The 286919-nt window shown below is 45.0% G+C and overlaps 7 protein-coding genes across 14 annotated transcripts; 2 read left to right on the forward strand and 5 right to left on the reverse strand.

Annotated features, from left to right (window-relative positions):
* The first annotated feature begins 19125 nt into the window (after window positions 1-19125).
* unc5cb (unc-5 netrin receptor Cb) lies at window positions 19126-123356 on the forward strand. Of its 3 annotated transcripts, XM_037484191.2 has the most exons (17): window positions 19126-19829; window positions 78643-78873; window positions 84856-84999; window positions 89495-89598; window positions 99728-99908; window positions 102694-102861; window positions 103137-103301; window positions 106814-106870; window positions 109415-109606; window positions 111146-111508; window positions 113245-113332; window positions 113460-113631; window positions 118047-118280; window positions 118880-119029; window positions 119121-119285; window positions 120139-120317; window positions 121309-123356. In XM_037484191.2, the coding sequence occupies exons 1-17, from the start codon at window positions 19709-19711 to the stop codon at window positions 121466-121468; spliced, it is 2874 nt and encodes a 957-aa protein (XP_037340088.1). In that variant the 5' UTR covers window positions 19126-19708; the 3' UTR covers window positions 121469-123356. The 3 variants fall into 3 exon arrangements, with proteins under 3 accessions (XP_037340088.1, XP_037340089.1, XP_037340090.1); XM_037484192.2 differs by lacking the exon at window positions 106814-106870; XM_037484193.2 differs by lacking the exons at window positions 103137-103301; window positions 106814-106870 and having other exon boundaries at window positions 121309-123355.
* Window positions 123357-124065: 709 nt separating this feature from the next.
* On the reverse strand, window positions 124066-159589 carry bmpr1bb (bone morphogenetic protein receptor, type IBb). 2 transcript variants are annotated; one of them, XM_037485464.2, is made up of 15 exons: window positions 159418-159589; window positions 157188-157251; window positions 156172-156234; window positions 154078-154238; window positions 135913-136234; window positions 129295-129454; window positions 129016-129121; window positions 128750-128852; window positions 127580-127676; window positions 126905-127049; window positions 126366-126558; window positions 125971-126268; window positions 125705-125874; window positions 125377-125507; window positions 124066-125189 (listed from the first exon to the last, which is right to left on the reverse strand). In XM_037485464.2, the coding sequence occupies exons 5-15, from the start codon at window positions 135998-136000 to the stop codon at window positions 125064-125066; spliced, it is 1617 nt and encodes a 538-aa protein (XP_037341361.1). In that variant the 5' UTR covers window positions 136001-136234; window positions 154078-154238; window positions 156172-156234; window positions 157188-157251; window positions 159418-159589; the 3' UTR covers window positions 124066-125063. The 2 variants fall into 2 exon arrangements, with proteins under 2 accessions (XP_037341361.1, XP_037341360.1); XM_037485463.2 differs by lacking the exon at window positions 157188-157251.
* A 433-nt stretch (window positions 159590-160022) lies between these two features.
* Window positions 160023-187204, reverse strand: pdlim5b (PDZ and LIM domain 5b). Of its 2 annotated transcripts, none has more exons than XM_037485225.2 (13): window positions 187090-187204; window positions 183320-183425; window positions 175969-176120; window positions 170214-170247; window positions 169374-169489; window positions 167131-167285; window positions 166446-166473; window positions 164492-164649; window positions 162232-162412; window positions 161932-162112; window positions 161462-161582; window positions 161249-161364; window positions 160023-161073 (listed from the first exon to the last, which is right to left on the reverse strand). In XM_037485225.2, the coding sequence occupies exons 2-13, from the start codon at window positions 183416-183418 to the stop codon at window positions 160984-160986; spliced, it is 1431 nt and encodes a 476-aa protein (XP_037341122.2). In that variant the 5' UTR covers window positions 183419-183425; window positions 187090-187204; the 3' UTR covers window positions 160023-160983. The 2 variants fall into 2 exon arrangements, with proteins under 2 accessions (XP_037341122.2, XP_037341121.2); XM_037485224.2 differs by having other exon boundaries at window positions 169374-169882.
* A 2766-nt stretch (window positions 187205-189970) lies between these two features.
* Window positions 189971-201402, reverse strand: opn4xa (opsin 4xa). Of its 2 annotated transcripts, none has more exons than XM_062558804.1 (10): window positions 200275-201402; window positions 198126-198261; window positions 194472-194605; window positions 194156-194359; window positions 193876-194047; window positions 192705-192866; window positions 192308-192415; window positions 192057-192231; window positions 191703-191840; window positions 189971-191610 (listed from the first exon to the last, which is right to left on the reverse strand). In XM_062558804.1, exons 2-10 carry the CDS (start codon window positions 198257-198259, stop codon window positions 191044-191046), a joined length of 1794 nt encoding a protein of 597 aa, XP_062414788.1. In that variant the 5' UTR covers window positions 198260-198261; window positions 200275-201402; the 3' UTR covers window positions 189971-191043. The 2 variants fall into 2 exon arrangements, with proteins under 2 accessions (XP_062414788.1, XP_037341415.2); XM_037485518.2 differs by having other exon boundaries at window positions 191703-191843.
* Window positions 201403-219221: 17819 nt separating this feature from the next.
* gdnfa (glial cell derived neurotrophic factor a) lies at window positions 219222-226760 on the forward strand. Of its 2 annotated transcripts, XM_037485589.2 has the most exons (3): window positions 219222-221553; window positions 222408-222638; window positions 225192-226760. In XM_037485589.2, exons 2-3 carry the CDS (start codon window positions 222434-222436, stop codon window positions 225758-225760), a joined length of 774 nt encoding a protein of 257 aa, XP_037341486.2. In that variant the 5' UTR covers window positions 219222-221553; window positions 222408-222433; the 3' UTR covers window positions 225761-226760. The 2 variants fall into 2 exon arrangements, with proteins under 2 accessions (XP_037341486.2, XP_062414973.1); XM_062558989.1 differs by lacking the exon at window positions 219222-221553 and having other exon boundaries at window positions 221713-222638.
* Window positions 226761-229723: 2963 nt separating this feature from the next.
* LOC119226870 (WD repeat-containing protein 70) lies at window positions 229724-260574 on the reverse strand. Of its 2 annotated transcripts, none has more exons than XM_037485219.2 (18): window positions 260499-260574; window positions 259892-259951; window positions 259704-259787; window positions 259521-259626; window positions 259148-259352; window positions 258415-258474; window positions 257768-257901; window positions 256548-256701; window positions 253751-253827; window positions 248220-248394; window positions 240466-240565; window positions 240249-240333; window positions 240020-240158; window positions 234808-234908; window positions 234419-234498; window positions 232676-232792; window positions 231149-231311; window positions 229724-230501 (listed from the first exon to the last, which is right to left on the reverse strand). In XM_037485219.2, exons 2-18 carry the CDS (start codon window positions 259938-259940, stop codon window positions 230414-230416), a joined length of 1917 nt encoding a protein of 638 aa, XP_037341116.2. In that variant the 5' UTR covers window positions 259941-259951; window positions 260499-260574; the 3' UTR covers window positions 229724-230413. The 2 variants fall into 2 exon arrangements, with proteins under 2 accessions (XP_037341116.2, XP_037341115.2); XM_037485218.2 differs by having other exon boundaries at window positions 260453-260530.
* Window positions 260575-260931: 357 nt separating this feature from the next.
* cplane1 (ciliogenesis and planar polarity effector 1) lies at window positions 260932-284666 on the reverse strand. Its single transcript, XM_037485441.2, has 50 exons — window positions 284512-284666; window positions 284067-284215; window positions 283836-283971; window positions 283629-283748; window positions 283092-283324; window positions 282874-282977; window positions 282635-282791; window positions 282436-282539; window positions 281939-282121; window positions 281522-281771; window positions 281224-281406; window positions 280105-280892; window positions 279763-279953; window positions 279543-279623; window positions 279292-279456; window positions 278882-279049; window positions 278570-278801; window positions 278314-278450; window positions 278008-278225; window positions 277756-277920; window positions 277477-277624; window positions 277284-277393; window positions 277044-277193; window positions 276836-276947; window positions 276201-276516; window positions 275009-276115; window positions 274748-274872; window positions 274585-274658; window positions 274445-274509; window positions 273887-274148; window positions 273456-273800; window positions 272780-273370; window positions 272505-272686; window positions 272330-272417; window positions 272151-272235; window positions 271883-272017; window positions 264646-264708; window positions 264459-264544; window positions 264122-264347; window positions 263751-264010; window positions 263532-263631; window positions 263250-263447; window positions 263045-263087; window positions 262807-262938; window positions 262549-262726; window positions 262397-262452; window positions 262153-262320; window positions 261872-262008; window positions 261453-261691; window positions 260932-261342 (listed from the first exon to the last, which is right to left on the reverse strand). Exons 2-50 carry the CDS (start codon window positions 284145-284147, stop codon window positions 261187-261189), a joined length of 9633 nt encoding a protein of 3210 aa, XP_037341338.2. The 5' UTR covers window positions 284148-284215; window positions 284512-284666; the 3' UTR covers window positions 260932-261186.
* Window positions 284667-286919: the final 2253 nt, after the last annotated feature.

Here is a 286919-nt window from a genome sequence, read left to right on the forward strand (position 1 = left end):
TTTTAAAAGCAAAATAAGTTGCATCTTTGTCTGCATTAAAAGTCTTTCATAATTTTCTGTCTCTTTCTCTGTTCTCAAGTTGTTGAACCTGAGATCAGGAAATCATATATACTGTATATATCATATGAAATCAAAATCAAAATGTCACCAATGTCAGAAAATCCCCTTATTAAGAAACAGCATGACTCCATCCTCAATGCGTTTCTCGTACAATAGCACGTTGTGATCTCTGCATCCTGAGGTTACTCTGCATTATCACCTACATTTAATTTGACATTTGTGGTGTTGTGATTCACAGGCTCTCAAGATAGTTCCAGCTCCATATTGTTCCACACTTCGGGAGCCTTTGCATGGCAGCCGATGCAGTGCAGAAGCCACAGAGGAACGTTTCCATGGAGGGGCCCAATGCATTCTCATGCTGTGATCCAGGGAGCAATAAGCCTCTTCAGAAGGCTTTGCTGTACAGCCCTGGTGGCAGTACATAACTTAGCAAGAGAATGCAGTCCTCACTTTAGGACATTATGCAGAGAAGGCGTTGGGGGCTGTCTCTACTGCCACTGCAGCAGCATTACTGTGATTAATGCCGCGTTTCACCGGCCCCAAAGAAGAAAAGTCCCGAAACTGCCTTTTGTCCTTCTTCTAATGCACCAGCCAGTTTGACCTAATTGTAGCTCATCTCAAGCAAGAGATCTGCTCCCTAAGACAGTTATTAACTATCCCATTTCCCCCCCATCATGAAATGGCAATTGCATCAGAGCATTTAATGTTTAATACTTCCATAAATTTCCCAGCATGTGTCCTGTTCAGTTGGAGGCTGAACCGTCGACGTGTTTCCGCTGTCTCTAACTGTGACATACAACCAGCCCTCTCCATTCAGCCCTCGCCACGTCTGCTGCAGCGGGCGGCGCGATGCATCAATAGCGCATTAAGGCCAAAACCATAAAGAGCAAAGTCATCAGAGTTATTAAAGTTAGGAACGCTGGCCCCTTTCCCTCCATGAAAGTACGCAAATGTGAAGTATAACAGTGGCTGGTTTTGAGATGCCTTCATGAAGATGCGCTAAACATGTCTCTTTTCCAGCTATTTCAACAAAATGCATTAAAGTACATCTGTAAAGCCTCAAGGTGGCAGCTCAGCCACTGTCTCATTTGCAACTGAAAACATCTCACAAAAGGTCACATGGTTATCTGCCAACACATGCTGAACCCGTTTGGTTGAGCACACGTCCACGTCTCTTTGGCTTTTCCGCTTTGGAACATCGGTTTGTCCTTAAACTCAACTAGATTTGGCTGTTGTTTCAAGCTCCGCGCTGGGAATCGGTAGATCAAATGAAGTTTATTGTTTTTGGACGCGTCCTTCTCCGCATCCGAGTTCTCCGAGTACAATCCAACCTGTTCCCCAAACGCAGTCCAGCTGCCTGTTGTCGCTTCTCACCTTTTGATGAAAACATACCACATCCGCTGAGCTTAGCTACAACCTTAATTGATCAGATTGGATTGATCTCATTTTCTTTCATTTCTCATGTCTTTAAAGCTCTGAAATATTAATGCGATTTCTGCTGTCTGCGGCTGCTCATCCAGTCCAAGACAGAGGGTGACAGATACACGCACTCCAGGACATTTCAGAGTTATTTCCCCCCAAAAAATCCAAGCTGGCCTCTCATCTCTACATTCAGGAGGGTCAGACTGCCAAAAAAAGGCGAACACACAATGAGCCATCTGGTATGCCGCGGTCTTCTCATCAGCTCTTTCCGATCTAGAAATGTATCCATCGATAAACTTTAAATATAAAATGTTTTAAAATAGATGGTTGGATAGGCAAATCAATTAGGTAATTCAATTAAAACTATTACCTTAAAAGAGGAATTGCACATAAATTGGAAACAAATGAATCAATTATTTTTATATTTTGATGCCATTGCATGGAGGGAATATAAGGAGAGCACGCTATAAATCCAAAAATGGGAAACATTTCAAAATTGCTGCTATACATAAATTCAGAGAAACGGCGCGCTTGGATCCACTCCAGCGCTCGGATATCTAAGCAGTGTGTGTGTCTGTGTGTGTGTGTGTGTGTATCCTTCAGTCGGCATTAGTTAGCCACCATCCTGGATTCCTCTGTTCTTGTTTTTAGGGTTGGGAGATTTAAACATGACCCATAATTGAATGGAAAGGCTGCAGGACCCCTCTTTTCTCTTCCATTCAGAGCAGGAAGCCTGGACAACCGAAGAGAGGGAGTCTTCTCAGCTCACAAGCATCCACAGGGTGGAAAAAAGTGGGAGTGCGGCGGATGCAGCTGATTTACATTTAGAGGCTTTAATTGCCCCCTTTTGAGTCCTATTAGTGGAGTTTTGTACCTGTTTATGTTGGCACCCCTGTATGTTCCTCCATGATTTGAAATTCATGTACAATCGAAATTGTCTATCATGCTGACAGCTTGAGAGAGAGCTCCAGCTGCCTCCAAGAGCAAATGCTTTTTATCAATAGCTCCCAATGTCGCTTAAATTATAAATAACCATGGGCTTTTAAAGAGGAGTTTATGACCAAAGTGCAATTATTTGAGCTTTACTCCCAACATCAGGAAAGGATAGGATTTCAAGCTGACACACACACACACACACAAACATACATTTAATATGCTCCACCGATCCCGAACCTTTGTAGCTCCACCAGCGAGGGTTCGTCTTACTGTCTTCCTGCTCCTTGGTCGCTTTGATGTCCCAGACTCACCTAAAATTGCCTTGTGTCTCAACATGCCGTGGCGTTAGATATACAGACAGTTTTTTCTCTCATGATGAAAACCACAACATTATCCCCATGCCTTTTTGACATCACAGTTGTAATCCACCTCCGTGTGAGAGGTCTCAGTTATCACAGTGCAGAAGGCTGAAAGGTTCAATCAAAAGATCATCCTTGTTCCCGTAGAAAAAGAGCCTCAGGGGCTCAAACGCCTCATGATCAACTTCAAGATCTGCATCTATATAACTTGAATATAATAATTCAAACTTGTGAGAAAGAATTTCACACCGTGATCTAATTGTGTCCCTCACAGAGCTCAAAATAGATCATAGAAACGGCTTTGAAAGGGGAACTCCACTGGTTTCAGAGTTTGTTTACTTTGAGAGTAATAATGCATATCTGCATGTGACGCTGCATGGGGGCGTAAATATAAATGGTAGTTATGAATAGCCGATTGTTGCCCGGTGTGTTGCCCTCTGACACAGTCTGGAGGATCAGGGATTGAGCCGCTGTGCCTCTGACCCACAGCCACCCATCCACACTGTTGGTAATATGTATAAGCCTAATGGTGTGTGTGTGTGTGAGTTCATTACTAATGGCTACAGCGTACACTAGGGCCCCGTCATAATACAGTGCCGTGGGGGCCCGTCGTAACTACCTGACGCCACTGAGACTACAAGTTTTGAAAACATAAAAAAAGAGTGATGTTGTTCAAGCTCTGTAGCACTGCTGCTTATTTTTTTTCTGACAACTGTTTGCCGTGAGTCCATTCATTGGTGTAGGAGTGTGATGCTAAACCAGCTGCTGTCTTTCGGCGAGGATTTAATTGCGTGTGCGTGATCTTGTTGGTGGCCATTTCATTTTATGGTGACTTCAGTGTATTGTGTTTTTGTTGAGAGGAATGACCATGCGAGTGAGTCAGTGCTATAACTACAGGGTACCAGACACAGCCGTGTATTCAGACCCGCCGTTCTGCTTTCTTATTTTTACTAAAGCTCCGTACGCCTTTGCACCTAAGACCAAACACAGGAGGAAAAAAGAAGCTTTTTGATCAAGCTGAGGTCAAACTTCGAGGCTGCTCTTATAAACACGACTGATGTCCCTAAATGCAGACAGTGCACAACATGAAGGGCTCGGTGACTTTGGAGGTGGTTGTACACGTTGAATGACATACAGCAGATGAAGGGGAAATGCGACTGAACAGCGTCTCCCCCAGGACTTAACATCAAAGGCTCACCAACGGGAAACGTAGTTAATCTCCCTCGTCTTCCTCCCCAGTGGGATACTCACAGCACAATGAGGGGGGGAAAATGGGCCAAGTGCACGAGGCCTATAGAAGGATAAACACACGTGCACAAACAAAAGTGCACTCTTCTGAATCCAAACGCACAAGGCAAAAGTGTAGTGGGTCTCTGAGACGCGGGCCGTGTTTACCTCCAGTACCGCTGCAGCCCGAGCCTTTCATTCTGCAGCGATGCCTTTTTCTACTTCAAACTCCTTGTCTCCATCCGTAGGGAAAGTAGATCCTAGACTGACCCTCGAAGGAGGGTGTTTCCCGGCCTGGTGAAGAAGCAGAATCCATTTCACCCTTCCACGTATGAGTGCAGCATCCAGCCATGACACAGTAGCCTTCACTAAGGAGGAGGGAGTTTAAGGACCCAACCCTGCTTAATGGCCTTCCTCCGCTGAAAAGGAGGCTATAATTAAAGTTAAGTGAGCAGATGCTGGGAGAAAAGCTTTTTTTGTGATGATAAATGCGGTTTTGAATTTAACACCTCGGGGGTAGAGGAACCCTATCTAAATGACCCCGAGGGCGCTGCCACTTCTACAGCGCGGCACAATGCTGTAAAAATGCGGTGACAACACCCTCCTCCGCTTCCACTCAGCTCTCCTCCCCTTCCAGCCCGCCGGCTAAGGGTTGAAACCCTTCTGTTTCAGGAGGGATTAAGTTACTGCACTTAAGTGTAGCAACAATGTCGATGAAATTGAGACCAGCAATGTTTATGTTGTACCTACAAGATCGAAATCGCCAACAGTGGAAAGAGGTGCGGGAGGAGAAAACAGGGTTTAAACGGCATCGTGTTGGCTGTTGCTTTATTAAAAACATTTTTGTTACTGTGAGAATGCTGATTATTTAATTGAAATACTTGCAAGGAAGTATATTCATTCATTCATTCATTGCCAAACGCTTATCCGGGGTCGGGTCGCGGGAAATGTCAGGAACGGTGCTGGAGCAGGCGGAAGCAGGACTCAAATGCAGAGGTTCTCGAACAACGTGCTCTTTAATCTTGACAAGAAAACAATAACGTGCTCCAACGGCAAGGGACACATAGACATGGACAATGACGCGACAAAGGACAACTGGCACACAGGGCTTAAATACACAAGGGAGGTGCAGGTGATTGGACACAGGTGGAATCAATCACGCAATCACAAGACAAGGCAGGAAGTGAAGTTAACCCAGGACCACAAGAGACATGAAACTTCAAACTAAAACCGGAAGCGAAGCCAAACCGTGACAGAACCCCCCTCTCAAGGACCGAATTCCAGACGGTCCTAAAGGGGAGCAGAACCGGAAAACATCAGACAAGGGGAGGGAGGGTGGGGACCCGACAGCTAAGGTCCGGCGGCCTGCCGGGGCGGCGGCCAGGCGTGGGGTGCTCAGGGGGTCTGCCGGGTCGGCGACCGGGCCTCGGGGTCTCGGGGGGTCTGCCGGGTCGGCGACCGGGCCTCGGGGTCTCGGGGGTTCTGCCGGGTCGGCGGCCGGGCCTCGGGGTCTCGGGGGGTCTGCCGGGTCGGCGGCCGGGCCTCGGGGTCTCGGGGGGTCTGCCGGGTCGGCGGCCGGGCCTCGGGGTCTCGGGGGGTCTGCCGGGCCGGCGGCCGGGCCTCGGGGTCTCGGGGGGTCTGCCGGGTCGGCGGCCGTGCGTCGTGGCGGGGGGCGCCGAGCAGTGCGGCTCCGGCGTCGTCGTGGCTTGGGGCGCCGAGCTGTGCGGCTCCGGCGTCGTCGTGGCGTGGGGCGCCGAGCTGTGCGGCTCCGGCGTCGTCGTGGCGTGGGGCGCCGAGCTGTGCGGCTCCGGCGTCGTCGTGGCGTGGGGCGCCGAGCTGTGCGGCTCCGGCGTCGTCGTGGCGTGGGGCGCCGAGCTGTGCGGCTCCGGCGCCGTCGTGGCGGGGGGCGCCGAGCAGTGCGGCTCCGGCGTCGTCGTGGCGGGGGGCGCCGAGCTGTGCGGCTGCGGCGTCGTCGTGGAGGGGGGCGCCGAGCAGTGCGGCTCCGGCGTCGTCGTGGCGGGGGGCGCCGAGCAGTGCGGCTCCGGCGTCGTCGTGGCGGGGGGCGCCGAGCAGTGCGGCTGCGGCGTCGTCGTGGCGGGGGGCGCCGAGCAGTGCGGCTGCGGCGTCGTCGTGGCGGGGGGCGCCGAGCAGTGCGGCTGCGGCGTCGTCGTGGCGGGGGGCGCCGAGCTGTGCGGCTGCGGCGTCGTCGTGGAGGGGGGCGCCGAGCAGTGCGGCTCCGGCGTCGTCGTGGCGGGGGGCGCCGAGCAGTGCGGCGGCCTGACCCCACCCCCCCCTCAAGGGCCGGATCCCAGACGGCCCCCAGGGGTGGGGGGGAGAGGACCAAGGGATGGGAGGGAGGGGGCACGATCAGGGGCCGTGGGGACGGGCCAGGAGACTGGACTCTGGGGGCCGGAACGGGCGGAGACTGGACTCTGGGGGCCGGAACGGGCGGAGACTGGACTCTGGGGGCCGGAACGGGCGGAGACTGGACTCTGGGGGCCGGAACGGGCGGAGACTGGACTCTGGGGGCCGGAACGGGCGGAGACTGGACTCTGGGGGCCGGAACGGGCGGAGACTGGACTCTGGGGGCCGGAACGGGCGGAGACTGGACTCTGGGGGCCGGAACGGGCGGAGACTGGACTCTGGGGGCCGGAACGGGCGGAGACTGGACTCTGGGGGCCGGAACGGGCGGAGACTGGACTCTGGGGGCCGGAACGGGCGGAGACTGGACTCTGGGGGCCGGAACGGGCGGAGACTGGACTCTGGGGGCCGGAACGGGCGGAGACTGGACTCTGGGGGCCGGAACGGGCGGAGACTGGACTCTGGGGGCCGGAACGGGCGGAGACTGGACTCTGGGGGCCGGAACGGGCGGAGACTGGACTCTGGGGGCCGGAACGGGCGGAGACTGGACTCTGGGGGCCGGAACGGGCGGAGACTGGACTCTGGGGGCCGGAACGGGCGGAGACTGGACTCTGGGGGCCGGAACGGGCGGAGACTGGACTCTGGGGGCCGGAACGGGCGGAGACTGGACTCTGGGGGCCGGAACGGGCGGAGACTGGACTCTGGGGGCCGGAACGGGCGGAGACTGGACTCTGGGGGCCGGAACGGGCGGAGACTGGACTCTGGGGGCCGGAACGGGCGGAGACTGGACTCTGGGGGCCGGAACGGGCGGAGACTGGACTCTGGGGGCCGGAACGGGCGGAGACTGGACTCTGGGGGCCGGAACGGGCGGAGACTGGAGTCTGGGGGCCGGAACGGGCGGAGACGGGAGTCTTGGGGCCCGCTCAGGCTGGAACGGGCGTCTTGGGGCCCGCTCAGGCTGGAACGGGTGTCTTGGGGCCCGCTCAGGCTGAAACGGGCGTCTTGGGGCCCGCTCAGGCTGAAACGGGCGTCTTGGGGCCCGCTCAGGCTGGAACGGATATCTGGGGGCCGAGTCGGGAGCCGGGACTGCGGGGGTTCGTCGGCTCCTTCTCCTCGGATTGAGGAGGTCCCGGAGCCTGAAGCATTCCTCCTGGTAGCTCCTGGGGCCAACAACGACATCAGTCTTCCATTGAAAAAATGGGCTTCTTACGTCGAGGTAGTCAGGCCCCAGGTCGCTCCAGGAGTCCGCTGGCATGCCGGTGTTTCGCCGGGCAGCCTGCTGCATGCTCCGTGGTCCCCCAAACGCAAGGCGAGTTCCCAAATATTTATCATTAGGGTAAAACCCTGCTGAGTCCTTCCTTGGTCGCGTCATTCTGTCAGGAACGGTGCTGGAGCAGGCGGAAGCAGGACTCAAATGCAGAGGTTCTCGAACAACGTGCTCTTTAATCTTGACAAGAAAACAATAACGTGCTCCAACGGCAAGGGACACATAGACATGGACAATGACGCGACAAAGGACAACTGGCACACAGGGCTTAAATACACAAGGGAGGTGCAGGTGATTGGACACAGGTGGAATCAATCACGCAATCACAAGACAAGGCAGGAAGTGAAGTTAACCCAGGACCACAAGAGACATGAAACTTCAAACTAAAACCGGAAGCGAAGCCAAACCGTGACAGGAAAGGAAGTACATATTAGCATTTATTTGCACATTTTTAGAATATGTTCATTGAACTGGAAATGGCTAAAATCTATTTTCGGTTGAAGAAATTAAAGTGTAATTAAACTGCTATGGAAACTATGGATAATTTCATTGATACATTGCACAATACAAAGTATTCACTATATATACTGTATATATTTTCTATATTTGCGTTTGACAGATAATATAGTTGCTTCTAAAAAACAAATACACATATATTAATGATCATACTAGATAGGGCAGGATTTAGGTAGCAGCCGATGCAGACTACACACTTTAGATTAAATCCAACCACGTAAATCCAACCAGTGAATCTTTACTGTCCTTTTCCCCGCTGGTTAATGAGATGACGTCCTCAGTGTTTGACTTCAACCTTTTTTTAATTGAAGTTCATCCGTAGCGCAAGGAGACCCTTCGGGGACGGGGAGGGGAGGGACCCCCCCGCCCTGCTATAACCGGTGTAACCTGGAGCAGAAACAGCGCAGGGGTCCGGGGATCTCACACCCCCCCCCCCCCACCCCCTTGCCCAGGAGGGACCCCGGCAGATCGCGTCTCCTCTGTCTCAGAGCCTGAAGTGAAGCGCGCCTTAAAGCCGCGGCTGTCTTGCCACGGCCCGTCTCAGGTCTCAGCAGGGGTCTGGCGGAAAGCTCTGCGGGCTCCAGACTGGTGGAGAGAAAACAACAGAAATGCAAATAATGCCCTCTTTTGATTTTTCATCAACCCCCCCCCCTCGATGTCTGGTTTCTACTACCAATCAATAACAGGATCTTCTGGTAGCCAGTAGTTTCTGTACAAAGTATTGACTGGAGGTGCAATAAGTCTGCAGCCTTTAACTATGCTGTTCTTAAACATTGTGCCTAATGGTTTTTGGCATATGGGATTTAGGAACATTTGCGTTTAGCCTTTTGTGTCTTTTTTGATTTGTTCATCGTCGCAGTGAGTAACTGTGCATTATAACAAAAACAAAATGGAAAAAAATGAATACCTGGTACAACATCTTCCATTAACACTAACTTACTTTTCCATGAATACGGTTGCACAAATGTGCCAAATACATTTGATTAAGTGAGTCTTGCCTCTCTTGTGGTGGCAAATGTTTATTTATAACTGAAAATTCTTACCTATCAGGACCCGTAAGTGCTTTATGAGCTAAATAATTGGATGCACTGTGACTGGGAGTGTGATTACGTGTGCTCTGTCAGTGAGAGTCTGTGACCACGGACGACGGAGGGAGAAAACATTTTGATTTCCATTTTTCCCTGCTTGGTTTGCATATTGCTCCCCTCCAGGCAGCGACCTATTAATGAGACAAGCAGGTCGTTCCCAGAAAAAAAAAGATGCTTACCGCGCGACTACACACAAACACGCGTGCTTTTTCGCCCTCTTTTGTGTCGAGGGCGCGCGCCGACACGCGGAGGAGGCCCTCGCACAACTGCGTAAAAAGACACACGAGCAGAGCATCCCGCGCCACGCTCCTCTTTGCTCACTCGCGACCCCGACTTCCAAATCAGCTGTTTTTTCTTCTTCTTTTTTTTTTCGATTGATGCGACCTCGTACCGTCAGTTTGCGTCCATGCCTACGTTGCAGCAGCAGGGAGAGGAAATATCATCGATATCAACAATGTCCTCCCTCCTCTCGCTGAATGATATGCTCTTTGTGTTTACATCCCCCCCCCACCACCTTCGCCCCTGTGCAGATCAGATGGCTGATGCATTAATGGGACCTTTGCTGAGTAATGGGGCAGGATTGGAGTTTGACACACTGACCCCACCCATCACGGCAGGAACCGCACAGGATGCTCTCTGGGAAATGTCTCTACTGCTTATTGGAATTTCTTTGATGATTGTTGGTTTTGGGTTACAGATGCACAGAGAAACACGATCCGAGTCTTCCAACCCACTTGAGCTCACTCTGCCATGTTGGTCGGGGCATCACAGTGCGCCATGGCTTGATTTTTTGTTTTGGTGATAAAGTTTCTTCTTTTCATGGGTCCAGCTTTAACCATGAAGCGGTTCACTGATGCAGACGTTATTTGACAGTAGAGGGTCTCTAAGATGTTAAGATAAAGTACTTTGGCCCTTTGTTCTCCCGGGGAAAAAAGGACAAAGGTCTTGTGCAATACTATAAGAGTGGAATGTGAAAGGGGGGGGGGTAATGGATTTCCTGTGTGAGCCTTCATTAAGTGTCATACACTGTGTTTACAGTAGCGTTTTCAGTCTGACTGCATTACCACGATCCGGCCCTCAAGCGTTCATAAATCATTGCTAACAGAGAGACGTGACATCTTGCTCGTACATCACGGCGTCGGCCGTTAGTCGTCAGTAATTCAGACGCTGGATGTACAGACCGTTACTGGCTGTGTCATGTCAGTTCAAAACACGGCTGAAACTCACACCCTGACAAAGAACAACAGGCCTGACTCTCAGCCGAGCCAGATGAAAGCATCTCGGAGAAAGTGGAGAGCTCTCGTGCTTTGGAGCATTAGTCTGCCCCTTTCTTCTGTCATCTGCCAGGAATTTGGATTTTTGCATGATCCTGCCAAACTGAGAGGGATCAAGACTGCTGTGAAACTTGAATTAGATGGTTGAATGAGAAGGGGTGACATGAAGGATCATGAATATACAAGTGAAAACCATTTCTGCAATGTAAATATGTAATATTGTAATATATATATATGTATATATATATATATGTACAGTATATGTGTGTGTATATTCTATTAAAATGTTGCCTTTATTTCTTAAATTATTTTTGTTCTGAAAATGGATTTGTCAGAACGTTTGACAGCTCCATGTAGCTTTAGTTTATTAAAGGCACGAAAGATCAATTTTGGTATCAAATCTGCTTTTGCCTTCCTTCTCAATTACTTCCAAACATTGCTTAGCTGCCATCTGGATGATTGTAATCAGTGTTGCTGTGGCTTTGCCAAGACTCCAGTTGTTACCCAACTGTCACTTCGCCTCAAAGCAAAGGACCAAAGGATGCTGCTTCCACGGTGATTCTGTGATCTAATGATATATTACACCAATTTATTATAATATCTATTTACAGCAATATAGGCGTGGTGTGTTATTGGGAATGGATCATTTTAATTGGTCTGAAATGTGTGCAACAACCCTTTACTTTAGAGCCTTTTCCAACGGGTGACCATAGTGACCGTTTGGCCCTCAACCCTATTGATCACTTATTAGCTGCTTTTAAACCATCAATATCTTTTAAAGCACCACTTAAGATGAGGAACATATGTCTCCCTGCTGCCTAGCTGAGGGCTGTGGTTCTAATGAGCTGAAGTGCAGCTGAAGCTGTAGCTTTAAAACACGCAGAAGACAAAACTTAACAAACAAAATGCAATGTAAATACAATCTGATAGGTTGTTGTTTTTTTTCTACTCTGTCTTAAAACGACACTCGTATGCCCACGTTGGTGTCTGTTATTGCTCCTAATTGTGTAATACAAACTCTTTATTGGTCCAATAAAGACTGCTGGGGCGAAATAAAAGCTTCGGCTGAACTTTTTCCATTTGTGCACAGAACGAAGGCTGTGGATTTTGGGAGTGATTAAAGCGACCAATAGCTTTTGCACAAACATGAACGCCGCTGCATGAATATCTCTGTAGCGCTAGAGAAAGTCAAGGGATCTTTAAAGTACAACACAGAATGCGTCGTCTGAATAACAACATTTTTTTGTCTCTAGCTGTATGTTAATGAGAAATATACACTCAAATATCTGCATCACATTTCTATGTTTAATTATCAAAATGGTCTTACTCTGAAATCTCTGCAAACCATGGCAACATTACTGATGTTGTGGGAAAATTGGTGATGAATCGAAAAATTGGTGCTTTAATCCTGCACTATTGTACTTGTGCCAAAGATGATTGAAAAATCAACCGCTCTATTTTGGTTTTAATGTGAACTTTTCTGTTGATTGCCCTTTATTTTCCGTTGTTATAGTCGATTCTTTGCCAGTGAAGAAGCCACTAGTCCTTCATGAATGAGTCTCACAATGCTGCCTTTGGACTGTGTTGTGTTCTGATGTTGTGTTGCATATAGTAAATCTTAGTTGGCTTACGCTGGAGATTTTAATTAAATTACAGATGTTCATAATGAATGACAATGGCCTGTGGTCATTGAGCTGCATCTTTGTGCCAAAATGTGCTATAAAACATGTCATGAGTACACACTAGAACCAATTAGTTGAGATTGCAAATGTCAGTGATAACTGGTTGCATCAGAATATGCGTGACTTTATTAACCCTACCTCATATTTAGGGTTTCAATAGAAACGTGTGTGAAACGCAATATTACAAATTAAAACCCTTGCAATGAGTATTAACATGTTGATTTACAGGCTCATACAATAGTCCGTAAAAAACAAAAACATCCTCTCAATTAGCAGTCAACAATGTCTTTTTGAATCCATTTGAAACACACAATTCACAAAGAACCATACAATTACTCATCCAATGTCATTTCGTCAAGATTAAAAAGGCCATTATGCTTGCCAATTTATCTCTTATAAACTGCCTAATATTATGTTACTCATCGGTTTTAGAACTAATCATGTTCCACAGTAAAACAAAAATCCAGAAAGCATGAATATTTGTCCTCATTTTGTCGTGAGTGGTTTATATTATTTTAAGGTTAAGCCCATAAACCTTCTGCTGGGATCAGATTCTGTGGTTGATATCATAGATTTCATTGTCAGATAATAATATATATATATAATAATAATAAATAAGATAATATTACTTCATCCATTTACTTTTGTAGGCAGAACTGAAAGTAGACACTGGATGTTTTTTTTCTTACTCTCATATTTATGACGGATCGCTCATTAATGCTTGATTATCCAAATGTGTGAACTACTTCCATTGTTGTAAAAAGGGGGACACGAGATTTTTATTTCACTGTATGAGCCCATAGCAACATATTTCACCCCAGGCCAAAGTGCCACCCCCTATTCTCATTGCCCTTGACACACTTACCCAAGGTGAACACGCTGACCCCATCAGCTGGTGCTTTACACGTCCCATTGGGGGCCATAACACCCCGCAACCCTACAGCATCTATCTCCTGGTCCCATGTGCATCTGTGTGGCCCCCTTCAAATGCCTTGGGCTGTCCCTCAGACAATTCCCTCTCACGGAGTGATTAATGCCTGTTTACTTCAGAAAGGCCAAAGCATTTCCCCGGACGGGAGATGGGGGACCGTGGAGAAGGGAGAAAGAACAAGCAGGAAGGAATCGATGGGGAATGAAACAGATGTATGGAAAGCATGTAGGATGCCCAAGTGATGGAAATGCATCAAAAGTCCGGCCTCTGGGCCGAGGTGAGCAAGAGATGATCAGAGGCTTTTAAATAAGGCCATGCAGCAACATCTATGGGTTTGATCCACAGCATGCCTTGGAAAGAGAGGAAACCCTTTTTTTTTCAAAGATGAACTCAGTGTTTATTAAACATTGAAATCCCAGACATCCTGTAGTTTGTCTGGGATCCTGTAATTGTTGTTCTGCTCTACTGGTAAAATGCCACTGGTCCAGGCTGCTACTTATGTGTCGTCTAACCTTAAGAGCCTTAATGAGCTTAATTTAATCACAACAAATCCAACAATAGCATCAGAGAAACAAATATGAGAGCATGCTATGTGTAGTTCATGGTAGATGTGATGAACTCATTGTATGGTGTGAATGAATGAACTTGCATTTGTTTGCGTGATATGCAGGATGCTGTGTGTAACCAGTAAGATGGCGGTGCATATGTATGGGTGGCTGCTTATGTCGTACATTGCTTCTGATGTTTCTGCGATAAAGACATATCCCCCGAGAGGGACTAATGAAGTACTTCTATAATACTACTACTACTACTACTTCTACTACAACTACCCTTGCTGCAGCCTCACCAGTGGCCGTGAATGGTGATATTTCTGCTCATATTGTGAGACCTGATTGGGAAGGTTCGGCCAGACACTAAACAGAGTGGAGCAGATATAAGATGTGTAATGGGGGGGGGGGGGGCTGGGGGGGTGTCTGTTCAGTGGCACAGTGGGGAGATCGCCTTCCTTCAGGCAAAGTGTTCAAATGGGAAGTCTCTGAACCATCGGTGGCTGGTGCACAGGGTCAAGGTCTGGCTTGTGTCAGCAGTAGCACCGGAGCAGCCCTGGTGGTCCGACGAGCTGCAGCATGCCAATATAATCAACCCGGTGCTCTTTGTACTGTGTAAGTGGTCAGAACAAACAACCCCTCTTTCTAGCTTCTCTCAGGGAAGAAACTGACATCTAATTTGAATGAAACAATTTTACCAGTTAAGAAAAACCCATTATCTGCAACAGAAAATGATCAATAAATAAAACACTGACATGTTGACATTTCCCATTGGGTGAAGTTCATTAATTCTATGAGGCAAGCAGATTTTGATATTAATCTAAGTTTCGTGTGTGCAAAAAAATGAAAGGGGACTTCAGCGCCGGGACTCTGACTAATAATGTACTTTCACCAGATCACTTCCAGATAATGGAGATGGTAATTAAACTCAAAGTGTGATGTCTTTCATTAAAGAAAAAAGAAAATAATGAATTGAGCTGATTTTTACGTTGTATTACATTACATAATCAACCAGCGCGCACAGACAGAGCTTGTGATGGTCTAGCTGTCATGTTGGAACACGCTCTTGGCGGCAGCGCCGTCTTTGGCTTTTACAGCATGACTCACTGTCGTGACGGACAGGCAAATCGATATTTTGACTTTGGCCACCGTTTTTTTTCCCCCTCTCATAGGAGATGCGGCGGTAATGGATGCGGACCGTAAATAAGTGGAAGGTTCTTGACAAATGAATCCATTAACATTTGCCTGTGTCGCCTGGCGAGCAGATTTGCTGTTTTATGGAGCAGGAAAAAAGAGCTAGTAAATCTGAGGGCGCAGTGAGGGTGAGGAGCTGAGAGTAGGCTGGGGAACACATCTCCCATGATGCAGCACTTTATCTCCCTCCTAAATGGCATCTTTATCTGCCTAAATTAAGTTTTGATTCCTTGCCACATACGGAGCTGCAAATCACTTTTAATACTGATATCAAGAGCAGCAGTAAAGTGTGCCCAAAGCGATGGAAAGCAGCTTTATTGTGTGGCACACACTGCCATCGACACCATTCGCCGCGTCTCTGTGGCTCGCAGTTGTAAGGAAAAAAAATAAAGAAAAAAGAATTTGCCCCAAACCCACTGCTTTGTGTGCCAAAACATATTAAGCCATTTGTCATCATTCATATTCCTCTCTATCCTGCAGCTCTACACACGGGCTCCAGCTACCTGTAACTCCGTGCATGAGGGAGAAAGAACACCCCTAAAGGTGACTTAATATATGAATGCAATTAATTTCCAATTCCATTTTCGCTCGGTGATGTTTATCTATAAAATTAAACAGAAGCTCCGGCCTATTTGTGTGCATGCGTGGGAAGGTGGGTGGCTTGAGGTTGGGGAGTGGATCCTACATAGAAACTGCTTTTTGTTGCATTATCGGCACTCTGCCTATACATCACGTTAGCATTTTAATGTTTTATAATAAGTGGGACTTAAATCATAGCAGGGATTTAGGATTTTGATCCGAATCAAAGAAATAACTGATGTTACTTAATCAGATTTCATGGCAATCCGTACAATGTTCTTTCCACAAAAAAACATAAATAACATCCTCCTGCTGGCATTACGGGGGATTGCCCCTAAGTTATTAGGATACATCAACTGGAAATCATGAATGTGAGTATAAAATCTGGTGTCAATACATCATGTCTGCAAAATCATTTCACCCGAAAATAATAGCTTTTAATAGCTGTTGAGGTTCTGTGAAAAGCGGTCTGTAAACTGATAGTCATGCACACAGCTAACGTGGCTGGAAACAGAAAAGCTTTCACGCTACCATGTCAAGAAAGGTTACTAAGTGTGGAAAACCACGAGATGATACGTGTCGTCCCGACTTCTGAGAATCTCCTGCTCAACACAGCAACAAAGCCTCCTTCTCTTTCCTGTTAAAGCCTACAGCCGCTGATAAAATAAAACACACACGTTCCACCTGTTCTAGAAAAAGACAGATTGTGACACCGAATGATATAATCTAAACGGGGTGAACTTTGTGTTTTACTCTTTCCTTTTTGCAGGCAATAAAGATGAAATGCACGCACTAAGTATCCATCTTCCAACTGAAGCCGACGGCTAAGTGACTCAGACAGTCCCGCATAAATACGGTGAAGTTATAAAGAATGTCAAGTTCAGCAGTTCAGTTGCTCTTAAACTGAAAGCTAAAATGGCCATTTGATTCAAGGGACTTTCAGTCTGCCGGGGTTGTTTGCTCTAGACACCCGGCCTCCACCATCTCAGACGTGGCTGTCCTCCTGGGCCTTGTTGCACTCTACAGTATCAAGTTTACTGAAAGACTAAATCACCCATCCAGCAGCAGAGCTGTGGGCAAAATGTCTCTCTCTCCCGACAAAGGTGTGAATGTGAGGCGAGTTATTTGCTGAAAGGGTCATGTTAACAATCTGGGGGGGGGCATACATGGCTCAATATTTTCTTCTGAAGACATTTTCCACCCTTTCTCTAGTACATTTCAACATCCATCCCTCGTTGGATGCAGTAATTGCCAAATATTGTGCTTCTCAAATGCGATGAGAAGGCGTTACTAAGACAACACAATTCTAAACCTTGATGTCGCTGCCAAGCCACACAAACAGACCACCTATTTATTCAGTGTGATTCTTTAGGATGCAACTTAAGGTGTATTTTTGAATGAGTTCTGTGTGGTTATGTTTTTAATTATCACGTTGCGATTCCTTTTTATGTCACTTTATAATGTCAATGAATTGAAAAACATCATCATGGCTTATAACTAAGAACACATTTTCAGATGAATACCTTTTAAGTAACGTGGCTCGTGGTTCGCAACAGATTGAGACAGAAACAACTATAGAGATCGTTTTTTTTTGACACCTCGAGACTCCTCTTGCCGGGGTTTAGATTTTGGCACCTCGGTCGGCTCACGGCAGGAGCCAGCGGAAAGTGGCGACTCTTGTTGAAGTTAACAAGGCCACCAATGAAGACAGCTCAGTGCGACAGCACAAACCGTTTAACCCCGAATCGGCTCGACGGGCTTCAGCCCGCGCAGCGTAATGCCGCCTTCCTGCTCCAGACGAAGCCATGTGTGAGACATCAGAGCCTGAGGAGATGAGAAATCCTGGTTTAAAATGTGACACGCGTGGTCTGGAAATGGTCTTTATGGTTTACGGGAGTGGGGGGGTGGGGGGGGGGGCACTTTTTAATTGTCCAAATGAATACATGCAGCTAAGATAAGATGCCATTTCACACGCGCGCATCCCTCCGAGGGCCCGCTTTAGGAGCGTGGCGGTGACCTCCGTTTTCTTCCGTCGGGCTCGCGCGCTCGTCGTATCTCGAGCGAACAGACCACCTTTGGGACGAGGTGGAATGGGGTTGATAGGAGCGTGAATGCATCGTTATGAATTCCACATCAAACCAAACCACCCAGAGGTTTAGAGCACCTTGTTGAACGCGTGCCTCCATGAAGCGGGAGCTCCGACAGCACCTCATTAAACACGCGGTGCGGTGTGTTGAATGCACAACATGAGGCATGGATTTGTGAGATCTTAAACATCGTTCCCATCAGAGAAGAGTTGGAGTCAGGAATAAAAGCAATTCCCTGCACATCCGACCGGAAATTGAAATGGCATCAGGGCGACAGCTGCTCGTCGGCATCGGGAGTACATTAAAAATAAAAAAAAAGTTCACAAAAGGGAGGAGAATGCCGCGCTTCTTAAACTGTATTCATATTTTAGAAGTTTATCACACTTTGCTTTGCTGCAGAGATTGTGTCAATTTCATATTTACCATTAATCACCGAGTATTGGGGGCACTGCCTAGACATCTGTCATGCATACATAATTATTCATGAGGTTTTTATCGCAATCACTGAAACAAATTTCCCTTTGCAAAGCAAAGCATTGTGTGTGTGTGTGTGTGTGTGTGTATACTTTCTCTATCTGGCTCTTTCTCTCTCAGTCTCTCAGAGAATATCTGTTAGGCTGAGGTCATTATTGATCAGGCTTTGTGACATGCTGTTACTACTTCTAAATAACAATTAGAGTGACAGAAACAAGGGCGAGTGCAAGGCCCCGTTAGATAAACGATGCCTTCCTGTTGTAGCACGTGCACATGCTAAATTAATGACGATTTATGGTGTCAAAATTCGACCGGGAGGCAGACGCACCTGTTAGTTACTGCCAGAGGTGGAGAGGTACTCCAGTGCTCTAATACCGCTTCCCATGAGAACTTTACTTGTGCGTTTGGATTTTGTCCTGCTACTTTATAATAAACTGGTTTCATTTCAGTAATGTTTTGAAACACCAAAAGAAATAATTCCAAATGATTTAATTGAAAATAAAAATATACGTCCATAGACCAATTTGGAGTTCAAAACCCACTCTTCCTATTTCCTCATTCATGTATCTCTTCTCCTCCTTTTAGTGTCTGCCCTTTCGGAGAGGGCTCGAACCCAAACATGTATTCAGTTATCAGTTCATTCAAGTCATTTCTATGCACATCATAGTGATACGGGGGATATTTTATTGTGGAACCGGTAGATTTGAGAGCTTCTGGTAGTATGGATTTAAGGAAGTAGCTTTTCCAACACTAGCAATTCAAACACCACGGCTTACTCAAACGTTTTTTTCCCCCACAGTGTGACTCCTATATGATCGCACACGTGTTTTATCACGCATAGAAACACCAAATTACATCTAATGTAATTTTCTTTTCTCCAAAAGATCTACTTTAGAGCTGTTAGGCGCAGGCAACTTCCGACGATCGACGCACACATCGAATCCGACTCACTGAACCGGACTCTTCCAATAATCGGGCTTTTTTTAAGGACGCCCATCCGCTCCTCTCCTCTCCTGGCCTCCCCCCCCGCTCCTCCCTCCTCTCCCCCCTTGCTCCCCGCTCCTCCCTCCTCTCCTCCCCGCCGGCCGGGCCGGGTTTTCACACAGCGCCGCCACTTGCCGGAGCACTTGGATTGGCTGTAAGGAGCTAGGTAGCCCGCAGAGACCGCTCCTTCCCCCGGATCAGTCCCGTCAGTGGAGCGAGAGGCGCGCACACACACACGCGCGCGCGCTCACGCACACGCACGCACGCAGCTCACGCACACGCACACGCTGGTCGACACGCGCGAAAGGTGCGACGCAGAGTGGACTCAACCCGAAGGACTCTGGTTGTGTGCGTTGGACTTAAACGGAGCATGAATCTGTCATCGGGGCATCGATCCTCGCCTGTGGACAAACCAAGTGAACCCTTCACAGGGAAATCACACGCGGGCACATTTTAACGCAACATCCTCCCGCGCGGAGGGCGATGCTCAAGACCGCCACAGCTTTTTTTTGTTTTCACCTGACTGCTTGAACTCGGCGCTGGATATATCTTCTGCGGAGCCATTTCTTCTTCTTCTTCTTCTTCTTCTTGTTGTTTTCTCTCGGGAGTTTTTTTTTTGTTTGTTTGTTGTTGTTTTGGTTGTTGTGGTGGTTGAGCAGCAGCGCGCGAGCCTTTGAGCGCAGCCTCCCAGTGACTCTCCCGGAGTTTGACTCCTCATCATGGGCCACGGTGCACGCGCCGCCCGAGAGGGACGAAGGGAGCCGAGGTCCCCGCCGCCCGAGATGCGGACCGCGTCCTGGCTTGTGGTCATTCTCCTGATGGATGTCGGCCTGGCTCAAGGTAAAGTAAAAAAAAAAAAAAAAGTCTTTTGAACTCGGCTTTTTTTTTGGTTTAATTTTCTCTCCGTAGAAGTGGACTAAAGTTCCGCGTGCTTGAGTCATTGGGGAAAAGCACCTGAAGTCCACTGGCGATTAGAGTTGACACTACGGGCAACACGCATCGCCACGGAGGCCCGAGTCGTGGGAATGTGGGCTAAATAGGAAGATATGAAAGACAAGGTCAAATGAACTCTAATTCGGAAGAAGAAGTAGAAGAAAAAAAATGACGAAATAAAAGCGTAAGAATCCACCAGTTTAAATGGAGAGATCGATGTTGCTTATTTCAGGAGACGGTCACACACTCACCAGCGTTTCTCTTGGAAAATACATCAGGAAAATGCTGCTGAGTTTCCATGAAAATGATATTTTACTTGATCGCATATGAGGAGGTGTCAACACAAACACTAATTTATTTTTTCCAACCAAATTATATTCAAATTCTGACACTTGACCCAGTTTCCTAGTGCTATAAATGTAGTTTTAATGCGACATCTGCTCACTGAAAACCCTCAAAAGGATGATGTTCATTTGCCTTTTCCGCAAAATGATATATCGTTTTAATGTACACATTGATAGCTTATAAAGTATAATGTTGACTTATTGGATATAAGCTCTTCCGTTGATGATGATTATTCTTGAATCCAGTCGAAGCTATTAAAACTATACTGGGCGGTTGCTGAGAAGACAGATCTTCATTAGGATCAAACAGAAGTGTTGGACTTTCTGAGGCCTCTTTCAGTTTCACCCCAGATATAATCAGCATTAATGTCTCCCCGTCTTTACCTTCAACCACAAAGCACCATTTTTTTTTTTTTTTAAAAGCTTAAGCGTTTTCTCCATCTTTTCCCCACGGATTAGAGTCGTCTGTTGAACGATGTTTTCCTTAAATCCTACTAGCTGTCAGTTATGGAGAGCATTGTGATAATGCCACAACACCTGAAGCCATTTTACCTAATCTGCTCCCTCCTGAGTGGGATCGTCTGTCAAACAAAGGGGGCTAGGAGGTGGCCATCTGTGCGAGGGCGAACGTTCACTATGCGCTTGTGCGTGTGTGTCAGATGCCAGATGAAGCGCGTTTGCCTCTGGTAGGTGGTCCGCCTGCTCTTCTCGCCATGAGCTGTGGCCGAGTGACGCGGTGAGATTGGGAGAGAATGAGGACGGGGGAACATCTCTGCGAGGAGAGGCTCACGCCGGTCACATTTTGTTTTTTCGACGAAATGTTGTACGTGTTCTCCTGAGAGTCAGGGCTCCTCATGGCTGGCTTGAATCGGAGGTCCGAGCACATCTGCCCTAGACACCCAAGACCTTTATCTCACTCCTACATCGTTAATGAGCAAAAAGGGGGGGGACAGGGAGAATTAAAAAAACAAAACAGCGAGGGGTGTCCGGTTTCTGAAGGGCAGGGCGAAATGACACAATGCCCATTCCAAAACCCCCCGAGAGCCCCGTGTCATTGACTAGATGGGAATACGAACAAGGTCCTTCTCTGTCCATTAAGAAGTCGATACGGCAGGAGAACATCGTTTGGGACTAATTAATGGGCCCCGCTATTTTGGGGCACTGATGAGCTGTGCACATTTCCAAATCGCTTGAGAGTCACTTCTTCAGTGTAAAACTACTGGTGATTAAAGTGTCTCACTTTACTCCAGGGCGCCCTCGCACAAACGCACCCGTTCCTCAGTACTTTGCCACTTCAGTTTCAATATTTGTATACTTACTTTAGGTGCATTTCCTCCGGCTATTACAGTTTTTTTTTTTTTAAACTTCCTGACTTGGCCTTTAAGAGGACGTGGCAGCCACCCCCCCCCCCCGGCCTGGTCCGCAGATGAAGTGAGCGCCGGAGAAATGAGAGTGCTCATTAACCTGCTGAACTCTGTACAAAGGAGACAGGTTGAGACAGATATAAGCTGGGAGCTGCCAGAAAGGTAGCTGGGAGCCTCTGTGACAAGTAGCTTGATTGGAAACCCTCGGTGCCAGGACAGATGTACCCGTGGTATATTTCCAGCACCACAGCGACGCATGTGCCAGGGTCCAAATCGCTGTGGGAATATGTGGAATACTGATGGCATGTAAAAAGGAGAAAAGTGGGGGGGGAAGTGAACGTAAAGACCGTTTGTAGTTCAACTGGGTCGAGCCGAAAGATTAGAATTCATTATCTGTCAACACGGGGACAAAAGCTGCACTGTCTTTGATTTCATATCGGATTTGCTTTGTGGAGGACATGCTGTAGCCGTAAAGGAGACAATATGGATTCAAAGAGAAATTCTAAACCCTCAGTTTTGGATGGTAATCGCGTTGTGAGACACACAAAGTATTTCTCTTTATGGATTCCTACCAATAATGACGTGACATACACATGTTTACTCTGTTTCTCTGGGTTAGGCCGTGTTATAAACATATAACGTCCCACCCTGGGTATTGGCCTTCCTTCCTCGGATTAGTTCCGTTTTTCCATCATGCTGCTCCTACGTCTCTCCCCCCTCCTCTTTTGGCCATGTCCCTGTCTCGGCCCCCTTTCCGACGATGTGCTCTCTGAGGACTGTTTTTTTGGGAAGAAAACGTCAAAGTTCCCTCATTAGTGACTTGGTACACAAAAAGATGTCGCTATTTTGCCACATGACACTTCCTGTCAGACCGATCCGAGCGCTCGGGTGAATGTGAATGTTGTTTCTATCATCATTATGCTGACTGGCTTCCCTGTGGCCTTAAAAACGGGTCTGTTTGGGGACTGCTAACATTACAACCACAGCAATCATTCTATAAACAAGGCTTCCATGCACAATGAGCGCATTGTGCGTAAGGAGCAGTATTTATAAATTACCCTCTGTGATGGCTCTTTGCCAGGACCTTTGACCTGACCATATGACACACGGAAAGTCAGGCAAATTTTAGGTAATTGAAGGAAATTGATATTTAGAGGTACACTCCCCCACGTTCGGGTGAGGGAAGAGGGCAAAGTAAACAGTGTGTACAGGAAGGTCTGACAGCGTTGAGTGGGGTCAAAGGTGAACGCCCGGCTGCCACTAAGCCCGCAGACGGCGCGTGGAAGTGAGGGATAATTACCGTGGAAAGTGTCTGCTGCCGAGCTGGCCTCCTCTTGATGTCGCACACTACTCTTATGATGGCACAGGATAGAAATGAAGCTGGTTTTTAGCTGTCATTGCAAACCACTGGGGTCACCTCAGAGATATTTGACCAGCCACCAAACGAAAGCTTTTTTAAATATTCTAATATTTTGGATTTTATTTTGGATTTGATCTCCCTTTCCGATGATCTAACTTTAGTTTCAGATCTTTCTTCAATCATATATAAAAGTGATACATAAATTACAAACGTATGTCTTATTCTATTTGAGCAGTTAAATTCGTGTATGATTCACAAAGTGAATGTTGTTAAAACCTCAGTGTCAATGCTCATGCACCAGACCAGCAGAGTGTTGTCCCTCAAGCAACTAAGAACATTCTGCACATTTTCGCTCTTTGTCCAGCCGAGTGGAACGAAGCAGTAAAATAAACCTGAAAGCTTTGTTATCCTCTTTTTTTTTATCTCTCACTGTGGAGGTTTCTTTGCCCATTTTTTATTTGTTGCTCTCATATTTAAGGCATTGTGAAACCAGAGCCTTTGCGAATAAACTCGACTGCCGGAGAGTGCGGCACTGATTTTACATTCCTATAATCTCCCCTCCTCCCAGAGAGGCCGCAGAAAGGAAAAGAATTGCAGTCGTGAAAAAAGTTTAGAAGAAGAACAGGGTGACCGCAAGGACGCGCACGAGAGGCCAATGGGACCCAAAGATTAGCGGTGAAGAGTGGACAGGAAGCCGGAGGAGAACGAAGAGGAGAGAGAAGGGTGATAGCCAGATATGGAGTGAGGACAGCGATGGACAGGGGGCGGAGAAGAGAGAGCCTGTGTGTCATTAATCACCCCGTGTGACACTCTGAACTACAGGGGAGCTTCACAGTGCGACATTCACTTCTATTAGCAGTCCATTAGCAGAGTCCGGCTCAAGTAGCAGCACTTGACAGGCAGGCCTGTGCCAGAATGGCTGACCTGCATCTTGACGCAACGTTTGCCCCACCACCTAGATAGTGAGTGTGTGTGTGTGCGTGTGCGTGTGTGTGTGTGTGTGTGTCCGCTCAGAGATTTTAAGGTAAAAAAAAAAAGTGCACCCCAGGACATCCATCACTATTGCAGTAAGTTTAGCTTTTTTTTCAGGTTTTGGATGGCAAATTAAAATAATTGTGTGTGAAGGTCCCACTTCCCATTACGCCACTGGATGAGATGGGGCATAATGATTGCAGAGATGATGGTAATGGTGGTGCTGGTGGTGCTGGTGGTGGTGACCTGATTTCCTACCTGATGATTTCCGCTCTGCCAGAAAATGGCTCTTCAAAGTTGAGATGGCGGGATGCATTAGAGCCACAGTCGTATCTCATTCAAAGGCTTGTTGGCCTCTTACTAGCCAAGAGCTTGGTGATTACAGGATCTCAGCCAATGGGGGGGGGGGGGGGGGGGCACTGTCCCTGCTCTTGATCTACAGTTCATTTATGATTAGAGATCAGAGCCAGCAGTCAAAAAAACAGGGGGTCGAGGGTGAAGAGGGAGGGAGGGAGAAATGGGGGGGGGGTGTAGAGAAAAGGACCAGAGCCAAAGAGGGGGGGGGGGGGAGAAGAAGTGATTACGAGTTAAGTGGCCCTTCCCATGCCATTATAAGCGGCAGGGCTGACAGAGCACATCATGAGTGAGCATAAGTACACACTCCACTTCTGCCCTTTAATTTGGCATCATGCCCCCCCCTGTCCCCCCCCCCCCACACACACGGTGCTCAACGCTAATGTCCTTCTACTTTTTTTTGATGTCCCTAACAGAAAAATCAGTCATGGGCATGTCATTACAAACACAGGTAAACAGGTGGAAGGAACTTTAGTAGTAGTTGTAGTTTTCTCCAGATTTTTTTTACATTCTGCTTTTTCTTCATGTTTGTTATTTAATTGCGTGAAAATCAATGTCATAATTCTTCTGATGTAAAAAGCAAAAAACTAATGTCCTGTGCCGTTGGCTATTCTACTTTGGAAAGAGGATTAAGGTACAAAATGGACAGAATCAGGTACGATTTAAGGCGCTGCTCGAACGCGGCCACTACACACAATATAAGAAGCTCAAAGTGCTGATGAAGGGCCGAGTCAGTGGGAATGCTGTTATTTCCCCAATGTCCTTTAACAGTGTTTCCCCAGCGCGGCGTGGAGCATGGCGCAGTCCTGCAAGCACAGTCCTAACATGAAAGCGCACGCTAATAGGAGCTCATGCACAGGGCCAGAACTTTAGGGCGGACCTGCCCTGCATGGAGTTTGAAGGTGTGAGATAATGCTAGCGTATCTCCGCTGTTGCGTATCTATCGGGCCGAGAAGGTTCAAATCGAGGGGATGAATTAAGGAAAAAGTTTGGATAAGGTTTTTTTTTGTAAAGTATTGACTCTACTCTCGCATTCGTAAGCACAACATAAAGCCGCTGTGAGCAGTGCTTGGCTTGTGAAAAGGTCGGAAGCGTTTACCTGGGCTCGGTCTAAAGGTAACAAACAACGCTTTGGAAGGGAAATGTAGTGGCGCTAGTTGTATTAAATACTTAATATTAGTACTTAGTGTATCATGTTATCGTGTCTTTAACCAGATATTTTTACCCAGTATTTGAGGGCAATGCCCTAAGCCACATGCATTCAAACGACTCTGAGATCTGCATCCACGATTGTTGTTAAGCAAAAGAAAGACACTTTGATAGGTGATGAGATCATTCCAAGACAGGAAGAGGAAAAAAAAAAAATTATCTCTTTCAATCGTTGATGGCAAAGCCAGGTCATATGTTCGGGTCTGGTGAGAACGTGGAGCGCACCGCTGAGGCGTTAATGAGTGAGATGATACCGATGGTGACTCATAACGCCGGAGTCGCTGGCACTCGCCGCGCTGAGCCTTTGGCAATCACCTGAAATTTCACATCTCTATGGATATCCAGCCCAGCGCTCCAGAATGGAAATCCAGCTGCCATCTTTCCCCTCTGTTCTGACTGTGATTGACAAGGCTAAAGCCTTAATCCTGGCTTTGCCCTGTCCCGTGCTGCCATCCTCACCAGTGGAACGGGACGAACCGCAAATATATGAAAGCCCTCATATATATATATATATATATATTTATATATATATATATATTTGATGTACCTCCCGACTAAACCGTTGACGTGTCACATCTCCGTATGGTGAAGTGCAGTTGTGGTTTCCAGACGCCGCGCTAATGCCTGGTCGGGGAGGGTTGTGGTTCATGTATGTCAGCAGAACGGAGTGAGGCGGCAAGGAGGGCGGCGGGGGCTGTGGGTGGGGTGGGGCGGGGGGGGCAGGTGTGGGACCACTGGTCCAGACTGAAACATGAGAGCAGGAGACCCACGCTCCCCGTTTCCTGTCTCCACTTTATCAGCATCTTGCTCTCTGTTATTTCTGTGCTCTTAAAGCTTCCCGATGAAAGCCCCGCAACCAGATAAATGTTTGTGCCTCCTTGTTTTTTATGGGGCTCAAATGAGGGACTTTATCTGCCTGCCCCCACTCCCTCCAACATACGCTTTTTTTCTCCCCCCCCATTCCTGTGTCTGCTTTGAGATGCCACAAGAGAAGTTATAGCCTCTGGTTTACATTACGGTTCCTTTGAGAAGGGCTCGGGACTCCTCAAAGGACAATGCTCCTTCTTGTTCTTCTGAAGGAATATATTTTTACAAGACATTAGGGAGAGGGCATGACAAAAGACGGATGATGTGACCACACCGCATTCGTGCTTACTTTGTAAGAATTGATGATTTCCACCAATAGATTTATTCAGATGTGGGGGACGAGAGGCTGGAAAGAAACTCTTGCTTGTACCTCACAGTCTGGACCCTTTCCCCTCTTATCACCTCACACGATATTTTCCTTCAGACGCGCATAATTCAAGCCTGCTTCTGTTTTCTTAGCTTTTCCGTATGAGCGTGCGTGTGCGTGCGCGTGTTCTTGTTTGTCCCGAGGGTGGCACAGTGTGTGTGTGCGAGTGTGTGTGTGCGCGCGTGTGTGTGTGTGTGTGTGTATGTGTGTGTGTGTTTATTCAATAATAACAGAGTCCGGGAAAGTCTGTTTCAGATAAATCTGTGTGAACACCAGACCATTCATCCCCAGGAAATCAATCTTTCTCATAATTCCCCTCATTTTTCTTCCATCTGTTATCTACAGAGCTGCCAAACAGATTTTTTTAACAGAGCAGACCATTACCAGAGGGCAGAATTAAATGTGTGTCAGAATGCCAGTGTGTAAAGTTGTTGTTTTTTACTGAGTTTAATGAGGTGCTAAATTAAAGCTTCACAATTGGTAAGCATCGCTGTATGATTAAACCCTCTGCCTCCCCGCACTCCGCTTGTCAAGAGGAGAAGAAAAGTTCAAATATGTGCTAAGAGTCAGGGATGTATTTAAATATGTATGTCTTTTGAAAACCCTGCTTGAATGTGTGTGTGTGTGTGGGGGGGGGGGGGGGGGGGGGGCACTCGATAAATGGGGTCTTTGTGTCTGTTTTTGTGTAATTACTCACACAGTACAAGTCTTGACAAACAGTGCGGAATTCAGCGCCAGCGTGCTGGAAAAACATTTTATTTCCGCAGTAAGGTCTTAAAGCAAATTAAGTGGTTTCAGAGGAGAGTTAATGCCCCCTGCCACCACCACCCCCCAGCTCCGAACTACCGAACACCCAGTAACCCGGACGCCCTACTGCGTGACCTCCTTTTCTTCATTTCGGGCTTTGTTACTGTGAGTCAAGTAATAGTTTGCAACTCGATATTGCTGTTGGGTGTCAGCACTTTCCTGTGTTTGTACAGCGTGTGTGTGTGTGTGTGTGTGTGTGTGTGTGTGTGCCGTATCTCCACGATCAGTCCCCGGTGACCGGAGCACTGGCAGACAGTGTTTAACTGGGGCAGGCTCAATGGGTCTCATTTAAATGGGGCCCAGACAGAAACCCCACAGTGAAGGGTTACTTTATGACTCCTAATATGTAAAGCACACTGTCAAAGCCGCTATAATTTGCGTAATTGCTCGGAGAGAGGGCGAACTGTACTGTATTCTTCTACTTTTAGGAAAATCTGTCAGGAAACCGAAAATACGCCGCTCACGTTTAAAACCGGCCCAACGGGAGGGTTGCACTTGGGAACTCTGCTTCGTGTGCATTCTTCAGGTTAATGGATACTGTGGAGATGGGCTCGCTGATGACACAAAGCATTCGGCGCAGCTCCTGAAGTTCAGGAACACGTTAATGAGCCCGATGTGTCGGGCCCCCCTGCCGGTCCTCCGTGATGTCCTTACATCAAAGAATTGAGCAAAGTCACGTCGCGTTGACGGAGAGGTCCGCAGTGCAGAGCGTGCGTGTCCTTATGGGCTCGAGCACATCAGGAAATATGCACTGCACAACGAATGCATGCGCACGTTGTGTCGCGGGTTGGCCGAGGAGAGCTTCCAGCTGTGCCTCTGCCGCTTCCAAGGACCTAGCCCAACAGTAGGCAGGGTGAATAATGGATGTTGTTCTGATGACTGCTCTGAAATGCAGCGAGAGGCCGAAAAAAAGGGAAAAGGATGCAGGAGTTTTCCCTAAACCAGGTCAAATGTCTGAATTGGCTTCGTTCTGAATGCGGGGGGAGCGTTCTCGCCGGAGGTTCCCAGAGTAAACACTACTCCTGTTTGTTGTTTAACGTGCACAGGCTCCCAATCCGTTCAGACGTTCAGGACCCCAAGTATTTAGAGTTGCACATATGTTACCATTGTCAGACCTCACTAAACCACCTCCAGATTGGAATAAGCCCCCAGCACGAAGGATCAGATATTCCATTTACAAATGCCTGTTTAACCTTTTTTTTTACGTCCAGTATTACTACTACCATTATTAAAGGGATCATAATAAATCGATTGCGCAGACATGTTATTTTTATTAGTAGTATGGGAAGTTTTTTTGGGGTTATGCCGACCCACCCTTCAGTTTGGTGGGGAGTAATAAGGGAGTTTTTGTCGAACTACACTCCCTCAAGTCAAGTTAATGGCGAAATGAGATCTGAAGTTTGGGGGGGGGGAAAATGGCTGAGCTCGGTAAGATGACAGGCCCGTTTCTCTTAATTCCAGACCTCAATAAACTATGACCCCATACAGTATTTACCAGCTGCACTGGAGTCAGCACAGCAACTGTAAACTGATACGCCATAATGGCCTGCTGCAGATATGCTGGAGCATGTGCTGCGGAAACCGATAATTCAGCGGTGACACACTATGCACAGGGGTTCCCATGGTTTTAGGCTGACGTGAGGTAAGTCGATACGTCAGGTGAAACGCGGAAGGGACGTGCGGGGGGAGGGGGGGGGGGGGGGGGCACAGGGTAACCTCTGCTGTGTAACGGAAGGAGCAGCGCGCTGGTTAATCATCACTCCTGATGATGAGTTCCTTTCAGTAGCCGCCTGTTTTAAATCCTTTTTCTTTTTTTTACAGAGGCTTGCTAGCTTTCCGCTTAGCCACATTTTGGTTTCTGATTGCTGGTTCTCCGTACCAAATGTTTTATTTAGCAGCCCGCTCTCGCCCGAGACCTCGCCAACAAAAGCAGCGATAGCGGCCAGAGGAAGACGAAGGTGGAGAGAAGGAGGTGGAGACAAGGGATGGAGGGAGACGCAGATAGCCACTCCTAAGCTGCACGGCTTTCACCCACAGGATGAGCAGGCTGAAAGCATTCAGCATTCAGGCACGTTACCCCACAGCTATTCTGGGATGCTTTGTGTGGCTTTTTTTGTTCATGGAAAAAAAGGTTAAAAAAAAAAAAAAAAAAAAAATCTGGTTAACAAATAGGACAGTGTTGAACAAGCCAATGTGTTGTAAGGAATGGACAGCTTTGAGCATTAGAAAGTCACACACATGCACGTTTCCCCTCCCCTCGCAACTTCTTGGTGAATTTGACGGGGTAATCTGAGCCTCATTGTGTTGCTTTTCTGTGGAACACCAGATACCAGAGCAACCTGGTTTGGGTTTTTTTTTTTTTCTTCGACTGCCATTTTTTCTCGTTGGCAGTTGTTTCCACATTGATTAAACGTGAGGGCAAGTGACATGAGAAACCCGAGCCTGAGTATTTACACTACGGCTTCCATTTTGGTCCTTTTACCCTAGTTTATTTTAATAAGAGCTTGAGAGAACGCAGTATACTGCGAAAGGAATTTTGACGGGGCGTGTGAAGTCCAAACCCAGGGAGCGCCAGCGGGCCACTTTCAACACAGGCCTCCGTCTGAAGCCCGTGGCCCCGGAACCGGTCAACGGGTCGGAGGACTAAAGTGATCAGCGCTTTGACGGATGTGTCACGTTGAGGGCTTGTCCCATTCAATGTCGTTTTCGTAGGCCGCCCCCCCCTTTAGGAGAAGCTGGGTGAAGGGATGGGAAAAAACAACAGATAAAGCCCGCAGAGAGAGTTTTACAAGATAATTTGTCACTTGTGGCCCCAGTTACACAGAGACAAACTATGTCCTTTTGTGTCGGGGTGGTCTCTTGGGATAATAGCAATAATGCAATAATCCTCCCCCCCCCCCCCCCCCCACCCTCCCAGCCTCCCCTTCCCAAAACTCACTCGTCTCACTTCAGTGATACAATTACGAGCTGAGTGGCGTCACATCTTGTTGTGATTATATGTGTTTACACGGGAGGGAGGTGTTTACTGTGGAAATTGTGGCCGTGTCCTGCTGCCCATTTCGCTACTGGAGAAAAAGAACTGCTGTGGGATTGAATTTATTTTTCGTCTCTGGGGCAGAGTCATAATTATTCTCTAACTAGCATTACAATTGCGTGTTCCCGAGTCCTTGAGAGACTCGAGATGAGCGGCTCCAGCTGTATTGAGAAATGGCTCCAACGTCTAGACGTAAGGTCACATGGATGAATGTGTTTGCATGTGAGGAGACAGCATGGACTCTCCAGCAATAATAATAACTCCCTTTTCTTCCAAAACAACTGACAATATTTACTGAATGACTCATTTATCCTTTTCTTTTATACAATATGCACTAATACTGAATTTTAGGAACATCTAATCTACAATGTACTAAAGTTTTGATGTGGTCGTATTTGTAAAATGTCCTTTTTATGTTGCACAATACAATTCAAAACGCATAAAAAGGGGAAAGCTGCTTTGAAGTAATTGCATCCACAATCAGTCTCTTAAATTGCACGAGACTTTTTGAAAAGAGCAAATCAAATCATTTTTCTAGCATTTCATATTCGTAAGTACCCCTCCACCAATGGCCTGGCGTCTTCCCGTTCCCTCTGGTGATAACATTGCCTCACTAATCTTACTGATGGTCACATTGGCTTTTCAGGCCCCAGCACTCTGTTTTATTGGTGTAGCATTATGCACGGCCGTTGTGACCATTCTTTACTCCACAACATGCCACTTGTTATCTTCCGCAGCAAATGGCCATGTCTTTACCAATCACGTCTGGCTTTTGTCTACTTTTCTTTTTTTTTTCCTCTTTTTTTTTTTTTTTCTCCACTGGATGAGCAGGCATTTAGTGCAAGGGTCAGGGTTGTAATTGACAGCCACCACTAAACAAATCTGCCCGGCTCGGCGGTAGACCAACCCCACCTCCCGTCCCCTCCCGCTACTCTAATCTAACTAATGCACCCATGTGTGCGCTGGAAAGTGAATTAAGCATTGAAAACTCAATACCTGATCCATCTGACAGAGCCGCCTGCGTGCACATTAGCAGTTTCTCTGCAGCCTCTGTAATTGTATTACACAAGTTGGCCGCTCTAACGATCAGGCCTTACACACACTTACACACTTATACACACTCTCCCTGTTGTCGTTAATCGCTGCCTTCGCCGGCCCCGGAGGCGTGCAGCGGGCCAAGAACAGAGCGATCGAGAGGGAGGAGGACGAGGCGAGTAGTTCAGCCTTCTCTCAATCCTGAAATAAGGATGTGTGTGTGTGTGTGTGTGTGTACATGCGTGTTGTGGATTTGGCACATTTCAAAGCTTCTTCTTCTATCCCTTTTTTTTATGGCTCTCTTGCTGGACTTTCTGTATCTGCCTCCTTTGCCTTCTAATCAGTGCCTTTTTTTTTTTGGGCACTCCTGCTGCGTGGCCCGGTTCTGTCTCTGCCTTCCACACACCCCACCGCTGGCTATCTGTGTACTGTCAGGAGTCCTGCCCCCCCCGCCCCCCTTACCTTTCACAGCGTGATGAAATGGGCTCACACTCTCCTCCCCTCCTCCTCACTAATTTGCCTTGACCTATGCTGACCTATCTAACATAAGAAAAATATCTCTCTGCTGAGTATTTTAACAGTATGATGCAGATAAGGAGCGGGGACTCTGGATATACAGCTGTAATGAACAGTAAATATTTGCTCCTGGGTTGTGGTAAACGTATACCTGCACTCCTTAATCAGTGAGAGCCCGGAGTACGGGAAGAAGAAACGGCGAACACAAGGACTGAGAGGGTGATTAAAGGGGTTGTTGTGTTGATTTGCTGTGTGTTGCCATGCGAGTAACCATCTTCTCTGGCCCTCACTAATGGAGACTTCAGTTAGAGTCCGGGGGAAGAAGCTCTTTAAGATGTTACTCCTTCGAACAGGCTGATTTATAATGATGAGCCCCACTGCAGCGTGGCATCACAAAGAGTCCAAGGGAACGGGGGGGAGGTGGGGGGGGGGACTATATATAGCGAGACCGTGGAGGGACTCGCTGGAGGCATGGGAGGACCCGGTAGATAGATCGGTGAAAGATGACCCCCCTCCCCCCCCCCTACGTAGCCCCCCCGGCCCAAGGCTCACGATGTATAGATGCTCTGTGTTGTCCGGGAGACCTCTGCGACCTCTATGCGACCACTAAGGTCACCCGTTCCCATATTCCCAGTTCCCAGGGGTGCGGTGATACCGTACCTGCCAGATGACACCCGAGGATCCAGGCCGGTTTGTGTGCATGTCCCCCCCCCCCCAGGGAAGACTTTTCAGAGAGTGAAGTCATCAGATACGGCGGATGCGTAGGTGTTTACCGGCATGTACGCGTTGGTCTGCGTGTGCGGGCACATGATGGGAGGAAGGGGGACGAGGGGCGGATTCATCAGGCTTATCTGAAAGGTCACTCCGTCATTGTCGGACGGCACTTCACGGGAACCTTCCTGTGTGCGACCGCAAGGCAAACTGATCCCGCAGAGACAGGAGGTGGAAAGGGCTGAAAGAGATTAGGTCAGCCTGGAAATGTTGCGCCAGTTTAACAGGAACGAGTCGCCCAAGAAAAGGCCAATTTGCACTCAATGGCATTGTGAAAACCTTTAACTGATATTGTTTCATGATTGTGTTTTCCCAAAGCCTTAATGAAACAACAAGTAGCTTCCACTACGCGGCACGTACCCTTATTAGTCATTTTTCCTTAAAAATCCTTTTTGTTAAATGTTGAGTCACAGTGCATGGGAAACCAGGTCAGTAAAAAATCCACCCGTGGCGTTAAAATGAGGCGAGGAACGAGAAGCGAGGGAACAATGTAAAAAGAAAAAGAGGAAATTTGTGGGTCGAGGGGATTGATTACGTTTGGAAGCACAATTATCACTGCAGTGAAAAGGCTGTAGAGGTAGGAACTCGTCCTCCTGTGCCAACTGTGCGCTCGCCATATCTGTGAGCGACACTAATCCTTCTGCTTCTGCTGGTTATCCCTCCTCTTCCCATCATCCCTCAGCAGGTATTCCCTCCCTGCCAGAGTTCCTTTTGGGACACTCATCCCCGGTTCTTACCACCTCGCCCCCTGCTCAACCAGCCTGTCCTGTGTACCACTGTTGTGTCCCGGTGACATTAGCCAAAGTAATCCGATTGAAAGCTCCTCACACCCAGAGCCGGATTCTGTGGGGTTGAGGCGTTTCCATGGGGATCTCATGGATTTTTAATTAAGCTCATTAAAGCTTGTTATTAAAGCTTGTTAAATCTCACCCTGACACGGTGGCGCAGCTCCTGGTGTCTAACTTTACTAACTCTGTACACTGATACCCCCCCCCCCGCGTACACACTTAGAAAACACGCACACCCGCACACAGAAGTCATCAGTATAATGCATTTCTGTGGGTGTAATTAAAGCTCTCAATACGCCCTGCAGTTCATTCTACTCCTTGGTTGTAACGGAATGGCAAGAATTTGGTGAGCAAAATCATTTACACACTCCAAAACGTTCCCTGGAGACAACGTGTTATTCATGAGGGACATGTTTGCCCCATGGGAGATATTTCAGTCAAGTGCATGTCAGGAAAATAGGCAAAATCTTACTTTATTTTCCATCCACATACACTGAATCATGTTACTGTGTGCACCTTGACCTCGCTCTGAGTTTACACTTCAACTCAAAATATTGTTCTTTGGCTGAGGGGGGAACAGTAAACCGTGATGTATTTGGTGTCTTCAGGGGCCGAGTGGAACAGTGCGTAAGTGTGTGTGTGTGTGTGTGTTGAGAGAGAGAGCGGGGAGAGGGAGGGAGGGCGAGGGAGACTCCCCTCGCAACCTGAATCGGCCCTTTGATGCTGACTGGCCTTGACATCGACAATGTGGCCTTTCACGGCCCTCACCTACCTCGGAGGAGCTCACTAAGAACACACACGTATCCCGTCTTCCCCTCTCTGCCAATCTCTGTTTAGCTTTCAGCATTTATGTTCCGTGGCGATTTTTGTGCCCATTCACAAAGCGACTGTCACTTTAGCCTGAAAGCGAAGAAAAAACAGCGCAGGAAGGAGGAGGAGGAGGAGGAGGAGGGCTCTGTTTCACGGATTGAGTAAAAAAAAAAATGGGAGCATTCACCAGGAGACGATCATTCTGTCTCCCAGCAGAACCAATGAAGCTCAAAGATCTTGTTAAGTCATCTGCAAAAGTACATTGTGAGCACCAGATAGAAGAAGAGGCGTCTGCTTCCGGACCAGAGGGACACATAAGACAGTGGACTTTTTTTTTCATTTTTTTTTTTTCATTTGCTCAGTAAAATGATTCCCTTCTCTTCCTCTGCGGCTTGTGCCATTCCTGGGACATGAAAGGGAGTCCGACTCTGAACGTATCCCGTGTCACGGCGGCTGGGGTTCAACAGCACGTCCGTAAAAGCGCTCCGTTCCAGATGAACGTCGAAAACACTCGGTGTGAGGTTCCTGAAGTGCGTCCAGCCGCGGGACGTCCATCACTGACATCATGGCTAATTTTGGTGACACACTCAGCAAAACATGCCCAGCTGTGTGTGTGTGTGTGTGAAACAAAATCCATGAACTCAGTGTTTCCAGTGATACTTTTCAACAGCTTACAGAAGCAGACGCTTATATCAAACATGTGTTTCTTTGACGCTCCGCGTGTGAACGGAATCGACCATGATTGCGCTGACAAATGATGTTTCCAGTTCGGTGGAACGTGTACTCTGTGAATTTAATCTGTGTTTACTCTGGCCGTGTTCTGACGGGCCTGCTAGCATTAATTAGCATTAGCCCTTCAATTACGCTATCACATTAATGCCGCTACGGGGCAAATAAGACGTTTATAAAGGTTGACATAACTTGACAGAGGTGAAGAACTGTACCCCCCCCCCCCCCCCGGGGGCCCGTGGCCTTCAGCGCGCTGTAATGAGATAATACACGAGTGCACCGATTACGCTGACCCAGTGCGTGCTTCTCCATCACACACCAGTTCACTAAATGGAGATGCTTATACTAATGCAGATTGCATGCTTCAAACTCATGCAAAAAAGAAAAAAAAAGAAAATCTTTTTGGTTCTGTTTCTCGTTTCCACTGGCTTCACCCCCCCCCAAAAAAAAAAAAAAAAACTCTGACTCTGGTGGTTAGGACATTAAGTCGGCCTCCTCTGACGCTCTGGAGTGAAACACATCGTACAGAGCGAGCTACTTCCTGAGGATGAATAGTTCCCCGTGACGAGGGGGGGGGGAGCTAAACGCATCCAGCCGTGTCGCCCGCAGCAGCGAGTGTGTGTTTAGGTGATGGGCCGAACTGAGGATGTGGCCGGGCCGTGGTCCCTGCTGCCTGCGTCCTCTGCTCGGTCTGCCACGTGGACGCTGAGCCACCGGAGCCGCTGTTTGTCTTTTTTTCCCCCCCCCCCTCAATAATTTACTCGCGTGGTTCAAGCTTCAGCCCGAATGACTAACCTGGGGATGGCCGGCGCCAGATAAAGAGTTTTGCCTATTGATCCGGAGTTCAACCATCTGATACCGAAACTCTCGATCCGCTGTGCCACCGTACCCCCTGGACGTGATGATGGCCAAACCAATGATTTTAGGGTGTTTGACACGTGGACGTTTGAGAGTTACAGAAGGGTCTTGTCTGTCTCCATAGATAAAGGACGCTCCATATAGAGAGCCCCCTTTTTCAGGCTTTTGAGGGTGGATTAAAGCCGGTTTTGTCTGGAAGCTCATGCCAGACAGGAATGGATCACAATTCAGCCGCTTATAACAAATATATGTATTGATGTTGAAATGATGTGGACAAAATGTAGCAGTAGCTTTTCAGAAACCTAAAACAATTTAGTGTAAATGTATATGTAACAACTGGGTTACTATAGGGGGGAACGGAATGACCCACAGACACTGGTTCACCGTCGGAAATCGTTTTTATTGTTGTCTCTTCGGCTTGCTCTCGCCTCCACCCACCCTCTCACTCGCTCCCGTCCCTCTTAAGTAGACCGGGAAGCATTCATTCAATTGTTCTCAGCTGGAGGTTCATCACCTCCAGCTGTCACCATTCCCCGAGCCACTCCCCCTCTTTCTCCCTCTGCAGCCGAGCCGAAACCACGCCCGCCACCACATACCCCCACCGCCCGACTTAGGCCGGGGAGCCGTCCGGCCTAGCTTACTCCCCCCCCCCTCCCTCCAGAGGGCGAGAGAGGAAGTCCGCCACGACCATCTGCGTCCCCGGCCTATGGACCACCTTGAAGTTAAAGGGCTGCATGGCCAGATACCACCGAGTGATCCGGGCGTTAGTATCCTTCATGCGGTGGAGCCATTGGAGCGGGGCGTGGTCCGAACAGAGGGTGAATGGGCGTCCCAGGAGGTAGTAGCGCAGGGAGTCCACCGCCCACCGGATGGCCAGGCACTCCTTCTCCACCGTGCTGTACCTGGCCTCCCTCTCCGACAGCTTCCGGCTGATGTAAACCACGGGGCGGTCGACCCCCCCCACCTCCTGGGACAAAACGGCCCCCAGCCCTCTGTCCGATGCGTCGGTCTGCAGGACAAAAGGGAGAGAAAAGTTAGGTGTGTGGAGGAGCGGCTCCCCACAGAGAGTCTGCTTCACAGTCTCAAACGCCCGCTGGCACTGCTCCGACCACTGGACCGGATCTGACGCACCTTTCCGGGTCAGGTCGGTCAAGGGGCTGGTGAGGTCCGCAAAGCCGGCGATGAACCGTCTGTAGTAACCTGCCAGCCCCAAAAACCGCCTCACCTCTTTTTTCGTCTTGGGGCGTGGGCAGGCCGCAATAGCTGCCGTCTTGTCTACCTGAGGGCGCACCTGCCCCCCCCCCCAAGTGGTACCCCAGATACCGTACCTCCCTCCGTCCAACTGCACACTTCCCCGGGTTGGCGGTGAGCCCGGCCCGCCTCAGCGACGCCAGCACCGCGTCCACCCGCCGCACATGCTCCGCCCAGGTGGTGCTGTGGATGATTACGTCGTCCAGGTACGCAGCTGCATATGCGGCGTGCGGACGCAGCACCTTGTCCATGAGGCGCTGGAATGTGGCCGGGGCACCGAACAAGCCAAAGGGAAGCATGGTAAATTGGTACAAACCATACGGAGTGGAGAAAGCCGTTTTCTCTTTGGACTCTGACGACAGGGGAATCTGCCAGTAGCCCTTAGTCAAATCCAGGGTCGTAAAGAAACGTGCAGTGCCCAGCCGGTCCAGGAGTTCGTCGACCCGGGGCATTGGGTAGGCATCGAATCGTGATACGTTATTCACCTTGCGATAGTCCACGCAGAACCGCACGGCCCCATCTTTCTTGGCCACCAGAACGATGGGGCTGCACCAGGCGCTGTTGGACTCTTCTATTACTCCCATCTCCAACATAGCCGCCAATTCTTCCCGAACTACTTTTCTTTTGTGTTCGGGCAGTCTGTAGGGTCGTGACCTCACAGTAACACCCGGGGGAGTCTCGATTCTGTGCATTATCAGGTCGGTCCGGCCTGGCAGGGGGGAGAACACATCAGCAAACCGCTTCTGCAACTGGGCCACGTCTGCCCTCTGGTCCTCAGAGAGCCGGGCCTCACACGGGAGCGGGGTGGGATTGGCCGCTTTTGGCACCTCCGGAACCAGGTCCTCTCTTTCCGATACTGTGGAAATCAGAGAAACAGACTCCGCCTCCCTCCAGGCTTTCAGGAGGTTCAGGTGGTATATTTGTGTAGCACCGCCCCTGTCAGACCGCACCACCTCATAATCGACATCCCCCACCCGGCGTGTGACCTCGAAGGGCCCTTGCCACTTAGCCAGGAGTTTTGAGTTGGAAGAAGGAAGTAATACAAGTACCTTTTCTCCCGGTGTGAATTCTCGCAGCCTGGCTCCTCTGTCGTACAGCCGTTGTTGTCGTTCCTGGGCCTGGAGCAAATTCTCCCGTGACATCCTACCCAGTGTGTGGAGCTTTGCTCTCAGGTCCAGGACGTATTGGATCTCGTTCTTACCGGGGCTCGGACCTTCCTCCCAGCTTTCTTTAATAAGGTCCAGCACCCCTCTTGGTGATCTGCCAAACAAAAGTTCAAAGGGAGAAAACCCGGTGGAGGCCTGGGGGACCTCCCGAACTGCAAACAGCAGAGGATCAAGCCATTGGTCCCAATTACGTTCATCTTCGCTAATAAATTTACGGATCATAGACTTCAGCGTCCTATTCATACGTTCCACCAACCCGTCAGTCTGGGGATGGTAAACGCTTGTGCGGACCGACTTAATGCCTAGTAACCCGTAAAGTTCTCTCAGTGTGCGCGACATGAACGAGGTGCCCTGGTCTGTTAGAATCTCTTTCGGGATTCCAACCCGGGAGATGACCTGAAACAGAGCCTGCGCGACGCTCTTTGCAGAGATATTGCGCAATGGCACTGCCTCCGGATATCGTGTTGCGTAATCCATGAGGACCAACACAAAGCGATATCCGCGTGAGCTCCGGTGAAATGGCCCGATTAAATCCATGCCGATTCGCTCGAACGGAACCTCCACCAAAGGCAGAGGCCGCAACGGGGCCCTCGGAATGGCTGGTGAATTGACTAACTGACATTCCGGGCAGGACGCACACCAGCGGCGCGCGTCTCCCCGGATGCCTGGCCAATAAAATCGGGTCATTATCCGGTCTAGTGTCTTCCCGTATCCCATGTGACCCGCCATCGGATTATAATGAGCCGCCTGGAAAATCATTTCCCGGCGGCTTTTCGGCACCAGCAACTGGGTGTTTTCCTCCCCCGACCGAGTGTCACGACTCACTCTATACAGCCTGTCCCTAATCAACGAAAAGTGCGGATACGACTGTGCTGCGTCAGGGCGCACCAGATGACCATCAATTTTTATCACTTGGTCGTAGGCTGAGCGTAGAGTATCGTCACGAGACTGCTCGAGTGGAAAATCTTCCATGGAGCGGAACTCGGGAACCGCCGGAGTCTCCACGGGAGGCTCCGCCGGTTCCCCCTCCCCCTCGGCAGCGTCGGACGACCTCGCGTCACCGCTGAGCACCGCACACGTACCGCATATCCCTGTCGGCCGTGAACGCACCCCCGCAGCCTGCCCCATTAGTGTGTTAAATCCCTCCCAATCCGTTCCCAAAATTACGGGGTGCGTCAGGTGGGAGCTAACCGCGACCTTTATCCTATATTTTTTTCCCCTGGACCTAAGTTCTACGGATATCATGGGATACTCGTGAATGTCCCCGTGCACACACCTAATCCTCACCCGCGATGCCTCCACCAATGCCCCGGGCCGAACCAGGCTCTGATGGATCATAGACTGTGAACAGCCCGAATCAATCATCGCCTGGCGTATACCCCCCTGGATTCTTACCGGAACGCGGTACGTCGCTCCCGGGCCGGGGGAGGGTGCTGGGGCGCCGGCAACCCGGATCACCTGCCCCACCTCCATCAGCGGGCAATCTCTCCGGAGGTGTCCCGGCTGCCCGCACCTCCAGCACGCCTGCCCTGGCGTTTGAGACACTCCCCGTGGGTTGGGAATGGCGCCGCCGTCTGCTGCTGCCCGTGGGTAGTATGCCGGGGGGACCGCGGCCTGTCGCGGGGCCGGTGTGGGTCGCTCCGCTGGCCCCGGCTGCACTCCCCGTGGGTTGGGAATGGCGCCGCCGTCTGCTGCTGCCCGTGGGTAGTATGCCGGGGGGACCGCGGCCTGTCGCGGGGCCGGTGTGGGTCACTCCGCTGGCCCCGGCTGCACTCCCCGTGGGTTGGGAATGGCGCCGCCGTCTTCTCCTGTCCGTGGGTAGTATGCCGGGGGGAACGCGGCCTGTCGCGGGGCCGGTGTGGGTCGCTCCGCTGGCCCCGGCTGTCTTCCTCCCCCGCTGGGATGCACCGCCAGATGGTCCTCGGCCAGGGTAACCGCCGCCTCCACGGTCGGGGGTCGGTGACACTGCACCCACGCCGCCGTCCGTTCCGGGAGCCCCGCCATCAGCTGCTCTAACACCACCTTTTCCACTACGGCCTGCGCCCCCCCCGGCCCGTTCGGGAGCAACCATCTGGCCGCGGCGTCCAGGAGCCGCTGTCCGTATGAAAACGGCCGGTCCTCCGGCCCCAGCCTGGCCTCGCGAAACCGGCGGCGGTGGTCCTCCGGGAGCAGTCCCAGCCTGTCTACCACGGCCTTCCGGATGGCCGCATACTCCCGTCGTGCCGCCGGTGGGAGTCCCATGGCCGCCGTCTGCGCTTCCCCCGTCAGGAGCGGTAACAGCCGCACCGGCCACTCGTCCTCCGGCCAGCCACACGCCTCCGCCGTCGCCTCAAAGGCCTCCAGGTATGTCTGGACGTCATCCTCCGTTGTCAGCCGGTGGAGTGTCAGCCCGGCCAACGCCGCCATCCCGGGCGCCGGCGGGGGTGCGGCGGGCCGCCCCACGAGCTGCTCCAACACCTGGGCTTGTCTCCCCACCTGGGCTTGGAGCGCCCCCAGGAACCGACGGTTGGTCTCCGCCTGGTCGCGCTGGACCGCCGCCAGCTCCCCGATCATCCGGCCCAGCGCCACAAACGGTTGGGTCGGCATCTCCTGCGTTTTGTCGTCCATCATTGTCCCCCCGCCCCACGTTGGGCGCCACTGTAACAACTGGGTTACTATAGGGGGGAACGGAATGACCCACAGACACTGGTTCACCGTCGGAAATCGTTTTTATTGTTGTCTCTCCGGCTTGCTCTCGCCTCCACCCACCCTCTCACTCGCTCCCGTCCCTCTTAAGTAGACCGGGAAGCATTCATTCAATTGTTCTCAGCTGGAGGTTCATCACCTCCAGCTGTCACCATTCCCCGAGCCACTCCCCCTCTTTCTCCCTCTGCAGCCGAGCCGAAACCACGCCCGCCACCACAGTATAATCACGTAGAGCCAGGGTGATTATAAAGTCCCTTAAAGCCATTTCCCACTTGGAGTACTGTGATTACGGTAATGGCAGCGGTAGTGGACGCACAATCCTTCCGCGGCTCTCTGATGATTTAGGGGGATCTTATTTTCTCAGGCTGTTAGCGCTCGGTCAGGCCAACTGCTGCCACGGAGCCTTCCAGCTCCGCCCAGCTGCCGCCCGTCCCGCATCCACAGCGCCGGCGCTCAGAGCCTCATAATTCAGTCTTTCTAACTGAGGTGGTTTGCTTTGATAGTCTGGCCTGTTTACCGCTGCATGTCCTGGGAGGGGGGAGAGGGAGTGGGGGGGGGGGGGGGGGGCTCAGATCACCCTCAAATGAACTGAAGAGAGGGAAATATTCAACACAGCTGTGCTTACTCTAAGGGCCGGGGGGGCGGGGGGCGGGGGGCTGCTACGTGTTCAGGTACGGGGCATGTCTGGCCTGTGATGCCGTCTTCAGAAAGCCTGTTTGCATATAGAAAAATGTTTGCTTGAATATGAAAATAAAGATTTCCCCAGATGGCGAGGAATGGGAACGCAGAAAGAGAGCTGTGGATATAGATGCACAGGTAGGAAAGCGGCTAACCCACTGGCTGCTGCTGGGGAATATAGCAGCAAATCAAAGCAAAGGAAGTGGTAAGACTCTAGTGAGCAAACTATCCTGGAGTACATCTAGCGAGCCTCTTCGCTTAGATTAAGAAAGATGGAGCTGTGATGTGGATACTGTACTTCTTTTTTTATTTTTTTAAGATCCATGCGCGATGGGGGGACACGTTCCGTTTTTTTCTCACCCTCTCAAGACTTGTCCGAGCCCGCCGTCGCCGCCTTCGACCAACTTCACCCGTTCCTGTGTGCCTGCACCGCCGCCCCCGAGGCTGGCAGCAGCCCCGCCAGTGGCACCGCGAGACTGCCGTGTAATGAATAGAGGGCACGGCTGGCTATTTGGCAGGAGCGGATGGGCGGGGATCGCATATGCCGTCAACTTGGGGCGGCGTCAATAATTATTTCAAGTAGTACAGAAACAGCTTCGCCCTGCCAATAATGAAAGCTCGCCATGTTTTCCGGAACAGTTGTGGTTTGGTAATCACCAGCCCGCCGTGGGGCAGTTGTTTCACGCATATGTTTGTTCTCTATGACCATGCATCAACCTATTCTTAATGCATGAGTGTGGCTTAGTTGTGGCTTATTAACGCCAACCGTTGCTTGTCAAATTAAGGATTCATATTTTGGCTTCGCAGTGTGCCACCTCTACTCCGACCGCCCGCCCCCCCTCTGCTATCGCACAGATACACGTAGCTAAGCTGAAACGTACCATATACGATGTAGGCTAATTTATGCTCCCGCAATAACACACAAAAGACTTATAACAGCTTCTGGTGTGCGGCACGCTCCCGAGCCATCGCCATTACGAGACTTACGTTTTGTCTGATTAATGCAAAACACGTTTGACGAATGCAAATTTAAAAAAAAAGAAAAAAAGAACCTGGATTCCGTCCATTTCCCCCCCCCCACTGATCTTTCCAAAGGGAACGTTGCCGTCAAGAGAAGTGGAAAGTCATGAGCGAGCAGCGAGGAAAAACATGTTGTGAGTGTATCCTTGCTGTGTTGCTGGCGCCCAAGCTGCCCCCCCCTCCCCTCCCCCCCTTTCCTCTTTGCGTGTGCATCCTGTGCACCCCTCTGCTTCACCGGCCCTCCTCGCGTTTCTCCATATTTCCACCAGCCCTTTCTGTCCAAGCCTTGCGTAGTGCGAGCCCGGCCCCGGCCCCTCTCCTCTCTGCTCCACTCCCCCCCCCCCCTTGCTCGGGCGGCTTGGCTCCCCAGCGGGGGCAGCCTGCTCACCTCCGGGGCAGCTGGCATGCCTGATGGTCCCATTCATCAGGCCCGAGGGTGATGGTTTGGGGGGGGGGGGGGGCAACCATTGGAAACGGTGGGGTTGCAGCGCGGGCCTTGTTGTTGACTTTATTTGGATAGTTATTAAATAAGCCATGATGACAGGGAAGGTGGAGGAATGCTTTCAACTCCCCACCCCGCAGGAGATGTCTTGCTGCCGTCATCCATCCAGGATTTGTGTAACGGAAGTAGGGAGGAACGGAGCAAGGAAAATATGTCATTTTGAGAGCCTGGTGGGAAAGGGGGGGAGGAGGAAACTGGCAGAAATGTGTATTTACCCAGACAGTGCCTTTGAGAAAATAAATTAGGGACTCGAAAATGGGGCATTAAGGAAATAACCTTTTTAGGTGTAAGGAGAGAGATCAAAGTTCTTTTTCTAGAGGGATGAGCGCCCTGGATGAGGGGCCGGCCTTCTGCCATTTTGAAGCTAGAGGCTGAATGACTGAACCCCTCCTGAGGTACGCCGTTAACACACACACAATACACACACACACACACACACACACAACACAGAGTCCATTGAGTGTCCCAGCAGGGGAAAAGGCCGAGCCTCTAGGCCAGGGGCCAGGGAAGGGATCCAAAGGGCAGCGGAGGTCTCCCCACAGACTCGAATACAGCCAGCAGTTAACCATTGGCATGGGAAAATCCAGCCCCGTTCTTCCACACCCTCAGCTGCATTCAAGCCTAACAGTAGCACATCCTTGTGTGTGAGAGAGAGAGAGAGAGAGAGAGAGAGAGAGAGAGATTCCCTTGACCCTAACCCTGCTCCACAGCTGTTGAACAAGGGAGGACACAGCGAGAGATGAGAAAGCTTGAATCTGGTCCCCGGGGGCAAAATGAATCATTTACCGACATCCTCTTGGCAAGTCTCAGAAGTCTGGTTGCTCCCAACTAAATTTCATTCCGCTACATTTTGTTGCCACATTTGTTCTTTCAGTTCTTTGTTCTGGAATATATGCAAATTCTCTGAGGAGCTTCTCTTACCTCACATTACCTGAGCTTTATAGTAAAGTCTTGGGGTGTTTTAGAGACCATTGAGTGTGTGTTTTGCAGATGATAAACCGTATCTAGAGCTGCATACTCTCTTAAAAAATGCACCAACCTCATGAACCATTGTTAAAATGTCCAAAAAACTGTTAACTGAAAAAGATTAACCGAAGTGAGAATCCATCAAAAGTGATGCCCTAAAAAAAAAATCCTCTTTATAGTTCAACCTCCCATCATCGTGCCTGTTTTCTACTTGTCTAGTTGGGAATGACCTGTCAGCCAATCACAGAGCCCATAACTGTCAATCATCTTAAATGAATTCACAGCAATTCAACCGCGAGGTGTTGAACCGACACTACCTGTCAGGTGCAAACAAGTTAGAGGAATCAAAGAAAACCAGGATGCATAAGGAATGAAAGCATATTTAATGTTGTGGTGCCATAGAAGACGAATGCAATGCAATGCGAAAACTTTGAAAGTAAAATCGCACATTTCTTTATCTACTTACACAAAGAGTTTTGCTATTACACTACACGACGCACTCCGGGGGACCAGAAAACGTTCCGAGCAAAGCTGCGGACCCAGAGCCACTAAATCAAGACTAAAACAATGGTGAGCCTTCACAAAGGGAACCACGGATCGAAGGACCTGGATTAATGTGGGCTGTTTTACGCCTGCTGCGTCCGGTTTAAATGTTCTCATTTCAGGGAGACATGACTATTACTGGTGAACGGTATAACTATAAAAAAGAAAAATCAACACCAATTTATGGTACTTCTTTGAAACTGACTGGCGGTTGAACATTGTAGCTATTGTAGGTTTATTTCTGGACATGGAAATCTGTAACCGTTTTTTTTTTTTTTACCCTTTGAATATTCTTGAAGTATTAATTATGTGTTATTTCATATGGCGTTGGCAATATGCACAGAACTATTAACTTGTTGAAGTTAGCAATTTCCCTTTTCTTCATTATGCTCTCACAGTGTTTTCATGAAAGGATTTGCTCAGAGAGCCCACTAAGTCTGGCGAGTTTTGTGAGGGGAAACTAACGAAAGCAGCTGAGCTGCAGCCAAGTTTTCCGATAAAAGAAATGACGCACGTAGTTACTCGTTACAAATATAAATAAATAAATACAGCTGCCAGCATAATGAATTGCACTTCAAAACATGTGCAAGAACCCATCTACCCATCTGAAAAATGCACTCTCATGCATGCCTGCCTGACTGCAGGTTTTCATCCTTTCCCTCAGTCTTGTAATTATCTTGTGAATTATGCTGGAGGTGGAGAGATGAATGACACTCTTTTCTCCCTCACCATTTCCACCGATGCTTCCTGTTTTACAATCAATGCACATGAGTCTTAAAAATCAGCAGCTATTGAGACTTTTCTCATAACTTCACGATACCTTTATGATTTTCATGCTCTCCGGAGTTTGTTGAAATGCACTTATTGTAAGTTGCTTTGGATAAAAGCGCCAGCTAAATGACATGTAATGTAATGATGCACCAAAGCTGCATCTGCCTGATTTTAAACATCAGGTTTTCTGCATCTTGGTGGGAAAAATGGAATTAAAAGTAAAATGTTTGTAACTTTTCCCCTTTACTATACAGTAGTTTGTTTGAATCACAAAGCTGTGTTATGTTATAAACTAGCTTTCGGTTTATTTTTTCGGATATATTTTACACAGTGCAAGTTTCCATCTCCAAAAAGGTATATTCCTTTACCCTCGTCCACACCTGATGATTTACACCTTGATGAAAGGAGACACACAGAAATTCTGGTTTCATCCAGTTCAGTGAATCAGCCGATTTAATATAGACTTTTCGCCCTAATTTAGCGCGAGTCTTGTATGCTTTGTGCTACATCTGCAGCAGTCCGTGTCACATCAGCATATTCTCAGCCGTGTAAATGAGCCTGTCTGTGCTACACTGTACTCTGGGTATTAGGGACAATACGGCGTCACATCTGGTCAAGCAAACCTCAGTGATTCTCTGGAGCTGTGCAGAATCCAGCTGCCTTCAGAGGATTCCTAACTTCGGCAAAAATGACAATCGCCTTATTGAAAACCTAAAAATAGAGAGACAAGGGATGAATAACTGAACACCTGTGAAATAAAATGACATATGGTTCTGGGAATTGGAGAAAAAAAAAGGAACTCTGATGGAGTTTTGAATGATGAATGGCACGTTTTATTCACCTGTGTCCAACGTGTCAAGAAAATCTGGAATTTATCAAATTTTCCGCAGGTATACACCGAGGACATCAGAAATACACCTTATAGAATAGAACTTTTCGAACGTGGATGCATTTATTTGCTCTTTTACTTGCCATTGAACCCATTCTTTAAGATAATTGTATGTTTACTAATAGTTTCTAAGAGAAGGGGCAGAAGGGATCGCACAGTCCGTGGAGGCAGATAGTCAATAAGGGAAGATCGGTTTGGCAGCTTGCTTTTTTTCCCCCTGCTAACTAACTCATTATTCTGTATCAACTCATTGGGTCTCCACTGTCAAAACATGTTTGTTTACAGACAAGACAGTGCTGACAGATGTGAGAGGCATTTAATAGGCAATCTAGTTGTCAAAGTTATTCCATCAAGGAAAAAGCCGAAAGCACAGAGACATGTTTGACTTAACATGTATTTATGGTTATAAAATGACATGCAACCTGTGTATGCTGCCAAATGGGTGAAGAGTTCGAGTGTTACTAAGCCGGTATCATTTCTCTTTGGGGAATGGGACTTTTTCTATTGATATATATCTTTCCCGTGTTCTTGTTTGCTACATTGAGAGCAAAAAGAAATCAAATCCAAAAATTGCGTATAAATTGTCAATAAAGCTCAGCGTGAGATTGGACACGCACCCTCACAAAATCACTCTTTTTTTGTCACATTAAGCACAATGACTTCATAATTGTGCGCCATTAGCTAAGATTGATATCAATGTAACGCAGGTTATAGATTGATCGCAAGGTGGTAGAAACACTCCTTCTGAAGCCAAGCCCAGGCTGCGCCAGTGATGCACACTGCCGTAATTGGCATCCTAACAATCAGAGATGAATGACTGAAACCTTGCTCCTGTGACCCCGCATAAGCACGCGCTCCATATACCTCACACTTCACCAAGCACAACCGCTGCTGGATGTGTGAAGACCCGAGAGTGAAAATGAAGAAAAACAAAAGTGAAGAGATGTGATCCGTCCACCTGCAGCGTTGTCGGTGCATCCCGTCCTGTTCGTGTGCATCCACAGCTGCTCACTCCACTGAGCACTCAATCACTGGGAAGGGTTTATGCTGAGTTTTTGTGTCTGACTTTAAGCAAGAGGGATGAGAGCGTGTGTGTGTGTGTGTCAGTACGTGTGCTGCAGGGTTACCCATGCGTAGGCTGATCAACACGGCGAGTGCATTAACACCAGCGCGGCGTGTGCATGTCTGAGGCGTGTGCCCGCACGCCCGTCCACACTGCACTCTCCTCACAAATCCTCCAGGTCATGCCACTTGTCCTCGGAGGAAAAGCTTTCGTGAGCTCAAGCTTTTAATTTTTTAGAGGCTCGTATGCCTGTTAACTTAACCTCCGAGTGACCCGAATGATGTCAGTCTCTCCGGGCCACCAGGCCCGGTGTTTTCTTCTCCTACTCAACCAGCCCACGACATGTCTCAGTGATGAATTCCATGATAGGGAGGATACTTAATTACAGAAGTAACATGAAAATCCTCCATGTTTTGCATGGCACAGTCCTCCCGGCAGAGCAGATTAACTGGTTAGAGGTGGTTAGGATAATGCATTGTGCTATCCTGGTGTCTTGGGACTCCTTTTAAACATGTTAACAAGCTCCTGAATGTTTTTACATTTCAAAAGTCCCGCTTTAATCAACAGTGGTTTGATCAACGAATCATAGTCATTAATCGTGCAAGGTTTGTATAAGTCGATGAAAACATTCTAACGTCCGCAGCACATCCCACCAACATCCTCTCCTTCTTGTTGTTGTACAAACGCCCGGATGGATGGAGAGCAAACAGGGAGGGAGAGACCAAAAATAGCAATGTAAATGCAGATAAAAGCGATCATATCGTCCTATCAACACAACACATGCTGGCCTCTGAATCTCCCCCCCCCCCCCCCCCGTGTCGAGGGCCAGCGACAGCTTGCCCCCCCGAACTCCTCACGTAGCATCGGATCAGAGCGAGAAGCAAAGAAAGGGAGAGGGAAGGAAGGAGGAGTGGAGGGATTGCATTTGACATTCAGCCCCCCTCTTCCCCCCCAGTCATCCATTTAACCCTGCCACCGCGGCTGGTGCAATATTAATGCCCTTAAACGCAGATGAGGTGCAAATGTGTCTGAAGGAGCGGATCCCTGTTGGGAGGGCAGCTGCATGCATGCACGGGGTTATGAACACACACACACACACACACACAACCCTAGATAAATAGAAAGCCCTGCACAAGTACTACTAATTCATTTAGAGAGATTTATATTCAGATGGTCTTTTAAGTCAGGTGTGTGTGTGTCTATACGTGATCTATCGGGCAGCCAGTCTGCCCAAGTGTTTTCGAGCTGGCTCTTTTTGCTGCTGTCTGAAACTGAAACAGGCGTAGCTGAGATTTAAGGATCAAGGTGTTTTTATGTGAAATCCTAAACCAGCTCAAATGTGGGCCATTCCACCAAATGCTGCTGAATACTGGCTCGTGTGGCCGGTCGCTGCGGATTGTTGATCTGAGAGGAAGAAGAGGCAGGTGAGAGTTGAGGGGTGAGGGCAGGAAATCGATTTAGTCCCATGTTGCCTGAATAATGAATAAGGCGCTGTGTCCAGAGATGTGCAAGTTGTACAAACAGATGGAACATTTCTTTCTGTTTTTTTGTTTGTGCTTAGGAGTGTAAATGCTGGAAATCAGAGCAGTGCTGTGAGCTGGATGTTAACATCAGCATGCTAACATGCTCACAGCGATGATGCTAACATGGTCATTTGGCAAGTAATGTTTACCATGTCAGCCATCTTGGATTAGGGAGTTAGCATGCTCACGTTTCCTGATCAGCAGTAAATACGTGGCTTACAGCTGAGGCTGATGGAAATGCCATTTCATTTGAAAATATTTAGTAATAAAATGTTTGCACAGTTTCAAATATATTGTTAAAATAGTTCAAAAGCTGCTGTGTTACAGAAGTTCAGTCAAGGGGGAAAGTGGACCAATGTAACAGACATCCTGGAAAATATCGTCATAAAAAGTTTGCATATTCATTAAGACAACGGTGTCAAAAACAACGCGCATGATTAGCAGAGCCTTTAGAATACAGCACTGAAATCCTGAGTTGCAACCCATTTGAATCATTGTGTCCTCTTGAAGCTTCCTTCAAACACACCGGTTCTCATTTTATTTTGCTGAATGTCAAACACGACCTTCAGCACAGTACTTTGGGGAGCCGCACAACGCAGCACTTCTCTCAAAGTGGGCAAACACCTTTCAGCCGACCCTCAACCTTTACCTCGTCCCTCCCCAAGAACTCTCAGTAAGTGTCCCACATTGCTTTAGAAGCTGGACAAAGTGCTTCTGAACCACCGCTGGAGGAGCCTTCTGCGTTCTCCGAACCAGATTCCACTGCTGAAATAACACCGAGTGCTCACATGCTTGTTACATTCTGTTTTCGATTTCGTGAGAAAGCGTGTTTTTAAGTGCCTCTGGGGCTGTGGTGGTGTGGGGGGGGGGGGGGGGGTGGGTGCCAAACAAGAGGATAGAGCTTTAGCACGAGGCAACCATGCAGCGCTCTGCAACTTTCACAGTGTCCGCAGAGAGCGAGAAGTCTTCCTGCACCCCCAGCCCCCCCCCCCCCAAAAAAACCCTGCCCAAACTGCCCTCCGGGGACATTCTGCTGTCTACTACGGGGGCTTCATGCATGAATTTATCGACGTATGGGTCGGAGAAATCAGTCGTGAGAGTGAAATGTAACAGATTTGAACTCCTGGCAACTCTTGGGGTGTGAAAGGAGGGTTTGCGAAGACGGGGGGGTGGGGGGGGGTCACCAGTTTTTGGTAACGTATGAGGTCAGCTGCTTGGCGCTGCCCGCTCCACGCCTCCCACACGGAGCGCGCAAACCCATCAGTACAAAGATTCACTTCCAAGACAGAAAAGCAGTGCCCTGTGAATGCCCTCTCTCCCTTTTTCACAGCTACTGTACTCACACACACACCCCGGCCACAATTACTTTCACATCACAACGCAGAGGAAAACACGCAAACGCGCACACACACACACACACACACAAACATACGCTCTCATGAGGATGTTTCCTGCTCCGGGAATGGTGATGGGCTGAAAAAGACGGGGCTAATATTGGCTCTTAATATTTGATGTGCTGAGAGGAGCGCGGTGTGTGTTTTTCATCAGGATGCCTCTGCCTCAGCCCATGTGTCTCGGGTCAGAGATTGCTAAGAGACATTCGATTGTTTAAAGAAATGGATGGTGCCGTGTAATCTACTTACACTTTCTTGATTCATCTTTTATCAAATTCTCTTTTTCCTTTTGTAACCTTACCCCACGCTACATCTCTTGAAGAACAAGTAGCCTCTTTAATGTTTATCGACAAAGTCTCCACACATTCAATTAAAGGTGCATGTGTCGTAGCACGAGTCTTGCTTGCTTTGTTCGCATATGCAGAAAAAAACTCACTGCTTTTCATGGAAATTTTTGTAAAAGAATATATATATATATTTTTCTATCAAAGATCCCAAAAGACACAGTATTTGATGTCGTTGTTTGCTGCAACAAGAGGAGCAGTGCGCTGTAGCCCAAATAATTGGTGGAGGATTCCCAGCAGGGGAAGGTAAACTGAAAGCGACACCGGGGGGGGGGGGGGGGGGGGTGCTCGGCATGGAGCCTCCTTCCTTTCAGCACTTCAGCTAAAAACTACAGACCCTCTACAGTTTCCACAGGAGCACGAGTGAGCGCTCCCTGACTGGAGCAGCGGTAGAGCCTTTGGCCGACCCGACCGCTGATTCCCCCCCCCCCCCCCCCCCCCCCACATCCCCCCTCCCTTCATATTAATCTTTCATACCCAGGGCTAAATATGAGCCGAGTTGATGTGACGCTGCGTCTGTGTCGGGGACAGCCTGAGTAGGGGGGGGGGGAGGCCTGTTGAGGTTAAGTGCTCTGGTGTCTGCGACTCAGGGGACTTGGGGGGGAGAAACAGGAAGAGGAGGGAGGGGCGGCAGTTTGAAGAAAGGAAGAAAATAGGGAGGACGGACGAGAGATCATCACATGATGGGAGAGACCCTCAAAGCCTGAAGCAAGGTTCTATGAGTGTGGCCTCTGCGGCACACGCACATGCGTGCTCACATAGACACCTGCATGCTCACACACGCACATGCGTGCTCACATAGACACCTGCATGCTCACACACGCACATGCGTGCTCACATAGACACCTGCATGCTCACACACGCACATGCGTGCTCACATAGACACATGCGTGCTCACATAGACACATGCGTGCTCACACAGACACATGCGTGCTCACATAGACACATGCGTGCTCACACAGACACATGCGTGCTCACACAGACACATGCATGCTCACATAGACACATGCGTGCTCACACAGACACATGCGTGCTCACATAGACACATGTGTGCTCACACAGACACATGCATGCTCATATAGACACATGCGTGCTCACACACGCACATGCGTGCTCACACAGACACATGCGTGCTCACACAGACACATGCGTGCTCACACAGACACATGCGTGCTCACACAGACACATGCATGCTCACACACGCACATGCGTGCTCACACAGACACATGCGTGCTCACACAGACACATGCGTGCTCACACACGCACATGCATGCTCACACATGCACATGCGCGGGCACGCATGTGTGCAGGTGGTGAGCCTCAAACGAAAAGCTTGCCTAATCCAGACGGCTCTCATGTTTCTGTTTTCAAAGATCTACGGCTCCTCTCAGAGGGGGTAGGGGGGGGCGGGAACAGGCATAATGTTCCAGCTATTGTCATCAAAGTGAAGTTTGTGCATTTTTTTTAAAGTTCTTGCAGCACACTTTTTGATTTTCTTGGCGACCGCAGATCGTCACGCGGTGCTTCTGTAACGCTGCGGCGTTTTTCAAAGCTCTGTATGATTCCATTGCTGGTGATTTGGGAGGGGGGGGGGGGGTGCGCTGGGGGTGCGTTGGGAGTGTGCTGGGAGTGCGGCGGAGCGTGCTTTCGGTCTCTTTATTTGTTTCTCCCTCCGCACTTGTGCGCGCGCAAAAAAGGTCCCCCCCGCTGTGATGCTCGATTATGTGTCGCTAGATGCTGATTGAAGCCTGGGCCTGTGTCTCCCTGCGTGCACGGAGCAGAACGCGCTCCCTGATCATCATATCAAAAAACAATAACGAGAAGAAAAGTCAACATTGTTCTCTGCCACGCGTCATTAACGACAGCAGAATCCATAATCAAATTCATTTTATGGCGGCTTTATTTAATAAAGTTGGGATAGGTCTGGCACCTCTATCTCCACAAGGCTACTTAGCATTAATCGTGGTCATTAAAGAGGACTGACGCAATCCCCAGGGAGCGGAATTAGGGATGAACTGAGGGAAGAGTAGTGCTTAGAAATGTTTTAATGTTTTTTTTTTTTTGCTTTCTCAATTCTCAGATTCTCAATGCATCTCAAAGTATTGATGCTGCTGTGAGCTTTTTATCCACCGCTGTGGATGTAAACAAGTCATTAGGAAGGGGGGCAGGATGCCTGCTGACGGCCAGGGACAGCAGGGGTTCCGGGGATAGCTGGGCACATGTTAACGACGCTGTATCACCACCCCTCTCTCTCTCTCTCTCTCTTGATCCTCTGTTCCACTTCCATCCACTCATCAGCCACCACAGGCTTACTTTTGGACATGTGGTGGTGTAATTGTATCCTAGTCACAGTACCCACCCTTTCTATCCCTTGCCTTTTACCCGCTGATTGAGTCTGATGCCGCTTTCAACCCCCGTCGGTGCAGTTCCCTTTTGCGTTCTTAGTCCTTTTCAACCCACCTTCTTGCCTTTACTTTTCTCCCTTTGCCTCCTCTCACACATTCCTGCTCTCACAATCAATAACCCACCCCACCCTCCCCGCAGCTTCCCGCATTTCCTCCCCGCGCTGTGGGTCTCACTTTCCTTTTAAGACGTCTTCCCTCGTATGAAGATGTTTCCATTCGCCTCCATCACTCTAGAGACATGACCCTCTTCAAGTACTTCCATTTTCCCCCCCCTTTCCACCTACTGTATTGCTTCAGTCACATCTCCTTCTTACTGTAAGGGCTTAATGTTGATGATAACTAATAATAGTGGTCAGTGAACAGCTATTGTTTGATGGACTTTGATTACTGCGACACCATTTAAGATTTGAAAAATAAAATATGAATTGACAGAAACGGCAGAGAAGCCAATCAACCATATTTCTGATGGATATTGAAATATTTATTTTTAGCAGCAGCATTTAAAAATATATTCCATAAGTGCCAGGGTAAATATTTAAGATGGGAGTGATGGTTTCCTTGGTTCTTGTTAGAACAATTAACTCAAGTGTCACTCATGCTATTTGATTAAGATCATTTATTGTGGATTTAGTAATTGCCTTGATCTGGCTGCTGAAGCTCATATGTGAATCAATAAAGAAGAAAGCCATCATTTATTCCTCCTAATACAAGGTTTGAAGATAATCCCTACTTTTCCAGTCTATCAATGAATAGTTTATGGTATTAAACAGTATCAAAAGGTCGGAACATCAAGATGCACCAACACTAATGTCATTAAAGTATTTTATAAAGAAAGTGTTAATAAACTGTAGAATAAAATATAAACATTTAGCAAAATACATAATGCCGTTGCAACACCATTGAAGAATAGAAAGGAATAGCAATAAGAGAAAAATAAATAATGATGTGAAATGATAATAAAGTGTATACAAAGTGATGCCATAATCCGTGCCCAATGGAATCTAAAATGGAACTTTAATATTGAGATATTTGCGATGCAAATGTCAAAGTAGTAGTAATATTGCACATAGATTTGAGCTCTGCAAGTGAAGTTTAAATGACATGATATATACTGTATATTTCACATGATGTTGTTATTATTGTTAATTGCTCCAGCCTCAGTGCTGTAATGTGAGCGATCTGTAGGAAAAGGCCAATTGGCATTTTAAAAGGTTGCTGAATTGAATCAGAACAGCTTTCTGAATATTTGTTGAATAAAGGGGAGATGAGTCTTTAGTTAATTACTATAGAACGATCCAGGTTGCCCTTTTTTTTTAGTGCCTTAACAACTACAGTATTTTAAGTCATTTTGAAAAAAATGTCTTATAATTAGTCCTATCAACAAGAAAAATGTGTTGCCACTGGGAAATATCATAAATTCTAAAGATTTTTCTCACCCATTACAGGGAGGCTTAAAAATGTGAGTGTGAAATGATGATGATGTCAATAGGAAAGTAGATCTGTTGGTCACTTGTATGTTTCGGAAAGGCTCTATTACAATTTATATCGTTCCCACATGCAGTACATTAGCTGAACTCAACGTGCCCAACAAGTTTATTGTGCTTTTTAACAGTTCTTTAACTTGACATTTATTTCAACCTTCTCAATCTCTTTTCATTCAAAGGCATGTTTAGTCGAGTTGTCTTCTGCCCTCACTCCTTCCAGCGAGTCAGTTAAGCCGGGATTAGTGTCTCTTTGTCCCCCTGACTGGCATCGCAGAGTTTGTGACGGACCTGAGAGGCACCGGAGTCCCGTCAGATCAGCCACACTAATTAACTGTTTAAAGAAACCCTGGGCGAGAGTCAGGGGGAAAAGCTTTCAGCCCCCTTCAAAAAGCCATTAACAGGGAACGGGGAGGGGGACTAAGTGACACGAGAGGGGTGTTGTGCACTTTTATAGCTGGCGTGGAACCCGAGTCTTTTGTGTACGTGTGTGTCAGTGTGTGTGTGTGTTTACGTGGCGGGGAGAGGGGGGGGGGGGGGATTACGAGGCCCTGTGTTTATGGCCCAGGTCAGTCGGGAACGAGGAGCCTTCTGAGGAATCCCTGACACGAGCAACTTAACCTTTGACCCCGTGCGTACCGAGCTCAGTCACAGATCGCAAACAGAGATTCTAGGGGGGCGGGGGGGGGGGTGAGACAATATTGGGAGGATCAAAAAGACAACTTAACATACCTGAGGGATTCCTCCATTTAGCTCGCTGGTTGCCACTGAATAAGCTTTTTGTGTTTCCAAGCCACTTCCTGCGGCTGTTCGCACAGTGATTTGATATCACCGTTGCTAGTTCTAATGCAGCCACTGGTTTCGCAACAGCACCCCGCTCCGCGGCGTCCGATTGAAGCGCCTTTGCAAGGTGCCCTCCGCAGTGCAGCCGCCACTAACGAGCGCCGCTCTCTGCGCCGCCAAAGGAAACTGGCGAAACAACCTTCGTGGAGCGGTGGGTGAGACGCGCGTCCCCTTTTCCTTCTGCCTTACTCTCTAAACCAGTGTGTTGTGCGATTGTGTGTGTCACCGTTTGTGATTGCTGGCGTTGCAATTAGACGAAGGGCTATTATCCAGTGAAGATGTTTTCCCTCACAGACCAGCAGAACGCTCGCCTCGAGGATTTGGCGGAGCTGAGAGTTAATAATAGAGACGTTCAGGTTGAGCAGAGGCGCTATTTCCACAGGGCTTCGTTTAGTAATGAAAAGCCCCCGTCAATGCGCAGTGGACAATCACACACACACACATACACACACACACAGAGAACCCTGCATGCCCTGTCACAAAATAGCAGTGTTGAATCCTCAATGACATCAATGACCTTTTACTGGTTAAAATCACGACTACATTTAAAATGCGTACCTAATATTCTAATCATATATTTCCCCCCCCGCCATCCCATTTCGTTGTGCTTCACATACGTACGCCGGAAATCAATTTAAACAGATGCACAGACGCAGAGCGCAGGCAGAGCCACGTTGGAGTTGCGGGGACGCCTCGGTGTGATGTATGGGCTTCATTTCCCCCCCCACGGGGGCCGTCTCCAGCGCGGCGTAAGACAGACAGAGGAAATGAAAGCCGGGGGAATGTATCTCCCATGCTGCCATTGTTTCTGCCTGGTGAGCTCTGAATTAACACATTTATTAAAGTGCCGGGTTGAGACCTCCACTTATCAGCAGAACTGCTGAAGAGTGAATGTGTGCTATGTGTGTTTTTTAAATTTTTTTTTTTTTTAAAGTGCAAATTGAATTGTAAAGCTGTAGATTGGCGATTAAAAGGTTGGAAAATTAAAAGGAGGCTATCGGCGCTCCCATCATTCCCGTATTCACACTGATGGCCGGAACGCTAAAAAGAAATGTATTCTCGTTTGACACTGTTTGCATGTAATGGTACGTAGTCTCAACACACAGAGAGCGTTTACCAGCTCCTCTGTATACATTTTCATTGTTTTTTTCATAAATGGTCCGGAAGTCACTGCCGTCAACGTTTGTCACTTCAAAGAAAGTCCCACCGAAAGACACATGCTGGAGGAGGTAGCAGAAGTCGTAGCTTAAAGGATTGAGGGCCGCATGCCTGTCATTTCTGTCTTTTCTCCCACAAGGTTTTATTTCTCCATGATGGTTTAAGTCTTTTGAAACTGACACATCCTTGTTGATTTGAGCGTCATTTGGCGTATTAAACAGAATGAGAGTCAAACCAGTGAACACATGGGTCGCGCACAGAGGGAACTCATTCAGGGCTCCTGACAGAAGGTCGTATGTGGCAACATTCAACGTCCAAAACACTCACTCTCTAACCGGGATGGAGGATCTGTCGTTAGCGCCCCAGCAAACATGTCAACATCCAGTCTAGAGGTTTAGAGGGGAAGCAGAGCAGGAAATGCCCCTGATTAGTGATTGGATTGGCCTGTAAACTCCAAAAGCACATTTGCCAACATGCTGTATACCAACCTCACGGATTCCTGATCAGACTCAGATGTGCAGGACTGAGAAGCTGTGTAGCCTCAGCGGTATGAACCTCCCCCCCCCCCTCCTGTTTGGTCTCACACTCATTTCCTGTGGTGTTTCTCTGCTCTCTTCAAGCCGCCGCGCTGCTTCTGTCTCGGGGCTGGAAGGTAAAGCAGTGGCTTTGATTTGATGCCTGAGCAACAATCCTTAACTTTGCCCCGCAGTCTTTTTTTTTCCTCCCCGTGATGTCTCAGGGGCACCTCATCTCCTGTCTCCCTCACTCCTTCATCCATCCTGCCTCCACTTCCAACCCTACGGCTGCCTCAGTCAGCCGGGCTAATGGAGCCTATTACTACCCCTTTAAATCTTAAAGGTGCTGGTTAACCCTTTATTGATGTTCTGAGACCCCCTCAGCTGCCTGCAGGCTGACCGGACTGTAAATCTGGGAGCCGTGCTTGATCAGCTGCTCGCGGGGAAGCTTTGACTGAAAACAGGCCCGATCATTAGACGAAAAGGAAAAGAAAACGTAAACTGGAACCATTTGTCAGGAACTGAACCCGTGATGTGTTTTCCTCTGCGTTTCGAAATGCTTTGTTCTGCTTCAAATGCCGTTGCCTTCTGGTGCCTGCAGCCACTCGAGATGGGACCCACGGAACATTTTGTTGTTTTCCAATTTACACAATAACACGCGAGTTAAAATGGCTAAAAGTACTTGACTTTGCTGGTGTGCTTTTATATCTGCATCTAATTTAGTTATAGCCCGGGGGGCGTGTTTATTTCACATTTTAAGCTTTCCGTGACATGCTGGTGATAATACGGTACAGCTTAATTTCAGACGTTGTGTCCCTCCATCGGATGGATCAGCCGCCGTGGCGATGGGTAATCCGGCAACAAACAATGCTAAGATGTGCACACATTAGCCGTGATCTTACGAGGCTCATTCCCCCCCCCGCACTATGAGCAAGAGCTAAACGGGGAAAAAATAGGGAGAAACGCGTGCAGGAGCGGTGGTTGCGAGTGAACAATGACAGGCATCTAGATCATGCTTCTCGGATCATTTCCCCTTCCATATTGAAGTTTATGGTTTGTAGATTCTGCTGCAGTAAAGAACCCATTTTCTCAGTCAGATCCCAGCTTTTGATTGATTTCTTCTTAGCCGTAGAATATCTCACAGATGCTCACGCTCCGTGTTCCCTGGGTGTTTGCATTACAGAGACGGACTCGATCCTTAAAACCATCAGCGGATCTCCCCTGAGGCCCGTGGAGCTTTATAAAGTCTGGAGAGCTTGTCCAAATATCTAATAACCTCATCTTTGGTCTTTAGGCTACATCCCACTCTCATCCCTCCTCTCCCCCTAAGCCCTTCAATGGGAACCAAAAACAAAAATATGCTGGTTCACGTGCAACGTCCCAATTTCCGACCACCCCCATTGGTATTCCTACACAGCAAGTAGATCCACGTGACAGGTGGCTTTTGACTGAACGACACGAGACTTCTTCTCTTCCCGTTCTTTCCCCCCCCCCCCCCTCCGGCTTTGCTCAAGCCCTGCGCTCAAAAGGCTAGCCGTGTCCTTTTACCTCAGGCCAGCGTTCCTCTGGTGGTCTGGGACACGTTAGCCAGCTGCCAAATGAAAGGGGATAAATCACACAAATGAAAACAAATAGAACCAGGTCTGCTTTGCTCTAATTAAAGCCGGTCCCCTCCTTTGTAAACTCAACTGTGATCTACATACTTGATGGTGCTGCCGGAAACATGTGTTCCTCCTGAATTCCTCCATCTCTGAAGCAGAGCCATGTGTGGCTGCACGGGGGGGGGGGGGGGGGGGGTGCTCAATCTTTCTCTGTCGTTAACTGTTTTCCTCTGTTTATGTTGCTCTATGTTTAAAACCTACATGGAGAAAAAGGTACTTTACATGACATGTGCTTTAAAGTTTGTTTGTGTGATTTGGACTAATAAATGTTTCTCTCTCTTTTTTTTCTCTCTTATGTCCTCGTTTTCACATTTCCCTGCATCTGGTGACTCCACTGCTTACAGGTAAGCATATTATTGAATATATACTTTTGCTACGTCATACCTCATGGGAAAAGTTCCCTATTTTAATTAACTGTACGTGCACCAAAAGTCGTGCTTTAGAGAGTAAACTTGCACAACTGGAGAGACAGTCTAATGAGTGTTGGCTGTCTATTAACTTAGTGATATCTATGGCATGTGTTGCTGAGACTTTCTCATTCACATTTTAATGTCTGTGTCAGGGTGACAATTCTATTTGTAATGGGTCCATTCAGGGAGATAAGAATGCCAGCTGTGAAGGGTTTGTGTGTATGTGTGCAAGTGCCTGCGCTCCACATTTGGAGGAAAAATAGATCAAGGATGTTTTTTAACATCCCTACTCGCCAGCTGTAAATGAGACAATGATGAATCTGCATGGATCCGGCAATATGAGGACGAGTTTCTCAGAGACCACTTAGGTATGCGCCTATTCACAGGAAAACATCTGCTGCCCACTGATTGGCTGGGAAAAAAAAAACCCCGCCAAGCCTCCACTCGCCGTAGTCCTCGCCCTCACAGGGGCTCAGAAGTTCCTCTCCACTCCACCGCGAAGCCTAACAGTCGCTCGACTGTTGTGCAGCGGGAGCCCGAAGTGCCCTCGAGCAGCGACGGTGTCTGCTCCGCCAGAATGTATCTGTGCACTTCTGCAGAGGGAAAACAGAAAGGCCCACTGACCCATGGACCGGTTCAATTAGCGTTCGCCAACGACACCTGCTCTCCCCGGCGGCGCGCAGTGCTGGTGCGTGTGTGCGTGCGTGCGTGCACCAGTGTCTGCGTGCGTCTGTCTGCGTGCTCCGCGCCGGGTATTACTGCACATTGCCATTAAATATTAACAGACGAAGGCTGGGAGTGCGCCGGGGTAGACCTCCTGTTCCCCTCTCTCATCAAAAATAAAAGCACAGCAACTGTAACGTATTTGGAAGATGTAAAAGGCAGAGGGGGTGGTAGAAGAGATGGTTTAACAATATGTAGAAGGATATAGCAGGGGGAATGTGGACCAAAAAAAAGTGAATTCATTACGTGTCATTTAGCTGAAGCTTTTCAAGTAATTATTGAAGTAATAATGTTGCGTTTTTTTATTTTACCAAACAAGAGCTGCAATCTTTACGACACCTGCCGCCAAACCAGGTCAGATTGAGAAGAAAAGACACACTGTGGTGAAACGAGGGTTAAAGGTCAAACAGTGGAGCCCCCCCCCCCCCCCCCCAGCTCGTAATGGCTTTAACCCCTGACTCTCAACCGTGTCTTGAGTCGTCTCCTAATGCAGCGTGACTGACAGCTCGGCGGCGCTTCGCATTCTTACGTCTGCGTCTCCGTCTGGAAGATAAAAAAACTGTAAACTCCAAAATCCAAACCGCAACACGCGAGTATCACCCCGTAAGTTCTATTCTTTTCCACCTTTGTACTTTGTGCCTTCTGCCACCACCTTATTATTTCGAACGCGTTGTCAGCATGATGCAAAATGCTGAAAGTTTAACTTCCAGGAAGCTCCCCACTGTCGGGGCGCCATTTGTGCTTCCGTTGAAGCCAACAGTCCCAGTTTTCTCTCTAATGGAACGGAGTACTTCAAACGTGACTAATTGTTATCTGTTTGTTTGTCAATGCGCCTCTTGTTCGATGCTGTTGGGAACAGATGTGCGTGATGAGCTCTGTGAAGTGGCGGAGATATGCGGTGGGACGAGCCTAATCAGTAGCACAATTATAAGTTGTGGAGTACATCATCTGCAGGAGCCGAGGAGGAAAAAGGAAGTTATGGTTGTTGTTGTTGTTGTTGCTGTTGTTGTGGTTTTCGATTTGCTGCATCTTGAATACGCCTTTGAAAAGAGGCTCCAGCCCAGCAAATATTGGACGTGTTAAAGAACTTCTGTCCTTTAACCTGACCAGCCTGTAAAACACAGCGCAGGAAGAGGGAGAGGTGAATATTGAAATGGGGCTGAAATGAGGTCGGATCAGTTGTTGAGGGATGAAGGGAGGTGACATCCCTCCCGACCTCCTGACTTCTCCTGTGTGGTGATGCCCGAGGACTTCTTTGAAGGACGTGACCCCAGCAATCAGTGCGATAGATTCTTCTCCTGGATGGCCTGTGAACACTTACTGGGTCAACGAAGTGTCATGTAGGATATGCTCAAATGGTTAGGCTTAGTTATTTTATTTTATGTAAATCAATCGTATGTGGAGCTCAAGATTTATTTATTATTCCAGTTTTAAACTGTTACATTAGACCTTGTGGTTGACTTTGTTAATTCATTGCACGTGGATTTCATACCACAACCTCTTAAATACACAGCAATGCTTCTACTCGGATTCCTTAGCTTTGCAATTTGTTATGAATGTCTTACAAATAGGTACAGTCTTCCTTAAAAATATGTTTTTCATCTTTACAGCAGATCAGATCTTTCTCAGGGGAGACGGCATGTGTGAGTTTAGCTCCCTGGGCCAGCAGATCACACATATTTCTTTATTGTCTGAGTGCTGTGGCCTTTGGGCATCAGGTCCTGGATGGCACCCAGAATGCACTGGGTCCTGAGGTTAAATGTTCGGGTGGCACACAGGTTGGCGGTAGAGGACACAGACTCCTTTGTCACTGCGGCACAGAAACATCAAGCATCTTCCAGTTTAACTCGATTCCCAGTGTTTGGAAGGACATCTCCCAAAAAGCATAATTGCATTGGAGGAAGTCACATTAATAACATAATATGGAATGCATTTTCTGTTCTCGGCTTATTGGATTTATAATGCGTGTTTCCTGAAAAGAGTGAACCCCCTATTTTATACTTCAGTTCCTGGGTGGTAGGATTAATGCGTTTGTGATTCTTAAATTCCTAAATGCAAAGAAATAGCACTTAAGTGAGGTCTTTTGCAATTTTTTCTTTACTCAAAATCCTTTTTTGTTCTTTGTCAAACTCTACCCCCTCTTTAGCTTATATCTTTATCACCCTCTCAAACTCTCAAAAGGAGTCTTTAAGGTAGATTCACACCTTTGTGCTGATGAATTTGTATTTAGCTCATCCAGAACAGTAAGCGCACACCTTCTTTTCCACATTATAGTTAACATTCGGTACCAAAAATCGAATACAAAGAGAATGTAAATGCCATTGCTTTGGGCCTTTCTCAGGAAATTAATGCATAACACTGGGCTACCTAGAACCATAAATCATTTGCTACTATTTTGGCACCTACAGCATTCTCGCATCCATACACCACGGTTTCAGGAAATGAGGATTTCCGTATGTAAAGCAACAGCGCTCATTCTTCCTCTCCCTTCCCTGATTAGAGTAAATGGAAAACTCAAGCTAAATCTCAGCCGAGACCGAGTCCGTTCCTCCAATGAAAGTCTCCGTGGGCTGTCTGGAAAGGCCACACATTGAAATGACATTTTTCTTTACCACACGGCGCGTCGGAGCACAACGCACTTCACACCACTTGTGTGTTCTGAATGCAGAAAGCACCTTCTGCCGTATGTAATTGAGATTTTGAAGTGTGTGTGTGTGTGTGTGTGTGTGTATAGCTCTGCGCATTTCTACCTCTCTGGCGGGCATGCTTTTGTTTGCGAGTCCTCTCACACTGTGGCAGTCAGAGCTCTCTTTGTGGAGGGCGATAGGACGGAGTGTGTGCAGGAGATAATGGAGGCAGACAGAGTTTAATGTAAAGCCCTATAGACGGTAATATATCCTATGGGGACATAGCGAGGAGAGGAAACTTGGCCACTTTCATGTTATATTGCCTTTAATATGCGGCGCGTGGTGGGTCAACGATGTTTAGAAGAAATATATGAGATTCCTCTACATTAGAGAAGATGTGAGCACTTGGAGGTGCTCGGCGCTGATTTTTTTTTCCGAACAGTTATAGATTATTTCAGTGTGCAAGAGATTGGAAGTGACACCGTGCTGATTTGATCAGTCTTCCCTCCAGAATTGTGTCATTAATGTGAGCACACCTTCTTTGTGACTCCTATTATCAACACAAGGACAAACAAATAGATGCGATCCAATGGCCCTGGCTTTCAGGACAGCCGGCGCGTCGTAGCCTCAGTGATTATGGCAAAGTTATGATAATGTTTAGTGCAGCCAGCGGTTCTCGCATGACCAGATACACCATTAATCATTCTGTCAGGGGGGGGGGGGGGGCGGAGGGGGAGGCAGGGCTGGGCAGAAGAGGGAGAGGGAGAGGGAGGGGGGAGGGGGTTGGAACGGGGTCGGGCGGAGGGGGCAGTGACAGTTTTGCAAGGTGATGTGAGCTGAACTACTGGCCTGTGGGGAAGTGGCCCACCCAACCCCCATCGCCCCCCCCCCCCCCCACGATGTCACGCCATCTCTCGCTCCTCAGCTACCACTCCCTGTCATCTTCCTCTATCTTACCAGCCATGTTTCAGTCCTCCTCTACTCAGGCACAGTTTACATTCACATTCACCCACACAACGGGTTGTTAGAACGCACACGTGATGTTGGCTCAAATTGCTCAGATGTGTTTGTGTAACAGTTGAAATGCGGGTCCAGTATATTTTGTATGTTAACGTTAGAAAGATTACTGGCATTATGAGGCTGTGACCCACCTGAATTGACTCATACTGTCTTTAAGACACAACCAATACCTCTGATAGTTTGTGCTGTAATAAATCAAGTATATAACTAGACTTGGAGTCTGCTTCTTAAATTAAAGTAAAACTAAAGAGTAAAAATTTGCTCCGTCCTCCAGGGACCGTGAACATTTTATTTGACTCACCCACTGACATAGATGCACGCTGCTAGCGTGACCGAAAATAAATAATGTTGTTTTTTTTAGTTAATAATCTTGTTACTGATTCCAGGTAATGTCATCCAGAATGATATATGTCTGTTAATGTGTTTGTACATGCGTGTCTATCTTTGTGTGCATGTAAGTATTCTTTACAGACACCACTTGTTACTCAATTGCGTCAAGTTTGCGTGTGTAGTTTTTTTCACTAATATGATCTGACAGTAAACGTCACTCTTCGTGTGAGCTGCCGAGTAAAGACCTTTTATGTTTCAAATTTAGTTTCAGGATTACATGCTCTTTAATGGGATGAAAACACACCCCATGATTTGTGAAAGCGACTCACAACCTGAGCTGATTAATTCAAAAACAGATGGTCATCCACTAAACTAAAAATGACCAAAATAAAAACTGTAAACTCCCGCTGTACATGGCAAGCTGTCATGTAGTCACTCACGCAGCTTCTCAAAGATAACAAATAATAGAAAATGCATTTTTTGAAATCATTTCTTTTGTGAAGCTGCTGTGAATGTCGATATGAGTTGGAAACAGCAGTGGTCATTCCTCAACACAACCGCAGGGATAATTGGTTTATAGGAAAACACCCTTTGGTAGATTTTTCAAACATTCTGAAAACATTCATCCCTGTGCGTATACTCTTTGATCTGTCAACCTGATTTTCCCCCTGTGAAGTTTCTTCGTGTGTATTGTGTGTCTGCATTAGCGTGAGCCATTGAATACAAGCCTCTGGGTGAAATTGCATGTAGTGTTGAGTATGCGTGTGTGTGTCTGTGTGTGTGTGTGTGCGTGTGTATTATTTCATGACTGAAGGCCATGTGTGCAGCAGCGTGTAACAGTGACATCAAGGGCTTGCCATAGACAGGAACCTCGGGAAGTTGCATCAGAATGGCAGACACACTGCACCCATCTGATGTATCTGTCAGGTCGAATTTAACCTTTGAGCCCGGGCCGCATTTATGCAACCAGAGAGTACAAAGACAATTACGATCCGTTCAAAATGCATCGTGGTTTACTGGTGAGGCCTCTGTGTCAGTTGTGTTTTTAAACACCTGCTTTGCAAACAGAGATCAGCCGTGTGGAAAAGCCCAACAGAAGCCTTCAAGGGCTGCAGATCACCGGCAAAGTCAAATATTTGGGCATGGAGCGGCAGGGAGGTGCACAGAAGAAATCTTTTCATCCCTCCTCCCCGGATGAGGATTTCTGCAGCTGTCAGAATGCATCTCAGGGTTTTGGGGAATAATTCGCAGCAGGTGACAGGGTGAGATAGATTTGCCAAAGAATCTGATTACACTATCCGTCTGTTTGGCCAAGCTGCTCACCATTGTTGTCGCAAAGTGATATATGTCTTAATTTAAAGCTTCAGCTAACATATTCCTTCTGTGAATCGCCCCACCGCTGGGATGTTTAGTTTGTAACGGCAAACATCTCTCTCCTTTCTGTGAGCACCAGAGGGAAGAAAGGCCAGCGTTGCACCCATCCACTGTACACTATTGAAAACCAGTTGCTTTGAAAAGCTTCAACAACAGAAAGTTGCTGGTGGGGCAGCTATAGAGGGCCAAATGAATCGCCAACTAGCTCACTCTGTATGCCTGTACATGTTTTGGTATTTGCGTCAATTTTGAATGAATGACAACAATAGTACATTTGCAGCCAAATCCAGATTTGAATGTCTATTAATGAATGAACCAGTAGCGGTAAATCGTCTGTGTAGGATCCCTCTCTGGACTAATTTAGTCCTCGGGAGAGGAGAGCTTCAAAATCACCATCCCTAGTGGTTTCTGGTGGAGAAAGCATTACAATTGTTGTTTTGACACTAGTGCAACTGCCTTTAATGCCACACAATTCCAAAGCAGCAGAGGCGGAGGATTCAATAACTCAGAAGTGAATGCGACATGAACATCTTTCTTTGAGTACTGATGCCTGAAGTAGAAGAGTCATCTTGAACAATGAGGCATGATGACGTATGGTCTAAGCTTCAGATGAAGCCAAGATGCTGCCTATGATCCCTGTGTGGTCGATCTTGAGAACAGCTTTGGCCCAGAAAGGGATGAAAACACAAAGGGCTTTTGTAACCAAAGAAATAACATGAGTGGGAACTTTTGTAGCTCTTGTAGCCAAAAAGAGCATTTAGGGGATCTTTTAAGGAAATGCTGGGAATAGGACATTGGGGTGGATTATAAAAGGTGAATTAGATGGGGGATGAAAGCGTTCAGGCTCTTGTGATCATAATATACGTTAAATCCTCACAAACAGAAGATATAAAAGAGAATAATCGGCACATCTACCCCATGGAGAAACCTCATTTCAGCTGCTCGTGTCTGCACTGAGATTCCGTATGAAACGAGGATAATTGGCTGGCTTTCTTTATGTCTGTTGCCTGCTGTCATCTCTCTGCTGCAGTATTTGAGATATCTGCCACTGGGGAGTGTCAAAGAGATGTGTGCAGTAGAGATGAGAGGGGGCAGCATCCACTTTTTAGACTGTGGAGCTATCGCTATCTATGGCTATTTATCTGCATTTCCCTGCGGCTGACAGCGAATGTGGCTGATTCTGGCCCGGGTTGAGCTCCGTCCTTGGGAGTGGGTGAGCAGCGGACAGGCTGAGAGTCAGACTGATGCCCTCAGCTTACCGCGGATCATTAATGCATGAGGAAGATGGAGATGGGCAGTATCCTGTTCCACTGGAGAAAAGGTCATAGCCAGTAGAGACTGCAGAGAAAGGACATGCGTTGAGAGTGCAGGGAGGAGCAAAGTACAGAAGTGAGGTTATGTTTTGCACACTCATTTGTATGGATGCCTACTTGTGTGTGTGTGTGTGTATATATATAAAAATATGCATATATTAATATGCATTTGACAGAAGGAGACCAGCATAAGCAGCATATTTGATTAAGCCTTTGAATAAATACTGTTCCATGTGCTGCATTGACAAAAAAAATGGAGGGGACACAGACTTGCATATCTCAAGCCAAAATCCCACAACATGCTGTATTAATTGCCCAGGTGAAAGAAACCGAAAAACACGTCAGCAATTTAGTTCACTATTGTACTTTACATCGTGTTTTGGGAGTTTCACGAGAAAGAAAAAAACAACAAGGGTCAAACTGAAGGCAGTAGATTAGGCCAATATATTCTGTAAAGAAATCCAGAAATCTATGCATAGATTCCACCTGTACAAAAACGAGATACAATTCAATAATATTCTCTACAGAAAGCTGTATTTGGGGGCTATGTTGTACTTTGACGTACACATTGGGTGGAATGTCCCTTTAATCTTGGGAGCATTGCAGCATCTTGCAAGCCTTCTATCCCTCCCCTCCGCCATCTCATGCTCCCTAGGAGAGTGAGTGATGAACCATTTGGTGATTGCAAACACTTCCACACAATACACACAGTATCCATTATTCAATTTCTCCTCTTTCCAGTTTTCTCATTTAATTTGGCTGGGATGAGCATTTTAGGCCGTTTTTCTTCTTCTTCTTTTTCTCACTCCTTACGAAAAGCTGGAACCCGCTCTCTGTTGGAGCGTATCGCTGCGTAGATGTCTGTTGTGGCTGGGAGGTCGGCGTGTTGTGGCTGGCCGGCTCCACTCATCCAGCCCCTGTGTGTCCACAGGGGGGTGGGGGGGGGGAGGCTATGGCTTGTTTTTCCATCACTAGATGGCAGAGGTAGCGGGTGGGCGAGTGCTGTGGGGCAGGGTGGGGCGGGGTTGCAAGGGGTGACACATACTTGCTCCTCATTGCCCCTCCATTATGTGTGGTTGACCTATTTCAGCAGTGAGCAGTAGAGGAAGGGAGAGCACTGGGAGGGGTACATGGCAAAATCACAGGCTGACAGAAGTCCCCTGGTGAGTGGAGCTGGGTGTGTGATTCCCTAATGCAGCCCCCTCCCTTAATACTCACACAAAACAAACACACACACAGGCTAACTCCACTCCATCCCACCCAGTGTTTTTGCCTCTTTACACATCCATTAACAGGTGTGGGGTCTGAGCAGGGCTGTGCAAGTCTTTCTGTGTAGGTGTGTGTGTGTGTGTGTGTGTGTGCGTGTGCATGCATGTTAGCACACGTTAAACCAATGTGAGGGAGTGTCTTTGTTTTTCAGTTGTCAACATTGTGTATATTATATTTTATAGTAGTAGTTTTGTAAATAGCTTTGTCTATATGTTGACACGAATATCTGACATCCAAAAAAATATTTCCAGCCATTTATTCCGTTTTTTCTTTTGACGCTTGTCTGTATTTGTCTATGTTGTTCGAGTGTGTGTGTCCCTGAATATGAATGTGAATGAACAGAAGCCGTCAGGCTCTGATCACTCAGGCCTCCCTCTGAAGTGGTTGGTATGCATGGGACCACTAATGAAGACAGGCCTATTCTCTGCAGTATCTCCACACCAACACAAAGCGCTAAAACACAAAATCTCTCCTGGAGGACAATTTCCATCTTACTCCATATCTGTGTTGCTTTAATATGTAACAGCAAAGTTACATTTTCGACTCTATTCTATGTTTTTTTTCTGTGCTTTTTTTTTTTCTCAGTTTAAACCAGCCAAGGATTTCTCTCCCCAAAGAAACAATTCAAGTGGTCACTCCAGATATATTTGAGATGCACTTTGGCCCCAGGTGTGATCTGCCATCTATCGCAGCCAGATATAGAAACAGTCCGGATATATCTGATGCTCTGATACCGTGTTTGAACAGGGTCACAGTGAAAAATCTTTGTTGATCTGGCTCGCCCTCATATGTCCCTGTACGTCAGTGTTTATTACACCGTAAAGCGGCACAGTTACTGTTCATTCGTGATGTTCTTCTGGTAACTGTGCTCCTATCCAAACAACCGTGCATCAGAGCCAAAGGCAGTGATATCAGACAGAAGTGGCTATTTGGCGTTGCAAAAATGCAACCAATGATCCTAGCTGGACAGGTTGTAGTGTACAGAATATGAGCCAATAGGATTCCCCAGCCAATGTGTTGTCATCCCTCCACCAGCCAATATTACAATGGAAGGAAACTGCGTGAAATGGGCTGAGACAAGAGCTTTTTTGTTGTTCCCTTTACAGCCAGTATAACAGGGCTGATATGTTGATTTCCCAAATCCACACTAAAAGTATTTTGTGCTGCAGAAGAGGGTGTAAATTCTCCGAAAGCACACCAAAACGGTCTTTGCATAAAAGGGAGGACCCAAATGAAGTCCATGCAAACTGCCTCCATAAAGTGTTGGCTGGTAGAGTCTTGGTAGCGTACAAAGCAACAAAGCCGGCCGCCTTGTGCCGGCGTGCATGTACCGTAGTCTCGGTGCAGCTAAAAGCACGTTGCGATTCCTCCCAAACGCTTACAAAGCTTTTTTCCCGTTTTAGGAATAAGCCCAGCAAGCATCCCGGCCACCTTTGAATAAACATGCAGGTAGAAACAATGGGCAAAACGCAACAGCACAAGACTATTGTGAGGCAGCTTAACATGTTGCTATTCCTGCTGAATACCTGGAATGCCCTTATCATCTCTGTGTGCTCAGCGTATATATATATATATATATATATACAGTATATACACAGAGGGCCGTAATGTCCGGAGGCAACTGAGATATTCTTTAATGCACCTTGCCCGTATGAAAGAAGAGGCAGTTGTGAGGACGCGCGCCCAATCAAATGTAATCCATGATGTTGAATGTGAGCTGAATGGCAAGTGGAGTGCACCCACTGTGTGAGGAGTTGCATTAATAATTATTTTAATTCATGGGAAAATATGTCCGCTGCCTTAAACAAGCTCGGCGAGTGACTCATGCTCTTCACCGGCGGCATCACGGCCAGCCTTACAAATCCCAAGCAATCCATGGAAATCCCATAGAATCCATTAGACATTAAGATAAATGTACACAGATCAGCTTTTAGGTCCGTGTGGGTACAATAAAAATGCATCAGGAGCCTACTCACAGCGACGGACCATCTGATTTGATAAGGACATCTGTCAGAGTTAGACGAGCAGTCTGCTTAGAAGCACTCTGCTTCCTGATCGGCTGGTGGAACTGCTAATTAGCAGTAAGCTTTGTTTGGGGGGTTTTGCATCAGTATTCTCAACCCGAAATGCTGTCGTGTGTTTTGTCAGCCCCGTACCATGCGCTTTACTCGGGGAGCAAATCATTTGCCTGTGTAGGAGCATTACGATTTTTAACAGTATTTACAACCATATCTAACACTTGAGCTGCTGGGCTCAAAGCAGCATGATAAATTTGCCGTAAAAGCGGATAGAGTTTGTCTTTTGCGCGCGTGTGTGTGTGTGTGTGTGTGTGCGTGCGCGCATGTCATGACCTCAGGGCCACATATAGCGTGGTGTCTATTAGCAGGCTGGTGTCTTGTTTTCACATCAGCATCATAACGGCGGTGTGTGGGTCCTTCAATACATCACCTCCTGCTTTGCCTCTACTGAACCCCGGGGCTAAGATTCATGATTCTGTATTAAATCTGCCTTGTCACATTAATTCAGCCGTCACACACAGACACGTGTACACGCACGCAAACGCATGGGCTAAACCCAACCCCTCTCCCCCACAGTTCCATCGTTAAAGCCTGCATTATGGCACAGACCCATTTTTGGTGTATTAGGGCATAGAGTAAGTCCTGATCTTCTCATTTATCATCACATCTGAGGTCTTTAGTTAATGGCTGCGTGTTCCTACATTCAGCTCAGCAGGAGCTTTGGGGACAGAAGGGAGGATATGGGGATACGTTTAAAGATAACGGGTAACTTCTTAAAACACAGCATATGTCGTTTCGTGGTTTCCCACCTTGCAATTTGATTGACGAGATGGTGAGAGCGAAATTTAGGAGGTTGATGTGAGGCTCTGTGTGTGTGTGTGTGTGTGTGGCTCTCTCTCAGGGGATTAAGCAGGCAGCCACATTCAGAGAGAGAGACATGGAGAATCGACTGTGCTCTGGGGACTGTGTCTCACACGTTCTGACACACTTCTGTAACGTCCTTCAGATAAAGTTGGACATTTGAGTGCTTCAGGATGTAATGTGTGTGTATATATATAAGTGATGGCATATATTCCAATGCAAAATAACATTCTTATGCACTTGTTCTCCATGGAGATGTGATTTATATGTTATATAAAAGGCAAACCGTCTCAAACCTCCCTCACTCATACACCATTTATTCTCCAGACTTGATTCATAATGATCCTGTGTTCCTTCTATCATCCGTCTCTGTATGTTTTGTATTCGGATCTTCCGGCCCGTCAGAATGGGGCTGCCCGCTGCTTTGGCCCAATTAACCGAGGTAGAGGCATCGCGTCAAACCATTGGGCACAGTGAGGGGTCAGAGAGTGCGACAGGTCTGCTCTGACAAGCACCGCTCCGCTCCACAGTCCACTAGTCAGTGTGTGGTGGGGCGACGGCCCCGTCTGGATTCGGGGCACCCGGGAGTGTGACATGTGACAAGTGAATGGGCATGCCAGTTTGTGCTAAAAGGACCAGTCGCAGTGAAGTCAAGCAAGAGGCTGGCTGCTTTAAATCTGTATTAAAGTGTTTGTGCCTCAGTGAATATGTGTTTTTGGCAAGCAGTGGGTGGGCCGCGGGGCACGGTGGCATGACACATATTCATATTGACACCTGCCATCGAGGCCTTGAAGCATAAAGGCAGCAAACAGAAAGCCCGCATGACGTTAATTGCAGTTAGACCGCCTGAGCTGGACTCCCTGTTCTACCTCTTTAGGAGGTGTTAGGTCGGACCCCCCCCCCCCTACACACACTCTCTTCTTACACCCCTTTACCTAGCACGCCTTTCAGAGAGCGATGTCTGTGCCGCACTGCACTGCACCGTAAATTAGTCCCGGGTGGTGACATGGTGCTTGCTGGGTAATTTGGACAATGGGGCGTTTGACAGCTCACCCATCACAGCTATAGCGCCCCAGGGAGTCACTACTCCTCCTGAGCTTTTCTCTCTCTCTCTCTCTCTCTCTCTCTCCCTCTCCTCGCCCTCTCCTCCCTCGGTGCTGATGGAGTGACTCTCTAAGTAGCAGCATCATTCTCCAATCAACCACCAAAATGGCTTTTCATCCAGGAGGGAGCAAATAGGGAGAGGCGAGAGGAGAGGGTGGGTACAGTGCAGAGAGAGAGAGAGAGCGCTGAAAAACCATCAAGGCTGCCGAGAGAGCAGGAAAACATTGGGCGAGCGGCAGAAAAACAGAGATTGTGAGATTGTGAGTAATAAGAAAATAGCCGGATACCAAAATGGGAAGGAATCGATAAAAAGCTTTTAATTAATAGCCACTTTAAGGATAAACAACTAATCGGTGTGTACACTAACAAATAATCTCAGCACAAAAGATTAAAGGAAGGAAAAACATGCAGCTAAATGCTTTGTAATTGCCAACGATAATTAATTGTTTTTGCATCCAAACAATGTGACCTTTTCTCGTCTAAGACCTATTCCGGTGTTCACATGCATATTTCAAATATCTTCTTACCTGTTTTACGGACAGTCTTGATGTTAATCACACTTTGCCCAGCGGCATTTGTGCATTTTACAGAACTCACCAAGGCATCCATCTGAACATCTCAACGAAATTCTCTTACTCTCTTTAAGTGAGAATTAAATAAGATGTCTGCTCACCTCTGTTTGTCCCTAAGTGAAGAGCATTGTCCATTTTCCTTTAATTAAAATGGTTCAGATTAGTCTGTTCATTCCGTTAACAACCTCTGCTTTAAAAAATACCACAGCTATTGTAAGCAGTTTTTCATTTAAAGGTCTTTTACTGAGATGGAATTTGCCACATTTTCTCTTTAATTTCCATGTTCTCCCTGCCTGAACTGTCTTTGCAAACAGTGCAGTCTTGCAGCGGGAAAACGTGTCAACGTTTAAGTCGTAAAGAAAATGAATTTTTGCGTTGCGGAAATTGGTTTAAACAACAAAAAGAAGAAGAAGGAAAACGACGGCACTTGGTTATCAGGATGTGTTGACCTTGCTTTTCCTGGCTGTGTGATGCGAATGGATAGACAGTGGCCAAGGCCTAGCATGACCCTGGCAACCACCAGCTGCCTCCTGCCAGAGTGCAGCCACAGCACACCGAGTGAAGGTCAGGGATAAGGACCAGAGAGAATAGGTAAACACTTTCACTGGGAAGGACTTAACTGGCTGCACAAAGACAGGGAAGAGAGGGATGGCTCTGTACTCTGAAATCAATTAACTTTATGACTTTTAACAATATTTCACTTTTATATGAACTTCTACTCTCTTTATAAAAACGTTAAGGCCAAGTTTCCGGGGGTGTGTGGAAAGGAGGCGCGTGCCACTATACTATAGTATACTTTTTATCACTATCCAGTCTTAGTAGATTTTAAATGCTTATCTTCAGGCCCACTCCTCAGTTCTGGCACCTGCTGTCTTTTTCCGCCCAGTGTTTGCACTTTACTGCAGTTGGGCTAAATCAATTTGTTTGCGGATCCATTTTTCCAATTACATCACATACTCTGGTAAAGATAAGGCCCGTGAATTGGGCCGCTCTATAATGCCCAGATTGAATTATTCATTTCGTTTATTTGGCGGCTATAGTCTGCGAGGGGTCTCTCCGGGTCATTGCGAACAGAAATGGAGCGACTGGTAGCCGGGGGGGAGGCGATCGGGAGGCTGTGGGGTTGGATTCGCCTGACTTTTAACTGTAAAGACTGTCGGCTTGTTTTGTTTTTTTCTCGACTCGCTATATGTTGTGTGATGACAGGATTCCCCCGAGATGAAATATGAGTGTTCTGAGCGCAGCGGCTGAGACAGGACAGGGCGAGGGAGGGGTCACTGGCCCCCAACAGCAATCCATAAATACCTGCTGCAGCCGAGCGTCAGATGGGGGCCCTTTTAGACAATGTGTGTAGACACATTAGGGTTTATAAAGCACTTGGCTGGAAAGAGACATTAGAGTGGAAGTAAGCCTCTCGCTCACTGTTCCTGTTTCTCGTGGAGCTTCGAAAGGATTTTGCTTTAAAAACAACAGCCATACATATTGATTTAGGGCTGCTGGGATGTATGGCTCCAATGCTAACAAGTATTGACTGGAAGGAGTTCGTTACCATTGAGTTATGTTCACTCAATATAATGGGTAGGTGTGCTCAAAGTACATTTATAGGTAGATCTGATTGACAGTCGATTTATCCTGCTTCAATTGACATGACAGCTGAGTGGTTTATTATTCCGCTCGACCACTCGGCTGCAAACCACCGCTCGTCCTTCCTCGTGGCGGCAGGGCATTGGCTGGTGAAGCTCCCAACCAACCTCTTACCGCTCGCTTTCTCCATACGGCAACGCGGGATGTACACGGGAAGGATGAAAAATGGGTGAGTGGTAGGAAAAGTGACGAGAGGGGGAGGCAAGTGGGACGGACCAGAGGCTGAAAGAGGATACGTAGAAATGGAACAGGAAGGAGGAGGGAGGAGATTTATGCCGGCGTTCGTCCTCGTTCATGCTTGACTCTCTCCTGATTGAAGGGAAACATTGGCCCCACTGATACAGTGCTTTCCTTGGGACAATAAATCTACGCCAGTAGAGGGAGAATAGAGAGCGCTTATCTTGCACAGCGGTGTCAGCGCCCGGCATTCGAAAGCTGTTATCGTAGACACTCACATATATATGGTTTAAGAAATACGGGCTTAGAAATATTCAGCGCAGACATAGAGGAATAAAGGTGATATGTCAACTGTATACGGTCTATAGGGCACACATAATGCATATGTGTGTGTGTGTGTGTGTGTGTCAGTATCTATTTGTCTCTATCTGCATCAAGCAATAACATTAAAACGTTATTGCTTGATTTGGATTTGAATTGCAGACCTCCAGTTTGCCATTATAGATGGACTCACATTTTCGGGCAATGGTTTCAGAATAATCTTGTGTAAACTCTACCTTGAATCTGCTACTCACGCAAACGACAGTCTTGAGTTGGCACATTTCCACAGCTTCTTTCGTTTTGGGGGTATTGACTTTGGCCTCCTGTTGACACGAGATGTCAAAATGTAAAATTGCCCGAGCATTTATGTTCTGAGGAGCAGGAAAAAGTAATCGCAGGCCGCCCCGTGTCTAATGCGTTGTGGATGTCTCGTCATCCGTTTACACTGTTCTCAGCACAATAGACCTCATTAATGTGACTACGGTATTGATGGTCCAGGAAAAGTGGTGTACTGATAGCAGTGTTTAGGAGTAATACTGCATCAGGAGGCTCATTTTGAACTTGAACTGCAATTACTGGATTCTTTTTTATGGCCAGCCAGTGCTAATTTTCTAATGAAAACTATTGATATCAGCGCATTCAGCCGCTGTTAGATTCAGTGCGATGGTCGCCCCCCTGACGACGTTGAACCTGGAAACCTCAAACTTTTGTTTTGAGTTCATGCACGCTCGCCATTGTTGTGCGGGTTGTGCATTACTCGATTATTCTTACACTGATACTTGTTTTTAACTCAAGATGTGCACATTTTTCTTTCGCAGCTCGGCAAACGATGGTTTGATATGTAGCTTTGCCAGTGTGGAGGTTTGCCTTTACTCATCCCTTCATAATGCCCCACTCCCACAGTTACTGTTGTTGACTCAAGCCAAAGAGACGCTGGCAGCCAGGACCGTCTCATACCCATCCGACGTGCCCTCTACCTGATCAAATCAGCAACAATGCACATTTCCTTAATTCATTAACAGTATTTTGTGGGCAAAATGCAGCTCATTTATCTTCAAAACATGTTTAGTTGGGACGTGGAGCTGATATAAAATTCAACTAACATTCAATTTGAGTGTTAAAATATTCAATAATAAGACTTACAATATGAGTTAGGAAAACTCACCCAATTACAGAGCAAAATACAATTTGAATATAATAGTGCTTCAAGGACATATTTCATTAAATTTTAAACACTCAATATGGAGGCAAATTTTCTGATTAAAATCAAACCCCAGAATTGCAAATGCAGGGATAAATCCATAGTGCATATCAAACAGTGGATGCCATATTAATGTTCCTAATAAGGCATGACGCTTTTTTTTTGTTTTAGTCCGTATGAGTATTGTATCATGTTCTTATCTATTGGGTTTTTCACTAAACACGTCGCCACTGTGCCCATAGAAGATTGCATCATCTTGGCGTAATCCCCCCCCCCCAAAAAAGGATTGTTTGTTTAAAAACTGTTTTACATGAAAGTTTCTGCAAGAGCTTCTCGTTGCTCTCCATGTTCTGTTCACCAGGCGCGGGGGGGGGAGGGGGGGGGGGGCTGTTGCGTTTTATGGGGTGTGGTTGTGTGTGTATATGTGGCAGGGGGGGGGGGGGGGTGGAGGGGGGTGCCGTGGGAAACGTGATTGGAAGGAGCCAGGTTCTTTCATTTTGTCATGTGGTGTCTTTTTCCATTTGGAGGCAGATTTTTCACTGGAGGGCTGGTTCCATTCACTTTAATTTATTATTTCTCGCACTGAGCAAGTTGATGAATTCGAATGTCTGTGAGCAAGTCTGTGTGTGCCTCTATGCGCATTAACGCCTGCACGGGTGTATATGTGCGAGCGCGTGGCGGGGCGCTCGCCTCCGTGTGCGAGCGAGCGGCGCTTTCATGGCTGTTTCAGATCTCTCTGCTTCGCGGCTCGACAGAACGAGGGAGCCAGGAGGGGAAGAGAGGGAGGGAGGGAGAGAGAGAGAGAGAGAGAGAGAGATAGAGAGATAATGGCAGCGGAGGGTGAAAGAAGGCTAACACACTCTTTAATGAGTTTCCTTGGCTCTCTTTGCATGTTTCTGGGTCAGGGTCCCCTGGCTGAGGATGTGGGTGGACTATGGAGCAGAAAAGAACCGACTCACCCGAGGTCTGCTGAAATAGTCTTCTGCAATAAAGAGTTCGTCACCTCCATGAAGACATAACCGATGACATGAAAAGCGTGGCCATTTTTTTAACGTTTTTTTCGTGGGTCGAGATAAAAGTCAGAACAGCTACGATCTTGTTCCAGCTCTTTGGAATAAACAGTGAAAAGAGGCGTTTGCTCTTAAAGGTCAGAGGTCACTTGAGGCTCTACAGCTCCTGCTCAATTAGCACCCGATTGGGAGCCGAGGAAGGAGAGAAGTTGTGATGTTAAGCCCTCGCAACTCCCCAGCATCATGCACAAACACTTTCATAATAGTACACAGACAAACTAGCGTGGGGAGGATGGCTTTGGCCGTTTTCTGATTGGCTTCTCCCTGCCCTTTCATTTCCTGGCAATCAACTGCAATCTGTGGCAGGTATGGAGGGAGAGATAACGTCAGAGGGACACGCTGAGGAGATATCTGCTCGGCCGAGACATTGTTTAGTGCTCCCAAAGCATCCAGGAGACAACCAGTGTCAGACAACAAGGCTCCAGCGTGTCCACACAGGACATGGAGGCGGGTAGATAGAAGGACATGGAAGAATTACTGATGGGCCGATAAACTCCTTTGTTATCCGAACGGCCTGTTTTTCCGCTCCTGTTCTCCCGTGCAGTGTTTTTTTTTTTTTTTTTTCTTTCTTCGTCTGCCCGGCTCCACTTCGATGTCTCAATCTATGTCTGTCTGAGTTACTTTCGCCGTCTCTCCCTGTTCTCCTTCCTCCTTCCTTCCCCTCTCCCACCGTCTGTTTCCCACTGTATCTCTTACTCTATTACTCTGCCTCCTTTCTTTCACACTTGTGAATAATTGATGTCTACCGGTTCGATGGTAAGAATAGAACAGTTCTGGAGGTGACAAATGGGGTGGCGAATAAGGCTTCATCCTCCTCCTGTGTTCAAAGAGTTAGAAAGCGAAGCGCGCTCGCTCGTGGGCCTTTTTCGCGCCCATGCATTTGTGCGCTCGCCATGTTTTCGTGAGCATGTGCTCGTGTTTGTGTGTGATACCCATGCGAGCTGAGTGTATTTGATTTAAGACAGGGAGATGAAAGGGAGTTGTAATTACAGGGAAGCGTATCTGTCTACTGCTGAAGTATCCAAGGAATGGCACAAACTGGGCCAAAAGCCTGAGGTCATTAGATCTGCTGCAAGTGGGTGTGTGTTTGTGTGTGTGTGTGTGTCTTTGTGGAAATGCGTGGATGTGTCTGTGAGCGAGCGTGTGTTAGAGAGAGAGAGAGAGAGAGAGAGAGAGAGAGAGAGAAACAAAGGCAAAGAAGAAGAGAGAGCGAGAGAGAAAAATGGAAGACGGAGAGAGATCAGCTTATAACTTCAGTTCCTCAGAGTCAACCTCTGAACTCTGCTTCTCATTATTGGCTCTTCTTTTCTCTCTCTCTCTTCCTCAGCAGTAGCCGGTTGTGGTCAGACCCTTTTTTTTTTCTTCTGTAAAGCCACGCCGCCGCTTTTTTGCCTGCGAGGAATCGCAGAATATACTGCATTCCAAAATACACTTGTGTAAACATTCCAAAATATCAAATGATAGGGATTTCACTATGTGCTGCGCTGATGGATAATCCCACGCAAAGACTGTGGTTATAATACACTGTCCCACTGTCTCCCCTCTGCTTCCCTTTTCTCTCTCTTTCTCGGCCTCTCTTCCCCCCCCCGTCCCCCTGGATCCATCTTCTCCTTCCTCCCTTCATCTTATTTCCGTCTTCACAGTCGAGGATGACTTCATCGGTCTCCGTGATCTGCCGGAAACCTTTCCTTCGGATCCGCCCGAGCCCTTGCCGGTGTTTTTGATGGAACCGGAGGAGGCCTACATTGTCAAGAACAAGCCGGTCAACCTGTACTGCAAGGCCACGCCCGCAACCCAGATCTACTTCAAGTGCAACAGCGAGTGGGTCCACCAGAAGGAGCACACGGTGGAGGAGCGCGTCGACGAGAACACTGGTCAGTAAAAAAAAGAGAGCAGCTACACACTCGGAATACACTCTTCAATAAAAGAAAATCCATTTTCATGAATTATTTTACATTATATATTTATACTTACTATATATATATATATATATATATGTATATGTATATATACATATATATATATATACTATACTAAATGTGTTTGGGTGACATAATGCTGCAAAGACGACTTTAATCAATAATAAATAATAAAGTAGATGATAAAAAGATCATTTGTGTTTTTATGTTTTTAAGAAAGTTGATTATTGGATTATTGGTGGATCATTGCATTAGTTAACTGTTAACATGAAGGCTGACTTTGGATACATGACACCTGATTGCAACGCTGTGACTTCCGTGCAACATAAGTAGATCACACTTCATGAACGGGCAAAAATGTTGTCAGACATCATTATTCAGGGTAAATTAGTAACCAAAATACAATTTTTTTCAGAGGTGAGTTTGATTTAAAATCAACACATTAAATGTGCGTGGAAAGTCAAATAACATGTTTTTTCAAGGTTATGTGATCAATGCATTGCCTTACCTGCAGAAAGGGCTTGAGAAGCACCACAACGTGTGCTGTGTTTTCTTCTTTTGCTGCGTAGCTGTGGCTATGAACATGTTTGTGCGCATCAAGAGGAGGTAAAAGTAATGAAGCCCAACGTGGCTGTTTCCAGCTGAATTCAGTCCCCAACGGCACCAGTGCCATTGCACACAACAAGCCCAGCACTGATTGGCTGCATTCAGCTGCTGTATTAGAAATTGAGTTCCTTCTGTTGCCCACAGGTACCAATCACGCCGCATTTACCCCTTTCATCTAACTGTTTTGCCACGGACACAAACGCCTGTGTGCTCACACACTGGCAGCTACTCCTTCACTTAAATTTAAATGCTTAGGCACGTAAGCACGCACTTACATCAGCAAGCATCCTTTTTGTTCGGGTATTTTGTAAGAATACAACAGTTTTTTGTTCTGAACTATATGAAACACACTGCATTGTTGCAAGCTGGTGCAAAATACAAAAGCAGACACGCAGAAATAAAGGAGTACAGTATGAAGGCAGCATTGTAAAAACAACCAAAATCGCAACCTGAAATCCTTTCATTCTGACCTGGTGTACTTTTGGAAGGATACACAGATCTGAGGATGTGTTTCATGCTCATGATTATGACAAAGAAGAGGGTGAAGATATCAGTGTCTCTTAGCCTTTGTGTCAGAAGGTTTTGTGCTAAAAGCATCAACATAGAAAACAACCCACACATCACACACATGCACCCACTCTACAACCATTTCCACAGGCTATTTACTGCACAGATATTCATTCATTTATGCCCTTGCACCCAACACACACAAACCCACAACACCACAAGAGCCCAATGGAGGTTCGCAGCTTTGTTGCTGCTCAACCCACTCCATTGCTCTGTGATTCCCATAGATTGACGGAAAAAGGACCACCGATAGAAACTAGACAGCATGGTCAATATCACCGATAGTTTAGCCAGATGAAATTGGATCTCCCCCCTGTTTACCGTCCTCTCTGCCCAAGCCCTGTGTTTACAACAGAGATAAGGATTATTAAAAGAGTGCAAGAAACTTAATTATTTACAGGCTACCGCCATTACATCTTCATTCACATTGTGACACACTCTTATGACAGAAAGGAGCTGTCCCCTTCATCTTCAAACACAGGAACTGTTTGTTTTTTTTGTCTTCACAACTGCAAATGTGCACTGCAAATGTGCACTTGAAATAGAGTAGTGCAAGTATTTTCATCCAAATAAGTTTAATGGGAAATCCTAAACACTTCCCGGATTGGCAAATCATCTATTAAATACTGCATGTAATACAAAATACTGGTAAATCCAGAGTAGTACAACACATTTTCACATTGACAAAATTACAAAATCTACATTGGATTAGTCCTGTACCACAATAAAACAAGTTTTTTTCCCCGCGTGCATCATGAAACTACTTCCTGCTGAAAGCATCTGTGGCATCGGCTGTAATCAGCAATAAGTGGCTTGAGTCACCGTTAGCCTTTTCTCTGCACAATGTCCTTAACAGCATGACACAATTCACCTGCTGCTCTCTGCTGCCACTTTCCAAGAGACCTCACGCCGGTACATTTCCTGTCTTTATGCTTTTTAATCTAACGGATGTGGCACACAGTGGGCAAGGTGTCGAGCATGTGACACACAAGCAAGGTGACACAAAAAAAAAACAGAGAACGTAACGTTTTCTCTTTTTTTAACTATGGAGCCGTAGGGAAAGGCAAGTTTTATTTTTATTTTGAACCCACTCTAATTTGAACCGGTTCAGTTCTCTGTGAATTAACGAGGATGCACATGAGACAAAACCACAGATTTAGGTCCCAATGTTCCAAATGTGACAGGAATAAAAGTGTGGTGAGAAGGAATAAAGTGTCATTGCAACTCACCCTGCTGTCACTCAAACACCAAAGCATTTACCTCCTTGTGTTGAGGGCAGCTCATTGGCCTTTGTGACTGAAAAGAGAATTGATACGGGTGAATGAGCAGCAAATGAATTATAATTAGGGACAGTTCCAGTAGTGCAATGTACACTGGAGTCGACTTGTCACACCCAATAACGAGTACTCTTCATCCGGCCAGGTAACCAGAACACTTACCCCCTCCCTCCTCCTTCAGTGACCAGTGCTGACACTGAGGAGCAAGACTAGCTCATGATCACATCAAAAATAAATCTTCTGCAATGAGGCGCCCTACCTCAGCCTATCAACGGGACTTATTGCCAATAAGTGTGTGTGTGCCCTTGCTGTGGTTGCCATTGTATTGCCATACAGTTAGCTGAGAGCAGTTAGCTGAGCACCCACATGACGTCAGTGGGTGAGGTCAGAGATCAGCTGGAATGAACCTCGTGATGAGTTTCAAGTGCGACATGCCAGGAAGACTGTAATCCTGCTTGAATGAAGTCATGCCTTAGTATTAAGTTGACTTATGGCTGATCGTCACCGTCACTTTAGGCTACTTCATAAGAGGGCTTATGCTTCCAACAGACAGATAGTTCTCAGCTATAGAATCTTTGGAAACAGTCTGGACCACAAATTGAGAGAAAAAAAAAATTAGCTGATTCTGGCGCGTGCTTTACGCCCCTTGGAGAATTCTTCTTCTTATTGTTTTCACTATTGATTTAGCCTCTACTACTCTGCGCGATGTTCTAACATCCATCACATCCACCCTCGACATTCTCAAACTAACAATACACATCTTCTAAGACACATTGGCGTGCAGTACAGACAGCTGCAGACACACGGCGTTGGACTCACACGTGCGTGTGGACACACATCCATGCAGCAGCAAATGTGCAGACAACAGACGCGGCTGCTCTCCTGCCTGTCTGCACACTGTGTAAATTTGACATGAGAGCTAAGCTGGTGTGTGGGATGTCCCTCTGCCTGGTGTGTGTGTGCCAGAACAAGGAGGCTGTGTGAATGCACTGAACCTGAAGTAAAATGGCATGTTCATCTTTTCCACCAACCGGTCTCTCTGCATTTTAAAGTCAACCAGAAATTCAGACGCATACAGCGTAAGCCCACTCTGTGGAATGAATTCTGAACCTCTGTACCAATTGGGTTCATCCAAAAGAGGGGAATAAAGGTGGTCTCATGAATATATGCGTAAAAAAAAAAGAATAACCGACCGAGCAAATGTATTGTCTGCTGATTTATTTTACATTGTAGTGATGTCTACAAAAATAGATGTGTGAATGGAGTTTTTAGTGGCACAATACATTGAATGCAGTGTTAGGGAAATTAAAGAAACATAACAATTGTCAACAACTTTTCCACATCAAGCAATCTTACTTTCACACTAAGCCATGCACTAAGACATTTTTCAATTGTATATTTCATATTAGTGGCAAATGTTCACAAATGTGTCTCCAAAAGGTTCATTTTATGTCTGCTTTGGCAGGTCGCATAATGAGTCACGGCATAATGAATTAGAATTCAGGCGAAGATTGGGTTACTGATTGAACAAACACGGAGACGAGACGAGTCAATGGTTTGTGACACAAGGAGCATGTTAAAGATGTCACATCAGCAGTAGTTGAAATGTTTTTTCGCAATGAGTCCAACACAGAAGTCATTTAATCAGCGTTAGAAACACAGATTGGACAAAGGTGACGTCAACGGAAAGAATTATCTTACTGAAAATACCGGTTACAAGGCACATTCATTTTACTCACTGCTGCACAGCAAAAGAAAAGACAACTTGAACTGTTGGCTGGCTGGCTATCAACACCCAATAATAGTTAAGTGCGCTCACTAACTAAAACATTACACCTTTGTTTGTTCAAGCTCCAATTTAGTACTTAGCTAGCCTTTTGACAACACGCATCATTCATTCTGCGACCGCCCCCTGTTTGAATTGGCATGCACTCTGTGTGCAGCCCTTTTAATTTGTGCCTCCTCAACAGACATCAGCCTCCCTGTTGTTTTTGAATTAGCAGGCGATGTTGCGCACTAAGGACAGCGAGTTGGGGATGTTTGAGAAAACGATGTGTGTAAATGTGTTTTTTTTTTAAATGAAACATAAGCCGTTCAAATGTGCAAAAAAAAAAAAAAAAAAACGGCAACAAGAAAAACAATACCAAGAATGGGATGTACACGTCCCTGTTGATGTAGACGGATGGGTCATGCTCGTGATTCCCGGGAATCTGACCCAAAGCTTCCTTCCGGACAGTAGCCGTTTGGGAGTAAGGAATAGCAGTTTATGGTCAATACCGTAGAAATACTAAAAGACAGACCACAGAACTGCTCAGTACGAGAACACTGTGCACAACTCATCCATCTCCTTATTGGATACACTTCAACTATAAATCTGAGCTGCCGGGATAGTGGTTTGTAATTCTGATGACACAATCTGATTTCATGTTGGACAAAAACAACACATTTATGGATGATTATGGCGTAGTGAATGTTTCCAAAGGCCCACAAAAGGCCATTCAACAGGACATAATGTGAATGCCCCAGTCCACTTTCCCATTATTGCTGACCAGGTCCCTGAGCATGACAGTTCCAGGAAAATAACATCAACTTAACTTTTTCCAGTGGGCTGAAAACCCCCCCACATTTATACCTAAAAGTGCAGCACTTTGATGATGAGGTTGCATCAGCTATTCACAGCGTGAGCCCAGCGTGTTATGGTGAAAGTTCCACAGTGCCTTTGCAGTCACGCTTCATGTCCCCTGACTACATGACATGTATCAACCTGATTCGTTTTTCTCTCAATCCTGCTCACGATGGTGTCTGATACTATAATTTAAAGTGTGAATGATCTCCTAATGATTTAAACACTACACGACAGTGAGTTATTAAAGTACATTTCTCAATCTTACAAGGAAGTTACGATACCATCATTATCCTCACAAACATCTCACTCAATCCAAACAGGGCGCCGCGTTGAGCTGCAATAAGGTTTGATGTTGCATCGTATGTATCTGGTGCTTCAGTGAAGGCTCGCGCGCCACATAACCCATTAATACACACAATTCCTATGCATGGTCGACACACACACACACACACACACACACACAGTGGCGGCAGCCTAATCCGCTCGAGAGGGGCAGCTGTGGGTAAAGGCATTTGTTTTGAGGATGATTTGTTTGTTTGGGTCCTGGCACCCAGATGAGCAGTAATCAGAGGAGTTAGCAAACAGGATTGTGGTAACCATGACGCCGAGAATCCTCCCCCACAGGGCCCGGACCCAAACAGCTCTCTGGCTCTGGAATCGGGGCCAGACTGAGACAACTGCCCACCGTCCTCCACTATGTGATGTTACTGATTTAAATTTGACTCGTTTGTGATTACAAGGTAGTGTATATAATATAAACTGATATTTTGACATTTTTGGGCTGTTCATTGGATCGCTTTGTTCTCTGTTGATATGTGCTAATACTTGTTTCCTTTCCATCCTTTCTTATTTTCCTCAAAGGACTAGTAGTGAGAGAGGCCAGCATAGAGATCACTCGGCAGCAGGTGGAGGAGTTGTTTGGGCCCGAGGACTTCTGGTGTCAGTGTGTTGCCTGGAGCTCTGCAGGGACCACCAAGAGCCGCAAAGCCCACGTCCGCATCGCTTGTGAGTGATCTCCCCTCCCCTCCGGCTCTTCATCCCATTATTCAGTCCGTATCTTCTCTCCAATCTTTGTATTCCTCTCCAAACAAAATGTCCAGGCTGCCAAAGAAATGCATCTCAAAGAACCGACTTGTGTGTATCAGGACGGATTTACAGATTCTGGAGATAGAAGCAGGGAAAAACGTTTCTCCTAACATGGGCCTCAAGTGTCCTTTTGAACTTGAGTGTGTAAAAAGCCAACAGGATCTGAATCTGTTCCCTTGTGTACAGTATAAAGTAGTACCGAGGATGGGGAGAGCTTCAGCAGTATATACACAGTAGAGAGGCTATGGAACATGTTTATGCCAGTTCTACCTCTTATTCCTGTAGGTGGTCCTCTGCTTTGTTCTCTGCCTTTGTGTTTGTCCTCCCACTGAAATGCAAAATACAAATCGTTTCCAAGTAAAGGAAGAAACATAGTGTTAGCTCTAAAGTTTGGGCTAATCTTTTATAACTGTTACCCAGAGGATGTGCCAATCAAAATCTGAAAAGTGACGCAACCCCAGAGGATAGCAGAGATGTGAGAGCAGTTTGAGTTGTGACAGCAAGGCAACACAACACACATTACATAACACGACTGCCTCCACACTGTTGTCAAAGTTCCACCTGAAGGGACTTTTTGGTATCAGCTCGATCACACCTCAGACTCCCGACTAAGTCATTGTGATTGACTGGTGGCAAACAGACACACAATGCAACACCCACTTATTGTGTGTCTATTGTAGTCTGCATCACATGTATTGTTATTTCTGCTTGATAGGGGGAACCGTGTTGTTGGCTGGCAGCACAGAGCCGCCGTCGGAATTATTTCATTTTCACCCAACAAATCAGCAGAGAAGCACAGCACGGAGTTAATAATCGTGTTTTTCACTTGATCTACTCCATTCAGAAGCAGTTATAACTGCCCCTCTCAATTATGTCTCACCGAATTCTCTGTTTCTTTCACCGAATCTATATATCGCTGGGTGTCCCCTCCCCCCCCCCCCTATTTTTTCTCCTTGAATTCAGCGCATTCGCCCCTCTTCAAACACCGCTGTAGCTCGTCTCATTACCTCTCGCCGCTGTTACACAAGCCCGGTGAATCAGAATCATGCCTCTTCAGTCTCCCCCGCCGAGCCCACTCCCGCTGCTCCACCTCCTATAATCACCCATGATGAGCAGCCTTCCAGCACTAACCTATCCCTCAAATCACAATGGACCCCTCTTCTCCTCCCATTAGCTTCTGCTGAACGGATTAGCTCCTCCACGGGACTCTCTCTTCAGGCAGGCTTCTGATATAAGCCAATGGAAACTGGGGCTTGTTTTTCCTTTTCCTCTCCCATCATCTAAACATATAGAGTTTAATCAGACGGTGAGTCAGCGGCATCGCTTGGCAAGTTAAGAGGTTGTTGTGTTAAAAAAAACAACAACAAAAAACGGGGCTTTTAGACTTCCAAAGAGGTCGTTCTGGGTAAGAGCATCGTCTGAGATGCTGTGCCTGTGGGAGGAAGAATGTGTAAATTGCCCCCGTGATTGCCTTTTCTTCTTGTGACCTCCACAAAAACATTTTGATTGGCTTCCATAGTTGAAGAGCAGTGATTGCTTGCCAAAGAGAGGCAATAAAAGTGTGTGCATGGAATCAAATTAAATACAATGAATCAAATCAACTGAAATGAACTTACAAAAGATTGTCAAAGGGGTTAAGTTTAATGAGAAAGCTTGAAATTGATTTTCTTTTTTTTTGGTCATTTCTAATCCCCCCCGTAAGCATCCGTACTAAATTATTCACTCTGCACGTTTTCTAAAACGTAAGGCTGGTGTAGTTCAGCGCGGAAAGTAGCCCGAACATAGAGGATTCACTCGCAGTGATGTTGTCATACGTGTATTGTTGTGAGGGCGGGCGAGGCTGGGAGTGTTTATCTGCTGAGGAGGGAACATTGTGACTCCCACAGGAATGTCGACTCGGCCCCGGCCCCGCACCCTTCAGTGTCGCGCAGTATTGTTCAGGGTTACGAGCAGTTGGGAGAGGAGAGGCTCCGGAGGCGCAGCACAATTTAAACCCACATCCAATAAAATATGCAGGGCAAAATAATCACTTGCATGCTATACTTTCTGTGTGAGCATCAAGACGAAGGTCAACGGTTTGCAAAGGATGATGGAATTAACTAACCCAACACTTTGTTTTAACAAGTTATAGTTCATGTGCTACAACAAGTGATAAAAGAAAATGCATTATTATTTCACGTGGTTTTTGTGTAAATGGAGGTAGTTGTGGGAGTATTAACAAAGTATCAGTATGAAACTGAATGAATAGAACAAAGATGGTGTTTTTTCTGGCAACACAACATTTAGTTTTTCCGATTGTTGAGGTAAGTATTTACTTCTCATGATAAGCACAAGATATTTGTAATTCAAAACACTTTTGGGCCAAAGCAGAAACTGATACCAACACCATACAATGGACGCTAAGCATTACGCTCCATTGTGTTTCAATAGTGCAGAATGAGCAGCCGGGCCGGTGAAGACATAATCTTCATAGCTTTATGGAGAGTTCATGTTTTATTCATTGCAAATGGCTGCAGCGCATATATTATACAGCATAGCATGAGGTGTGTCTCTTTGTAGAAGACTACGTTCCTGCTTCTTCTCCTTCTCCTGACCACGCCTTCTTCGTTTGAACCAGGATCCATCTCCACGTTGTAGGCCTCGCTGCAGAGCGACGCCTATAGCTTCGAACAGCATTGCCCCTTTGAGACATAGCGGCGTCTTCCCTTACCATCTTAATAAAAACAAAACTGTTGGTCCTGAGATCAGATTCCATAAGGCTTTATATATCCCTCAATATGCCCCTCCATTCATTCCCACTTTTAATCTCATACCAGACTTTTACAGAAATGGCTTTTAATCTAACCGTCCCGCTTTCACATTTATAATGCATTGAAATTGTGGCGTTATGGTTATTATTCCCCTGAATACATGAATACTCACAGGTGGATTTGGGACATGGATTGAATTTGTTATTTTAAAGTTCATTTTTCTAAATAAAAAATGAACCGTAGGATTACTATATGTATTCTTTGGGCCCTTAGGGTTTAGCTCGATCATGTATTCTGTAATAAGAACATGGATCTACTTTCTGCTGCAGGGAAAGTAGAACCGTAAGCTGAACTTTGAAATGTCTTTATTTAACTATAATGTGTCCTTATGTAATAGCTATTGCACTGAAAAAAAGGAAATCGGTAAATCAAACCTTTGTTTTGATAATGGTTTGGGGATCTCTATATTTCCTGATAGCTATAAAGGGAATGCTCAGTCTTTGCTGTATCCTTTCATACACATGTCTCAACCTAAGTGCATTGCGCTGTTCTGTATCTTAAATAACAAATAACAAATAGTGAAAGAAAAAACGAAACGTCAATAGCAGTCCATTACTGTAATAATAGCGATCCATGTGTAAGAACTGCCAAATCATTTGCACAAGATTCAGTTGCTGAATTGGGGTAATTTCTTGGCTTGTTTCCATGGACACAGTTAAGTGTCAGGTGACCAAGACCTGAAGAAATGTTTTCACAGTATAAAAATCAATTCAAACCCTCCAAGGTTTGCGCTTGACTTATTGGTTCACCATAACCTCTCAGCTTGGAGTCATCGCACCTATTTTGGGGTGAACTTGTTAGCAGGAGGTTTAGCTGCAGGATTCATTTCATGCCTCCCCCTGTACGTAGAATCGGTGCATTGAAAAGACGCACGCTGTGTCGAATGTGGTCACTGCCTTTTTTGGGGGGAGTTTAAATTCTTAAAACCCAAAGATTTCCACAACCTTCCCAATGTTGCGCAGGCTGTGAAAAAAAGGTTTGATTGTAGATCTGATGCTTTGGCAACTCCAAAGATCCCAAATGGTGCTGTAACTCCACATTAAATCTCCCGCCCCACCCCCCCACCCCCCCCCCCCTCTCTCCTCTATGTTGCTGTGAATGATGCACTCTGGTCCTGTCTCAGTCTGTGCAGCAGGTCATGATACATGTCTAATGGGCTTTGGGTTCCAGTGTAGCATGACACTGCCAGTAATCCTGCCCTGTCAGCTGCACAATCCCTGCCCTGCACCACTCCATCGGGGCTCTCACACCACACATATATTAGCTTTTCATTGTGTGGCGGGCGATCCCCTTCGATCTAGCTTCTCTACATCTACTATCTAAGAAGAGAGGGAGAAAGAGAGAAAGCTTAATTTTTACTAAATGGCTTCAAACACATATTGTTGTGTTTTTTCTGTATTGTTGTGTATTGCTTTTTCACAGAGCCAGTTATTACAGATGAGTTACCCTGACTTTCTCTTTTGATGATTTATTCATATACCAATTTTAAATCATTGATTGACTCAGTATTAAATATTAAAGCTAGCTTTAAATTGGCCCTCAGATTAACCTGATAATGAGATATAAGTAAATATTGATACACAATGTGCTTCTGTCAATTATAGATCTGAGGAAGACATTTGACCAGGAGCCTCTTGGGAAGGAAGTGACCCTCGAACAGGAAGTGTTGCTCCAATGTCGCCCTCCTGAAGGCATCCCCTCCGCCGAGGTAAGATTTAAAAGAGCAGTCCATTTTAATTGAAATTATAGTTATATTAATATTTTGAGAAGATACGTTCTAATATGCACTTAACGTTATACATGTTGGCCATGGAAATGCAGGCAGTTGTGATTATCCACACTAAGCTCATCCAAAAGTTCTCAGCTCAAATCCAATAAACTGGCTGCTCTGAAAAGAGGTTTATGTGAAGAGCTTTACTGACAGTTTGGAGTTTCAACTGAAACATTGCCATCGGTTCTGGTGTGTTATGACAGATTTTTGTATTTAATGGGTAGTTCAAATGTCACTCACCCATCATTGCAAATTCAGCAACATGGCCATTAACATGTGTTATAGGTTTTGATCGTACCATTCAACGGTTCTCTTCATTCATTAAACGTATTAACTGTGTTGATGGTTCAGCATTATTTTTGTTGCACATTTCAGAAGTGGTAAGAAATGTACACTGAATCAATCTGACACGGTCCAGCGCTCACATTAGGACCTGTTTCCACCACTGGTGTTTGGGTATTTCCTGGACATTGGCCAGTGATTTGTCCAGAGGAGAAAAACAGTGCGATGATCAGGAGAAAAAAAAGAGAATAAAGCCTGTCGTGTGCCTGCGTTCAGCCGACATCACCTCCCTGCTTCCCCACCACACTAAAGTAGAGCACTGTTGCCGCTGCATTTGAAAAAGGCTCAGTTAAGAGTGAAGGGACACAAATAGGAGGATGAAAGAGTGGTTTCATGGGTGTGGGGGGAATGGGGGGGGGGGTTTGAACTCCGTGAAAGCTTGTGATTGACCAGGAAAAGCCGAGGTAAGTGAGTGGAACTGCAGAGCATTTATCCTCGCTGAAAGTGCTGATGGACTAAATGGACTGGCAGTGCGCAGACTGTTCTTATACGATCCAGGCTTCAGTCTGATAGTGTTGCTGTTACAGCCGTATAGTGCTTGGCGATTTTGCTGCCTGTCTGAGGTCTCTCCGTCAATCCTGGATTGGCTCGGTGCAGCGATTAAAGACTCAGCTGGGTTCCCATCGTGACCCATCTATGCTTTCTGAGATATGGAGTTGCTGTGGCAACCTAGATTTTCCGTGGACGGTAAATAAGAGGCTTAAGGACATTTATAGTGTGTTCAGCCTGGGTAAGAATGAGTGAATTAGTGGGGTTTTAATGTAGTTACCGAGTCATCGAACTAGCCGTCTATTCAACAAGCTGGAGAAAAATAATTTGTCTTCTACAAGGAAGATTTAAGGTTTTATTTAGGATGAGATGTTTGGCATTGGTAGAAGGCAGTTCACCTCTTCTAAAGGATAAATAAAAAGCATATTCTGATTGTTTAAAATTCTCCCTGCATGAATCCTGTTCTGCTCTGTTTACTTTTCTTTCTATGGTCGAGTTGGATTTTGCACCTGTACAGGGGCCCCTTTTCAGCTTCTTTAATTACTCAAAGTTACCACAAGACGACAAGAAAACAGTTCGTTCCTCAAGTGGTTTTTTCCCTCCCCAAAAATTTTCCAACAAACACAGCTGTCTCAGCGGGAAAAAGGACAAAACCAAATGCTTTTTCATCTGTGTTTTTCAGGCTTTTTCTCACACGAAGCCGTCGCAGAAAAAGCAGTCTGTGGTTGTATAAGAATCTGCAGAAAATGGTTAGCAGCCGTTGTGAAGGAAGGATCTGTCGTATTTCACCCCCCCCCCACAAAAAAAGAAAATGACATAGAGTCTGAAGGCACAGGCAGAGGAGCCGTTGAGGTTGTTGTCAGGCCTCCAGCGGGCCGTCAGCTCGCTCTGGGCTTCCTTTGGAGGACGGACGGAGACGCTGGCGGAGCGGCAGGCTGCGACTGAGCCGTAAAGCCCGTCCTCTTTACGGCCCTCTTATTGCTGAGTCGAGGCCAGACCGCATGCGATGGCCCCCGTGCTGACTGCACAGTAACCGACACGGCCCAGGCTTTTTTTTCCCCACACGGAGGTTCGCATGTTCCCGGGGGGGAAGGGGGGGGCACCACCAAGGACATTAACGGGTCCGTAGCATGTTGCCAGCGACTCACCTCAAGCACTGAAAGTCTATTCATCTATTTTATGGAGTGAATGAGCTGCCTGGCAGAAAGAGATTCATTGCTGATGTGTTACTTCCTCTTTTTGATCTAGAATAAAAGAGCTTTGTTGGGGAAATGTGTCATTTTGGTTCAAACATATGTTACACGCGTTGAGTTTTTCTTCTCCTAACTAACATCACGACAGTTAACTGTAACAGAGATTAGCTAGAAGGCCTCGTTGCAGCTCTTTTATACGAAGCGTTTCTCACCCCCGCACAGATACATTCTCAGAGCTACAAAGCCCACGTTCTCAAAAAAATCAAAGCACGCCGTTCACAATTAGTTTTGATCCCAGATTACAAAGTGGAGCTGTGCTATTTGATGTCATCCAGTGTCAGTTGTGTTCACTTTTGGACTCACCACTTTCCAAATGATATATATATTACAGTTGCTTTACGATGGTTTACCACAGTAATGACGTTCTGTTATTCTATTTAAGTGGTTTTGAATTTTTGTTGGCTGATGCCCCAAGAATTAAACATTATGCTGAACAAACATCCTTGCTCCTGTGAGTATTAAAGCAACTTTACACAACAGACGATATCAAACAATTCCCATCAGATCCGTGGATGAGTTTGAGGTATCCTGCACCCAGTTTATTCAAACCTCATTCAGTGGTTTTTCCGTGTACAGATAGTCCCGGAGTTCTGCAATACACACACACACACACACACACACACGCGCAAAGAAAACAAGCAGCCGGCATTTATCTTGGCTCTCCATGCGACCATTACCCAATGGAACTTTGGCCTCACAGGACTGAAATACTGCGAGTGAGGTCTCCGAAATAGCACAAGGACTCAGTCATCTGAACGTCTTGTACGGTCTGAATACATTAGACACTCAGCAGGCCCCCTGAAAGTCATTGTTACACATTTCCACTGCCATGAATATTTGATATATACTTAATCAAAAACAGAAGGAAAAGCTGTAGCTGTTCAGACTATTATTGGTCGGCAGGGAGAGGGAGTGCTTTGGCAGCGGCGGCTCGCTCTCTGTATTACGTGGGCTCACACGCTGAGTGCTGGCCATAGATGGAGTAAAGGTAAAGATGGAGATGGAAAACTTTCCCTGAGCTCGACACTGATCACTCCCTTTTAATACCTCCATGAAGCTCTTTCATCAACATCTTAAGGGCCTCTGCAGAAGCAACAATAGCCTCTTTTCATAGCCCAGAACATGTGGCAGGCTCATAAAATTGAGTCAAATCTCCTTGTGAAAGAATGCAGCTTCATTGTTCATTCTCTTTTCTTCTCCCATGCCCTCCATCTCCATCGCCACTCGAGAGCACTTGTCACAGCCCCGAGAGAAAGACTAGAGTTCAGAGGTGATGCGGCACCGCGAGCTGCTGAGCCCGTTTCCATGGAAGCAGCTTTTTAATTCAGGCGTCTCCTCAGTCAGCCGGGGTCCTGCCGTGTTATCATGGGTAACGAGTCATTGATGCTCCGCAGGGGAAGAGGCCCCGCTGCTATGATTAAGTCCACTGGCTCCACTGAGAAGAAAGCAAGGAAACATATACGATCTTTGCTTCACAGTCACTCATCCGGAGGAGAAGTGTGAAAACGGTGTCTGATGGACAGCACCACGTGTATTACTGTGAAATCCGCAGAGGCAGTAGATTTTTGTTTTTCATTGAGCTCAAATTCACTTTTCTTACTCTTTGTTATTAACTAAATGTTGCAGTGATGAATCATGATGACGCATTGGCTGTTATGTCAATAAATCGAATCTGGCTCGAAAGTATCTTGGGTTTGGCTCATGATGGAGATCCAGCATTCGCCCTTTTCCACACATCAAACCATGGGAAAGGCTGTGAATTACTGTGGATTTTAGGTCCAGCTCCACCTAATAGACACCGTGAAGGCGTAGCGCAGACTGCAGCACATCAGGTCACCTTGTCAGAAAGCGAAGCTGAACGCTTCGTCCGAGTCAAGAGGCTGTATAGTGTAGTTATGAAGGGGGGGGGGGGGGGGGGGGGGGGGGGGAGTAACAACACTTCAGTTCCCGGTGAAACAGGAAGTGTGGTTTTATTTAGGTTACCCATGGGAAAGAAAGTGTCAGGAGGGCAGACCCCCCCCCCGCCCAGCCCCCCCCTTTCCTGGCCGGCAACCAACCAATTGCCCTTTAGGCGCTCACCTGTCAATCACTGCGGTTTCCTTGTGCAAAGGCTGTGATTTACTCTAATAGCCCAACACGTGTGACCTGGTGTGCCCTGCCCTTTCTACTGTTACCTCCAATGGTTCCTTCCTTCGGAAACATTTATATACACACAACTTTGGACCCCAGGGTTTCTTCTGTGCATATATTCCATCGGACCACCAAAGAGAAAGAAAGAAAAAAAAAAAAACGAATCAATTACAGGACAAAGACAAGATGCATTGATTGCGGCTGTAGACGGATGTAAAGATAAACAAATACTTAGAGATAAATCGGAGAAACATATGGGCTTTAAGAGCAGTGTTTGTCAAAATGATATTTTGAATCACAGGTTCACTTCAGTTTTTTCTTAAGCCCTCGAAGGTAATCACAGCTGCTTTGTTCACAGTTCCAAACGGGGCAGAAAATGATAGAATTCACCTTTTTCTACGCAGGATGGAAGGTGAAATGATGGATGCCTCGTGGTATTTTCTTTTAAAGTGGCATTGAGACTTTAATGAGTGAGTTTTCTTCCTGAGATGAACCGTTTCTTTGTCTCTTTAAATGATTTTCGAACTGTTTTTGAACGGAATTTGTGAATCGGTTCCAGCATTTATTTTCCTTCTTCTCCTGAAGGTTGTATTGCATACAAAGAGAGTTCTGACCTCTCAGAGCACAAATACTCTCTCCCTTGGTGGGGTTATAAAATGAGCTTTTCTGAAAGCCGGAGGAAACTTGAGGAAACCAAGGACTGCTACCGCACAGTTCCCCGCCGTGCAAAGCTGCGGCCTTAGTAACATTTAGGCTAATCGGTGGAATGTTTTACATGGAATGCTGGTCCCATGTTTCCAGGCGTCCGACTGTAGTCGACCCACCCTTGAATGGAGTTGGTTTAAAACAGATACCCTATAGTAACGTCACCATCAACATATAATCAAGTATTTGGTACATCAAAGAGGATTCATACTCCTATCGTTGAAGTATTGTAATATTTTGCATCCCTTTTAAACGGACAGAAATAGACCAGCAAAAAATCAAAAAACTCCTCCCAACTTGTTTTTTTCCACATGTTGCTCGCACTGTGGGCAACGAGGGCTTCTAGGAATCATATTTGAAGTGGCCTACGAGCGTTGCAGGAGAACACGGACGGGGTTGTGTTGCAGCAATGAAGCGTCTCGTTGTCCTTGGAGCCAGTTTAAAAAAATAAATACGCTGTTCTCCTTCAGCGGACTGTGGAGAGCTCGAGGCGGGACCGAGCTGCGGGAGGCCATTACTCCTGGCTCCAGTCTCAGTTATCTGTCTTCTGTATGATCACTTGATCACACTCCTGCTCCACCTGTGTTACCAAAACCTCACCCTCCCTCCTTCACCTCACCCCCTTCCATTCCAGCTCCTCCAGATACAGAGAGAGATACAGATTCCAGTAATACAGGCGCACGCACGCACACACGCACACGCACACACACACACTCTGCCCATCACACCTCAATGTATCGCATCTCGGAGCGTTTCAGCTTCTTAATATTTACACAGCTCACATTTCCATTCTTGCCATGCAGGCAGATGCAGAGCATATGCCCACGTCTCATAGTAAGAGATTGAATAATCGCTCTGTAACCTTTTGGGGCTCACACTCCAGGTGTGTCATTCAATCGTGCCGCGGGTATATGCTGTGGGAAGAAAAAAAAGAAGAGGAAATGCATAAATTACCTCGGATGGATAGTTAGACTTCCTGTGGAGGAGCAGTAAGCTCATAATGACTCCTCCGTAGCGGAGGCTCACACATTTCTGTGGAGCTTTTTTTTTCTTCTTTTTTTTTTCTCCCTACCTTCTTTCCTTTCACACCCCTCTCCACCCCCACACTCTGCTGTACTTTCTATTTCTGACACAACAGATATGAGTAGTGGAGGGTGTTGACTGAGGGGATCGTACACAGTGTGTTTTGTGTATGGGTTTAATTGGTGTTTTGCTGGCACGGAGCACAAAAGCATCCGACTCCATGGTTACAGTCTGGTTTGGAGCCAGTTAGTGGGAGAAGGACAGTGAACCTGCGTCCTGGTCCATGTATTGATGTGCACATAAAATCATACCTTTTTTTAATTGTGAATATTGTGGAGAGAAAAGTACACACAACAAGAGCAATCTGAGTCTCTTGCATGTTTTGTCTCAGCTAAATTGCTACATTTTCTGGTCATTTTCTATTTTATGTATCTATATTTAAGAGAGTAGCCTTATGGAAAATCGCTAATAACACGTCAATAGTTTTTGCTAGCTGGCTGTTACCATGTCAGATTTATTGTTTAATCTATTACTTTAAACCCCACCTCGCAAGTGGAAGATAGGGCCTAATTCCCCATACGTTCCAATTCATTCCAATGGAAAATGTATGCCTTGAATATTCCAGAAACATTACAACCCTTTCTTTAACAGATTTATCTTCATCGTTTTACTCAATCCCACCAGGTGCATTCTGGTCTGCAAAGTTTCCAGAGCTCAGTAAATGAAAAAGATGTCCCCTCTGAGTCATCCCTCTCATTCTGTGTTTACCTCGCTGGTCTTTTCCCTTTCATTACTCACTCAGTCACCTATTTGTGACCTTTTCCCTCCATTCCCTGTCTTTATTCTGTCTTGTCCTCGCTGCATCTCTCAGTGATGATGTGCCGTGTATTCTGGCACACTAGGGACCGTCCTCCTGCTCATCCATCTCCTGCTCTCTGCGTCGTGCCCACCCGTCTTGCTTTCTGTTTGTCTCCTCCGGTCCAGGTATCCTTCTTGCAGTCTCTCTCTCTCTCTCTCTCTCTCTCTGTTACTTGGCTGTCTCCAACCAGACAGAAAGACAACTGACATGTGGCAATTTCCCTTCGTTAATGACAAGAAATGTGCCAATTACCTCTCCGGATATTTCATTGCCAATCAGACGCTAACGAGCTGCGAGCGTGTATGTGTGTACGCGCGTGTGTGTGTGTGTGTGTGTGTTGTTCTGATAGTGCCTGCGAGAAAGTCGGACAAATGCTATTCGAGATGTAATCTTCCGCGGGATTTGAATCACTTGAAATGGTTTCACAAGTGCGGTGTGCATTGGCTTACCTTTCATCTCTGGTTTTATTAATGAGTGCTAATTATAGTGGGTACAGAATAGATGATGGGTGAACTGTTGCTCACTTTTGCTCTGCCGCACACACGTTCCCACATGAGGTTCCTCCACTTTCTATCCTTCGTCACTTTCTCTCTCTCCCTCCCACCCTCCATCTGGGCTGAAAAGAGCTTTTGTTAAATTTTTAATTACCTTCTCATATAAAAGTGCTCCTGACATCTCAGCACAGCACGTTTGGAGAGGCTGCCTCAGTGATTGGTGCAAAATTGAATAAGCTTCTCTTTGTATGGGCTGTCCATCTCGATTTGAATAATGGACCCTTTACTGACGAATGGCCCGCTGCTCGGCGAACATCGACGTGAGCTTTACATCGCAAAATATTTATGATGTCAACACTACCCATTGTTTCTCTTCCTTGCATCAGCTTTATTTGTTTTATCTGACTTTTCAACATGACAGAGGGATCTAAGGACCCAAGTGGCCATTTGATCCTTCTGAAATATTTGGGCCTTCTCTTTCAGGATTTTAACCTCAGGGAGGTTTGGTGAGTGAGCATTGAATTGTTGTGCTCCAATCTCAAAAGTTAAGGGCAGATGTCATTTTTGTTGATGTCATTCACTATCAAAATTAGTGATTTTAAAGTAACAAAAATACAAAATTGTACCTAACTTTTGTTCAATGAATGCATTGATCCCTATAATCTAATGCTAATAGTGCATTATTCGTTCAAGGATTGCAGGTTTCAAGATATCAAGATAATGGACACATGTTATGGATAATATTTTTTTGTTTAGTATGAGATTGCTTTTATAAAAGATGTTTCTGGGTTAAAACCTCAGGGGGGTTTGGTAATTGAGTATTGAATTGTTGTGCTCCAGTCCCAAAAGTCAAGGCAGATGTCTAATTGCCACCTCAGCAGATCCCAAAGCACATTTGTTGCAGCAAAATTAAAACAAGCTAACTTCATAGCAGTACACTGAAACGCCTAAATATATACATTTATGAAATATATGGGTAGGCTTTGCTTTTAGTTGGAATAATAACTAAAACGCATTGTGAGTCATTTTCAGCATCACTCTTACTGAATCGTTTGCGTTCACTGAAAAGCAAATTGACGTTGCCAACAGCATGACAACGACACATCCGTTACCATGGATTGAATATGTTGTGTCTGATGTCTTATGTCCTGCAGGTTTCATTGATTTGTGTGACAATAAAGCTGCTTTCATTAAGTATCTAGTTTGGATTTAAATCAAATGAGCATGTGCTAATATGAAGACATTTGTCTCTGTTGTAAGTGTCGCTCATAATGCTGCACCATTACGTTAAAGAAATAAGATGATGCATAAGATGTCTCTCCGACTAAGGGAACAATGTAATCCCCATGTTCTGTTATGAAGCACTTTGTATCATGAGAGATTTCATTTCTGCTAGTAGATGCATTGTGAGGGAATCATCCCGCCTTCCTCCATTAGATCGAGTCAGCCGATGCATGCTTATGGCAAAAATACACTTATAAGCACCAAATGAGCAGAGGAATATACATCACACTTACCGAGGTTTGCTTGTAAAGCTGCGCCGATGCCGAGTACCCCGTGTTTGGTCCGATGTAAGTGTGTCATGGGTAGAGGGGTGTACAATCTAAGTGTACAAGTAGGGCTGGGTAGGCAGAGTCGGACTGTGACGTAATTGTGTAGTACTCAAAAATAGTTCATCCTCAGCTTCTCCAATGTGTTCCCCATCGGATAAGAGGGCACGCTAAGAGGGCACGCTAAGAGGGCACGCTAAGAGGGCACGCTAAGAGGGCACGCTAAGAGGTGTGACGCCGATCGGCGTCTTCGATACCCGTCGTCACGTGCAAACACGGATACCCTGAAGTGAAGCTGGTGATGCATGTAACTCGGTGCATTTTGCAATCGGCCCGTCTTCTCTTTTGCGAAAGTTCTAACGGTGCCGGTCTTACAGCATTGCCCGATGTGTTGTACATCCCTGCACCACTACAAGCCACGTCTGTGTTTCCAAAGGAAACCAAACAACAGTGAGCCCGCACATCGTTTTGTCTCGGCAGCCTCTTTTATCGGGTTGTTGTCCCACTTATTTTGAGATACTTTATCTCGCATGAGAACAAGCTTTAATAAACATCCTACTTATCTTCGCCCGTGCCGCTCCTTTGGGTCTTATCTCTTATCAGGCCCTGCTCTTTTGGGGATTTCACAATACACAGGAAGGCCGGGTGTCCCCGATCGCCGGACAGCTCCTTTGATGAAGAAAAAGGAGAAACAGCTAATATTGTTGAATCAAAGTGGCTTCAGAGTGCCAGGCGGCACATGTTATTTCTTTTTGAAACCTTTACACCTCTTGAAGAGAAGAGGGATCGTGGTGATTTACGGCGGAATAAAGCCTCTTAATGGTCTCCTGTTCTGTGATAGTGCCAGGAGTTCACCATCCGTATCCTTTAGAGAAATGAAACTCGTGGGGAAAGGTCACAGAGACTCTCAGATTCACGTGGCTCTGCTGCCCGACAATTCTGCTGTTTTCTGCAGCGCTTTGTTCTGTGGGGCGAGTAAAAAAAAAAAGAGCATGATAGCATTTGACTTTGTAGCAAGACCTCCAGAGATCTAAACAATTGTCCTGTCGCACTCACTGCTACCTGAGAGGTTAGTCGGAGACGAGGAAAACAAAGGCTGTTCAAACACTTTTGAACAGCCTTTGTTTCTCCCAACGTCCGCCGAAAAAGACTTTTCTGTTCTCTTCTCGTCCTTTGTGGTTTTTTTGTTTCTCAACTTGCCCTCCCTCTCCTTCCTCTCAGGTGGAGTGGTTAAAGAACGAGGAAGTCATTGATCCCGCGGATGACAGAAACTTCTACATCACCATCGACCACAACCTGATCATCAAGCAGGCGCGCCTCTCGGACACCGCCAACTACACCTGTGTCGCCAAGAACATTGTGGCCAAAAGACGCAGCACCACCGCCACAGTTATTGTCTACGGTAAGCAGCCGCCATCTCAACGCTGAGCGTCCTAGTCCACGAGATCCGGCGAATCGCGTCGCATCTACGGCGACTGGACCACTGTCTCTCCTCACTGGCCACACGAGGGAATGATACATTCAGACAGTTATCGCGGAAGGAAAAGTGTTCAACAAAAAAAAAAATAATAATAAAAAAGATCCAAAGTCACTCTGCATGAAGCAAACCCCCCCCCCCCCTCCCCCTCGGGGCGCGTAACGCCGGCTCATTTTGTTCACGCCGGAAGGTGTGCAAGGAATTGAAGATAAGTTATTTTTCTGAACTGTGAGCGAGGTGCTGATGTGGCTGAGGCGTACTTAAAGAGGCCCCCGCTGTGGTTTCACACAGACTCGCCCACTGTTTCCCCAACATCAGCTAGCGCGACTGTGATTGCACAGCACGGCCCGGGGAGCTGAACGACGCCTGCCGGAGGCTGTGCATTTCCAGACGGAACGAGGAGCTACTGAGACGAACACAGAGACAAAACGCCAACAGATGCTGGACAACCTGATACTTTCACCCGGGTCAAGTTCAAAAATCTATAACTGCCTCATCGCTTTTCACTGTGTCATGAACATTACAAACAGTGTGGCCCGGTGGGGGGGGGGTCAATTCTAAAGGGTTAAAGAAAGACAAATTGTAAATCCAAGAGGCGATCTCAGGGACAAGAGTTGCTGTCTGTGCAAGGCTTCCCTGTCGCCGGCGTTGAATAACTGCTTTGATGTCCGCTCATCCTTGACAGAAAGTACAACAAACCACTGCGTCAGTTAGTGCTGACCTTGCCTTTAATACAAAGTGGGAACTTGCACCTTTACGGACGGATACCCGCTGTATTTGAAAGTACACTGACAGCAGTTTTCAGTAACCAAAAGCAAAAGACAGAACTGTGTCCATTATGATGGAAAAGTCGTAAGGGAACGGGCAGTATGCTTTTAGCCCAGTTGTTTACCGGGAACAGGAGCACGGGCAAAAGGAGGAAAAGGAAGAGAGAGAAGATAGATCCTTAATCCTGGGAGGACAGAGAGCAGACAATGAAGAAATCTGGGGCTTTGGCTGTCTTCCTCTATAGAGTCCAATATTTTGGGCTTCTCTCATAAGCATGTCACATTTGAAAAGTCAGAGGGTCCGAGGTACGGTGGCCGAGAAGGTTCAGACAAATACAAAAGCAACAACACAACCGCAAATGCCACAACGCAACACGAACGCCACAACACAAAATACAAAAGGCACATCACAACTGCAAATGCCACAACACAACACGAACGCCGCAACACGAAAATACAAAAGCCACATCACAACCGCAAATGCCACAACGCAACACGAACGCCGCAACGCAACGCGAAAGCGAAAACGGAAGTAGCTGCCCACGGGAGCGAGCGTATTTTGGAGGAACGCCCACGGGAGCGAGCGTATTTTGGAGGAACGGAGCTGGAGGATGGCAGATCGTTTAAGAAGTAAGTGAAACATGATTCCTTACTTTAACTGTAGCCGCAAGGAATCATGTTTCACTTACTTCTTAAACAATCTGGCATCCTCCAGCTCCGTTGTTACGTGCCTACTGGTTTTTGAACCTACTGGTTTGGCTACGCGTTTAGATGTTATTAAGAGAGTAATCCTACTTGGGCAATGTGCTAGAAAACCTGACAGAACTATGTATTTCACGCTACGCCACCAAAAACCAGTTGTCTTGGCTCACCCTGAACCAAAAGATGTTCTTGCCACTGACGATTTGCAATTTCATGATAAGTAGTGAAATCAGTAGCGGCATTTGACAGCTCGGTTGGCCGACGGCGTAGCGCCGCCGTCTTATAAAGTTTTGCTATTTTGCTCGACTGCGGGTTCGAATCCAGGTTGTGGCGATCTTTTAATAAACGTATGTTCTTTTATTTATTTCTTTATACGTAGCAGTGATGTAGTGCTCACTTATACAATCATAACCGCTGCATTGGATATGGGATACATTTTGAACATTTTCAGAAATATGTTTGCGACTGTGTGACGGATCAGGTGACCAAGGCAGACAACATCTGCCGCTGTCGGGGCAAAACAAACACGCACGCGTAGCCAAACCAGTAGGTTCAAAAACCCAGTCGGCACGTAACACCGGAGCTGGAGGATGCCAGATCGTTTAAGAAGTAAGTGAAACATGATTCCTTGCGGCTACAGTTAAAGTAAGGAATCATGTTTCACTTACTTCTTAAACGATCTGCCATCCTCCAGCTCCGTTCCTCCAAAATACGCTCGCTCCCGTGGGCGTTCCTCCAAAATACGCTCGCTCCCGTGGGCAGCTACTTCCGTTTTCGCTTTCGCGTTGCGTTGCGGCGTTCGTGTTGCGTTGTGGCATTTGCGGTTGTGATGTGGCTTTTGTATTTTCGTGTTGCGGCGTTCGTGTTGTGTTGTGGCGTTTGCGGTTGTGTTGTTGCTTTTGTATTTGTCTGAACCTTCTCGGCCACCGTACCGAGGGGCCCCACTTCCACCATCTCAAATGCCACGGACTTGTTCTCAGCCACAAGCCCTGGTGTCACTCTGCACTGGATTTAGTCGCTGACAGAGATGGATGAGAGAGAGAAGAGAGGCATTAGAAGGAATCAGAGTGTGGAAAAATGCAGCCACAATGTGACCACAGCTCACTGTCTGTCTGTGCTGCACGGCGAAGTAACAACCAGAGAAAAGCTCTGTTGTATACATTTTACTATGGCCAATGAGCACTAGTCGGAGTGATGATGTGACATGTCGTTCTCTATATCCCCCCCCCCCTGTATTCCAGTGAACGGTGGCTGGTCAACGTGGACGGAGTGGACCGTGTGTAACAGCCGCTGTGGCCGCGGCTACCAGAAACGCACGCGCAGCTGCACCAACCCGGCCCCCCTTAACGGCGGCGCCATCTGTGAGGGCCAAGGCATTCAGAAGCTGACGTGCAATCCCCTCTGCCCAGGTATGGCTCGAATTACAATAAGCCCACTCGGTAGTGGGAGGAAAGGGCATAGGCGCACAAAAACAGAATGCATCCAAAATGATACGGCGCTGCGGGTTTTTTTTTTTTGCATATTTGGCTGTGTTTTGTGCCTCCGCCCTTACGTGCGCGCGTCTCTCCCTCCCACGTACCTCCGCCGCCGCCGCCGCCGCGTACACCTTCACCTCGTTTGTCTCCATCCTGCCATCCGCCGCTTCGTTCACCCCCCTGGTTTGTCCTGTTCTGTTGTGTGGTAGTGGATGGCGTGTGGACAGAGTGGACTAAGTGGTCCACCTGTGGGACAGAGTGCACCCACTGGAGGAGGAGAGAATGCGGCGTTCCAGCACCCAAAAACGGGGGGAAGGACTGTGAGGGCACGGTGCTCCAGTCCAAGAACTGCACCGATGGGATGTGCATGCAGAGTGAGTACCCGACTAATCCTCTGCTACTCTCTCTGACCTGCCACACCAGGAGAAATCTCTTTATCCTTTGACCGTGACTTTGCCTTTGCTCTCTCATCGACGCGCCGTGCTTCACATGGCCGCATAACACTGTGTCACCCTGTCTCTCACTCGCCGCGTGTCGCTCCGCTCATACATAAACAAAAAGACGCGGAGCGCCTGCCTCTGTTTTTTTTTTTTTTTTTGGGCTGCACTCCGTCTCTTTATTTGCACATTCAGATAACACAAAAGCTGTTGGGTGAAAGTGACACAAAAGAAGAAACCGCGGGACGTCTTTTCTAGTGACAGCTCTGCTGCAGATTTAAGTATATGTTTAAAAAAAAAGGACTAGGCCACATTGGGAAGTGCTCCAAGTAATTATACTTGTCACAGGCTAAGCATTTTCGAGTTATATTTGAAATAATAATAAGTGATTATATTGTTATTATGCAAAGGGAGGGTCACATCTACTGAGCTGTTTTGATTACTACCGTGATTTAAAAATCTCTGGATTCCTTTGGTCCAGTGAGAGGAATCTCGGTGGAGTGTAGACTTTCTCCTGGAAATGACACGTCTAATCTAATCCACACAACAGTCTCCAGCATGCACCAACCTTTCAAAGCCGGTTTCTGGTACATTAAGACATGCAGCTAACGAGCCTCTCCCTTATTATACATTCACCGATTGGTGTCATTGCTCTGATGCACGTGAGCGTGTTTCCTGCAGTAATAAGAAGCTACTTGGATAAGTATTTGATACCTCGAACTTTATCTACTAACAGTCTTTTGCCTTCTGTTTTGTGCCTACAATGAGAATAATAATAAGCGGAAGTGGGTGAGAAGGAGGTATCTGGGTGACTTCAAAGTAACTCAGTTTACGGAGAATTCTCTGTCTCGTTTAATGAAGAAGATTCTCTCCAGTAAACATCTTTGAAGGTGTTAGACCCCCACACACTGTCACAGATGCCTCCATTATGCACATAACCTACCGCAGATGGCGAATGTGACACTAATAATATAACAAAGGCTGTGCTGCTGGATTTTCGAGAACTTGATGCAACCGGCCGTCACCATGTGCGGCCGACGCGAGATTGCGCCGCACTAAAGGGTTGTTAGCGGCTACCTGCAGTGCGGTGTCGACATGATGTACTGTGGGTTACGCTCGACATCACACCAGGCGACCGATATGCATCTTCAGCCACGGATAAATAATGGATATTTATGCGCCTGTCAAAAGGAAAACGCCTACTGTGTAGTGTGTTCTTACGTCTGGAGGCCCGGCCGGAAACTGTGACTTCCGTACTAGAAGATGTAATTTCACGTTAGCATTAGAGGAGCGCATTAGCTGATTTTATAGCCAGGGGCTGAAGGTCCACAGTGTATAGAAACATCAGGGAGCAATCTATAAAAACTCTTTTCACTGCTCTTTGTCTTATTTTATTCCTGCAACTCAGCCCATGACGGAAGCATAAGTTCTTGGTAGATTGATGGCCGGCTTGCGGAGAGCATAAAGCCATAATGATATAGATTTAGGATCGTTTCAGGGATTGATTTTTTTTTTTTTTTCTTCTTTTTTTTTTTCAGAAGCTAAAAGGGTGAAGCCACTTATGTCAATGCTAATGACCATTTCCACTAGCATTTAGAAGAACGGCCCCATTATCTAAAAGCTCACATTATAGCAAATATGATTGGGAATGGAAGTTGTGTGCAATCTGAACTCACCTCGGACTGCTGATCTGCTCCCTCCAGTGCACAGCTCGCGTCGGAGCAAACACGTGTCTGTGGATTCCCTTGCAGGTTGATCTTATTTTCCGTTGTTTGGATTTATTTAAATTGGAAATAGAACTTGAGATACTCAGACTCCACCGCTGCACAAAAACACAACTGACCCGAATCAAAAAGGAGATAGTTGTATTATAAATTACATTGCACCTTGTTTATCACATTTAGACGGTCGGGGAGTTCGGGGGGGTTTGGAGTTAACGAAGTTTATGAATCTACAGATTGATCCAAAGAGGTTGCACTCTGTCTGTTCGGATAGAACTTCCCAACTCTCGACACAGGAGCACAGTTTTCACTGTTCGCGTTGTTGTGCGCTCCCTGTGTGGTCCGCCCTCCCCAATTCGAAGCCTTCGGGAACCCTCCTCTCGGACATGACATTTTCTTGACTTATTGATGGAGAGAAAGCGCAGCTCATACTCCAACCGGGGCAAATGCTTTATTGCTATCAGACAACCGAGACAAGGAAATCATCCTTTTATGGTTCTCTTCATCCAAGAACACGAGATTATTTACACTACGGTGGTTGAAAAGTTTGGATTTGATATACATGTCTGTGGCGTATAATTACACATTTCAGGGAATGTAGATTACTAACCAAAAGAAGCAGAAAATCAGTTTGTCCACATGACAGTGTGCTTCCCTGAGAATAAAAATAGGCTACATTCAAGGAAGCCATGGCTGAAACCCAGACAGTGATTTCCTGTCCTACGAGTCCCCTCTTCCTCCCCAGCTCTACGCTGTCAGGGAGGAATAATCTTTGTCTCTGTGGGGCTCTGAGGTTTCCTTGGGAGGCCACCCACTGATGCAGGCTTTTACTCTCGCTGTACTGTAGACTGACGGATGAATAGAAACTCTAGCGGACGGGTTCAAATGGGCCATCAGTTAGACTGACCCTGACATTCATATATATCCCCCGCCCCCCTCATCCCCCGCCCGCTCCGGTCCCAGCCTTCCCTTGCCTGATTACATGAACACACCAGCTCCATCTATCAGGCCATTGATTTTCCTGTCGGCCCACTTGTCTCCCCGTGGCTCTCCCCCTCTCCAATAAGGAATTCATTGTTTGTATAGATGTTTATGGACATCCCGGGGAGGCCGAATATCGTGTCCCCCGGCTGCCATTCCATGCTGCTTCTCCTTCACCCCCCCCCGCCCCCCCCCCAAAAAAAAGAAGCGAACCAAAAGCTTGATCGCGGCCCCAAAACCACGCGGAACATTTTTCACCTTCTTCTTCTTTGACCTCTTTCGCCTGTTCCTGCCTTCCTTTGACGGCAAACCAATGTTTTCCTTTCTTGGACTAACCTCTACATCCTTCTTCCAGGGACACGAGCAGGGCCGTTGGTTGTGTATTTACTGTGTTGTTGGAGTCCACGCTTTATCAGTCCCTCCGTTCCCCCTCTGCCACCTGCCAGCATCAGTCCTGCTGCTGCTAAGGCACTAAGCCCAGTTGATGGATCGCACCAGTCCCTCTCAGAAGCTCCATGTTCCCCCCGGTTCCTGTCATCCATCTCTATACTCGGTACACAGAGCGGGAGAGGAGAGCCCAAATCAAGAGAGATCGCTTCCTCGTGTCATCACTCCTGCTCATGAGTTTGTTGCTGTCTCATTTGTTGAGTTTGTTTTTCTGTTAAATTTGATTTTCATCATCCCTCTCCCGCCATCCCTACACCTCCCTACTCCTTCTCCTACCCACAATCTCTACCTCTCCTCAAGGTTCCTTGTATCAGAAGTCCTCTGAGGCAAAAGACAAGAGTGATTTTGGAAGTTCATGTGAGTTATTGTTTTTATCATTTATTTTTTAAATTCATCATTTCTACATTCTTTCTCATGTGCGTCTTTACTCTTCATTGAAAGGTTTTACGGGAAGTTTACTGTCAGTCATCTTCCCAGATTAGAAAAACATGTATTATACTGCAAACAAGGGTGTTTTTAATTCTCTGCAAAAAAACAAAACAATACAACAAATGTTGGCCCTTGTCCTTTTATTTCCATCTTTGTTTCATTACTTCTATTCTGTTATGTTTTACTTGCAGATAATCACCTCCGGCATTTTCCTTTTTAATTTCCGCTCTGCCATGTCTCATAACGTGTCTCTGTTGGTCATCTGTTGTCCATCCCGACACTCTGCCTCGTCAGGATTCAACCCGCTGTTCTCAGCGTATTCCTCGAATATTCCGCTCTCTGTATTTCACCCTCCTCCTGTAAATCTCTGCCTCCTTCTAGAGAATGAAGTGTTCAATAATCCCTTTCATTTCCATTTCTTGTACTTTTTCCCCTCTCTCCCCGAGAATGGCTCATGTTCAAAGGGATGTATTAATCTAAGTGATACATTTTAATGCGTACACTGAGCAGGTTGCAGGCTTTATCATCAAAGCGCGGATGGGAGATTGTTCGACTGAGAGGGATATATGTTAAATTACTGGAGGGATGCTTGGCAGAAGAAGCACAGTGAGATTACATTTTCAGACTTTCGTCATTGGCTCCCTGCTCAGTGTTCGGTCCACCGTGTTTGTGCCACAAGAAGAACTAGAGGCCTAACATACATGAGGATATACCTTTAAGCTCCACTTTAATGTGATGGCTCAGTTAGGGTTACATAAAGAGAGAAAGGCCACACACAAAATGTAAGGTGGAAATTAAGTGTTCCCGCACCTTTTCAGTTGCGGCCATTCAGTTTATCTTAACTCCATTTTTTTTTTTCTCAATTTCTACGTTGATACAGAGAGCAATAATGAATGCCCCGCTGAAGGTCATACCCATTTTTAATTGGATAGAGATTCTCTCAAAGCATTCAATGTAATGTATTTTAAACTGACTTAGATTTGAATGATGAACTTGTTCTATTGGATTTAAAACCTATTCATCCAGCTAAATAAACATTAAGTCCTAACTATAGAAAGTGAAGCTGCACTTACTCTTGGAGATTAATGATGTGCAAAAAAAACACAACTCATGGCTTTCGATTGTCAAAAAAAAACCTCTCCCTTATCTTGCGTTTTTTCCTTCTTCTCCTGCTTTGTGCACGAGAACACCGGAGACGCAGATTGAGTGCCATCTGTGTCCCTGGGACAATTTACACAAATGCTCAGCATCATGCGTGTCCTGAAAGTGCTGTCTATGCACCTATGGCTGATGCTGCCATCTGCTGGTGCTGATTCTCTTGTATTTGCCTACTCAAATGATCCAACATCTCTCTGTTGGAATAACTTCATCCTCTCAGGAATATTTGTCTTTATACTATACCATGACCATCACCAATGTGCATTCATTGTTTCAACAACGCACACATACAGGCTCACGCAAACGCCTTTTGGGATTCCGCTCACTTTAAAGAGAAGTTTCTCCCCTTTAGTGAAGATGGAGAACATTCTTTACCAGATACTACGGAAAGTTCAGACTGTGAGTAGGCATCCGTTAAAAGGTCTCCTCGGTAATGAGTGCCTGTCAGAGTCCGTGTTTCCGAGAGCCAACACATCCACGCCAGGCCCGCTAATCACAGAGGTTACTCCAGCTGGAAAGTGGACAGAAAGACTCCGGGAGGGAGACGGAGATGAAAGACAATTTGAGAAACGAAAGCTAATGTCGAATGTCTAGATCTTATCTCCAGTGTGTAAGAAAAAAAAGACCAAGGCACACTGAACTCTAACACACAGCGCAGTAATTTGAAAATGAAAACATTTTCATCTCTGTCGTCAGATTTTTGGATCTGGCTTCTGAGTCGGCTTGTTAGGACAGCTTGTGTCATCGGGTTGCACTGGAGCAGCCTTCCTTATTAGCTGCATTCATCATCATTATATATATTTCATTTTCTTGTTTCTAGTTGTCTGTGTGACGCACGGTGCACAGGCCCCTCTAACACACAACACATCATGACTCTTGCATTTGTCTATCAGCAAGAGCTATTTTCTGCCTTTTGGAATATAGCATCAGCAACAATCGAATGTTAGATGGCCAAGCTGGGAGGCGAAAAAGGGCAGGGATGTGTGTGACTCACTACAGTACATGCATCATTATTCTTTGCACTTTTGACCATTGGGACTGTCCATTATTATTTATTCATCACCCAGATAATTTGCCACTGCGGGCCGGCATTGACCACCCAAAAAAATAAAAAATAAACTGTATGCATTTATTTCCCAGTGGATGGTTATTAATATCCTGCTCAATTTTAAACCAGGATATTAGTCTGCTGATAATGCCCCTTACCACCATCGCATACTGAGAAAGAAGGCTGTTGATGTGAACTCATGAGATCTTAAATGACAATTTTTTGCTTTTTCTCTTTTGTCTCTCCTCCTCCTCCTCCTCCTCCAGTGGCCCCGAGTACAGACGACGTAGCTCTGTACGTGGGTATCGTCATAGCGGTGATCATGTGCCTGGTTATCTCCGTCGTCGTGGCGCTCTTCATCTACAGGAAGAACCACCGCGACTTTGACTCTGACATCATCGATTCCTCCGCCCTCAACGGAGGTTTCCAGCCAGTCAGCATCAAGACCGCGCGCAAAGGTGGGTCCCCCGAACGACTGAATGGTCATTTTGATGTGTGTTTGTCTGCCCGTGTTAGTGTGTATCATCACATGCTTTACGTCCTGTTTTCACATTGATACACGATGTCCGTTACATCGCCTGAGAGTTAGTTTGTGAACATCAGATAGCACTAGGGCTATTTATCTTTTACATTTTGGTATTAAAATGCCAGTGATACAATATTATCCTAACTTAACTTAACTTAAATCCGTATGTATCTGATTGAAGCATCAGTAAACCAGACAACACATTCAGCCGAGCATTTGACTGTAGTTTTTTTTCAACAGACACATTTCAGTCCAACCCACAGCATTGATCTGGTGAGAAAAGTTTGACTCATCTGCTCTGACACGCGTGTTAGTGATGCTGTGAATGTAAATGTGCCCTTTTCGACTGTAGAGGTGCAGGAAGCCTGTGAGGGAAATACAGACAACATGTTTTTGCGGGCGAGGTGATGAAAGGATTTAAATGCTCGTTGCTGTGATGGTGGACCGATCTATGCCCCTTCATTAAGGCTTAATAAGGCCAGTCTGCATGGCGCATATTAAACTCTAATTAGATTGGTGACGCATGACTTAAAAAGAAGATGCAGACCTGAGGACAGGCAAGACAGCGGTGCACCAGGCGGATCGGAGGAATTGCGCCATAAAGGAAAGCTGAGAAAAATAATACTCTGGAAAAAGGACCAAATCTTATTTTAATGTTCCATATCTGTCACTGTTGGAGACACACGAAAGACATTTACAACAAAAAGCAAAAATTAAAACATAGTTTTAATGCTTCAGACCTGTGATTAAACAGGTTCAATTAAGAATATTTGTAAAAAGAAAGGTGTGTTTATATATATATATTAGGTTATTTATTTTTGAGCCAAAAAGTGTGTTTTTGCTTACTTATTGAAAAAAGGCTTGACACAAGAATACTTCAATAATTGTGACTACACCTAAACTACCATTCCTATATACGTAATGTTTTAGATCACATAAACACTACAACCCATTTATCCAAAAAAGAAGAAAATAGACAGATGTCCTTATTTTACCCTTTACCCCTTTTGTTAACACTTTGTGACATTTATTGACATCTGCACCGTGCAGAAACTTTGTGGCGGAGGAAAGCAGAGAGAGGTCGGAGGTAGTGGAAAAGCTGGAGGACGCAGCGCTGCCATCATTCCACCCACCCGCACTCACAGCACAGCTATTGAACATTAGTCCTGGTACCTTTCGGGGAAACCGAGCGCTAGTGATGCCATCTGTTTTCTGGTGAATCACAGCTGCGCCCTTTAACTCCTCTGACTGAGTAATGTTTCTTGGTGGGGAAGGAGACCTCCCTAACGATTGAAAAAACAAAGTCAGGCAGCAGCCCTTCTGATGGCCGCCAACACTTTATTTCCTCGTGGCTGCGATGGCGTTAAGTTGTTTTCCCACCAGTTGGAAAAAGCGGAGCGACGACCGATCACATGACTTCGCTCGGCACGACATTTCCTCTGACCGATCTCCCTTCTCTGCTCCTCTCCAGCGGATCTCCTGACAGCGCCCCCCGACCTGACCTCGGCGGCCGCCATGTACCGCGGCCCCGTCTACGCCCTGCACGACGTCGCCGACAAAATCCCCATGACTAATTCCCCTCTGCTGGACCCCCTCCCCAACCTGAAGATTAAGGTGTACAACTCGTCGGGCCTTGTGACCCCACAGGATGACCTCGGAGGGGAATTCGCCTCCAAACTGTCGCCCAAGCTGCCGCACTGCCTGCTGGACAACAGCGACTGCACCATGGGCCGCCGCGCCCAGACCCAGACGTTGCTTCGTGCTCGGGATCCGTCCTGCACCGCGCTGGGCTCCTTCAGCTCCCAGGGGGGGCACCTCATCGTGCCCAACTCAGGTGCTGTAGCGGACAATCAGAGGAAGTTTGTCGATCTGTGATTCGTTGAATGCTCACATGTTTAAACAGGAAAAAAAAATAACTGGTTGCATCTTTCAAAAGATGCAGAGATATGCATCATGCAAAGAGTTGAAAACTAAATTTAAAACTAAATGTTTATGATTTTTTTGCACATGCACAATAAGAGATCATAGTAGGTGATGACATTCCCACCCTTTATCTGATCTTTCCCTTAAAGATGCCATGTTTTGGGCGTCTCCGAGTCCAGACTTTTTCTTGGGTTTGAGCTGTGACTTTCTGCTGTCTTCATGTGGCACAAAAATCAGGCAGGCTGTGGTGCTTCCTCCTGGTTTCTGTCTCTGTGCTTTGTTACATCTAGCAGAAAGACAACAGTGGCATTGATCTTTTTAGCAAGTCTTTGTTAGAAAGTGAATACTCATATTTCTCAGTACACATTTTGATGGCGGGTACTTGAGACGGGTACATTTCTGAAAATGTGGAAGAAACTGCACTGAAACAACAGTACAAACTATGTCCCAGATGTATAAGATCTCAGCAATCTCTTTGCCGTCTTTGCCAGGATTAAGGTCACGTCACACAGATGTGACCGTAAAACAATACGCCAAACCATATGCAACTCATCAAGAGCGTTGACTTGACGCAGTGTGACGGGGTTGACGGATACCTACGGTGTGTGCAGTGGAAGTACTGACATAGAGGCATACGGTTTCATGCAGCTTACATTAACCGCGCTGTCCTCACTTCAAACACATGCGGTAACGTGCCAGAAATCCATGTTGACAGGCAAGAGGCATTAAAGGATACACCGACTCCTCAAGTTTCTTAACTTTTGCTTTTTACGTTTCGATTCCTGTAAAAATGTTTCTCAGCTGCTTGCGCTCAGCCACCTCATCATGTTACATAGGGAGAGGGAAGAGAACATTTGATATTTGATCTGTTTGTGAGTCTGGGTAATGAAATATCTTGTGGCACCGGCAGTGTGGCGGTTTTGGTGTTTTGCATCTTAAAATGCATTTCCTAACTCTTTTGAAGCCCTGCTTGCGAGGGAGAGTGGCAGTTCGACAGACGTCCCCGTGGCAGAGCTGTGATTGCCTCGCTAGGTGGCAAGAGGAGCTGTCTGTCACCTTTTTTAGAAACTTCAGCACGAGGACGTGGGAAAATCAATGAGCTATCTGAGAAACCGCCGCAGAGAGAAAATGTGTGTGTCTGTGTATGTTTCATTGTGTATGTGTGAGCATTAGGGAATGTGTTGGGTGGGGGAGGGGCAGGGGGGGGGTCCCAAACCCCCTGCATTGGACAGGACATCATATCAAATCAATCCGAGATGGAAAAATGTAGATCATGCTGGCTGCAGCATTATGAGAATTTTATGAAGAGCAGAGAGATCATTGATTTTAGAAATGAAATGTCACACCATTCCCCCAGTGCCACAGGAGAAGGCAATAAACTGCCTTAGTTGTTAAGAGGGAGTGTGAGGGGGATTGGGCTTATTGCGTATCGCTCTATTATTAAGATAATATCACTGTGTAAATAGGCATATATAATACTAATATATTTTCCGTTTTTTTATGCTGGTCCGATGTGTCTGAGTCTCACTGACTCTTAACAGAAGATGCCCAGTAAACACCTCCATGACAACGTAAAAAAAATCCTCCGGTCTAAGCTGACAACTCCCGACTCTTCATGTGTACCTTTTTGTTTGCTGTGCTCCCCAGGCGTGAGTCTGCTCATTCCAGCGGGGGCCATCCCTCAGGGCCGAGTGTACGAGATGTATGTGACGGTCCAAAGGAAAGACAACATGAGGTACGTCGGTGCCCCGGAGCCGTGGTTTACCCCTGTCGACTCCGCCCACGTCGCTAACCGCTGTTTGTGTGTGTGTGTGTGTGTGTGTGTGTACGTGTGTGCTGTTCTCTTCTGTGCACCACTCCAGGCCCTCGGTGGAGGACGGCCAAACGGTGCTGAGCCCCGTGGTGAGCTGCGGGCCCCCCGGGGCCTTGTTGACCCGGCCCCTCATCATCACCATGCACCACTGCGCCGTGTTTGATGGCCAACAGGATTGGCTGATCCAGCTCAAGAGCCAGTCACAGCAGAGCCACTGGGAGGTGAGCTGTGGTGTTGGGAAAAGCTAAATAGTCTAATGGCAATAGTGGAGGAGGTGGAGGGGGATCAACTTTCACATTCAGAGCTGAAATATAAAACCTGTGATAACGGGCTGGGACATCTCCCCCCCCCAAGAGCTTTTCTTGTTCCCTTTCATGAATGCCTATTTTGGTCTGGGTGCGCTGTTGTGCATCTGTGTGTGTGAGTCTGTGTGTTATGTTTTTGTGTTTTTGGAAGCCTGCAGGTTGCATCATTAACAGGGCTGGGGATGATAAGTTGGGTCGCTGAGGGCAGCAGAGGGAATTCGCCGTGCCGATCCCCTCTCTCCTTCGCTTCTTCGCTTTTCCTGTCTGTCACGCAGACGCACAAAAATTACAATTGCCCCAAACAGATCATTTGGAACAACATCATTACAAAAAACTGCTTTAAATTTCATCTCTCTCCCTGAAAATGTGTAGTACACCTGCGGTAATAATACGTGAGATTTTTGTATAGCCACCTGCCATGAAAGCCTTTCTGAGTAAGCTTCCATGTGGTTCATAACAAACTCTCATGTGTGAGTGTGCTGAGGCGTTTTTAAAGAGTAAGGTGGCTCAAAGTGTAGAAAACCTCAAGCTGATCAAATGTGTAACAGCAGGGCTTTACATGAAGAAAATGAAAAAACAGTAGAAAGAACAACACATTCCTTTTATTAAAAATGTGGATTTTGGTCTGTAAAGGCTAGGGCTTGAAATAACAATACATCTATTTGAAGGGGAAACCATTGCTGGCATGGGTATACAGCTAAATGTTAAAGCATACGGGAAATGCCACCTTTTGAAGAAAAAACACAGCACCTGCCTGTATCTAATATATCTGTCAGTTCATTGAGTGGTGGCTCAAATACCATCACTTTTAGGAAGCTGATCAGATGATACGACTTATGAAGCAGAGAAAAACTGCCGGACTGACCCCACGTGCCTCCTCGACGTTGATGAATTACTCCGAGACAGCCAATAAAGCTCAGTGTGAGCGGCGTATTTTCAAGACAGAATAATGTTGATGAAGGGCAAAACTGGGAGGGGCCAAGTGTCTGTGAGTGTGTGTGTGTGTGTGTGTGTGTATACAGTCTGATGCAATCTGGAGGTAACCAATGGTGCCACTGGTCAGTCAGGGTTCTGTTTTTATCCGTATGAGCTCAAAATCCCAAACAAAGTCTAGAGTATTTGATGAAGTGTTATTGGAAAATGTTGGGATGGACATTTATCCGTATTTCATATATTGGAGCGGATGTGATTACACACTTGCTATTGATTATAGCCCTGACCTGTCAGAAATGCTTGTAATAATACCGAAAGCAGGGGCAGCTTCCTTTTATATGAGCTTGTCTTCACCCTGAGCTTCCATGCTGCATGGGAGAATTATTGCTTTAAAGGACATCCTCTGTCAAAGTGTGTATTCATAACAGCAGAAATGAGAGAGAGATGAGAAGTGATTCCTACCAATCAATATATATGTATATGTGTATATACACTTACCGGCCACTTTATTAGGTACCCCATGCTAGTAACGGGTTAGACCCCCTTTTGCCTTCAGAACTGCCTCAATTCTTCGTGGCATAGATTCAACAAGGTGCTGGAAGCATTCCTCAGGGAGTTTGGTCCATATTGACATGATGGCATCACACAGTTGCCGCAGATTTGTCGGCTGCACATCCATGATGCGAATCTCCCGTTCCACCACATCCCAAAGATGCTCTATTGGATTGAGATCTGGTGATTGTGGAGGCCATTTGAGTACAGCGAACTCATTGTCATGTTCAAGAAACCAGTCTGAGATGATTCCAGCTTTATGACATGGCGCATTATCCTGCTGAAAGTAGCCATCAGAAGTTGGGTACATTGTGGTCATAAAGGGATGGACATGGTCAGCAACAATACTCAGGTAGGCTGTGGCGTTGCAACGATGCTCAATTGGTACCAAGGGGCCCAAAGAGTGCCAAGAAAATATTCCCCACACCATGACACCACCACCACCAGCCTGAACCGTTGATACAAGGCAGGATGGATCCATGCTTTCATGTTGTAGACGCCAAATTCTGACCCTACCATCCGAATGTCGCAGCAGAAATCGAGACTCATCAGACCAGGCAACGTTTTTCCAATCTTCTATTGTCCAATTTCGATGAGCTTGTGCAAATTGTAGCCTCAGTTTCCTGTTCTTAGCTGAAAGGAGTGGCACCCGGTGTGGTCTTCTGCTGCTGTAGCCCATCTGCCTCAAAGTTCGACGTACTGTGCGTTCAGAGATGCTCTTATGCCCACCTTGGTTGTAACGGGTGGTTATTTGAGTCACTGTTGCCCTTCTATCAGCTCGAACCAGTCTGGCCATTCTCCTCTGACCTCTGGCATCAACAAGGCATTTCCGCCCACAGAACTGCCGCTCACTGGATGTTTTTTCTTTTTCGGACCATTCTCTGTAAACCCTAGAGATGGTTGTGCGTGAAAATCCCAGTAGATTAGCAGTTTCTGAAATACTCAGACCAGCCCTTCTGGCACCAACAATCATGCCACGTTCAAAGTCACTCAAATCACCTTTCTTCCCCATACTGATGCTCGGTTTGAACTGCAGGAGATTGTCTTGACAATGTCTACATGCCTAAATGCACTGAGTTGCCGCCATGTGATTGGCTGCTTAGAAATTAAGTGTTAACAAGCAGTTGGACAGGTGTACCTAATAAAGTGGCCGGTGAGTGTAGAGTCACATATATCTAGAAAGGTGTGCATACATACATATACATGTATATCAGTTATGTAATGAGGAACACGTGGGGGCTTTCTGCTTCAGTAAATCTCCTGCAAAGATCCGTCCTCCCACGCCTCAAAGACAAAAAAAATCCCTGCGGATGAATGCAGTCACAAATTTGTGAATTATGAATGCTCTGTGAATAATTGTGTTTGCGCCTGCACACATATGTATGAAGCAAAAGCCTACGTTTCCACTGTGTGTTCTAATTACCCCCCTATAAGGAATCCCAGTGCCATCCCTTAGGAGCAGTTGAAGAGTCTAATGATCAGCCATAATGCTGCTGTTAAACGGCCTAGCTCACAATAAAATACTGTAATTCCTCTTCTGTCTCTCATAATAGGCTGAGTTAAAGCCAATGTGCTGCTCACAGGAGTGTTTGGATTAGAGAGAGAAGGGGGGGGGGGGGGGGGGGGGCGGGTGGTCATATCAGTGCCATTACGGGGGTCAGCTACAAAGGGTCCAGAAAAGTCTTCTATGACCTCACACACGCTATGACAGGGTGTTGCACATAAGTAATAGACACTTCTTTAAAGGGCACAGCTTGTGTGAAAAGCCGTGACCCCCCCTCCTCAAACCTCCTTAAACCGTTTGAGGCCACAACTGAAAATCATCATTTCACTTCCTGGGCTGGCCTAAATTTATCAGAATTGATCTCATGGGAATGACCATGCTCCATTCCAGCGTGGAGCATGGGATGAAATGGATGGGCTTCACACCAAATGATGGGATGAATGCTGCCTGTCAATGTGTGCGCTGCATAATGGGTTAAAGTCCTGATTGCACCTTGCATGGCAGCCCCTTACCATCAGTGCATGAATGTGTGCGAATTGGTGAATGATGACACTTCATGCACTTTAAGTGGTCTGAAGACTTGAAAAGAGCTGTACAAGTACAAGTCTATTTACCATTAATTGAAATGAGCCGATGCAAGCCGGTGTTTTGGTCCATTCTGTGGTAGACATTGATGTGGTGTCTTCTTTGTCCAGGGACGTTTTCCCTTTGATTCCACGTTGTACGACTTTCAGTTCAGCAGCAGTATCCAAACTGTTTGAATAAATTGACAATCATCCCATCTCATCACTATCCTCGTCTCAGCTCTAACTGTCTTCGCGGTTCAATGGAAATTGCTGCCTTACTCCTCCTTTTGATTGAAATAGTTATAATAATTCACCCGCTGTAAATTGTATTTTTACATGTCAGTCATCTGACGCGAGTCGTGAGACCTCAACCCATTTGAATGTTCAAATTTAAATTCCCACTTCAAAGGCCTATATTAGTAAATAAAGTTTCTCAGGGAAAAAAATGGGGTAATGAAATTTTTCTTGTGATGTAAAAATGTCAAAGTAGCTACTTGGCCAAAGTTTGTCCGTACCAGATTTCAAAACTCGACCAATCAGAGTAAGTCTTGTGAATTTATTAAAATCTGTGTTTAGCTATTAGCTAATTAAACGTTTGAAAATGACCACTGTGCCACAAACAAGTTCCCTGGAAGAATTTAATCATTAGTAATATGACGATAATGGAAAAAAAGTCAACAGGGTCGGATTTATAGCATTATGAATGCTTTAACGATCTATTTTTACATTGTGAAACCCTTATTTCTACGTGTTTGGTTTTCCCTTTGCACGCGTAGGACGTGGTGGTGGTGGGAGAGGAGAACTTCACCACGCCGTGCTACATCCAAATGGACGACGAGTCCTGCCACATCCTGACCGAGACACTCGGCACCTCCTGCTTAGTGGGCCAGTCTCTCAGCGCTTCAACAACCAAGCGCCTCAAACTCGCCATCTTCGGGCCCGTCACCTGCCCCGCCATGGAATATCACATCAGGGTCTACTGCCTGGACGACACACAGGACTCCCTCAAGGTGAGCGCGCAGCCGGCTGCACGCCTGGAGCCGTTCCTCGGTCTCCGTGGCTGCAAAAGGTCATGTAGCAGAAAGGAAATGTTTTGTTTGTGTGTGTGTGTGTGTGTGTGTGTGCGGGCATAAACGGCAGATGAGCTTTGGGAGGCGGAAGGAGAAGTCATTGTATCCGTGTGTCACAACATGCATTTGTAAAGCATGCTGCTCCTAGAAGGGTGTAGCTGCCGACACCTTTGTCCCTCTGCTCTGCTGTTGTCTCCCTCTGTTTGATACTTCCATCCTACCTACACGGTGGGGAGATAAGGACGGATTATTCTACTGAGCGGGGATATTAAACACGGTTATTAAGTTTGGGGGCGGGTAATGAACAGCGATCGGGATCCTGCCGCAAAGGCATAGAAGTTTGTTGCAGATGGCTCGTCCTGATCGAGCTTCTTAAAGCCCGGAGGGACAGCGATGAATGTACCATCATCGCTGGATTACCATGAAAGCGTTCATAAGAAACTGCTGTAGCAAACAACAGTTTACAGTGACTCAATAGTAGCCCGGCATGTGTCACGTCCACGTGGTTTCAAAGGGGGGGGGCGTGTTGGTGTTTTCAGGAAGTCCTACAGATGGAGAAGCAAATGGGCGGGAAGTTGTTGGACGAGCCAAAGACGCTCAACTTCAAGGACAGCACCCACAACCTGAGACTTTCCATCCACGACGTGCCCCACACGCTGTGGAAGAGCAAACTGCTCGCCAAGTACCAGGTAAAGTCGTTCATGCGCCTTTTCAGCGAAGGACAACAAACTGCTTTAGAGACGCTCGCCGACAGCTGACTGGACCTCGTCCCCTCCGCAGGAGCTCCCCTTTCAGCAGGTGTGGTGCGGCTCGCAGAGAAACCTCCACTGTTGCTTCACCCTGGAGCGGTTCTCTGCCATCACTGTGGACCTGGCCTGCAAGATATGCGTGCGCCAGGTGGAGGGAGAAGGACAGATCTTTCAGTTGGACACCACGCTGTCAGAGGTGAGCTTTGCACCGGCGGAAATTCTCCTTTCAGCTGTAACGCTGTTGTGTTGTCAGCCTCCCTGTTTGTCCCCGTAAACCCTGCATATAAAACGGCATTCAGCTTCATCATGAATAACAAAAATGCATGCGGTTTGTTGTGCTCGGTTTGACACATACTGTAACTAGAGACGGGACCTTCTCAATCGGGTTAACTATACCTCATATGAATGAAATAAACTGTGTGTAATGTAGATTATGGTTTCCTTCCCTCTACGTTGTGAGAGATACTTGAATGAATCTACCCTCTCTACTGCGTCCTACTTTTGCAGAGTTCACAAAAAGACTGGCAGGGTGTGAGACGTGAAGTCTCGACCCTACGGCCTCCATATAGTCCCGACAGGCCAGTGTAGAGCACAGGGGGGGATAATCACCCTCCGGTCGTGCTGCACTTGTTTCACAAAGGCCATCTGGCCAGGAGGATAGAGCTTGAGGGATGGCGGGCGCACTGTGGCTTTGTGCTCTGTAATGAGATGAATTACAGTACATGCAGTCCAGGGCTGCAGCCCTCCTTGACCTTTCTTCATTTGTCTCTGGTTCCTTTAGCCAGACCTTCCAGAAATGTAATCCTCCACATGCAATGCATTTAGAATCCGTCACTGCCATCAATAAATTAATGACAATAAAAAAAAGAAAAAATGCAAAGATTTTATACAACCTTGAAACAGAATGTTTCTGTGCAGCGGGTCGATATTGAGATACATTAGGGTTCATTTTGTGGAACGTGACGTTAAATGATGCACATACTGCACCATTCTGTGTCCCTCCTTCAATCTCTCTCTCTCTCCCTCTCTCCCTCTCTCTCTCCGTGCAGGATTCCCAGAGTATTGACACGTCCCTGCTGGACCCTGCCAGTAACATCACCACACTGGTGGGGCCCAATGCCTTCCGCATCCCAGTCTCCATCAGACAGAAGTTGTGTGGCAGTCTGGACGCACCACAGACCAGGGGAAACGATTGGAGGATGTTGGCGCACAAACTTAACCTTGACAGGTGGGCGGGGAGGAACAAGGCTGCCTGAGAGAGAAGAGGAGTGACTTTAAGATTGAGAGTCCTAATGGTCACAATCTGGCCTTTTTTCAAGGGAAAATGAAATAGAAAAAAAAGACAATCTCGCTATTTCTCAAGTTGGTAATGTGCAATTTTAGCAGCCAAATGATTTATTTTCACTAGAATTGGGCAACAAGATAACAGCGGGAACAAAATGTAAGTTCTTCTGAGGCAGTGTGACTCATTGTGATAAGCATCTGCCGAATTGAGATTAATTGAGTTTGACTAAACTCAGACAGACGCAGAGAGAGATCGAGATACGAAGACACTTCTCCTCTCAAGACGTCACCCATGTGTCTTTGATGATCGCGTGTGTGTGTGTGTGTGTGATGGAGATACAGTGTGTGTCCAAGTCCCAGCTCAGCGGGGGGGGGGGGGGGGGGGCTTATCACAGGCAGCAGCTGTAGAATGACGACCAATGATGGAGTGTGTAATGGAATTTTTCATGTAAAAATCCAGCACAATTCAAACTAATAACTTTAAATGATTTGATAATCATTGTGAATCCTTCCCAGCGGTTTGATAATACTGCTCATAATAAGTCATTATAATTGAGTCGGTTTATCATGTAGTTGCTTATAGCCTTATGTAGTTGTCACTTTACTTAAGTCATGATATACCATGTTATAAATGCTTAATATTTGTATGAATAATTATTGAATTTCAGTAAATGGAAAACTAAAATCTATAAGTTATTATGACGTATCCCGGGAGTTAGAATGAGAGACTCATGAATCAGATTCTTCAATCACTGTCGTATAAAGGGATCAAGCATTATTGCACTTAAGTCTCTTAAGTTGTCCTGCATTAATATAGAAGTCTTTAAATACTTTCTACCATCTCAATGTGCTTATAATGCATTCTAGCCATGACCTTCCCATTTGTTCCTTTTTTCTTCCATCCATCTCCCTCTTTGTCACAATCATTCCCTCAGGTACCTTAACTACTTTGCCACCAAATCCAGTCCTACGGGAGTGATCCTGGACCTGTGGGAGGCCCAGCATTTTCCCGATGGCAACCTGGGTCGCCTGGCCCAGGTTCTGGAGGAGATGGGGCGCCACGACAGCCTTGTTCCTGCAGCGACTGAACACTGAAAGCCGCCCACCATCGATTGCGACATTCCAGGGAAGAAGTAGACCCGAAAATGAAATGTGAGCGGTGGATGCCAAAAAAGCAGGCGAGTCATTTTGGCGTCCAAGATGACGAATGCAGACACACACTCCAAGGTACTGTGTGTGGAAGCGTGCACAGCGAGAGAAGAAAAAAGAAAGCGTGAGGTCTACTCAGCTATGACCCAGTTAAACCTTGGCAAAAAGGGTGTAAAAACTTAGAGGGTAAACAAGAATTTCTGTAATTTCTCTCTCTCTCTCTCTCTCTCTCTCTCTCTCTCTCTCTCTCTCTCTCTCTCTCTTTCTGGTACAACGACTTGATATATTTGGCTCTTGTTTCCTTGGAAACAGCTGTCCGGTTATCCGGACAGACTGCGTGTGTGCGGATGATGATGCGCTCGCCTCAGACAAGTGTCTGAGAAGTGAGATGCTAAGGTCAAAGGAGCAAAGAAAACACTGCTCGGAATCCCTCTCACTCTCCACAAAACAGTCTCCATAGCAACATTACGGATGGGTATGTGTCCTGTGTTAACATAGTATTTAATAATATGCCTATTTATACATATCTTTTTTTGTATTTTATGCTGCCTGTAAAGGAATATTTTTCTGTGTCCGCGCATTTTGTTCCCAGTTCCATTATGTCTGACTGTACCATAGCACCTCCAGGTGGACCCTTGCAGGAAGGACTCCTTTATATGTACAGAGGGAAATCAATAACGTAACCATCTTACAAATTTAGCCTTGCTGTCGTAACTACTTTTAATACTTTTTATTCATGTCATGTATAATTAATGATTTTCAATTATGTGTGTTTCTTATATGTGATTATTTTTTAGATCTTTTTGATAAGTTGCATTGGTTCAGATTTTTATTTTCTTTGCATGTTTATTATTGGGTCATTTGGCTAATTACATACGTTTTCCAACCCCTAAATAAAGGGCGGTCGAGATAATATTCCCATGCCAAATAAAATACATGATTAATGTTGACGATTCGTATGTTGTTCAAGATGAAATCATCTACGTTAAAGAAACCAATCAGAGAAGCAGATACTTTACAAAGGGGAATAAATAAGTATATTTTTGTAGGACCAATGCAACTGCTTTGTACCAAATAATTGACATACAGTGTATGAGGTCAAATAGAGGGTGGTCATCAAACTATCACACATCATATAGAAAGTATCAATTATTTTGTCCAGAACTGAACTACTGTCATCCATCATTTCTGAGTACAGACTCTTCAGACTTCTGAATTTGAACATGACTGACATAAGCCATCGGTGTTTTGAGGACACGGAATGATTTCATCAAAATATCTGCTAGTTGTCTGCTAACGTTCCCTTGATGCAGCAGCACTTGTGACTGTGACCAAGTGTTCTTGTTTGGCTCTTGGTTTTATTTTGTTTTTTTAATGGCAGTTGTCCCAGTTATTGTAAAAGCGTCTATGCAAACTTTGCATCTTTATGAAACAATCTCAACATTCTCAGCCTTTTGCATTCCCTGGTTGTTCTTCAGCTTCACGGTTATTATTATGTATAGTGAGAATGTAGCCTGTCTGTTTCTGCCATTCATGATGTTCCTCTCAACTGCTTGCATTTCATCTGTCAAGTTATTGTACAAAGTGTAAGAAAGAATTTTTAAGACTTAATAATAAATTATATTTATATGCAACATTGAAAACGGAGCATGAGGATCTCATTTGTTTCAGTTCAACGTAAACAGGCAAGCTTTTAGTATAGTATAGTTCTTTTATATACTCACAGTTAATCACATGTTTGGATCAAATTAGGAACTTGCCTCAGTGGGATCGTCGTCAGGATAATTAGATTAAAACACATTTAACAATCAGCAAGAAAATAGTTAACAATATATGAGGGAAAAATAGACAATAAGGGAGAGCAACTCTGAAAGGCAAACATAATTCCAAAATCCATCTTTGACAAGTCATTTATGTACAGGTTTTGTTTTAGTATTTAATAAAATGGATATATATATATATATATATATATATATATATATATATATATATATAATGGATATAAAAGGAATACAAAAAGGAAAACCTGAATACTTGGTCTCAGACAAAGGGAGGTCAGATCCCTCGTGACGTAATAAACCTTTTACCACTCTTATTTTAGACTCCCTGTAGAGACTGTTGTGTCCGTCATCCATACGCATCGTTGCCTTTGACAAATATTTCATAGTTACCCCCCCTTTCTGTTGCCTGGTGTAAGTGGCGCTGTGGCAGTGACAAGTCTAGTAGTGATGAGAGCATCTTTCTGGACTCTTATATAAAAAATATAAAACATTTTGAAGATTAGTACATGTTTCTTTTTACCTAGCTCTCTAAACACAAGGAGGACTGCTTCAATTCATCATCTTTTTTTTACCATTTGAAGTTTCAACTAAACCACTGTGATGGCTCATTTAAATGACACTTTGGACTGCAGTGATACATGTGGAGGAGATTACATATTATTGGGGTCCCTGGTGGCCCCAAGTGACTCATGTACTCATAACATGGGTGGTCACAAGGTCGAGATAATCCTCCACAATGCCCTCGGGAATCAATATTATCATTAAGAAAAAAATCTAAAGATCTTTTTCTGAACATAACACAAGCATTTGTTTGCATTGCGGTATATATGTTTGACATAAATAGACAAGCCATTGAGATGCATAGCCATTTTATTTGGGAATGTTATCCAGATCCACTCATACACTCATCAGTCACATATGTACAGATTAAATAAGGCACATGCCACAGTGGTAAAAGTGAGTGGAACATATTCTGGACACAGATAAATCATCAACTATACATTTTAACATCCAGCCATGCCATCAATAGATGTCAGCTAAATTATATACAAATGAATTGTTAGTGGGATAGACAACGAGGGAGCGAGTTCTGAAGGAAAATTAATAATTCCCAAATTCATCAAGTGTTTTTGTGCCAAGATTGTTTTATTAACATTGATCTAAATGTGCATGAACATTATTACGAAATCTCTGCTTTGCTGGACATGTTTTCTCATTATTTTGGTCTTACTTTATTTCTGTAATAATTATAATAACAATAACATCAATAATATAACTGAACATGAGGTCGCTGATCATGAATTAGACGTTTCTTTTGATGGACGACAGTCACGACAGTGACCGAGTACCACAAAAGAAACGTGAGACAGCTGTGACAGTACAAAAGACTGCACATATGGCTTTAAAAGGCTGGAGCAGAGGCTTCCTCTGGTTAGAGAGCAAGCCGTTCGGGTTCCAGCGCTCCTCTGCCGCCGCCGCCGCGGTCCCTGTCTGCGGATTGGACCTGACGACCACTCAGCTTTCACAGAAAGCAAAACCCGGGGAACTGGCTCGGAGGCCGAGGCAGCGCACACGTCTGCCCTGGCAGAAAATAAATCTTTTGCCTCATCTTTCCGGGCTCCCTGTCCACTATCATTTCTATCGCTCGGCTTCCTTTCTCCTATCTCTCACCGTCCTTTTTCCATCAGCCAGTGTAAGTGGCGCTGTGCCAGCGGCAGTGACAGGTCTCCGGTGACGAGAGCGTCTCTCTCAACATTCTGTCACAATTTGATGTCTTGGGTCTCCAACATTTTGGCCAGAGTCTTCTTCACCCTGAGGGCGGTGAGGCGACAGGTCGGGTTGTGAGCCCAACACTCGGACATCAGTTTCCCCATCTGCCGCAAGCACTGAGGACATGAAGTACATGAACGTAAGAACAGAAACATGTGCAAGTTGAAACAAATGGCATAGCTTTTATACAACATGCATGGATACTTCAGTAAACGTTAGCAAAGCCATTACTACATATAAAGACTTAAAAGTCTTTAACTATGCATTGTTCAAAACGTGGGTAAAGGATAACATTAAAAATACCTCATCACTCGTCCAACGGTTAGCAAATGAAGGTCTTTGTTTCTTAATACAGACAACTTCTCTCATGTCCTCATAGGATGGATCCGTGGGCACGAGGTCATGGTAGGGCAGCTGATACTCCTCCACAATGCCTTCAGAAAAAAAACATCATTTAAAAATCATCTAGACATGTTTTAGATTGTAGAAGTAAAAAAAAGAAGAAGAGTGTATTGTATGTTAATGGGGGTGATATGTTGATATGCTTTTATCTGTATGCTTTTACTTTTTTGTTCTTAAGTGAGTTCATGTGTAATAAAATGTTCCGTATGATTTCTTTCTTTTTCTTGACCTCCTGAAATGCAGCGTCGGGCCATCTCCCAAACGATGAGGCCAAAACTGTACATGTCGGCCATTATGAAGGACTGGGTCTTGTTCAGGGTCTCCTCCAGCACCTCAGGGGGCATATAGCGCTTCGTACCAACGCGTAGGTTGGGAGGGATATCCACCTCGTCGGTGTCACTGCCAGAGAGCCAGGAAACAGGAAGTACATTAAAATAATTCAACAAACCTCTGAGCTCCTGAAACTATTCAAACGAATGTCCAAAAATGTGGTACCTGTTAAACTTGACAGCCAGTCCGAGGTCCGCGATACAGCAGAATCCGTTCTTTTTTACCAAGATGTTTTTACTCTTCAGGTCCCGGTGTGCGATGGCTGGTTTCCCCTGTGTGCCGTAGATCTCAGTGTGCAGGTGGCAGAGGCCCGATATGGAGGAGTAGGCCAGTTTCAGCAGAGCCTTGACGTCTAAGGTGTTGGACTTGAGGTAGTCGTACAAAGAGCCGTTCTCGTGGTAGTCTGTGATTAAGTAGAGCTGAGTCCACGAGCCGGTTCCTTTAATATCCGCCGCTATGAATCCTGGGGGTTGGTCAGAAGGGAGCACAGGTGTTTGCACGTAGAAAGCAACGCGATACACAAGTCCCTTTTACTTTGTGTCCCTCTTATATCACCTTACCCAGGATATTTTCATGTCTCATCAGGAAGGTCTGATATATTTCAGTCTCTCTGAACCAGCTGTCTTCTTCCGTGGTGAAGAAGACCTTAACAGCCACTCTCTCCTCTCTCCACTTGCCCATCCAGACCTCTCCGTATCGCCCTTTTCCAATCTGCTTAACCATCTGAATCTGTTTGGCGATTGTTCGCTGCACCTGTCAGATCATTAAAAGAAAGAATGCGTGGTTTAATCATACCTACTGCCTTCTAATGTGTATTGATTAATAGAACGTCATCGTTGTAACAACTTATTTGCATGGGGAATACGCGCTTTCCTTTTGCCTTTTTGTATTAGTTGCGCTCCCACGAAAGGAGCCTTGTGTCTTAATGTAGTAAAGTACAGCTGCACATAATAACCACCAAATTATTCTAAAGAAAGGATTTGAAATCATTCTGATTTCAGACATATCAGCCAAAGTCCAAAGGAGAAAACGTGAGACATTGCAGTCCTTTGTTACTGCGTTTTGCTGCTGAGCGAGTTGTGCACTTGTTTCGTCTTACCAGTAGAGGGAGTCCTGACCCCGATCCAGAGCCGATGCTGCGAGAATGCTCCATCAGGTCCTTCAGGGACTCTCCGGGGGGGATGTAGGTCTCCTCCTGCTCCAGGTCGATACTGTAGCGCGGCCGGGATTCCTGCCGCTTATATCTGCCGTAACAAGGGGAGGAAATGTTTGATGCCAGTGTTGTAGTAGTATAACATCATAAAAATATGGATAGTATGCCATTAAAATGTCAATAAAATATATTCTATTACTTGTCAATTAATTTGAAATAAAAAAAGTCTTAAGCGAGTTGATGATAAAAATAAAAAAATTTAAATAAAGTATGCCATCCTAATTACGTTGACCTACTAAAAAGTAGTGGTTTTATTGGCGGAAAAGGACTGACTTTGTTTACCTCTGTCTTAAAGTCTGTGTAATCCATAACATTCGAGATGTAAACCCCTTACATTGACATAAAATGGTCATAGCAATATGTCACTAAATTGCCATGAGATATTTAGTATCTCCTGATGAAATCATGAAAGGCTAAATAACAAAGTAATAGTAATTTCAATAATGTGAAAAATGAATGTTAATAGTATATCATGACACAAAAAGGTCCTAGTATAGTCTGTCCACACGTCAGGAGTGTGCATGTGTTGATACATGCATGAGATCTCTTCTCAAATCTTACCTAAAGCAGCAGAAAACCAGGACGAGGCCAAGGATGATGCTGCAAACTGTGATTGAAATGAAGAGAGCCATGTACTGGATGCTGCTGTCAACGTAATCTACACAAAGGGGGAGACATATTCACAACAATTTAATGTCATTTTTATTATTTTAAGTAGAGTGAGTGAGTGAAGTAAGAAGTCTTTGGATTTGGAGTTAATGTATACAAATCTGTTGTTCATCTCCGACATCTTTCAAATATGAATTGGCATGAATAAGCTCCTTTTCCCCCTCCGGCCCCTCTCATCCTTCCCCGCGACCCCCACTCTCCCAGCGTGTGATCGATCACGTCCCCTTCCTGAACTCCACGGATCGGTTGTCACGCTGACAGCGCTGCAGAGACCCCAAGAGGCCCGAAGCAGCTCTGGGACTCTAGACTTTCTGCTGCGCTCCTGCCAATCAGGCACTCAAACGCCCCGGGGTGTGCACAGAAACCACACACACACACACACACACACACACAAAAGGGCCATCCAGTGGAAAGGAGGAGGAAACACAGTGGATGACTTTGGTCTTACCCCTGAATAAAGTTGTTTCAACCCTTTTCCTTGAGATTGGAATGTTTCTCAACTAAGTGTTAGAGACGGTAAGAAGAGTGTTATCCTAGCTGTATGAATTGATCGCCTAAAAATAATGAACAACTTTTAAAATCCCTGCAACTGACTCGGCTATTTTGTTTGTCGCTGTTTTCTTGAAGGTCAAATCAGAGTGCGTGAGTCTGTGTGGAAGTGTAATGGTGAGTTTGTATGAAAGTGAAAGGGAACGAGAGAGAGTGAGAGAGACGGGGCGGGGGGGGGGGGGGGAGGAATGTGTGTGTGTGTGTGTTGATGTGTTGCAGAGTAACAGATGGACAGATATCTCACATCCGTCCCAGGGCAAGAAACTCAAGCGGGCCCCGGGGAGAGGCTGTCCTTTTCATTACAGGGTGAGAGAACAACCGAGCCCACAGGCTCCGTTTCACCTGACCCCCCCCCCTCTCTCTCTCTCTCTATCTGCCCCCCCAGATCAGAGTGCGCTACTTTTCACTCCAGCACCACGCTGTGGTTTGTAACAGTTTAAAACTGTCAGTACCCATCACCGCCCAGCGGGGCCTGAATGAGCCAGTTCTAAAAAACGGGGGCCTGCGTCTCACCTGATGTCACGAGTGGAGGAAGAGTCGGATGCAAGTCTCTGTTGCAATAATCCTGATCCGTGCAACACTTGACGGCTCTCCTCAAACGAGCATTCCACGTGTCCTATCAAAGACACACACACACACATTACAACAACTGGTGAAGAGTGGTATGGAATAATTACTCCTAATGAGAAGATTCAACGATACACCAAATATTTTCCCACTGTGGGTAAAGTTGGCGCTGGAAGACGTGTCTGATTTAAAAGGACACACATCTGACTTACTCTGCACTGGAACTCGAAGCCGGCAAGACCCAGGCAACCTGCAGTGAGCACTGCTACGCCCACCTCCTCCTCCTCCTCCACCATGGTGAAGCAATAGCCATCGGTCCTGCCAACATGCACACGCACATCACCACATGGTTAAACATCTCCTCATTGTCTTCATCCTCGTACAGAAGATGTTGGGGTGCAATAGTAGTTATTGAATCGGAATGAATCCAGTATCAACACTGGTCATTGAGACTAAATTGTGTGTGTGTTTGTGTGTGTGCTGCGCCGTACATGCAGGTATTGTTGACAGAGTCCTCGGGGCAGTGGTGGTAGCAGTGACAGCGAAGCATGTTCTGAGCCAACACCGGGGCGGCGCTGCTGCTCTCCGCTGCCTTCCGCTCCGATCCCCCCTTCCACCCGTTCTTCAGTAGCATGGTGTCCAACATGTTGGCTGGAGCCAGTGAGAGAGAGAGAGAGACTTAGCACCACATCAGGCAAATACATCTGGTCACTCTCCTGGCTTCAGGAAAGCCGGAGGGGCAAAACTTAAGTACATACACACATACACCTCGGGGAAATTAAAGACAGAATAAATCAAAGGACCCAAACAGCATTTCCGGTCATTTCCAAAGGGTCTATTGAATCGTATATTTCTGCCTGCTTGGCAAGGTAACCATGGCAATGCAATCCACAGAATGTGTGAGGAACAGTATAGGCTGTTGAAAGCATTCGTGCTGTTAAGGACTCAATGTACCTGCATGAAGTCTGGAACTAGAATAACACTATGCACCAGAAAGAGGTCTTTGTGCTGTGCGTACCTATATGTGTGTGTGTGTGTGTGTGTGTGTGTCTGTGTGTGTGTGTGTATCCTCAGAGTCAAGCCAAGTACAGAAAGATACATGGTTTGTACACATCACGGTGTACATCCCTAAATTAGACCCCTACATCGGAGTTTATTTTGGGCCTGTTTACTGAATATTTTATGCATTCATATGCATTCTGTTCACATAAGCTCTATTTTATTATATTCTATACAAAAGTGGTACGTGAGCAAAGCAGGTCACTGCGAGGAGAGATGTTGCAGGAGGAGAGGTGACACTAAACCTCGACTGATCTGTAAAGTTCAAATCTGTGAGCCTTAGAAATCATATAAGAAAATGCAACGAATGATTTCCCTGTTGATTTTTCTCCTAGCAGACCTTACCTCATGGACGGCTCATTAAGGACAAAATCCCTGATTTATTTCAAGACGTATGATTATTTTCTGTTTAATACAGGCTCGCTATAACCTTGATGGGAGTGTGATTGTCACGTTTATGAAGCAAACGCATAAGGAACTTTAGGAAACATACGATTTGTGTTCATAGAGAGTTTGTGTGGGTGTGGGAGGGGGGGGGGTGGGGGGGTATGTCTTACTCGGTATATAAAACCCTTTTTACTACAGTCACACTGTGTGTTACACAGACTATTAAAAAGGCCGTAGGATGTAAAGCCAGCAGGAGTCTCACAGTTAAGTAGAGGCCATCTTTGTTACGCTTAGCCAAGGTTCAACAAACAAAGAGCTTTTCTTCCTTGGCTAAATCATTACATTTATAAGAGGGCGGTAAAAAAATCATCCAGGCGTTAAATACCCTACATCCAATAACACAAAACAACAAAAACACAATTTAATCGGTTTGGGTCAATCAAATCAAAAGTTGAGTAATTCGAATTAATTAATAGAGAAATCTATTGAACCCATGAGTGAACATAGCTCATTGTCCCTTTGTCTCCTTGCACACCCACGCACACACACACACACACACACACACACACACACTCTCACACAACAAAAGTACTTGCTGTGTCAGCTAAGGGGCACACATTTAAGGTCACCCCGAAATCTGATCTGCATCCCCCCACACATTCCACATGCTGTTGCTCAAACCAGTCACACACACACACACACACACACACACACCCTTGAAGCAGTTATAAGTTACATACAGTGAATTAGAGACTTCAGTCACTGCTCATCACTGTCGGTGGCACTGCATCTTTGGCACGTCCGCTTTTCCAAAAAAGTCTCTGAATTAGTGATGACAGCTCGCGTGTCTCCTTGCTGATCGTGTTTTTCATCTCTCTTGAGATGAACCCTGTCCGTGTGGTCTGTGACACTTCCTGTGAAGTCTTCCATGTCGACAGAGGAAGCAGGACTGCGGTCGCTCCTACGGCGACGCTAATGACACGAAGGAGCTGAACTGACATTGACATTCCCACACATCAGATATGGATGTTTTTTAATCTTCAATGCTTTTATTTAGGTTTCCTTTGTTTGCTTATTCTCAGCTGATATTTCGGTCTGACTGTCATTGAGGCTTTTGTGGGAGCTTTTCCTTGTTCTTCACTGATTTCGGTCATTTCTTTTTAATTTAGACAGTAATTGTCAGTTAAGAAAAAAAAAAAAAACTTGAGCCATAATAAATGGACTGATTATTGTAAATGTTTAATATTCTATTGATCTGTTCTTGCAGACAAACAACCCATCTGAAGCATATTAATATTTATAATGACCTAAATGCTTCACTCCTCAACCTGTTGAGTGGCAGCATAAACAGGAAGCTACTGCATTGAAAGGACATGACAGGTGATTTTATTCATTATTTTTGTATATCACCAGGTCACACTAGCACTGGAATAGTGATGAGCAGAATTATCTTGAACCAAGGCAAACGTACTTGAATGATCAGTGTAAGGTGACGGGTACGACACGAATGCAAGAGCAAAAGAAGAAGAGTTGAAAGGCAAAGCTGTTCTTGAAGGATCGTTGTAGAACAAGAGTCGGTGACGAGTCGAGAGTTGGCCATTACCAAGAAATGTGCTTTGTGACCTTGGAGAGTGGAATGCAATGTGTCCCTTTCATGTGTAGCCTTATGTGTGTACTTCTCTCCCCTGTTGAAGCATTTATCTGAAATGATGTGCTATGAAAAACATTAATAACATCTCAGAGGTTAAAGCAGAATGTCCATTTCTCTCAAGAAATAACTGGAAATAAAAGCAAAACAGAATTTCTTTCCTTGCTTTGAAATAATTGTTTGCCGGGAAATTTAACCTCTTGGAAAACAAGAGAGAAAAAAAAAAGTATCTCTGCATAAAGTCTTCCAATTAGCACGGATGTTTCAGCTAACTTCAGAGTACCGTTGCCATTAAATCGGTGTGCTGAGACCGTCACACAGACAGTTCATCACAGGCACAGACATCAGAGAAAAGGGAGATAACTTACTCCAGGTGGCCAATATATCACCTCCTCAAAGCAGACATCTTCCCCCGGTGTCTCCAGTGTGCACTCTGACCCCGAGGAGGTCACAACCAACTTGCAAAAGAGGCCATACATCCTCGTCCGGCCTACCAGCGCAACCGTCATCCCTCTCCACCCCCTACAGGCTTCAAAGGACTTTGCACTCAAGCATGTGGACATATTGTACATGCACGGACACACACACACACACACACACAGACAAGAATGTGTCTGAAGAGCACATTCCAACATCTCTCCTCCGCGTCTGCCACAACCGCATCGGTTCAACCGTTTCCACGACGCAGCCTCCAGCGACCTGCCCTCCGTCTGCCAGCAGAGAGCCGTCCTGGAGGACTGAGATGGTCACTTTGAGGCTTTTTTTAAAGTCCCACAAAGGTGTGAATACAACAGAGAGCTGCGATATCCACGGCGAAATACTGAAAACACCCTGCAGACACACAGGCTTCTGCCGTCATGCGATAAATACCAGGAACAGAGAGAGAGAGTGACATCAGAACTTGGACATAAAACCAGTGATTCAGGACCAACCATATAAACCATATTATAGAGAACAAAGAACAAGAATACAATTTCCTTCTTACACACTTACTTCCAACTTTGGAATTTGATATGTATAGTTGTATATTATGTGTTTATATATTTTTATTCACATTATAATAATGTTAATATCAATTCATGGTCTGTAACCGCTTATACTTTTAAGGGGGGGGGGGGGGGGGTTGTTGTCACTGGGCTGACCCACACAGACAGATTACCATTACACTCGTCTGTTAACCCTACTTACATATTTTATGACAGTGTGTTCAGAATTCAAAAGTAGCTTTTCTCCAAGCGTATGTAACAATAAATTACATTTTGTTGGGTTGCAGACTTCCATAATCCCATATCCATCGTCAGAAAACAACAAACCGTCCGCCTAAAAACTCCACCAACTCCCAAAAAGTAGTCCCAAGCATCCAAACCTCACCAGGCAGATCACAAGGTGCGCATGAGTAACAAACACATAAAAGGCACACACAGTATATGCTGAGATTCCTGATTGCTGGAGCAGCACATCTGCCTTGGGATCAAATTTTGTGTGGGGGGAACCGTATCCACATCCTGACAGGAAGCAGCGCACAGAAGGCTGCAGAGGACCAACTGCTGCTGTTTTGTGCTCCTGGACCACTGCACCTCGGCACACGTTGTACTCACACAACACACAGATGTCTTCCAAAGAGCCACATGTGAATCAATGCACGTCACAGTTCCAAATGTTAAAGGAAAGATTTCAAGGCAAATCCATATAACCGCTAACTAGAATAATCATCCACAATGTTACAAATAAAAGGAACCAAAATGCACTAAAGTTCTTGATAAAGTCACAAACTTAAAAAAAAAAACAGTTCGTTATTAACAAACTTTGTCCTTTAAACCCATTCACTCTAAAACTCGTGGATGCTGATGTAAGTAAACTTAAAATTCCTGCAGAGACAAACTGACATTTTCAGTATTCAAAGATCGCTGTCAAAGAAAACACAAGACCTAGTACTAAGAAACTGAATGGTTAAATTCACATGTCTGTCCAGAAGACCAGAGAGCAGTTTTGCTGGTACATGGTGAAGCTATGGTTGGCCTTCTGTTTATTCCCATCACAGGTTCAGATTAAAAACAGCAGCATTCATAAACAGCTTGTGTCAGGAAACATCTCACCTTCTCAATATAATAGTTTCCTTTGCAGTTATGACCGGAACACATTGGGTTTTTATTGTCACCTCAAATCATCATAAACGTATATTATTGAACATATCAATGCAACTACCAACTCCTTTGTATTTCCACTGCATTGTAACTTCAAGAATGCTCATCTAATCTCTGTGAACCATAACAGCCTATTGCAACAGGTGGCACATTGACCATGCCACTTTGATTTATGGCCAACCTCCCACATGTTTTACCCATTCGCGGGACCTTTGCCCAATCAGATCACAGAGGAAACCAAATAAGCAACTGGTGCCTCAAGTATTGATGAAAGAAAGTTGACGGAAGGAGTAAAACTGTGGAACATTGCAGACAGAGCATTATTATGGAAGCTTTCCAAGAAGGCTCACAGCTTTAACTGCACCAACAGCAGCATCCAGAAACTGCCTCCATATATAGTCAACTGTTGGAAGGACAGAAAATAAATTCTAAATACTTTTTGAATTTCACTCCATCTTCCTACATCCTTTCTGTCCGTGTGGTATCCGACCCTCAAACACAGACACTGGGTGTCAATATTGGATGAGAAGTTAAACACATAGCTCAGTCTGCACTGGTAAGAATGAAGGAACTTCTCTGAAGAAACATTCATCAGCAGCTGACGTATTTCGAGACCAACTGTGAAAGTTACAGCTAGCTCTGAACTACTTATTCAGTCTGGGATTTTACCACTGCTCTTTATTATTGACACACTTTCAGTGAAGCTTCTCTTTCAGGACCAAACAACATCCCTTTGTATTCAAATGTGAAGTTACATTATATACATATGCCTTTTATTTTTTTAAAGCTTTCAAATTTACAATGAATTTATAAAAAATATGTCATTGACATCTCACTGTTGTCATTGTTAAAATACTGTTGAAGCTTTGGTCTCAATGTTCGTACATTTTAGCTGTAAAAGCGAAAAATCACTGTCAAAAATCGATATTAAAATCAGTACCACAAATAATTCAATATGTTCCATTCACTGTGAGTAAGCTAAAGTTCATCATAAAGTAGCAAAGGCAGCACCTCGAAAACATAAATTAAAGAACTGACACATCATCTTATCATCTCAGGGAAATATTCCAGAAAGTCACTGAATGACAATATTTATAAATCATTGTGCTTGTGTGTGTGTGTGTGTGTGTGTGTGTGTGCGCACCCAGATGCTGGCTTTACAGCCTGACACCCAACTGTGTTGTTAATAAGTGTTTGCCAACTTTCTAAGTGTGCAAAAGTTAAAGTTCTCCCCATAAATCATTAAAAGTAGAAGATTGGTTTCTATTAATCTATCAATTATTTGTGTACCTTTAAAACTAGAAATTGCAAACCCCACTCATACTAACACATATAAAGAACAATGTGTCTCTCCCTGCCCTGCAACAACAAATGCACCCGTGTCATCTTCTTGAGGCTGAGAGCAGGTCACCCCTCCCCGCCTGTCACAACGCACCATGACACTGTTGGCATTTATTGTAAAAAGACAACTGGCTGTCCATCTTCAAACAATTCAAAACATGACACGGGGGGTGGGGGTGGGTGGGGAGGGGGCAAGACAAATGCACACCCGCTTTTTACGGTAGCCTCTGTTAGGATGCCAAGAAACTTTTGCTAATCATAAATTCACCAGGGTAAAAAAAAAAAAACTCACAGCTAGAACGATCAACCAGTAACACTCACACTCCGACTGACTTCAGACAAATAAAGTGCATTTAACCACAAATACACATCCCGAAAAAGAAAATGTGCACAAATGGTATCCTTTGATCTGGTTCTTGCTAATTCCCTATTACAGTTGGGCGTGATGAAGCTGAGCCGATCCCACGGAGGCCTCAGCCTGTGACTTCAAACGTACAGGCGGCAGGAAGGATGGAAGCGCCGGCACTCACCCTCGGACCCACAGCTCAGGGATGCCAGTCCGGTGACCAGGAGGACGGCCCGCCAGGTCCACTCCAGAGGCAGCCGCGACACCACCATCACTCCCCTCCCGGCTCCGGTCGCCCGCCTCCTCCAAATCCCCGAGGTGCAGCCACAGCGGACGCGCCCGTGCAAAGAGGCGGAGGCGAGAGCCTTGTGTTTTGTATCCTTCGGTGGGGGAGCGTCAGTCCGCTTTCCTGCACAAGTGTCTCTGTGTGTGTGTGCCTGCCACTCTGCCTCTCAGCAACTTCCCACAGCACACTGCAGCCTCCAGCATTACTCCACACTGACAGCCTGGGAGAGACGGACACAGAGAAAGCAGAGGGGGAGAAAAGAGGGTGGGGGTGGGGGTGGGGGGGGGGGGGTGTTATTCAGTTGCTCTCTCACTGTGCTATTTGCCTGGCCCTTTCTATGACCGGTTCACTATAGGGAGCAGCTGAGCTCTCTCTCTCTCTCTCTCTCACCCCCCACCCCCCTCATACACACAGAAAAGGGGAGTTGCAAAGAAATGCATTGAGAAAATAAGTTGCTGCATTACATTTTCATGATATTCTTTCACGCTACTGCTCCGTTGGATATTTCAGAGTCAGCACATCCATTGTGTCTGCAGACACCTGTACAAGTCAACAACACAACTCCACATTCAAAGTGAGCCTGCATGCTTGATTTCACCAAAAAAGGATTGCAACCCCGCCGTCCGTAACGTGTCCGGCGCTACAGCCGCAGACACAGGTGCTGTGTGAAAGGCAAAGGCCGGGTCACTAATCTGCAACCGGGAGTCTGGTATTTAAGTTCCGACGTTGGCCACATCGCCTTCAGTTGCTCATGTGAATCCGTGTGTGAAAGGGGTGAAAACACAAACACTTGCAGAGGGATCAGGCCATCACACATGAGGTGATTAGCGGTGATTAGAGCTCACACCTCCAGGCACCGCCACAACTTTGCAGTTTCACACTAATCCAACCTACACAAACAGGCAATACTATAGAAGAAAGAAGAAGAAAAAAAACATGACAACAATAGGGACACATTCCAGTGGTGAAGATTTATGTGAGGCTTAAGTGTGCTATATGACGGATTACATCAAGTCTAACTAGAGCGCCTACACATTAGATTTTCTTAACCACACATTTAAGATCTCTACAAGTGAGAGATCATTCTTGAAGTGTCAAATATGGGAAGTAAAAGAAGTCCCGGTACTGTGCTAAAGCAATGATGGAGGAGGGTGAAAAAACAACAACAACAACAACAACAAATGGGCTTCTGTCGTCCACACCTGTCCCGACTGGGTGGGAGCAGCGGCTCCCGGCAGCCACTTCTCCCCTTTGGGTGCTCCCACAGCCCCCCCATAGCTGTCCCTTCTGATCTGTGCAGAGCTGTGCATTACATGTGATAAGTCAGCCTCCTCTGGAGCACGAGTGCATGGGGAGCAATGTGAATGGGTCAGTGCCCCTCACACACCCTTCTGCGCTCCATCAAACGCCCAGCGTGGAGCCTCCCTGTATTCTCAGACAGCCCACTCAGCCCCACAGGGACGGGGGGTCCAGGGGGAGCGAGCGGCTCTGTAGGCGGGGGTCACTTCACCAGAAAAAAAAGAAAAGAAATCGGGGGTGGAGACTCGTTTGGAAAACTTGGTTTCGAGTTAAATGAACTCCTCACTTTCCCCTCCTGTTTTCTGCCTCGCTCCCTTGGTTTTTAACTGCAGAGCCCGTCTGTCATCGCACGCACAGTTACGCGATGAATAACAGTGCCGGAGAGGTCGCTCCGTCAGCGCCTCCATCGCTCCGGCGAAAACCACAATGTTTGTTGCCACTGGAGTGAGAAATAGTCACATTTGGCATGCGGGCATCAAGGTTGGGTCTACTCATCATGGAGAGAACCACCTGCGGTTAGTTAGGAATAGTTCAGTTAACCTGGTTTGGGTTTGAAGAGACTACACACGTTTTTTATAGAAAGCTTGTATTACAAAATGGAAGAAACAATTTAAAAGGTTACAGGCAGGAAAAGTCTCACAAGAAGTGACTGAGCTGCGTTATTGTTTATGTCAGATCACAGCTTATATATATAGCTTGATGACTATTCTTTTTTTATTTTCGTCTTGCAAGCCTCTCAAGTATGTCGTCAATTATTAGATTCTCTGTCCACCACAAATATTCTTGCCAACACCTTTGGGTAAAACCTCCAGGAACATTGCAAGGCTCTGTAGCAATCACATCCAAACCTCAGGTCTAAAAAAATACTTTCTTATGGACAATAATTACCACACAAACAGAGTTACCACAATCAATACAATTTTTCCGAGGCTCCAAAATGCTTTCAAATAACTCTGTAGTCTCAGAATTCCCACCACTGGGTTCAGTAAAACACGGTAAGTCTCAGAAAGTGTGAAAAGTTTGCAGGAAGTCACCAAGCTGGCTCGGCCACAGGAGGACTCGAATGAGCATGCTCATTGGGCCGAACACATGGGGAGCCTGACAAAGTTCTTCTGTGTATGAGCCCGGAGAGAAACTTTTTGTTGGAATGAATGAAGGGCCATCATGGAAAATGGCATCCACTCCTCGTATAAGATCGGTGGTTTCATTGCTCAACTTTCTTCAGTAGACGGAAACATTCCACCTCCACTACTGTTATAATAGATGTGTATAAATAAATAATGATTTGCACTGCAAACACTGTTCACATCAGAGAGAACATATGGCCTCTTCTTCTCATTGAAAACAAATGGAAGGGTACATATTGTGCCATAGAAACACCATCAGGAGTTATTTAGCATAACATAGGTTAGTAAATCAAGCGCCTCTTGCCCATTTTTTTTGGATCCAAGGTGCTCAGCTTCTGGCTTTGACCTCTTGGTAGAGTGGTAATTAAGTTCTGATTTGAGCGGGGACTCGACGAGCTGTACGATCATTTAAAATGTGGTTTTGCTAACTGTCTCCCCCACATTCCGCCCTCCAGCAGTCAGAGATCAATTAATGGAGCTTTGTTGTTTGTAATAATCTTTCTCCATTTCATTAGGCAAAATATTTTCTCATGAAATAGAGACCGTTACAATAACACCGGCTACAATGCACCATGAAAACGAGCTGTGTTTTTTATTCCAGACAGGGACTTTAAACGCAGCAAACGAACCTTTCATCACGCGGCAAGTGAACCGGGATGGATGACTGTGAAAAATCACCGCTAACCTGTGAAACAAAAAGCCCCGGCGGAACACAGATGACGAAATTACTCTGTGCAGGGATGGAATGCGTATCATGAGCGATGCTCCCGCCGGGGCCACACTGACCCCCGGCTCTGTGAAATTAGGAGGATTTTCGGGCAGCTCAGCGTTAAACCCGCTGTCACAGAATCCTGGAAAGCAGTTTTATTCCCGTGGCAACACAGCTGTCCGGCCCAGATGGTCCAATCGGGTCGCAGGAGGAAAAAAGAAAAGCGTGACACGATCTTCATCATCCAGCAAGACAAAGACGTTCATCCTTTCCTCATTGGGCTCTCACCAACAGTTATACGTACTAGAAACATTTAGTCCACAACATATACATGTATGTATACATATACATTTGTAGACCAGTCCCTAGTAGAATTAGCTTGTCAAAGAGGCTTTGACTAGCAATGCGTTGATTATTTAGAGCTCCAATACTTCTGATACTAATATCAGTATGAAGAAAGGCCGATGTAGCCGTGTCAACATCTAAGCATGACACCGTGGGTGCGTGTATTCACATAAATCCAGACATCCTTTTTCTCACAGGACATCATCGAGACACCAATGAATATTCACGACTCGCACAATGGGAAGGTCACTCTGCTGAGATTGACGCTTTGAAGTCCCAAAGAATGCCGAGGGGGGGGACAAACGTCATTCATGAAGGACTGAAAAGGCAGTCACAGCTAGATTCGCCCTCCGTGGCCTCCCTCCGTCACGCTGCCTCACTCTCTCACTCGGAGCGTCTCACTGTCTCTTCCTTTCATGATGTTGTGAGATATTGGAAACACAGCATGAACAAGTTTTGAATCATTTCTCTCTGCCAATATTTATGAAAAACCATGACATGTCATGATAATGATTGCGTGTCACTCAAAAAAAAAAAAGTGCTCGTATAGGAATATAATATGTGCCACTGTTTGATTTAGGATCTGACCTGTCCGACAGAAGAGAGAAAGGATTGTAAACTCACACGTTCCAGACAACAAGGAGAGAACACGATGTGTCCACCAACTTGAATTTACAGCATTCAGTCATGCACAAATATGTGTGCAGGTGATAATTAAGTTTTGCAAGCGCACGGTTTCTGTGAGGCGATTGTCTGTCAGGCAGTAAACGTCAAAAGGTTTGTGGTCCTCATAAACATTTCACTTAACACTGCTTCAAGCCAGTCGAGAAAAAAAAAAAAAAAATCAAGTGACGCCATGTGAAGCAGCAATTTGGCTTTGTGTTGTATATTCAGCACAGTAATCCCACGGCCTCAGTAAGCGCATGCAATACAAACACAATCTACAATCCTAATAGGATAAATGTAATTCTAATTCACTATGATAATAATTGTAATTGATATATAGTGACTAAATAACTTGTAACCACGTAATCAAGCCGCTTCCTCACGTTGATGCTAAAATCCGGTAAATCCAATAATACAGTAAGCATTTACCAGTAGACCCATTTCCATCCCGTCGTAGTAAATATCATCATCCTCCACTGGCGACCTTTTCAACAACAACGGATCAAATTCAAACAAAACCCACCGGAGACCTTTTCCATCCACACACATCCTGGGCCAAACATCAGGGCTGATGTGATTGGTTTTGCAGATGGAAACAACTCGGCTGTTTCAGAGGCCTCTTGGAGGACCCAACAGGCAACAAGGAATTTGCTATAAACTCTTTACACGTGCACTTTTGAAGGAGTAGGACGTAAGGCTCGATACTGTGTACAAATACGTTAACCAGGCGAATCCTACAACTACAACCAGCTAGTAAAACACTGCAGCTGACCGAAGGGCTGGGATTACAACAATGGACAAGCAACTGACTGGCGACTGCACCTGTAACACACCTGTGGCTCGGGGTTTCACTCACACGGGCACCGCTGTACCACTGGCTACGAAACAGCCACTCAACCTTCAGCAGTAGTTCTGTGGAAGTGAAGAAAGTGACCTTCTGCGGCCCAGGGCCACAACACTCGTCTCTCTCTCTCTCTCTACCGGGTAAACCTCCTTGTTCTTGTCAGCACACCTGGTTGCCAGTGGGCTGTACTTAGCTTGATTCCCTCAACAGCTCGGTTACCTTTCAAATCTTACATAAGGCAAGAATACACAAACACCAAAAGGCAACATTTTGTTGAAATAGCACTATGCAGCAGTGTGTATACCAACAGTGAATCATTCAAAAGTGATTTTTGTAGATCCAGAAGCATGTAAACCATGATTTATTGATCTGACATAGGCTGCATGAATGCTACACAGAGTACTTTTCAGTCCAGCAAAATGCTTTATGTCAGCTTTACAATCAAATCAAAATGCAGAGAAAGTGACCAGTCAACAACACGTGACTGACACAAAAAGAAAACATCCATAGCAACTTGGTGAATCAGAATATTCTAAAAACTATTTTAAAAAAAATAGTGACTAAAGTATGTAAAAATAAAACTCTGATATTCTCTTAACATGGATTTTGTGCAGCAGGAATCGGCAAAGTGAGGCTCTTCTTGCCAAGTCAACCAGGAGCATTTAATGAAGGGATTGTTGCCGAGTGTCCGTTGGGCAGACACCGCAAACCAAAGGCTCTAATTAAGGGGTTCCTCTGACGGTCAGACAAAGCAGACAGCGGGGGTCAAGACGCTGGCCCACAAACTGGCTGTGACCCTCACACCTGCCTGGTTGCATTACACTGCACCATGTCAGCGCACAGTCGACGCGCTCACACTAACACGTCATTAGCAGATTTGTACAAACACGGACACGGTGAAAGGAAGTGAGCATGCCAAAGCGTCGGTGCAGAGCAGTGTCGTCTTTATACCTTAAAATCTCTACCAACTTTGAAGCTCCATAAAGGAAAAGTGATATGTGGACTACCTTTTTAAAGGAAAAGTAGCATATTTTTCCTTATTTTTCCATCTAAGCATGTTGATGGAGAGAGGAGTTTTAATTTCTGGTGTAAGAACACGGACATTATCCCAGAATAAGCTAAGCCTGGCAGGCTCGTAAGGGGCCCCGTATACGGCGGTGCCAAGAGTTCATGCCCTCTTTCCACTGTTCACACTGCAAAAACAAGGAGATCGCCCAGTGTGAGCTTTTGCCCCGCCACTAACAAGACTGATTGCTACAGAGGGGCTCCACCTGTCTCTTGCTGCAATTAGTCCTGCTAGCCACTAAATAACCAGCGGAGAGGGAAGTGACATGACAGCAAAAGGGTCAAAGAAATGGAAAAAGTTAAGAAAAGCAGGGAATGGAGGCTGAGCAGAGACAATAGTTTAAAAAAAAAAATGTAAACAAGCAGAAACATAACATTTAGGGGGAAGATGTCCCAGTTTAGTCAACCATAACAGTTGCTTCCCCTTGGGTTCATAGGGGGCTGTAATTGTGGGAAACTGGTTGTGTACGCACCATATCACATGCTCTTTAACCAGCACTAATAGCATGTGTGCATGTAGGAATGTCGCACCAAAGCTGCAGGAAATGTCTAATGGACGAGAACAGCTTGGACGACATGCTTTGTGTCAAATCTGACAGAAACAATATAAACAAAAAAGTGTGAACCAGAGGTGAAGGGGACAGAATCAGTAATGAACGAGGGTGGTCACTAAATGATCTGCTTTTTAATACTCGTTGTTGCGACAAAAGCTAAGAGTCGAGTCGATTGGTGAGTGGATACCAATCTTCAGTAAAAAATATAAATGTCAACAAAGGATTAAATGCATTTAATTCAGATCATCAGAAGACATCAACAACACAATATAAAAGACAGCGTTCAAAAGTCCATGTGACCAAGTCCAATCATTTGAAATGCATTCGAAATGCTGATTAATTGCGTTTGACAACTTAATAATTTGTGTCTGTTGGTTCAATGGGGTGTAAAACTCTCCTCAAAGGGTATTTGATTACGTTTTTTAATAGATGAATATATTACATCTAATCTATGGATAAGGCAAACTATAAAAGAAACATTAAAGTCAGTGTACCTGATTTGAAACTAAAAGCCTGTACACTACTAATCTGGCTTCTTCGGCACACTGGATTGGTTTTTCCATCATGCACAGGCCTCGGCTGTAGTAAAGCATGAAAGAATGGACACAACCCAGCCCCCGCAACAGCTATTGGACTGTATGCACCTCTCTACGGACTAGTCCACACAGAGACAGGAGTTGAACTGGCGAATGAACTGCCCATACAAGCCACGGAAAACGTCTGTTCGCTAAAGGAGGCCAATCGGCCATTATGATTAATGGTGTTTGGATACATTTAGTTTTACGGCTTTATAATTCAGTGGCAATTAATAGATTGCGTCGGTCCAATGCCTCCGGTCAAACTACCTGCTCCATGTTGTTGGTAGTGTGATTGAGAGCGAGAGCAGGAGGAAGGAGCCTTCTGTGCACATTTTCCATGCACACCCGAACCCCTCCCTCGGCTGCAGGGCTGAAAGCATTTTTTTTTGTGACTTTCAGAGTCGAGTAAAGGCTGCAGTGATACGGCTCACACCGAAGACTGTTGACGCCACCGTTAATAGCAATATTTTTAGTGGCACATGTATGATAAGAAAGGGGGCTACAGACGGCAAAACGATTCGTCTTATCTAAAAAACACTCAAGCATCAAGCCATATATCTCTCTACTTAATCCTCAGCTTTTTGAGAATGAAACTAGGAGATGTGCAGCTTCTCGATCCATCGAGACCTTTCAAATGTGTTATCACATGCAGGTAAAAGGCTCAGTCATTTGATCCACCTTGAATGGTTTCAGATCATTTCTATCATTATCTGAATCGGCTCAAAGTTGTTTGGTTATTTTCTCAAGACGTCACGCTCTTTATCTGCACGATCACTCTTTCAAGTGGCAGAAAACACGGACCACTATATTCTCAATGCTTTGGCTTCAGGGTTGATTTTAAGGTTTTACTAATTACTTTTAAAGAGCTACAAGGTCCTGCTCAAACAAACACCTGTGAACCTTTATGGCCCTATTGACCGGCACACAACCTCAGAGCAAAATCTACTAATACACTTAAAACTAAAGGAGACCATGTATTTGCTATCAGAGTCCCTCAACTCAGTTTAAATGTCTAATGTTTTCCTGCAACCTTGCTGACTATTTTATTTGATTCATGTTACTTTTAACCCTCATTTGAAAGGTTCCATATCAAAAAAATGTATGTGAATACCAACTGAGAGGCAATGTGTATTGACAGCAAATAAAGATTAAAAGTTAAAATGACCATGAAAACACATTTACCTTTTGTCGAAGTGAAATGCCTGTGCTCCGTGACTGCTGATGTCTCACTGACCTGGACGCACACTAAACGGAACACACATCGGATGTCACACTGAGTTTGAACTGTTAGGACAGTCACACAGGTAAGGACAGCCACACAGGTAAGGACAGTGTCAGGTAAGGACAGTCACACAGGTAAGGACAGCCACACAGGTAAGGACAGTGTCAGGTAAGGACAGTGTCAGGTAAGGACAGCCACACAGGTAAGGACAGTCACACAGGTAAGGACACTGTCCGGTAAGGACATAATTGCATTCATGGTTTTTGTTGTTTCTCATTCATCCCACAATAAGATATCTTCACTGAGCTACACCATTCATATCTGACATGCCAAACTGCTTCTATGATGTATTGGATGCTTCAAATTGAATTGATAAAATCCCTAAAGGAGCCTGAAACTGCTGCCGTTAAACTCAATTGAATCCACATTCGTTTTGCCATTTACAGCTGGGCTATTTCTACGGTAACTAACGGTAAAGAAAGGAGTATCTTCCTCACAGTGGTACTTAGACGTAGATTATCAGGCGTTCTAATACATGTAAATTTCTCTCCCCGGCGTCCCGAGTGGATTGGATCCGGAGCTATCAGTACCTTTCCCCCCCTGACGTTGTTGTTTGATCTCAGCCAATGACAGCCCAATGAAAACACAGGAAGCAGCCGGGAGAGCAATGAGCCTGCGATCGATGTCTCTGTGTCAACACCATAAGCTAGGTGAGGTCTTAACGTCTGCCCTCCGCACTTTCAAACCCCCTCTTTCCCTCCAAAAGGCCCATCAAGTCTCCCTCTGCCGCGTCCCGGCAGTCGATTAATATACTGGAAATGCTACCCATCACTGAAACATCACTCCTTCACTTACTGTAAATGCGCATCACTGCGGGCACCATCCCCACCCTGCTGACAGGGAGGAAGACAACACCTCATCGGATGCAACCACAGACATAGTTTGCAGTACTGGTCTTGCAGAGAACAGACTGCGTATTTGAATCCCGTTTGTCAAATATGAGCTGGTGTTGGAAACGATTACAGGACTTAAGATAAACCTACAAAAACCATTATGGCGTATCGTAATGTGCACTTTACTCCTGGTGTCCTCGGGTTGCGTGATGTTAGGTGAATTTGAATCAGGGATGTTGTCTTCAAAAAGGAATTAAACTCAAAGTTTTTGAAAGGTGGATCATTAGCATTAGTTAGAGAGGAATTCCTTTGACCTGAGACTGTACAGTAAACCATTTCCTGTGAGATGCTTGCAGTACTCGTGTTGCTTGGTAACAACGCGGAGAAAGTAACTGGGATCAATTAATCTATAATTCACACATCATGACTCACCAGCTTATTAGTCTAGTTGCAAACTTCTTGATACGCCGGATGGGATGTCTGCTTCTCTGCTTGATATATACGAAAGAACTAATTACCTCTATCTCTCATCTTATCCATCGCTTTGATCAACAGGCCAAGAATAATTGCATGCTTCACACCAACAAAATGCCTGCAGTCAGCAGCAAACGTCCTGACTCTGTGCCAACGTGTTGGTTTTTAGAAAAAGATTCTGTTCAGTTGTTCTCTGCTCTCTCTTGACTTGGGACTCCTGGCTCTGAAGACCGGAAACTTGTTGGCAGAAGCATCCCGAACCCTCTGCTCTCCTCATCCACTTCTGGGATGTACAACAGCAAAAACAAGTCGCGGTTGCTGTGATCAGGTGTTTACAATTCAAGCTATAGGCTTGAGCTACGCTGCAGGAAACAATAATTCACAAACTATAAAAAAAAGGTATAGACAGCAGGAATAAAATGAATTGAAACAGAGTGTGAACAACACTTAAGTATTGGATCTGCACAAAGAGCACATTATTGTTGGTATGATATCCATTTACAGGTGCTCTGTTTAAGTCTAGAGCAAGAATAACAAATCTACACCCGATGGGTTGTGACTCCACCGCTGTTAGAGCTGAAGAAAGCTGAGCTTGTGAGGGCATCTCTCTTGCCGCGTCCTGCTGCACACAAACAGTTAAATAATGCAGCACAGGAAGCGCTGCTCAAAAGGTAAATATTGGAAGTGCTGCTGTGTCTGTTGATGTTAATCATAACTGTCTCTTTTGCACAGCTTAGAGTCAGGCAGCTGGCTTTAAATTCTCATTAGAACTTTCTCTCTTTTCCTTTGCAATAACAAAAGCTCTCGTTCGACCACACCGGCCAGGTGCCTTCTCATTTAGTTTTATTCTTAAAAAAAAAAAACCTCATCTGGCTTCCAATGACACGCACAATAAATCGGGGCACCTTCCAATAATATTTTGAGTTCAGCGCAGTCTCCACGTTCAGTGTCATTAATGGCGCCACGGGTCCTGTGAGAGTGGAACCAGCTGCTTGTTATGTCTTGTCACCAGTCCCACTCGCTTTGACACTTTCGGCCGCGTCCCTCTCTTCCGATGCCAAGAATACTGGTGGAGTACAGTGCTGTGCCCACCCTCAGAGAACAAAGTATTAAGACTCTTACAACGCGCCCCTTTGCCCATCCCCAGAGTGCAGGCAGTGCCAGCGCCTGTAACTGGAGAACAGGGAGAAAAAAAAACAGGAAAAAAAAAACAGCTGCTCCCAGTCAATCCCGCATCTGCCACAACAGTGATCTCATAGAACAAAGCGAGAATGCAACCACACGCTTCTGCCGGGTGCTCAGTCACACTCCAGCCATTGTCTTCACTCTCTCTCGCTCTCTCTCTCAAACACTCTCTCTACCTTTGCTTATTCTGGCACGCCTGGATGTTCATTTAACATTGTGTCAGGCCATTGTTTAAAAAAAAAGTCATTTTTTGTTGTACGTTAAGACCTGGATTCTTTCATGACATGTGTTTATCCTGTAAAGCAGTGGTGGAGCCCAGTTGGTCGCCAAGGCCACTGGCGGAGCTCTTTGGACTGATTCATGGGGAGTTTTGGGTAACTGCTGTCCAACAGACAGGTGTTTCCAACAAGCTGATTCCATTTAAACAGAGAGCGCCTGTTTGCCGGTGTGCTTAAGAGCACTTTCATAAAGTTATGGGATTTGTCAGACACATATTTTCAACAACAACGCTTGCAGCAGAGGCAGGGACATAGAGAGTGTAAAGGCCAGCCTCTAAAAAAACCTCATATACTGCCCTGAATGCAAGAAGAAAAAGCTTTTAACAAGCTAAATGTGCTGTTTTTTAAATAAGAAATACGCTATTTAAATATGTAGATAAGCCTGTGATTGCATAAAATCAGTGTATTAAATTACATTTTCAAAAATAACTTGAAAAGATCCTCTTGAAAAGAAACCTGTTTCACTTTTCAAAACACCCTCTATGCAACATTACAAATTCTACAAATTACCCTTGGACTATATTTAAATCTTCTAGTGTCAAAAGGTTCACCCATATAAGCTGATTTTCATAAATTGACAATCGATCCCATTTCCACAAAAAACATCTAGGCAAAGATAAGAAAAGTGAATTCGGGTTTGATACCTTTGTTTTGGTTGTGTGTGTGTGTGTGTGTGTGTGTGCGCGTCGCCACCCCTTCGGTGTGTCCATGTGGGGCGTATGAAAAACAAAACGGAGGAAAGCCGAGCCACGCTGCTTATTTGACATCACAGAGGAAGAGGTTGACTTTGCAGGCTCCAGAGACTTGAAATAACTAAACCAGATGATTGACGGCAATGACTGGCATCTACGAAGGCTTTTCCTTCCGCTCCACATGAGGTGTTTAAGCGCTTCAAGTGGTCGAAGCACTAGAAAAGTGCTAAACAAGTGCAATCCATTTGCCATTTACTGTGCAGTCTATTATTGTGCTTTCAAAAAAGAAGAGGTCCTGTCCAGATAAATCCGGCTTCATTGCCTTTTACGTGTTCACAAAAACAATGTGTGCATTGTCTTTGATTTGATGAAGTCCTGTTTAAACACACTTTTACTCCGTCACTGCATTTTCATCACATCATACAGAAAATGCAAACCGCACGAGAAATAATACGTACGGTATGTCATCTGTCCCCCAGACGGCAATCTTAAAAAACACATCCCACCAGATTGCCACGAAGCCGCATTACAGTCTTAACTCGGCTAATTACAGTACTTTTCAACTCCGAAAACGACCCGGATAATCTGTCTACAAGAAAGGAACACACATCTGCCTTCATCTGTCAACTCACTGTAACGGAGCCAATAACAAACCGAGCTCGCAGCGAGGTGGCAGAGAGGTCAGTCAACTGTGTGTGCATCTCAGCGGAGGGAACGGGTGTCTTTTCACAGCGTGGATCTGCTCTCCAGGTCTACGCCCCCCCCCCCCCCCCCGACCCGACCCCCCCTGGGAAACCAAAGCCACCGCGGGCAACCTGAAACCCCATGATGTCATCCTCGGAGAGCACGGTGCTACCGGCACTCAGTGAGAAAATGCACAAAACCTAAAGTCAACATCACACAATTCCCGGGGTTAATTGTATTTACAGTTGAGCAGCTGTGGTGGATTACGAGGCTCACGGAGAGAGCAGGGTGCCGGTGTGGGGAGGAGCTAAGTGTCTCTGCGAGGGTGGTTTCTGAGAGGAAATGACAAGGATTCTACATTTTGACTGACACTGGCCCTTCATGATGATGATGATGATGAGGATGAAGTGGATCCAAAGATCCATGTCTGCGTTTTATTCCAACCTCCAACAACATGTTAGGAGGAATTGATCAGCGAGGTCAAAGGGCTCAAAACATCCACATTGCCTATTGTTAGAAATGATTGTTATTGTTGTTATTTTTCATTATTAATCCCTAAGTACCTTTTATGTTGCTGTGGTAAACACCAAGATACAAAATGTTTTTACTGGGCTACAGAACTGGAGGTGTTGGAGACTCCTCTAAAAGACACAAAACTATTGTCTATTGCAGAAAAATTGTGTGGTTTTTTGTTCCTTAATTACATAATAATAAATGGTATATTCAAAAATAGACCATTTGTTTTGAAAATGGCAGCACATGACATTGTCTGAGGACTGCGCTCTGTGCCCTTCTGATAAGGTAAGGTAAATTTGCAACATATTCTGCGGGGGGATTTAGGGTCAGACACGTCATCACATGCATCCATGATGAATGGCCATTTCCTCCCATTCTAAAGGTTCTTATAAAGGACTATCCAGCTTTATCTTAGTGCTGGTGTGCAGGGATTAAACAAGACCCTTTACCCTGCAGGACTCAACACAGAGGGATTCGTAAAGCGTAACATACTTGTTGCAAAGCCGTTCTGCAGGACCTCAAACCTAAAATCAGCCGTGCGTAACGTAAACCAGCGACACTGCATTCCCTTTCAACATCTGATCACGTTTAATGCCAGAAGGCTGCGGGAGGAACATTTGGATACAGACTCGGGTGGGTAAAGTGTCTTCTCCGGTGCGTTTATCATCTCTAACGCTGATCAGCAGTTTGGACTGTTATGATCTGCTGTGCTTTTATCTGAAGGCTTTGTGCACGGGAATGTAAACTGACATGGAAAGTATTTAGCCGCATTATGCTTCCTGTTTTTTTTTTTTTGTCATCCGTGGTTCTTGGCCTGGAAGATAAGGTCATTATTTTTAATTTGTTTGTGTTTCACAGCAGGAAACAAGCGCTAAAATGACAATTAACCGCAAAAGGCAGATTTACAGTTGCCTCACTACCAATATTACACTTGCAGTAGATGATACATTTTTGGTTAAACATGGCCCGTTGTTTCCCATAAGACACGTGGGACATCTTTTTGTCTCACTGGACAGCCCCGGGATCAAAAGCCTGCCAAATTCCTCGGTGATTATTCCCCCTTTTGGGTCCAATGACATGATCAGAGGCTGGAGCGGGGAGGCAGCGGCCTCAGTCAAACAAGCTACGTAACATTCATTCGCCATGCCAGATCTATTGCAAAGTCACACATTCATCCTTCATGCACGCAAACACGGACCCAGATGAGGCGCGGAGGCAGCTGCCCTGTCACCCTGTGTCTAACGCAGACGGAGAGTGGGTGAAGAAACGATTGGACGCAGTGAGACACTCGGGTCAACTCGCGTGGGACTGAGGAACATCAGGATGACGATGAACTCCATTTGTACAGGCTCCACAGTACGAACGCGTGTCGGTGGACAAGAGATTTACGACCTGCTTGGGTTTCTGCAGTGACACATCAACTGAAACAACAGATTAAGCAGTTCAACGACTGTATCTTCAAAGCCTTTCCAAAAGCCTGATTTATCATTTTAAAGAGAGACAGTGGCTGCTTTCTCATGGACATCAGTTATAACACCATTTAAGAAGAGGAGCGTTTGGAAAAATATGCATATATAATATGATCTGGTCAGAAATATCTGGGTATGATGCTGATACAGGGAGCCAGTGTAAATTGTAAAATATTGTGACCGGAAGACCCTAAAAAAAAAACAGGACTATCAAACGGGCAACGCTGTCAAATATCTGATTCATCTTTATCATTAACGTATCGTCGAAGGCAATGATCAAAAAGTCAGATCAAATCTGAAAAATACCTTTAGAACTTGCTTCATGACCCCATGAAAGGTCTCAACCACTAAGTTAGGCGCCACTAGACTAAAGAAAAGGAGCAACATTCTTGTATTTCAGATATTAATTTCTCTTCCCTTTCCCAGATCCATACACTCAATGGGCTTCAAATGCTGAGCACTTGACACACACACACACATATTGAGTTTTTCATTCCCGACATGTTTACACAGACAAAGTTGGAGCTTAGAGCAGAAACCCTGAGGGCTTTGTCTCTGCCAGAGGACACCCAAACCCCCTCCTTCTATCCCTCAATCCTGTCCTTGAGGGATACGTCCTTCCGAACCCAGGTTCAGTTTTAGGGACTAAACTCCAGCGTGGCCCCTGAGGACCGTCTGCCTCCCTTTGCTGTGCTTTTCTTTGGTTCAGGCCAATTTACTGCTTGCAGTGTTACCTGTAAAATGTCGAGCCACCACCAGAATGTTCCCACGAATGCATGTTCTCATGCACCCGAATACCGACCCGGGAAGGCGTAGCATGGTCTCGGCCCACAACGCGTCCACTGACACCGTCCGCACACAGAGAGCCGAAAAAAGAAAAAAAAAGAACTCCGCCGCCTGTCAGCGCGGCCGAGGGCCTCCTGTCTGTGATTGATGACCGGGGGGGGGGGGGGGGGGGGGGTGGTGGGGGGGAAGTTCTGCATATTTCTGACACGCGCTGGCTCTGTTGCCTCGGATTAGTCTCTGCTCCATTTAGTTTACAATATTCTTATTATTTCTCTGACCAACCCAGCTGTTAAGTTGATGAATACGTGCGCGCGTGTGTGTCCACGTGAGCGCGCAGGGAGGGGTTTTCCATGCCCTCAGTGGTCCAAGTGTGTGTAAGGAAATCTTGAGTTTTGTTATGAAAACCCAAGGAGTTCCAGTCATTTTCACATTTAAGGATTTTCTCTCAGCTTCCTCCTCCTCCTCCTCCTCCTCCTCCTCCTCCTCCTCCTCCTCTTCCCTCTTGCCCCGCTCTTACCCCCCTATGGAACAACCCACCCAAGGATACACACTGCCTAATTTGCAGCACTTTCGAAAAGTAAAATAAACACGTGTTTTAAAAGGTTGGGGAACACCCACCATCGTGAACACTTTGGGTCCAGAAGCAGAAAACACTTCTTAGTTGTAGAACAGCTGTAAACTTGCGCTTCAATCAAGAAGTTGGCCCTCGAGACAAAAGCTTCTTATCTTCCCATTTCTTTCCAGAAAATGAGAGTTTGGGTGCTTTTAACCGGTGTAATTGGTAATTCCACTTGATCTTCATGAGAAGAACAAGAGAACTACTGTTGTGCTGTTTCGAAGCCGCGTTACGCAGGTGGAGAAAAGGAGGAGCAGCTGTTCACACAAACAATCCTGAAACACCCAGAAAAATGCTTGTGATAAAAGGCTGGTAAAATGAATTGCAGTAGTTTCGGATTAAGCAGATTGAACATTGTTATCCTACATAATTCACGTGAAAATGATGTTCCTCCAATATGAATGCTTTTCCTCCAATTGATATGACGGATGCGGGATACGCACAAGAGTCCGTGTCCTCTTAGCATGTGACGTTGTGATTGATGTGTGTTGACAAGCGGAGGAAGGAGCAGCCTTTTGACGGACAGACTGGAGCTAAACCACAGCGCTCCAGTCTTTAGTCTGATTCTCGTCCATTACGGATTTTTTTCAAAACTGTGTTGCTCAAGACATTGTAAATATATATCTGACTAAATCCAACAAAAGGACCAGGATTATATTTTGAATGCACAGCTGACCCACAGTCACGACTACAAATTCTACACATTGTGTACACAACAGAATTAAGCAGAACTTTCACCGACTGGTCTCAGTCTCGCACACAGTTACATACACAGTTGTTCAAAAAGCACAGATAAAGCAAATTTCCAGGTTCTAAATTTCTAATTGTCCGTGAACAGATAAGGTTGACTGCTTTTGGGAGCGTAAAATGAAACCGACTTCCTAAAAACATACGAGGTTCAACCAAAGGGCTCCATAAACCAAGAAACCATTTCATCCCCTGACATTGTTTTCTGATCCTTAAATCCTAATCTGTTTACTCTGGCATGCCAACACGCACTTGTGTGAGGCATTTCATGTGCGACTGCTGCTCAACGTGTGCAGCTACGGAGAGGTAATTAACATCTGCGTCTGTTTTTGGAGCACCTGCAATAACAGTCCAGGCTGTAGCAGGTTAGCTGGCTGCTACTCTTTCTCTTGTTCTTTTTATTGTAATCCGATCCCGCCTCTCCTCAAGCATTACGCTCTCGGAGCCACCTAAGGGGCCAGACTTGGCGAGGCAAGAAGAGAAGTCGGCCTCCTATCAACACTGTAGAGAAACCGGGGGGTTTTCATTTAGAGAAACTACATTTTGAATGGGAAAGCAGAAAAGGCCTAGAATAAACGTCATAGTTGTAAATCAATACGACTGTATAAATAATATCTTCATGAGTCATGTATGAAATAAAACAGCACCACATACAGACCACGCCTTCAAAATGAGTCAATCAAGCTGCTGAAAGTGCGGTTTTCTAACTTTTTCCCCCTCGAGTGAAGCCATCAAGGAAGTGCATCCTCTGGGGATCAGGCCTCTGTACTGCAAACACAGCGCATAACTGAAATAACTTAATCAAGGGCTCCGACGCGCCGCTGCCGCAAGTCAGCAGGTCGTACGAGGTCAAATGTCAGTCACTACTCTAAGCTTCAAAAAAAAGAAGGCATAACCACCGGCACTTTATTCCTTTCAGAGTAACACAAGAGCTGCAAAGGGTTTTTAAAGACGCTCTGCCTGTGGCCAAACTGCAAAAACCCGACAGAGAAAACATGCAAAAACAATTCACTGGGGAACGCGTGGAAAACTCCTGCAAACGCGTGCCAAAGCACTCAACCGCTCCAACAAAGAACAGCAGCTGTCGTGGTTGAGAGCGCCGGGGTGTGGCACCACACGGACACACCGACAGGTACTCCAAACTGACGCGCTACAGTCACATGACTCACCTATTGTTCGTAAAAGTTTTACTGTTTATCCTTTTCATAAACTGTTGTCACCTGTTTTGGCTGCGGGCAATGCCAAAACAGGGATGGGACTGTGGCGCAGCATTGTTGGTTTGTGTGCGCGTGCGTGTGTGTGTGCGTGACTCACCTGATACAATCTCTGTAAATGCAGCTTCTTCTGAAACGTCACTGCAGCATATCCTCCTGAACTGAACCTCTATTCCCCAGTCTGCGACGGAGGGGTCTTATTTCAGCACAATTACCCGCAGACGGCCTCGCAGGTACGACCCTTCATGCCCTCCGCAGAATCTAGGTGGGGGAAAACGCACATATGAAAGACATTTTGCAACCTGTCATCGGAAAACACACTTGAGCAGCCGAAAAAAAAGAAAAAAAAACACAAACAAAGAGGAATCGACTGCATCGGTTTCTCCCTCTACTCTCGCAGTCTGAGTGGCACTCGCTGTCACTTCCTATTCAGCGGACAGGCGTGAGGCTCAATTGCAGAGTCAGATACGCAGCGGAGCGACGTCCGTGGTTTAGAAGACGTGCAAAAATTCAGAGCAAAGCTTGGCGGATCGGTCTGTGGAAGGATCGCAAACTGCCGGGGGGGAGATCACATTGAAATGTTTTGAGTCGGGTGAAACGCACACTGGCTTTTTCACACAGCTATAAAAGGAATTATGAACTTTAAGCAAGTGTCACGAGGCAAACCCCAGTAATGTTGAGCCAATATTGTATCAGCAACATAACACACTGGGTCACAGCTGGGTGGACCTCAGGCTTTCCCTTTGCCTTGGAACAGGTGACTTCAGCAGGTGGCCTCTCTGACCTGTCGTTTCTTAATAGACCGCTATGGTATACTTATGGGCTGACCTCCTACTTGACTGTCAGGTAGGTTCAGTAAGTGTACCTGTGTACTCGAATTAACCACCTTCAAAAGCAGTAATGACACTTTCATAATATTCTTCCGTTTTGTGTCCGTCTTCTGGCTTTGTTACGTGCGTGCGTGCGCGCGCGTGCACACATACCGACTCGCACACAGCTGCCTTTTATTAGCCAGCATCCATCCAGATGGCGATACGGTGTGAACTTTAACACGCGGATTCTTGACATTCCTCACCGGGTGTGAGTTACTCTCCAATTCAAGCCGGTGCTCGGCCTCGGCCAACTCCCCTTTCCTGCCAGCAGGTCACTGTCACAGAGGGAGTCCGAGCAGGCTTCTCCTCTCATATACAGGCCCCTATTGTCCCCTCTTCGTTACAGTAACGCTTTTTCACGGCCCTGCATGGGTTTGGTTCCCGGATGTAAACCAAATTTCCACTTTGTAGCCGTGTTCAGCATATTCTGCCTTTTATGATGGGTCCTGTAGTGGCAAGTTCATGGCTTAATGTGAAAGGAATGCTGATTAAATGATGCAACAGGCCTGCTCATGGTTAAAATCAAGGGGCAACAATATACAGTCTATCCAAAAAGGATTTCTTTCTTGTGCCGTGCGCACAACATGTCCCAATATTTCTATGTCTATGTTTTCTTTGAAATATATGCATAATAATACTTCCATTTGAGAATGGTAAAAAGAAAACAACTATGTCTATGCAGGAAAATATCTGTATCTGCTACATGAATACATTTCAAAGTAGCTTTGAGAATGAAATTATTTTATGGGCATCTTTAATACACATGAAAAGACATTCAAATCTTGCAATGCTATCGTAATTACTCTGGGGAAATCAAAACTTTAGAGAGTTTCTAGAACTCCCTGCCCTCCATCAGACGCTGATCTCATTATTTTTCCAGTCTGTGTCTGAACTGATCTTTCAGGGGAGAAAACAGGATTATATTATAGTCAGCGTGGTGTATTTTACATAGCCATCAACATGCTCAGCAGAAAGTCAATTGGAGCAAATTGAAGCAGAGACGGAAACACACACACACACACACACACACACAAATCCTGCCAAATACTACCCCTACTGCAGGAGAACCAGCACTCAAGTCTATCTTGATCGATACGGCTTTTAGCTTTTGATTTCACTTCCTTCACAATATCACTGGTTGGGAAATCAAGTAAAAAAAAAAAGTAGCACAAACTCCATCGGAGGGCACATATGGGACATCTATCACCATGTCTCAGTCTCACTAAGACATTTCTCCTGATAAGTGCTTCGCGATTCAATTCATTAGTATTGTTACGTGGTGAAAAACAAACAAATATAAAGTACCCGAGAGCTCGACTCACCATCCGAACATAGCAGATCAAAAAGCATCCCGTCACCACCACGGCTGCAGCACTTGTGTTTCTCTGGAGGAAAAGAAAGTAGAATAATTAGAAGAAGCTCATATGTCTGCCATCTACCACCGAAAGGACCGAGACTCAAGCTCAGGTCACTTCCCCTGCTTAAGACTTTCCCCAAGTTGTGCTTAATAGCCCTTATCCTCTTCTGTTCTTGGATCTTCAATCACCCCCCCCCCCCCCCTACACACTCATCCTGTACCTCTCTTTCTAATAACAGGATGTCTTTCTCTCACATGGCTGCTGACCTTCCAGGCAAAGTGCACAGCAGCTTGCAGCTTTAAGCAATTCCTGTTGCCCGCATTTGTGTCTCATCATCGGCCACGGATGAAACGGAGCACGGGGGGGGGGGGGGGGGGGGCATCTGCACTCTGGAGGGATCGCCCATGGAGCCCACAGGTACGAGGGAGATTATGCCTAAGTGGAACAAGGGCGGATGCGTTACGCCTGTAGCTACTTCCTCGCTGATGGGAGCCAGAGGAGGCGCGGCACGGCGCTCTCAGCGATCTGTTCGTCTCAAAGTAGAAAATTCTGACTTGACTCAGGCGGTAGACGGTGTACGCATCCTCCAGAGAGGGGAACGAGTCCTTCTGGGAATGAAGCAAGCACGGGCCTGCATCAACGGCAGCGGCTGTGTCGGCGGTTTTCGTTGTTGCAAAGAAAACACGACTGCGTGGTTGGACCTGGTTAGTGTGTGTGTGTGTGTGTGTGTGTGTGTGTGTGTGTGCGCGCACATGGGGACATTTTGATAGCATGTGGGACGAGCAGCCAACCAACAGAAATCAGTGAATGAACGACAGATGGAAAAGCCATACTGTACCTGTGGAAAGCCTTGATATGTGATGCTCCTCTATCAGTGTGTGTGTGTGTGTGTGTGTGTGTGTGTAAAGGAGAAGAAACGGAAATGGTCTTGCAGCTGGAAAAGACATAGAGCAGAGTCTGCCTGGGACTGAATGTCTTACCGTTTTCTCTTGATATACTGAACTGACCACAGGATCCGTCTGACAGGCCACAGGCTGCCTAAAGCTGGAGTGTGAGGCGATAAACCCAAAACGTCAGTGTTACTTTTCTTTCATTCTGCTTCGCATTATCAAACAATCTTTTCAGGGGAAAAAAACCCCTCTCCTCCCCCTCTGACTTACTTGGTCATTACCTGTCCAGTCCTCAAACACTGCGCCCATTTGAGCTTGCTAATATGCACCAAATATATCTGCACTGATTGGCTGGACTCGTTTCCTGTAATTATAAGGGAGGAAACTAGGGTGAGGGGTTGCAGCTTGCTAAGTTTAGCTCGTGGAAACCCCCAGACTCCAGTATCCAGGGAAGCATCTACCTAGAGCTGTGTGGATGTGCATCAGAGACAAGATGACTACACACACTAGATGAACATGTGCCTGCGCGTAGGTGCTAGTGTGTGGTCAGGTGTGTTCACAGGGACGGACCTTTCGAAGAGGAACTGGTGGCCTCCTGCAATAGATGTCTTATTTAATGTTGTCATGTTATTATATAACTAAGTGCACATAAAAGTCCTATAATCCAATAAACAATCTATGCACTAATAGAGTTATCTTGTTATTTTTTGTGTCAGTTTCCCAATTTTTGCAGCCATAGTTCCATCAAGCCCATAAGTTGGAAATACGGGATGTCACTTGATCCGTCGCTTTTCAACCACAGATAGAAGCCCATTAAGAAGCCCGCAAGTGTACCGCCAGAAAGTGCTGTTCAGTTTCACATCTTTTTCTGGAATGCCATTAGCCAACAACACACACACACACAGCATAAAGAGGTCTGTGAGGACTCCATTTCACCGGCCTGCCTCCACGCTCTCACCGTAACTCGGCCCAACATGAATGTCGGTAACACACTCAATAGCACACACACGTCTGTGGTAGACCACAGAGGCGCTGGCTCGCCGTGCACCCGTCACTTGACATGTCGTCCCCACCGTGGCAGCCTAATGACGGGCGTGACTCCTGCCGGGGAGGGGCGGGGGGGGGGGGGGGGGGGGCAGAGCCAGGGCAAAGATTGGGTGGTGCTTTTGATTGGTTTTCTGTGTGTTTAATATTACACCAAAACACTTGCATGCAGCGCTGCTTCAATGGGCCTCTGTGTCCCCACGTCAGAGGGGCGTTTGGTGCGTTCGAAGGCGACCCGCGCAGACTTGCGTTAAGGTGCGGCAGGTGGCGCCCGGCTCTCTCTCGCTCTCTCTCTCTCTCTCTCTCTCTCTGCGCTCTGAGATGCTGATGTACACATTGGAGCCACAGTGAGTCACAGACATCAGCTGTGGTCCACAGACCCTCTGAGATCAAGGAGCACCGGGAGGTTCTGTGCCATGCGTTCAAAGGTCAAATGTTGAGATTGGCGCCATTCATCGAGTGGAGATGAACAAAACCAGTGGGTTTTCCTCGATTTTGAATCTCTCTTATGATGAGCTAAATTTTGATCTAAATTGACACATGAGCACAATAATCATCAAATCCCATGAAGTTTAAACTTGAGGTTTAAACTTCCATCTTGACCTTGAAAGAGGAAAGGTGAGAAAACAATCTGAGTGCATTGTCCATTTAGAAGCGCTTCATTGCATCGAATGATTTTGTTTGAACAAATGTACCAACTAGTTCAACTTGGCAAACTGCATCGGGTGATGAAAGCATACGTGATTTAAACTTCCAGATCGGTATAGTAAAGACCTTGAGGTGGACTATTTTTCCCAGCACATACTTCATGTTTCAAAGGCATAAAAAAAGAGCCAACAAGTCATAGATATTTAGATCCCCCCTGGACAGACCTTGATGACTTTAATAGTGTTCAGCTCAAGTTAATGTCCACGGATTAAACTCCACCGCCTCTCATCCTAATTTAAAAGAGAGGTCAGACGTGTAGATGTACGAAGATGATCAAGGCACCGGTTACTGATAAGCATGACCATCATAATCATCACCATCATCATCACCACCATCCCGGACTCCACCGATACTCCTGACTGGAGCCCCCGCTGACTGAGGCGCATCAGACTCTAAATAAGCACTCGGGTTCATTTCTATCGGGCAGCAGCAGCGGGAATCATATTCTGCTCCTCTGGTTTCACGGAGGAAGAAGCTTCCGCCGCAAACAGTTTTCAGCTGCGGCTCGAATCAGATATTTTTATATATATTTAAATATAGAGAGAGTGAGAGAGAGGTTTTCTCTTACCGTCTTCCTGTCGACCTGAAAGCAGCTCGTCCTCACGTTGTTTGCGTGTCAATGTGCGTCTCCCTCCGAGGTGAACCACGCGCGGTTCGATGCTGGTAAATCTCGCACTGCTCCCACCTCCGGCGTATTTGGCAGCGCGCTGCACGTGAGCGCGCACGGCCGCGCGCCTCCAGGTGCAACGTCTTCCGCGACACCCGCGTTCTGTCTCAGCGGTGTGCGCGTGTTTCCTGCCGTCTACCATTCATACAAATAGTGCGACTGAAATGAATTGTTACCATGCAGGAAAGTGTGCACCAAGTGTGTGTGCGTGTGTGTGTGTGCGCGTGTGTGTTCGTCCGGTCGCTATGGAGATGTTCACTTTTCCCGCTTACCGCAGGTAAAGCTCGTGCTGGTGCGTGTCTGCCTCTGAGATGAGTTCTATGAAACATTACGGTCACATCTATCGATTTAAAACAAGCACACAGAGAAAACGCTGTCTTTTCCGTGCAAACATAAACTTAAAAAGTGCATGTGGTGCAGCATTTGCAGGAAGATGGGTTACTTTTTTAATGTTTCAGCCAAATCAAATATTATATTAGACATAATGAAGAGCTTTAATATTGTATTCATTTTTGAACTCTTTTATTTGTGTTTGAGAGAGAGGCGTTATCTTTTTTCAATAAAAGAGCAATACACGTTTCAAAAAGGAAAACTCATCATTGTTTCATGTTAACAAATTCCATCAAACATTAGAAAAACTCAACAAATTCGACTTGTGGGGGAAAAAAACAGCATGTAGGCTGCCACACAAGAGGGTTCACTTCCTCTATAGTGACAAAAACATTTGAATTCTGTGTATTTGATGCCAGCAGAAGGTTTAATGAAGTAGTGAAGTCTTATGGCGGTATTCACTGGAAGCATGATAAAAAGCATTAAAAAAAACATAGTACATAAACCTCATTGATCTATGGTTTGGGATGTCTCTAAAAACTGGCCTAAAATCATTTGTACGCAGTTTTAACACCAAAACTTGACCTTTACAGTGTGTCATTTGCATACTAATTAATACATAACTTTTACTCCGGAATGTTTACACTTCACATGTTTTAGAACAATAAAACCAACACGGTAATAATAAAAAAAATACTCTTTTGAGTTCTGACGGCCAGAAGTCTTTTTTGCTGCTAGAATCCGGGTTGACTGAGCAAACCTTGCTTACAAATAAATAATCTACTGTTAAATAATCATGATTTCTAAACCTGTCACTCGCTAAACTCTTAGCAGACCGTTTCCCCATCATTATTTCTTAATAATATGTGACCCCCGAGGGGCTCAGTAGGTCATTGCAGTAAACTATCCTATTCTGTGTGAAACAAAGTTACCCATCAAGAGTTCAACAAAGCTCCAGCACAAATAAAAAGCTCAGCACAAACATGCGCATTGGCAGGAAACATTAAAACTGGCAGGGGAGGACAGGGGGAGGGGGGCAAACTGTGTATTGAAATGTACCCAATGTTAGATCTGAAAATAATTAACAGCTGACTGAAATATAAATGGCTGTAGAATGACCCCTTTGACCTATGAAGGTCAGATATTGACCGTGTGGGCATGCTTCTTGCACAAAGCCTTGTCTTTTTTGGAGAAGAACGCCTGACCTTGCAGGCTAGCAGAGCAGACCTGTGGGGAGAGAGAGAGAGAGAGAGAGAGAGAGAGAGAGAGAGAGAGAGAGAGAGAGAGAGAGAGAGAGAGAGAGAGAGAGAGAACAGTCGTACAGAGCTCCGTTAATATTCACTCATTATTGAAAACATTTGCTTTTTTTCTTTGCTTAGTAAAACTGTCTCCTGGAACCTACCGCACACACAAAGCAGGTGTCATGCCAGGTGAATCCTAGGGCCTCCAGGAACTTGTCCCCTGCCTCAATGGGGAAGTCGCAGCCGTGGCAACTGGCCCCAAATAGCTGGTAGTAGTCTGAGTAAAAAGCATGTAGACAGAACGTCAAGTGTGTTTGCATATGTGGGTTTTCATTGAATCATCTGGTCATCTGTTGTGCGCTTCCTACTCTCACCTTTTTCACAGTATGGCTGTCCATCCTCCATGTGAAACGTGTTGCCCCTGATTGGCTGTTTGCAGGCAACACAGACGAAACAGGACACATGCCAGGTCTGTTTCAAGGCATTCATGACCTCCTGCAGAGAAGGCAGAAGATAAAATGAACAGCTTGTTGGAGGACCACATGATGTGATTTATTATAACACTATTAAACCCTTGTTAAATACTTTTATTGGAGTATTGTGCGTTATTCGGCTTTGTTATTGTTCACAATCCCATTTTTATCCTTTGTGCAGTTGCCCAAATGTTCCGGCCAGGACTTTCTTAAAAAAAAAAAGGAATTCATTGATCTCAATCGGCCTAATCGTGGGTTAAATAAAGCTTTCTAATAATAAAAGGGCAGTCCACATTGTTTTTGTAAACCAAACAAAGACAAACGTTTAGCCTTTGGCAGAGAACAATGGCCCGTTTAGTCTGGTCACTTACTCCCAGAACCTTCTGGTGGCAGCGGGCGCAGGTCGGAGCGAAGAACTGCTCGTAGCAACGTTCGCAGTACACGTTGGCCCCCTCCTCCACAAAACCACGCTCTGCCAGGGAGGAGTGGCAGTGAGCGCAGTTGAATTCCTCGGGGTGCCATGACATGCCCATGGCCACGAGGAATGGGCCCCTTGAAAAGGATAAAACAAGCAACAGAGGATTCAAGGGAAATCATGCAAAACGTGCCCGGCTGAGGTTTACGTTTGTGTAACGTATTTAATTGGGGTCAGTTTGTCCGATTCGACGTACCGGATGACAGTGTTGCACTTGTTGCACATCGGGGTGCGAGTCCCGGCGGGGATGTGCTCGGCTCGCTGCACCACGGAGTTGAGGTCCTGTGGATGCGGCTGTGGGGTGGGACGATCGGGACCTTTCGGAGGCGGGTTGGTGACTTTGCCAAACGAAGGAGCGGCTCCTACCTTAGGAGCTCCTAAAACCAGCAGGAAAAATAACGCGGTCAGCATTTTACATCGAAATTCTAAAGCTATTTTGATTTAATTCAACTGGCCTAGTGATTTGCAAGTTCTTTTCCAGGGCATATGTGAACAGTTTAGGTGCGTGGTGTCAGAATGATTTCATGATCCCTAACCTCCATGGCTGAAGCTAGAGACAGCTGTGTCGGACAGAGCGACCCCTCCCAACCCAACCCAACCCAGACAAGAGACCCATTTTTCCCCCCACACAGGGAGGAAACGCATTCCCAAAGTCAGAGGAGACACCTGGAAAAATACTACCCTCCCCCCCTCCACTTAATCTCAAAATATAAGAAGAGGATGCACAATTTCTCCTTCCCCTTTTTACTGGGAAAAATGCAGGAAGGAGGTCAGTGCAGAGTCAAAGACTTGGGAGGTCAAAGGACAAAAGCTCCCTTCATTTCCTTGAAACTGAGCGCAGACTAAATGAATCAGAGCACTAGCAGGGATGTGAGAAGATGTGTGTGAGAGGGGGGGGTTTAACAGGAAGACATAGAGAGTAAGTGTGATGGGGAAACATATGGGCTCCCAACAGCGATATAAACATTTTCATTTTTTATTTAGTTTCCAATTATTGCAAATACGTTTTTTGTTAGTTTTAGTTTTAGTTCATTTTCTCTTTCCAAAAACGCCGTCAGACAATTTCCAGACACATTAGCAAACATAAAATAAAATGAATGGCCCAACACTTCCTGAGCAGGGTCATGTTCTTTTCTGAGCAAGTGTTTATTAGTATTTTCCAGCAGTTCAGGTGGGCTTGGAAAACTTTAAGGCGGTTACAATCAAAAAACACATACGTGGGATTTTTATGTTTTGGTTACTTTTGAGTTAATATATTCAAATTCTGTGAAAGTATGATGAGCTGAGACAGTATTAAGACGTTATTTTCAAATCTGTTCAGATATTGAACAGAAAATGCAATTGCTGTACATAATGGAACACACACAACACAGATACACATTTATTTTAATTAGATGGGGTATTTATGCAGGGATTAGTCTGGAGTCAACATATTTTTCAGTTTCACTATATTGGCTTATTGATGCGACAGTTTGTCACAGTGAGAAGGATGGTGACAAGCTGTCAGTGCGCCTAAAATATTCTCAACAAATCCTTTAGCAGGAGGAACGATTAGACATTGTTTATCACTGCTGTATTACTGCGTAAGGAAGATAAGGAGAAAAAAAAAACTGAATCAGAGTTGTTTTGTCTGTTCTGTCTCACCACAGACAGCAGGAGAGAAAGCAATGTATAATCCCAGGGGATTTAAGTTTAATTATCATGTGTCAAATTTTTAATATGATTATTGTATATTCAAGAATATTTTTTGTACGTCCTTAATCCTCCACTTATTTCTTGCTTTAGAAAGTCATTGCAGTTCAAGTGCCAAAATTATTAAAGTCAATAAATATAAAAAGGTCACATTCCACATATTTCAGCCCAGTTGCACATGGCCACTATGAGATATGGTCCTGTTTACTTGAACTTAAGCACGTGTTAACTTGATAAATAACACAGTCAACAGAGAACCGACTGTGGGCTCTGCAGCTCTCCCCCTGTGGCACCTTTCAGCGGTCGTTACATAAAAATGGCCCTCTCGGGAAATATGTTCGGGGCACATAGTGCATCTGTTCTTGAATGAGTGCTCACTTGTGTCTTAGCATTGCTAATAATGACCCCTTTACCGTTGCCTTTCAGCAAATATTTACCCTGACCAGCTCGAGGTCTCGTGGCAGGGATTGCTGGATTTAACGAGTGGCCTTCACACAAAGTAAAATACATAATTCTCAATTTCAAGATCTGTTTTAACTAAAGAGGATCTTGGGAAAGGCCAATCATATGAGCTCATTAACAAGAATAACTCTGGATTTTATAGAGCTCGTAATCTTAAACGGCTTAGTGTCAGATAGTAAAACCCGCAGTAAATGCTGCGGGCTGAGCAAGCAGTCCTTTGAAAGAACGAGGCTGCCCTCTGGAGGTCAAAAGAAGCCACTGCCCAGTATGTGTGGACGGATTTTCTGGACGTGGTCGTGTACCTGGTGAACCTCGAGGCTGGAAGGAAGACGCGTTCTGGGCCGAGCTCTTCAACGCGGGAGCAGCGACCACGTTGTTCCTCGGCGATGCTGCACACTTGGTGAACGTCTTCGCCGCAGGCGAGGTGTGCAGAGCCGGAGCGGTTTTGCCAACTGCCTCGCTGGGAAAGACCGATGTAAACATTGTGAAAATCGTAACCTCGTTACGGCACGGACACACACACACACACCTCAGTGTACATCTTGAGCAAGCGTCACCTGAAACCTGTTCTCTGAACAAACGTTTAAAATCATTGAAACGTGCAAACAATCAGGACAATCACGAGGCCATGCTATAAACCTACTGTCCTTTGGGTTGTCAATTACTGACATGAGGAAACAATTGCAGGGGGTGATGCCACAGCGTCTGATGTACACCCTCCGATAGTAACAGAGAGGCTTGGTATGAATTAAGTGGTGGTTGTTGGTTTTATTCTCTTGAAATTGGTTGAGTAAAAGATTTGCACCTACAGGTTTAACAGCCGAGGCTGTTTGGAAACTATAGATTCATTTAAAATCAAATGATAGGGAACCTGAGAATTAGCACTGTATAGGAATTTAATGTCCACATAATCAACTCTTACATGTAGACCTTAAACTATGGGACAGCTGTAATTAAAAGGTTTACGTTATTGTGGTGGGCAAGAGAAAGAATTCTGATATGAAAGATTAAGAAATAGGCGAAGAAACCGCAGAAAAGGAAGAAAACTCTTTATTGAGGTGAAGTCATTAAAAGCTGACAAATGAAACGTTGGTTAGTGTAGGCAGTAGAGGAGAAAGACAAGCTCAGAAAAATACAGCAAATATGAAGAGCAGTAGAGGTTAGAAATAACAATGTTAGAGAAGTATGCATGTACATTGTGATTTATTGAAAATCATCTTTTCTTCCATGTATGCATTTAATTTACATATATAACATAATATAGCAGGATAATATGTCCCTTTGGTTTTTTTTAAATAGAACAGTGCTTATTATATTATAGAATATCATGTTATAAGCCATTTTGAGCAAAATGAAGGCTGCAACTTGGTATGAGAAAGGGAAGCAATGTATTTTATAGTGGTTAACATAAATAAAATAATACACATGACAGGAGAAAACTGCTTACTGCACATTAAGCACATGTGCAGAAATATCATGACGCCAATCTCTCAGCTTGTTGTACTTGTTTCCTATAACTTCCTGGTCCAACTTGTTCCCTCTGATTTACCCCATTAAAACAGGATTTATGGAGAAAGAGAAAGTTGGAAAAATTAAGATTGTAGAAGTACAAGACAACACAAGAGTGACCACATTGATAAATTAGGTGGGAAATGGAATTAGCAACAACAAAAAGTATACAATTAGAAGTAATTGTATTAAAAGTATACAACAATAAAAAATGTCCTTGTAGATGCGTATTGCATTTGTGTAATAAGCCCTCAAAATCTAATTCACAGAAAGAGCAGGAATCTCCTGCCGGTACCCACAATATCCCTTGATTACCCACAGGTTCCAGTTAGGGACACACTGATTGGTCGAAAACCTGGTGCGGAGAGCAGACTGTGTTTACTGGAGATTAAATCGACTTACGACTGAGTACAGCGGTAGTAGTCGCAGCCTATGCAGAGTCTTTGACTGTCTCCGTTCAACCATCTGCTCCGGAGAGCTCGCATAGTGGTTTCTCTAAAGTGAGCCTTAAATCAGGCCTTAAATCAGGCCTTAAATTAAGCGTAATACTGTGGGACCATGGGTTCAGGAAATGAGGATTTACAGGCTATGAATCACAGGCTCCGAGACACGCTTAAATGAGGGCTTTGAGGGCCAACTCCGAATAAGAAACTTCTATGGTCGTATTATTATGAAATACAAAAAACAGAGACTGAAACAGAGAGCGAATGAACATTTGATTATAATCGAAAAACACCAGGCACTTACTTCTTTGCACTGTTCTCTGGAGCGAGCTCTGCAAAAATGAAATGAAAAAAAAACACAGATAAAAATTAAGTAATGGGGGGTGGGGGGGTGGGGAGAGACACTGTCAAAAATGTCTCAAATTGTTCGCAGCTGCAGAAGCTGTAGGCACACTGAATATACATCAAATATTCAAAGAACGGGGCATATTCCACACCAGTCTGGTAACGCCATTCGACAGAACGAGGTTAAATCTCTCATCTTACTTTATTCTAATGCTTTTATAAGAGATGTTGTAAATGACATTCATCATAGGTTAAGCAGATAAATGCATATATTCATAAAAACTGCCATAAAGGCAGGGAGACCCTGAGCATCAATGTCGCGTATTGTAAAAACGGTCATATAAAAAAAATACACTAACATCTTGAATGAGTGATGTGATGAAAGCCTTCTCGAAATATTTTCACTAAAGAATCACTTCCGGTGGAATCTGACGAGACAGATTCATACGATCATGAAGCCAGGACTCATTTTTAAAGCCATTTAAAAGCCTCCCCAAAAGATGACCCAAAATATCTGTCATGTGTTCCCGGCCTGAATTCGTTTGACAGCTTTTGAATACCATTTTAATCCATTTTCATCACAATGGTACACCCTGTAATCTGTGTCTGCTGCGCATCAAGCCTTCACACAGATCGGTACGCACCGTTTTCAGTGCCGGTGAGCTGCGCGAGCATCCGGAACGAGCGGGACTGGGAGGTGCCGCTCCGCGGGTGCCAGTCCTCCGTGTCCTCGATGAGGCGCTTCTTGCTGGCGTCGCTCAGCGGGGACGCGTGATCGGCGGGCTGCGCACTGGGCTTCCTGTAGCGTACAGTCAGGTCAGCCATCAGGAGGTTACAGACACGCAGGGACTCGGCGTTTTAAATCCACATTCAATTCAATTCCAACATTCATCACCTCTAAAATATATATACAGGTAAACTACAGTATATTACACTGGGAAAATATCTGATGTTACTGTGATTGAGGAAACCATAGAGCAGAGGAGAAGACGTCATTCAGATAAAACACATTATTTAATTAAGCAATTAGAATTACTATAGAAAAATTCAAACACACAGCTTGCAGTTTCAGAGGATTATGTAAGTAAGTGACAGTGACCACATTTCACCACAAGGTGGAATTAATGGGCTTTGGAACTGAGAGCTCCCCATTTTTTCCTAAAACATAACTAAGGGTACCATAAACATGCAATAATATTAAGGTAAAATGGCCCCATCCCCCGGTTAGTTAAAGGCCTGTTCCAAAATGTGAGTCGATTTCATGTTGAGTGTCCAAGCGTGTGCATTTATCATTCTCGGTGCGTGTGTGTGTCTGTGTCAGGTGAGTCGGGGTGAACATTGATCAAAGACAGAACAAGTCAGCCTATTCTTAGCCACGGCAGAATGTGCACAGCTGTAATTGTCTGGCCGAAACGCACCGACAAACGACAGCAAATGGGGGGCCAATCAGAAGCGAAAGCCGGGTGACCCGACCCGAACGAATGTGTCGCCCGGGCCTGGCTGTAAATACAGTCTAAGCCACTACCAACCCTTATTCCACTATTACAGCAATAAACAGTAAGAGCTGACCCACATTGGGTGGCCTGTGGCATCCCAGAGATCATTGACGGGTATCCCGCAGTGTGCTTGGACCTGGAAACGAGCATGTACTGTGAGTGGAAGAGCACGAATGTGAGGTTTGTGAGGTTTAGCTCAAGGAGCTGCAAGCATGCGGTCGTTTGGAAATCATAAACCAGAGCGATGTGAAGCTTGTAATCAGAAGCCACATAGTTAGGAAGCGACTGCAGCGGATGTATTATCATTCAAATCACTAACTTGGTGTCGGTCTCTTCGTCCTAATGAAGGCAAAGAAAGGGGTGATTGGGAAAGGATTGAAGAAAAAGGAAAAATAAAAGGAATGCCCTTTAAGCAAAATACCTTCCAGAAGGAATGTGCATGCAGAAAATCCACAGAAACCAAATAAAACAAATCATGCAGGGCAGGACACAAATGCACATGCTGCAAAAAAATGAAGCTTCCCTTCTGTAAACTGCAACAGAACGCTTAAAGAAATGACATGGTATGGTTGTGAGAATGTGATCCATGTGTTAATTGCCGTCATGGTGTATTACTGCGAAATTGTTTTTTTTTGTTTTTTTTACATTTTGACAGGTTCTCGCGCCAAACCCAGATTAAGAAACATATTCTAAACACCGTTTAGTAGGCCGTTGTTACTCATCATGACTTTGTAAAACACATACAGGCGGCTTTAGCAGAAGTACTTGAGTGTGAAGCTGCTTGCTCACTTCGAGCCAACTAAAACAGATCTGTGAGACCTTAGAGAGCAAAGAATGAGCAGCGAAACGCTTACCCAGCAAAGCTCGGCCCACCGTGACCCAGCCACTAAGCCAGATCCTGCGGATCGAGTCACCTTCAGCACAAACTTTAACCCGTACCCTAGTTTTTAGAAGCCCAGCGCTGCCACGGGTCTGGCTAACGCCTGCCAAGTGCCGGGCAGACTGGGTGTTTGGCGTTGGCGATGGAACGCAACGTCTCTTTTAGATAGGCAGGCGGTAGCATCAGTGGGCAGGTTGTCTAAACTCGGTTTCTGTGCAGAAAATTGAAACAAGATGTGCGGCGCGCTTCGGAATTTCCTCGCTTGCAGCCGTGCGAGAACAGATCGGCGGATGGGGCCGCTGCAGCGGCGGCTTTCCAGAACGAGACGCGTTTCCTGAGTCGGAATGATGTACAGAGAGAGCAGACTGCAGCTCCAAAAATGTCTGCTGATCTGCAACCTCTATGAACCAAAACCCCTGCTGGTGCACAGCACATAATGTCCACTGTATGTTCATCCCCAGTCCCACCCGTATGAATAACACGCATTAGGGGTTTGGCGATTGGTACCTACCCATTGAGGGGCTCAGACAGCCCTTGGCTCTCCAACAGGCCGCGCCGCTGCCCGATGACGGCCTCGCAGGCGTTGGTGTTGGAGTAGAGGTTGATCGGGGTGTTATAGACGGAGGGCTGTGGCACATTAGGGTGGCAGGAGGGGGTTGTCACTCTAGCTGGAGAGGACGAGCTGGACGAGGAGGGGGAGGCGGACGGGGGAGTGAAGGCGTGGCGGGCGGGGCCGGCCCTGGGAGCCGAGCCGGCCGGAGGGGAGTCGGCGGGGAGGCTCGACTTCAGCAGAAACGGGGGCTGCGGCGGCTGGGAGGGGGCAGCGGGCTTGAAAGCGGAGGATTGTGAGGGGATGGCGGGGGCAGCCGGGGAGGGAGCCGTGACCGCGCTGCCGTCCCCCCCAAAGGGCCGGGCGGTCTTGGTGTAGCTGGGACCGAGCTGACCTGGCGGCTTGGTGTACGCGGCGCTCGGGGCAGGGTGAGTGATGGGGACAGGCTTAATGATTTCCTGAGGTTCGCCCTGGAAAACGAGGTGGAGACACACAGCATGCAAACACAGCAAATCCACAGTAAACGCATGCACGTAGAAAAACAGCAAGTCAAAAATCAAAAAAGGTGTTGTCACACACGCGTGTAGGAATAAAAGTCATGCCTGTGCTACACTACACGTCTATGAGGTGCTTCAACATCTTGCCTGTCAAGTCGGTAATACATGCCAAGCCAAAGTGTTTTCTGACAGAATCTCAGAGGGGCACAATAAACATGCTCAATTCTTATTAACTGTAGTATTTATAAATATAATGGACTTCAGCTTAACTTCATTAAATAAAAGTGACTATTTTATTTCTTACCTTAGGTACTGCATCTTTAGTGGCACTGGAGGGACTAAGGAGAGAGAAAGAGAAAAAACATCTACATTACAACCATTCATAGTTTTGTAATAAAGGAGTGGATAAAATGATTGAATGATTTCTCCATTTTTTGTAAGGATGTATCTTGATGTCACAGCACCGTATAAACAAAAAACTGAATTACTGTTTTATAAAAACTGTTAATAAATACTGTTATTTAGAAAATAGATGAATGCAACAATGTTTTCAATGATACATCCCAAGCCAAGTACATGCTCTGGAAATGCACTCTTATTGTGCACTAGAAAGAAGTGAAAACATGTGGAGGCCAAGTAGGAAACCTTCAAAATAGCTTCTGAAGAACGTTAAATACCTGTAATAAGTAGTTTGTGCACAAGAAAACGCCTAAAACTGTGTGAACATGCAGCGCTGTGGAGCTGAATTCCAGGTACAGGATGATGTTCCAGTGTGCTGTGCACCTGATTTACACTTATTATACAAGCTGCAACCACAGCTGTATCTCCTAAAGGAGAGAGCGGTGGCCTGTTTTTTTTTCATTTTTTTATTTTAAGAGAAGAGACAGACAGTGAGTCACCAAGTCGTGTCCTGGACCAGATGCTACGGCGTGTCCGCTGCCGTGTTTCCTTTCCCCCAAATTAGGAAACCGGTCAACAAACTCTGAAGCCTTTCCATTCCATCTGAGCCAAGGCACAACAGTGGAGCTTTGCACCATCAGGTTATTAAAAAGGGCCCCACCCTCCAACCAGATGTTGATGGCACCCGTGCCCGTACTTGCATTTGTACTTTCCACTTAGCAGCTACTATACACCATGCTCCCTCTCCAGTGTACTCGTATAATTGGACTCGCTTAAAAAGGAGGAGCGGAAGGCTGTGCCAATGAAAACAGTAAAAAGGTTAGAATAAAAAGCACATTCCATTAGAAAATATGGAATCAGCCTATCAATCTTTTTCCTTTAGCAAACTGAGCAAACACTAGCTGGGGTGGTCCTTGTTAACATCTGTTGGGCTCAGCCCCTCTGTGCCGTCCCGTCCCTCTCTAGCTGGACCTGCTTATGCTCTGCTACAAAAAGAAACAAAAACACGGGTGAGTGTCGGCCCACAAGCATGTGTTTACTTATTTGGTGTTTATAGCTAACAAAGTGGTTCTTTATTATAGAAATGTGATGTTTGTTAACATTTATACGGATTTATTCGGAGTCTTTTTTATTACTTTTCAGAGATGACCCACAGTAGTTTCAATGAACATGAAGATCGAAGAAATACATAATATTAAACACTTATGTATAACCCTCTGTAACAATTAATATCTATGGGTTACTGTAATTATATTTCCAAAAATACAAAATTCTCAGCTTTCCTTGTGCGTCAAGGGGCCCCAGTTGTTGCTATTGCATGTCATCATAATACCGACTAACTGGTTGAAGGCTTTGCGCCGCCCAGAACACTCTCCAATCGGTCTCTCCTAATCTAATCAGGATGCCTGTTGTTTTATTAGATTACTGATGGTGATATCTACACAAATTATTTATGGACCAAATTTAAAAACGCACACATAAAAAAAAATAAACGTTATCTTGGAAGCAAAAGTGTGCTTGGAAGAAAAATTTGCCGAGTTTGGTTTTCATCAACTACGACTTGGACCGTGCAACCACACCAACACACAGAATAAGAGCATGTGGAGGTTCAGCAGACGAAGACGCCTTCGGGCAAAGCAGAGACACATTTCAAATCCTGCCTGTGTCTCTTTGACAGCCAAGAGAAACAGTCTGGCATACTGCATTTGCTGAATGATGGCGCAGCTAATTGACAGATTTCTCACCACACACACACACACACACACACACACACGAAAATATGAGTAGCTTTAACATTTTCCCAACACTGCTTTCACACAGTTTATTTTGGAAAAGTACCCAAAGAAAGGTCGTAAATGATCTCCCGACTCCAAGCATCTGTCACCGTCTCTTTATATTTTAATATGTAGACATAGTTTTGTTCACTCTCACCATATAAAAGGCACGATGGGAATCAGAACATTGTTTAGACATTACAGAATCACAGCATTCACACACTATTACAGTAACGGCATGCAAAGAGTACATTATTCCAAATACCTGCCCTCTTGCATTTAGCTGACTCTTTAAACTGTGTGGGAGACCTTTCTCGGACGTACCGTTCCGTGAGCATTTCAGCCAACGCGTGGAGAAGAAGGAAAACCAGAAGAAAACAAAACAAGCAACGCCACAGAGGGAAGTAGAACGAGCTCGGTTGGAAAAATATAATTTCTGTTTTCTGTGGCAAAACTCACGGCTTGCGTCTGACACATGGCCTCTGCCATGTCTCCGTGTCCCCATTCCTCCCACTGCTACCTCATATTTGACCATAGAGGGAATTTTGTGCCTTTTATGTGAAGCCACATCTCATTAGAACGAGTCACAATATGCGAAAGTGCCAAGAATGATAGAAACATGAGTTCTATTTCGCAGAGTTAGCGCTTATTGTCGAACTGGACAGCCTGCTGCGGTCGGGCGCCTGCGTACTTGGCCATGGGCCGGTACTCGTGTCGGGTAGGAACCACGCGCCCTGGTCCATGTCCGCAGTCACATGCATCGTATTGACGCGGAACAGTCGGCCCATTCACTTTCTCGTGACTCGTCAAGGCCTTCTAAGAGCACTTTGCTGCGTTCTCCTCGACGCCGGATCTCTCGGTCCGACACACCACACAAAAAAAAAACCCTGGTACCTCTAGTTAATTTATTTACTTAAAGTAGATCCAAGCGGTGCAATAACAAGCGCGCCATTCTTCTTACTTTTCTTCTGACCACCACACCACATCTGGCCAAGACGACCAGCAATCGTAGGGTCTTTCGGCTGAAATTCGGGTGTCCGCCACTTCACCCCTGGTTACAACCATCCCACAATGGTTCCTCTCCGGCAGTATTTTAGCCATCTATGAAAACGGGTGTAGATTCCTCCACCCTGCTGACTTGTGATTACGGTAACTGGCCTGTGGGTGAAATAAGATCCGGTCTAAAATGTTGCTGCAGCAGTGTCGATGTGTGCACAATCCTACCGGCGTGTCTGAAACAATCCTCAACGTTTTTTGGTAGAAATCAAATCTAAAGCCAGAAGCGGCGTATGTTGATCAAAAAGTGGAGTGTATCGATACCAAGAGGAAGTCACGAAGATTAATGTTGATGCGTTTCGTTTCCAACGTTCATTGAGTGAATTCTAGAAGATGATTATTAACAATCTGTTCTGTTTCTTCGTCTGAGGGATTGTTAGTTAATACGTCCTCCCCCCCCCCCCAAACAACGTGTCTCGAAGCGCACAAAGTGAAGAGAACCCCAAAAGCCGAATGAAACGCCCTCGTGCAGCGGGAGCTGAATTGAATTCTTGTGTAGACCGTGGTGGGAAACCAGAGGGAGCAGCTTCAATACGTTTTATCTGTAAAGTTTTGGAACCAGGTGCAGCCAGCGGAATCCTCTGTGGAGTCTTGTTGTTTTTTTTGCGCTGTGCTGCATACTTCAAGGACAACGAATAAACATCAATTATCATACTTTCCTGAGGCTATTTCCCACAGCCGCCTTGTTTGAATGACTGACAGATTATCAGCAAAAACATTTCCATCACAGTGGAAGAAAAAGAGTCACTGGTGATATCAGCCAATAACAAGTATACATCAAGAGTTGGATGAGCAGAACCTGTTTGGATGGAATCACCAGCACAAGCTCAAATCTCAGAAAGGACTCCAAACTTCAAGCGTCATGGTGTGTGATGAAGGACTGGGAGTATGACGGTCATTTCTGAAGTGGAACCCACTTCCAAAAGGAAACTTTTGGTCAAACAGTCGGTTCTCCTCATGGAAAGTACTCAAATATGTTATGACAGGTTTTCTAAGGCCGCAATTTTGAAAAGGAAAACCCGTTTTTCCCCATCGTCACAGAATACATAACAGCTCTTTAAACATTCAGACTCATTTTGACAGTTGAAGACAGGAAGAGGAGAGTACTTTCAACCCCCAGGTCTATTTCCTTTCTGAAAACATGTTTCCCTTCTATAGCAACGAGAAAATAAATAATGGCATCAATGACTGTTTGTGCATTTTTGGCTGGACAACATGTGTTATTATTGAATGATATGCAATACCTACGATTATGTTGATGAGATGTTTTTTTAACCATTGGAAATATTGTACGTGATTGTTTATGACAGTTATTACCCAACTTATTAATTTACTGTAGTTGTAATCATCACTTTCATTATTTCTTTTGACAGATTTCATGACCCAGCCCTTGATAATAAAACATCTGTGTACTCTGGTGAGCACATTAGTGTGTTATGTTTAACATTTTATTCAAAGCTAAAAAGCTACTACAGCCTCATGTAGTTTTTGTGCGTTTTATTTTGGGAGCTACCCAAAGAATTTTAACTATGACAAAGTGACATAACGCTACTACAATGTAGTCACATTCTTCATTTGGAATGTTGTTATGATAACAATAGTCTTATCAGTGATCATCGAAAACATAAATGTGGGAACGTGACTGGAAAAAGTGGTGAATGTCTGAGAGAATTATTGCCAGATCATCATCATGCAAACCATCCTCAAAACATGCAGACAGAAATGAAGCAAAAGTGCAATCAAACTTGTGTTGTTTACAGGGTGATTTTAATCCCAGTTAACATGCGCTGTGAGACCGGAATGTTTGATGTTTCATTGAAAAGCCATTACCCGCAGTAGATTACATGCAGCTGTCGGACACGGCTATTTTAGGACTATTTTCCCACGTTAAGAGCAAAAAAGGCTTCTTTCCCCTTTTGATGCGGTGATGGAATGACAGGACATGCGAAACCAGGCTTTGGGTGTTTCTGTCAACATGTTTTGCAGTTTGGAGAGCTTGCGTGCTTTGTCCTTATTTGTCCAATCCTAAACTTTTGACTCGGCTGCAGACCGGTGTTTAGCAAAAATTCATTAGAAGGGATCGCTATACGGTTTCGACTGATCTCGGTAAACAAACGCACCGTTTATTGTCCCACGTAGTAAAATAAGTACATTGATCTTGGACATCTTGTGCTGCTGCTTGTGAAAAGGAGTCTTTAAGTTTGAGCTATTTCTTGTTCTACAAAACCAACTCGAGACCTTCCTTTGTGGGGACTGTACTAGAAGTTTGGCCTGAAACTTTAATGGCAACCGCAGTGTTTTCATGTCTTTGAAGAACATATTGCGGCTTCACAGAGCGCTATATAAGGTGGCTTTCATGTAAAGTACCCGCCGCACTGCAGCTTTAATATACTCAAAGCCCCCAAAATACCAGGGGCTTCCTTTTGCCTAATAGGAGAAGCAGAGCAGCAGTCTATGAAGAAAGCTTTGTCTTAAGATTTGCTTTTCAGAGGTAAAGGGATTCAAAGTTCTGCAACTACAATGCTTCCAAACTTGTGTTGTTTAAAAATCAAGACCAACAGAGTTCATCTGTTTAAAAATATAAGACGCACAAATAAACATGACAATCAGACTGATACTTATTTCTAGTCTGCACGATAATGAGAAAAGTAACTTCAAATGCATACAACAGTACGGAAACTCATGGATCTGCAGTTCTTTAAAGTGGCTTACAGTGAATACACACTGCTTGGCAAAAATCAACAGAGGATGCATTACACTGCAGAGTGAGGAAATCCTCAGATTAAGAAAGTGTTTGCTCATGTGTGCATGCATGTGGGCAACCGTTACCTCTGCAGAGTGAGGCTGAGGTTGCCCGTGCAGGCCTTGATCTTGTTCTGGGCCTCCAGGTGATTCATGCCATTGGTGGAAATGCCGTTAATGGACTGAACGACGTCGCCAACACTCATCTTGGCTCTGGCTGCTTTGCCTCCATCAGTCAGCTGCAATGACACACAAAGACATAAATAATAATGATAAATACCTTCTTTTTTTTAAAAGGGCTCATCTTTGACCTAATTGCACCAAACAATGACAAAGCGGAGTATTCCCTCGTAAAAGTTACAATGAAAGTACCGAAACCAGCACCCTTAAAGTGATACAGATACCAGTGGAGTACTTCCTTTGATATTCAGTGGCATGAAAAGGCACCACCCGATTTTCTTTTCTCTTACACCACAGGCGTGCACAGCCATACTGTGTGACACTCTGTGGCATGTCAGCATGCTGTGCACCACACCACGGATCGGGTTGTAGCTGCTGTGGTAGTGGGCGCATTACACGTCGCATTAAATCACAGAACGTGGTCTCCGGTTGGAAGTGGGCAAAAATATAAAAATAGTCTCTTTTTTTTCTGGATCTGGTCTCAACCCTCGATTCATATTGCATTTTATTTCATCAGCCCGACTTGTTCTTCATTTATGGCGCTGTGTTAATATTTGGAACTTCAGGGTTTGTATTTGCAGTTAAATACAATTTTTTGAAAGAAGGGCATCTAAATAAATCACATAAATGCATTTCTCTTAGAGATTTATTCCTTCTAACTATGGAGCGATGTGCTCCCCTTTCCATTTCCTGCCTTATGTAACTTTTCTCGGATAAGATCGGTATCATCACAAGATAAACGGGACAGCCTTCCACATCCATCAAACAACTCTGCAACTACGGCGGCAGGGGGCTTAAACGCTGAAAGCTTTACAACTTCCTTCTCACCATAGAGCAGCCTGAAGTAAGGTAAAGGTTCATCAGGTCCTCCGTAGCTTTTTACCATGCTGAGACTTGCATTACACGCGCAGGAAGTAAGGTGACGACACAATGACGCTTTGGGTGTAACTTGGGTGTGGTGCTTGACCTGTGATTACGCACTCAAAAACGTGGAAAACAAGCCATCATGCAATCCTGCTGGAGCGGAAACCAACGCTTTGTGCTAATTGTATATTTATGTTTCTTCTGGTCATGACTCGGCCATCCCTCAGTAGTGTAAACTACTTTTGGCAAACACCTAACGTGAAGGTGATCGCACGGGGTGGAAAGTCAGGTGAGTCGCGTGAATGTGTTGAGAGACACAAGAGTGCAATGAAGAGGCCGCAAAGTGGTTCCATCTGTCAACCTTTTTGGAGTGTGCCATCAAGGGTTCATTTCTATAAACCAATACCACTTTCCATGAATCCAAAAGACCTTTTGTGGGTAGCTATTCATATTGGGGGTGTCCTCGATTCGGGGAGATAAACAAGAGGTGTTTGTTTAGTCCAGAGAATGCGTTAAGGAAATGCATTTGGGAACTAAAAAGACTTCCCGCGTGGCTTTAAGAAAATACCCGACCAGACATAAAGAATGTGCCATTGTGTTATCGCTCATAACAAAAAGGGGAAAGAGTGGGCGAGGGGGGGGGGGGGGAGACGTGGGTGGAATGCGGAAGTGACAGTGGCACTTTTTTTTTCTTCTTTTTTTCCCCCCCCCCGGGGGCCGTGCTTTCCCTCGTGCCATTATCGAGCAGATCAACAGCGGGAAGTGTTGAATGCACGGCTGCGGCTGACGCCGTGCATACCAACGTCCTGGAAGCCTCCGGTGCCAAGTGTTGCTCACAAAAGGGGGGGCACGGCGCTCAAAGCGCGGCGAGAGCACGGCGCGGACTGACTCACTCGCTCGCTCACGACTCACCGACGGAGCTGCCCCAGGAGTTTGTGCTGACTCGTTTACTTGCAATAAAAACAAATAAATAAGACTCAACAGCACAACAATAATGAATACAAAAAGTGCAGCACTGATGAATGGACATGTGGTCTTTCTCTGGCTCTCTTTCAATCTCCTGTGTGTGTGTGTGTGTCTCCCTCTGCGTGTGCGTTCGTTTTCACTCAGTGGAGAGGAGATCTGAAAATCTATCCTTGTAGGGATGTGAGCAAAGACAAAAACAATACAGCTCTATATATGGCAACTCCTCAAACACTATTTCCAGAGAGGCGAAGACGCGAGCAGCACTGACAAACATGTGGTCAACAATGTTTGGTGCTGTAGAACGCCGTGATCAGAGAGGACTTCATAAATCCAAACACCGTCTTTCTCACATGGATACAAAACAAATCCATGTTACAGTAGGATTTCTGGCATCCAGGCTGTAGGTCTGAAGCACTCGTGACTAAGAGAAGATAAGTAATGAGCTGGAACCGGTTGGATGTTCTACTCCAGCTCTCTTAAGAGAGAAGAGGACGTTTCACCAAATACCGTTCAAATAATAAGTAAATTGAAGTAGTTTCACAAGAGTCAAAAAGTTGAATTTAAAGCGTAAAAAAAGTTGGAAGGATGTCTTCAACTGAACAAAGTGTCTTTCCAACTGCGCTGACATGAATGGGATTCCATCCACATAATAGTGTGGCTGCCGTGGTCCTTTCCACACTGCTGATTTTACTGCAGTGTAGTTACTGGTAATGACTAGTTCTTCCAAACGACACATGTTCCTCCTCTCTGGCAAATGTAGCTGGAACACAGCATATTGTACAATAATTGGGAGATATAACTAAATGCTTATGACTACTATCTACAGCCTGTTGTTTTTATTGCTGGAATAAATGTCTTGGTGGAATAACAGCATATTATTTCATTTTATAGAGATGTAGAGGAATTTTAAAAAGGGATTTGGTACCAGATGCTACACAATAAAACACCAGTGGAGTAGAAGCTTTAAAACAAATATACATTTGATTACGAAGAGCCATAAACAAAAACTGCAAACCAAATGGTTTAAAACTTGGATTTAGATGTCTCCTCATTAATCGGCTTATCCTCAGTAAGAAAAAAAGCAAAATAAGGTATTCTTTAAGACATTCCTGGTGAAAACAAGACAGATTCTGTTTGTTGAAAAAAAAGCAGCTTTGTTATGTAGTTGACAGAGCAGAATGCATGAGCTACAGTACCTCTCTAGAGACCGTCCGTGTGCAGTCGACTAGGCTGCTGCCAAACGGCCCATTATTCTGGAATTCTTCAGATCAATGCTGCATTTTAAAACCACTCAATTACGGCGTTTCCTCAAACTTTTAAAATTCCCCACAGGAGAGGACGCCAAACGCACTTCAGGTGAGGTAAAGTATACGGGATGAAACTTCAGCACAACTGGGATACTAATCATCTCCCATCCCGGTGCAACCGAAATGATGGAGTAAGGAAGAGGGCTGTGGTCGGTTCACTTTTGAGAAGTCATGTTACAGGAAGCGTCTTGCGGTGAAGGCTCACGGCCTTCAGAGAAGCATGACATGTCTGCACAGGGTAGGCCGGGATAGAGGACCGTATATGGAAAAGACTCGGGCCTGACATTATGTCATCACAAACACGCAAGGCTAAAATCAGATGGACCGCGAACTGGCAGCACCGAACATTCCACCTGCAATGCTCATTAAAAAAAAACAAAAAAAAACTGCAGAATCTCTGGGGTGAATCTGTGAAGAGGACGTTGGACAGCGCGGCCCATTGCAACCTTCGGAAGCCACGAAGTCGACTTCATTGTTCTCGTTAACGCTGGACCACCTTGGGTCAACTATTTACACAATAAAAAGGGAGGTAAAGAGAAAGGGAAGCGAGTGGAATTCGGAAGTTGGGGAGGGGACCAAAAAAAAAAAGCCAAAAATCACAATCAAGGGCACTCGAGCAGAGGTGGAGCCGGGGGGCTGTCAGGGTGGGACCCGAGTCTCCTACTACACCAATCAGGCTGCTGAAAAACACTGGCTGGACGTGCGGGCCCTTTGGTCAAATCGCCATGACAACGCAAACAAAAACAACACAAAGCAGCACCGGGCCCTCGCTGAACACTGAATGCTCTTCAGTAAAAGAAGGCAGGCTGAGCAGATGATCTGAAAAGGGGCGCCGGGCCAAGTGCGAGCGCTGGTTTCCACCTCCATCTCTCGGATCACGTGCAATGGTCCATAGTGAGTTTTTTAATTTACAGCATATGTTGCTTAAAATATCTTTTATCAAAACGAAAAGGAAACGGTGGGAGTAAGTCAAATCAAAATGAAGAGACAGCTTGGTTATTCTTTATAGCACTGCCACATAGCATCAGGAAGATTGAAAGCAGACGCCCTCAACGCAACTGCAGACAGACACCAGGGGAAATCCTCCCGGGAAACTTCAGATACAAGCAAACACTCACAAGGCTATGAAATATGGGATGAACTTCACTCGTTTATATTGAATTTCAGTTTCCGTGTAAAAAAAAATTAAATAAAAAAATACTCCAGAGACTTTATAACAAGAGGCGGATAAAACATGCAGACAAACTGACAGCTCTGCCGCACAGGCCACAAGTTATCTCTCCCTCTCTCTCTCTCTCAATGGTTTCCTGAAGGGCCGGGGACGTTTTCAACAGCCTGGTTTAGCTTCTGAGCTGAACCAAATGTCTCAATGCCAGAGAGACATTTCTTTATCCAATTAACTTAACAAGATACAAACTTGTTGCAGAAATAACTGTAAATCAATGACAAAAAAAAAGCAGGCAGATTTCCTCTAAATGCAGCAATGCTATTTGTTGCTCATCACATACCATTTTAACATCGTAACATTCTCAACAGTATTAAGAAACTACTACGTGTACTTGGCAGATGAATGCACAAATAATACCTCTCAGCACTGTTGTTGATCTTGGTTGCCCGATACACTACTTCCTCACATTCGTCTTCTTTGAGAGTGAAAGTAGCCTAAACATATTAATACATAAAAAGGGGGCGGGGGGGGGGGGGGGGGGGTACTAGACAAAAATCAAATGTGGGAGCCTGAAGCCTTCTGAAAACACAGAGCTAAAATTAGGTCTCTCAGTATCGCTTGCCACTAAAACAACAATCCAAAAGACACAAAAGACTGGCGGGAGGAAGTGAAAGAGGTCAGCGGGAAAAAAGAGGGGCCATTTCTCTGTGCTGAGCCCCAGCTGACCTCTTGTAACTAGTTATTCTTCAGCTTTAGTAGTCTGATGGTCTTTTCCCATGTAACGTAATGTATTTAATAATCTCAGGGCAGTGAATTTAAAGCCAAACAGGCTGTGGATGTTGTGTAAGCAGCCCCCCCCCCCCTCATATACACTACTTTATGTCATCCAGGCATCGGTTACATATGGTAAGGACGTAAAGTCATTACATCATTATTCCACAGCATCTAAGATACATAAATAAAAGTTTGTGAAGGAATACTCCTTCCTGCAGAGTTGGTCTCATTAGCATTGCGGGCATCCAGTGAACCTTAAAATAAGCCGATGATCAACACACCATTATACTCGACGCTCCGCTAACGAATTAACTAAAATAAGGGTTAAACTGTTGGCAGATGTTTCAAACATTCTTCACATATTCCCCCCTTTGTGAATGATGTCACCCCCTTTAAGCCAGATAAAATCTATCAATTTTAAATAAAAATATTAGCAAAAATGCATACATTCTTTAGCTTTCCTACACAGAGCACATGTCCAGGATGCGTTCATTTGGCTGTGCCCTTTGTGACATTAGCATCTGCAAGATAAACAGACAAAGGGGGGGGGTGGGGGGGGACTTATTCCTGGCGCCTGGACGCCAACCAGGAGACATCTAAGCCATTTAAGGTGCCATTCAGTGCTCATGCGCTGGGATGAAAATATGTCCCATGACCCCGAGAAACAACAACAACAACAACAACAAGCTGGAGTGGAAAGTTGTTTGGCTCAGCAGCACGGAGACAAGCTCCAGACCACCGGTGACTCCACACGGGACGGCCGGTGAAAAGGAATAATCCAAACTACCACAACCAATGCACCGGTGATTTTAACAGATTCTAGGCTTCTGGAAGAAACAAACTATATTTTTTTTATTATAAATTAGAATATTATAACATGTTGGCACAGACCTGCAGAAAATAAGTACATATTCAAGTCCAAATAGTAAAAGTGCCGTGTGAAATTTGGGTCAGTGCCCTCTTGTAGATGCAAACCATTAAGACTGTTAAAAGTAGAGTGAAGTTGAAGCAGATGTGGGTCATTTGTATTTTTAACAGCAGATGCCAGAACTGAGAGGGGAACAGGGGCAAAATGGCCAATTTGATGCCAATTTTCTTCCTCAACGGAAATAGTAAAAAAAAAAAAAAATCTATTTATATACAAGTATTTTTATAGATGAAACATTCTCACACAATTAAACAGTTGACAGGAATTGAGGGGCGTCGTTTGCCGCGTTTTATGACACAATGACAAGTAGCTACAAGCTATTATGAAAACACAATGTTCTTAATTCCATTCTTATTATTATTGAGAAAAGTCCTTTCTCCTTTCAATACAAAACCGTCAAAACTTCCGTAACTGATCCTGGCAACAACAAATAAACAGAGTCACTGAGCCCGGTCATAACATGGAGATAACAATTACAAAACAGGAAGCGGCAGCAATTGAATAACAGCGTTCATTCGGCGGCAGGAGGAATTGTTGTGAAAGTACAGACTGTGCTTGAAGAGGACAAGCCGTCTTCCTGTAATCCTATTTGACCTGAAGTCTGGTTAATATTATTGAGACGATTCAGACGCCCTTGAATAAGACCTCGACAGACTAATAGTGAACTACAAAAGAGACCATCGGGAGTGTTTTGCACAGAAGGTCCTTATGCCCAGCTGGACCGGTCATAGAAAGGCTCTTTTCCTAAACAAGTGGGCGGTTAGGACCTAACAGTTAACTGGTTACGTGGCTCAATGTCCAAATAGCTTGTGTGGAACCACTGTGGTTGTTCAGGGAGAGGTTCTGATCCATTACAGATCCAGTATACCGAGGTTTCCTGTGGTTTCCCCATCAAGAATAATACCAGCGAAAGAGGCCAGGACACTCAACACCTCCCCTCATCGGAGAGAGCAACATGACAGCGCCTGTTAACAGCCATCAACTCAATCCTCAAAACACATCCTGAATGACCGTCGGAGGAATTCAAGCGAGATTTTAAAATTGACGGACATTATGGTTACGTAACACTATTATAACAATTAGTCGCAGCCTTGAAGGGCAGTAGGTCATGAACGAGGAGGGGGGGGGGGGGGAAAGGGGTTGAGCGACAGAGGACATGAGCTGTCACAAAAAGGTGTCTAAATCCAGCGACGAGGCGACTGTCACGGAGCGAAGGCCACGCAAGTGTTGGGCCGTACGTGTTGCACTCACCCGTGAGATGGTGAGGGGCATACAGAAGTCCTTGCCCCCCTGCAGTCTGAAGCCCCAGGGGGCGGGGCCAGCGAGGGAGACACTGTAGCTGCTGCTCATGATTTACCTGAAGACAGAGGAACAAGATATTTTACACTCGATGCCAACATCTCCCCCCCCCCCCACCCCGGAGATGGAACATGATGAGAGAGAGGAGGATAGTGGACAGGTGCACTGGTCTGGAAAGCAAGATGTTTAAAAAATGACCTTTAATGACGTGAACAATGAAGGATTCCCAGAAGCAACAGGGTGTCAAAGAGCTACACTTGGATAAGTTCTATGTAGATTGCTAATTTGAAGAAAAATTAAAAAAAAAATTCATCTTTTGGACTTTTAAAAATGTTAGAGTAACTAAGCATTGAATGCAGTGTCCCCCCACAGACTTTTATCCCCCCTGGTTGGACCGGTTGGATTTGGCCAACTATTACCACCACCCCCCCAAAGTTGGAACACTGGAATGCTTTTGATGACGGAAAACATCAGGGATATTTAGAGCACGTGAGGACAACCCTTTGTTTACAGATCGGATCAGCGACTCTGGAGCCGCACTGTGGACCTCTGATCCCAATGTCTGTCACTGAACAGAATTGTATTTCACACCATGTTAACACCAAGGGGGTTTAACAATTTAACCGGATTAAAAGGATTTTTTTTAAATGAGGTCTTTGGTTTTCCTCTTCTAACTGAACTGGTTTAATGAACAGTCCTCTGCCTTTATCGTCCTCAACACTAATTCCAGGTGTTGAGAAATTATAATGAGATTAGGAGCATAATTGTAATGAATAGCTTTTAAGGATTCAACCCCTGCTAAATCACCCGTTGATCCCTGACAGTAAGTGTCGGCCTTCCCTCGAGGCCGATACGCAGGGTCAGAGCAAAAGGCCAGACACGATGGAGCTCAGCTGCCAACTCGACGTTTCATTGGAAAGCGGCGTCGCTTTTAATTTCCACATCTTAACGAGTTAAATGCATCATCATTCACCACATTACTTCATGGGTGGATACAAATACCATATCCTGATTATACGTGCGTGCATTCAAATAAAGAAGGACAGTTCAAACAAAGTCTGTTTATTTTGTGCACAGCAATATTTCATACACTATTGAGTTTCACTTGGTTTAAGCCCTCACTGCCGTGCTGCTGGATACAGCCACATGTTATGATTTAGTTCAATATTGTATGTATTAGTTCAAAAATAGAGGAAATTGATATACCATATTTGCAGAAGACTTTAATCTGGTGTGAGTCCGCCTGTGCGCACGTTTAAAATGAATACTAATCACGTTGAAATATGTCACCTTTCCCCGGCCCAACGGGACGGCAGAATGTGGACATGAAAACATGACATCAAAGGCCAACCCGCATTCATCATATGTCACGTACGGTACACTGCAATTATGGGGACAAGGGGGAAATGTGGAGGTAAAAGGGGGAGTCTAACTCTGAACAGACGGGTTCTTTGTTAGTTGCTATCAGGACGTACATTAGAGAGAGAAACAGAGAGCCTGGGACTCAGAGGTCCCGTGTAATGAACTAAAGGTGTTTCCGTTAAACAAAAAGATGGCAAAGGGACCGCCGGTCTGCAGTTTCATTTGGGGCTGAACTAAAGAGATATATTTCTGGCTTTGGTAAAGAGGATTACAGTGCAATCAATGGCTGTGCATCAAATTAAGCAATTAAATGGAAGATATATTCACACATCCTTGTGATGGACAGTGCAGTACTCTCTTGATGAGTATTTCATTAGTAATAGTAATGCCTTGTCATCTCAGAGGAATGTCTTCTTGTGGTTAGAAGTCATTGCACCATGACAAACTCCCTCAGGGACACATGTTGCAGCCCGTCACCTGGTAAACCGTGACGCACACATGACTCTGCAGGGCCGGCCTGCTAAGCGTTTCACCATCACGCCTGCAGGGGAACTTCTAAAAGAAGCCACCGGTGGAGACACCAAAGGGTGTGGAGAGATCGGAAAGAAAAAAAAAAAGTGAAAGCGATAGGGGAGGAGTTGAATACCTGGAACACACTTTTACAATCAAACTATAAAAATGAAAAAAAACACACCCAGGCAACCAGGCGGAATACAGGTCGAAAGCACCCATCGTGATCACAGGAGGAGGTGAGCCAGGTAGTGCCTCTTCAGCGAGATAACACGGCTTTGTATTGCCCATTTATCACCACCATGAACATTTAAAAAGCAAAGCACTGCCAGAAACAAAACTAAAATCGTCATAAAGAATTTTTATAATGTTTCATCGGCAATGCTTTAAAAATGAAAGCAACTGATCTCTTAGTCTCAATAAATAAATAAAAGTAAGAGTTGTTTACAGTGTCATCAGTCCACACCGAGTGGTTTTTCTGAGGGGAAACAAAACACAACAGACATAAATACTGGAAGTGTTTTCCAAAAAACTTTGAGCCTTGGCTGACGCTGATGGTCCCATCGTCTAAAACCACCGGTGAGCAATACGCAGGATGGAACAGCTCAGCATCAGATTTCATACGACATGAATGTTGATTGTGAAATGTGGATCAGGCGTAAGTAATACCCGCATATCAGAAAGAACAAACATTAGGTCTCATGCCCTTACTTGTTTAGCAATCCCTTCAAAATATCATGCGTAGACATGAGCCGACACACCTTTCAGTGTTCCCGACCTGAGGAAAACGTACGAGCTCTAGACGAAGCATTTAAATCAGCAGAAAGTCACTTCAACCCTTCTGGAAGTGAAGACGTAGTTCGTTTCCACTGAGAGACATTTCATCATTTTTGTGGATCTTATTTTAACTTGCTTGATTGAACCAGCAGTTTATCCAAATAGTGCCACGCTGGATTTAGAGGTGGTTGAATGTACCAATAGGAATGTGATTTTTAGGGAATCTTCCTAGTCATAATTGAATTGAGAAAAAAAAAACTAGTTTAAACAATAACATGCTGTCTTAATTGCAAAAAAGGGGAATAAACAGGGTTGAATGTTTAGTGCCATCGACTAGTTTAGCCCCAATGCCCTTTGCACTGCGGTTTCATAACACAGTTTGGTCTCCTAAAGGGTAACCTCCGGTTATATGGGGAAGTGTCCGTTGCCTGTGACGAGTCGTGCTCATTTCACAACGTGCATGAGACAATGTTGCCTGGTGACATCATCACAGGACACGTTGACTCAGTGTGGGCCCACCTCAACTAACTAAGTATGCTGTCAAAGATATCTATAATATCCCATATGAACAAATGACAGTGTATGTAGACTTTTTGCTGGACTAGAGCACAGAACCTAAAATAAAATCAGTTTTTAAGAAGAGGATGTATTAAATGTCAGCTTGACTTTATCAGACACTTTTTGTACACTGGATGATTGTAGGTTTGTTCCTCTGTGTTCTTCTCACACGTGACCCCTTCTTACATTCAATGTCGATTTTGTATTCTGTGAAATGTTTTACCTCCGTGTGCAATTCAAGGCCATGGAAAATTAAATAATATATAACATCATTAGAAAACTTTTTATATTGCGTTTATTGGATGTCAGTAAAAAAACAAACGTGTCACAGTTAGGGACAGTGTTAAAAAAATCGTTCGTTTTTAAAAAAGTTTTTGCTTCCTATTTCGATGGTCTTTTAAATTGCAACTTTAGTAACGGTCACATGTGGCAGGGAAATAGAAATGGAGATTCGATTCGGTTTTGTTTTTTTTTGTTGTTTTTTTTTTTAAAGAGGTGTCGTCAGAGGAACTCACCTTGCGTCGTGAAGCCGGGTCCGGTGTGCAGAGAGAAGCGTGACTTTAGTCCGTCTCTTCGCAGCCTCGAAGTCAACTGGACAGAACGGAACTGGAACTTCCGCATATAAGCACAGCCCATCTGGCGCCGGTAGGAGGGCTCACAGCAGTGTGCGTGCGCCCGTGCGTGCGCGTGGGGTCGTGTGCGCGCGCGCGTGTGTGAGTGTGTGTGTGTGTAAGTGTGTGTGTGTGTGTGTGTGTGGTTGTCGATTGTCATAAAGGCAGCAGGGTGGCAGGCGTGGACATGCCCGACCGGGACCGGACAGGTGAGTTTCAGCGTGTCCTTCTGTTGTGGTTTCGGCGAAGACAACAATGAAACCCGCCCATTTGGAATCTTAAAAAGAAATTGTAATCTCTCCTCAATTGGGTTAAATTACACTGTAATCTAAGAGATAAACCTGTTTTTACTACACCTTAATGCAGTATCCAGTACGAGTTGAGTTGTTTTCGTACTTGGCGGTTCTCGTTGATTTGCTCGGACAGTGCAATTTCCTTTGGGGATTATTTAAAAGGTATTTGAAAGACATTTTTTCTCCTTATTTGAAATAAGATTGTGTTTTATGATAGACAGATTGCAAAATGTTTAATGTTGAGCCAAATGGATCAAATCGACTCGACAGATTGCTTCGTAAAATATTTGCATTCACGCGTTATCGTTTTATCACTCTTTTCGCTCCTCATTTTGTGTGCTGTTATTCTTAGTGCAAATTCTTGTAACGTTGTTTGGCGCATCATTGTAATTTATTAAGTTGATTAATAATTAGCTTGTTGGTTTTCCATTGGGTTTCGAGCTGTCCCCATATGTTATTGGCCTAGTGGCCGTCTGCCCTCTAGTGGTCAGCAGGGGTAGTACATGCTTCGCAGTTTGCTCAAATCCTGTGGATTTAAAACCGGCCTGAGGGTAAAATGTGTGTACTATTACTAATCCTTCCCTCCTCTGCCAGCTCATAGCTAAACATGTGTCACTCATCTTGTTGTCTTGGTTCTCTACCAACACATGACTTCTAGCCTGAGGGAGGTTTTCATGAAACCAAGTCAAGCCAATGAAAATAAAATAAAACATCTGTGAATGAAAATTGTGATATCTGGCCATTCAATATTCTATTCTTAGCCAGTGTTTTCTTCATTCCTGGATTCAATATTCTCATTTCTTTTATTTTACTGATGACTGTTGGCTGTATTTTCACTGGGGTTTGGTCACCAAGTTTTGTGAAAAAACAAGATTTTAAGAATCAGAATACGTTTACATGCTATTTGATAGTACTTTCCTCAAGCAATGCAGGTAGATTGACTTTGACAACAGTGAGCATATTTAATGCTACACAGGTGATTGATCTTTCATGATTAGTTAAGACAATAAGTTGAACAAAATGTAAATTCCATATTGAGCATTTTGACAATTAAATAATAATTTTAGTCCTTTACTAAGGAGAAATGTCTAAATATGACAACTGTAAACTATTTATTTTCTTTTTTGGTGTTATTAGGTGTGATGATCAGGTGAAATTAAGTAGTTTGGCAGCATTGGGGAAAACGCTTTATGAATTGTGGTCGGTATTAGAAAACATATCTGGATGTTTTTCACAAAGATAAAACTGGATACTATTTTGGTTGACTGTTATCCCTCAGGTTTAAAGTTTGATTATTCCATTATCCACAGTTTCAAACAGGTTAGGAATGTCAAAATGTACAGTGTTTTGTTAAACATTTCAATCAAGGTAGTTTTTTTAGCATATTTAGCATTCCTAGGGGCAGTCACTAAAAATCAATTGGCCTACGACAAAATATCACTTATTATAAATGCTATTAGTTAGTCATATTCAGTTTGTTTGAAATTTCAGTAGCGACTCTTCCAACTCTCAAATGTTTTTACTTCTTTTATTTTTGCACTATAATATAATGTTAAATAAATAATAGATATAAATTGATTTTTCGTGCATACTAAAAGGGCATGATGCATTTGACAGATAACCATTTACTCAGTGAAGCTACAAAGATGTTTGCATTCTGCTGCATTGGTCAGCTGGGCTTTCTTTCAGCCACATGTGTGCCATGTCAATATATGGTTATAGACTAATGGGAAGCCCAGCAGCAAAATCCCCCTGTGCAAAGCGATTGAACCACTGAAGTGCACCAGTCCTTTATGCAAGGTTCGCTGTGCATACCTTCGAATCATCTTTACAGAATTGGATAAGCAAACCGCTCAGGAAACCTTGGAATTAACGTTCAAAGACGTGTCAGCCGGGGGGGGGGGGCTTTCTAGGTGTTTGATTTCCAAGGAAAAACACACTTTTTAGTGTCACTATAGATACATCGCCTCATCCTTTGTGGTAACTCTACCATGTAATTACATGGACAGCTGGTTAAAATGAAAAAGGATGTAGAGCAGCAATCCCCTGCTCATAGTGTGATACGTTTAACAGATCCACCATATTTATGGACTTCTGTCATCCTGGTGTCTCAGGTGGTCGAATGCACTGTGTCCTGGTTTTATAACCAGCACGAGACATCGGCTCATGTCATTCCCCTTCTCTTTGCCTCAGCTTTTTATTGCGACTGTACTCTGTAAACTAAGAGAACATTAACGGCATTGGGTGGGTTGAAAAAAGAGAGGAAAATAGATCCACCTCCATCTGCACTTGTGTGAATACTGACAAATATTTGTACGTACATACTTTTCATCTGGGAGGCCATTTCAATAATGCATGTGCTATATTGCATTAATAAAACATTTTGGATGGACTCAATTTAAATGTATATATTGATGCATAACATTGTATGTTAAGGTTTATTATGTATTGGTTGTCGATACAGCTTCATAATAACACTATGGGTACTATGATAATAGTGTATTAAATAATACAGTTTTTATTTTATTGCTGCAACAAGTTATAAAGACATTTCTTTCATGTTGTATATTACACAATTTTGAATAAAGTGAAAGAAAGCGCATTGTCTGTTGATGAAATTGTATCATAACATTTATAATAAATTCGGATTCATTTGCAAGCTCTAAGAAGATGAGGGAAAAAAGGCTATAAAAGGCTTATTTCCAATAACAAATACACACAAGATTAAACATTCTAGTTTAAGATTAGCACCAAGCGCAACAAATATGTAATAAATAAGGATGGAAAATTGATTGTGACAATACTGTTCCTTAAAGCATGCAGCTTTATTCCTCATCATAACGGATGAAGATGCGATACATCAGGTGTCCTTACGACGTAGCCAAGATGCACTATGACCCACTCTGCTAAGCAGAATGCCTTGAATCAAATATATCTTACATTGTCCCCAAAGTAGATGCAGTGAGTAAAACGCTGGATTATATAACTCAGGATACGGCTCATGGACAGAGACATTTGTGCATTAAAGACATGGCATTTGTAAGACAGAGATATGTAGCTGTAGCAACGAAGTAAACAAGTGTATAAAGTTATACTTCCACACAAAATACACTCCAAAAAGAGCAAACTTTGTTCCCTCAGAAACAAGTTCATGGTAAACTTGTTGGGTCTTTAATTAGTTATTCTTTGTATACAGTTAATTTAAGGCTCATTTGACAAAGTGTAATACATTTTGAAGTTCCAAAAAGTGAATTTAGACTAGATTCCATTTGAAAGATATTCCTTTGTTTTCACTGTGACATTATTGAAAGTACCAATTACAAAGTAAACCTGCTTTTAACGAAAAAAAAGATGAAACCATTTTGTATGTTAACAGCAAGCTTAAGAAGTAAAGTTGTCCCTCAAGATTATTATTTAAAACACGTGTGTACAATTACACAAAAAACCTACAAACACACACATTTGGCTGCATTGCTAAACAATTGAGATACAAGTTTTGCCCCCCGCATGAGACGCCTCATTCACGTTTGGCCGATGTGTCGCACTCACACGCAACTGCACCTAGCTAAGACCTCTTCGAACGCGGCTCGAGCCCTTGAGCAGAACCCTCCAGAGTCTGTAGATTCAGCAGCAGTTCTATCCGTCTGCTCTGTGCGGGGGTAAGGTTAGGGTGAGGTGAGGTAAGGGTAAGGTTAGGTGAGGTAAGGGTAGGGTTAGGTGAGGTAAGGGTAAGGTTAGGTGAGGTAAGGGTAGGGTTAGGTGAGGTAAGGGTAGGGCTGGGTGAGGTAGGGTTAGGGTTAGGTGAGGTAGGGTTAGGGTTAGGTGAGGTAAGGCTAGGGTTAGGGTTACAGATGCGTTCCGGCGGCTCTTCCTTTGAGTCTGGAGTCGTGACGATGGCCGCCCGGTGCACGCCCACAGCTCCGTCCTCCGCGCACTCCAGCTGGACGACCCTCTCCTCGCCTCTCTCCTGTTGAGACCGCCGCGTCTCCCTCGGCTCGTCGTCACCCCCACCCGCTTCCTGCTTCTCCTCTTTGTTCCGACTGTCGGGGCTCCCCGGCGTTCCCCTCCAGACGGCCGCGGCCGATCGGGCGCGATCGCCCCTGTCCGATGGGCCTCGCTCTGGAACGTGGATCTAGGGCCCGGAGTAATTGACGTGAAATGGCCTTTTGACGGATGCATTATTGAGAGAAGCGTGTACATGGGCCCAATGAGCATCCACCCTACCTGTTCTTGGCTTTGGCTTCCCTTTGATCCCTCGGTCTGCGTAGCCAAGGACTCTCTATCCCGCAGAGCACCGAGGGAATGGCTGGACCTCACACGATGGCTCTGATCCATAGGGTCCAGCTCCACGTCACTCCAAACCTGCTACGAGGGACATGCACGTGGGAGTCAAGGGGAGATCCTGAGGATAATAATGTTAATCTGGTCAGTTACAACTGCCTTGTAATTGTCAAACTAGGAAATGAGTGACACAATTAATTATCCTGATTCAAAAAGAAATGAAACAGCTGTTTTTTCTTCAAGCACACCAGTGAAAGTGCTGCTTGTCATTGCGTTGCTTCTACTTTCCAAACTCACTGTGTCTGTCGTGGACATGGAGGAAACTCTGTGAAACTTGGTTTTGGAAACCGACGACTGTCTGCTCAGCATCAAGTCCCTGAGGGAAGACTCGCTGTGTGACATAGATATGCACTTCCTCCTCGGGGGCTGGGCTAGGAAGTGTAGACAGGGAACGTGCTCCGCCATGGTGTCTCTGTTGAAGAACGACGGTCCCTCAGCAAAGCTTCTAGTCTCTTTTCATGCTTATGTTACAGAGCTGTTGGACTCACCTGTACTTTGAGTGAATGATGGCGTAGATAAAAGGATTATAGATGGCCGATGCCTTGGCTATAACAGCAGGGACAGCTTTGGAATAGGGACTGAGGATGCTTGCATATCTGAAAGTTGTAAAATGTTCGTAAAGATAAAACTGTACTTTGCCTGTAATTAAACAGGTGCTGTAGTTTGACCCTGTTACATAGCACTATGTCATGCCTGGTATAATGATATTCTGCTAGAGGTGCAATATGGCACATGGTAAATGGCTGAAATGAAATACACAGTGCAACCAAGCATCATTGGTTTTATGCCTATATTTACATAACTGTTGTCAAATGACAAATGCAGTTGGACAATTAGAACAAAACCATTGGAGTATAACACGCTCTTGTCATGCCGTATATTTACCCTGCCCAGGCGATGAGGGTGACACATGCATAGGGCGACCAAGAAAGCACAAACACTATGATGACCACAAAGGCAATCTTGGCCAGCTTCCATTCAGTCTTGATGGACTGCTGCTGGATCAGGGTTGACTTCCTCACCTGATACCCCAACTTCTCCACATCTCTGTGGAAGGAACAATGGACAGAGAGAAGGCATAAAGGAATGGTGTAGTCAATGTAAGGGTTTTTTCAGAGGATAAATTCATTAAAAAAAACATGTTTGCGTCCAAATCCTTTTAGTATTTTGTATGTGTGCATGACTGCGGACGGCCGAGCAAACAAACAACAAACAGGGCAGGAAGGCAACAAACAGGATACATCATTCTTCCTATTTTTCACTCCTTTTAAGAGGATTGGAATGCCATTTAAAGATGGTAGACTTGATCAATTTGCAGATCTTAACTTGAAGTACGGAATACAAAATATGAAATAAGACATGCTGACGTTACAAAACTGGACAGGGCGGTGAAAGAGTAACAGGCAAGAAGTTGTTTGGAGTCACTCCAACTCCTTTGCAGGACACGGTGTACACTTTGAAAGCTTTACAGTATAAATACTGAAGTCTTGTGGGTGAAACTTATCCCTCCACTTCAGCCAAAAAGGTAGCATTATCCCAACATAGACACCTTTAACTTTAAGGTAAATACTAAAAGCTATATCCACATGTAATTTGGTGTTGTGCCCCAAAAAAGTCTTTGATAGTACCCCTGAAATGGGAAAAGGCTTCCCATGCTGAGGGCTGAACTGGCTAATGTGTATGGAAGGGATACTGATGGACAGGCATGAAATGGCAGGATCTGAAAAACAGACAAATATACACACATGCACATAGATACATTATTATTAAAGGGAAAAACAAGGGTGACGAATGCCAACATCACAATGTATGGAACATGCTTGTGATAATATTTAAGAAATTGCATCGCAGCAACGTCAAGCCTACTCTGAAAGACATTTCAGTGGGTTGTTGATGTGAAGATGTGACAGCAGAGAGAAGCTATAGACTGCACTGCAATGGCATGATACACAGTTTCATACAGTTATTAAGTAAACTTTCTAAATAGCAGCATTTCCAGTCATTTTAATGTGTTTAGTGCAGTAAAGTGCTGCATATTCACCTATAATTCATTCACCTGCTTGCCTGGCGGATTGCCAGGAACATGCACAGATAACAATAGGATATAATGCCCAGAGGGATGAAGAATACAAAGCAGCATAGCATCAAAGTATAACTTTTATTGGCTGGAGTAGATGTCACATAGTCCCATGTGCACGACGTCATCAGGCCCTCTGGTATGTACGAACCTTGAGGTAAAAAAGTGAAAAAGAGGGATAGGGTCGAAGTGTAAGGTCAAAAGCATAAATAGAGGGTAGTTGAATAAAAACAGTGGGGCGACAGATTAAGTGACTTACTCCACCCCAAAAGGGGGGCGAGGCTCCAGGCTAGAGAGTAGAGCCAGACCAAGGCAATACTGAGGCATGTGCGTCTCCTGGAGGTCCACTGGATGGCTTGCAGAGGCTTGGTGATGACGATGTAGCGGTCTAGAGAGATGGCCAGAAGGTTTATCATGGAGGTGATTCCAAATAAAGCTCCACAGAAGGCATATATTTTACAGCCTGTGGAGGAAAAGAGAGACGGAGGCGGTTCATTCATGTGTTATGTTTTGAATTTTGAAAAATGGCTCCAAACAAAGATGAATTCAATTTAATTCAATGTTAAAAAAAATACCTGTTTCACCAAAAATCCACCCTTTGTAAAGAGAGTTAACAAAGAAGATGGGTGACTGGGTAATTGCCATGAGGAAGTCACTGACGGCCAGGTTCATGATGAAAAGGTTGGGGGGAGTGCGTAGCTTCTTGTTGCTGAAACACAGAGCATTGAAGAGTCAACATGATGCTGTTGTTGTTGTTGTTGACTCCCACGTTATTCCAGAGACAGACTGCAAACAATGCTCTTCAACCCCAAAACACTTCAACGTTTTTTGTGTGTAGTACATTCACTTCCTTATGGAACACATTCAAAATCATTAGAATTCGTATTAGAATTCATCCGGATCCGGGATATACTTGTATGTTGCAGACATTTAGAGGACAGAGATTCATACCATGGCCAATTCAAAATCCATTAAATAACTCAAATAAAATCCTCATCTTTCTCAAATTAATTCGCATAACATCACAAAGGAAGGAGGGTGGAATTCAGTAAACACAACACATCCATCATGCTCCTCTTCAATCATACTTCATCTTCTGTACTTCAATTTTTTGAGGCAAGTAAGAGACAGATGAGAATTTGCAACTCTTACCATAGGGATCCCAACCATATATATAAGCAAACTAAAACTCTATTGTTCCAATAAAATGGAGGGACAAAATGCACATTCAATATTCCAATATGATGACTCCCCTGATGACTCCGTGTGGCCGGCAAAACAGTTGTAGTCAGTCAACAAACAGTGGCAGAAAAAAGATATATGTGGGCAGCTGCAATGAAAAGAGTCAATCAAAGTGGACACACTAGACAAATAGAATTATAAGTAACCTTTCAATTGGAATGTCACCGAATGGAAAAGCGGGTTCTCGGACCCATTAACGCCTGGAAACCTCACTAAATCACTGCAGTTAACAGCTGTGTAGGTCTGCTGTGCTATAAAGTGTGCAGAACTAGCCTGTATAATACAGGCTTGAGCTAACCCCTGCCTCACATGTGTACAATAATAATAACAAAAATAATGATCTTCAGTCATTTGTATAATCAGTCAGAAGACTGAAGGTTTATACTGTATGTCAATATTATATATGTTATGTTGTATAAGCCTATTCATGTTATTGTTATCCTATATGGGCTATATTCAATCAATTAAATGAATATTAATTTCATTTTGGTTAAGTAAAAGGACAGTATGGAATCAACATGAGCCGAATGCATGAAGGATATCCATTAAATCCAAGCAAGTGTACTCTTAATTACTGACTTCACACATGTTCCTGAGAGGGCGCAGGTAAAGGCTCCCAAAAAGGAACGCTAACCCCCCCCCCACAGCCAAATAAGCAAGTTTAATTTCCCAGAATAAAGCAGCTCTTTAATGTTTTTTCAATCAAAGTAAAGCATGTGAACAAATTCAGGGCTAAAGCGGTACATGAATGATTACACACAAATCCACCCCCAATAGCAACACCTTGTATCTTTCCCTCAAAACGCCGTAAAATCACTTCTGTCCGAGTAACACTTCTAATAGCAATCGCCCCCGAGGTGAAACAAACACACAATGAGGCTGAAACAGACTCGCATTAAATCCATTCCTCGTGTGAAATTAGCTTACACTGGGTCAGTCATCAGTTAACAAGGAGCCAACTGTTACCATATCTTAAGACAACAATAATCATATTGTCACAATAAAAGTTGAATCTCCACAAAGTATAATGAACTCGTGATGACTGCTAGAGGTGTGTACTTGATAGCCTTCAGTTAGCATAACATAGCTCATTGCACACACACACACACTTGCTTTTTGGCAATGGTGTGTCAATCAAGGCTGACAGCTTCGTTACATCAAAACAAGCCCCCCGAAATAGCGCCAAGCTGTGAAGACGGCCACCAATGTGTGGTGGTTTGGGAAATCTACGAGGCAGTGTTTATATGGCTCCGTGACCTAAAGCCTGCTTTAATAGTTACACCAATTCCATTCAGCTTAAAAAGCTTTTTATTTGTCCTCCTTGTTTTGCCCAGTGACTGGAAAAATACCGAAATGAGTAAATGGTCCTCATGTTCACATGCAGGTGGGTGCGTACGTACCGAGGTGTTACTGACCGGAGATCGAGTGATGTGACATTTGAGAAAGATGTGGGTCACCGGAGGTTAGACTTTAATGCAAAAAACATGTCAGACCAGGGATTTAACACTTTGCCCTGTGAAGGTCCTGCATTCGGTGGAATACTGTATATACCCAGGAGTAGCCAGAGAGTATACGTGTACTGCATTTAACATACACTTTGTGCAAACATTTTTCCTATATTTGGGCATAGAAATCACAGTATTCACGGGGGGTTAAATTGTGTGTTAAAGTACAAAAATTAGTTTTGCCATTAGCCGGCGGAATGGTGGTTGGATCTGTTTGTGCAATACCAAAGTGTCGTTCAAAAAGTCAGTTAGACTCAACGTCATCACACTAGATCATAAACCAGCTGTGCTCAGGGGCTGTTTTTTTTGGCAGGAAAATATTAAGTAAAAGGAAGGTATTAAATAGCTGCATCATCATGTATGTCACTAAAAGTCAAAACAATTGAAAGAGAGAGACATGGAGGGGTGTTGACCGAGAGAAGAACCCACAGTGCGTGTGCAGGAATGGATTGGATTACCCTGAGTTGCAGTGCTGTGAGTTAAGCTTGATTGCCTTCCATGTGGTTTAAGTGAGACTATAGCACAGTGTTGGCTGTATGTAAACAAAGGAGAAGCTAACTGAATTATTGAATGGATGCATTGATTTATCCAGTTCAGTTTAAAAATTCCCAGAGCTGCTTCCTGCTATTGAACGGCTGCAGGCTGGTGTACGCACGTCACACCATGTGAGTGGATTTAACTGTTCTGCAGATGGGAATATAAAGTGCTTTGGGACATTTAGGAGTCATACACCAGTATTTAGATGTCTGGTCTAGGTCACTTCATGGAAGTTTTGTTTCACATTACTGATCGCTTCCTTTAAATTGACCTTGCTTATGTTTCAAGGCAACGCACTTGTGGCAATTTATTCATGGTAATTTTTTCGTTTTCCTGATGAGCCACAAATACAGCTTTCACAAGAGCATGTTATTTTACCTATCATCTCGAACACGATGGTTAAAGGTTTTTTTTTCTTAAACAACAGTGTTTTTGACTTTAGTGCTCTATTCAAATCTAACCAAATGCATGACACCTCATGATGCTGTACTTTCTATTTATGTCTTGTAGTTTTCCAGTTGTTCTTTCTGCTTAAGATTACCTTCTAGCCCAAATCTAGATGTGATTAATATGGTGGGAGTCACGGACTAAAAAAAGGCTTTGCAAAAAATCTAAATTTGACAGCGATAATAAAACAATCGTGGCTTAATTGTTAACAATGAAAGGTTCTTACGAAACAAAACAGCTGACTTTAATTATTTTGACCGCTCTTTAATCCAGCCTTGTTTCTGGATAGCAAATGAGGACATGGCATTAAAATGCTAAGCATTACTAAAAAGCAGAACACTTGTTTAATGTTAAACCTAAAGTTTGTTTGGATTAAATGCTTCCCGGATAGGTACTTTTCTATAGAAAAGGAAAGTAATATATAACTAGTTAAATAATGGCACCCTTCAATGGAGAGCGAATGGCATCCTCTGTCGTTGACATCATCGGTTCACTTACCAGAAGAAGGCGTACATGACCAAAGCGTTTCCAGTAACGCCCACCGTTCCAATCACCAAGACAAAGAAGGCGACGATGTAGTGAGCGTGGGCCTGGACGTCCACCTGCCGATAGAATCCGTGGTCCACATCCATCTCTGTGACGACAGGCACACACGGACACACACACGGATGTCAGCGGCAGAGGGGTTTTCTTCATGCACAACGGTGACTTTCATCCAAACCCGATCCTCTCTTTCCGGCCTTATGTAAGAGCATGTATCACGATAAGCAAGTCGAATCTCTGGGGGTGGGACCATGAAATAAGACGTGATGGCATACAGCTTGGGTCAGCTACACAAGCTGTCTTTGTTCATAGATGTCAACATTTCATTTAGTTGAGTCAGTTTGGCTCAAGGTCCTGTGAATTAGTTTAACTTCCTTTGTTCTGGTTTAAATATTGACTTGACAGTACCTTTAGTTTTACATTTGTTTTATCCCTTTATGGTGTTTTTATGCTTTAGTAGAGGAGAATTTCAGTAGTCACAATTTGAACATACCCACGGTTTTCCAGAAGCAAATCTGAGGAAATCCACACATTTCCTCTCAGCTCACTGTTTTAAAACTCATCTCTGAACTTGGTTTAGTTTTAATAACTGGACGTTTGGGGTTTTGATGTTGAATAGGGCCAATTAGCCTTAAAACTGGACACTAGAGCACTTTTTGGCCTTGCTAATGGCGTGTCTTTACCATGTGGATGGTAGGTAACACACCAGAGGCCTGATGTATAAACAATGCACAAAAACAGATACGGCAAACTCTGCAAGTAAAAGATATTCATCCAGAAGTAAATAAGTGACAATGTGTAAACAGACCAAGTGTACTTATATTACGATAGGGGGAGAAACATATTAGCGAGTATTACTAAATTGTGCGATTCCTTTTAGCATTTATACCATGGATTTTAATTAAATACCAGAAATGAGGTTTATGCAGAAGAAAACAGTTTCAAAATCATTAATATTTAGCATATCGGACGAGATGTTTGTTGCAAACCTGAGTTTCATGTGGGATAAAATGAAGCATACAAGCGGCAATTCCAGTTCTTGGAATGAACTTATCGTAGAGAAGGACGTTGGTGCATTTAAATATCAATTAATAACCCTTGGAAACTAAAATCGGGTACTATCAATAAAGTTGAAGAGTTCCTCACTCACAATTATTGAAATGATGGACTTTGACAGTTTTAAAGTTTTTAAAGTACGAGGTCAAAAAAGTATTACTATTAAGCAATAACTCTTACAAACTAACTGTCTTTAATCTGTGAAAAGGCCCCCAATGATTGAGAAATATACATCAATATGATGATTAAGGCAGGGCATTCCTGATAATGAACATAGCTGTATGGATTTGCGGTTCCATGTGACCACTGCTCAGCTGCTGCTGTGATTATGTGACGATTTCTAGAATTTGTTAATGTGATGGAATCAAGAGTGCATGTTGTGTCACGCACCATCAACAGTATTTATTAACCTACCCACTTCCTGTGTGCGGCTGATCTGCATTATAAAAGTGGGTTATGTGCCAGTGCAGCGCTGAGCTCTCTGCCACAAAACATCTGTCTGATGCCTGCTGTTGGCTTGCAAAGCTGAGCGATGATACGATGCCTAATGCAAAACCAGGGAGATCTGACTTATGACATGTGCATGAGAAATCCATGGTGTTATTCCTGAAATCTTGACTTGATGTTGCAACGGGCTGATAGAAAAAAAACCGATTAGACCTGCATGGACATCGGGTGTCAGCTCTTGCTGTGCTCAGTGAAGCTTTGTGCGTCAGTAGGACCCTTCAATCACCTCTCACTTCCCCTCATTGGACATCATAGCATTGTCCCCTATGAGAAGCTACAATAACATGAATCAAATACAAATTACATGTCGGATTTAGTGTGACTGTGTTCCTCCTAAAGGTGAAATGCATCAATAACAAAAACGCTAAAGCAAGCCAAAACCAAAGTATTTTTAGTAAGTACTGAAATAGTTTTCTTAGAAACTTTCTCTTCATATTGTTGCAGTTCAAAAGATTTGGAAATTATAGTTTGTGTACTAGAAATCAACGGCAGAAAGGTAGAATTAAGTCCTGTTATACCAAATAAAATAATTGTACATTACCTCATCCAGAGAGTGAAGCCCCTTCTGTTCCTTCTCAGAGCACCTCTTTGTTTGTAGTTGATTGACGGATGATCAGAGACAGCATTTGAAAATGCACCGAGCCTGTGGTTCAAATGGATAAGACTGACGACTGCTTCTCCAATCGCCAAGTTAGATGGAGATCCTCTCATGTGCTGCAGCAACAGCACGCTCCTGCTGCTCCCAGTGCTTGTGAGAGTAAAAGAATACACAGAAAAAAAACGAAAAAAAAAAACAGAAAGCAGGCAGCAGCACATTGACCCATCCCCCTGCTGGCTACCCATCATACACAGCTCTCACATGGCAAAACGCATTGATCGAGCCAGTGTGTGGGGGGTGGGTGTGTACATGCATGAGGAAGTTTGTGTGTTGTTTAAGTGGGACCATGTTAAGAGGCTGGTCTGACCATAGTTCAAGACATTTCAGGCTATAATTGTAACATTTGAAATCTTTTATATAATTTATGCAGGAACGTGTGCTACATGCAGCATTTCTGATATGCTCACTGTATTTTGCATCATTACTGCAATCACTGTGAATAACGGTAAATGTGTGCATTCTGCAGAGTACTATCAGGATTCATTGCATTCCGTTGATGTGCAGTGATACGCATTGGCACTGACACAATGGTACGTGCGCACCAGATGCCACAGCTAACTAAATGGGATGTGAGAAAATGGCACAGCCTTGTTACCGCCGCTTCGCATTGGCTGGTTTGTGAATTGCAAAGAAAGATTGTGTGATTTTGAGAAGCCCCAAAACCTTTTACATAGTATCAGACTTGTTCACTGCTCATCCTTGTGTAAGGTGAATCTTGAGAAAAGCCCTCGGATAAAAGCTTCCCAGTGTTCATCATCTCATGCACAACTGAGCAGACAGCTGTGTCACCTCCGCTTGCCCTTAATATTTCCCTTTTGTACCTTGAAGTCTGACGTCCGCGTTCGGCCGTCACGTCATCCGAATGGTTCAGAGAAAGGTTGAAAAGAAATGCAGTGATTTCCCTGTGAAGACGTAGCCTGAACGGAGAGCAGAGAGAGGAAGATAAGCCTCCACACTTCTGGGTCACTGCTCTCGTGAGGGAAACAGACCTATCAACATTCACCACCTTCCAACCAGTTAGCTTCACTCTACAAATTCTGACATTCTCACACAGGGAGGCGGATGCTACGCTCTTCTTTTTTTTTTTTGGTGAGTTGTTTTGTACGGTGTTTGAAGCATTTTTGGGTCACATTACAGGAATGTGATGACCAGCTGATCCAATGGGAAGGCATCTGTAAGATCATGAGGACAAGGCTCAACTGTTTTCTTTATGTGGCTAAAACAAAGAGAGGGTTCAGCTTAGTCAGAAAGGACATCTGAATGTTTACTCAGAAAGTATGTAAACTGTCCAATATGTTAACTCATGTTAACTGTGGGGGTGTCACAGCGGGTTGGATCTAACTTGCAAAGGCAGCAACCGAAGGTTTGCTGATCCAGTGGGGAGTCGGTAGCCTGGGAGAGGGGGGGGGGGGGGGCGCGAAGACACTTTAGAGAGCAGAGGATGTGCGAATCATTGGGGACGCTGACCCCCACGTGTTGCTCTGCACACGAGGTCGTTCCGCCGAACAGGGGGCGACGGGATGACATCACCGGTGGCTCTTCAAGTCGCCGTGCACTACGGCCGTGCTACTAACAAGAGTGGATGAGGCTGTTGTTTGTTGGCGTGGTTTGCCCGAGGTGACCCCCACCACAACAATCAGCCGTCCAATTACTGTCAAAAGAGTCTGTCACCTCCTTCACTGCATCCGAGGTGCGAAAAGGACAAATGTATTCTGCAAAATACTATTCAATAAAAAAAAAAAACCTTGTTCGTGAGAAGTAGTCTGCCCTTGGGGGGGGGGGGGGGTTAGAGACAAGTACTGGTCCACAGGATAAAACCGTGGGGGATCCGTGGGGCCGCCTGCACACATGTCACATCGCAGCACGCACCGTTGAAGGGTTTTTTCATATTTTGGGGAGTTTTTCCTGTGCCGATGTGAGGGTTTCGGGACAGAGGATGTTGCATGTGTACAGACTTTAAAGCCCTCTGAGGCAAATTTGTAATTTGCGATTTTGGGCTATGCAAAAAAAAATGAATTGAATTGAATTGAACCGGTATCTGGAGAACCCGAGAAAAAAGTTGAATTCGTCAGGATATGTTTCCAACTAAAACTTAACTTAAATTAAATAATACATGTTAAATGAAAGGTTTCACAACCATTCTAAGGTCCCATGACCACTTTTCTTTCTCAGCAAATGACAATAATAATCATCACCATCAGTGTGGCCAGTGTCAGTCATTTTAATTGTAATTAGTAGGTCTCCATCAGCTCATTGTGGGAAATTCTAAATGCAGCCAATCCAAATTGGATGGCTGGAAGCTGATAACGGAGCACACTGAGGCTACCAGATCAAAAGATGTACCATTTTCTCTAGCATTATCTTTTTGAACTAACTAAATGTTTGTCATATTATTTGTAATTATTTTCATTTAAAGGCGATGCTATTTTCCAGAGCTTCTCTAGGCAATAGTCTAAATGCTAATCCTATCTAATATAATATACACACGTTGCTTTAGCTTTTTGATTATTGTAACAGTGAATAAATCTGACCTGACACAAAAACAAGGCGCTTCTTCTATCCCATGGCTGCTTGTAGCAAGGTTTTATCTCCTAGTCCTGAATCCTAAAATTCAACTTGTATTTTTTTTGCATTCATAAAACAATTCATTGTGATTCTTGTAATTGCTATTCTAAAATTGTAAAGGTTGAGTGTTGAGGATTCTGAACAAACGCCAATGTCTCTTATGTTCTTTAAAATCATGTGTCAGAATCAGAAGAATCACAATCACAATTACGATATTTAATGCCATGTTACACATAGAGAAATTTGACTTGGTGCAATATCAGAATACAATAGAATAAAATAAGATTAAGCTGAATGCTTCCTTCGAGGACTACATGGAATTAATTTTTTGTTTTTAGGTTAACAGTAAGGTCAAGCTTCCTGATGTTGTCAAAGTTAGTATAATTCTTTATATATGCAGCAGTTTAGTATCACAAACAGGGACCAGCTAAGGAATCCTAATTGGGTGCACTTGGTTACGGGATAAAGCGCTGAAAAATTTTGAAGCTGTTGTCATGGATCAGATCATAAAAGCTTCATGCCAAGTTATACACACATGGGAAATGGCTTTGTGATCCAGTGTGTCCCCTGGTGTAACATGGGACTCCATGATGTCCATAACGGCCCACCACTCATTGTCAACAGGATACTGTCACGTCAGGCAGCTACGGCTGTGCCTCCGGCTCCATCCGGTCTACATTGTGTGTCCAACTTCCGCTGGAGCTGTTTGGAAGTGGTGTTTTTGAGCCAGCTATTCTTTTGCTGACATGTTTTGTGACTTACAAAATATCGAACGTGTGGAATTTCTTCGATCGATCATAAAAATGTGTAATCTTGTTTGCAACGTGCATGCTGGGAAGACTTTCTTTCAAATAAATGTATTTTTTAGGCAACAATAGTTCAATCCGCTGCTGCTGCTACCTTCAACTTTTTCTATTAAGCAACAAAAGTCAAACCTGTGACCCATTCATGAAGCATTCGAGAGCTCCGTCGGTTGATTCATCCTCCTGTGGGCATTTTCATTGCCATTATAGAGACAGATTAATTCCTATACAGTATATCAACACGTGAAAAATGGTAAAGGATTTGACCAGTCACCTTCACGGTATGCTCAATTTAATGTGGTTATATTGATTACTTTTGTACGTTACGTAAGTGTCTCAGCATAAGCAACGGTGAGGCAGGGGATGGTTAGAGGAACACTCTGAATCCTCCAGAGTCGTCATTTAGGAGACAAGTATTATCTAATGGAACAAAGGATCAACTCCTCAATTATATTAAGGGCTCCTGTAGACCTGTCTCCATGGATTACTACAGGTTTAGTTATAGCCAGTCGCACGGCAACTCACAGGAATGAGAGATTATCATCGACGTTCACCTCAGGGACACCACGAAGGCTGTGACAGAGCTTTACAGAGACAATCATCAATTGTTTTTTATCTTACTGCTTTTACAATGAAGTATTTTAACAGTACAGCTCTGTTCTGATGACAGATACAGTATATCACGTATGATGATTCCTTTTGCCTGTCCAATGCATCTCCAAATCAATTCCAGTCCATTTAATGGAATCAACTTTATGTCATTGGGACATTTTCTGCTCATCTAGATGCATAAAGTGTCTTCAACAATGGCGACATGTATGTCCTGGCATTATAACACCCGTGCAATATGAGGCAGTCCAATACAAGCAGCCTGCCATCAGTACTGCTTGGAGAGGCGTACCATTGTCCAGCTTTGTCGGACAGCCACTCTTCTCTGTGTTGAAAAAACGTGGGACAAAATCTCCCGTTTGTTTTTATCGTTTTCCATTGAGCACCTTGAACAAAACAACACACTTCCCAGCGAGTGTGACGAAACATGAAGGAAGCCACGCGTTTGCCTGGTGTGAAAAAGGATTCGACGACGACTGCATCGGTATCAACCTTTGGCGATTCTTCTAAATTTGCGGTCTGATAGGTGGAAGACTTGCAGCCGTCAAACCCAGAGGACGTGTGTGCCGGATCTGTGAGGTGATGACGGCGCATCAGAGGTGGCCCCATTAATTACTCATGACACATTATTCTTTTATGGTCTGGAAAGTGTTTTTTGACACACCTTGCTGCTTCCTCTCGCTAATCATTTTTGCTCTGCTTCCTCTTCCTCTTCCTCTTCCTGTTCTCTACCGCTGTGTTGTTGTTTCATGCTGATTTATTTGTACTCAGAACATAGAGACCGCTGCGCTAGGTCTGCAATATCCTCACCCGCAGCGGTTGCAGTGCACCTCGCATGTCCTTATTGATGACCATTACAACGATCACTACCAGGAGATCCCCAGATCATCGCCCCGCCCATCTATGCGCAGTAGACTGTTTGAGTCTACAATATGAATTCACATAACAGAGATATACCGATCGATATTGTGAAACTGTCTTGTGCATCCATTTAAATCCATCTTCAGTAGAGTTGAATAGTATTGTGTATGTTAATATGTAATGTTTATGTATATAAACTAAACTATATGTATAAAAGGCTGCACTGTTTGACGTTTTTTCAGTTGAAATACACATTGCTGCTGACTTCCAAAACCACCAGAGGGAGACATGATACATTTACATGCTTGGGGGAGACAAGACACAAACTCTCTCTCACACACACGCACACACACACACACACACACAAAGCAGCAGGGGAAAACTTCCACGGATTGTGTGAACTTCTCATGCTTCTTGCGATATAGCTGGTTCCCTTTGGAACATGGACTCCATTCATTTGGATGTTATGGAGCCCCGTGATGTGATGTGTTTTCTGCAGTAGTACAGAACCTTTAATGGATATTTAACTCGAGGTGTTGTATGAAAAAATAGTTTTAACATCTGAAGTTACTATGAAGTAGATTTGAATGGATGTGGCATCTGATTTTTTGTTATCATTCTAAAAGCATCTGTTCAGCATCCTGTTCCTTAATCCTGCAGTAATATATTTATACACAGCTCTGCACTCAAATATGATGTCATTTTAATGCACTTATTAATTGTTTGTAACCTTTTAATTGCTTTGTAAAATTGCAAAATACCATACATTGATCAATATGGTAATGCATTTGTTATATCAAAACACTATGACCGACTATGTCAGCATGTTGACATCTAGATAATGTATTTGTCATCTGCTCTGCTCGTGTCTGTATGTCACGTCTACAGTATGCACACCATGTCTTTTCACTAAACATGGAATAGGAGGACTTAGATTGGATTGGTGTGTAATTGAGTGTGATCAAAGGATACAGATCAGGGGTCGAAAGATATTAACGGCTCTGCACTAAGGGATGATGATCTCATATTGCAGGTACTTTTGTTCTATTTTGGAAAGCTGAATATTACATTTAGTAAGTGTACCTCCCGGCTCGAGACAAGTGGTGCACGTTCCAATAATGTTAGCTTTTGTGACCTTGAACCAGATCACCAAGGTTATGGACCTCTTTCAAATGAACAGCATAGTTATGTACAAACCCACATGGGCACTCGTGCACCTGAAGCTGTTCCCAACCACAATTTCATGGTTGGATTTTAACAGCAAATTAATGTCTGCATAGTTTAATCTGTTTTGGATTTTTACTCATCTTTTGTTTTCAAAGGAGTCCTGACGAAGGTAGACAGCAGCTAGAGATAGTCTAGAGTGTCTCTTACGTAAGTGATGATAGGAGCCATGTCAGGATGCCATGATATAAAGAGGCCATATATGGAGCTTTACTACCACCTAGTGGATCCTGAAGCCCACCACCTTCCTGCAGTGGAAGAAGTAGGTGGTCCAACGTGGGCCTCTCCAGTTGTAAATAGCGTTCTGACACGTGGGTGACCACTCCGGTGTCTGTGACCCCCTCGCCCCTAAAAGCTTAACTTTACCACCTGGGGGAGAGGGGGGGGGGGCTGTTCTTGATCTCGCGGCACCTCCAGCAGCCTGGCACACAGCTCTCTCACTCAGGCTCCCCCTATAGAACCCCAAGGTCCACTTTACCTATGCAGGCTCATAGAGTTACATGAGTGTGTGCGCACGGCTCTTTTTACTAAAAACAACTCCATTACAACGGTATTTGACATTGAGGTTTTTGGGACAGTGCAACTGGAGTTTTTTGTTGTTGCTCTGAGTGGCTCATGTTTCTAAGTGTTACTTTTACATCCTTGCTTCTTAGAGAGTGTGTTTATATTGCAAATACCTCAAACAAAACACTGTCACATTTAAAGTTGAAGCATATGAACCTCTGTGTAAATTCTGCACATTTAGGTTTTCTGTAGTTAAAATCTTTGGGTGGTGTTTTGTCAGCCGTCTGGTGTTTCATCTCGGCTGTTTTATTCTGAGGATGCACAATTTATTCACAGTGCAAGTAAAGGCTTGTTCTTACATCGGTGTAAATAGGACCGTAAAACTGGCTTGAGGTATTGTTTATTTTAGGCTTAAGAACATCTGGGGTGTGTTATGAGTTTAAAGGCACTCTCTTCCTCTCAGATACTCATCCAAACACTCTCCCTTTCTCTCCCTTTCTCTCGCCATTGTGCAGAATAACAGTAGCTGTCATTTAAGCTATGAAACGTCTTCATGTCCGACATACAAGTGGGATTTTGAATGTAGTTCATTTGAAAGGGACAGATGGGGACATTGGACCATATAAAAAACAGGTGTGGTATCCAGTATGCGGTCCTCAGGTGCGTCTTTTCAACATCAGCAGCATCATTTTCTTTTTTACTCTTCCATGACACCTCGGACCCGCCACTCTATTCATACTCTGATGCCTCACCAACTAATGACTCTCAACACCCACCAGTACAATCACAGGCAACCCCTTTGATCAGCGTTATCCCTCACTTTAGTGCTGTTTAAAAAAAGATACAGCACTGACAAAGGGCCGAAATGCGGTTCTCCCCCGCTGCCCGGCCTACTCTCTTTTATTCTCTTTTATTCCCTTGTCCACATGCAGTACAGAAGAATACAGCGCGGGCGGACAGGGTGGAGGCTCATGACAGGAGAGGTAACACGATGACACACCAAAGACCGGCTGAGTGAAATCCCCCTCCGCAGTGGGACATGTGTCACAGTCCAGCCGCGTCTCCAGCCTTTTTTGTGGTCTCGCGTCTCTCTCCTTTGGCTCTCTGCGCCCGCGGCCACGGCGATAAAGCTCCCATCTGCTGTGGGGACGCGGGGGCTTTCTCCCTCTGAACTGATCCCTCGCAGCGGTTTCCCCTTTGTCAGATGTGCCGATCGCGTTTCACTTTTGACACCTCTCGGTTTTACACTTGCGACAGGTACGAAGGTTCTTCTGTTCTCAGGAGAAATATATTGGAAACACGATAGTCGACTCCTTCCAAAGCTTTGCCCCCCTACGCCCTTGTCCCCCCTGAAAACTGACTTTTTAAAAAAAGGAATTCATGAGTGTGTTGATCCCCCGCTGAGAGTTGGATGATTGACCCTTCGGCTGACCTATTATTCGCCACTAAAGGTGAAGCACTGAACTTGCCATGCAGGAAATTAACGCGATCCAGTCTGCAAGATTGCTGTGTCCACGTTGAGATCTAAAGAGTGTTTGCATGGATTCTGACCGGCTATCTGTCCATCACCTGTCCGGCTATCCATACCGCCGTATGTCTGTCTCTCTCTGTCACATCCAGTCGTTCATTCATAGTGTTCTCAGCTGCTTCAGTGCGTCAAACGGGTGTTGCTGGTGGTTCTTCACTCAAACTTTGCACATGCCAATTGTTAGTAACATGAACCGACTCCGCATCCTAACCTGCAGCGAGATCGCCTGTCACAGGTCAAAAAGACAGCTGTAGTGTTTTCAGACTCGGGCTTAAACTGATAAAGTGTCTCGGAATGGGAGCTGATGTGTGATATGAGGCCAGATTATCTTGTTACAGTCATGATGAAGTTCAGTTGTTGTCACGCGTCGCACCAAACCCCCGAAAGTCTGTCATCAGAGCCCTCGAGAATAAAACGCCAGGATTGGGATGAAGTGAAAGTGGGTTAATGGGCTGTTCAAACTCTAAAATTCAGATATCAGGGTAGACAACAGTATGCCCTGAGCAATTCAACATCTGACACCTGAACCTTGACCTATGAACCCAAGTGTATGTCTCCAGATACTTCAGCTATCAGGTAGTCTCTAGACAATGAATGAAAAGAGTTTGAAATGTTCTCTCTGTCATGAATGACTCATTACCTTACTTCTTGTCCTTGGACCAAACACCATAGTGATTACTAAATTAACCTGACCTTCATTTCCTGATAATGATCGTAACACAGCATCTCTTTTTCCTAATTGTGTGCTTTTCATCAGCAGTTCACAAAGTATATAGGGCAATACAACACTTCTAACAAGTCCACCACAGTGTCTACAGGGTGTCCTGATTCATTTCTATTAATCAGGGCTGTTTGGTGCCAGATAACGCTATTACTTTGTTAATAATATACAAAATCCACCAAGGTTAGAATAAACAGTTGAATTAGGTCATATCAGATGTAACAACAGCTGATTTGGATCCAGAATTCAAGGATCCACATTTACAACTAGAAGCTAATTGTTTTGACCTTGGAAGTAAATAAACACTTCAAGTCAACTTTCCCATAACCTCTACTCCCATGAGAACTGATTAGATTATCATGGCATTACATCCAATTGTTTCTTTGTAAGCTCCATTATGTTTGTGAGTGTAAGCTTGTTATTTATGAGACAAAGTTCAAGGATGCCGCCACATTTGACTCACCCCTCTCTTTATTACAAAAACAACTGAGCAGTGTTACAAGGTAATGCTACGTGCTAATACTCCTCATACTCCAGTCTATTTAAAATAAACATGTAAAAGCAGTGAAATGGAAAACACAGGGAAAAGCCACATCCCTTGGAGCATAACAATGAGTCATATTTCTCAAGGCTGCTAAGTTCGCCTTCCTTCCATCCAACATCTGTCGTTAATGGATTTCGACTGCCTGGCAGGAACAGGAGTCTATACATTTTAACATTAGGTCTGAACTTGTAACCCTAGCAGAGTGAGAGCCGTGTTTTTACTCATGAAGGTTTGCATTTGTGTGCAGTCTGCTGTCAGCGCATCGAGTTTAGCATAAAGTGGTACTTCGCTAGCTATAACCCAGATTGCAACGGGTTAGAGTTATTAAAATTCAACTCTCATTTATGCAGAATACATCGATTATGCTCAGGTGCTGGTGTATATTGTGTAATCACAAAGAGTCTAACCCGGATGTGTGAAAAGGCTGGTGTTCATCTGCAAATATTTGTTCCTGTTCTTGCAAAACACTGGTTCCTTCATACAGACCTACTGGGGCAAATGTATTTGTGATGTACATGTAAATATATACATTAAGAACGAAATATAAACTGAGGAAAGTTTTCAAGGTGACTGCACTACGTGATTTACATCAAAGTGACCACGTGGTCATGCTGCTGTGATCAACTGTCCAGTCTGCTGAGAGAGACATAATATCCTCTGGGTATTACTGACAGGGTGCATGATGTGTGTGTCTGTGCCTTTGCTGTGTGTGTGTTTGTGTGTGTGTGTGTGTGTGTGTGTGTGCGCGCGAGTGTCACCGTATGCATTTGTGTGTGTTAGTGTGTGTCACTGTGTGAGCATGCACATTTACACACAGGCCCACGCGTATGTGTTCAAGTGTGTATGTGTGTCACAGTGTATTTATGTAAGCGGCTGACATAAATACATCAAGGGGACCACACAGCTGTCCAGTGCCATGTTTCTTTGGGGTTAGGACCTGAAATGGACTGCGAGACTCTTTCTCTTGTTGGGTCAATTCATTTTTCAAGTTCCTTTCAGCGAACTCCAGTCTGTGCCGGACTGTTGTTTTGTGCTTTTTTTTTTCTTTTTTTTTTACGACAAATTTGCGTCAGTAAAGGAAACGGGGGACTTAGCAGGTCCCACTGCAGAGCCACGGGATGGCTGCGGTGAAAGGGACCAGCTCTGATCTCAACACATACCAGGCTGGATTAGAACAGGGAACCAGAGCAGAAACAGGATCTGACCCTCTCTGCTATCACTCCCTCAACTCGGCCGCTACTTCCCAAAGACATCCTCAACACTTCCTTCTCCAATTAGTGTGACCTTGTTACGTTGGGGGGGCCGGGGGGGAAGCGGGCCGGGCCTCGTGCATCACACGCTTTAGCAGACCTGACCCAGCGAGCGGGCTTGAAGGCTAGAGGTTACAATCAAAATAGCTCGGTTCAAATCTGTAAACCGATACAGAGACGCAAAGCAAACGGACGACTGCACAGTGGCTGCGACCAGCACATCGCCCGCTCTTGTTTGTCCAGTAACACGGTAAGAGAAGGTCCAGGCGGACACTCTTTGGATGCAAAAAAAAGCGTAAAGCCGTCAGAGGGACCGACACCGCGCCACCTGTGGGGGGGAGCGGCGGTGTCCCGCATGTCCGGTCTTCAACGAGTGGCGCCGCCGACAGCTGCCAAAAGTCATGGGTCAAAGTCATGCCAGGTAGATATCAGTGGTCAGGATTACAGGCTGGCCAGTGCAGAAGAGGGGTGAGCGATGCTCGGGGGGGGGGGGGGTTGGTTGAGTCTGTAGGTCCCCGTGTGCATGTTTGGACACTCGTCCCCGAACACACAACATAGAACGCATGCACACATATCCATCCATCTTTTGTCATGCAGACAGCTGGGTGAAGAAGGGCCTGCAGGTTCTTCCAGGGAGTTATAGATGAGGCCGAGATGTCCAAAGGCCCTCTCGGATTGAATCTATGCATCCGACCTGTCCAGCCCTTTGCAGTGAGGGAAAACATCTTTCAGCTGCTTTTGTGAGTGGTAAAAGAAAAAGAAATAAAATTAAGTAAGCTTACAGGTCAATAACTTCTTCAGCGCTCTTCTCCACTCAAAGGATACCTTGAATTCATCATTTCCATCATGGCCCAATGAAGTCACCGGTACGTGGGAGCGAGCTTTCTGGAATCCCATTTGCTGGTGGGGTGATAATTCACCCTGCACCAATAATAAGCTGTTCACACAGCATGCAGCTATTTGGGAGGCCATTGCTATGTAATGGCAAGCTAAGCCTTGATGTGGATTTGACCCTAAGAAGAAAACAGAGTTGATTCAACTTTTCAAATCACACATTCTGGTTGACAAGATAACTGAATTGCTTTAACTACTTTGGCCCAGTGTTCCCACTGTGGATCAGGAGAACACCCTCAAATGTACAAAATGTAAGAATACACAATTGGCTCTGTCTCTCATTTAGTGTCTGAGAGATGTAACCTTCCTTACTTCCTCCCTTCTATTTATAACAGTGTCATAGTCCTGCCTGCGCTTTGATAGTACCAAGTGATCTCATTTACACACACTTGCTCACACGCAAAGTCAAATACACATACTCAGGCAGCAGGCACACACTTTGGCATGCCCAAAATCCATGTGTGAACGGTGCCAACAGATACTCATAAAATGTTTGAGCTGACGATGACTGAAACGGGTGGATGCGGCGCTCCGAATGACACAATGGCTGGGCATTTGGCGACATGCCGCATCTGAATTGCAGCATGTCCTAATGGATCAGCTGAAAGCAATGTGAATCCCTTAGCATTTGCCCTGCCTACCTGCTCTCTGTCTCCCCATCTCCGTGCCAAGGTTGATCCAGGGCTCTCTGCCCGCTGACAGCTGAGCTAACTCCAGCAGGCAACCGGCTCAACTGCATGCAGAATACATAATGACAGGCCATTGTCATAATTGGCAGAAGGACAGTGATGTGGAGTATGAGCTGGTATGCATTGGGTGGGCACAATAAAAGGAGAATCCAGAAATCATGCAAATAAATCAAGCCATGTATTCTTCTTCACACAAAATATACGTTAGAAGGTTCAAATTGCTATATAAAAAAAACTTTTTACAAACTACTAATTAATTATAATTATTAGTGTCATTAGCCTCATTCTGTATTCATTTCAATTGTGCCATTGTGTCAGAAGAAAGAAGCTCAGTGATTGGCTTGAATGTGCACAGTCTTCAATTGAAACACTACAAACGTCATCAAATCTGTCTCTTAAAGGTGCTGCGTTTCTAGTGACTCCACGTGGTTCTCAACATGGCAGCGCAGAGCCAGCGGGGTACGCTCACGTGCACTGAACGTGCACACAGCCTGCATAGAAAGAAGAAGCTCGGATTACAACACACACGGACTTTATTCTCTTTGCAAGACCACATTATTCCACTAAATCTCGATGTATCAAATTGTTCTTTGCTGCTTTATTAAAGCGTTAAATGTTTAATAGCAAACCGTTAAAATACAAACTGTTTTAAATACCATTTGATCATGAAGTTACAACTGAAACAAACCAAATCAACTTCACACAGCACTTTTATAGAACGGATTTTTCAAAGCTTACAGGTTTTTTCTTTTGTTCTGCTTTGAACAACAAGAGGCAAGAAATGTTTCATGTCAGTCAGGCTCCATTTTACTCTGATTACATAACTGTCCCTGCTGCTTTTTCAAAGTAAACGTCAGAGCTGCGAAGCGAAGCCACTGTCCTGTCCATAGGCCTATTTTAAAATAACAGGTGCATGTTACAGTCTATAATTCTGTGTGAAAATGTCAAATCCAAACAAGAAGCTATTTATCAATGAAGGGATTCACATATGTATGGTATTCTAAAGGATTCTCACTTTGTACTGATTAGCCTTACGTGTAAAAGCAAAAGCTATCCCACACAAGTAACTGAGTGTCACCGACAGAAAGCTTGGAGGAGATAACCTGGCAACTATTGTCCTTCCATTAAAAAATGATATATATATATACAGTCGACTCTTGCGATCTGGCTTGTTTGTCTGATTATTCTCACATATCCATTTAAACTCAGTGGGGAGTCACTGTGTCCACATGAGGCCATTGCTCCATTCGGGTGCTCCTCCGGTCAGTCAGTGAGCGGCACAGATCATGAAGGAGGGCTCCTCTGCGTGAGTGACGCGTCTCTTCCTCACACCCCACGTGGTGGCGATTCGCTCAGCTTACTCATGTTTCTCCTCCCAACAAATTAATTAATTTGTTGATGTCACTCAAGCGTTCAGCTCAGGGTACTGATGACTCGCCTCTCACACAAAGGGGCGCTGTGAGATGTTTCTATTTATGCTGAGCGTTATCTTCTCGGCTCGGCCCGTGTGAGTCAGAGGATGGTCACAGAGGAATCCTTTGGTGACACTGCTGCAAGATATGGATCAACAATATGGCCTCTGTCTGTGGTATCTCCGAGGAGGCGGAGCCTCGGACTGAGCTGTCATGTGTGGTGACGTGTAAAAACATCTCCTCTGCGAGATCTAATCCGGTCAGTTATTAAATGTGTCTCATGCAATCAAAAAGGCAGAAAATGAGGATACATTAAAATACTTTTGCTTCCAAAGCAATTAATTTGGTTCATACAATATGATGAATACATCTTGATGGTGTTAAAATATATTTGGTCAAATTATTATTCCAGTTAAACATTTTGTCAAGAATTTTTTTTTACAATCTGGTTTCCAAATCCTGAGGTCATGTCTCCATAATGCACTGTTATCTCTATAGCATCAAAACAATAGTAGCTAATCAGTCATTTCTGTTAGTTAACTGAATATTTCAATTAATTTGTTTCAGATTTGTGATATTTTTCTACAAATGCAGTCATATAACATTGAATAAGTGAAGTAAATACAATATATTTAGTATAATATTGTATAAACTGTTGCGCTGTCGCACAACATTACTATCTAAAAATATATTTTGTATTCATATATATATATTATATATATAGCACTAAAAACAAAGAAAACAAAACAAGTAACATACAATGTATTAGATTTGTCTATGTTAATTGAAAATGAGACACTATTTAAACTGAAGCTTTAGATTTCTCCAAACAACAACCTGATGAACTTTGGAAAAGCTTGAACCACGCAGAGAACTCACACCTTACTATTCTTCCAAATGACTGTGTTTTTTTTTAATATGATATACCAACCCAGTCTCCAAAAAAAGCGTGAAATGGCTACGTTGGTCCACTGTGATAAACGTAGTCATGTTACGTTTCCCCCCAAAATAACGTTACTATGTTACGTTTCTTTTGGCCCATTCATTTACATTGCTTTGCAAATAGGTCACGTGACTATCAAGTTTCCCGGTAGCGAAAAGAAAAACATGGCGGACGGTCAGCATAATCTCCGTGAAAAACACAATATTTTAAGAAAGCATCAGCATTTGTATGCATTTCGATGGCATTTCTAGCGAGAAGTATGCGTTATTCTTTCATAATCTTCTATCAGAGACTGTAGAAGACCTTCCGTTTATTCGTTTCTGCGAAGATTTGAGTGTCTCTTTGAGAAAGCGTGGCTACGCAACGCCTTTAACGGCGCATTATTAAAAAAACACTTCCAGTGGGGGCGTTACCGTAAAGAAGCGTTCAGCCTTAAAGCCACTAATCGCCAAACAAAACAAACTCAAAGCACTCGAATCACATTATGACTTTTTAAACATAAATTCCGTTATTTTTATGAGTTTTCAATGAAAGAATGCATCATTTCCGGGGGTAGGCATGGCCGGGACATCCCGAATTATGGGCAATTTTGATTTGTCCAGCTTTTTGACAGCTCCAGTCCCGACTTCCAATCACAGCCTCCTAAATCAATGACGCGCCTAAAACTCTCGGATCGAACATTACGTCTTGTTTACATGGGAAAGGGGGGCGGGGCTTCGCCCTCAGAGCGGAGCGTCATTTCTCGCTCCACACGTCTCCTCTTTTTACTGGCCAGGAAAACGGGCGATCTATCCCACGTGGGTCTGGCTCCATTCCATTGGCTCTGACGAATCCATAGAGAGGCGGGACTTATAATTTGCCCGGCAAACGGAGAGATTTGAGCTGCATTGCTTCCACTGTGCGTGAAGTGGCCGTGAGGCCTCCACTAAAGTCTCTCTCTATTTGTTCTGCTTTACTCAATAAAAGTAAAACCTTTACAGATATACTGTCCACACACTAGGCTAACATAATGGAGACTTCCAGGCTTCGTCCTTTATGTTTTATGGGGATAAAGCCCCTGTAAGTAGTTTTTTCCCAAGCAAATCTGAGTTTCTTCTTTTTTTGTGTGTCCCATACAAATATCAAAATATATATACTGATTTTCACATCCAAACACACTCACTTATGTTCCCTTTTATCATGACAACAAGAAATTTCAAGATATACCTTTTGCTTTCATAAATATGACAGTTTTAGTGTGTAAATGCCCAGCAGTGTACGGTCCGGGGGCCCCTATCGGGCCACTTGTTAGATGGTTCGATTAGTCTATCACTACTATACTTTGATCTGACGACTAATTTGCACATCATGCTCGTACCGGCATGGCTTCGCCCTTCCCAGGCATAGTTCATCATCTTCCGGGGTCCTATAGCCAGTGTTGGGAAAGTTTACTTTCTACATTAACTAGTTCAAAGTTTAGTTTACAAATTTTAAAAAGGAACTAGTTCAGTTCATAATTCAAAATATTTGAACTAAGTTCACGGTTCCAAAAAATGAACTAGTTCAGTTCTTTTTTTCCATACGTTGCTGCGAGCTATTTTTTTTTTAAATTATTGCCAGAGCCCAGAACCACAGACAGCAATTATTTTATCAGTTTTAACACTGAAGCGATGCATCAGATTTAATCTTCTTATCCAATTTGAATCCTTATCCAACCAGGGTTTACATTAGCATTGAGGGGACAGCATTTCCCTAATGATTCTTTGATGCTATGTTGCTGTCTATTCACTCCACACTAGCAGCAGTTGCAGAGTTTACCCCTACACTACATTCTCAAACACATGCTGCTTAAATGGTCTTTTTTAAATAAGGAATTATTAAAAGAAAAACAGGACAGTAATCATTAAGGTGCAAATGTTTGCAAAGAAAGGTCAGATTCCTCCCATCCTCACCGACCTTGTCAGTAACTTCATAAACTCTTTAAAATTATTATACGCCGCCTCTTTGCTACACTTATTAATGCGCGTTTATGGTGTGTTTTCTATAGAAATCTGGTACCCCATTGAACGATGTTAAGCTGAACGAACGCGCCGTTCATAGACACCAGAATGAACGAGAACAGTGACGTTCATCGGGCATTAATACAGTACGTTGAGTTCACGTTCGCCCAAAATATCAACAAGTTTATGAACGCGTTCAGGCACAACACTGTCCCAAAAGGGCCGGGATCGCACCTCACCCAGCATGCCTCGGCCTTCACTTTTTTCACTACAGAGTTTTGTTGCACCCTGTGACTCCGGCGTTAGACTCCTTCGACTGAGTTTTAAGATGGGTTGGATGGGTTACTGACTAAAATTTATGCCCCCACCCCCTAACTGCCTCAGGGCAAGTTGTAAATATAATAAGTCAAATAAGTCAAACAAGCAAGTTGTATCTGGTTTAACCCTTTTATTCCTGTAGGCGTTTTTTAGGTCTCATGCTGGAAATTGCATTTACACACAAAAACTAGGATAACGCATGTCTGATGATAGTGACAGTGAGTCTGTCGATCAAGATGAGGATGGAGACATAGTAGAGGTTGAAAATCCTCCTTGTTGAACACCCCACAATACATTCTGTGCTCCCTCTGGCATAACATTTCTAATGATATCATGTCCCCCCCTTCAGTATTTTAAGACATTCTTCAGGTTATTGTAGGCCAGTTGAATGTGTATGCCATAAAATTTGACACAAACAAGCCCTTTAAGTTTACATGTTTTGTATGTGGATTTTGTACATACAGTGTTGGTCATTTCATTTCTTTGTTTAATATTTTTGAATTTATGTTTGAATCCATTTGTGGTTAATGTGCTCAAAATGCACTACTTTCTTAATGCTTACATTGCTTGTTTGACTTATTATATTTACAAGTTACCCTGAGGCAACAGACCTAAATCAAGTTAGGGGGTGGGGGCATATATTTTAGTCGGTAACCCATCAAACCCATCTAACAAGTGGCCCGATAGGGGCCCTCGGACCGTACACTGCTGGGCATTTACACACTAAAACTGTCATATTTATGAAAGCAAAAGGTATATCTTGAAATTTCTTGTTGTCATGATAAAAGGGAACATAAGTGAGTGTGTTTGGATGTGAAAATCAGTATATATATTTTGATATTTGTATGGGACACACAAAAAAAGAAGAAACTCAGATTTGCTTGGGAAAAAACTACTTACAGGGGCTTTATCCCCATAAAACATAAAGGACGAAGCCTGGAAGTCTCCATTATGTTAGCCTAGTGTGTGGACAGTATATCTGTAAAGGTTTTACTTTTATTGAGTAAAGCAGAACAAATAGAGAGAGACTTTAGTGGAGGCCTCACGGCCACTTCACGCACAGTGGAAGCAATGCAGCTCAAATCTCTCCGTTTGCCGGGCAAATTATAAGTCCCGCCTCTCTATGGATTCGTCAGAGCCAATGGAATGGAGCCAGACCCACGTGGGATAGATCGCCCGTTTTCCTGGCCAGTAAAAAGAGGAGACGTGTGGAGCGAGAAATGACGCTCCGCTCTGAGGGCGAAGCCCCGCCCCCCTTTCCCATGTAAACAAGACGTAATGTTCGATCCGAGAGTTTTAGGCGCGTCATTGATTTAGGAGGCTGTGATTGGAAGTCGGGACTGGAGCTGTCAAAAAGCTGGACAAATCAAAATTGCCCATAATTCGGGATGTCCCGGCCATGCCTACCCCCGGAAATGATGCATTCTTTCATTGAAAACTCATAAAAATAACGGAATTTATGTTTAAAAAGTCATAATGTGATTCGAGTGCTTTGAGTTTGTTTTGTTTGGCGATTAGTGGCTTTAAGGCTGAACGCTTCTTTACGGTAACGCCCCCACTGGAAGTGTTTTTTTAATAATGCGCCGTTAAAGGCGTTGCGTAGCCACGCTTTCTCAAAGAGACACTCAAATCTTCGCAGAAACGAATAAACGGAAGGTCTTCTACAGTCTCTGATAGAAGATTATGAAAGAATAACGCATACTTCTCGCTAGAAATGCCATCGAAATGCATACAAATGCTGATGCTTTCTTAAAATATTGTGTTTTTCACGGAGATTATGCTGACCGTCCGCCATGTTTTTCTTTTCGCTACCGGGAAACTTGATAGTCACGTGACCTATTTGCAAAGCAATGTAAATGAATGGGCCAAAAGAAACGTAACATAGTAACGTTATTTTGGGGGAAAACGTGACATGACTACGTTTATCACGGTGGACCAACGTAGCCATTTCACGCTTTTTTTGGAGACTGGGTTGGATATACAGTATCCAGGGTAAATGGGAGCCTGGAGGCCTTCCCAGCATGCATTGTCCCGGAAATGTTGCACCGAACCGAACAATGTAATATTCCTGTTGACTCCTATATTCATTGGATTTGCATAAATGTATATTTAGTGTATTGCTGAGTTGTCCACTTACCCTGACCTGGTGGGACGCTTCAGGGCAGAGAGAATCACGACAGCTGATGGGAAGGGGTCAAAGAGAAAGACTTTAAAACAGCATTCCAGAAAGTGGGTCTATATTCAGACAGAATGGGATCAAATAATGTTATGCATTTTGAAAATGTGTACGATATGTCCCCTTTAAAAAGATTACATGTACTATTCCTAAATATGAGTTAGTTGGACCTAATAAAATAGTTTGGAGGGGACAGAAGAAGATCTGGACCTGTAATGTAATGTAACAGAAGGACAGTAATATCAGAATAACGTCCACAGGGATTCTGTGTCCTACTAAACAGCAACTCACCGTAAGCCCCCATCAATTTGCCATTGAGCAATGCTAAGCTATAACATACGGTGAAAGTCTGGGGGCAAGTAACCAGCCATGTAGAAAAAGAAATGATATGATTTCAGCGACTATACAGTCATAACAAACAAAACATCAACTGTCAGTGAATACAATGAAACCATGTGAGAACACGACGGAAAGGAATCCATACAATGAGGAGTACGGGCTCAGAACCATGCAGATACTTTAAGAATGGGCAGGGCGCGCATGAATGCCTCAAAGAAAACATGTGTTGACAAGAAGCTTCAGCCCATGACCATACACATCCATGAGCCTCAATACCTCTGGATAACAGATCAGTCAGTGTGGATTTAAAGTGGCAATGCTGGAATTCATATTCCTTTTATTGAACAGCTATCTTTAGCCGCATTTCAGTGTTAAATTAAAACCAGAGAGCTTTTTGGAAGAAGGAAGAAAAAAAAGTGTTAGTTGTTGGAAGGAGTCCGTCTCTTTTGGCACAGACCCACAAATACTTTAATTCTAACTTGTGGAATTTAGTTCTGCAGAAGATGAAAGGCAGGAATATGGCTTGTAAATCCTGAAGGGCCTATCTCAGGTACCACATTTTAGCTGGTTCAGTTTGTGTGTTGTGTGTGTGGTATTGCCCCAGGCTCACATCTTACTGAATGACCAGATGCTCCTATGAGTTATATTTCTATGTAATAAACCTGGAGTGAGATTGCAAACATTTGGCTAAAACAAGTGTCCACTCGGCCACAAATGCCCCTCTGGTATATTTACAAATATGTTCTAGTAACTAGCATGTGGGAACTCAAATTTGAGATGTGTGTGGCCATCAGACGGAACACGACACCGGCGCGCAAAGCGAGCGCGGAGATCAGGTTAGAAACATGCATCGTGCAACATAACATCTCCAAATCGCATTCCGCATATACTGAAATCTAATCCGAGGACATCAGGATGGGTGACATAATCCCCAAGACATCTGAAAACTGCGCTGCCCCAAACGGGGCTCCAGGGGTGGCTTGGAGAAATATGCGGACCTCTGTTTGCTCTTGCGGGGACATATAAAAGAGGGGGCGGACTCCCAACTACCCGAAACGTCAGAGCGCACTCCACTATAAATCTCTCCAAACTGGCCTGTGCGCGCGGTGCGGTGTTATGCACAGACATCTGTCCCTTCAGCAAAGCATGAGGACAGCGCGCGTGGAAACTCTCCGAGCCGCATGGACAACCGCCTGACGCGGAGAAATGGAGAATAAATACACAACTATGTGTTTATCATGTCAAGATATTGTCACATGTCGGCGACTATGAACATTTAACGCAGTTCTGGATGTAACGGCGCTTTGACTGTTTTTCACAAGAGGCAGACAAGAGCTTCTGTAATCCCGGGAAACCGATTTTCTTTGGAGTATTCGGTGCCTTGCGTACGGGCCGGAGACGCCGATGTCTTTATTGAACTCCTCTCGGTCGGAGATGGTGGAACTCTCTCGGATTTCCAACGTGGAAACGTAGCATTCAATTAATCAGCGACTTGCAACTGTACCCCGCGAGGCGCAGTGGCACTTGGTACGCTCTCTTCAACACCCACCTTTGGACTCCAAAGTGTGGGAAGACGCGTTGTTTCGCCGGATCGGAGAATGAAAACAACTAGTGGTATTTCAGCGTTTATTTCTATCGGGACACAAACCGAATTTGAGCTCGTTTTAAGGACATTTTCGAATTGTGGTTGTTGAACGATCCATGCAGCTGATTCAGCTTTGGACTCTAACTGAGAAGGGATTTCTGTTTTGGATTTTAACACCAACAGTCAAGCGTTTCAGGTCTGCATGGGCCATATTTAAGGTAAGTGGAGAAACATATATTTGAATAAGTTTAAAACAAAATAACCTCAAACACTCACATTATTTTCGCGCAATTTAGTCAACTTTAGTCATTTACATTGAAATAGCAACTAGAAATAAAAATGCTGCTTGTGCATTTGTTAGAACGTTTGCACGGCATTTTAAAGCACAATATTTATGCACGCATAGCTGTTTAGGTTTACTGCAGTCTCAACATGCCATTAGGCAGAGTCACGTAAGCCTTGGGGATCGCCATCTGGCCAACTCACCATTATTTAGGCTATCGTTGCCAACACGGTTTGGTGCGTGCTCTAACCAAAGCATGTTTGTGTAAGGCGCACCCTGCGTTCCTCGTTACAGGTAGCCTACCAAGAGCTTGCCTGATATCACAACAACATGAATATAGTATTTCTGATGGGTTAATAGAGAGCAAATAAGCAGGAGGCCGCTGGTAACAACGCAGTACTTTTACGCACACATTTACGCAATATTCTTGGGGGTACATTGACATTATGAAGTACTTTGGACATGTTTTCATTGTTGTTGATATATTTAGAATTCACTGGTAGGTTTACTTTGCTATATTATTAATTACAATGAAATACCACCACGAGACAGAGGCGAAGAGGAGTTCAAACCATCTCGGCATGATGACACAGTTATTAATACAGAGTGAGTCAGGGCTGGTTTGGCCACACTGTTTTCAGAAGCTTTTGCTGACTCCATTATACACAGGTGGCCTACATTCTAATTGGACAGTGGGGGTATCCTTGAAAACTCTATTATTATTATTATTATTATTTCTAATCGTTATTTATTTCTTATCACTTGAAATAAAATAGCCTCTTTTTGCAGCTTTCTTCATAGGAACTGAGTCTAAGATGAAGTTATGGGATGTTTTGGCCACGTGTTTGTTGCTCCTGAGCTCTGTTGCTTCACGGCCTCTCTACCAAAACACTCAGCCAGCCAAGAGGACTTATTTCCGCAGCAGCTACAGTGATTCTGCGTCCCTGTCTGTGGAGGACGAAGAGCCAAAGTTCCAGCGTAAAGATCACAACCTGAAGGAGATCTCCATGGAGGATCAATGTAAGGCTCGCAGCATGTTCTGACAAAAGCTTTTGTGAGGTGCAGACACTGTCTTAAATTGTGGATAACGGAGGGTCGCGTACTAGTCTGGATCTGTGCTGCTTGTGAGAACAATTTATTAACATTCAGTTGAGCATTTCATCATTTTGGAAACAGTGAAGCTAACATATTTTCATCTCATTGTCACGCAACGTGTTGACTTTTGAGAGAAAAAGTAGACAACACGGCACATTTAAAAAAAAGGGGGGGGGGAGGAATTCAGACACCTTTGGTTTACTGGAATAATAATTAACACTAATCACACGTGAGCTGCAGCAGGTGAAGTGAGAGCCAATATGTTGAGGCAGAGTCCTACATTGATAAGGCTCTCAGACATGCAAGTTATCAGACGGAAGATCTTAATTTGTTTTTTATTGCTGCGCTGGGTTACAGCACACCGATGTCAAAACACGCCCGCAGAATGAATTAGAGATTGAGCAGCTCTGATCCCAGAGGTTGCTCTCCACATTTCCCCTTCTCCCTTTGTTTACGTTCCCCCCGCTGCCACTCTGAAACATAGCGACCTATGACCTTCGCCCATCTGCCGAAAGTCAGAAATGATGGTCCAAGAGATGTGAGCCACATTGCACGCGAGGAGCTGGACCACAACGGAAAGTTTGGAGAGCGAGAGTTCTGTGTTTATGTTCATTTTAACAGCAACAGTGGGCAGGGATTTATTTTGTTTGGATCAGAGTGACACAGTATCATCTTCACGCAGAAGTAAACGCAGCCAAGAACTAGATAAGGAATGGAACATTTGGACAAATGTTTGTCCTGCCACCGCATATTCTTGTTTGTACCATGGGGACATCCCTGAAAGACCATTGACTGTGCACTCGCAGCGTAAACAAAAGCACCCAAAGTTAGCTCTGTAACATCAAAGAAGTGGAGAGTTCTCTCATCGATCTCGAGGGTTAAAACCAGAGGGGAAGCCGCCGCACGGGGGCCACTCATACGTTCAGCCAGTGACTCTGCAGAAATTTGCACCTTGAATTGCCACCGGCCCGATCCGTCAGCAGGTGTACACCGTGGCCAGGTGACGCGTAATAAGAGGTGTCTAAATCAAAGGGCAGGTGTGTCTAAGCAGATTGGCCCCGGGTTCAGGGCCCCGTCGTTCGTGCAGCACCGGGCAGGTCAGATGGCGAACAGGTAAGACGAGAGAGCACGCAGGTATAACGCCATCACAGTCGGACCGATTGATTCCCCCTTCAGAATCATACATTACTTCATTGTTGCCAGACCGTCCAGCTCCTCACAGCCGATGGTGGGAGAGCTGATCTGGTGCGTGTTTTCAGTTTCGAGCAAACTGCAATCTGTTTCATCTAATTGACCAAAGCATGGGATTTCCTTTTTATTTGGCCTTTGACCCCCCCCCCCCCCGCTCTCTCTTGGTGGTGCAATCGGTCCGTGGCTACTGTAACATGACGGGTAATGGGTGTGTGAAAGAAAACAGGTCTAACTGCGGATTTACAGCGGAACGTCGCTCTAGCAAAGTCCACCCATGTCACTTCATCACACAGATGTACAAACGTCGTTCTGTGACAACCACCAAGTGGAATTGACAACACCCTCTGAACTTCAGCCTCCAACTCATCCCCCATTAGTCGTCCCACGAAGAGTCAACGCAGGGCACCTGAAGTCACGTCCGTGAGAACAAACTCTGGGCCGCTGCCTGCATTCCCCCCCGAGAACCATCAATAAATCTGCACGCACTGCTTCTGATCTGCACGTTTTCCCAGTATTCATGGACATCGTCGGCATATTTTTCAACCCCTTTAACCGCGCCTGCCTGCCTGTTTACACACTCACTCAACAGCGTACAGCATTGATTTCTAAATGGTTGTTGAACGGATTGCATGCATCACCATGTCAAATGTAATACACAAACTTTGGGTCACATCACAAGCAGAAACTATCCACAGATATCCATAAGTCATTTTTTCAAAGACAAACTGTGTTAAATGTGACATGTTATGAGTTAGCTACAATAATGTTATCGTGTAAGTAAACAAATGGGTAGAAGTCAAGCCAACAATGTACAGTGTATGAAACCTTTAGGTATTAAAAAAGGAGAAACTATAGAGAACAAATTGAAAAAGATCCGTACTTTAGCCTATTGTCTGGTGGTTAACAGAAATATACAAAACAGCTGCTGCAGGGCTCTGCGCTGCACATGTGACGGGAAAGTACACTGTATATGCAGAGGGTTAACTAACCCAAACATGCCACGTATTTTGAATTTAATTTGCATTTACCAAAATAAGTCTTTCTTTTGAAATGCAGCATTTTTTTACTTCCCAAGCTCACCATCACTTGGAAATCTTTTGTCCTTTGTCCCCCAAGTGTCATCTAACAATGTTTTTTGTGTTCTTTGCTGAGATCTCTGGTTCTGCATTGTCGTCATACCCTGAATGTGGTTTTACTATGTCTGTTTTAAGTTGAATCCGTCGTTGTCCACCATGACTGTTAACAACACACATTTTTAAGAGCATCTGTCCCTTCTGTATCTTCCAGATGACATGGCGGGTCCCTTTCCAGAGCAGTTTGACGATGTGATGGATTTTATTGAGGCGACCATAGGCCGACTCCGGAGATCGTCAGAGCCCAGCGGCGGCTCCAAGGGCCGCAGGGAGCCGAGGCAGAGGGCAGCGGCGGCGGCGGCGGAGACAGCAGGCGCGAGAGGGGAGCGGCGGGGACATGGCGACAGGAAGCGCGGTCGAGGGCGAGGCGGGAGCCGGGGTGGCAAAGGAGGGCGCGCCGACAAGGGGAGGGAGGGCATATCGGTGCAGACCCGGGGCTGCCTGCTGAAGGAGGTCCACCTCAACGTGACGGACTTGGGGCTGGGCTACCAGACCAAAGAGGAGCTGATCTTTCGGTACTGCAGCGGCCCCTGCGTGGAGGCCGAGACCAACTACGACAAGATCCTCAACAATCTCACACACAACAAGAAGCTGGACAGGGACACGCCGTCCCGCACCTGCTGTCGGCCAATCGCTTTCGACGATGACTTGTCCTTCCTGGACGACAATGTGGTGTATCACACGCTGAAGAAGCATTCTGCCAGGAAGTGCGGCTGCGTCTGATGGAGTCTCTGCCGGCGACCCTTCAGCAGCCGGTGGGATCTCTTCTGTTAAGCTATGGTCAGGAAGGGAGTGGATTTTCTCTTGTTATTCATCAAAAACGATGAACTGTACATTTGACTTTGACAGTCCACACTCAGTCCTGCAGAATCCCTGACCAGTATTTGCAGAAGAAACAAGACTGTTACACTTTTTTTTTTTTTTTTTAAACTGTGCTGTCTCAAAAGGTGAGAGTGAAGAAAACATTCAATCGGTTTCTTTTCTTTTTCTGGCGGAATTAATTTCCCCGGCAACCGGATCGGTTTTTCCAGAGCCTACCGAGATGAACACAGATACATATTTGAGAAGTATATTCAGCTGCAATCTAAATTACTTTCAATGCATAGTCTGGATTGTGACATTTACACTGGGAGCAAAGAGATGACACGAACCACAGCGGAGTTCAGCAAAGACTTTTTGCTGCAACGCATCTACATAAAATCCAATCTTATATATATATATATATATTTGTATATATGTATATGTGTGCATAGTTACATATATATGTATATGTAAATACCCATGTATATATGTGTATATATATATATACACACACACATATACATATATAAACATGTATACATATATATAGATACATACACATGTGTGTAAGAGGTATATTTATTAAGATGGGAATTAACTTATTATTATTTATTTCAATCCATTTTATGAAAGAAATTGTAATTTTTCTTATTTATTTAAACGTTTTGTTTGTCCTTGATGGTGCCATTGTGGAGCATTTTCTCATGCAAACTTTTAAAAGGTGATCCAGAACTGCACAACATTCACCCACGAACCCTGATGCTTATTCGCTTCACTTAAGATTCCAGAGTTTCTCTATTCATGACACCAAAGGATCAGCGTTAGCTGTCCAGTGAAGAAAGGGTAGTAAGAGACACAGAGGAGGGGACCAGTAGAAGACCTTCGATTGAATTGACTGTTGTCACCTTATTTTTCCATTTGACCATGCTTACACAGAGGGGGGTGGGGGGGGGGGGGGGGGGGAGGATTAACATATTGCTCTCCCAGCAAATTCTTCTTCATTGCTCTTCATTTCCAACGTGGTAATCCATAACAGATCGAACATCCCTCCAATCCATCCCTGGTGTCTTTGAGGGTCTGCAGGTGCTTTGCGGGATCCTTTGAGTCACAGAGCGAAACAGCTCCGTGACTCCAAAGCTCACTCGGCACTCGCGCCAAGTCCGTTACAGATCTGCAGCGGATACTGTCCCAAATACGCTTTAAGGTCCACGAGACCGCTCGTGGCTTTGTCTCGACTCTTTGACAGACAGGTCTTACTCCCTGGAAAGGGATTTGAAAGTGATCCTCTAACGCGAGTCTTAACCAAACATCCCCGTTGGGCAAAGCCACATCGATGGAGGCGGTTCGTGGAAGCAACTGTAGCCGCTGTCATCGCGCAACTGATGTAAATGTCTCATGTGTAGAGGCATGGACAAAAAACAGAAAATGGGTTTTGGAATTCGAAGGGAGACAACGGGTAGGCTCAACATGCTTCCCACATGTAATGACTAGTTCGGCCAAGTTTCTTCCCAAACTCCACACAAAAAGCCATCCGGGGGGGGGGGGGAACAGCAGGCCTTTTGAAAGGCGTGTCGCTGTGCCCCATGGAGGGGATGGTTTTAAGTGGAACAAAGAGAGCCCCCCAGGTCTCGATGTAAGGATTAGGGACCAAGGTATCTGTGCCCACCCATCAGCAAGCAAGCCAGCTTTACTGTGTAATCCCCCCCCCCCCACACACACACACACACACACAGAACAAATCCACTGCATCAAGCTGAATTAAGGCCAAACACTACAGAGGGGGGAAGAAGAAGAAAAAAATGGAGCTTTTATCACAGCATACCTCATCAATTGGATCATCTTCCCGTTTAACTGATTCGTGCATAAGCCCTTCCAGATGAGAATGTGCTGCTAGGAGCCTTCCCAGAAGCCTCGGAGCGCCTGGCTTCCCCTCGATGCCATACATCAGCGTGTGTAAACTGTGACCCCCCCCGGCCCCCCCCCCGCCCTCTCGTCTCGGTGACCGCTTGCTCGACTGTTCCTCTGGCAACTAGTCCTCCGCTTTCGATGCGGAGGTAAACAGGTAAAAAAAAAAAGGTAAAGGAATCTTCTGTGTCGACATTAGAAGAAAGGACTGGGTTTCTTTTTCAGCTCATTGTGTTGACACCCGTGTCATGTCGTCTCACTTGTTTCGTGTTACAGAACCAAAGCTTTCTGCAAACTTTATTTTTGTACAATATTCATTTTATAACTTTTTACAGAATTAAACCTGTTTCTATTAAAACAAGCACGTGTCTCCTGGTATTTGGCCTTGTGCAGCGCACTGGTTCCAGATGGTGCTAATTTGCCTAGCATGTGTTTACACAGGCGTCATGTAAAAACCGAGGATGAAAATGTGCGGTCGAAGGGAGAAATCGCGAGGACGGTTTGAGAGATGGCTCCTACGTTGTGGCGCGCATTCCTGAACACCGGCCCAGGGCCGTACAGTAAACAAAAGCTGGCCGTAAAGCGCCACTGAGCTGTAAATCAAGGCCGCGTTTTCCACCGCGCGAGACGCGCCGATGATTAGATGGCAGCGGTACAAACGGCGAGTCATTAAGCAGGGGCTCGAGGTGTGTACGCAATGCTTAGCTGCAGTGATGCAAGAGACGACGAAGGCCAAGTAGAGTCTCAATTCGTGCGATGCCAAGGGCACAGTTTTTTTAAAGCGGTTTATATGTTTTTGTTTGTACTACTTGTATTTAAAACTGCTCTCATCAGCATGGTCACAGTTACAGAAAATGTTGAACTCATTAATGTTTTGGTCACATTCCTCGAGCATCGTTCAATGCCCGCTTATTTGCTAAGTTCACCTGCAACAAGCAGGTAGCTCATCATGAACACATATTTCCCTTAGAGTAAAAACAGAGCTAAAGGAAGAGTGAATATTTATCAATTAGACAAAATATCACCGTTATCCTCTAGTTCACAAATCTGGGTCCTATTAGTTTGTTCTGATCAAGTTCAATTTATTCTTCATCCAACACGGGCCAGACAATAAGTGGTGATTGCTTGTGGCTATAAAAAGAATGTTTTTTTGTGGGATCATGTCTTGGCTGGAACGATTGCAAAAAAAAGTCTAGTCACGAGGGGGTCTGTGGAATGTTTTGGATCAAACTATCTGGGGTTGAGCTTTCGAACATCGGATGCTTTGCGCAGCACAAGCAGGTTGTGTGGTTTGCTTTCAGCTCCACACACAGGTTGAGAAGACTTCATGTCAAGTCGAGCTCGAAGGCCTGCCTCCTCCCCCTTGAAGCCGATCTCCTCTCAGCTCACTACTTCAGTTGCTCCTAAAAACATCACTCTTTGTTTTAGTCCTTCCATATTTCTTGTCCTGGTATTTATCCGTCCTCGTATTCATTTTTATGGCTACAGGAAGCTTGCCAGGACACCGAGACATTGGATCGTCTGCTTGGGACTCTGGTTGGTTGGGAATTTAAGACCGCTTATACGGTTTCACCCCGAGCATAAAACATTCAAAATGTATACGGTGAACCTCGCCATGTGGCTTAAAATTCTCATATTACATGACAAACTAGTATTTACTAGTTTGTCAAACTAGTAAATACTAGTTTGTGTACTCAAGAGATGTGTATGAAAAAAACAGAAATGAGTTTAATTAGATCTGTATATTGGATCTGTTCTCCGTCAGTTGAAATAACTTCAAACACTGTACTGGTAATTAAAAGAGAAAATATAGGTTTTGCCGTTAACCCATTTAATAACTTGGTGAAATAAAAATTTTACAGACTACTTTTTGCCAAGTGAATCAAAACCCCGGCTTTGGCCCGGACCGGGTGAACTGTATATCTTGAGTCAGTGCCTCATAAAAACATATCTGGCAGAAGAATTACTTTGATCGGCTGGTAAAAAAGAGAAGTATCGCTTTAATTTGGATAAAACATATCACTATTTGACAGGAACCCTGCAAAGGAATGAATATTCTCTTGAGGTGGAATCTAATTAGCAGATTGCTATTTGCCATTTTTTTGGATGTGATACAAAACTCCAGAGCTTTAAAAAGTGTAACGCAAGAAATACAAACGGCTGCAATGTTTTTTGTTTTTACAAACCTGCAAACTGTTCTTCATAGCTGATAAACACAACCAGACCACAAAATCTGGAGACACTTTATGAGGCCTTGACAAACTCTGGAGATGTGGACGATAGAAATTATGAATTTAAAATCCACATAATCAAAACACACATTTAAAAAAAAAAAAAACAGTTCTTTGTGACGTTGATGCGAAATAGAACAGTTTAACTGTTTAAAAATATATTGTGCTTGCAAAGTAAACAAGTATGAAAAAAACACCTAAATACAAATAAGGAAACATTATGAGGGAGGAGAGAGACTCAATTCAACTTCAATTGAGTAACGTAATTGAGAGATTATATATATGATCATATATGTATATATCATATATATCTGAGGTCTCGGGATCAATCCAAAACACAGTTATTGTCAGAAACACCATTGAAGCATTTCTATAAGCACACAAACACAAGCCCACCCTGTCTGCCATTCTACATAAAATGAGCTGCTTTTGAGGTACTTCAGATCTTGCGTTTCTTCCACTCTGGTTCCTTTTCGGCCTCCTCATCCGATTCCGATTCCTCTGCAAACATTGGCACTGGCTGGGTCCTAAAAGGGAGACGGGAGGGGTAATGCTTCAACAGCTCTTCAGAGAAAAGCAATAAACTTCAAATTTAGACAACCAGATAACAGGGCCATGAGGCCACGAATGGTGTAAGACGTTTAATATTCTAGTTTGATTACTTTGGATAAATTACATCTTTGATACTGGCCGATTGAAGCTTGAGGAAGTTGCAGATGTAACAGTTACGTGGTGCAGAAGAACTTAGAACTAAACTAGGTTCCTCCCAGCAAAACAAAGGGAGCTGTGACACAGACGATTAAACAGTCAAATCTATTACAATGTACGTCACAAGTACACTATTTTGAAATGACAATCGTACCCCTGAGTACAAACAATCTGTTCGATTCGTCTGGAAGCTTCGGTTAACATTTAAGTTGGGGTGCGAGTCCAATAACAATCTAAAGTTGTCCCTCCTTTCTGCGGTTTTAAAGTGTGCTCGACTCTTTAAACATTAACGTGCCACACCGGTAGAAAGGAAACCCGACCACTGTCACAACAGAGCGAGCATCGCTCTCGGCACCCATCTTACCCCGTCTGCAATAAGAGCAAACCCAGAATGAGAGAAGAGGGGAGCGGGAGCAGTGAGGCGTTCAGGGAGCGTCTAATACGGAGGACATCGGGGGTTTCTTACTGCGTGTATGCCGGGGCGACCCAGTAAGGGTTGTCCGAAGCCTCCTTGGCGTGACGTAGGATGGCCTGCCGGGGGTTGCTGTCATCCGTCTTATCTAAAGCGATGTTCTTCACGATGAATGAGGACAGCGTGCCGCCATGAGCCGCTACTCGTCCTCCTCGACCTGCCAGGACACACAGTCAGCATGTGGCGTAAGCGTATGTGACACGGACACAAACCATTCATGTGTTGACCTGCTGTGGCAATCTCATCTTTTCTATTTCTTTACATTGCATTCTTGCTCCCGACCGTAGCGCCCAACGCGCCGCCGGTCTCGCGGTAGCTACATTACTTCTGTGCGGTTGGCCGTGTAGGACGTGCAGAGTGGAATTTTGGGGGCGAAAAAAAAAACAAAAAACGCGCTGCTTTCCAGAAAGGGCATTGTTATGCTCGTCTTAAAAGAATCACACATGCATGTGTGCGTTCCCATAATTAAACACCCAGGGATTCCCGGCCGGGGTTGGGCAGTGAGGTTGTTTGGCGGATTGAAAGGCTCCTTTTCTTCTTGCTTGTTAGCATCCAGCCAACCGCCACACATCATCTCCCATTCATGCAATTATGTCATTTCCCTCAAAGGATAAACGATATAAAGACAGCCTGCTGTCCAAAAATCTCTGGCCTGCAAACAAGTTGTCTTTTTTTATTGATTTATTTGATAATTATTAACGAAAAAAACCAAACCAAGACCAATCCAATATATTCTATGTATATCAAATAGTTTATCTGGAGTGCAAATCATTTTATGAGTCTTATTTGGCTGCTGTGAATTTCTGAGGGGGATTTTGTAGGCAAAATGTTTTCTGACCCCCTTTTAAAAAAAGTTGCCAAGTCCGATATCTAAATGTGAGAATAAAAACATCTGAAAAACTATCGCACTGTGGAACAATTAGATTGCATAATAAAAAAAAAACAATAAACCAGCAGCTCAACTGGAAGACCATGAGCGGCCCGGCGGAAGACGTTGTCGGGCGCCTCGGCCGGTCGTAACGAAGCCCAAACAGTCGCCGTGACCTTGCACAGCTGTGGCATTTGGGAAAGCGTTGCTTTAAGGCACCAATGCAAACAGATTGACCGCAAGTTCCCAATGCATCATGATGCAGTTTGAACATGTGAGGCACCGGCGGACTGTGATGAATCTCCTCAGGCAGAGAGGGAGCCGGAACGCACCTACAGCACAGGGTTTGTACATCAGCCTCAAAACAGAGTTGGGTCTTATCATTCAGTCCAGAACGTGACAACCAGCGTTAGGACTGCAGCCGGACCTCGGTGCAGTGTGCAGTGTTGACCACGTGCTTCCGATTCGGTTCATTTGAGGTTCTCAACTTGGTTCCTCCTGGGACGCTCATCGTGCACAGCATCGCATGCCTTTCCTCTTACTTCTTTGTTTATTCACCTACTTGTTATTTAGTTTGTTCTGTGAGGTTTATGTTTTGCACTAATAAAAGCCACAAATAAAAAATAAAAAAAAAAGAAGAAGATGCACTTCACCTGGTCCGGACACAGGCGGCTCGGGTTTGTGGGATTTCCTCGGGTCAAGTCGGTCCTTCTCCAGCTGTTTTCGTGTACTCCTCTGCCGGGCCTCTCTGAACATGGGTAAGGCATGAGCTGGAGACACACAGGGTAAACAAGGAGAATCAAGTTGCTTAGGTAACTGCGAGATCACATCACACAGCCGCACAAATAAGCACACGGGGCACCTGGCAATATGTGTATATGTGTTTGGAGCTCATGAAGGCGGATTGCAGCTTTGTTTTTACACCACAAATGCAGAGATCCTACCCGCTTCCACGCGTTGAAGGGGATATGCGGCATATACGCAGGAATACACACACACACACCGGGAGGATCTCTCCTCTTGTGTACTTTTTCTGCCAGGGTGCACACCAACATATTCATTACATGGCCGTGCTTAGGCTGAGACAATCCCTCGGCCACTCTTCACACTTTTGTGAACACCATCACAATAAAGGACCCGAGCACTTAAATCCACGAGTGTGTGAGTGAACATGTGCACGGGAGAGTGTGAATGAGCGCCCTCAAAGGTGTGTGTGCGTGTGTGTGTGTGTGAGAGAGAGAGAGCCATAATTTGTGTTTGTGTAAAGTGAGTGTATGCTCTGCTCTTATCCTCAGGGGTTACAAAGAGACACTTTAGTAAAGGGCCAGATAAAGTGATTTTCCATTCACGAGCCGTGTCCCTGTTCAGTGTTAATTCTTCTCCTCCACGCTACATTAAGCAAAAAGGTTACTGTTAACAGATTCCCTCGCTTTTCTCAATGGGCCATCACTTGCTTCCTGTCCCCTCTAATTTTCCAGTGTCGGTGCATCGAGTGCGTCACTCGCCGCTTGTGGCGGCCGAAGCGCCTGCCCTTTTCACACCCTGTTGGCTTGGCGATGCAATCACGTGAAGCATCTCGAGAGGCTGCGGGAGCCCAAACAATAAATGCCGCCTGAATTGGGCGTCAGCAGCCAATCGGGGGCGACGTGGCAGCCGCTTGTGCGTGTTCATGACTTGACAGCGGGGACAAAAGGAGCGCGAGGCACGCACTATAGAGATGACAGCCTCGTGTGTTGGTGATGTGACGGGATGACAGGAAGAGGGGGGGGGGGGGGGGGGTAGCGTGTGTGTGTGTGTGTGTGTGTGTGTGTGTGTGAGATAGAGAGAGTGGTGTGGACCAGCCGGAGATCACGCCAGCAGAGGTGGGAGAGGTGGCCGTCCCCGGCGTGATCTCCGGCGTTACCGCAGACCGCGCCGCGTGGCCCAGTAACCCGCGGCGCCGACCCACTCATCCACACGCTGCTCCATCAGCTAATGGGCCTGTGAAAGCCACACACACACACACCAACATTTTCCATGTTCCAAATACTCTAGACTTTGTTTGAGGTTTTGAGCTCATATGGATAAAAACAGAATAACAACTGACCAGTGGCACAATAGGTTACCTCCAGATTGCATCACACTGAACACACACACACACACACACACACCATTATTGTTTCCCTCTTGTTATAAAAAATGCAGTGGCTTATCATGTGATGGGTAGGTGGCTTAGTGGCTCAAGTACGACCAAACTGCCGCAGAGATTTGAGGCTCTTTTTCGAGTTAATCACTTTAGTATTTGTTTACCGGTGAAAAGGCAATGCACGCCGAGGCCAAAGGGCGGGCAATCATGTGCCACGATTTATTTAGATTCCAATTGAACGAATTGTGAGGGTAGCGGAGGAAGAACTCACGCGTGATGATGTAATCTTGTGTTAGCGTCTCTGCTTGTCTCTCTTTCCGCTGGCTCTTCACGACACACAGCTTGGCCCCTCTGAAAAACAAACCATCACGAATGAGCCTACATGAACGCTTCAAACACAGGACAAACAGACATTGGTCATGAGGTCTAGTCTTTTCAGTCATTGAAATGAACTTAAGACTTAATCTGGCAATGACAATAGCATTACTTATTGCTGCATGTGAATCATCTCAATTGTTTTAAAGAAAATACACCAAAACTGCCCAACAGAGCCAAAACGATTGATACAGTTAGATCATATATGGTAATAAGGTTAATAAGTTAAATACGTTGTTGGTAGGAGTGTCTTTCAGGGGGAATTGTCATAAAAACTGAACTTACCTGTGGCTTTTAACAGGGTCATAGTAAACCTTGGCCAGTCCATTCGAAGTTCCCACCATAATCTGGTTAAGTTTCGGATGCCACAGACAGCGGACGACGCTCTTGGATTACACAGACAGAAACAAAGTGTTTAAAGTGGTTTTTGTACAGTAACTGAAGGAGGCGCATGTGAGGAAAGGAGGTCGCAGTGTGAGGCAGCAGCCCACGGCAAGTTGTGTACTTTCTCTGTTGTGGGTTGGATTTAAAAAAAGGAGGTCTCTGCTTCTCTGTTAACAAAATCTAACAATTCCATTGTCTCGTGTATTGAAGTGTGTGTGTGTGTGACCCAGGTTGGTTGTGGTGCTGCGGGGATCCGTCCCAGCGTGCTCTGCTGCTTGACTATATTTGGTTGTTGGGATGAGGGCTGGATCCCTCAGTCTGTGTGGCAGATGGCTCGGGGCCAATAGGGAAATGTAACCACATTCATCCAGAGGTGTGTGTGTGTGTGTGTGGGGGGGGGGGGGGGGGGGGGTGTGCGCGTGTGTGTGAGCGTGAGAGAGAGAGAAGTGCGGAGAGAAATGAGCACAGTTGTTGGACAGCGATGAAGACCCTTCCGTGACATGTGACCCACAGTGGACTCCCTGCACTAGTGCCTCTTTTCTTCGCACACGTGATTAAAAGCATCACCACCTACGGGGCCCACTCATGGTGCATTCAACTATGCACATTTATATTTATTTGGTGTTGTGTGTATCCTGTAGCTGCAGAGAGGAAGCACTTTACTTTATGTGGAACAGGGTAGGCCATCGGGCGGTGGGGGGGGGTGCATGACAGGGGCGCGGGCTTGGGGGGGCGGGGAGATCTACGACTGGGACGTCCAGTTTCTGTGATGGGGAAAGCTGCTTAGCGCCCAGCTGTTCTGCTTCCCACCAGGATACCATGAGAAGGAGTCTTTATTACACACACAGAAGCAAGAGCGCACGCACACACACACGCACGCACGCACGCACGCATGCACAGACACAAAGAGACTCAGTTGTGCATGCATGGTTAGTTTCATTACAAAATGAAACCTGCAAAACACAATACATTAAAAAAATGCATTCAAAATATCACTCACGTTCCAAAATTCACGACCAAGTATGCAACGTGATTAAGACTCTTACATTCCCCTCACAGTCTGCTTCCACTTATCACCAACATCATCAATAAATACATTCGGTATCTACGGACCAACTGCTCGGCGGCGGAGCAGCTCATGGGACAGATGAGGGTTAATCTGCTCAACCAGATCATGAGCCGGCTGTAATTGATAGAAAGATCTGGAAAATGCTTTGGACAGCATGCAGCATGAGCCTGACATGTTGCAGCAATACGCTGGTAGATGCATGTAAATAAATCATTCCAATAAATGACTTAATATGCACAAATACTTTCACCCAGTTTAATCTTAGCATAAAAAAGCAGTAAAAATCTGATGGATTTGTCGTAGGGCAGAAACGCCCCAAACAGTTGATCCACAGCAGCACCGGCCCTTCCTACATGCAGGGGAAGCTCCGCGGGAACTTTCTAAGCTCGAAGAATTTCCCCATGACGGCAACACAGCGCAGCGTGACCCAACCCGGGCAGTGCAACCTAAAAACACCACAGCTGGGCAAGTGCAGCTCGGCCAAGATCAGGAAATAACCTCTTCGGAGGCAGAACTCGAAAGGGAGCAGCCCAGTGCCCCCCCCGCCGCCCCCAGCTGGATCCACCGAGGAGCCCAGAGCCAAGCACAGCTCAGTCCGGTCCCACGCTAAAACCGCTCTCCGCGTATTCAGAGCAGCATGTTTATACTCTAGGAACCACTGTTTACGCTCCGCGTCCACAAAATTACATCACATGGTGAATCGGTTCTCCGGTAGCAGCCTTCTACGTCCCCCCCCGTCAGATTAAAATACCCGAGTGTGATTAGGGATGAGCGGCACAACAACAGCCGCTTGCACCATTTGTGCAATGATTATGAAATAAAGTTATGCGGCGCTAGTGGGACACAACTGTCCCAGCTGTGCTCCTGGGTTTTGAGCACATGGGCGATGCCTCTGACCGGCTTTGTAGACTGAGGCCGAATTCGGAGAGAAAGGGAAAACCTGGACTTGGTGCCCCACGTCCGAGATATCTAAAATTAGTACCAACCGTGTACTATGCAAGACCTGGTTGGGCGAGATGCACAAGAACGAACATAGTTAAGGCCTCCCTTCCGCCTTTCACGCTTGGCTGCTCTCACGGAGGATGAAAGGCCGGCCTTTTATGTCAGAGGCCTCCCAGAGGAGCCTGGCACCGGCAGCAGCTCATTGTTTAGTAAGGGCGGTGCAGCTGGAGCAACTAGTGAAGGTGACCCCCGATAGAAACGATCCATTCCATTCAGACAAACCTCACCAACGGGGCTAATCGGTGGCTGCATTCGAACCAGATATTTATGCTATTACAAAGTAAAGCTCTGCCTTGTGCCCCGTATGTCTTTCACTGAATAGATCTGACTGGGATCGTGTGTGTGATGTCCAGAAGCTGTCGCTTACTAAATGTCACTTTGTTACAGTCGAGCTCACAGACATCAATTTTTGTTTTTGCACCTTTTTTTGTTTTTTTAAATCCAGCCAATTGCTTCGTCCTTTGATAGTCAACACGTTCTCACCTGGTCCCTGCCCCCTTTGATAAAACTAAGATAAGCTTGACTGAAGTATTTACCAAATGGACCTAAAGCAGCCTCTGCTCCCAGGATCCAGGTCCGGGGGTTATGTAGACTGTTTAGTTAGAAATGATTGGTGGCCCTTCCTTTCACTCGCCCAGCGGCCACGCCACTTTATGAAGACTGCACTTAAACCCTGGGGCCATCCGAGAAGCAGACAGCCGATGTAAACATAGTAAATAGCACATTCGTCAGGTTCACTGAGTGCACGTCAACCAGAAACGGACCGATCTGATGCTCGAACTGAAATTTCACCGCATCACGTGTATATATGACAAATGGTGGCGAGGCTCCTGATACCAAATCGCCGAGGGCGATGCAGACGCACAGACTGTTGGAAGTAATGGTCAGCGGGGCGGTGGCCGTCAATGTGTGAAGTGGAAACTGCGTCGGACGAAGCTTCCTACAATAGAATCCGGATCAGAATACCCAGTACCCTCTTAAGTGTAAGTAAAAGTGTAAGTAAAATACTGAAAGGCATCAATCCAAAAATGTGGATCAAAGTAGCAATCTGGCAGCTAACTAAACATTTCTCCAATGATTACTCACTGTGCATGCTCCTCGTAACCTCTTTATTTCAACATTGGCTGAATTAATTGCCTAATGTTTACATGCTATATAAAGGAATTGATCTGGGAGTGATGAATATTACCATTAATGTCCACTTACTATATTTTCCTCAGGAAATGGAAAGAATCTCCACCACAACATGTATTTTCCCAAGGCCCCGGTCATCAGACTCAACATGTCAACACACACATCAAGGCTTTTATCTACACAAAGGCAACAAATTGACTTAATAAGAAGGCAAGAAACCATTCAAATATGTGAGTGGCTTCTAAGGGATATTTTCCCAGACTGCATAGCTGTCGGTCTTTCAGGAGCAACCAGTTAGAAAAGTATTTCAATCATTGCTGTATACATTTTGCGAGGTTAGAATTAAAACAAATAGAACATTTGGCGAGGCAATTGGCAGCTTTTCCACACTCCATTGTTTTCTGTGGAACACTGTGGGAAAACCTGCAGCACAAAGGGGGCAGAACGAGAGGATGAGGGTTTGCTGTCTTTCCAGTGAAAGTGAGCCCAAGCTTTCAGTTTCTTATAATGGTGGATGGGGGAAATGGTGAAAGGCCAATGGGGGGGGAAAAAAATGTAGCTCCAAATGTTTCCCGTCTTCAGCACAGAGAAAGAAAAGATAAAACGGCCATGGAGCGATGCAGAGGAGTGCTGTTAAGCTCTTCACAGACTCTTTGACCCAAAGTGTCCGAGGTCTCCCTTTGATGCTGCCTGTGGAGATTTCAGCACCGCAGTGAGCTTTCTGCTAATGTTACAGCCACTGTGGTTTATGTAGAGTACGCAGGGAGACCTTAAACGCAACATGTGAGCTGAGCAAAGGACGGACGCAATGTATCATGCAGATTCATAATAACGCAGACTGTCTTTCGGTGAAACCATTAATTACTTGATTAGTGATTAGTTAGAATCTCAGATGAAATGGGTCAAACCAAAGCGGTAGTCCGCGCTCTCCTCAGCTCGTGCATGTGTGCAGTCGGGTGTGCACTTTGTGTCGACGCTGTGCCAAGGTTTGCAGTCTAACAGCAGCTGGCTGGCCGGACACGAGAGACGCAGCTTTTGTCTCTTTCCCCTCTCTCCCACACGTTGAGTCAGTGGCAGATTTAAAAGTGGTGCGTCTCAGCCGGGGAGACCAAGTTAGAAGCCATTAGCCTCTGTCAGACCTCTGTGTTATGACTACAGATACACAGTGCTAAATCTGTTGGAAAAGGAGAGACAGAGGAGGAGCAGGAAGCAAAAAAAAAAAAAAAAAGCAAGGTATTTCTACTGGAGACAGCACCTCTGCCCTTCATTTCACCACCTATGGCTGGTGGCTCTCACCAAATGGGTTTCTGAGAAAGCAGGATTAGCAGAGAGCATATTGTGGTACCGGGGTTGAGAGCGCAGCGCATGTGATTGGAGCATGCCGGTTGTGTCCATAGGTTATTCAATTTCCACTGAAACTCAAGGCGTATAAAGAGCGTCAATAGCTGTCCTGCCAAAGACTGGTGGGAATGACTTCCTGTAAGGAAAGGTCACATTACTCCACTCTCTCCTAGCTCGCCTCTAACCATTATCTTAACTTTCCTCCCCCTTTGCCCTTATTTCCCGCGTGATTTTCACCACAAAACCCCGGCGCGATTGAGAAGATGGAGTAGAAACTTTATTCTGCTAACTTGCTGAGGTACGACTTCATCAATACAGGGATTTAAAGGGAAAATGTCTGCCACAGCACTGGGCTCATGATATTTGACTTTGTTGATCTGGCGGCTGGATACGTTGTGTTCTCAGGGAGCCATAAACAAATAAAAGCATCTCATACACATTCACATGCCTTTCCATTATGCTTCATTGTGAACTAATTATGTTGTTTTTTTGGGGACATTTTGGTTAGTAAACTAAATATATCAACAACAACTTGCCAAAAGAGCAGTAGGTTGAGACAGGACTTACAGCATTGGTGACTTCTATTTCATAGACCCTCTGAAAGGAAACTCGGTCCAAGAAAACCAGCTTCCCGTTTCCTCCGTCTTTCTTCACAGAGGTCCCCGTTAGAAGAAGCCTGTCATCGGGGCTGAAACAGCAGTCAGTCCTAACGGGAGACAAAAACAAGCAGGCAGTATTTTACATCAGTTCATAATCCACCCATCGTTTGCAGTGGCTAAGATGAAAGAAGCCTCACATGGTGAAGTAGTTGCACAGCCCAGTAGCTACATTCACAGGCTTCTTGAAGTTACGTATATCCCACATCTTGACGGTGTCGTCCCCTAGGAAAAAAACAAAGATTGAGACGGGTCAAACAGGTCAAATAAAATTCGTCATATTCAAAGAAGGTTGTTGATGTGCACTTTTTTCCCCCCCCGAGTGTACATGGAGGTTGTAAGGGTTACTTTTCTTACCTCCACGTGACGCCAGAGTCCTGCCATCGTAGGAAAAGGCGAGGCAGGAGGTGTCGGATCCCGGGTTGTGTGCTTGCCGACAGTGGAACTTTGTATGGACCTGAGAAATAAAAAAATAAAATAAAATAAGGGCAAACACTGCATCTCTATACTTCACAACCAGACCGACAAAGAACAGATGGCAGCAGCTCACTCTGTATTTGTGTTGGATAAAAGGTGCGCAGGTGACTTGATGTAATTGATCATTCATTACAGAACTAGATCAGTCAACCGTGCATCAACACGCTGCTCATCCATATTAAAAAGAGCTCCTGTGCTCTCCTGATGAACTACAGCATGAGAATGCATTGCCCCGGTCTCTGCAGGAACAAAAAGGGCTTTTTACTCCCTTCAAAACGCCACACGGTTTCCATTCCCTCCATGAACACAATATTATATATTTAACTATGAAGCCCAATACAACTTGTGAAATATCAGTAACTTTACAGACTGTACCCACCACACACTTCAGCAAGACCACAGACCACAGATTTACTTTGGCAAGCTCGGGTCGGTGATAGAGTTTATATTTTTCCCCCTGGCTGGTACCTGAAATACGCCAATAGTCCTCCTGCGTGCTCTTTGTTAGGCGCTAACATGAGACCCGTTTACCCGAAGCCACGGCTTGACACACGTATTTCCATTCTGGCTTATTATCAGCCATACCTAAGTTTAAGTTAAAGTAAATTTAAGTCTCGAGGGTCACCAGTAAGTCAATTTGAGTGTCAAAATAACAACCAGAGGGACTAATGAAAAGAATAGGGAGATGTGCCAGAAGCATAAGACACAGCGGGAGGTTGAGAACAGTGAAAAAACTGTTCCAACAGTCAAAAGGTCCAGTAAACGTCCACATATTAAAGCCAGGTTCCTGTGGATGGGGAGTAATACCAAGCCTCAACATTATGTCAGGTCTTCTTTGCTTCTTTGCTTCTAAAAAGAGAATGTTATGGTATATTTTGGTAATCTGGTGATAATATATAAATATCCAAATGATCTTTCTTTTACGTGATGGCTGAATATCTTTGAGTTCCAGGCTGCTGGTTGAACATGATAAGAACATTTTCTCTAACATCCTCTTGGACTTGGCATTTCTCATTATTTTCTGACAAACACATTATGAATCCCTAATGACAATAATCCTGAGTGGAAGGAATACATACATATATCAAGTGGAGAAAGTGCACAGTGGAAGGTTTTTACGGCACACAGCCATCGTCGGGCAAACCATGAGAATAATCTTGCCCCTGTAACTATTTCCTCGGCATGTCGCTGTATACACGAGGATGACATCTTACTCAACTTGGCTGTAATGCTCAGCATGCATCACTGAAAACCAAGAAGGCTAGGTGACATTTCAGCTGAGGTCATTCTATAGAGGTGAGAACAGACTGATTGCAAACACCAGAGGGAAGGAAATTCCCACCTTTGTAGCTCATGGGGGTAAAAAAGAAAATAGCTGTTTTAGGAAAAGCTGCTGGTAGCTTTTTAGGTACAGTTTGGAAACAATTAGAAGTCCCCCCCCCCCCCCCCCCCCGCAAACAGAAGCATTCAACCCTCTGGTCGAAGCAGCTGTTTTGAGGATGGCCAGGTGTCGTGCAGCGTACCTCCTCAGTACTCTGAGCAAACTGGTGAACTACTGTGGTGCACAGTGCATGCGTGTGCCAAGGTCTGCAGCTCTGGGCTGGAAATAACCCAGCACTCCCACCCCACCCCACCCCCACCACAGACTCACACACACACACAAATCCCTCTTATCTTTCTCACACATAAACACAAAGGGAAATAATGAAGAACATCTCTACAGAAAGGTACACGGCAACCCAAAATGTGGACAATGAAACAGTGAAAAGGCAAATATGACAATGTTAAAAAAGATTTTATGCTTGCCAAACTGGGTCTGCATTTTAAACTGCAATACAACTCTAGATTATACCATTAGAGATGCGTTATTATTTGCATTGTTGATTAATTTGAATCGTTTAGTCTACAAATAATCCAGCCCAATTTCTCAATTGTCACGTCTTCGTTTTGTCAACAGTCCACAACTTGGGACTTTAATTGCACAACTATGTGATGCTGTAAAAGCAGCACAGTCTCATATTTAAGACACTGAAATGTTTGACACGTCTTTGACATTAATGCGTGATGAATGCCTGAAATGAGTAATTGATCTTTTCTCTTCTGCCCCCCCCCCCCCCCCCCCCGCCTTATTTCTACACCAGTACGGCCGGATTACAGGGATCGATCATTAAAAGACGGTGGTTACTCAACAGTCTGGGAAGTAGGCTGGCTAACACTCAAACAAACATAACCTTGGTTTCTACAGCTACATTTTCATTAATTCTAAACGGAATGCAAATAAATCAGTGAAAAGAGAATTGCAGCAATACAGGCTTTTGACTCGCAGGGGTGGATAAGGAATTTGAAGTGAGCACAGCGTGTGGAGGACAGATAAGATAGAGACGCGTAGAGAAAGCGGAGGGAGCAGGGGGGAAAAGGAGTGTGAGCTGAATGAATGATGTGTCCCCACGACACAAGAAGGAAACGAGGTCATCCTTCACTTCCAAAGTCAGTAAATGAAGTTATTAACGCAGATTACACAGTTACCTTGAACTGTAGATAACATGGATTCCACCTTTTCAGGCGTGGGCCACTTAGCCTCGGTCGTCTCTGCAGGGATAATTTCCCCGCTTCCCATCATCATTTTACCCCCCTATATTACCTTGGACTAAAATCCACTCTCCTCATTTCTTATCTTAAGATTATCTTCCCATTCAGCTGCCTCTTGAATTGACTTGGTTGAGAAATAAAAAGCCAAGGTGTCGTTTTAATATGAAAAGTACATTATGGTATCTTGCAGCAGGTGTGCAGCAGCTCGGCCACTAAACGGCAGCTAAGGAATGACGCCAAAAACACACCATACGCTCCCCGACTGACTTCTTCATGAGTCCAAAACAACAACAACAAAAAAAAGACACCGGGGACCCCCGTTACACTGTGCACGTGGACAATGGGAGCGTAGTCCTAACACTCGGGTCTCTGAACCGCGAATGCCGGCGAGTCATCCTTGAATCCATGCATGGTAGCACAAACGGGTCGGGTGGGGTGGGCGGGTTATGAAGAACGAGGGTCTCCCATGAGCGGATGCACGAAGCTCCGTGTGGCACACCGCGAAGGCGGGTCAAGTGGAGAGGACGATGCGGGCGGGTTTCCATGGCATGTGGGTACGAAAGGGTTAGGGTTATAAGGTGCGTTTGTTTCCCCTTTGAACATATGCTCAACAGACCCTCAGGTTTCTTCAGGTCAGCTGGTGAGAAAAGTTATGAGCTCTGGTTCGACCCATGATGAATCCTGCAGTCTCTCTTTTCCTTTTTTAAAAAAAAATCCAAAGTCTTTCTGTCCTAATATAAAAACCATATGCAGCTGTGTTTTAACTCCTTTTACATGGCTGCTGTACTATCCTCAGTATCTGTTTTGTCTGCACTGAATAGAAATGTTTATTAACATTTAGATATTTTAAAAATATTCTTTAATCCTTACAAACAAGTGGAATGAGGGACAGGGACTCTGGGCTAAATTATGAAAAGCAAAAACAGATTTGCTTAGACAATAAGTAATAAAAACTATTACATCAACCTGAATATCAGTCGGTAGAAGTAACGCCTTCAATGGTACGCTGGCGGTTATTCTTGCTTCCTATAGCCAACATATCCCCCCCCCCCCAGCTATTTCTAGATCCTTTTACTGCTGTTGTGAAAGCCTGCGTGTTTATTTACTATCCTGATGTTGGCCGATGCCACGGCGTTTGCTTCCTGTGATAATCTACACAGCCGGCCTGTGAAACTGGAGTCTCGTACGCGGCTCCAAAGCGCTCTCCTGCGCCTCGTGACTTCCTCTGTAAACTCTGCCCTTCTTCCCGCCCTCGACCGGGCCATCGGCTCATAAATTGTCACCGAACGTGAGCTCTGCTCCCCCCCCCCACACACACACACACACCTCACACGGATTTGCTTGTACACCGGTTCCTATGAAGTCGTATGCATCGGTTGATATACGCACACAAACACACACAGAGCCCTTATAGGTACATTCGGCGGTGGGAGCTGATAAATAGCTGCAGCCACACGGCGTTGGGTTTCATCCTCCGCTGACTATGACAACAATCTACCGCAGGGCCAACTGGTCCCGACCACACTATCTGGGTATCATTTTAGAAATACTGCCTCGCCCCAACCTCCATACTTTTTACGGCCGCACACCTGAAGGCTTAATGATGCCCACCGCGCACTCGGCTGTAACATCTCCCTTCGACCTCTGCTGCTTTCTGAGGATCAAGTGGCCAAACCGCGGTCCTGAGCAGCTGCTCTGATCTTTCATGGAAATCAACAAGTGGTTAAGGTGAAGCCGTGGTTTGTGTGTGTGTGTGTGTGTTTGTTTTTAGCCCATCACACTGGACTGAGTGTCATCGTGATCGGACAGTGTGTCCAACTGAGGCGGATGTGTTCCCGCATGCTGCAGCAGTCACGTGATAAAAAGGCTCCTGTGTTAGTGCCTCCTTGAAGTCATATAATGAACATTGGTCCCCACGGGAACATGAATGAAGGGAGGGAGGATCAGGATGTTGGAAGAAAAAAAAGAAGAAAAAAAAGTCACAATGAGGATGAAGGGAGCTCTGGTGTAACTGCTTAGCATCACACTGTCTTCAAATAGGGCCATTTATGTACTCAAAGCAGTTATCAGATCAGTTATCAGATCAGTTTTCTAAACATTTTCATTGGACATTAAGAAGCTCTTCGGCTATTAATCTTCCACAGAGATCTTATATGACCCCGAGAGTTTACAGTGACGCTGTGCAGTCCCATTGCGCTGAGCAGGTGACACTAAGCTGTGTACTTCTAGAACAATAACAGCCTGTTCAAAGGAGTTTTAAAATAAAAGGAGCCTGGCACCCTAAGTCAAGTTTTTGAATATCAAGATGAGGTTTAATCCCCAAAAAATGACATCTAAATGGATCCAACTCAAACAATATTAAAACGTTCTCATAATTAAGAAACGGTTGTGCTTATAAAGCGAATGCAGAAAAAACAGGAGAAAGTCTGCCGCGCCATCTCAGGATGACCTTCCCCAACGGAGTATTTCATCAAAACCACATCTTCTAGAGGTCCCACTTTGAAGTCTGGAAACAAGTCCACCTATGACATCATAACATTCCCCAGGTCTCTGTAGTTTTTTTTTTTGGGGGGGGGGGGGGCCTGCACCCTCAACCCACTGACTTCCACGCAGTGCACATTACCTGGCAACCATTTGAAACGCAGTCTCTGGTGATCCTGGCACCGACCCCGCCACTGGTCAGAGCGGGAGCGTGCAATCCCCCTCTGTGGACTAAAGAGAGACCGACTTGACTCCCATCGCAGGATCAATCAACTCACGAGAACCATGTGTCATCCTCAATAGCTTCTCTTTGGACTCGGACTCGGATCAAGGTTGTGTACATGATTGATTGTGATTGATCCGCCAGCATATTCTGGCCATGAGTAATGGTGGCGATAGAACAGCCGATAGAGCTCTTTTGAGTGTGTGTGGGGGTGTGTGTGTGTGTGTGTGGGGGGGGGGGGGGGGGGGGGGGGGGGCGGCAGCAATGAGGAGGTCAACTCCTTTTGGGGCTCGTGGCCTGATTCAAGTATGCGGCACAGGTTGCTGATTAGGACGGGTGGGTGGGGGGGGGGGCACCGACTAAATTCTTGAGCCATTCAGACAGGACAGGCTCCAGCGGTCAGGCAACAGACGTGACTATTGTAAGCTGCTATGGGACGCAGGGTAAATATTTAGCTTGGAGAAAGAGGGGTAATAAATTTGGAGAGCTTTAACCCAATCACTCCGAGCCTGCTGCGACGAGCAACCTGCAGGGATGGTGCGCGACGGGATTTCGTGGTGCTACACAGATACACGGAAGAACAAAAGCTTCTACATATAGAGCTCCTCCATCCAAATGCATATTTTTGTGTCGTGTGATAAGTTGCCTGTTGGAGTAATTATCATGTAGCCTACTTCTCATTTGACTAATCTGGATAAGCCCCTGTGTCCAATCAAGCTGTTCCAACTCACTAACCGCGGCTTTATTATCACTATTCCCCAATGAAATAACACAGGCATTCAGCCCCGTCCACACATGGGGATGTGAAGCGGAACACGTAAAAATTTGAGCGAAACGGTTTTTGGAAACATTGCGGATGGAAAAAAACAACTTCTTAATCTTCAGCTAGTTTCATAGAAATAGACCAAGCAGCTCTTCGTATCTCATGTTGACCGGATACTCGTCGTCTTTGGGAGTATTTCGCAACATCCGTGTCCTTTCATTTTATCGTTCGCCAAAAATGTGGGCTTAGGTGTTTAAGGTCTCCCAGGTGAGGATCCACAAATACTCCTCACACTGCGGTAAAAGCAACTTGTGAAACCATGTTTGTGAAAGAGCTGGCCATAAAGTAAGAAAAAAAAAAAAAAAAAACTGGAACGATGCCTGCAATACGTCACCTCTGAAAGTACTGAGGTACGAGTACTGCAGGTCGCCTGAGCTCCCTCCTCTAAAGGAATGAACCTCTTACGGTTCTTTTATTCTCTTCACATCTCTGCCGTGGAGGTGAATTCTGTGTCCGATTAAGCTGTAAATCATGCTTTTTTTGGGGGAGGGGGGGGGGGGGGGGGTTCTGACACTGTGTCACCGGCACAGCCATCAAGAACAAGAGACTCACAGGTGCAACAGGCAGCCATGGGTTGATGCGATGAAACAAGCCAAAGATCTCCTCGATTCTGAAGCACCAAATGGAAGCCGTGTTGGTGACGATTTTTCAAAAATCTCAAGTGTGAACAGTTGAATAAGTGAGAGCGCGGCTACTTTTGGGCCAAGATCAGCGATTACCTCAACAATGTGAAACTTGAAGAATGGAATGAACACGCTGATCACATAATTACCTAATTTTAAAAAATACGGAATAATGGGACAGAGAGAAATTGGGATTGGGCCTCCCGGTAACTTCCATGCAACTCAATCATCAAACATCATTAGTTAATTCAATATAAATATCTTTTAATTCTTTACGCAATGTCCGTCTGACGGTGAGTCCACCTCTTTGGTCCAAATATCTCTACAACTAACAACCTTTAATGAAGCCATTTGGGGCCATCATCAGATCAAAAAGTGTAATGTGTCCCAACTGGGTTTTAAGTTTAATATCGGCTCAGCTAATGGCACTCCCAAAATATTGAGCCAATTAGCGCCTCCTGATCCTAATAGATTTTGCACTTGATAGATATTTTAGCTTCTAGACATCAGCGAGTTAGCATTGACCCAAGCTCGGCTGTCTCTAAGAACGTCCTCACGGAGCCTCCAACATGGCTGCAGATGCTTTAGTTTCTCCAGAGTTTGGATGCAACGTAAGCGACTCTTTGGCCCCATTGGTGTGAAAACCGGTTCCTTGCGGGTCAGACCGGCTTTTTGATCACATATCCAACAACTCCCAGCTTGGGAGGAATGCATTTCAAAGTCAGGTATTTTTAATTCCGGTCAGTGTTAGTGTGGTAGTGTCATGCTGAACCCTGACCTCGTGTCTGGCCTCTGACCGGATGACCTAAATCTCATGACACTGCACACAAGGCCATAAAAAAAGGCTCCTGCAGTGAGGCGGTTGGTATGTGTGTGTGTGTGTTTTAAAACTCACGCTGAGGTTTCTATCCCAGATCTGGATGGATCCGTCCTGGCAGCCGGCGGCGATGAGCTTCCCGTCGCGGCTGTAGGTGCAGCTCGTGGGGACGACCTTCTTCCCCTGGAAGGAACGCGGTTTGAACACAGACTTGTGCTGCTTCTCGGATTTCAGGTCCCATGTGCGCACGGTCCTACGGACGGACAGAGACATTCGAGTCATCCTCACTGTCACGAATCATATAGAGATGCAGGCTCCCTCAGCCGTTGTCATGAGGTTAGGCAGCTATGTGTGTTGCGGGGCGAGAGGTTAGAACAGTAGATCAGTCTGACAGGCAGGTCTGGAGCTTCCCCTGAACATATTACACAACCTGGAGCCCTGAAGAGGAGCAACTAAAATACTACTGCTTCACACAGTATGTGTGCCAATAGGTAGCTTCATAGAAAAATGACACATTTTAGCCCAAAAAGGAGCACCTGCTTGTTTCATATCTAGATTTAAAACATTGGCCGTGTTATACCCACTTATTAAAAATACTAATAGCAACTGCAATTTATTAATCAAACCACTAAATAATCGATGTATTATATGCAAATATATTGCAAAAGCAATACCTTTAGTTTTTTGCATTAAATACAAAATACATATTAAAGTTCACAATAATGTAAAAATGATTGATAATTAATGAAGCAAGAAGATTTGTCTAACAAGTCATTGCAGTGGTCATAGAATCTAGAGTGGACGACGATCTGACAACAACAAATTATAGAGTTTAAAAAAAGGTGGAACGTTTCACCTTTGACCCCATTGGCACGACTGGCTGTCCAGAAGATCTCCAAGCATGTTATGTTGCACAAAGCCTCCATCTCCCTAATCTAAATATTTCAATGAACTCGCCCTGCTGCTGGTAAAAAGCATAAGAGAGGCGGCGACAAACCGAGTAACTTAAACCTCCACATCTATTTATTGAACTACCTGACCCCACACACACACACACACATCAGACAGAGCGTGTCCAAATGTGTCTGTGACCCACTGCTTGCTTTAGTGGGCATTATGACCTTCGGGTCACGAGGTCAGCAGAGGAGTATAAACATACAGGCAGGGCTGCTACTAACAGCCCGGTGAGGATTCCCCCCTGGCCGGCCACAAAGTCACAGAAACACACACTCAACTGTGTTTGGATAAGTCGCACAATGTGATACAAATGCCAGCTGAAGACGTATGGTTTGGGCGAAAACTGGCAAGGGTCAAATAAAACTCGATTTGGTGCATAGTAGAGTTTAAATAAACGTGAACCAAAGCTGTTCATGAATAATCCATCTTTAAAGACCACCGCACTGAGCGGAAACGTGTGGATCTACGTGCCCATGCGTGAATGATTAAGCGCGAACAGCCTCAAACCGGATGACAAATTGGTCCACCTGCTGCCTCACACAGACTTCTCTATTTTGTTTACAGAGGACTGCGGGCGTCTGTCAAGGCAATAAAGACAACGTAACCTTTCGCATAGCACACAGAACCAGGAATGCTATTTATCGTGAGGGCTCTTTCCAAAACATGGCACGGCTGGCTGTGAGTGGGATACAGCGGGGCGGGCAGAGAGGCCACGCCCACCACCGTCAGACACACAGCGGGGAAGCGCCCCGCTCTAATAAAAGAAAAAAATCTTTAAAACAGTTCATTCAACTGTAAAATAACGTCCCTTTCCCCTTCCAGAGTAACAACGAAAAAAAGAACAGTTCTTTTCATTCAATTTGCTTCCTTATTCCACAGGGGAGCCGCCTACAAGTTGTGCTCGGAGGAGAGCGGCTGTTTGGGGAAACCCTGTTTTCCCTTCAATCAGCACAGACAGAGGGATGAATGTAATAAAATGAGGCCCATACATCCTCAGTCATGCGCCGCGCACTTTACGATCAACTGAGGAGTGACGACTCCACCGGGCCCCAGATGTTATCTGTCCGTCAGGTTGTAGGCCCCATGGGGTGGGGGTGGGGGGTGGGGGGGTGTAGATGGTTGCTAGGATCAACTCTCCCGGATGGTGAGATAAGGAAGAGCGAGGGATAAGAAAGACGGACGTGTTGCAGGAGGTTGTTTATTGGTCGTACTCCGGCTGCGTTGGTCGACTGACTAACTGGGGCTCTTGGTATGAGTGACGCGGATTAGGAGGGGGGGGGGGGGGGGGGGCGCTGCCTCTCGCAGCTGAAGAAGATAAAGTGGGGGGGAAATAACCGCCGGGGTCCTCAAGCAAGCAAGGGGAAGAAACACTTTGGCCAAAGAACGTAGACCGCGTGTGTAGAGTGAGATAGTGATATATACACGCTATTAGTGTGGCTCCAAGAGCTCAGCAACGCTGGTAAGAAGAACACACACACACACACACACACAGGAGCAACAAAATGATTAGAGGACGTCAAAACAGCTCTTCGGATTTAATCAAGCAATCTGGTTGACAAGAAGCCTTCCCGTTAGGAATGGGCCCCCATACACTTTGTTCATTTCGCACAGTGAAGACGTGAGGCGCTAATGTCAGTCAAACGTTCCGCCATGAGGACCAATGCACTCCTTGAAGGTATGTGCATTCTTGGGCAGGATACGGAACGCTTGCAGTGTAAGGCGGGTAACAGTTGGAGATGAGCTGGACTGTGGATGAACCTGACGCGTTCGACTGCGTGAATCCCCCCCCCCCCCCCCCAACGCGCTCACACACACACACACACACACACACTTTAATGCGTGTCCTCACTGTTGATCATATTTCTCTCCTGCAGAGGACACTTAATAACCCTTGAGTAATTTCCCCTTCTTTCCTTTCCCCTTGAAAAAGAAGTGGTTATCAACAAGCATTTGGCTGTAGCAGTAAAAATAAAATAGATCACCCACTTAGTTGATAAGATCAGCGCGATCGCAACAATTAGTCGAGAGAAAGAAAATCAAAGGTTTCTGCCACGCCGAATAACATCACCTCTATTGATTAGCGGGATTCACCCGGGGATCAGTAATCTGCTGCATGTCCCTTCCATTGCTGTTCCCGTTTAACAAATTCCTCATTGTGTCACACAAAGTACATCACACGCTTGGTCTTTTTTTTTTTTAAGGGGGTCTCACTGCTTACGCGTCCGCGTCCGCATCCAGCTGCGGCCCTGACAGCGGGCCAGCGCCATGGGAATCCCTGGCATTCAAACCTCGTGGAAACATTCCTTAAATCTTGTACTTGTGTGTCTGTGTGCGTGTGTGCGTGTACATCGGAGTGTGTGTCAAGAGTCGACAGAAGTAACATGTGGGCCCAATTAGAAAGTAGCCACTTGTCTTGTGCTCCGTTCAACTGGGAGAAATTTTCGACCAAAAAGTGCACAGCATTTAAGTGATGGTACCATAAAAACTACATCAAATCAAAGCTGTCCTGACTTTATGGTACGCTTTGATAACTTCATACAGAAGTTATTCAAGAGTGTATAAACTGAATTGTTTAGAATTGTGTTAAAAAAAAACAGTTCAGGCTGTCAAAAACCATGACTGCCACACATGTCCAAGCCTTAGTATTAGTTTACTCCATGTCCATCCTGACAAATCACACATTGCCCAAACTTCCTGAGAAATAAATCTGCGGTGTTGGGTCTTTCGGCGAAGAGTTAGTTAAAGTGGCCCGATGGTCAAAACGCATTCTCCACCCTTGAATCAAACAGGAATAATGTTGGAAAACATTTTGCTGTTCCAACAATCCCACGCAGAATGTGCGACGTTGACACGTTCACACCAGTCTTTGCGCGGCGCTTTTCACTGACTCCCATTCAACTCGCGTGTGAAAGGACAAACGCCGCCGCCACCCTGCTGCTGAGAGGGAGAGAACGTCTGGATAACAGAATCATTCAAGGAGCGGGGGGGGGGTGGGGGGTGGGGGGTGGGGGTCAGTTCTTATGAATGGAGTTCCATCCAACGAGGGGGACCTTCAATTAAGGAGCTGGGCGGTCCAGTGATCATGCTTAATAACCTATTCAAATAAACACAACAAAGACTCGCTAACTAGGCTGACAAAGAGAGAAAGACAGCGAACGTAGGTGCTGCTCTGAGGGCGCGAGGAGCAGACTCCCCACTGGCAAACTGCTGGTCCATTCTAAAAAAGGCCCGCCGACTCAGTGGTTGTTCAGGATGTCCTGATGGAAATAAAGACGAGGCGAGGAAGTGTCCGAACCAATGAAAGTAGCAATTTAAAACCATACGCCATTGATAATAAACAGGTCGAGGCCTGCCATGTGTACCAAGATTGAAAAAGAAGCCCTCGCTAAATCAGACCCGGGAGCAGTTCCAGGAAGCAGGACCCATTTGTGGAGTAAAGCCCAGAAGCCCCTGGTATCTAGAAAGGATCAGCAAGTGTCTGGCTGCCTTTCAGCTTAATGTGCAGTCTCAGTGCTCTGCTCAGAAGATCTCGACACTCTCCTAAGATGCCGAGAGACACCAATGCAAAACAGACAAGGGAAAAAAACATGCGTCAAACACTTAAAATGAGATGTTGTCGAAGCACAGAAGCAAAGTGATCCGTGTGTTTGACGCCTGTTTACACCCTGGCGCCTACGCTCTCTCTGCACTGAAGCAATGACTCTCGATCGAAGAAGTATGAATGAAAGAGCAGCTCTTCATCTTGCACGGCCGCAGGCGAGCAGCTGCTTCCGCACGAGGACGGTTCCCCGAGCGCTCCTCTCCGCTGATCTCCTGCGAGTCGGCCAGGGACAACACCCGGCGCTGACGTGCCAGGGGAGGATTTCTAAAGCCTAAATAAGAGCTAAACCAAACAGCCTCCACATCTGGGAGAGACGTAACACCGGTAAACACTGTAAACAAAGGGGCCTGCCCACAGAGCCATGCCCTTGTTTCCAACTAATGATGATTGTCCTGGATTTCTGCAATGCTGCCTGTCGCACTCACTCACTCAAAAGTCACACACGCACGGATACTGACTCACACGCGGCAAGGGGATACAGCTTCAGGGAGTCATATAGCAAGAGGGCTGCTTTTAAGAAACACTGAAGACAGCTAAAGCAAAAAGTTGTGTGTGAGTGAGTGAGTGAGTGAGCGAGAGCGAGAGATGCGTATCTCCAGCACTGAACGTTGCTCTGGTCACAATCCCTGCATGCAACTACAGGACTAGAGCCAGCGTGAAATGTGTCAATGCCAAGCCGGGAGGCCGAACTACCCTTTGCACAGGCATAATCTGGACTAGGGGACTCCCTGCTGGTGACAGAGAATGAGAGCAAACACGGGTCTTTCCTGGTACATCGTACGGAACAACAACACACACTTAGCATTATAGCATTTCATGTAATCACTTCTAAGCGCAACATGCCTCCCGTTCCTTCGTGGACTTTCTGAATATTAACCAGTGATAAACACACATTCTTCAGATGTTTAATAGGCCTGTAGATGGACCAGATATTTTGGTGACCATTTCTCCATTTTACGGATGACATCAGTATGGTTTCGGTTCACAGTATTTACAATACTTCAGCGTACAACCTAAAATGAGATACAGCCACTTTGACATTGACACTCACCCGTCATTGGAGCACGTCATGAACTCTTCTTTCATCTTGGGATGCCAGCAGCCACTGTTAAGCATAGCCGTGTGACCCTAAACAAAAGAGCAAGAACATGGTGGAAATGAACAAAGACAAAACATCCACTGAACTGTTGCCGGCCCGATCTGGTGGCCAGGCCGCGGTGCCTTTGAGGAGCGGCGGATACCACCTGGGAATCATGTGGTTTACAGTCCACACTTGGCAAATTGAAATTCAAAGCTGCCATCGGCCCCCCCCACTGTTTCAAAATTCATGTGAAACTGCTGCAACAGTTGGTAGCCAGGGAGAGCTGGAGGAAGAAAAAAAAAGGGGGTGCAACGTCTCCAGGACGAACCAACGGAGGTGAACTTGAGGACGGATTATGCAATCTCAGGGTTAATCACGTTTTTTTGGGTGACGATTGCATTTACAGGTTTTTTTTTGTGTGTAAACTTTGTGGACACGTCAAGGCCCGTAACCAAGGAGACTGAGTACCCCAGTATGCACCAATCATGTCGCCTGATCTGACTGCACCTCGAGGGGCCCTCTGCGGGCGAAGCGCTCTTTTTTTTTTTTCTCCCCCGATCTTTGACTGGATCAAACTGTAACCTTGACTTTTAGCCCTCCCTCGACAAATTAGCCAGTGAACTCTGAAGCAGGCCGGGTCACGGCATCAAAAACAGCAGGCTGCTACAAGGGGAACGTTTAGACGTTTCCTTCCGCTGGAATAGTCCTGCGGTGAACGACTCCTAACAAAAATGACTTCAAAAAGCAGGATCACGTAGAGAGAGCCGGGTCACGCAGGAACACAAGAGGCTTCCCACGTGACCTGCTGCTGCTCGACAGGAGACCCAAGAGGAGCGGAACCTCGCACGAAGCCGAGGTCGAGCCAGCCGCCCCCTCGCCATGCGTGCATCCGGAGGAGAGGCCTGTTCAGTGTCAAATGCTCCAAAACACGCCGCTTAACGGCTTAATGCCTCACAAAAATAAAATTGCTACGTTGTCCAATTTTACGGTGAATAAACACATTCACTATATGATGAGGTTACAGCTCAAATGGGCTGTGAATGATTGCTTCCCTGCTCGGTGCAAGGACATCAAAGTGGAGAGAATTGGGCTTTACAGAAGGTTCGGGATTGGGCTGAAGGAGCCGCTGCATTTCTCTTAGTTTGGGACAACAAATTGCCAATGACTAAAGAGAAACAGATTGATGGTCATACCTACAGCAGACAAAAGCAGAGCGAGTAAATGACAAACAGCACCGAGGACAGAAGCCTCGTTGATAACAACGAGGGATTGTTTCCAGTCGGTTTTCATTGCGGTCACATTAAAGAACAGGTCTCTGTACCTGTTTGGATTATTTTGGTCTCGGATTTGTTTGTTGGTTGTAAAAATTGAAGCTGAAAGAGAAATCAATAGATCAGGTTTCAGGTGATATTTTTTCTAATGATCCAGGAATGCGCGGCGTTTTCCACTTTTCAGCTTTGCTCCTTTTCTATGTTTTTCTCCGTTTTTTTAGGGCTGTCGGAATGACAAACCCATCAGTTAACAGATTGAGCAACATAGGAAGCTGGGATATATTAAAGAAACATAGAAAGCCGGTCCGCAGCATGTGGACATTGGCCTCTGGGGACCAAGAGGAATGAAGCACAAGGCAAGAAACAATCAGTCAAAAGAGTTGAAGCAAAGCCTTCATTATCACATGAGACACAGCTAATGGACTGGGACGTCTGCGGCAGGCCTAAATGCGTTTCTGTTGAACCAAACTCTCCCATCGGCTCCAGATGGGGCCGAGTAGGGCAAGAATGTAGGATGTCCAAATGCACTGCAGCTGGCACAGATGGTTGGTGACCACCAATGGGGCTTTCTTAAAACACAACTAAAGCAACGCATGGGTGATTAATTAGGATGCTGTTTTGTAGAGGCAGGTACAAGCATGAGGTGAACCACGACAGTCCTCTCCCCTCTTCCCCCCCCACCCGAGGTCGCTGCAAAACACAAGCAGGCCGGCTCTTGGCATCAGCCTGCTACCATTATGCGTTGGCGGCATACACTCGCTGAACATCAGAGCAGAGCATCCCGCCGGGGTTTAGAATCCATGAAAGAGAAAGCATGAACGCGACATACCTTTAGTGTCCATCATCAATACTTGCACAATGATGCATCAAAACATGGATGTGGAATGTGGAACGGGGGTCACTCGAGGGGACGGCCCAAAGCATTTGTTGGATGAATCCACAGCTCCTCTCGGCTTTAAAGAGTTTTATTGTTTAGCTTCTCGTTAAGCGGTCGGCCCACAAATAAACGGTTTCGGTTCCCACAGATCTCACAGCATCGTTTGATGGGTCTGCTTAAAACCCGATGTCAGCGTGACACATCTGTTTTTGCAGTTTTAAGATGAATTGCAGTGTATTACAACAGGTTGTATTGACTATAATTTATTTCAATTTTATCCAGTTATTATAGCAGGAGAATTGGTGACATTTTGGAATTTCCCAAAATCTCTAAAAATAAATATGAAAGGGAAAGAAACATGCTGTTCAATGATCAAACAGATCAGACTTCATCTTTGACTGGTTCACTTCTGTAGATGCTTTTATATTCTCTTAAAAAGTGGTCCAGAGTCTGGTCAGTCTTGGCTTGTTTACCGGTCGGACCATTTCCAAGTCAGACCTCGTCGATGTGTTAGCCGATTTCAGCAAATAACTAGGTGAATAAAATACTATCAAAACTAAGTGAAACGACGGCAAACACCACAAAAAAGACCCCAGACGATACACAAACATCACTTTACCTTAGTTTTGGCCATATCCACAATGTACTGGTCTCCCTTCACGCACTCCATGACGTTGAAGCCATCGCGGTCCAACACCTTGGCCTGTGCATTGCCAGAAACCACCAGGATGACATCACCAGTAACGCTGTACTGCAGGGATGTGATCGGATGGCTGAGGACACACACACACACACATTAAGATGACAACTGAGGCAAAGAAGGTAATTTTTGTTTTTGAGTGTAGTGTTTTAGTGCATGTTTGCAAAGCATCTGTGGGCTTGAGTTTACAACATTAATATACACACAAAAAGCGGTTTGGGCATTAAACAAATATTTAAAAGAAAATGTAAGTGTAGCTATAGGAACAAAAAAACAACACATCTGATGAGCACGTAAGTTCTCATGTTCTCTTTGACCTGAAACACACACACACGTTTATGTTAAACATAGACATCATAATGAAACACACGGAAGGAAAATAGACATTATACAACAGAGCAGACAATAAATTAGACAACTGTGGAATACTTATATTATTACTATTCAGGTCAGTAGTCAATAGCATTAACACAACAGGGGGTATACGGGGCACCAACATTTCCATACAAGGGCAAAAAAAAAGTTCCATTGCTGTAATAAAAGTGTGGATAACACCGATGTTGTTTTAAAGTTCAGGGCTTTGGTCCTCAAACGCTCACTACATAGCAACAAATCCTAATTTTCCACACCGGTTCAGTTTGACTGAGCTCCCGGGTTGGTGTTTTGGGGTCAGGGAAGGAGAACATTTGGACCTCAGCAGCACGGCTCTCTACATGAAGCCCAGCTTGTTAGTAAACCAAACAGGCTACTGGATCAAATTGTAATCAAAATAAATGTAGCGTACATTTCAGTTAACAAGGGAAAGTCTGCTCCGGGTAAGCCGCCTGGTTCACAATGCCCAGAAAGAATTTGATCCTTGATGATGGTTTCGGTGAATCACAGAATAAACGCGTGCAGACACACAATCACCCACACATCTCAACCATCTGCCCCTGAAAGGCTCATTTTGAACGAAAGGAGAGGATGTCACATGGTTAACATGAGGCTCCATGAAGCTCAACAAGCGTGTTTATGTATGTGTGTACACTTTGGCACACATAAACGCAGCGAGGGGACTGGTTGTTTGTGGGGAAACTAATTAAGCAAATGTTAAGCAACTGTGTTGATGTTGCACTGTGTGTTCTCAGAAGTGGACTCACCACTCACAGGGCTGGAGGGATCTGAAGGCCTGCAGAGCCTGGTCCATGCCGGCAAAATCCCAGAAACGCACGTCATAATCCAACCCGCCAGTCACCAGACGGGCTCCAGACGGGTCCAAGGCAAGAGCCGACACCTGAGACAATGGACGCGGTTAAAACCAACAGACAATCAAGTGGGCAAGATTGAGAGGCCATTGACAGTGTGGTCACACTGTCTCCTCTACAGTAAGCAAAATATAAACAGAAGTCAAATATTTAAAGTTTATTCTTGAGTAATGATTGAATTATTCAGATCTCAGATGTTTTGGAACAGCAATGAGCACTAGGTCTGGATGCCAGAGTGTCTCTACATTGAAGACGTGGAGGGATCAAATATTTTTGTTTTGTTACTGCCAAAAATATCATGGGGAACAGATTTCTGCCGCTCTTGTTGCTACAATTCCACAGATTTAAGGAAGGTTGGTGGGAAAATCCAAAAGCTAATGCCAATCTCCAGATGTATTAGATGGTGCTAAGTGTAGGTTGAATGTGGAGTGGATTAGAAGCCACTATCAAAAATGGGCATCCTTACTCTTTATTCTAACAGAGTCATTAAATACATTTCTATTAAGCCACATAATCACAGTGCTGATAGAAGAGGGCCTTACTGTCTTGGTGCCGTGCTGCATTGTGATCTCATGAGAGTCTGGAATCTTCTTTACTGGATTCTAGGATGGAAAGATGAGTTGAATATAAGTAAACAGTCAAACACTGAAGTAGGTGTGCAGTTGTTGCGAGAAACTTCATACCAAGATACAACTACACGTGACATTTACACTTGAAGAGGCTATGACTTAAAGAGTCTAGAGTCACAGGAACCTGAGACAATTATTCTATGTGACAGAATGCAAATATATATGTAAAATAATCTTCATGTGTAACAAATTTCATGACATATTTTGAGTTTAAGAGAAGAGTTATATGTTTCAGGTAACACTTTAGATCCATCTTCTGGTGTAAGAACTACAACTGAATAATATGATTGTGCTGCCACCTAGTGGTGGAGGTTCAAAAGCACCCAACAAAATAGAATTAACAGGTGCCTTTATGGGCCTTTTAACCTTAAGACAATTTGACATGTCATAGTATAAAAGCCCCATGACATGGTATAAAAAGGTGCAAATATAATGATTCCATTTAACAGCTTTGGATCCTGTATTGTGTATGATTTCCCTCTATCAGTTACTGATACATTTGAATACAACTGAGGTAAGTAATATGTTAGTAACACCTTTGCTTTTCCATCATTCTTTGCATTGCAGAATGAATAAAAATACAATGAAATTCAGGTGGTGTATCTTCCAATAATGGTTACTGCCAAGTGTGTTATTTCCAACATACATCATCGTCATCTTGTGCCTCCCCTTCATCATCTTCATCATCATCATCATCACTATTAGCTGTGCTGCCTGATGCACGAGTCAGTGACCCAAGCTCATCATCACCGCCCTGGGAGGTCTGTTGCGGAGGAAGCGGGGGCCCAATAAGCTCAGAATCCGAGTCTGAACCACTGTCGCTGCTACTGCTGCCCCCACTTTCCTGTTTTCTAAAACAGGACAAAAAAACAACATAATTATCCGTTAAAACCAAAAGAAATTCTATGGATGACATAACGATATGTAACTAACTTCTGAAGCAGTGGCAGCATGACTAAAATAAATGAATATACAAATAGAACACACTGAAACAATCAAACTACAGATCCGTGGGTTACCTCGCAGTAGCAGCTGTAGCTTTGTCTCTTGGAGCAAGAACTGATGCCTTGGTTGATTGGGAGCTTTCACCTTGCTGCTCCATATGATCATCCTTCTGCCGCCCCTCTGAGGAAGTAACAATTACATTACGATGTTACACACATTGTGGAGACAAAAAAAGTTTGTTGCGTTGATAAACTTACCCAAAACAAGCTGACTCCTCTCAATCGCTGTTCGACGGGTCTGTTCGAAAATGGCTTCCAGGTCAAATGTCCGGGCTTTCTTACCTTGATGGAGCAAAGACTGCATATTAGATCAATAACTGACCACACATATTGACAGTTTGTCGTAATTAAATCATTATTTATAATGAATACTGGACTATACGTACCAAAACCTGAGAACCCCATAACAGATGCCATTTCTCCATCATCACTCATCTTGTCCGATGCTGCAATAACAGAGAGCACATTATAGCTTGTTAGGGGACTGTAATAACAAATTGCTTTTTCACGTGAAAGCTAAAGAATACGAGTAATACGTTGTAAGCAAAGCAACTTCAGGAACACGTTCCTGACCAAAACACCAAAAAGTTATCCCTGAACAAGAAGGTATCGTCCACTGAGCTCGAAAAATATTAATCCTGTGCTGTTATGACTGGATCGCGTAGGATATATTTAACATTGAGGAGAACAAAAATATATTTAACGTTACTATTTGAAGGACAGGCCGTTGACGTCACAATTAGATGTTTTTTAAACTCCACGGTGTAACGTTATGTGGGAGAGAACATGGGCTAACCTAGCTAGCAAAACTAGCAACGAACATAAGGTTACGGGTTAGCTTATAAATGTTATCTTGGTTGGAAATAACGCGGAATATTCTTGCACGTACACATAAGTCATCAGTCGGATATACACTGCTTCAGTAAGTGATAGGAAACTGTTGCTACCTTCATCCACTTTGTTGGGATCCATGTTTTCAAATACGAAGATTACCTTTGACCTCCGGAAGTTATTTCCTCTTCCTCTTCTTCTTCTTCTCCGGATGTTTCATGTGCATATAAACCATAACCCGGCACCGCGTGCTTCCTCCTGGTGTTCAGTGGACAGCTTACGTAAAATCAGTACACGTGATATACACAATATAGAGCTAACGTTATTATGAACGCTTCCGGTAGTGAATGAGTAAATAGCATCATGAAAACGATTGAAGTGCTAATTTAAATGCATGACGCAGTAAAACAACTCGTCTGTTGGGAAGTTATGAGAACATTGCGAAATTAAAAAATATATATATATATGCTTTCGTGATCCAGTGGGCACGAGCTTACAGGCTTCAATGAGAACAACAACAATATACATGAGAGACAGCATTTGAATTATTAAAAACATGTTTAATAGTTGCTTTAAAAAGGAAACTCTACGCAAAAAGGCACAAACCTAAATTCAGTGCAAAAAATATTCTTTTATAAATTATACGAGAAAATTAAATTGATAACACCAAGAATTGTACATTTCAGGCCTTCTTTACCAATAAATAAATGAAAACTAATGACATTTGATATCAGTTAATCATATGAAATGTATTTTCATTACAGAAATTATAATATCAAACTTTAAATGCTTCTCAATTACAGTGTATTCAAAAGGCACATCAGATCCCAGAAGTAGATCTACTTAAGCTTCAAGGGTCCTCTTCAGCCACCATCCTCTCAATAGCTGCCCAGTCAATTTTGCTGAGACTGCTGCTGGCGCTCTCAGAAAGGTTGTCTAGCAAGTCCAGCGCTGACACTCCGGCTCTGGCACCATCAACCTGCTCATCCAACAAGCCAGAAAAACTCTGTGGAGTGTACAACAATGTATGAAACTGGATATGAACCCACAACATCTATTAACAAAGGCAGGTGGTGTCTCAGATATGAGCCCATCTGTGCTAAGTGGGATTCTTACTGTGTAAGACTCCTCCGGCTCCAGACGTCTTCTCAATTCGGAAGTGGCCCCCCGAAGATTCTCCTCTCCTCTCTCTTGCATTCTCGCATGCTCCCTTAAGATCCCCCTCTGGCCAACAGTCCAACCTGAAGGCCGTTCCTCACGCTGGCTGGCTGTGTGCAATTTAGTGTGGCTCTTTGTGTGCGTGAGCATGCCGCGCCTGGTCACCTGAGACAGACGGTCCCTTGGCAGGGAGGTAACTAACAAACGAGATTCACAAAACAATATCATGTATCATGAATATAACAGTATTATTTTTGAGGAAAGATTGTAAACACATCTACAGTGTATTAACAGTTGAACGGCTGAAACTAACACATCATCCCAGCAGTGCGTCTTTTATTACAGGACACCAATTTAGCTGAATATCATGACGATACCTGGTCTATGTAGTCCCAGTCTCCTGCGGGGATCCTCTGAGGGCCGTCTCTGCATCTGAACAGTCCATGCTGCAAGGTGAGGTTGAGCTGGTCCTGACTTCGGTCTTATTTTATCTTTGGCGGATTCCCTATGTGCCCTAGGACAAATATAATACGTTCCTTACAAAATAGGATAATTGTGCAATATTGAATGATTCATGTTTTGTTCAGATGCCCGGATCAGAGTACGATTATTCTTTAATGAGACGAGATTGTGGTCAGATTACTGTTTCTGGAGGTACCTGTGAGTGCTACCAGGGGGTGGAGCGGTAGTGGGTCGTGTAGTCAAGGGCACTGATGAACCTTTGGTCTGTAAAGACGTGCGTAGGGTTGGACGAGTGCCGGGAGAGTCCCCGACCAAAGAACAGGCTTCGCGGGTCCTCTGATTGTATCGCTCCAGAAGCATCAACCTATTAAATCAGAATGAAATAACAGGTATAGAAAATGCATGGTTCATGTCCAAGGACGACGTAAACAAGTACATACCTTTTCTTTTCCTCCCTGGCTTCCCAAGTAGATGCTTGTTTCTTGTTTGTTGATTTCTAAAAAGGGGCACGGACAACAATGTGGAGATAATATTTACAAAGACGACATGCAATGGAAAACCATTCCCAGTGAAAGGGTCAAACAAATCTCACCGTTGCCCCAGAGGTGGAAAAGGGTTTGTGCTCCCTCTCCCTCAGGCTCTCTCTGTGTTTTTGATAAACAGCCAGTCCTTCCCTCTGTTTCCTTCTCATCCAGATCCTCAGCTCTCTCCTCTCGTCTTCCGGACGGACGCGTTTCTGCGACATCCAGCTACTTTGCTCCCGGTCCGGCCTGCCATGGTTCAAATTACTTTCAGCTCAAAGACAAATAACACTCGTTTGGACAGCAGTACATTTTAGTATGTTCCTTACCTGCTATCGTTTGCAGTCTGTGAATGGGACAGATTCAGGTCAGTCAGGGATAAATAACCTTCCCTAATCAAGTCGTCTAACATTTCCACTGTATCGGATAGCTCAGGCTGACCCAGATTCTCATCTTCCCAGCTAGAGATGGACAGGTAGAGAGCAGGGTTTGTCAAATAGAAGGCACAAACTCCAGTACATACAGTATGAATCGTAAAATGGTTAAGAAATGGTTAGTTAAACCTACACAGATGGTTTCCCAAGTGTGTCAGTCAGATGATTTTTCACTTCTGGGGAAGCAACACGGACAAATGAAATATATACATATAACTTGACATTAAAATTTGTAATATATATTCATAAACTTAAGTACACCTGTTTTCCACTATCCAAGTTACTTATTTTAGGTGGTAACAATTTTCAGAAAATATTGGATTAAATAGCATCTTTACTTGGAGGGGTATGAAGGTAGGAGGGGCCAGCGATGTGACTGTAAGAAGAGGTAGAATAAAAAAAAGATGGCTTCTTTTTATATGCCCAGGAATCGTTGTAAAGCACACTTTCTTCTTCTTCGTGATTTTCTTCTTCTTCTTCTTCTTCTTCTTCCAAGGCATTTGCTTCAGTCAGCGTGTCCAGTCGTGGTAACCATGCTGTTAAAGACAGATTTGTTTTCTTGTTTCTGGAGTTGAAGGACTTAGAATGCAGATTTTGAGATGAATTGTTTTAGGTTTTACCTTCCTGCGGGACAGACAGTCTAACGCTTTTTTTAACTGCCTCGGTCGTCTTTACCTCAGGCGCCGAGACTGGGGTGAGCTTTTCAATAGTGTTTACCAGCTACACAAAGAACGACATGTTGCACAAATGATGTGTCAGCCTTTGATGACGACTCGTAAGCCGGTTAGTCATTCATAAAATAACCATGATGAATAATGAAAAACAACATGCTTTCATACCATCCTGGAGTTGGAGAAGTCCATCTCAAGATTGTCCGCAATGTTCTGTAGAGCGGCCAACTGAGCGTCCAGCTCTGACAGGCGGGAGGAGAACCAGACCGTAGGAGGTCTGGACGAGGCCCTTTGAGGTCCATCACTCTGGGTCTTTATGGCTTGAAATATGTTAGAGTCATATCGCTCTACCATCTCTTGTTGAATGATCCCTTGTGGATATTCATTGGGCTCCACGTCACTGAGGCATGGCGACTCCTCTGGGACATCTAGCGTGTACAAAACAACACATTTTTAGTGCATAATATTTGCTTCTCTGATGGTACTCAGTACCAAGACATAACTGGGTTAGACTCTTCAATATGACGATATAGAAATACCTTTGTGTGACGTCCAGCCAGGATCCTCTTGAATTGTGACTACGGGTTGTGGAGCAGCAGCAGCAGCATCGCTCCTAATTACAGAAGGAGCGAGTAAATGCAACTGAGCAGAAGTAGGAGAAGAAGGGTAGGTGGAGGGAACATTCTGTGCTCCGGGCGCTAAGTCCTGATGCAGAGCTTCGTCTTCTAGATCCAAGACACTTAGGAACTGCCGTCCATCAGGACCCTGAGAGAATAAGACATAAATGTATGGAGACCATTGAGATTAGTTTGTGCCTATTAAACTGCTTTTCACGAACAGAATAGTAGGCAAAATAATGAATGTAAGTATTCTTACCAGATTCCTCTCATTCCTTTGTGGGGTCTCCTCTGTATCTTGAACAGGGCTCTCGCTGCAAAACGGCCTATTCCTTAAAGGTTGTGCTTGGTGGAGAAAACACACACACAAAGACATAATGTAATGGATGTAATGTAAAAAAAAAGCAGCATACCATCCTTGTAACTGGAACTTCAAGTCAACTTACAGTTAGGACTACTAGCATTCACAATGGCCGACACAGCTTTATCCACAAATGTGGGAGGACAGGCTGAAAGAAAAATCATTCAAATGTTACATGTGGCAGGTGGGGCACAACAGAGCAATTCAATGTAAACAATTATTTTTAATTGATGGAAAAACTCAAATCTAAATTTAAATAGCGAGCAGCGATGGACGGGTACTCGCTACTCCGCATGTCGGGGCACAAAAACGCAGCCAAGATCTCCTACGGCCGTTGGACAAAGCGTCCCAGAGTCGGTCGCTGTTAACCGCGTGGAGCCACGCCAGGAATGCTGCTTTGCAAACGTCATCTTTAACATTATTAAGGTCTTAAGTCTTTTCTGACAACCTTTGAGCGCGATCTGAATAATTTGCGACATGTAGGTTTCTGTTGCCACTTTCTTTTCAGGTTACTTGTGTTAAATATTCCTACTAAGTTTCAAACTTGGAGGTCAAACGTAGTGCTGCGGCTGCTTAAATTAATATTTGTAGAGGCCGCTTATTGAGTCAAATTACTATTTTCAATCATTCAAATGATATCAGGTAACTACATATTTGACTCTAAATGTGTGTGCCACATTTCCCGTTATTACGGAAGTATGACTTTGATTCCACTTTACATCTCTTCAGGCCCGGAGTCTCAACAAACATGTGAAAATTGGAAAGGATCCCATCATGTGGAGTACGTTTTCTTTTTTACTTTGCGAAGGATCAACTTTGCCGATGCTCCCACTCCCCCCCGTTTATGCAAATTAGATAAAGTATTGTCCAGAATTAAACGACTTTTCACGGCGAATGGTGTTTTTTTGAAAATGCTCTACATTTCAGAATCATAGCTGTATACTGGTGTACACTAAATGCATTTCATTTTTTGGTCTCATTTATGAAACAAATTGTCAGTTTGTTTATAATATTCCACAAATGTCTTTATGAGTGACACTGAGGAAGACACTGAGGACTTATTGTAAGTCGCTTTGTGTCAGCTTAATGACATTTAATGTAATGTAACAACCATTCAGTGACAGTCTCTTGCATCCCTAAACGAATCTAGAACAATGGGTACCTACAGGTATTTATACATGTCAGTAAAGGTGTGAAAGGCAGTTTCTACGGCCGAGGCCATGTGACGTCTCCCTGGTGTGTTCAAGGTGACTAGTTAATTCATTTTTCACAGAATATGATGGTGCAGGGAGGTATTACACTGGATGGTGCGTTCAATATAAGTGGTGGTAAGTATAATATGCTATTGTACACTTTGGTTGATTATATTATGTTGAATACAATCATAGCTGTGCATTGGTATTATTCTATTGTTTCAAAGTTGCAATGGTATTACACTTCACATTTCTTTATTGGTTAAATAGTTCCAGAATCATAGCTGTATACTGGTGTACACTAAATGCATTTCATTTTTTTGTCTAATTTATGAAACAAATTGTCAGTTTGTTTATAATCCACAAATGAGTGACACTGAGGAAGTATACTCTTAACATGTAGTGAAATGATTTAGTAACTGTGCATGAGGCCTAAAAAACACCTACAAGACTAAAAGGCATTTAAACATTGTGGCTTTAAAACACTCAATGTTAGAATGTAACAGTATAATAAATCAGTGATCACTTATTTACTTTTTTGACATGGTGGTGGAGGTACGTTGTTTGGCTCAGCTGCAGAGGGTGCAGGGTGGGGGAGTGGCTCAGGGAACTATGCCAGGCAGAGGCGTAATTAACTTCAGCAGAATCTTTTAAGGTTAATTGTGTCTCTTCCTTTTCAAAACATGCAGTAGTGGCGCCTCAGCAGGGATGAAAGGTGGACAGAGTAACGCCGACAAATGCAATTAGTGTCTGTGTACGCCTCATTAACCCCGCATGAACCCAGTAACCAGACGTGTTACAAACATCTACGGACCAGCCTAGCATTTTACCTACTGCTTAAGTCGAGTGTACCCACCTTGTTCACATTTTGGCTTGTGTACCAACGGCATCTACAATTTCACATATTATGTCTACTGTCAGTTGTAGAACGTGTCTCATATCATTATTTGGCTATGCATTTTATATACTATGCTTGAATAATAATAGTTTTACTAAAACATAGGATTACAAGGCATATTTGTATAATACCCATGCTATATGAGACATATGGAGCAGATTAGATAAAGTATTATCCAGTATTAAACAACTTGAATTCTCACGGCGAATGGTGTTTTTTTGAAAATGCTCTACATGCATAGTTTAATATTTTTTCCGGGAAAATACAATTTTTAAAGGCCAAGGCCTCAAGATCACACTGGAAATCTCTCAGTGGATGTCTGCTCATCTGAAAATCAACCCCGACAAGACTGAACTACTTCTCTTTCTGAGAAAAGATTCTCCTACACAGGACCTGACTGTTAACTTTGGCAACTCCATGTTAACGCTGACTTTGACTGCTAGGAACCTCGGTGTGACACTTGACAGCCAACTCTCCCTGATTCCCAACATTATAGCGACAACACAATCGACAACATCGGGAAAATACGTCCCCTTCTCACTCAGAAGGCAGCGCAGGTACCGATTCAGGCTCTTGTCATCTTCTGCCTCGACTATTGTAACTCTCTCCTGGCAGGTCTCCCTGCTACCGCCATTGGACCTCTGCAGCTCATCCAAAGCAGGAGCTAAGGACACACCTCTTCAGACTATACCTTAAATAAAAAACGTATAATGGTTCTTATCTATAGCAAGTAGTAAATTGGCTTATTTGATTGCACATTCTTGTACCTTGTTCTTCTGGGTTTGTATCCGTATGGTTGAGATGGACTTATTGTAAGTCGCTTTGTGTCAGCTTAATGACATTTAATGTAATGTAACAACCATTCAGTGACAGTCTCTTGCATCCCTAAACGAATCTAGAACAATGGGTACCTACAGGTATTTGTACATGTCAGTAAAGGTGTGAAAGGCAGTTTCTACGGCCGTGGCCATGTGACGTCTCCCTGGTGTGTTCAAGGTGACTAGTTAATTCATTTTTCACAGAATATGATGGTGCAGGGAGGTATTACACTGGATGGTGCGTTCAATATAAGTGGTGGTAAGTATAACATGCTATTGTACACTTTGGTTGATTATATTATGTTGAATACAATCATAGCTGTGCATTGGTATTATTCTATTGTTTCAAAGTTGCAATGGTATTACACTTCACATTTCTTTATTGGTTAAATAGTTTCAGAATCATAGCTGTATACTGGTGTACACTAAATGCATTTCATTTTTTTGTCTAATTTATGAAACAAATTGTCAGTTTGTTTATAATCCACAAATGAGTGACACTGAGGAAGTATACTCTTAACATGTAGTGAAATGATTTAGTAACTGTGCATGAGGCCTAAAAAACACCTACAAGACTAAAAGGCATTTAAACATTCAGACAGAAATGCAAAATAGTTTGTGGCTTTAAAACACTCAATGTTAGAATGTAACAGTATAATAAATCAGTGATCACTTATTTACTTTTTTGACATGGTGGTGGAGGTACGTTGTTTGGCTCAGCTGCAGAGGGTGCAGGGTGGGGGAGTGGCTCAGGGAACTATGCCAGGCAGAGGCGTAATTGACCTCAGCAATATCAGTCACGGTTTAATTGTGTCTCTCCCTTTTCAAAAAATGCAGTAGTGGCGCCTCAGCAGGGATGAAGGTGGACAGAGTAACGTCGCCAAATGCAATTAGTGTCTGTGTACGCCTCATTAACCCCGCATGAATCCAGTAACCAGACGTGTTACAAACATCTACGGACCAGCCTAGCATTTTACCTACTGCTTAAGTCGAGTGTACCCACCTTATTCACATTTTGCCTTGTGTACCAACGGCATCTACAATTTTACTTATTATGTCTACTGTCAGTTGTAAAACTTGTCTCATATCATTACTTGGCTATGCATTTTATATACTATGCTTGAATAATAATAGTTTTACTAAAACATAGGATTACAAGGCATATTTGTATAATACCCAGATAATACATTTGTAAATCCTTTTAAAATATTTTCCCTGTAAAATCATACCAAAATATTTAAAAGAATATGTAACTGATATATATGATATATTTGTCCCAAAAAAATTACAGCTCTCCAATAGTGATCGCCCCGAAGCTAGTGCAGTTATTTACGTACCTCATTTTTTTCACAAAAAAGAAAGAAAAAAAAATGAAAGCTGGAAAATACCCAAAACTGCTTCTGCTGAAGTTTGATGTCACAAATACTTTCAGAGTCACGCACAAAGTGAGAACAGGTAATTATGTCATTATGATTATTAGTCAGTGTTACTAATAATGCTGATGACGATGACTACACTGAGCGGTTGGGGCTGTGTCCTTATTTAAACTACACTTGTGGTCTACTCCGTGATCTTACCAAGTGAAACAACACTGCAAAACAAATGTGGTATTTAAAAAATACTGCAATGGCCATGATTATTCCACACTGAACACACTGCCACTATAACTAACTAACCCTGATGACCCATTTATATATAGAACTGTGCCCAATTATTGAAATTAGGTGTGGAGTGGGTGTATTATGGGGGTTTTGATTACTATAATTAGATGTGCAATTCTTTATGCTCAAAAGATAATCCAACCAATTATTCAATTGTAAAATTAAATTGGAGCTTTTGTACATCCGGTCGTCCCACCGGAACAAATAAAAAAACAACAAGTCCCCGTATGACAACTACAATCGTGCCGACTAACACTACTTTCAGCATCCAACTGACCGCACACGATGCAGATGACTGGAGCTTTGTGACTACATAATTGTCACACCCAGTCAGTTCAATATAAAGCATCGCTTCAAGACCTCTGTCAGTCACTCGTCACGGCAGAGACAGTGTATGCGTATTCAACCATTTGTAAGTATACCTTTTACTTTAATCCTAACCACCGACTTCTAATTTCTGCTCTCTATATCCCTGTGTCATTTCACATTATTACACATAACTTTATGTCTGAACTTCTTTTTTGTTTTGTTTTCTTTGTATGTATGTATTACTTGGGTTGTTACCATCATCTGGTGAACACTCCATGTCAATAGCTCCTTTGGAAATATATTTACTGAGACAAATGGTGATGTGTTCAATACTTATTTCACGCGCTGTATATTGGAATTTCAGAATGGTATTGTAAAATCTTCTCAATTCTGGTAACTTATTTAGACAATTTGTATGTTCATACATGTGAAAATGGAGAAGATCCCTTTAATTCGAAAACTGACCAACTTGGAAAGACAATCAAGAGAGTGTGTATTAAGCTGTTCTGGCTTAAAAACAGGTTTTTGTGGGAAGAATTAATCAATAAGAATCGGTAAGGGTGAGGAGAAAATCATTGGTATTAGTGTTTAGATTTATTTTGCTGCATATTAATCAAATGCTTCTCTTTCAGCTTAACCATACGGTGGAAAAATGTGCAAGCTTACATCAACTGCAGGTAAGGTGACAAAAACTAGACTAAAACTTAGAAGGATTAAAATGACTAAATGTGACTAAAACAAACATGCATTTTTTGTCTAAAGACTAAGACTAAATCAAAAATAGCAGCCAAAATAAACACTGCTTTACTCCAGTGGTTACTTACCGAGCAGTTGCATCATCAGCCCCACAGAATATTAAACAGCTCATTTGCATGAACTTATCCAAAATCTAATAGCTTTTTTTATGACATTTTACTAGTTTTCTTCTTTAAACAAAATATTGAATCAATACTCTTCATGATCCACAAAAAACATAGTTAATTTATTTGTTAAACAGAATTCCATTCAACTCCAATGTAATGTGGTGACTATAGAAATCTGGGAAAATATCATTATAGCAACCTGCACAAATACAAACAAACCAATACTGCAGACAAGTAGAGGAAAGAGAGAATATCTATTTTTATTCTATTTGCTTTTTTGGGTGGACTAAGCTGAGGTCTGTACAATGAAGCAGAATTTGGGGTTTGCAAGTTACCTTCATTTTTAAGTCTGGGTTCAGGAATCAGGAATCAGGAAACGTTTATTGCCATAATATGTTAGACATACATGGAAATTGACTTGGTGGTTGATTATTGTTATATTATTATTATTGTATTAAATAGTTAGCCATTGCAAGTTTTTTCCTCAATGATGAAACAAATGTTGCATAGTTAGTGTTACTCTTTGCCTATTCGCTGTTTGTGACAACGTATAATACACCTTCATAAAATCGATGTAGAAGAAAAGGCAAACAAATTATCTCAGAGTAGCGAGCTAGAGTCACATATTGAACATCACACATTATCTTGCTGCGTTTTTGGGTGACAGAATTGATATTGCATACATTTGAGGTGATATACTGTGACTCTAGCTAGCTAGTATCAGCACAGGTTACCTTATAATGTTTAAACCAAAAGCGAGAAGGTGAACAAATTGTGTATTTAAAAAGGTAATAAATTATACAATATCATGTTATGAAATGGGACAAAATATATAACAATCTAAAACGATTCTGCACCATCCTGAAACTAATTAAATGTATGTATGTTCTGTGCTGATTCATATGTTGAACTCATCTCTATATAGGGGAAATTATACTTCTAAATGTATTATGTGTATGTTATATAAAAAGTACATCAGACAAGCAACCAAAATGTAGTCATTTAAAATATTTGCCTCGCAGGGCTGTCTTACTTCCTTTGCTCATTCACTACATGACATGAGAGAAAACTCCCAAAAAACCCTCCTTGGGGAGAAAATTGGGAGAAATCCATTAAAAAATGATGAAAATAGGGTAAAAATGCAGATTTATGCAGACTATTAACTGCAGCACTCTATTCTTCAAATATTATGAAAGAATTAGGGTGTGTTCAGGGATTCAATGTTTACATGTGTTACAATTTTGGTGAGGCCAGGGCCCTGTTCCTCATACGTGCCTAACTGAGTTAGGTATGAGAAAATCCTGGTTTCGGTGATCGAATCTTCCGCCTTCTGACGTAAAACGTGCACACACGATTATCCTGATTACTGACATCCGGTTCAAACTAACACGGTTCCGGCCTTCGGGGAACCGAGATTGCCTGAATAATAATAATTCCTTAAAATACAATAGGTTCCTCTACGACTAGTCGTAGCGAGGACCCTAATAATACAAAGCATTCTAATTCAGTTACGGGTGAAAGCATCAACTGTGTAATGACAAGCGACACTTGATATAGGCGTAACCCAAGCTACAACTCACCCGGGTCCGTGTTGGTGAAAGCGTCTTGGCACTCTGGAGGCCTTTTACACATAGAAGCAAAGGCGTGGAGCTCAGCTGAAGTGGATGTAGCCCGGTCCAATAATCTCTGACCAGTCAGCAAAGAATCAAAGGACCCTGGATTTTAAGAAAAAACACCAACAGATCAATAGAACTGAAAACATGTTTCAAAGTCTCGTGACTTATAAAAAGTAAATTAAATTCTATCAATATATTAGTCTATTTGTGAAACATGCATTTTGAGACTGACCAAATTGAGAAAAATTAGCAACATCTTGTCCCGGGCAGATCTCTTCAGCAGCTGCGGGCTCTTCGTGTGCGGGTTCATTTGTTGGCTGTAGATATATTGGAACAAACATGATAGGAGAATTGTACTCAAACATTGGTAGAGGAAAAAAATGCTTCTTACAAGAAGGAATATTCTTCTACCTCTTGTGTAGGAATGATAGACTCATTTGGTCTGAATGTGACCTCTGGTTTTCTCGCCCTCCCTGCCTTCTCCTCTCTCCTCTTCTGCCTACAAATAACACAGTGAGCAGAGTGAGTCCAATGATCTACTTTGAAAAATGAAACTCAACAACGTGCAAGCTGATTTGTTTTTTACCTCGTGTGGGAGATGGTGCTGGGAGAGGTGGTGGCTCTTCTGGTCCTTTCAGTACCATGGTCTACTCTGAGCGACAGCAGTTGAGCCTTTTCAGCGTCCTCCCTCCCTCCCACCAAGCTTGTCAACTCCTCCATGGACATGAGACGGGTCACTTGGGCCGAGAGAGTGGCTTTGGGAAACATCTGCGGCAGAGGCAGATTACCGGACATAAACTACAATGAAACATTCGAGCACGGCCAATGTTAAAGTTGCGAAATGATGGAAGTGTCACTTGCCTTTTCTCGTCCAGCATCTATGTGCAGAAGCTTGATCATAGGCGCTTCTCCCATCGGAGCTGAGACGTCCGGAGGGGACCAGGAGGCCGGTGGTAAGGGCAGCTTGGGGAACGTGGTTTCGCAACGCGGAACCGGCTCTAAGTGCAGCAGACGAAGGCCGCGCATTGGTTCAGGTGGGTGAGCTGGTAAAGCGGGGGGAAGCAGGGAGAACCCTGGCCCTCTGGATCTCTCCGATGTGTCACTCGTGGGTTGGCAGTGCCTCGGGTTGGGAGTTGGCTCATCCGGAGCATTAAGACGGAGTTGTCCTTTTGGAACCGGGATGGATTGGTCTTTGTGTTTAAGCGCGTGCTGATGGGGCTCGCTGGTCGCAGGGTAAGCAAAGTGCAGCGCCTGCTGGGGCGATGGACCCAAGACCGGGGGAGGAGCGTCACTTTCTTTGATGTTTTTAGGAGGTAGTAGTAAAAGGACCTTCTGAGTAGGACGACTGGCGTGAGTAGTGGTCAAGAGCCCCTGGGAGGGTGCGATTAACCTCTTGTTCTCACTAAAGTGAGTTTCTGGCGACATCACCTGGACAGAGAGTGGCTGCATTCCCTGAAGATGAAACAATCTTATATTTAGTTATTGTTTGTGCAGAAGCATATTGTTCCATGACATGAAAATAACACTTGAGTCATACCTGATGACTTGCACCTGCACCATTAGCGGCAGAGGGTAGATTCCTGGTGGTGTGAAGCCGGGTGCATGTTGGAGAGGTGTTCCCTGAGCTTTGGAAAGCAGCGGCCTGACTGGACTGAGGGTCGTTTAATCTTGAGTTTGGCAAAAATTCTTGAGTCTGAAGTGGCAAAGAGATGTTGGTTTGACCGGTGATGGGATTTGGTTGAGGGATGAATTTGGGAGCATGAGAGGATGGCGCGTTAGGGTGTGATGTGTTCATCTGAGACTGGGCCAAAGAAGAGCTCTGCTGTGCCAGGTTAGAAAATGAAGCTCCCAGAACCTCCGTCAGACTCATGTAGTTGATATGCTGGAATGAAGGAAAAAACACATTAGAGTAAATTAAAGAGTTGAGATGTGAGACAAAGGCGTTCCTTTTGATGATTCGGTTCTTACCTGAACCAGTCTGAACAGGTCCTCCCCCAGACGCTGTCGCATTGGCACTGTCTGATTGGATGATGGCTGACTGGGGGTTGTAGGATCAGCGCCGGGTTCGGGGCTTTGTGGCGGGAGGTTTGGAGGAGCCCTGTGCGCGTTGCTGAGCAGCACTCCAATTGAACCGAAAGGATCTGCATGGACTTGTGCCTCGCGCTGGACAGCAGGGGAAGCTTGGGGCTCCGGGTCGGGGGGGGCTTGTGGGCGTTCAGCATGACTGTGGCTTAAACGACAAAGCAGGCATTTCATACATCCATCCCAAAAACAACTCTGTATGTTTCATGTTGAGGTTTCACCACCACTGAGCACACCACATCTCAGCAAGAATCTGGCTTTATTGTAGTGATAAAAAATATAAAAACTATAAAACTATAAAAATTATATTTTGAATGATATTACATTATGCCACAAAAATAATTATGCGATACTGAGAAAACGTCTGCCACAGCTTTGGCGGTTTATTTATTGTGGTAATGGCTTTCACATTTATGTGTGTTAAAGATTATATTAAAAACTCACAGAGAGGTGGAGCTGGAAGTGTCTTTGGCACTTTCTGATGTGTCCAGGTCAGCAAGCTTCAAACTCTGCACAGAAGAATGATGACAGATATTTGTTGATGACACATAGGAAGAATGGGAATCCAGAATGCCAATATTTACCGTTTCAGGTGTGAAGATGTTCCCTTTGGAAACAGATGAGGAGACTTCCAAGCCCTCACTCTCACATCTTTTGCCTACAAATACCAAACAGTTCAATTCATCAGTCAATACAAAAGTTTTTTTTACAGCAATTTTGATGATCCTCAATATAAGTTTAGACTACCTTCTGTTTCACACGTAGGATCTAAGTCATCTTCAGATGGTTTTTCTGAGGTAGGTCGATCCTGGTCGCTAGGGACAGGTGATCTGACAACTGTTTGCTCCTCTGGGTCCTCTGTGCGAGAACCACTGCAGGCAAAAGAATAATGCTGACATTTTTTGAGTTACTCATAATTAAAGTAAAACTGAAATCACCTCATGTGTCATCATATGTTATTTTTACTCCAATAATAAAGCATGGTAGATAAAAACGTGGCGCACTCACATGGACACCTCTGCTTGCTGTAGATTGCAATCAAGACCAATGATGGGAGTGTTGGCTGATCCGGGGTAACCTGTATCAACACTGCTCTCTCTCTCCGGCATCCGATCAGCCTCGGGCTGCAGCACAGGGGCTACAATCCACTGTGTTTGTGGAACTCGGATGTGGGCACTGTTGCGGTCTGACCCGAGCAGGGCATTACACCTGCGCTCCAGCAAACTGAGGGAAGTCAAGACGGCGGGCGCCGAGGCTTTGACGCGGATCACGACTCCTTCGTCGGCTCGCCCTCCGGCCGCCTCTCTCTTCTTTTGACCATGATGCCCTAGCAGCGCCCTCCTGTCAGCCCAGCGTACCATCCACTCCAGCAGCCTGCCCAGCTGTGGAAACTGTGCTTCTAGTTTAGGGTCCAATCCCCGCTGCGGTTCCATCACCGCCTCCACAGACGTAGAGGGGCTGAACACGAATTTCTCTGCGGGCTGCACTGTTGCAAAGGCACGTCTACAAGGGCTGCTTTCCGACACAACATTCTCCCCCTCCCTTCTTTGCCCCCAAAGCCTCTGCTGTCGGAGGCCAAACAAACCTTTTTGCCTGCCGGTCCTCAGCCCAGGAAGAGAGGTGACGGAGAGGCTAGCTCTGGATACGGGGGCTTCACTACGGACAGAGGACGCTTGCAGATCGGGGGTCACAACTTGTTTCACAGGCTTGTAGCAGCAGCCGGCTCTGAACACTGGAGGATCATTTCCCGGGTGCTTTCTGGCGGGATGGTGCACGTCTCTTTGCCGGCGATGGATAGTTGTGAGCACATCAAAGGTGAGGGAATGCAACTCTCTCTCCCTCAGCCGGGAGGAGAAGCCCTTCAACAACGGAAGTTCAGTCCCAGCGTCGCCTCCATCGGCGCTATCCTTCTCTAGCACGTAGCTGAGGAAGAGCTCCAGAAAATTGAGATACTCCTCATCTTCCAGCTCAAACTCCCAGCTACCGACCACAGGTAGGGGGGGCTGCTGATTCTCCTCGGCATGGATTGGCTGGCTCTCCTCCTTGATGACGCTTTTAATCTTAACAGCAGCCTTCTTTGCATGTTCTCTGTTCCTTACTTTTGCTTTGTTGCCCCTGCAAAGAACAACACAACGCGAGCCACAAGTTAGACAGAGAAGGCCTCAGTGTAGAGGTAGATGCACATTCCTACGCTGGTTACCTTGTTGTGGCTCTGCTATGCAAGTCAGGAGAGGTAGTCTCAGATGTGTTATCCACTGTGTCTGCGTCACTGTGCACCGGGGGAAACCCGCGGTCAGTTAAAGTGCTGGTGCTCAGACTTGTACCTAGTGAGAGTTGTCTCAACATGGCCATCGCATGTTTGCTCCCCCTGTCATCCTGCTCCTCCTCTTTCTCCCACAGATGGAGCTCGGGAGGGGCCAGGTGTCTCTTCAAACGTCCGAGATGTTTTCTCCTCAGCCTGAATTTGTCTTGGATCACAATCATCATCGATTCGTTCACCTCCTCTTTTTCGCCTTCTAGGAAACAGACAAGACCCCATCGAGTGCCATTTATAAATACGTCATATATGTTATAAGAGGGTCATTATAAGATTGTAAGCATAAGACATCACCCTAAGTTCCTCACTAAAATTGTCTATCTATCATGTGTTACCAGCAAAGCACATTAGTGGTATGAGGCGTAAAGACCATAATAAGTTACCTTTGGGCTAGTCACACTTGGCCTTTCATAAACATTCTTTATACATCCTAACGGCTCAACGGAAAATACATTTAAAATAACCTACATTCTTGTATAGAACTTCAAATCAACTAGTTAACCAACAGGAGTTCATACCGAGGACATCGCATCCCCTGAGTTTCTGCAGCAGTGAGTTATACTTTTCTCTCAGAGGGACTCTGACGGACTCTTCCTCCTCTGGGAAGGCTCGCACTAGCGCGTCTGCCACCTGAGAAGAACACGTCGGGATGAGAAACATACTCCTTCCAGATGAGTTGGCTTTCCTGTAATTAACACTGATGCATGTAGGAGAGGGTCACATTACCAGAGAGAGAGGAGGAAGTTCAGACACGAGGCTGAGCAGGACATCCTGGAGGACCTCTTCAGCATTGAGAAAGCAAGAGAAAGGCAAGAATCGGCAGGCCCACCGGAGAGCATCAACGCAGGTCGATCTCACTTCTGAACCACCTGGGATCTGACGGATACAAATACACCCAGATATTTATACAGTATACATAGGAGTATTTTAGCATAAGCATGTCGGAAACAAACATAAATGAATTACCTGTTCATCTCTCTCATGCTGTCTGGCAGCCTGATACTTCCTGCAGGAAATAGAGAGCTGGTCCCTGACATGAAGCATCCAGGACAAAGCACACAGCTCCCTGAAACAGACTAATAAGAGAAATACACTTAATACGTACAATCTGATTATATAGTGGAGCCATGATTATGATATCGGCAGAGAGGTGTCTTACTGATAGTTTGAACAGTGTCAGGGTCCAGGCGACCGTCGTTATTCGGCCCCCGTCTGAAGAATCCACCACGGCTGACAAACCTTGTCAGGCCCTCTGGAAAAGCTTTTTCTTCTTCAGCCGCTGATGGATAAGCGTATTTCTTCTTGATCTGAACACAAAACCACATATTTCCTCTATTTAGGGTGGCGTGACGCTTCGTGCCAGGGTGAATGGAGAATGTCAGCTTAAGTCAGCCACACTCTTTAATCCACAAACAAATCTGTAGGTCCTAGAAAGTACCTTGTGTAGTACGTGTCTGGCACGGCGTAGATGGCTGATGTACCACTGGGCAGCCGGATGGCAGCACCGTGCAGACCTCAGAAGTAACAGCAATCTTTGGAGAACTCCAGACACTTTGTGACGCGATGCAACTTCCGCAAATTGCCCTGTCGTCCCTATTGGGTCCTAAGCATGAGGCAAACACAACATTTCACATTCAAGTTTAGATGTAAACACACTGTACAGTGTAGTGACGTTCATCTTGTAGCGCACCAGTGTGTTGGGGGACGGCTGGGGGCAATAAAGAGGAGGGGAAGGCAGATATAATCCAGTGGGCACCAAGAACGTCAGGCAAGCACAGAGGTCTTTGACTGTGTTTAGCAAGCAAGCCAGTGGTGAAGACAACACATTCACTCCCGCCATGACCGAGGCCTTTAGGATCTCCTGGATGGAAACCTGTAACAACTCCAAGTCTTCTCCTTCCAAAGGGTCTAGTACAAGAAGTTGAGGAAAAGCAGAGATTATAATCAAAGGGATCTATGTGTGTTGTGCTCATTGTATGGTCGTGATCTCACCAACCTATAAAGCTTTTGTCACCATCTTTATCGCTGCGCTCTTGTAAGTCGGACTTATTGCCCAGAAGACTTTCCAGCTCTACCTCAAAAATACTTTCCGGTTCTAAAGTCGTTGGGAGGTGGAGCTCTCTCCTCCTGAGCCTGTCACAAAATACGTCATTGAGATGTAAAATTTGAAAATTGAACTGAACCTATTTGAGTAAAAAGCTAAATAAGGAAATGATTTACTACTTCATTACACTGAATGCATTCCCACTGACCGAGTGAAGTCAAAGTGATCGCTGCAGAAATTGGTGTAGGCCAGGCTCAGAGAGGCGGCTGCCTTCCAGTCGCCGAGATGATAAGCCAACCACACGGTCTCAGGAAGCAGGCCTCCTAGCAGGAGCAGGTCCTGGGCGTATTCCACTGTCCATACCTCTGACAGCTGCTGTTGTCGCACTGCTCTAGACACCTCCTCCTGGCACAGTGGCACCAAGCGCCCAACACTAGCGGCTGAGAAGGAACACATGACCAAATGGCAGGACAAACAAAGAAATTACCCATGGAACTTACGAATAATTATGGAAACCCACCATCAGGTAGATGTAGCGGAGGCAAGACGGCCACATGGTGAGGGGGAAGGATGTAGAGGGGTCGGTTGGTGAAATAAGACGCCATGAATCTCCCCAGGGTCTGAACCACGGCAAAAGCAGCGTCGCTGTGGAGGTCCGTCGGCAGCCACGGGCAAGGAAGGGAGTCAGCTGCAAGGGCACGTGAAGGCAGAGCTGAAACTTAGCTAAAGATGATAGCCGAGTTATTCCTGCAAAATGCTGTCCTGCAGAGGGCAGGGCTGCCACGCATGAGGTCACCTGGATTAACCTCCTTGCAAACGTATTGGTGTCAAACAAATTCTTCCCATTTGCCACGTTTTTTCCATACAGTAAAATGTTGGCGACGGCTTGAACACACCTAAAAGACTGCGGACTCGCTCGCCATGGCTGACCTGTCATGCTGGTCATGTCGTCCGTCTGGTGTTGAGCCCTGTGCAGGATCAGGCGGGCCATGTGGTCCCCCAACTCTTGGCTTTCTCTCAGACGGTACTGTGATAGCAGACTGTAGAGGAGCGCCAGACAGAGCCGTGTCTCCTTGAAGACACCACGATCAGAGTCTAACAGAAAGACGCGTGATTATCAATTCATCCTGAATGGAGACCTGTGATGTGCTTAAATGGAACGTTTTTTGTTTTTTGTTTACATTTGTTGCTCTCCTCACAGATTTGTGACCGCCACACATCTGCACTGTTTGAGTACGAGCCACAGAGGAAAAGACTTTCACCTGGGGGAGGAAAAATTAAATATTAAACAACAATTATTACTCAGATTAGAACAATTAGGCGTTTCTTTAATCCAAACCATAGTTCAATCATTTTGCATTGGGTTTGTTTTAATTTGATCACAGTCCTTCTAGTAAAGACCTTGGTAGCTCAGCAGAGCAGGACCCTCTTCTAGTCTTTCTCCCGTAGCCTGCAGAGCGGTTTGGATCTGGGACATTATAACAGACAATTTTTGTTGTTCCTCCTCCCAGCCATCGCAGCCTTTAAAGCTTTTCAGATCATCCGTATACTGCTGGGTGATCTTGTACACCCACTGCCACACTCTCAGTAATCTGGTAAGAAAGGAAAATTAAAAAGACGACAATCTTAAACACCAGCCAAAACATGACGTCCTATAAAAAACAATAAGGAATCCAACAACAAATAGCTGATGTTTTGCTCATCAAACACTGACACATTAAAATCCAGAGAGACAGCTTGTACCTGCTGGATGGTCTCTGGGGAACCGGCCTGGCCTGATGTACGAAACAGGATTTCTCCTCTTTCTCGGTCTGTAACAGAGGCACATAGTGGGCATCGGAGGGCCACTGTTGTGGAGGCCGGGAAAGAGACTCCTCCTCCGCAGAAGACCAGAGAGTTCTTTGCTGGAGGCTGTAGGTGTTGTCAAGAGAATCGGAGACCAGCTGCAGGACGAGCAGGACGGAGGATAGACTCTGAGATGACAACTGACAGTGATCGGTGTGGTGAGACTCGGGGGGAGGAGTGAGCAGAAGGCGTATCAGCCGCTTGCTGAGCTCTACCACCAGCCCCAGGCAGCAGGGCCCATCGGTGTGAGTGCTGTCCCAGGGCAGGAATGACAGGAGGGCCTTGAGAAGGTGCAGAATGCGGGTAGAAACCGGCACACTCTTTCTCCCTGAGTTCACAGAGACTGGGATCAAATGGAGTAAAGCAGCTAATCGCACCGCACAGTGGAGGGTGTGCCTCAGCAGAAGAGTTCGGTTCTCCATTGCATTTCCTAGAGACATGCCGAAAGCCCAGGCTGTTAACAGCTTAGTTTGGATTTTTCCCAGTTCACGGCGAATAAGCGGGGTCTTCCTCTCCGTTTCACCTGAATCCTTTTCAGAATTTGGGCTATTAACAAGTGCAGAGTCGGTCTGTGTGTCCAAGGCATGGAGTGTGTCAAACATCGAGGCGAACTCCAGACGGCCACCATCCTCCACATGAGAACCAGCAGGAGGTCCGTCAACATCAGAGTCATCCTCAAAGAACGTCTAGAAAAACGCACAAACCCACAGGTTAGAGGCAGCGAACAGAGGTAAATTAAGCAACTAAAACAGCCCTATCACCATATTTACCTTAGGGTAATCCAATGCAATTTAGTAATTATAGAGGTACTATCAAAAATGAACATGTCAACAGAGAAGGCTGCTTTTAGAAGTTCTAACACAAAGGCATAAATGTCAATGCTGGGACATAAATCTGGCAGAATTGGTGAGATTTCTAATCTGCTTCATATAAATGTAACCAGAGTCAGTGTCCATAGTTAACACCATACTCAAAAGTTAAAGCTGTACTTCTAAAGCTCAATACTATTTGACCGACCTGTACTTTTTCAAGAAATTCCATGGTACCACCCAATGTCCCCTGATCTTGCAGGAAGAGTGGCAAAGTGGATCCATCTGTGGCTGCTGAAATGACGGAGTCTGCAGTGCTGGGCCCACGTGTCATAAGGCTGCTGTCAAGGTTAAGGCAAGACAGGGACTCCAACCAGGCCCTCAGATGAATCTGGAAACAAGGAATGCCAGGAAATTGTCAGGAATATTCCAACATAAAATACACACATAAGCTGAAGATGAGTAAGATCCCTTGTTGCCACTTCAAGAAGTCTCTGGTCAACCACCTGGGATCTATCAAGTAGCTGACTGGCCTTCTCCAAGTCAGTGCTTGCGTCCTTTAGAAGTGTTTTCAGCGTGAGGGCAGGAGACGGCCTATCCAGCACCCTCATGACTGTGGCCATGTAGCCATCAGACACGATGAGATACCAAAGCCTTGGATGCCAGGTCACAGAGTACCGCTGTCTCAGGACATCCCGCACTGACAGGCTAGAGCTGGACACAGAGGCCTCCGCCTTCCCTGCAGACAATGGCGCCCTGCAGAGGGGAAGGGTGGAAAACCTTGAGCACCAACATAATATCGATGCTGAAATGATTACTTGATTCATTGATCCTGTTCGATCAAATATTGCACTCAATTATCTTTGAGCTTCTTAGTGAATAGGTTGCTGTTTTATATAATTGCATTGTCACATTGTATGTACCGGTAAGTGACGAGAGGGTGCAGGGGTAGGAAGTGTGCTGGCCCGAAGTCCACATTGCAACCACAGCTTGTTAGAGTGATAAGCCCCCCAAGACGAGTGAGCATAAGAAGGGAGCCTCTCTTCAGAACACAAGCCAGGAAAAGACCGCCGGGTGACCAACTCACACTGCCCACCCAGTAGGATCTAAAAGAGAACATAGGTTAAGTCCATTTCCAAATAAATATACACTGGATTGCGAGATTTTAAAGTAGTTCTAATGACACATTTCAATCAGGTTATGCAACACACCCTTTAGTGGGAATCATTTTCTTGGGAATCATTGCTTCTCAGGTACATTTTATACATTGACAGTCCAGAACACAAAAGAGTAAGTCATACACATCCTTGAGTAGTATTTAAACAGTTTGAGTAAATAAATGTTGATCTCCCAGGTTTGCTGACTACTGCAGAACACCAACCACGACACGTGTTCTCAATTTTATTTATGCATATTATACCTTATGTATTTGGAGGGGATCTCCAGTTTCTTACTTCCACATCCTCCCAGGCCACTTGACGTTGAGACAAAATTCTGTGTGCTCACAAAGAGGACCTGTGTGGCCTGCAATTTTAAAAGAGAAATTATAAATCTTTTTTTTTCTGGAGAAAAAAAACATACAAAGATTTGAAACCAAGACCTAGAGGCCAGATGTTCACCTTGGGTTGTCTCTGGTTCAGGACAACGGCAAACAGGGACCCATCTGGCGAGAAGGCGGCCAACAAGGCACCTCTGGACTTCACTGGTTGGCAGGGCGGGGTTAGGCGAGACATGGGGTAGGTCTTAGTGGCCCACTGTATGGTGTACCCCAAAGAACTACGAAGAGAAATGTGCACTTATAACCACTGCAATACCCAATGAAAGCTGAAACGTCTGTGTCATAGGACTATTTACTCACCCCACCCTAACAGGGCCTTCTTCCCATTGGATTTTCAGGCAGGTAATGATCAGCTTCTTCTTAGATGTGAAAACAAAGGCTGATAAACAGGCATCACCCAGCACCTATAAGAGAGTTTGAAAAAGGATAAAATAAAACTGATAGAAAACATGAAACAGAGAGCAGGTCTGTAAAATTGTCATTTGCTTAAACACAATAAGTATAAATAGTATACAAACCACTGTTTTGATGAAAATTGTGTGTTGGGATGCTTCCTTGTCTTGTGTGGAAGGCAGGATTGAGTCTTCAAGGGGCTGTATATTTGCCCAGTGTCCTTTGACTGGGCCATCCCGTACCCCTGTCAAATCCCTGACATCCATACACTCCCACAGGAACACTTGCCCCGTTAAGGCTACCAGGCACACGCGCGTACCATTGTCCGAGACCTGGAGCGACAGTCGCACAGCATTCCCTGAGAGAACATGAACACGTATGAATGCATTGATTGAAGGTTTTACAAATCTTTTCAATGGAGTAGCGAAAATCAGGGTACGCTATGTGCCGCTCACGTTGAAAGGAGAGAAAGATTACAAATAACTATAAAATCACAAATCTTCAGCCATTTTTGTGTACAGCATAGAATTTGTATAATAATATGGATTTTTAAATCTTGGGTCAAAAATACACTCTTCTACATCTTCCAGGTAACTGTATGTCCCAGGCTCACAGTAGAGAGAATACAATGCATGTATATGATATACTAGCAATGTGCATACCTTGAACGGCAGTAATCATTTGAAATACTTCTGGGACTGCTGCAGCATTCTTTAATAAGTCTTTATCCCTGTTCCACAGAAAAATCTCTCCTGAGGCCAAAAGTCCACAAAGCCACATACCTGGAAAAAGAGGCAAGAAACACGTCATGTATACTTATAATTCACAGGTGACATGCGCTATGCTTTGAGTGTACAGATTCCGCTCACCGTTGTGGGATGAAGCCATCGTGACCACACTGTTGAGCAAAGCATGGAGTTTGGGAGTCCTCTTCTTGGTGCGACCAGACGTCATGTTGATTTCACTGATCCGCCTGTCATCTAACAGGAACACAGACTCCTTCTCCTGGAGAGGGACGTAACACAGGTTCACAATCCACAGTGATTTCCCTCTGACAAGGTTTTAAAAACGTTTTGGGAGCTCTGCTTTACTGTCCTCACCTTCCCAAGCCAACAGAACCGCGGCCATGGTTTCTTCCGTTTGATGCTGGATGACAAAACAACCTCCAACTTTAGATCCATGTTTGAATGACAGCATCAGCTTTTCCTTTGAATGATGCACTCAGGAGGGGTTCGTCGACAGGAACCCACTAGACAAGAAATGCGATGTAACGTTAGGTTAGCGTTAAATACGTTAAACGTTAAAGGTTTAGTTAACGTTAGCTGACAAGTAAAAAGTACATTTGCTGAATGTAAAATGTCCTGCATCGTAGCTACTACTGAATCGTTAAATGTGTTGGTGCCATGTATTGAAAAGGTAAAGCGATCCATTGTCAGAGACAACAACAACAACTATGTTATGGTCATCATAGCGCTAACTAGCATTAGCCACCTAGCTCGTTCTGTTTACTGTGTGCTTTTTATTGTCCCAGAAAGAAAAACGTACCTGTGCAATAAGTTACGTCAGTGGGTAGTGGATTGTTCAAATGGTGACAACAGTTGGTGACGGGAACATTACCATAACTGTCGTATTATACGTGTTACAGCGCGGCTAATTATAAAATATTTCGAAACTCCCTCCGCTTCAGCATCCAAAATTGTTTCCCATGATCCTCTCTGAGGAAGCTTCAATGCGTCGCCGTAGCAACGTAGACGTAAACAGCTAATTGCCCAATGTAGCATAGCACTCATTGAGCGTATATTGTAACTGTAGAGCCTGTTCTTTTAAATTAAATGTAAAATTGCAGATAAATAGACATAGATGGGATATGAAGTTAGCTCATGAAAGAAATTTTGAAAGGCTTTTATTTTGAAATGGTGATATGTTGTGAACCTAAAATTATGTTGTAACTGTAAGATTACCTTTTGAACCTTTTTTATTTGATTTAGTGCACTATTATTTTAAAATCATTCGAATACATTATTTATTAATGTTTTTGAGAAAGTATTCACCTAATTGGAATAATTATTTTTCCTTTAAAAATAGTTTTCCTGCTATAATTACTATAGAGGTTTTAATCACATTAACAAAGACTCAAGACAATAACCTATCCTAGCGATGTTTGAGTATTGCACATACTCGGAAGCTTCAGAATATTGCTGCACAAGCATACCTTTGCCAGCAGATGGCAACGCCACAACAGACATTGCTGTCAGTATGTGTACCCTGCAAAGCAAATTATTTGGGTGCCCATGAAAGCCATTTCTGACTAGAGCAGAAGAGATCACTTTGGTAGATAAACGGCGGTCGGCCTGGAGGCTTTTTGTAATTTGCCTCTGAGCTATTGCGGGATATCTCTCCCCAAGGTCAATCTTCTCCGGGAAACCTGCGGGCCTATTGACTATCAGTAAGTGGTCCTCTTCAGCATACACATGCATTGAGTTGATGCGAACTAAGCTTTCTTATTGGCTTGTTACAAGAAGTTATTAGGTTTGCCCCCGGGGCCCCTTCTGGTATTTAATTACCTGTGCACTATCTGCTTTTCATCACGATGAAGATGACAGGAGCCATTGCCAATAGGTGAAAGAGGAGACTTCACCGGACCTTAATTGGGTCATTTGCCACTGCCTGCCAGGCGCAGATGGAGCTCTTTATTAGTGTCACTGCCAGGTACATTCTGGTCTGATGGGAACCGTCCTAAGAGGTAGAGCTTGACATCATTTGAGGACACGATGACATGGCCAAAACAGAATAATAATCAGCATAGAAGAAACAGTTACCGCTATACACAGTTTTTTTTTACTATTACCCAAGGGTTTGTATTTGTTTACAAATGTTCACATTGCTGAGATAATATAGTCCCTCTGCATGTGTGAATGGACAATGTTCACAGTAAACAGGCTTTACACAGCAAAATAGGACACTAGGAACACCATTTGCATCTCTCTATCTTTCTCTCTGACAGAAAACAAAATAATATTACATTTGCCTAAAATACCATCAGCTAAATGCATCCCTAAATGACCTAAAACAGTATTTCCAACAATCTCAATTTCTTTATTACTGATTAAAAACTACAAACCCTTTAAGACTGAATGATACCTGTAAACCACCCAACAACCTCTCTACAGCAGAAAGAAAGAAAATATGCAAGGAGTAATGCTGGTCTACTGGTCTGTAATTGCTCTATAATTACTATTTATTTAAATGCTCTCTCATTAAGGCGAGCCTGCACAAGATATTTTGCAGTTTGGTTAGCATCTCTGGATAATCCTTAAATAAACTGAACATTGTGTAAACTGAAGTGTATTTTAAAGATTTGATCATTTATTTGACTGGCAAAAACTGCATCAGTATAATGTGTGCATGATATTCTTAAAGCCCATTACTGTGGACTCTTTTTCACTTTGATAAACTGTTTGGACATTACAACAACAAGCAATCAATTAGAGAGCATAACCCATCCACGTCTTCAGTATTTCATTTAAGAACATTAGTTGGCATGGTAACCTCATTTGCCATCTGCAGGACTAATTCATACAAAAGAAAATGTGAAGCTGTAGAAAACAATGTAGTCTTTCTGATGACAACAACGGGTCAGAGTATGTCTGCTGCAAGGTTCTTGGTGTGCACGTGACTGTCTTTATCAGAAAAAAAAGATGCATTAGTGTACAGAAAGCTGAGTGCAGCTTTGTGCGTTACATATTGACAAATGGGTTTTCAAAACCTGATTCAGCATTGGAGGATGAAAACGCCTGAAAAACAAATGCTTGTGGCTTGTTTGCTTTCTTGTTGAGAATTAGATGAGAAGATAAACGCTCATTTTTTACTCCAATGGCTTGGCTAAGGTAAGTATAAGCAGTAGTATAAAACATTAAACATAAACGTTGTAGAAAACGGGGTATAAAGTGCAA

The sequence above is a fragment of the Pungitius pungitius genome, chromosome 18 (assembly GCF_949316345.1).
Source record: "Pungitius pungitius chromosome 18, fPunPun2.1, whole genome shotgun sequence".
Taxonomy (NCBI): domain Eukaryota; kingdom Metazoa; phylum Chordata; class Actinopteri; order Perciformes; family Gasterosteidae; genus Pungitius; species Pungitius pungitius.

Coding starts and splice junctions, on each gene's coding strand:
- LOC119226870 (XM_037485218.2), bottom strand. CDS start 260,477: ATGGATCCCAACAAAGTGGATGAAG. Junction 259,627..259,703: donor GAGGAGTCAGCTTGTTTTGG/GTAAGTTTATCA, acceptor TTACTTCCTCAG/AGGGGCGGCAGAAGGATGAT. Junction 248,395..253,750: donor ATGACGTGCTCCAATGACGG/GTGAGTGTCAAT, acceptor GTCCGTCCGTAG/GACCGTGCGCACATGGGACC.
- gdnfa (XM_037485589.2), top strand. CDS start 222,434: ATGAAGTTATGGGATGTTTTGGCCACGTGTTTGTTGCTCCTGAGCTCT. Junction 222,639..225,191: donor GATCTCCATGGAGGATCAAT/GTAAGGCTCGCA, acceptor TGTATCTTCCAG/ATGACATGGCGGGTCCCTTT.
- pdlim5b (XM_037485224.2), bottom strand. CDS start 183,418: ATGAGCAGCAGCTACAGTGTCTCCCTCGCTGGCCCCGCCCCCTGGGGC. Junction 176,121..183,319: donor TGCCCCTCACCATCTCACGG/GTGAGTGCAACA, acceptor GTGTCATTGCAG/CTGACTGATGGAGGCAAAGC. Junction 169,883..170,213: donor CTAAAGATGCAGTACCTAAG/GTAAGAAATAAA, acceptor CTCGTTTTCCAG/GGCGAACCTCAGGAAATCAT.
- unc5cb (XM_037484191.2), top strand. CDS start 19,709: ATGGGCCACGGTGCACGCGCCGCCCGAGAGGGACGAAGGGAGCCGAGG. Junction 19,830..78,642: donor GGATGTCGGCCTGGCTCAAG/GTAAAGTAAAAA, acceptor CCGTCTTCACAG/TCGAGGATGACTTCATCGGT. Junction 118,281..118,879: donor ACACACAGGACTCCCTCAAG/GTGAGCGCGCAG, acceptor TGGTGTTTTCAG/GAAGTCCTACAGATGGAGAA.
- opn4xa (XM_037485518.2), bottom strand. CDS start 198,259: ATGGATGTGGACCACGGATTCTATCGGCAGGTGGACGTCCAGGCCCAC. Junction 194,606..198,125: donor GTCATGTACGCCTTCTTCTG/GTAAGTGAACCG, acceptor TCTGTGTTTCAG/CAACAAGAAGCTACGCACTC. Junction 194,360..194,471: donor GTGGATTTTTGGTGAAACAG/GTATTTTTTTTA, acceptor TTTCCTCCACAG/GCTGTAAAATATATGCCTTC.
- cplane1 (XM_037485441.2), bottom strand. CDS start 284,147: ATGGATCTAAAGTTGGAGGTTGTTTTGTCATCCAGCATCAAACGGAAG. Junction 283,972..284,066: donor GGTTCTGTTGGCTTGGGAAG/GTGAGGACAGTA, acceptor GTCCCTCTCCAG/GAGAAGGAGTCTGTGTTCCT. Junction 277,921..278,007: donor AGCCGTCCCCCAACACACTG/GTGCGCTACAAG, acceptor CCTCATGCTTAG/GACCCAATAGGGACGACAGG.
- bmpr1bb (XM_037485463.2), bottom strand. CDS start 136,000: ATGGTGGTGTCGCGGCTGCCTCTGGAGTGGACCTGGCGGGCCGTCCTC. Junction 129,455..135,912: donor CCTGAGCTGTGGGTCCGAGG/GTGAGTGCCGGC, acceptor CACTGGCTCCAG/CCAACATGTTGGACACCATG. Junction 125,190..125,376: donor ACCGTTGGACGAGTGATGAG/GTATTTTTAATG, acceptor TCATGTCCTCAG/TGCTTGCGGCAGATGGGGAA.